Consider the following 288,358-nt stretch of genomic DNA (forward strand, 5'->3'; position numbering starts at 1 on the left):
CCAGAGCTACCGTCAATCACTGCCCTGGCATTGTGGTGTGGAGCATGCGCAGTGCCGCTGGGAGCTCAGGATTGAGGCGCTGGAAATTCTCATCGCATCAGAAACCGGCGGGTGGGGAATGAGGGGGGAGATGGAGCCGGCGGGTGGGGAATGAGGGAGGGACGGAGCCGGTGGGTGGGAATGGAGGGATACAAAAGAATGGTCTAGTTTGGACTAGGGAGCGGCATGGGCTTGGAGGGCCAAAGGGCCTGTTCCTGTGCTGTATTGTTCTTTGTTCTTTGGATGGATCCGGCGGGAGGGGAATGAGGGTGGGATGGAGCCGGCGGTGGGGGAAGAGGGGGGGATGGAGCCGGCGGTGGGGGAATGAGGGAGGGATGGAGCCGGCGGGTGGGGAATGAGGGAGGGGATGGAGCCGGAGGGTGGGGAATGGGGGGGGATGGTGCCGGCGGGTGGGGAATGGGAGGGATGGAGCCGGCGGGTGGGGAATGGGGGGGGGATGGAGCCGGCGGGTGGGGAATGAGGGAGGGGATGGAGCCGGAGGGTGGGGAATGATAGGGGGGGATGGAGCTGGTGTGTGGGGAATGGGAGGGATGGAGCCAGCGGTTGGGGAATGAGGGAGGGATGGAGCCGGAGGGAGGGGAATGATAGGGGGGGATGGAGCCGGTGTGTGGGGAATGGGAGGGATGGAGCCGGCGGTTGGGGAATGAGGGAGGGATGGAGCCGGAGGGAGGGGAATGAGGGGGGGATGGAGCCGGCGGGTGGGGAATGAGGGGGGGGGGGGGGGGATGGAGCCGGCGGGTGGGGAATGAGGGGGGGATGGAGCCGGTGGGTGGCTGTCAGGCCCCAAGCCCCGAATACAAAGCTCAGGAGCGGATTGTGAACCGGGGAAATCAGCTCGGGCTTTTCCCCGGAACAGGCCCAGATTCCCTCTAACGGGATCCTGTGCGGCCCGGAGCATGCGCAATGAGAGCCTCGGGCCTCCCGCCGCCACCCCGGCCCCACTCCCCCTCCGATTGGTTGGAGGACCAACCGCTCCCGCTCTGTCCTCCTGTTTTATTGGCCCGGGCCTGCTGTCAATCACCCCGGGGCATTGTGAGGTGAGGGGGAGGATTCACAAACACCCGCTGGAGGCCCCAACACCCCCAATCAGACCCATTGGTTTTAGTCAGTCTGCAGACAGGAGCTGGAGAACTGAACCCAGACAGAGGAGAGGGAGGGAGAAAACTGGGAGTGGAGGAAAGAAATGGGGAGATGGGTTTGGATTTCAGGATGTGGAGATGCTGGCGTTGGACTGGGGTAAACACAGTAAGTGTTTTAACAACACCAGGTTAAAGTCCAACAGGTTTATTTGGTAGCAAATGCCATTAGCTTTCGGAGCGCTGCTCCTTCGTCAGATGGAGTGGAAATTTCCTGGTGTTGTTAAAACTCTTACTTTGGATTTCAGCCCGGGGAGGAGGGAGAGTGTGTGGGACGGGATTTACAGATTTGGAGGAACGAGAGAGGAAAAAATGTTCTGGAGAAACTGGAATTGTCTGTTCAAAATGGACTTTCAGTGATGACTTTGGAAACTCCTTTTACAGAATATTAAGAGGATTACAGATGGGAAACCAAAATTCATGCCAAATTTCATCTGACAGTCAGCTGGTTCACCAGGATCTGAATATCATCACCTTTGAGGATTAAAGGAGAATTGTTCGTTTGTTCTGTCTGAGGGAAAGATTTTAAACTTCAGTGTGACTGGAAAAGCACCGACACACACACACACACCCGAGAGTGTTCCAGTGAACGGACTGCAGAAAGAGCTTCAATCAGTTGCACAGCCTAATAAAACATTGCAGCATTCACAGCGAGGAGAAACCATACACGTTTTCTGTGTGTGGACAAGGCTTCAACTAATCATCCAACCTGGAGAGACACAAGGACACCGGCACCATGGAGAAACCTTGGAAATGTGAGGATTGTGGGAAAGGATTCAATTACCCATCCCTGTTGGACAATCACCGACGCATTCACACTGGCGAGCGGCCATTCACCTGTTCCGTGTGTGGAAAGGGATTTACTCAGCCAACCGGCCTCATGTTACACCAGCGCATTCACACTGAGGAGTAGTTGTTCAGCTGCACTCACAGTGGAAAAAGTTTCAGGTCTTCATCCGATCTCAGTCAACATCAGTGAGTTCACACTGGGGAGAGGCCATTCACCTGCTCCATGTGTGGGAAGGGATTCACAAAGTCCTCCAACCTGGTGACACACCAGCGAATTCATTCTGAGGAGAAGCCGTTCAGCTGCACGTCCTGTGGAAAGAGGTTCAGGTCTTCACACAGCCTCGACTTCACACTGGGGAGAAGCCTTTCACCTGTTCAGTCTGTGGACAGGGATTCACTCAGTCATCCAGTCTAGTGAGTCATCAGCGAGTTCACACTGGGGAGAGGCCATTCAGCTGCATCTCCTGTTCTATGTGTGGACGAGACTTCAACTGATCCTCTAACCTAGAGAGACACAAGGACACTGGCACCATGGAGAAACTTTGGAAATGTGGGGCCTGTGGTAAAGGATTCAAATCTTCATTCCAGCTGGAAATCCATCGACACATTCACACTGGGGAGAAACCATTCCTCTGTTGTGTGTGTGGGAAGGGATTTACCAAGACAACCTACCTGATGTTACACCAGAGAATTCACACTGAGGAGAGGCCCTTCAGTTGCACTCACTGTGGGAAGAGGTTCAACAGCACATCCAGCCTCGCTACACACCAGCGGATTCACACTGGGAAGAAGCCATTCACCTGCTCTGTGTGCAGTGAGAGATTCACTCGGTCATCTGGCCTTTGGACACACAAGCAAATTCACATTGAGGAGAAACCATTCAGCTGCACCTCCTGTGGAAAGAGTTTTGGACAGTCATCCACCCTGACTGCTCACCAACGCACTCACACCGGGGAGAGACCATTCAGCTGCTCCATTTGTGGGAAGAAATTCTCCCAGTCATTTGATCTGGTGAGACATCAGCAACTAACTTCACACCGGGGAGAGACCATTCACCTGCTCGGTGTGTGGGAAGGGATTCGGTCGGTTATTCACCCTCCAGTCCCACCACCGCACTCACACTCAGGAGAATCCATTCAGCTGCAGTACCTGTGGAAAGAGTTTCAAGCAGTCATCCAACCTTCTGACTCACCGACGCACTCCTCTGGGGAGAGGCCTTTCACCCTGCTCCTTGTGTGGAAAAGCATTCACAAGCTGAGACACCAGCAAATTCATAATAGACTGCAAGGATTGGATTCTGCTTTTAATCACAGCCTGGATTGATAGTCTGACAATATCTGGTTTGTTTCTGCTGATGTTATCATCCCTATAACTTTAAAGTTTTTTTAAAAAAAATTATTAGTCACAAGCAAGGCTTCATTAACACTGCAATGAACTTACTGAGAAATGCCCCTAATCACCAAACTCCGGTGCCTGTTCGGGTTAATGCACCTAACTAGCACATCTTTCAGACTGTGGGAGGGAACAGGGGCACCTGGAAGAAATCTACAAAGCACAGGGAGAACATGCAAACTCCACACAATGACCCAAGCGCGGAATCGAACCGGGGTCGCTGGTAATAAGAGGTAGCAGTGCTAACCACTGTGCCACCGTGGTTGGAGTTTAATATTCTGGAGATGTCACTGATTTTCAGAGCTGCAATGTTCCTTTTTAAAAGCACCTTCTGTGATCTTTCTCCTTAATTCAAGAATCCTCAACAAGAACCTGTTCATAAAGTTAATATGATAACGAAGGAAATAAAGGAGAGTATTAAAATAAAAACAGCTGCGTACAGAGTGGCCAAAAATAGTGGAGAAACAAGTGATTGGGAAAAATTTAAGAAACAACAAAGAGAGACTAAGAAAGCGATAAAGAAAGGAAGGATAGACTATGAAGCTAGGCTAGCAATTAATATAAAAAATGATAGTAAAAGTTTTTATAAATATATAAAAAGGAATAGAGTGGCTAGAGTGAATGTTGGACCCTTGGAGGACGAGAGGGGGGAGTTAATAGTGGGAAATGAGGATATGGCTGAGTCTTTAAATAAGTTTTTTGTGTCGGTCTTCACGGTGGAGGACACAAATAGTTTGCCAAATATTAACGATAGAGGGTTGGCAGCAGGAGAAATACTTAATACGATTAATGTTACCAGAGAGGCAGTGCTGGGTAGACTAATGGGACTGAAGGTGGACAAGTCCCCGGGTCCGGATGGAATGCATCCCAGGGTATTGAAAGAAATGTCAGAGGTAATAGTGGATGCGTTAGTGATTATTTATCAAAACACGTTGCATTCTGGGGTAGTGCCGGTTGATTGGAAAACGGCTAATGTTACGCCGCTGTTTAAAAAAGGAAGGAGACAAAAGGCGGGTAACTATAGGCCGGTCAGCTTAACGTCTGTAGTAGGGAAAATGCTGGAATCCATTATTAAAGAGGAGATAGCAGGGCATCTGGATAGAAATGGTTCGATCAATCAGACGCAGCATGGATTCATGAGGGGAAAGTCGTGCTTGACGAACATGTTGGATTTTTATGAAGATGTGACGAGGGCGGTTGATGGAGGAGAACCGGTGGATGCGGTGTTTTTGGATTTCCAAAAGGCGTTTGATAAGGTGCCCCATAAAAGGCTGCTGAAGAAGATTAGGGCACACGGAGTTGGGGGTAGTGTGTTAAAGTGGATTGGGGACTGGCTATCCGACAGGAAGCAAAGAGTCGGAATAAATGGGTGTTTTTCCGGTTGGAGGAAGGTAACTAGTGGCGTGCCGCAGGGATCGGTACTCGGGCCGCAACTGTTTACCATTTATATAGATGATCTGGAGGAGGGGACGGAGTGTAGGGTAACGAAGTTTGCAGACGACACAAAGATAAGTGGAAAAGTGAATCGTGTGGAGGACGGAGAAGATCTGCAGAGAGATTTGGACAGGCTGAGTGAGTGGGCGAGGATATGGCAAATGGAGTATAACGTTGAGAAATGCGAGGTTATACACTTTGGAGGAAATAATAACAAATGGGATTACTATCTCAATGGAAACAAATTAAAACATGCTACCGTGCAAAGGGACCTGGGGGTCCTTGTGCATGAGACGCAAAAGCCCAGTCTGCAGGTACAACAGGTGATCAAGAAGGCAAATGGGATGTTGGCCTATATCGCGAGGGGGATAGAATATAAAAGCAGGGATGTCTTGATGCACCTGTACAGGGCATTGGTGAGGCCGCAGCTGGAATACTGTGTGCAGTATTGGTCCCCTTATATGAGGAAGGATATATTGGCATTGGAGGGAGTGCAGAGAAGGTTCACCAGGTTGATACCGGAGATGAGGGGTTTGGATTATGAGGAGAGGCTGAGGAGATTGGGTTTGTACTCGTTGGAGTTTAGAAGGATGAGGGGGGATCTTATGGAGACTTATAAGATAATGCGGGGGCTGGATAGGGTGGAGGCGGAGAGATTCTTTCCACTTAGTAAGGAAGTTAAAACTAGAGGACACAGCCTCAAAATAAAGGGGTGTCGGTTTAAGACAGAGTTGAGGAGGAACTTCTTCTCCCAGAGGGTGGTGAATCTCTGGAATTCTCTGCCCACTGAGGTGGTGGAGGCTACCTCGCTGAATATGTTTAAAGCGCGGATGGATGGATTCCTGATCGGTAAGGGAATTAAGGGTTATGGGGATCAGGCGGGTAAGTGGTACTGATCCACGTCAGATCAGCCATGATCTTATTGAATGGCGGGGCAGGCTTGAGGGGCTAGATGGCCTACTCCTGCTCCTATTTCTTATGTTCTTATGTTCTTAACAATAAAATTACGAACTTTACTTCAGTCCTAAATTAATTAATCTTTTCTGCAAATCTGTGTGTGAGGGGTTCCACTGATTAACATCTCCAATGAGAAAGTGCTGATTAATCCTTGCTGATAATTCTGACTGACCTCTTCACAGTGAGGTGTCCATTATGAAATTCAATTGTGAAGGAACCTAAACAAAGGAGTGAAATATTATACAGGCACGATAAAAGTTTACATAAAAACTTAAACAACACAGATAACCCGGATAAATGTGTAGTGGTACAACCCGGATAAATGTGTAGTGGTACATTTTGGAACCCGGATAAATGTGTAGTGGTACATTTTGGCAGGTCAAATGGGATGAAGGAGTATAATATCAAGGGTAAGCAGTGCAGAGGATTAGAAGGATCAGAAGGACCTTGGGGTCCAGGTGCATAGGACTCTTAAATCGGCCTCACAGGTAGAGGAGGTGGTTAAGAAGGCGTATGGTGTGCTGGCCTTCATCAATCGAGGGATTGAGTTTAGGAGTCGGGAGATAATGATGCAGCTTTATAAGACCCTCGTCAGACGCCACGTAGAGTATTGTGCTCCGTTCTGGTCGCCTCATTACAGGAAGGATGTAAAAATTATTGAAAGAGTGCAGAGAAGATTTACAAGGATGCTGCCTGGATTGGGTGGCATGCCTTATCAGGATAGGTTGAGGGAGCTCGATCTTTTCTCCTTGGAGAGACGAAGGATGAGAGGTGACGTGATAGAGCTGTACAAGATGTTGAGAGGTATGGATCGGGTGGATTCTCAGAGGCTTTTTCCCAGGGCTGAAATGGCTGCTACAAGAGGACACAGGTTTAAGGTGCTGGAGTGTAGGTACAGGGGAGATGTTAGAGGTAAGTTTTTCACTCGGAGGGTGGTGGGTGAGTGGAATCGGCTGCCGTCAATGGTGGTGGAGGCAAACTCGATAGGGTCTTTTAAGAGACTCCTGGATGAGTACATGGGACTTAATAGGATTGAGGGTTATAGGTAAGCCTATATATAGGCCGAGGTAGGTAGGGACATGACCGGCGCAACTTGTGGGCCGAAGGGCTTGTTTGTGCTGTAGTTTATCTATGTTCTATGTCTCATGGTCTTCTGGTATCATAGCTTCCACTTGGCAAAACACTGCGTCACATTCAGAGATCTGGAAAAGGAAAGGTCTCTGTTCCACTCTGCTGTGATGCGCGCAGTAAACGCGTGTATTTCAGGGGCAGACAGCCGAGCTGCTGCGTGCCATTCCAACAGGGAAAACGGCTCCTTATTTTCAACGGCACTGATACCTGGGCTGAGGACGGGACTGAGTGAACATATTCACACAGGTTCCATGAATACAAACAAAAATTCGCACAAATGAATTTTAAGATGTCAATTAGACTAACTTGAGCACACAAAGTTGAAGCTTCCTCAAATTATGGTCAGTTGAGTCAGTGAAGCAGCCTATTATATTTGCAGTGATGTCTGCATTCGAGCTCTTGCTGCTGTTTGAACTGAAGGCGGCTGAATCAAGGATTCCGTTTGCCGGGTGTTGTGGCGCGCACCTGTAATCCCGCTGCTGGGAGGCTGAGGCTGCTGGATTGCTTGAGGTCGGGAGTTCTGGGCTGTTGTTCTCTGTGCCGATCGGGTGTCCACACTAAGATCAGTATCCGCATGGTGTTCCAAGAGGACTCTGGGAGCACCAGGTGTGCTAAGGAGGGGTGAACCGGCCCAGGTCGGGAACGGAGCAGGTCAAATCCCCTGTGCTCTTCGACAGTGGGATAGCACCTGTGAATAGAAACAGCAGTGCAGCCTGACCAATACAGCGAGACGCATCCTTTTCTCCACACCTTCAATCGCAGCAAACAAACTATTTTGCCGTTCCCATCAATGCAGACAAACCCGATGCCTCTCTGCCTGCCTCCACACTCACTCCCTCTGCTGCCCCTTTCATTCACTCTCACATCCAATGCCATCACCACAGCAAACTACGCAAGTAAACCAAAAACAAGTACACACACTTTTGACCAACCAACTCTCCACCTGCCCTGCACGCTCACCCGCACCATTCTGCAATTCCCACTTTCCTCACTCTCCCCATTCTTTGCCTCCTCAATATCCACCTCACATTTACCGCCCCCTGCTGCTCCCGGCAGGAACTGCACTTTTAAAATCTTCAACTTGCACAATCATGTCAGCCACGGCCACAAGAGGGCGCGAACCTCTTCACCTCCTCCACAGTACTCATATCGCGCACATACTTCCCAGCACAACCACCAAACATTCAATCTGTCTCTCGGCTCTCATAACTCCTTCTCGTTTATTTATTCCCTTCTGGCAAATTCTCCACTGTCAACATCGAAAGTGTCGAGGCTTTGGACTTGATCTAATGCTGTAAATAAGAGAGTGGGAGAGAAAGAAAGAGAGAGAGAGAAAGAGAGACAGGAAAATGCTCATTGTAATTTCCAGTTTAATCGCCAAGCCACATTGGCAATTCACAGACACCCCATTGTTCGATGTCCCCTCGACCGAGTCTATTCTCAAAGATAAGCCCCGGGGTGGTGACTGCACCGGAGGGAACGCGCAGAAACCAAGCATTGCGCTTAATAGATTTCACTTCGCAAAAAGTGCGTCAAATTCAGAGATCTGGAAAAGGAAAGGTCTCTGTTCCACTCTGCTGTGATGCGCGCAGTAACCGTGCGTATTTCAGGGGCAGACAGCCGAGCTGCTGCGTGCCATTCCAACAGAGAAAACGGCTCCTTATTTTCAACGGCACTGATACCTGGGCTGAGGACTGGACTGAGTCAACATATTCAGACAGGTTCCATGATACAAAGAATAATTCGCACAAATGAATTTATGTTGTCAATTCGACTAACTTGAGCATTCAAAGTTGAAGCGTCCTCGAATGATTACCAGTTGAGTCAGTGAAGCAGCCTAGGATATTTGCAGTGATGTCTGCAGTGGAGCCCTCCTGCTGTTTGAACTGAAGGCAGCGGAATCAAGGATGGTGCTGGTCGAGTGCTGTAGCGCACCCCTTTAATTCCGCTGCTGGGAGACTGAGGCTGCTGGATTGCTTGAGGTCGGGAGTTCTGGGCTGTTGTTCTCTGTGCCGATCGGGTGTCCACACTAAGATCAGTATCCGCATTTGTTTTCCAAGAGGACTCTGGGAGCACCAGGTGTGCTAAGGAGGGGTGAACCGGCCCAGGTCGGGAACGGAGCAGGTCAAATCCCCGGTGCTTTTCAGTTGTGGGATAGCACCTGTGAATAGAAACAGCAGTGCAGCCTGTCCAATACAGCGAGACGCATCCTTTCTCCACACCTTCAATCACAGCCAACAAACTTCTTTGCCATTCCCAGAGAAACCCGATGCCTCTCTGGCTGCCTCCACACTCACTCCCTCTGCTGCCCCTTTCATTCACTCTCACATCCAATGCTATCACCACATCAATCTACGCAAGTAAACCAAAACATGTACACACACTTTTGACCAACCAACTCTCCACCAGCTCTGCACGCTCACACGCACCATTCTGCAATTCCCACTTGCCTCACTCACTGCCCATTCTTTGCCTCCTCAATATCCACCTCACATTTACCGCTCCCTGCTGCTCACGGCAGAAACTACACTTTTAAAATGTTCAACTTGCAAAATCATGTCAGCCACGGCCACAAGAGAGCGCGAAACTCTTCACCTCTTCCTCACATCTCATATCGCGCACATACTTCCCAGCACATCCACCAAGCATTCAAGCTGCCTCTCGGCTCTCATATCTCCTTCTCCTTTATTCATTCCCTCCTGACAATTCCTCCACTGTCAACGTCGAAAGCCTCGACGCTCATGACTTAATCTAATGCTGTAAATGAGAGAGTGGGAGAGAAAGAAAGGGAGAGAGAGAAAGACAGCAAAATGTTCATTGTAATTTCAATGTTGATCGCGAACCCACTTTGGCAATTCACCGACCTTCATTGTTCAATGTCCCCTCTACTGAGTCTATCCCAAGGAGGAGGAAACATGTCAAGGGGAGGCCGAGGCATCCACGGCTGACGAGGGAAGTCAAGGACAAGATAAAAGCAAAAGAAAAAGAATACAAAGTGGCGAGGATTAGTGGGAAGCTGGAGGATTGGGATTTTTAAAAATGCGAGCAGAGGACAACTATAGAAGCAATAAGGGGTGGAAAGATGAAATATGATTGCAAGGTAGGCAGTAATATAAAAGAAGACAGGAAGAGTTTTTTTCAATATATAATTGATAAGAGAGAGGCAAAAATAGACATTGGATCACGATACAATGAGGCTGGAGAAGTAACAATAGGAAACAAAGAAATGGCAGATGAACTGAATCGTTACTTTGCATCAGTCCTCACGGTGGGAGACACCAGGGGGATGCCAGAGCTCCAGGAGAATCAAGGGGAACAGGTGGCTGCAGTGGCCATCACTAAGGAGAAGGTTCTGGGGAAACTGAAAGGTCTAAAGGTGGATAAATCACCTGGACTGGATGGACTACACGCCAGGATTCTAAGAGAGATAACTGAGGGAATTGTGGAGGCATTGGCAGTGATCTTTCAGGAATGACAGAGGACTGGAAAGTAGCGAATGTAACACCGCTGTTTAAGAAGGGAGGGAGGCAGGAAATGTGAAATTAGAGGCCAGTGAGCCTGACTTCGGTCATTGGCAAGATTATAGAGTCAATTATGAAAGATGAGATTGCAGAATACTTGGAAGTGCATGATAAAATAGGACTGAGTCAGCATGGCTTGGTCAAGGGGTGGCCATGTCTGACAAATCTCTTAGCATTCTGTGAGGAGATGACAAGGAAGTTCGATGAAGGAGAACCAGTGGACGTGATTTATTTCGATTCCCAGAAGGCCTTTGGCAATGTGCCGCATAGGAGACTGTTCAATCTGTTAGGAGCACATAGTTCTAAGCTTAAGATCCTGGCATGGATAGAGGATTGGCTGATTGGCAGGAGGCAGAGTGTGGGGATAAAGGGGTCCTTTTCAGGATGGCAGCCGTTGACTAGCGGTGTGCTTCAGGGGTCGGTGCTGGGACCACAACTTTTCACAATATACATTAACGTTTTGGAAGAAGGAACTGAAGGCACTGTTGCTAAGTTTGCAGATGATACAAAGATATGCAGAGGGACAGGTAGTATTGAGGAAGCAGGGGGCTTCAGAAGGACCTGAACAGGTTAGGAGAGTGGGCAAAGAAGTGGCAGATGGTGTATAATGTGGAAAAGTGTGAGGTTATGCACTTTGGAAGGAGGAATGGAGGCACAGACTATGTTCTAACTGGGGAAATGCTTAGGAAATCAGAAACACAAAGGGGCTTGGGAGTGCTTGTTCTCAAGGTTAACATGCAGATTTAGTCGGCAGTCAGGAAGGCAAATGCAATGCTAGCATTCATGTCGAGAGGGCTAGAATACAATAGCAGGGATGTATTTCTGAGGCTGCATAATACCCCATTTGGAGTATTGTGAGCAGTTTTGGGCCCCGTATCTAAGGAAGGATGTGCTGGCCTTGGAAAGGGTCCAGAGGAGGTTCACAAGAATGATCCCCAGAATGAAGAGCTTGTCGTATGAGGAACGGGTGAGGACTCTGGCTCTGTACTCGTTGGAGTTTAGAAGGAAGAGGGGGAAACCTGCAGGATACTGCGAGGCCTGGATAGAGTGGACATGAAGAGGATGTTTTGATTTTGATTTGATTTGATTTATTATTCTCACATCTATTAACGTACAGTGAAAAGTATTGTTTTTTGCACGCTATACAGACAAAACACACCATTCATGGAGAAGGAAAACAAGAGAGTGCAGAATGTAGTGTTACAGTCATAGCTAGGGTGCAGAGAAAGTTCAACTTAATGCAAGGTAAGTCCATTCAAAAGTCTGACAGCAGCAGGGAAGAAGCTGTTCTTGAGTCGGTTGGAACAGGACGTTCAATGTTTGACACTTTTTCCTGAAGGAAGAAGGTGGAAGAGAGAATGTCCGGGGTACATGGGGTCCTTAGTTATGCTGGCTGCTTTGCCGAGGCAGTGGGAAGTGCAGACAGAGTCAATGATGGGAGGCTGGTTTGCGTGATGGATTGGGCTACATTCACGATTTTTTGTAGTTTCCTGCGGTCTTGGGCAGAGCAGGAGCCATACCAAGCTGTGATACAACTAGAAATAATGCTTACTATGGTGCACCTGTAAAAGTTGGTGAGAGGCATAGCTGACATCCAAATTTCCTTAGTCTTCTGAGAAAGTAGAGGCATTGGTGCTCTTTCTGAACAATAGTGTCGGCATGGGGGGGACCAGGACAGGTTGTTGGTGATCTGGACACCTAAAAACTTGAAGCTCACGACCTTTTCTATTTCATTCCTGTTGATGTAGGCAGCAAAAAGTCTCACAAAGCCAGGTTAAATTCCAACAGGTTTATTTGGTAGCAAATACCATAAGCAAATACCAAATAAACCTGTTGGACTTTAACCTGGTGTTGTGAGACTTCTTACTGTGTTCACCCCAGTCCAACGCCGGCATCTCTACATCATGATGTAGGCAGGGGCATGTTCTCCTTTACACTTCCTGAAGTTGATGACAATCTCCTTCGTTTTGTTGACATGGAGGGAGAGATTATTGTTGCCGCACCATTTCACCAGATTCTCTATCTCATTCCTGTACTCTGTCTCATCATTGTTTGAGATCCAACCCACTACAGTGGTGTCGTCAGCAAACTGGAAAATCAAATTGGAGGGGAATTTGGCCGTACAGTCATTGGTATCATAAGGAGTATAGTAAGGGGCTGACAACACAGCCTTGTGGGGCACCCGTGTTGAGGATGATCGTGGAGGAGGTGTTGTTGCCTATCCTTACTGATTATGGTCTGTGAGTTAGGAAGTGCAGGATCTAATCACAGAGCGAGGTGCCGAGGCCCAGGCCACGGAGTTTGGGAATGTGTTTCGTGGGAATAATAGTGTTGAAGACTGAGCTGTAGTCAATAAATAGGAGTCTGACATCGGTGTCCTTGTTATCAACGTGTTGCAGCGCTGAGTGCAGTGTTGATGTTTCCACTAGTAGGAAAAACTAGGACCAGAGGGCACAACCTCAGGCTAAAGGGACAATCATTTGAAACAGGTATGAGGAGGAATTTCTTCAGCCAGAGTGTGGTGAATCTGTGGAACTCTGGGCCGCAGAAAGGTGTGGAGGCCAGATCATTGAGTGTCATTAAGGCAGGGATAGATATGTTCTTGATTAATGAGGGGATCAGGGGTTTGGGGAAAAGGCAGGAGAATGAGGATGAGAAAAATATCAGCCATGATTAAATGGCGGAGCAGACTCGATGGGCCGAGTGGCAAAATTCTGCTCCTATGTCTCATGGTCTTCTGGTATCATAGCGACCACTTGGCAAAACACTGCGTCACATTCAGAGATCTGGAAAAGGAAAGGTCTCTGTTCCACTCTGCTGTGATGCGCGCAGTAAACGCGTGTATTTCAGGGGCAGACAGCCGAGCTGCTGCGTGCCATTCCAACAGAGAAAACGGCTCCTTATTTTCAACGGCACTGATACCTGGGCTGAGGACTGGACTGAGTGAACATATTCACACAGGTTCCATGAATACAAACAAAAATTCGCACAAATGAATTTTAAGATGTCAATTAGACTAACTTGAGCACACAAAGTTGAAGCTTCCTCAAATTGTGGTCAGTTGAGTCAGTGAAGCAGCGATTATATTTGCAGTGATGTCTGCATTCGAGCTCTTGCTGCTGTTTGAACTGAAGGCGGCTGAATCAAGGGTTGCGTTTGCCGGGTGCTGTGGCGCGCACCTGTAATCCCGCTGCTGGGGGGCTGAGGCTGCTGGATTGCTTGAGGTCGGGAGATCTGGGCTGTTGTTCTCTGTGCCGATCGGGTGTCCACACTAAGATCAGTATCCGCATGGTGTTCCGAGAGGATTCTGGGAGCACCAGGTGTGCTAAGGAGGGGTGAACCGGCCCAGGTCGGGAACGGAGCAGGTCAAATCCCCTGTGCTCTTCAGTAGTGGGATCGCACCTGTGAATAGAGACAGCAGTGCAGCCTGATCAATACAGCGAGACGCTTCCTTTTCTCCACACCTTCAATCGCAGCAAACAAAATATTTTGCCATTCCCATCAATGCAGACAAACCCGATGCCTCTCTGCCTGCCTCCACACTCACTCCCTCTGCTGCCCCTTTCATTCACTCTCACATCCAATGCTATCACCACAGCAAACTACGCAAGTAAACCAAAAACATGAACACACACTTTTGACCAACCAACTCTACACCAGCCCTGCACGCTCACACGCACCATCCTGCAATTCCCACTTTCCTCACTCTCCCCATTCTTTGCCTCCTCAATATCCACCTCACATTTACTGCCCCCTGCTGCTCACGGCAGGAACCGCACTTTTAACTTGCACGATCATGTCAGCCACGGCCACAAGAGAGCGCGAACCTCTTCACCTCCTCCACACTACTCATATCGCGCACACACTTCCCAGCACATCCACCAAACATTCAACCTGTCTCTCGGCTCTCATAACTCCTTCTCGTTTATTCATTCCCTTCTGACAATTTCTCCACTGTCAACATCGGAAGTCTCGACGCTTTTGACTTAATCTAATGCTGTAAATGAGAGAGTGGGAGAGAAAGAAAGGGAGAGAGAGAAAGACAGCAAAATGTTCATTGTAATTTCCAGTTTCAGCGATGATCGCCAAGCCACTTTGGCAATTCACAGACACCCCATTGTTCGATGTCCCCTCGACCGAGTCTCTTCGCAAAGATAAGCCCCGGGGTGGTGACTGCACCGGAGGGAACGCGCAGTAACCAAGCATTGCGCTTAATAGATTTCACTTCGTAAAAAGTGCGTCAAATTCAGAGATCTGGAAAAGGAAAGGTCTCTGTTCCGCTCTGCTGTGATGCGCGCAGTAAACGCGCGAATTTCAGGGGCAGACAGCCGAGCTGCTGCGTGCCATTCCAACAGAGAAAACGGCTCCTTATTTTCAACGGCACTGATCCCTGGGCTGAGGACTGGACTGAGTGAACATATTCACACAGGTTCCATGATACAAAGAATAATTCGCACAAATGAATTTACGTTGTCAATTCGACTAACTTGAGCATTCAAAGTTGAAGCTTCCTCAAATTATTACCAGTTGAGTCAGTGAAGCAGCCGATTATATTGGCAGTGATGTCTGCAGTGGAGCCCTCCTGCTGTTTGAACTGAAGGCGGCTGAATCAAGGATTGCGTTGGCCGGGTGCTGTGGCGCGCACCTGTAATCCCGCTACTGGGAGACTAAAGCTGCTGGATTGCTTGAGGTCGGGAGTTCTGGGCTGTTCTCTGTGCCGATCGGGTGTCCACACAAATCCCTGGGTCCAGATGGACTTCATCTGGGGGTTTTAAAAGTGGTCCATGCGATAAAAATAAAGTACTGCGGATGCTGAAAATCTGAAATAAAAACAGAACGTGCTGGAAAGACTCAGCAGGTCTGAGTTAACGTTTCAAGTCCAAATGTCTGTTATTCAGCTAAACCGGGATAGAAATGGCCAGTGAGATAGTTGATGCTTTGTTTTTAATTGTCCCAAATTTCCTGAATTTGGGGAAATTTCCTTTAAATTAGAAAGTAGCAAATGTAACTCCATTATTCAAAAAAGAAGAAAAAAGCTGGAAACAACATGCTAGTTAAAATTTCATAGGAAAAACGTAAGAAGCTATTATTAAAGATGTTCTAGCAGGGCAGTGATTCGGGCAATAAGGGAGAGTCAACATCGTTTTGAGAAAGGGAAATCATATTCAACCCATTTATTAAGTTCTTTGAAGTCACATGTGCTGTAGATAAAGGGGAACTAAAGGTGAATGTACTTAGATTTCCAGAAGGCATTTGATACGGTATTCTTCACTTATACAGATCACTGGTGACAACATCTGGAGTATTATTGATCTCCTTGTTTATGAAAGGATGTAAATGTGTAAGAAGAAGTTCAGAGAAGATCTTTCGACTAATACCTGGAATGGGTACAAAAGCAATCGACAAGGGAGTTTTGATACACCACAAGTAGGCTATAACTACAACGTCACTGCTTTCAGGTAACAGCGTAGGACTGCAGTGTGTTTTGATAGAAGTCATAAGTCACAACTCAGGGCGCTAGACAGTCAAGAACCATAGACATCTGTTTATTGATAATGTAGCTCTGTGTATGTGCCTTGTTGATGATTGAATATTGTAATTAGGGGAGCATAGTGCTGCTGTAATTAGTTAAAGACTACTGTGGGAAACACATGAAGTAATCTTAACTATTATTTGGGATTGGACATTGAGTACCTTCAAATAAGTGTACATTTTCTCCTGCTGTTTGTTAATTACTCATTGCAATTGTATTCCTTTGTTCTGGGAGTCTGTAAGCCATGTGTGTAGAACAGGTTTCCTCTGCTACAGCTTGAATAAAGGCCTGTTTTTAAACTCTGAAAATCTTCATCTGACCTCTCGGAGCAGTGAAGAATTTGATAGCTGGATAGCTAGTGAAGTTCCCCAATAAGGGGTATGGGGAAAAGGCAGGAAAATGGCATTAAACCACAGTGCTCATTTGGAGAGTTGGTGCAGACACGATGGGCCAAATAGCATCGTTCTGCACCATGAATCTGTGATATTCAGGTCCGGATGGATCGAGTGACTCTGTCAGATTTTGATGTGATGTTTGGCTTTAATGTTCTTTCAGTAAACTCTTCTCTTCTAATCCCCTGTAAAAGGAGTTGACAGTGCCAGTGTCACTATCAGTGCAGGATAGAAATTCAGAACAGACAGTTCTAGTTTCTCTGGAACATTCTTTCCTCTCGTTTCCCCAAACTTGTGGTTCAATCAAACTAAAAGACCAAAATCAGGAACAAAGTCCCAACAGAATCTCCTTCTCCAGGGCCACCTGGGCACAGAAAAGACCACAGAAGATCATCCGGCAGCCAGAGAGACCCCCCGCCTTTCCCTTCAGCCCCACCCATCCTGGATCTACGGATTACTGTTCTAACCAGGGTCCAGATCAGGTCCAGAAGATCCTCCCACTCACCCATCCCCTCCACACTTTACAGCCTCCTGGACTCAATATTCAGTCCAACAGTTTCAGAGAGTAAACTCTCAGCCCGTTCTGTTTCTTTTTCTTTGATTGTTTCACTTTTCCTTTTTTCAGTCGGCAGCCCCCCTGCTCCAGCCACAGCTTTTGTTTCTTTGTTTCTTTTCTCGCTCCATCACCATTCCCTTTGGCTCTGGGGCATTCACTTTTCTCTCATTCAATCTCTCCTGTCTTCCACCCTCACACAGACCTTCCTTTAGTCCCTGTCCCACCCGCCCCTTTCTCCAAACCTGTTACATTCCTAACTTTTCCCAGTTCTGATGAGGTCACAGACCTGAAATGTTAACTCTGTTTCTCTCTCTGCACAGATGCTGCCAAACCTGCTGAGTTTTATTGCAGCATTTTAGGCTTTTAAAGATTTCGGAATCACTGAAGAGTTTTGGTGTCATTTGGCCCATTGTGTCTGCACCAACTCTAAGAATGCGTAACTCAACTCGTTCCATTCTGCCGCCTTCTCCCTGTATCCTTATACATTCTTCCTATTCTGATAATGTCTAATTTCCCCTTTGATTGCTTCAATTGAATCTGCCTGCACCGCACATTCAGGGAGTGCATTACATTCCCTAACCCTGTGTGCGAAGGGATTCGCTCTCTGTCATTCTGTCTCACTGAAATTTAATTTCTTAACACTGAAAATAGTCCTTTAAAATGTTCCAAATGTGTAAAAATTTTAAAAGCAGACATGAAATGCTGAAACATCAACTCATTCACAAAAGGGTGATGTCATTCACCTGCTCCATTTGTGGGAAAGGATTTGCCCTTCCAACCTGTTGAGACACCAGTGAGCTCACACAGGGGAGTAGTTGTTTTGAGTGTGGGAAGAGCTTCATTCAGTCATTCAACCTGGTTAGGCACCAGTGAGATCACAAGTGACTACGAAGGTTGGCTTCTACTGTCATTACTGCTGTTTTTTTAAGTTTATTTATTAGTGTCACAAGCAGGGTTACATTAAGACTGCAATGAAGTTACATGTGAAAATCCCCTAGTTGCCACACTCCGGTGTCTGTTTGAGTACACTGAATTTGAGAGAACTTGGCATGGCCAATGCACCTAACCAGCACATCTAAGGAAATTTGGCATGTCAGCTACGACTCTCACCAACTTTTACAGATGCACCATAGAGAATATTCTCTCTGGTTGTAGCACAGCTTGGTATGACTCCTGCTCTGCCGAAGACCGCAAGGAACTACAAAAGGTTGTGAATGTAGCCCAATCCATCACACAAACCAGCCTCCCATCCATTGACTCTGTCTACACTTCCAGCTGCCTCAGCAAAGCAGCCAGCATAATTAAGGACCCCACGTACCCCGGACAATCTCTTTTCCACCTTCTTCCTTCAGGAAAAAGATACAAAAGTCTGAGGTCATGTGCCAACCAACTCAAAAACAGCTTCTTCCCTGCTGCTGTCAGACTTTTGAAGGGACCTACCTTGCATTAAGTTGATCTTTCTCTACACCCAAGCTATGACTGTAACTCTACATTCTGCACTCTCTTGTTTCCTCCTCTATGAACGATATGTTTTGTCTGTATAGCATGCAAGAAACAATACTTTTCACTGCATGTGCATACATATGACAATAATAAATCAAACCAAATCTTTCTGAATATGGGAGGAAACCCACACAGACACGGGGAGAACATGCAGACTCCACAAAGACAGTGGCCCAAGCTGGGAATCGAATCTGGGTCCTTGGCACTGTGATGCAGCAGTGCTCACCATTATGCCACCATGCCATCCAGTTGGACTGAACAATGTTCATTCTGAGAGTTTGTTTTTGTTTTTGACAGCAATGACAATCCTAACAACTGGGCTTTACTTATGGATAAATATGAAATTAATCAACTTTTTTTCAAAATTATGTTTCTGGATTTTTTTCTTTTCCAAAGACTGCAGAGCTGTTACATTATTTCTGCTGTGAAATTAGAGCAGTTTTCACTCTTTATCCATTTCAGGAAGCCTCATCTGGTAAAGACATGTTCCCACAGGACTTTAACATCTGCATCATTTTCACAAACAGGGAAAGCTTCAATCCACCAGGTAACCATCCCTGTAATTAGGAGGATATACCAGTCTCATTTTATTGTGGAGAGTGGCCCTGTATAATCAAGCTGCTGTAAGATCAATAATATGGGATGTGTTAATTGGGACAATACATTTTGCAGGATCTGATTAGTTTGGACACAGATGAGGCACGGCTTCAGGTATGGATCGACGTTCTGATTCACCTTCAGCTACTGATAATGTTAAGGTCTCAGATTACTACAGCAGATATACATTGTTCTGACTCTGCCAGCAGGGCTGTGGAATTTGTTGGATAGATAGATGAGGTGGCATGGTGGCACAGTGGTTAGCACTGCTGCCTCACACCACCAGGGACCCGCGTTTGATTCCCAGCTTGGGTTACTGCCTGTGTGGAGTCTGCACGTTCTCCCCGTGTCTGTGTGGGTTTCCTCCGGGTACTCCAGTTTCCTCCCACAGTCTGAAAAACGTGCTGGTTAGGTGCTTTGACGAGAACAGGCCAGAGCGTGGCGACTAGTGCATTTTCACAGTAACTGCATTGCAGTGTTAATGTAAGCCATACTTATGATTAATGAATAAATAAACTAAACTTAGATCTGCCAGAGAGCCAGCACAGGCATAATGGGCCAAATGGTTTCTACTTCTGCTGTATTATTCTATAAAAGAGTGAATATTCAATATCAGGGACAGAGAGAGGAACCAGTGACTGTTCCATTGAACCCAGCCAGAATCAGCACCATCAAAGGAGGAGTGAGAGCTGTAAAAGCTTTGATATCTCTGTGTGGGATCCACAGCAGAACTTTCAGAAATGGAGTACAGCAGATCACCAATTCACAATATTTTGTTAATTTATCTCAAATGTTAACAATTTTACTTTATATTAACTGAAGTTTCAATGATGCCGTTATTACCCAGCATTCGCTGCGGGTGTGAAAGTGCCCTATACACTCTACAGGACCCCAGTGCGCAGGCGCGGTGCTGTATCTGGAATATGCGCAATGCCACTTTGCTGAGAGCCCTGCGAGTACGGGAGATGATTTTTTCAGCGGGTGAGTCGATCGGGCGGAGGGAGGAATGGAGCCCGGAGTCGGGGTGGGGAGGGAGCGGAGGCTTCATAAACACCCGCTGGAGGCCGCAAGGCCCGAACAAGAGCCTGCGGGTCCCGGGTTTGCAACTGCGGGGATTTTATCCGGGATCAGGCCCAGTGCCGCGGCCGCCATCTTTGTTCCGCCGGGAGCAGGGCGCATGCGCGGTCAGTGGGCGGAGCTAAACCAGACAATGCTGGAAAATCTCAGCAGGTCTGGCAGCTTCTGTGGGGAGAGAATCGAGCCAATGTTTCCAGTCTGGATGAGCCTTCATCAGAGCTAAGGACAAAGAGAATCAGAAAAGATTCATACTAAGAGAAGGGGGAGTGGAATGGGACAAAGGGAATGGAAATGAGGATAAAGACGGCAGAGAAGTTGCAGAAAATGTCCATTAAGAGATCAGAATGTTTTGAATGGCAGAGCAGAGGTTTAGATGGTTAAGGCAGTTGGCCTGGAGGGGAGAGGGTCAAGAAGGAGAGCGGGAATGGAGAAGTGGAAAAATGGAGGAGAGAAAGGAGGATGATGTAAATGGATGAATAAGATTAAAAGAAGAAACAAAATTAAATAAAACTAATGGAAATGGGGTGATGGTGGAGGGGAGAGTTCATGCTCTGAAGTTGTTGACTCACTGTTCAGTCCGGAAGATTGTAAGGTGCCCAATTGGAAGATAAGGTGCTGTCCTTACAGTTTGCTTTGGGGTTATTGATTTGATTTATTATTGTCACATGTATTATCATACGGTGAAAAGTATTGTTTCTTTCGCGCTATCCAGACAAAACATACCGTTCATAGAGAAGGAAATGAGACAGTGCAGAATGTAGTGTTACATTCATAGCTAGGGTGTCGAGAAAGGTCAACTTAATGCAAGGTAAGTCCATACAAAAGTCTGACAGCAGCAGGGAAAAAGCTGTTCTTGAGTCAGTTGGTACATGACCTCAGACTTTTGTATCTTTTTCCCGAAGGAAGAAAGTAGAAGAGAGAATGTCCGGGGTGTGTGGGGTCCTTAATTATGCTGGCTGCTTTGCTGAGGCAGCGCAAAGTGCAGACAGAGTCAATGGATGGGAGGCTGGTTCGCGTGACGGATTGGGCTACATTTACGACCTTTTGTAGATCCTTGCGGTCTTGGGCAGTGCAAGAGCCATACCAAGCTGTGATACAACCAGAAATAATGCTTTCTATGGTGCATCTGTAAAAGTTGGTGAGAGTCATAGCTGAAATGCCAAATTTCCTTAGTCTTCTGAGAAAGTAGAGGCATTGGTGAGCTTTCTTAACTAGTGTCGGCATGGGGGGACCAGGACAGGTTGTTGGTGATCTGGACATCTAAAAACCTGAAGCTCTCGACCCTTTCTACTTTGTCCTCATTGATGTAGACAGGGGCATGTTCTTCTTTACGCTTCCTGAGGTCGATGACAATCTCCTTCATTTTGTTGACATTGAGGGAGAGATTATTGCTGCCGCACCATAGAACATTACAGCGCAGTACAGGCCGTTCGGCCCTCGATGTTGCGCCGACCAGTGGTACCAATCTAAAGCCCCTCTAATCTACACGATTCCAATATCATCCATATGTTTATCCAATAACCAGTTGAACGCTCTCAACGTTGACGAGTCCACCACTGCTGCAGGCAGGGCATTCCACGGCCTTACTACTCTCTGAGTAAAGAACTTACCTCTAACATCAGTCCTATATCTCTCACCCCTCAATTTAAAGCTATGTCCCCTCGTGCTAACCAACACCATCCGAGGAAAAAGGTTCTCACTATCCACCCTATCTAATCATCTGATCATCTTGTATGCCTCTATTAAGTCACCTCTTAACCTTCTCTCTAACGCAAACAACCTCAAGCCCCTCAGCCTTTCCTCATACGATTTTCCCACCATACCAGGCAACATCCTGGTAAATCTCCTCTGCACCCTTTCCAACACTTCCACATCTTTCCTATAATACGGCGACCAGAACTGTATGCAATACTCCAAATGTGGCCACACCAGAGTTTTGTACATTTGCAGCATGACCTCCTGGCTCTGAAACTCAATCCCTCTACCAATAAAAGCTAACACACCGTACGCCTTCTTAACAACCCTATCAACCTGGGTGCCAACTTTCAGGGATCTATGCACATGGACACCCAGATCCTTCTGTTCATCCACACTACCAAGTATCTTACCATTAGCCCAGTACTCTGTATTCCTGTTACTCCTTCCAAAGTGAATCACCTCACATTTTTCCGCATTAAACTCCATTTGCCACCTCTCAGCCCAGCTCTGCAGCTTATCTATGTCCCTCTGTAACCTGCCACTTCCCTCCGCACTGTCTACAACTCCACCAACTTTAGTGTCATCCGCAAATTTACTAATCCATCCTTCCACGCCCTCATCCAGTTCACCAGATTCTCTATCTCATTCCTGTACTCTGCCTTGTCATTGTTTGAGATCTGACCCACTATGCTGGTGTCATTGGCAAACTTGAAAATCGAATTGGAGGGGAATTTGGTCGCACAGTCATTGGTGTAAAAGGAGTATAGTAGGGGGTTGAGAACACAGCCTTGTGGGGCACCGGTGTTGAGGATGATCGTGGAGGAGGTGTTGTTGCCTATCCTTACTGATTGTGGTCTGTGAGTTAGGAAGTTCAGGATCCAGTCACAGAGGGAGATGTTGAGACCCAGGCCACGGAGTTTGGAGATGAGTTTTGTGGGAATAATAGTGTTGAAGGCTGAGCTATAGTCAATAAATAGGAGTCTGACATAGTGTCCTTGTAATCTCGGTGTTCCAGGGTTGAGTGCAGGGCCTGGGAAATGGCGTCTGCTGTGGACCTGTTGCGGCGGTAGGCAAACTGTAGTGGATCCAGGTAGTCTGGGCGGCTGGAATTGATTTGTGCCATGACTAACCTTTCGAGGCACTTCATAATGATCGATGTCAGAGCCACCGGACAATAGTCATTAAGGTACGCTGCTTGATTTTTCTTAGTTATCGGGATGATGGCCGTCTTCTTGAAGCAGATAGGGACCTCAGATTGTTGTAAAGAGAGGTTGAAGATATCTGCGAATACCCCCGCCAGCTGGTCCACGCAGGATCTGAGTGCATGTCCAGGTACCCCATCCGGGCCAGTTGCTTTCCGTGGTTGACCTTCAAGAAAGCTGCTCTGACATCTGCAAAAGTGACCCCAGATCCAGGTTCATCCAGGGCTTCCAGGGTGGAGGGCATGCTCTCGCTGACCTCTTGCTCAAAATGGGCGTAGAATGCACTGAGCTTGGAACCAGCGGTTTTACATGCCTTTATCTTGTAGCCTGTTACGGCTTGCAGACCTTGCCATAGTCGACGGGGGTCGGTGTGGCTAGCCTGCGACTCTAGCTTGGTCCAATATTGTCTTTTGGCATCTTTGATGGATCTCCTTAGATCGCATCTGGCTTTCTTGTATAGGTCAGTGTTGCCTGACTTGAACGCCTCAGACCTGGACTTCAGCAAGCAGTGGATATCCCTGTTCATCCATGTTTTCCGGTTGGGGAACACACAGATTTGCTTCTTTGGCACACAGTCTTCTACACACTTACTAATGAAGTCGGTTACCGTAGTGGCGTACTCGTTCAGGCTGGTCGCAGAGTTTTTAAACACTGACCAGTCCACTGACTCTAAGCAGCCCCGTAGGAGATCATCTGATTCCTCAGACCAACATTGTACGACTCTCTTCACTTGAACATTGCAAAAGGCCAAGGATGGACATGTGGACAGGAAGGCAGGGTGGTGTTTTGAAGTGGCAAATGACAGGAAGCCTAGGTCCTGCCCCTTTACCTCCTCCCTGCTCACCATCCCAGGTTCTAAACACCCCTTTCAGGTGAAGCAGCGCTTCACATGTACCTCCTTCAGTCTGGTCTATTGCATTCGCTGCTGTCAATGCGGTCTACTCTACATCGAAGAGACCAAAGTAGGCTGGGTGACCACTTTGCTGAATACCTTTGGTCTGTTCACAAGCAGGACCCAGACCTTCCTGTCATTTGCCACTTCAACACCACCCTGCTCTCTTGTCCACATGTCCATCCTTAGCCTTTTGCAATGTTTCAGTGAACGCCAACGCAAAGTGGTGGAACAGCACCTCATCTTCCGATTGGGCACTTTACAGCCTTCTGGACTGAACATTAACTTCAGAGCATTAACACTCCCCTCCACATACACCCCATTTCCATTTATTTTATTTTGTTTCTTCTTTTCATCTCATTTATCCATTTTTATCATCCTTCTTTCTCTCTTCCATTTTCCACTTCTCCATTCCTGCTCTCCTTCTTGCCCCCCCCCCCCCCCCCCAATCCCCCTTCAGGACAGGACCATCTGTACCGTTATTCACACATTCTGATCCCTTAATGGACACTTTTAGCACCTCTCTCAGCCATCTTTATCCTCTTATACATTCTCTTTGTCCTTTTACAGCTCCCCTCCCCCACCCCATCGTATAAATCTTTTCTGATTTTCTTTGCCCTTAGCTCTGACGAAGGGTCACCCAGACTGGAAACGTTGGCTCTATTCTCTCCCCACAGATGCTGAACGACCTGCTGAAATTTTCCAACATTTTCTGATTTTGTTTCAGATTCCAGCATCTGCAGTGGGTGGAGCTCCGGGGTCCCGGTGACCAGGAGATGACTGACGGGTTAATGGATGCTCCCTTCAGAGGGGGGAAGGTGCTGCAGGGCGAATGTGTGGCCATCCGAATAACAGAAGAAAAAGATAATCAGAATTAGGAGCAGGAGGAGGCGGTTCGACCCACCGAGACAGCTCTACCATTCATTAAACTCATGTCTCATCTGATCATTGTCTTTTCCTCCAGTGCCGACTTCCCTAACCCATGACTGCCTTGCAGTTGAAATGGTGGAGAACGCATTCTTGAATATACTGAATGAAGTAGCCTTGACTGCTCACTGGGGGAGAGAATTCCACAGGCTGTTGTTCCACAGGGATCTTCATCAATTGGGCCAGTGGGCTGACCAATGGCAGATGGAGTTTAATTTGGACAAACTTGAGGTGATGCATTTTGGTAGATTGAACCAGGGCAGGACTTACTCAGTTAATGGTAGGGTGTTGGAGAGAGTTACAGAACAAAGAGATCTAAGGGTACATGTTCATAGTTCCTTGAAAGTGGAGTCACAGGTGGACAGAGTGGTGAAGAAGACATTCGGCATGCTTGGTTTCATTGGTCAGAACATTGAATACAGGAGTTGGGACATCTTGTTGAAGTTGTACAAGACATTGGTAAGGCCACACTTGGAATACTGTGTTCAGTTCTGGTGACCCTATTATAGAAAGGAGATTATTAAACTAAAAAGAGTGCAGAAAAGATTTACTAGGATGCTCCTGGAACTTGATGGTTTGGATTATATGGAGAGGCTGGATTGAGTGGGATTTTTTTCTCTGGAGCGTAGGAGGCTGAGGGGTGATCTATCATAGAGTCATAGAAACCCTACAGTGTAGAAAGAGGTCATTGGGCCCATCGAGTCTGCACTGACCACAATCCCACCCAGGCCCTACCCCCATATCCCTACATATTTACCCGCTAATCCCTCTAACCTACGCATCTCAGTACACTAAGAGGCAATTTTAGCATGGCCAATCAACCTAACCCGCACATCTTTGGACTGATCTGATAGAGGTCTAAAAATAATGGGAGGCACAGATCAGCTAGATAGTCAATATCTTTTCCCAAAAGTAGGGGAGTCGAAAACTAGAGGGCATAGGTTTAAGGTGAGAGGGGAGAGATATAAAAATGTCCAGAGGAGCAATTATTTCACACAGAGGGTGGTGAGTGTCTGGAACAAGCTGCCAGAGGTAGTAGTAGAGGTGGATACAATTTTGTCTTTTGAAAAGCATTTAGATAGTTACATGGATAAGATGGATATCGAGGGATATGGGCAAAATGAGGGCAATTGGGATTAGTTTAGAGGTTTAAAAAAAAAGGGCGGTATGGACAAGTTGGGCCGAAGGGCCTGTTTCCATGCTGTAAACCTCTATCACTCTATTGGTCCTCAGAGAAGCAATTTCTCCTCATCTCTGTCTTCGAACCTTATTTTTAAATTAACCTGCAGTTCTAGATTCCCCGTTGAGGAGAAACGTTCTTTTGGGACTTACCTTGTCAAGCACCCACACACAATCTTACACGCTTCAGTAAGTTCATCTCTCATTTATCTAAAATTTAATGAGTACAGATGCACCCGACCCAAACTTTCTTCATAAAACAAACACATTTGTGCTTGGAATCAGCCAAGTGAAACTTGTCTGATCTGCTCCCAGTTAAACATATTGATCATACATAGAAACATAGAAGATAGGAGCAGGAGGAGGCCTCATCCGCCATTCAGCACGATCATGGCTGATCATCCAACTCAACAGCCTAATCCTGCTTTTTCCTCATAACCTTTGATCCCATTCGCCCCAAGTGCTATATCAGCTGCCTCTTGAATACATTCACTGTTTTGGCATCAACTACTTCCTGTGGTCATGAATTCCACAGACTCACCACTCTTTGGGTGACGAAATGTCTCCTCACCTCCATCCTAAATGGCCTACCCCAAATCCTCAGACTGTAAGTAATCTTAAATAATCCTATGACAGGAAACAGGAGGAGAGAAAGTTACAAATTTCTACCCTGGACTGACTGATGGATTTTGATAACTCTTTTTACAGGGGGTTGCAAGGGGAGGATTTACACAGCAATCTCAAACAAAGAAAAATGCTTCTCTCATAATTTCTAACCACAGTTGACAAATGACTCTTGTAATCTCCTTTTACAGGGAGTTAGAAGATTTGATGACTGCAATTATTCTCTGATTCCAGTACTTCTGATATCTTTCCAGCTGCAGGCTCCAGTAGGGGGTTTTAAAATTGAAAAACAGTGCAATTGTTCCAGAGGTGAGTATTATTGAACATTCTTCTACAATTCAGTGAAGTTTAAAGTTTATTTGTTAGTCACAAGGAAGGCTTACATTAACACTGCAATGAAGTTACTGTGAAATTCCCCTCGTCGCCACAGTCCGGCGCCTGTTCGCATCAATGCACCGAACCAGTACGTCTTTCAGACTGTGGGAGGAAACCGGAGCACCCGGAGGAAACCCATGCAGACATGGGGAGAATGTGCAAACTCCACACAGACAGTGACCCGAGATTGGAATTGAACCCGGGTCCCTGGTGCTGTGAGGCAGCAGTGCTAACCACTGTGCCACCGTTCAGAGTTTTTAGTGCTGTGCTCTGTTATCTGTGAGAGGTTTCATGGCTCTGGGACTGGTGTGATTCACCAGCGAGTTCACACTGGGGAGTGTGTGGGAAGGGATTCAGTCGGTTATCCAATCACAGAATCTACAGCACGGAGACAGGCCCATTGGCGCAAACTGGTCCACGCTGACCAAAATGCCCATTCAAGCTAATCCCATTTACCTGCATTTGGCCCATATCTCTCTAAACCTTTTCAATCCATGTATGTGTCCAAATGCCTTTTAAATGTTGTCATTGTCGCTGCCTCAACCGCTTCCTCTGGCAGATCATTCCACATACGTACCACCCTCTGTGTAAAAAAAAAGTTGCTCCTCAGGTTCCCATTAATTCTTTCATCTCTTAACTTAAACCTATGCCCTCTCTCTCGATTCCCCAACCCTGGGAAAAAGACTGAGGGCGTGATTTTACCATTGCATTGCGCCCGTTTTCAGGCGCAAAACGTGGCAAAGTTGGGTGTGAGGCGAATACCACGATCCGCGTCCATGCCAACTTCCCCTTTACCAATGCCCGAAACTGATGCAATGGCGATTTCAATGCATTTGCATGCATTTAAATGGAATTAATGGGCTGCCTGCCCAACTTTACCAGAACTTGCCCCTTTACCACCGCGTTCACCAATCCCGAATCAGCACAAACCAGACATGCTCAATGTAAGTCCGATTCGGGCGCTCCCTCAGTGAGGGTTAGTGAGGAGGTAAGTACATGGCATCCAACAGCTCTCTGCTTCTCATGGGTGTCCTGTATTGTGGCCATTTTCTGTCCCGGGTCGGTGGCGGCTTTGCGAGTGTGTGGGGGGTGTGGGGGCTGTTGCTCTGCAGGGTCTTCGATATTTGTCTTACAGCACAGACCCAGGTCTCAGCACTGACCTCAGGTCTTGCAGTGCTGCTGGGTCCGAGTGCAGTCAGCTCACTTCCAGCTGAAGGATGTGCACAAAGCCCTTGCAAATTGCACTGCTGCAGCCTCTCAACTTTGCAAGGAGCTGTGTTTGTGGGGAGCATGTGACTGGGGGAATTGAGGAGCTGTGATTGTGGGGAGCATGTGACTGGGGGAATTGAGGAGCTGTGATTGTGGGGAGCATGTGGCTGGGGAAATTGGGGGGCTGTGATTGTGGGGAGCATGTGGCTGGGGAAATTGGGGGGGCAGGGGGGCAGTGATTGTGGGGAGCATGTGGCTGGGTGAATTTGGAGGTGGGGGAACTGTGATTGTGGAGAGCATGTGGCTGGGGGAATTGGGGGGCGGGGGGGCTGTGATTGTGGATGTGCTAGGGGCAAGCAGCGTTGCATAACTTCCATATTTGTTCCTCTTCTCCCAACCTCCCCCCCCCCACCCCCTTCAGAGTGACGAGATGGATTTTGCAATGCAACCAATCGATCTTGCTGTTCTTTTGGTTGCTGCTGGAGCTGAAGAAGAGGAGCAGGAGGATGAATTGTGGGCACAGGAGGCCCGGGCCTTACCACTTGCAGGACCAAAGGGAGACGACCACCAGAATGAGGAGGTGTCCGCCATTCACCCAGAGGGGGGGTGTAGGAGAAGGAAGGAGCGGAGACCCCGGCGGTTCCGTGCACGAGTGTCTTTCGAGCAGATGTCAGACTCCACGTGCCGCCGCCGTCTCCGGCTCCGAAAGGAGACCGTGCGACACCTGTGCAACCTGTTGCAGGACCTGGCACCTCGAGGCAGTGGGGGGCACCCACTCTCAGTGGCTGTCAAATTGACGGCCACTCTGAACTTCTATGCGACTGGTTCTTTCCAGACCCCTCGCGGAAACGTCTGTGGCATCTCCCAATCGTCCGTGCACACCTGTGTGAGGCAGGTCACTGAAGCCCTGTATGCCTGGGCTGGGCAGTACATCAAATTTAACCTGGACCAGGCCCATCAGGAAGCCCGGGCTGCAGGGTTCGCTGCCATTGCGGGGATGCCGAACGTGCAGGGGGTAATCGATTGCACGCACGTCGCCCTCAAGGCCCCCCTACAGAATCCACAAAGATTTGTTAATCGGAAGGGGTTCCACTCCCTGAAGGTTCAGCTAGTGTGTGACCATAACATGACCATCATGCACGTCTGTGCCAGACATCCAGGCAGCGTTCATGACAGCTTCATCGTCAGCTCAGCCATCCCAGAGGCATTCGAGGAGGAGCCCAGGCTGCGGGGGTGGCTCCTGGGTGATATGGGTTACCCGCTTCAGACATGGCTGATGACGCCTGTGCAGAGGCCTGTGTCTGAGGCAGAGATCCACTATAATGAGGCCCATGGAGCCACCCGCGCGATAGTGGAAAGGTGCATTGGGCTCCTCAAGACGCGATTCCGGTGCCTGGACCAATCCGGAGGGGCCCTCCAGTACAGCCCCCTGATCTCCTCCCGCATAGTGGTGGTGTGCTGTGCCCTGCACAATCTGGCTCTGCAGCGAGGTGAACTCTTGGAGGAGAAAGAGGACATGAAGGATGAGCAGCCGGAGGAGGAGGAAGAAGAGCACACCTTGGAACACCAGCCAGGTGGTGGAGGGCTGACAGCTCAGATGAAGCATGTGAGGGCAGCAAGGGAGGCCCTGATAACCAGGTGGTTCAGTCGCTAGGGGATGGTGATTGTGGGTTCCATTCTCACCCCCTCCCCCACCTCCCCTGCCAAAAATACCTTCTATATATCCTGCACATTGTCACACCAGAGTGGTGGGTCTGGGTACTCTGTGTTAGTGGGGTTTTTGGCAGGCAGGAGGGTGATGACGACTCGCTAAACACCATTATGATGATGCTCTGGTGCAAACTAGTCTGACTCCTACCTGAGCTCCACATGCACACTGGCACCTGGGCCCACGTCTGTGTAGTGGGTAAGGGATCTGAAACCCCCATACAGGGCCCTGGGGGGAGTGGGGTGGGCTATGGGAGGAATCGCCCGTGGGGTCTGTGAAACCAATGTCTTCCTTTTCTCAGGGACACGGCATTGAGGGGCCTCCCCAACTGACATCAGCATGAGGATCCGTTGGGTGATCATCAATGGGACAGAAATCATAATCGAGCCAATCAGTCACAGTTGGGTGGCAAAAAAACTTTTATTTACAATAAAGGTGTTTAGATAAACTGTTGTAACATAAAAACTTGTGAACAGAAAACGTTAAGGTGCTGACATTTCTTTTTAACTAGTGCAGCCCTTCGCCCGTGCAATCTCAGTCCAACTACAACTCCCTAACCTTAAGTGGCCGACCGCTATGTCTCAGTGACTCCCCAGACTGTACATCAGAGGTGGAGGGGGCCAGCTGCCATGGCGGACTTCCTCAGGAGGCCCTGGACCTTGAGGGCCCTGGCCTACTTCCAGGTGTCTGGGATATTTCCGTGACACCCGCTTCATCCCGCTGTCCCTGAGTTCCCCGGTGTCAGGAAGGGGGGAGTCAGGAGGTGTTGCCACAGTCTCCTGGTTGTAAGGCCCCAGCATGGGCTCGAGCCCTTCCTCCTCCCTTGGAGTTCCTGTTGGCCCCGGGTCACTCCATGGGACAGTGGTGCTTCTGCAGTGAGCTCCAGAAGCTCCGGTGTCACCTGGCACTGCCAGTCCTGGAGGACCACCTGCGTCCTACCCATGGTGATCGACCCCTCTGCGATGGCCACTTGAGTCGGCGGCCATCTCTCAATGGTCGCAGCAAGTGCCCTCTGAGACTGGGCCACGCTCTGCAAGCTCTCAGCCGTGGCCCTCTGAGACTGGGCCACATTCTCAAGGATTGCTGCTATAGCCCGCTGTGTCTCAGTGCTGTCCCGCTGGGTCTCCTGCAAGGTCTCGAGTCTCTCAGCCATGGGCTGCAGAATCTCGAGAAGCCTGTTCAGTCCCTCAGCTGTGGCCTGCTGGGACTCAGAATCGCTTGGAGCCTGCCACTCATGGTGAGGATCCCCTGCCCCAGGTTTTTCACTGCAGTGTTGGCCTGGGAATCACACAAGACAGGCAATAGCTGGTCCACCTGAAAGCTTTGGGACTCCTCCCAACAGCCTCGCAGTTAGTCCAGTGTGGCCATCAGCCCCTCCTGCATCCCCTGGCTCTGTTGCTGCATCTCCAGCAGCTGAGGGAGAAGTGATCTCAGAGGACCAGCATGTAGCCTGGGGCCAGCTGAGTCCTTGCCGTGGGCAGGCCCCCACTTGCCAGAGGCCTCGGAAGTTCCCCCCTCCACCTGATGTACATTATCAGATGTGTCATGCGCACCAGAGAGTGACCCAGAAGCCTCACCACTAACTGCACCCACCGACGTGTCAGTATCTGGGATGGTGAGTTGAGGTGACAGCTGACGCCAAAACAGTGTCAGCCTCAGAGTCCCTTCACCCGCACCCTCCGAGAACTGATCCGAGGTGTCTGGACCAGGAGGGGCGGGAGCTGTAACCGGGGCCTGTAGTCCAGAATGCCCCGGGGCATCCAGTTCTGTCTCTGCAGCACAGGACACAAGGCTCAATGCAAGGGAGGGAGGGGAATCCGGGACGCCAAACACAGGAGTCACATGTCTCCATTGAACATAGAACAAAGAACCAAGAAAATTACACCACAGGAACAGGCCCTTCAGCCCTCCAAGCCTGTAGCGACCAGGTGCCCATCTGATTTGTAACCCCCTACCCTTCCTGGGACCATATGCCTCTATTCCCATCCCATTCACATAGCTGTTGAGATGCCCTTTAAAGGTCACTACCGTATCTGCATCCACAATCTCCCCCAGCAGCGAGTTCCAGGCACACACTACCCTCTCTGTGCAAATAAACATGCCTCGTACATCTCCTTTGAACCTTGCCCTTTGCATCCGAACCTCGTGCCCCCGAGAAGTTGCCCCGAAGTGACTGAAGGAATGACAGGCGCTCATGTCTTGATGGCAGCCCAACCATGCTGTCACTGACAGCCCACATCTCCCCTTCTCTGGAGAGCTCCAGCGCCCACTCCTCAAAGGGGGTGAGGACCCGGAGGTCTGGCTCACCACCCCCTGTCTTCGCCCTCTCACGTGTGTCGTGCTCAGTCTCCTTCTGTGGAGACAGAAGGAGTCATGAAATAAATGGTGGCGTGACTCCTGCAGAGTGTCAGGTGGTGGCCCTAAGAGGGCAAACACAGTGGGGCTCATTGGGGGGATAGGAAGGAGGTGCTTGGGGGTCAGGAGCTGGAATCATGCAGGGTGCTGGGGATGGGAGGATCTGGGGACATATGGGGAAGATGCAGAATGGGGTTCACCCCTCACCCTTGCAGCACGGATGGGGTCATTGTCTTTTTTGCAGCACTGCTTCCCGTTTCGGGGGGGCCAGTGCCCTGGAACTGACCAAGGCGGCGACTTCATCCCGGGCTGCATTTCCATCAGCCCCCCTTGGTCTGCATCCTCCTGGGGTGAAGAGGGTGTCCCACCTTGCCTCTGCTGCACCAGCAGTCTCCCCAAGTCGCCCTCAGAAAATCGGGGAGCAGTCGTGTGCTCATCTTCTTCCTGCACTGCCTGCCTGCCTGTCCATTCTTGGGTTTTTAATGGAGCTGCCCCTCGTTAGGGCAGATCAGCTGCAGGCAGTTTGGCAGAACATTCCAGCAAGTTCCATGCAGTTTGTTAGCATTGAGGGGAAGGCAAGTGAGTACTTGCAGGTGTGCTGATAGGGAGGAGGGCAGGGGGTGGATCAGAGCCTCAGTGATTGGGGACAGGGGTGAGAGAGGGAGGTGTCACACAGCCATCGGAGTCGAGGAGATGGCAGCTTTGTGCGGGAGGATCCGGGGGTGGGAGTGAGGGGGAATTACCCTGCCTGATACCTGCAAGGGGGAGGGTGGATCTCTCTGCCTGACATCAGTGAGGGGGAAGGGGGCGTCCGCTGACTCTCTGCCAGAGATTGTTGGGGGGAGGGGGAAGGAGGGGAGGGGGTTGTGATCGGTCTGAGTGGCGGTGCGGGGGGGGGGAGGCAGTGGGGAGATAAGGGGGTCAGTAATGCTGTGGAGGAAGGGCAATGTCTGTGGGGGCCAGGGGGAGGTATTCTCCAGCCCGGGCGCGATGTGGTAGGGGAGCAGCATTCTATCATTTTTCTGCGCATGCGCAGTTGGAAACGCCGATCAGAGCTGCAGGATTTCGGGCGCGATGAGCCCCACCCACAGACTCCTACACCGTGATTCGGAATCACTGCTTTCTTTTCAGGCAGAGTGTGCATGGGGTCGCCAGAGAACAGGTTTACAAGGATCTGAATCACTCCCAGATTCAGTACTTAGAATCAAAATGGCAAAACCAAACCCAGTGTGTGGTCGAAGCTCTGCCCCTGGCTTTGATGTCCATTGTTACACTGTGTGGTCTGAGCTCTGTACCTGGATTTGATGAATCTGGAGACACTGTGTGGTTTGAGCTCTGCCCCTGGATTTGATGTCGATGGACACACTGTGTGTGGTCTGAACGTACCTGATGAAGGAGCAACGCTCTGATCCCAAATATTCATTCTGATAATGAATGGAGGTTAACGGAATGAGAGATGATCTGGTTGAAATTTAAAATTCTTCAGGAGCCTGACAGGGTAGATGGTCAGTAAAGGTTGCCCCTGGCTGAGGATGGGGGCACATTCAGAAAAAGTGGCTGACCAAATGGGACTGAGATGCCGAGGAATTTCTTCACTCAAGAGCTGTGAATCTTTAGAATTTTCTACTCCAGAGAGTGTGGATGTTCAGTTCTCAGCAGCAACAACTTAAAGGGTCAAGGATAACAGACAGATGTGAACACCATCACCTCAAGTTCCCCTCCAACTCACACACTGCCCTGACTTGTCTGACATTCAGTACTGGATGAACAGTAATTTCCTTCATTGAAATCTTGCGCAGGCACAATGAAGTCAATGAAAAAAGACCTACACTGGAGACCAGGGACTAACTTCTACAACCAACACCCACTTTGTTACAAACTGGCTCTGAATTGGTGCGCCTGTGTTTCTGGACCTGGTTCGTCAGCAACATCCGCAATAAAATAATAGCAAAATACTACAGCTGCTGGAAATCTAAAATAAAAAGAGAAAATGTCAGAAATACTCAGCAGGCCAGGCAGTACCTGTGGAGAGAGAAACACAGTTAACGTTTCAGTATGTGTGGAAATAATTAAATTGAATAAAAATGGTGAAGAGCTTGATGGTCCAAATACACTCAGAAATGGAAGAGAAGTGGACAATAGCACGGGAAAAACAACTCCTGACTGTGAAAGATTCTGTGGAAAGATAAAGCTGTTAAGCCTGCAGTACATGGTCAGAGAACGGGCAGCTATGGGAACCTCATTCAGACACAGTAGGCAGATTAACAGTAAAATACGAAACACAGCTAAAATACACCCAACACACAGAGGAAGTCAGACAATGGCAGAGAGGTGGGCAGCATGGTGGCACAGTGGTTAGCACTACTGCCAGAGACCCGGGTTCAATTCCGGCCTCTGATCACTGTCTGTGTGGAGTTTGCACATTCTCCCCGTGTCTGCGTGGGTTTCCTCCAGGTGCTCCAGTTTCCTCCCATAGTCCAAAGATGTACGGGTTAGGTTGATTGGTCATGCTCAATCAGTGTCAGGGGGATTAACAGGGAAAATATGCGAGGTTACGGGAATAGGGCCTGGGTGGGATTGTGGTCGGTGCAGTCTCCTTCTGCACTGTAAGGATTCTATGGATTCTAGGTGATCAGGGAGGGCAGAGGTGAAACAGAGCCATGGATGGATATGGATTCACATCCACAGTAAAGGAGTCAGACCAGCCTCAGAGACATGGAACCTCTCTCAGATACCAGCACCTCTCACAGCACCAAAAACTCTAAACTGTAGAGCAATGGTCAAAAATACTCAATTGTGAAACACTTTCACTGTTTTCTGTTTTAAAATCTCCTCCTGGAGACTGTAGCTGAAAAGATATCAGAAACACTGGAGTCAGAGAAAAATCTCCCAGTTGAGGAAATCCCCAGGAAGCGGGGGTGATGTCACCGCACAATTGTGGGTGTGTGATGAGTCACAGACAGGAACACAGAACATCTGGGTCTGCGCAAACCAGTGATCACCACACATTATGGAGGATGTGAGGCTCCTTAGGAGGGTGCAGAAGAGATTTACCAGAATGGTTCAGGGATCAGGGATTATAGTTACAATTTTATGCTGGAGAAAGTGGGGTTCTTCGCCTTGGAGTGAAGGAGATTGAGGGTAGATTTGAGTACAAGATTATAATAGGTGTAGACAAGGTAAGTGAGGAAAAGCTGTTCCTATCAGCTGAATGTAAAAGAATGACAGGACACAGATTTAAGGTTTTGAGCAAGATCTATAGAGCAGATATGAGAATGAAATATTAAACAGTGAGTGGTAATGACCTGGAACTCAATGCTTACTCCAAAACGGAGATCCTATCTAGGTCCTGGTGAATCGAGTTATTCTACAAGATTCTGATGTGATGTTTGGAAGTTTTCTGTCTGCAAATTCACTTCGAATACCCTGCAAAGAAGATTACAAAATTCATCACTGGCAGTCCAGGATAGAAATTCACAACACTCTCTTCTCCTGCTCCCTGGTCCAGGATGTCCACACCAATTCCCTATTGCACACTGCATCTTGTCATCATCAGCAGTCCCTCGATTCGAGGAGGGCGTCTACTCGGTGCTGAGTTTCTGCCATGGGTCTTCATGAACTGAGCCGCAGATCTATAGATACATGGAGCAGGAGGTTCCATGAGGGAGTGGGATCTGGAGAGCAGGATTTGTTTCCCTTTCTTTCCGTTGGGACTCAGAGGATTGCTGATGTTTGATGGACAAGTTGTGTCCGTTCTGAACAATGGGGAGCAAGCTCCTCCCACTCATTGACAATATTGCCCCCTACAAAGATGGCAGCCGCGCATGCGGTCTGCTGCACATTGCCCTCAATAAAGATGGCGATCGTTAACCTGGGCCAAACATGAGGAGCTGCAGCCCCGCTCGGTACAAAAAGAGGGAATTGAGACGTTTTTGTTAGGGGTTTGCGTTTGTACAACACGTTTGCAAAACCTCTTCACCCACCCGCCAGATCCATTGCTCGCTGCGAACCTTTAATACCCTCTTACCAATTGTGGAGCCGAGAAAGCCTCTCTCTGTCGCCATTCCCCGCAATGCGCATGTCTCGGTCACAGGTCCCGCCCCTTCATTCACTCCGATTGGTTGGAGGACCAGCTGCTCCCGGTCGGTCCTCCAGCCCCGCCCCCTCTTTCCATTGGTCCGGAATTGCCGTCAATCAGTTCATGAGGCATTGTGACGTGGAGCATGCGCATTGTGACGTGAGCCAGTGCAGTTCATGTCCAGGGACAGGCGCTTGTTTGTCTGATCTTCAGGCGGGGAGGAGGCGGATAAGCGGAGGCAGCGTTCGGGGCAGTGGGTGGGAGGGGAGGCTCCACACACCCAGTGGAGGCTTCAACACCCCCAATAAGGAACTAGCGGCACCGCCTCAACACCCAACACAACGGCAGCTGCAGCGCTTTCTCCCGGGGCCAGGCCCCAGTGGACAAATGTGGCTTCAGGAAGGAAATGCAGCAATGGGTTTGTTAATGAGAATCATCTTTAACTCACTTTACTGACCCTGGAGCAGGAGGAGAGAATGGGGGGAATTTCTATTCTGCACTCACTGATCTTCCCACTGTTTCCTTCGTAGTCAGGGATTGTTTTTTTCTGCACATTAGTCCATTTCTCTTATATTGATAGTCAAATCTACAGCATTTTATTTCCTGTTATTCATTCAAAATACTGTGAAATTTTAACGTTGTGTCTTTCTCCATAGATAAATGAATGTGTTGCCTGTGGGGAAGATGATGTTTGACCTTCTTGAACCGCTGCAGTCTGTGTGGTGAAAGTGCTCCCACAATGCTATCGGGTATGGAGTTACAGGTTATTTACCCAGTGTTATATCTCCAAGTCAATGACACTAATTTGTGTTTAGATCACACTTTTGATACAATGCATCGTTCCAATACATTTCATGGAAATGTTACAAAACAACATTTGACACTGAGCCACATAAGGAGATGTTAGGGCAGACGATATAAAGATTGATTAAAGAGCTAGATTTTAAGGAGCATCTTAAAGGAGGAAAGTGAGTTAGAAGGAATGGTTTAAGGAGGAAATTCCAGAGCTTAGGGCCCAGGCAACTGAAAGAACAGTCACCAACAGTAAGTGATTAATATTAGAAATATTCATGAAGGCCGGAATTAGATAAATACATATTCTGGAGGGTTTTGTGGGTTAGCAAGCACGGGGGTGAAGGGTGAATACCTCTTGGTGTGACTAAGCACACAGGCAGTGGCGTTATTGACATCTCAAGATGACGGAGGCTGAATGCAGCAGGCCGGCAGGGATTGTTCTTGCGTTTTAAATTTACTCATTAGTGTCACAAGTCGGGTTGCATTAACACTGCAATTAAGTTACTTGAAAATCCCCTCGTCGCCTGTTGGGGTACACTGAGGGAGAATTTAGCATGGCCAATGCACATAACCAGCACATCTTTCAGACTGTGGGAGCACTGGGAGGAAAGCAGCGCAGACACGGGAGAGTATGCAGACTTCACACAGACAATGACCCAAGCCGGGAATCGAATCTGGATCCCTGGTGCTGTGAGGCAGCAGTGATAACCACTGTGCCACCATGCTGCACTTGTATTAGGACAGTTAAATCCAAATTAACAAAGGCATGGATAAGAGTTTCCACGTCACAATGGAATTGATGAGAGTTCCAGATGAGCTGAGACTGGGGTCGAGTCGGGTCATGTCACTGAGGTGGAAATAGGATGGTTTTGATGATGATGTGAATATGTGGCTGAAAGCTCATCTTATAGTGAAATATTTCACCATGGTTGTGAACAGCCTGGTTCAGCCTCTCACAGTTGCCAGGAAGAGGGATAGAGTTGCTGGTGAGGGATGGAGTTTGTAGTGGAGATGGAAGACAATGGGTTCAGTCTTCCCAGTATTTAATATGGAAGAAATTTCTGTTCTTTTATTCCTGGAGGTCAGATAAGTCAGGATGGTGTGTGAGTTGGAGGGGAACTTGGAGCTGATGGTGTTCACATCTACCTGCTACCTTGGTCCTTCTTGATGGTGGAGGTTGAGGACTTGGGATATTCTGTCAAAATTCTTGTCGAGATGTAGATGCATAAAATTCCTCTTCTCCATCCCTGGCCTCTCCTATTTCTCTCTGTCTCCTCCCACAGTGCCCAGTGTCTTGTGTAGAGCCAGACTAGGTGCAGGTTTTCTTCCCTGAAGGACATTGAGGCAATTGTGTTTTTATGACAATCCAGCAGTTTTTATAGTCACTTATTCCTCGTGCAGGACCCACAAATTACCAGATTCATTCAGCTCAATTTCACAACCTGCCTTTGTGTTTTTCTGGGTGTTCTCTCACTCCCTTTTTCTGTTTTAAATCAATTTCACAGGGTTTCAGAAGAGAATGATATCAGAACCTGATGGAGTCGCCCAATTTATTGAAATCTTAAAATCATCAGATTTTGAACATGGAAGAAAAAAGCACCGTTCACAGTGGAGAGAAACTGTACATGTGTTCTGTGTGTGGAGAAGGCTTCAACCAATCATCTGGCCTTTGGGAACATAATTGCAGTCACAACAGGGAGATGGCATGGAAATGTGGGGACATTGGAAAGGAATTCAATTACCCATCCCTGCTGGAAACACATCGACGCAGTCACACTGGGGAGAGGCCATTCATCTGTTCCCAATGTGGGAAGGGATTTGCTCACTCATCCACTCTGCTGAGACACCAGCAAATTCACACTGGGGCGAGGCCATTCACCTGCTCTGTGTGTGGGAAAGGATTCAGTCGGTCATCCAGTCTACTGACACACCAGCGAGTTCACACTGGCGAAAAGCCATTCACCTGCTCCCGGTGTGAGAAGAGATTCGCTGACTCGTCCAACCTAGCAATACACCGGCGAATTCATGAAGAGGAGAGGCCATTCACTTGCTCCCAGTGTGGGAAGGGATTTAATCAGTCATCCAAATTAACAGTACACCAGCGAATTCACACTGGAGAGAGGCCATTTACTTGCTCTATGTGTGGGAAGAGATTCATTGACTCATCGAACCTAGCAATACACCAGCGAATTCACGAAGAGGAGAGGCCGTTCACTTGCTCCCAGTGTGGGAAGGGATACGTTACCTCATCCACTCTTCTGAGACACCAGCAAATTCACAAGGAACTGTTGTGATTTTGTGATTTTCCTCTTGATCATATTTAGACTGAACCATGTTCCTTTGGGTCTGTTTCTCCTGAATTGTAAAATAACTCCAGCTCTGTTTAGGTGTTAATGTAGTTATAGAGTCATAGAGGTTTACAGCATGGAAACAGGCCCTTCGGCCCAACTTGTCCATGCCGTCCTTTTTTTTTGGAAACCCATAAGCTAATTGTTTATCCTGAGAGAGGCAAGGAGGAGCGATTTGTTGCAGGAGTGCTGGGGTAAGAGATCGACTTTTAAATCACTTTTTCGCGGGCTTGGTGTATTTATTTATTTATTCTAAACTTTTAAACTCGAGACCGGAAGTAGGCCGCGTGCGGGGTGTTGTGGGAAGGGTGTTTGAATTTTTTTTTGTAGTGCGGGAGGTTTAAAAAGCAGGCCACACTATACAGCGGGCAGCGGCGTTAGTGGGCAGCCGAGTGAGCAGGGAGTAGAGTGAGAGCTGAAAGGGCTTTGGCTCTAAGGGCTTGGGCGGAAAGGGCGAGGCGGGGTAAGTTTAATTCTTAAGTACGTTTCTCTGTGTCCCTTGAAATAAGAAGGGAAACTATGCATGTGAGGCCAGTCTGTTGTTCCCAATGTACAATGTGGGAGGTCCTGGAGGCTCCTGGCCTCCCGGACGTCCATATCTGTGATGGTATGTCGAGCTGCGGTTCCTAAGGGACCGGGTTAGAGAACTGGAACTGCAGCTCGAGGATCTTCGTCAGGTTAGGGAAAATGAGGAGGCGATAGACAGGAGCTATCAGCAGGTGGTCACACCAGGGCCACGGAAGGCAGACAAGCGGGTAACGTCCAGGAAGGGGAAAGCTCGGGTGATAGAGAGCACCTTGGTGGATGTGCCCCTTCACAATAAGTACTCCTCAGGATGAAGGAGTATAATATCAGGGGTAAGACTCTTAGCAGTGTAGAGGATCAGAAGGACCTTGGGGTCCGGGTCCATAGGACTCTTAAATCGGCCTCGCAGGTGGAGGAGGTGGTTAAGAAGGCATATGGTGTGCTGGCCTTCATCAATCGAGGGATTGAGTTAAGGAGTCGGGAGGTAATGATGCAGCTGTATAGGACCCTGGTCAGACCCCACCTGGAGTACTGTGCCCAGTTCTGGTCGCCTCATTACAGAAAGGATGTGGAAGCCATAGAAAGGGTGCAGAGGAGATTTACAAGGATGTTGCCTGGATTGGGTGGCATGCCTTATGAGGATAGGTTGAGGGAGCTCGGTCTTTTCTCCTTGGAGAGATGAAGGATGAGAGGTGACCTGATAGAGGTTTACAAGATGTTGAGAGGTATAGATCGGGTGGATTCTCAGAGGCTTTTTCCCAGGGCTGAAATGGCTGCTACGAGAGGACACAGGTTTAAGGTCCTGGGGAGTAGGTACAGAGGAGATGTCAGGGGTAAGTTTTTCACTCAGAGGGTGGTGGGTAGTGGAATCGGCTGCCGTCAGGGTGGTGGAGGCAAACTCAATAGGGTCTTTTAAGAGACTTCTGGATGAGTACATGGGACTTAATAGGATTGAGGGTGATAGGTAAGCCTATATATAAGCCTAGGTCGGTAGGGACATGACCGGCGCAACTTGTGGGCCGAAGGGCCTGTTTGTGCTGTAGTTTTTCTATGTTCTAATCCCAATTGCCTGCATTTGGCCCATATCCCTCTATATCCATCGTACCCATGTAACTATCTAAATGCTTTTTAAAAGACAAAATTGTACCCGCCTCTACTACTATCTCTGGCAGCTTGTTCCAGACACTCACCACCCTCTGTGTGAAAAAATTGCCCCTCTGGACACTTTTATATCTCTCCCCTCTCACCTTAAACCTATGCGCTCTAGTTTTAGACTACCCTACCTTTGGGAAAAGATATTGACTATCTAGCTGATCTGTGCCCCTCATTATTTTATAGACCTCTGTAAGATCACCCCTCAACCTCCTATACTCCAGAGAAAAAACTCCCAGTCTATCCAGCCTCTCCTTATACCTCGATCCATCAAGTCCCGGTAGCATCCTAGTAAATCTTTTCTGCACTCTTTCTAGTTTTTAATATCCTTTCTACAATAGGGTGCCCAGAATTGCACACAGTATTCCAAGTGTGGCCTTACCAATGTCTTTTACAACTTCAACAAGACATCTCAACTCCTGTATTCAATGTTCTGACCGATGAAATCAAGCATGCCGAATGCCTTCTTCACCACTCTGTCCACCTGTGACTCCACTTTCAGGGAGCTATGAACATGTACCCCCCCGATCTCTTTGTTCTATAACTTTCCCAACACCCTATCATTAACTATGGAAGTCTACCTTCTTGGTTATCCTCATCTACCTTCTTGGTTATCCCTTCAAAAAACTCAATCAAATTTGGGAGACATGATTTTCCATTCACAAAGCCATGCTGACTCCCTAATCCGTCCTTGCATCTCTAAATGCCTGTAGATCCTGTCTCTCAAAATACCTTCCAACAATTTACCCACCACAGATGTGAGGCTCACTGGCCTGTAGTTCCCAGGCTTTTCCCTGCAGCCCTTTTTAAACAAAGGCACAACATTTGCCATTCTCCAATCTTCAGGCACCTCACCCGTGACTTTCGATGATTCAAATATCTCGGCTAGAGCACCCGCAATTTCCTCCCTAGCCTCCCACAATGTCCTGGGATACACTTCATCAGGTCCTGGGGATGTATCTATCTTGATGCGCTTTAAGACTTCCAGCACCTCCTTCTCTGTAATATGTACAGTCCTCAAGACTTCACTATTTATTTCCCCAAGTTACCTAACATCCATGCTTTTCTCAACAGTAAATACTGATGAGAAATATTCATTTCGGATCTCGCCCATCTCTTGTGGATCCACAATTAGATGACCTTGTTGATCCTTAAGAGGCCCTACTCTCTCCCTTGTTACTCTTTTGCCCTTTATCTATTTGTAGAAGCTCTTTGGATTCTCCTTTCCCTTATCTGTGAAAACAATCTCGTGTCCCCCTTTTTGCCCTCCTGATTTCTCTCTTAACTCTACTCCTACACCCCGTATACTCTTCAAGAGATGTTCAAGTTGGTCTGAGAAGAGTAGGATTTTGGGGTCAGGAAACTTGCACAAAACATCAGATTAATTTATCACAACCTGAACAGCAGATAATTTTGTACATGGAAGGAAACAGCTCTGTTCACAATCACGTTAGGGAGAAACTGCAAATGTGGAGACTGAGTGATTCAGTTTCCTGGCGGACCATTTCTTATGGTTTTTAAATTCAGCACATTTCTATTTTTACGAGTTTAATATATTATGGGACGGCATGGTGGCACAGTGGTTAGCACTGTTGCCTCATAGCGCCAGGGACCTAGGTTCAATTTCTGGGTTGGGTCACTGCCTGTGCGGAGTCTGCACATTCTCCCTGTGTCTGCGTGGGGTTCCTCTGGGTGCTCTGGTTTCCTCCCACAGTTGGAAAGACATGCTGGTTGGGTACATTGGCTATGCTAAATTCTCCCTCTGAGTACCCGAACAGGCGTCGAAGTGTGGCAACTCAGGGATTTTCACAGTAACTTCATTGCTGTGTAAATGTATGCCTACTTGTTGCATTAATAAATAAACTTAAATTATATTACATGTAGCTATGCTGTATCTTTCCAGAGTCATTACCCCACAGAAGGAATCCATTGGGTTTCTCAAGTCTATTTGACGCTTTGTAGACTGGTTACACAGCCTGAAAAAACATCACAACGTGCAGAGTGGGCAGAAACAGTAGACATTTTCTGTGTGTGGACGAGGCTTCAACCTGGAGAGACACAAGGACTCTGGCACCATGGAGAAACAGTGGAAATGGGAGGATTGTGGGAAGGGATTCAATTACCCATCTGCACTGAAAACTCATCAATGCAGTCACACTGGGGTCGAGGCTGTTCAGTTGTGCTGACTGTGGGAAGGGATTCACTGTTATCTGCTCTGCAGAAACAGCGAGTTCACACCGGGGAGAGACCGTCCGCCTGCTCTGAGTTTGGGAAAGGATTCTCTGAGCCATCCAGTCTGTGGAGACACCAGAGAGTTCATATTGGAGAGGCCATTTATTTGCACTAAGTGTGGAAGTAAAAGAATAATTCAACCCCTGTTGAGACATTATGGCAATCACTCAGCTTAGACCTATTATCTGCTCTGACTCTGGGTGTTAACTAAATTATTTGAGATTAAATATATAAAGATGGAGGGCATTGATTGGATGATTGAGTGCAAATAAAGAGAGACACTGTCACATTGAGGAAGTATGTACCTGTAATGCTTCACTCTGTAAATAAATCTATTCCAAGTAAAAGATTGACTCCTGTTTCTTCCTTAGGGTCAGAGGTTTACAGCATGAAAACAGGTCCTTTGGCCCAACTTGTCCATGCCGCTCTTTTTTTTTAAACCCCTAAGCTGGTCCCAATTGCCCTTGTTTGGCCCATATCCCTCTATATCCATCTTATCCATGTAACTGTCAACGCTTTTTAAGGACAGAATTGTACCCACCTCTACTACTACCTCTGGCAGCTTGTTCCAGACACTCACCACCCTCTGAAAAAACTGCCCCTCTGGACCCTTTTGTATCTCTCCCCTCTCACCTTAAACCCATACTCTCTAGTTAATTCTCCCCTACCTTTGGGAAAAGATATTGATTATCTAACTGATCTACGCCTCATTATTTTTTAGACCTCAATAGGTCACCCTTAAACCGCCTACACTCCAGAGAAAAACATCCCAGTCTATCCAGCCTCTCCTTATAACTCAAACCATCAAGTCCTGGTAGCATCCTAGTAAATGTTTTCTGCACTCTTTCTAGTTTAATATTCTTTCTATGATGGGATGACCAGAACTGTACACAGTATTCCAAGTGTCGCCTTATTGTACAACTTCAATGAGATGTCTCAACTCCTGTATTCAATGTTCTGACCAATGGAACCAAGCATGCCGAATGCCTTCTTCACCACCTGTGACTCCACTTTTAAGGAGCTATGAACCTGAACCCCCAGATCTCTTTGTTCTGTAACTCTCCCCAATGTCCTACCATTAACTGAGTAAGTCTTGCCCTGGTTCAATTGACCAAAATGCATCACCTCGCATTTAGATAAATTAAACTCCATCTGCCAATTGTCAGCCCACTGGTACAATTGATCAAGATCCCGTTGCAATCCGAGATAACCTTCTTTACTGTCCACTATGCCACCAATCTTGGTGTAATCTGCAAACTTACTACTACCATGCCTACTAAATTCTCATCCAAATCATTAATATAAATGACAAATAACAGTGAACACAGCACCGATCCCTGAGGCAGACCACTGGTCACAGGCCTCCAGTTTGAAAAACAACCCTCTACAACCACCTTCTGTCATCAAGCCAATTTTGAATCCATTTGGCTAACTCACCCTGGATCCCGTGAGATTTAACCTCATGCAACAACCTACCATGCGGTACCTTGTCAAAGGCCTTGCTAAAGTCCATGTAGACAACATCAACTGCACTACTCTCATCTACCTTCTTGGTTACTCTTTCAAAAAACTCAATCAAATTTGTGAGAGATGATTTTCCACTCACAAAGCTATGCTGACTGTCCCTAATCAGTCCTTGCCCTTTAAATGCGTGTAGATCCTATCTCTCAGAATACCTTCGAACAACTTACCCACTACAGATGTGAGGCTCACTGGCCTATAGTTCCCAGGCTTTTCCTTGCAACCCTTTTTAAACAAAGGCACAACATTTGCCATCCTCCAATCTTCAGGCACCTCACCTATGGCTGTCGATGATTCAAATATCTCTGCTCGGAGACCTGCAATTTCCTCCCTAGCCTCCTCCACTGTAGGATTCCCTATCAGCATTATAACATGGTATTGTCAGGGTCTGATTAACTGCCAATGTTCTCGGAGTCTGAATCACATGACCAGTGGAAGAATGAAGTGGAGATGTGGACATGGGTTATATCTTTACCAAGGAGGAAACAAGATCTGGCCTTGGCATTGTCACTTCCTAACAAAAGGAAAATCGGAAGCCAAGTACTTTGACAGCTGGAAACCCATCAGTTGGACGCTGAAGGTTTGAATCTTTGATTAGGGTTCATTTTGAGATTTACAAGATAGATGATGTATTGGTTGCCTATGAAGCATGATTGGATTTTGACAAGTTTTGTGTGAGGGTGAAAGCATCTTTAGTGCATCTGGATATCGCAACAAAAGACAGGATTGGAACAGCACTAATACGCGATTGAACCCCAGCAAAGACTGGGGAACTATTAACAGGTGTTTCAGGTCTGAATGAAAATATCATCGTGTGATAAACACTCGCAGTGAGACACAACACAGAGAATTCTGAGGCTGAACACAATGATGATGGTTATCACTCTGAAGGAATTGGAATGTCATAAGGAATTTGGTCCAATGATGAGTGTGTTAGTCACAGACTCAGTCACCTGTTCTGTTACTTACCCCATAACCTTTCACCCCCTTGTTAATCAAGAATATATCCAGCTCTGCCTTCAAGATATTCAAAGGTGATTCTTACAGCAACTTTTGAGGAAGAGTTCCAGAAACTCACAACCCTCTGAAAAAAATACTTTCCTCATCTCTGCCGTAAATGAATGATCATTTATTTTAAACAGTAACCCCTTATTCTAGATTCTCCTACTAGAGGAAACATGCCCTCCACATCCACCTCCTGTCAAAACCCCTCTGGATCTTATATGTTTGATTCAAGTTGCCTCTTACTCTTCAAAACTCCAGTCTAACCTTGCCTCATAATCCCATTCCACAGTGACTGCACCTCGACAGTGTGTGGATCAGATCGAAGATGTTACCCAGATTCACCTCATGGTGAAGAGTGACACAAGGTTAAGGAGTATGAAAGGTTTCCAGTTGGTGATATCAATAGATTGAAGCCACTAAAGAGAGTGTTGATTCCATGTAAAGTAGCTGGAGTCAGCACTCCAGGCCTGGTGTAGTCTGGTGTGTCTGACAGTGAACCTCCTCAGTTTAATGTTGAGTGAATCTTCCATGAAAAAGGCACAAATGCAACTGGACATGGAACAAGGTATGATTGTTTTATTTGGAAAGTCAGTGATCTGCAGTTTACTCAATCAGGACATTATCGTATCCTCTTAACAAAACCTGATGTTTCTAATCATAGGGTTTGAGAAGGATTCATGGCATCAGGTGAAGAGAATCAGAAAAAAATTACAAATTGTCTTAAAGCTGCACAAACAATTTGCTTGTCCTATCTAACAAAGATTAAAAATCCTGCTACAAGATGCAAGGCTGGTTGGTGAAGAGTATACGAGACTCAGAACAGATTAGTACAAAGTATCGGACAAAGCCATTACATCCTTCCCTTGGCTCATGAAGAAGTTGCTGTGCATCTAAAGGTATGAGACAAAGACAGAATTATTTTCATTCTACACTTTATCGATATGGTGACCCAATTTAGTCTTTCTCCAATAATACATGGTAAGGACAAAAGGATGATTCTAGAACAAGTCATTGAGAAGTGGACAGGGACTGGACCTGGGGCACCAGCTAGGTTTCTGACTGATAATGGAGGGGAATTTGTTAATGATGAGTTTGGAGACGTGTGTGAAAACATGAACACGGCAGCTGAAAGTCCTTTCAGTGATGGACTCTGTGAAAGGAATCACACGGTGATCGATGAAATGCTGCAGAAAATCTTAGCTGATCAGCCAAACTGCAAGTTGATAACTGCACTGGCCTGGACGATTCAGGGAAAGAATTCACTTCAGATGGTTGGAGGGTATAATCCCTGTCAATTGGTCTATGGGAGAAATCCCAAATTACCCTCTGTGCCGGGCAATCGCCCTCCTGCTTTTGAAGGTATGACAATTAGCACAATTTTTATTCATTTATTATCGAATTGTTTCACTAAAATAATTGCTCGAGCGAAGAAATTGTGGATCCTAGAAGAGCGGTGTCTTATAATGTAATACTTTGTACAAAATAAAGAACATCATATTTTTCTTCTACAATTTGTTTTGAAATATTGTTGTGTGAGTTGTTACAATTCAGGTTGGAAACATTAACGTTTCAAGAGAAATTTAAACACCCAGTGATTAACTGAAAAAATTACATCAGAAGATTCCAGGTTTTTAAACAAAAACAAACTTTACTTCATATAAAACAAAAGAAATATTAAAAACCAGCATGATTAATTATATTTTGTGAAGATTTATGCTGTAAACTCAGTTCTACTTTTCAACCCCTCTTTAGCTCTGAAGAGTCACGTGGACTCAAAACATGAATCCTATTTTCACTCACCACAGATGCTGTCAGACCTACTGAGTTTTTGCAGTATTTTTCAGCTTTTGTTTGTACTTTTTATCCCCCCCTCCTCCCTGCGCGCGCACACACACACACACACAAAAGAGTTCCCTTATATTTAATAACATAGAAACATAGAAACTAGAGGCAGGAGTAGGTCATTTGGCCCTTTGAACCTGCTCCACCATTTATCGTGACCATGGCTGATCATCGAATTCAATATCCTGATCCCTCCCTGCCTCCCATATCTCTTGACCCTTTTTGACCCAAGAGCTATATCTAATTTCTTCTTGAAGGTTCATTCACTTCTGTTCCTGGAACCATCCCAAAGGAATGTCAATGCTCTCCAAGATTCACTTTAATTCTCCTCACTTTTCCAGCTATTCTCCAAGATTTTATGGGGATCCTTCCATTAGCTTTCGACTAAACAACTTTTCTTTAAGACCTCAAACCTGTGGCCTCCTCAGTTCAAGCATGGGCTTCACTGCCTTCTTCCTGAGGGATTTAAACATTGGGAACACCCCTGATTCCTAATGACCCTCTTGGCTCCAGGTCCCACAGCTGGTTCACAGCTCCTGGTCCCACAGCTGACGGTTTCCAAGCTAACTGCAGACTGCCTGCTTTCTGTGAGAAACACCCAGAATTCCAATCAAGGCTCAACCCTGAATCACTTATCCCCATGGTAACAGAGACCAATTGGGATGTCCAATAGATGTTTAAATTAATTAACTTGTAATTTCAAAACCAAACATGTAACCCTGAGGTCTGCCTGATGAGTTCACCTCTGTAACAAAGGCAGGACGATAAGTGTCAGACCCAATGGTCCTCATTTTACCAGCACACCCGCCCTAAATTTGGGCGGACGAGGCTCACAGAACGGAATTCTCCATTGTCCTCGGACACGATCTTACGAGCCTCGGGCGGGCCAGTAAAATTCCGGCCAATGTCTCCAGGTCTCCTGCTAAAAGAGGCTGAGCCCAGCCCCCTTTTTACAGCATTAGCTGCTGTACTCTTCTCAATAAGAGTTTAAATGTCCCAAATCTTGTGTTAATTGTGCTACTTCCAGCTGATTTTCACAGTAGAAAATGTGATTTTCAGCATCTACAATAATCAAATATCCCGTGGCTGTTTTTTTCTAAATCAAATTACTTGCAATCTTCTTGAATGAACATGTCAAAACTGAAGGAATTCCCTCTGTGTATTTAATTAGAAATGTCTCACTGTGACTCAAAGAGGAAGAGTCCAGCTGTCCTTTTACAGTTCTTATCCTTCCAGCTTTGACTCCTTAAATCAACATGGGCCACATCTTGTGATTGCAAAGTCCCTTCGGGTATTTTTACCAGATTCTCAACCCAGATTTTTGATTTTAAAAAAACTAATTCTCAAGCTCAAAGTTAATTTGTAAAACAGGAATGATTAGACAGACACAAACCTCTTCCTCAGGAAGAAATGAAAATGTATCACCATCTAAATATCCTATTTAGAATATTACAATTTTCTGTACATATTAATAACAGCCATGATCATATTGAATGGCGGAGCAGCTCAAAGAGCATCAGCCCACTGGAAGCTAAATCCTGAGATCGGTCAGTCCAGCAGAAAGAAACCCTCCGACCGTCCCACTTCGGGGAGGCGATGGCCTAGTGGTATTATTGCTAGACTATTAATCCAGAAACTCAGCTAATGTTCTGGGAACATGGGTTCGAATCCCACCACGACAGATGGTGGAATTTGACTAAAAAATATCTGGAATTAAGAATCTACTGATGACCATGAAACCGTTGTCGATTGTCAGCGTTCTTCAGGGAAGGAAATTTGTCGTCCTTACCTGGTTTGGCCGACATGTGATTCCAGAGCCACAGCAATGTGACTGACACTCAACTACCCTCTCGAGAGAAACTAGGGATGGGCAATAAACGCTGACCAGCCAGCGACACCCATGTCCCACGAATGAATAATAAAACTGTCAGAGTGAACATGGTTCAGTTCTGGATGTGGAATAACAGCAGAATCCAGTCCCTGTAATCACTTGTGAACTCGCTGGTATCTGAACAGATTGGATAACTGAGTGAATGCCATCCTGCACAGACCCAGTGAATGGCCTCTCCCCAGCATGAAGACACTGGTGTGTCAGAAGGTTGGATGAATCAATGATTGCTTTCTCACTCAGCTGAACAGCCTCTCCCTGTTGTGAACTCACTGGTGTGTCTGCAAGTGAGATAATCGATTAAATCTCTTCTCACACTCTGGACAGCTGAATGGCCTCTCCCCTGTGTGAACTCGTTCATGTCTCAGCAGGTCAGATGAAGTAGTGAATGCTTTCCCACACTCAGAGCAGGTGAACGGTCTCTCCCTGGTGTGAACTCGCTGGTGTATCTGTAGGTTGTAGGAGAGAGAGAATCCCTTTCCACATTCAGAGCAGGTGAATGGCCTCTCCCCAGTGTGAACTCGCTGGTGTGTCTGCAACTGAGATAACCGACTGAAACTCATCACACACTTGGAGCAGGTAAATGGCCTCTCCCCACTGTGAATTCGCTGGTGTATCCGGAGGTTGGAGGAGCGAGAGAATCCCTTTCCACACTGCGAACAGATGAACGGCCTCTCCCCTGTGTGAACTCGCTGGTGTGTCATTAAGTCGGATGAATTAGTAAATCCCTTTGCACACTTAGTGCAGGTGAATGGTCTCTCTCCAGTGTGACTGCGCCGATGAATTTCCAGCTCTGAGGGGAATCTGAATCCCTTCCCACAATGTCCACATTTCCACAGTTTCTCCATGGTGCCAGTGTCCTTGTATCTCTCCAGGTTTGCTGATCAGTTGCGGTTGGTGTGGGTGTGTGTTACACCAATGTTTAAAATCTTTTCAAGCAGATAAAAGAGAGAAATATTTCTCCTGGACTCAAATGCCGATAATATTCTGGTCCCAATAATCGAACAATTCTGTTAATTCTTCACTTGATGTTTCCTTTGAGATTTCAATCTGTAAATCCTTCCCTCCATTATCCTGTAAAAGGAGTTGACAAAAGTCATCACCGTCAGAACTGGATAGAAATTCAGAACAGATAATTCTGAATATAACTGGACTAAAAACATGTGGTATACAGTGTTGCATTTCTTAATTAGATAGGTGATGGGAAGGAGATTTGAGAAAACTATATTTACTCCAGATTTTAAAAGCAATCTTTCTGAATTGTAATGTCTCTTTGACTGGAACTATATAACGTAACGACATGCTATAATTACAAGAATAAAACAATGAATCTTATTACCGAAACATAAACATACCAAATATTTGAACACAAGATATATCTCTGTTGTTACTAATCTAAAAAGTAAACAAATTTCCAGAAAGTTCCAATGGAATACTGAAGGACAAGGTTTCACATTTTAAAAAATACTTTACAAATCAATCTAAAACCAGCATCACGAAATCATGCAAAGAGATAAACAGTATTTGAATAGACAGGATAAATTACACTTTAAAAAGCTCAGACAATAAAAACAGGTTTCGCAAAATCACAAACATTTCCCCCCTCAGTATATTTGGCTCTAATTCCAGTTCCAGAGAATTTCTCTGTCTCTGTATTTCCCAGGGTGGAAAGAAAGTGTTTTCCTCACAGATGTTGTCCAGAGGATGAAGTTTGAGTCTGTGGTGAAGTTTGAGTCTGTGGTGAAGTTTGAGTGTGTGTGTGAAGTTTGAGTCTGTGTGTGAAGTTTGAGTCTGTGGTGAAGTTTGAGTGTGTGTGTGAAGTTTGAGTCTGTGGTGAAGTTTGAGTCTGTGTGTGAAGTTTGAGTCTGTGTGGTGAAGTTTGAGTCTGTGGTGAAGCTACAAACAGAAGCTGTTCTGTTTCAAATCAAACTGCGGGACTTGGAAGAAAATGATGGGAAGAGATTTTGCAAAGTCCCCTCCCCCACTCCCTCAGGTGGCAGCCCAGCACGCAGGCGCAGAGAGCGCTGCTGAGCCGAGCTGTCCGGAGCAGGCGCAGAGAGCGCTGCTGAGCCGAGCTGTCCGGAGCAGGCGCAGAGAGCGCTGCTGAGCCGAGCTGTCCGGAGCAGGCGCAGAGAGCGCTGCTGAGCCGCAGCCGCCGTAGAGAGAGTGGGGAGGGGGAGATCACCGAGCGGCTTCTCGCTCTGGCCGGAGCCGCCAGCCGGTTGCCTGGAAACCGTGGCTGGAGGAGGTGCAGGGGGAGGGGAACAATGGGTGGGGGCGGGGCTCCCGTCTCCGCGGCCCCCGGGCCTGCGCACTAGAACCCGAAGATGTCACTGCGGTGCAGACTGGTTCCTATTGGCTGATATAGGCAGGCCTCCATTGACGTCACAATGCGGAAGTTTGTTGATGATTTTCAGAGTGAAACTTCCATCTCTGGACAACATCTGGGAGGAAATCAATGTCTCCCCCTTTCCATTTCTTTTCTCATTCTGGGGGAAATTGGGGACTTGCAGCAACTGAAGGGAAAGGAAGTGAATCCAGGGAGGCTGCAGACTCTGGAACGATTACAGACGAACATCGGAATTAGGAGCAAGACTAGGCCCAGGTATCTTTTTCTTTCTCAAAGATATTGACATCTTTTGGCTCCCTCAGGTTGTCGCATTTATTTATCTGGCGAATAGGATAGCCTCTTACCTAATGTTCACAATTAAAGGGGGAGTTTTCCCAGGAGAAGGCTGTTTGAATGAACAGTAAATTCGCCTGGGACAGAGATATGTTTAATGTAGTTATATGGTACGTGCTATGTTATTTATGAATCCCTATTTCTCGTCTTGATATATAAAAGGCACTGTGTCAACGTTACCTATTTCCACTGATGGAGACATTACAACACAAAAGGAATCCATTTGGCAGCTCAAATCCATGCCAACCCTCTTTGGAGCAATTCAGCCAGTCCCATTCCCTCTCTATATTCCCATTCCCCTGAGTTTCACATCAGAATGGAATAGAACATAGAACATAGAAAGCCACAGCACAAACAGGCCCTTCGGCCCACAGGTTGCGCCGATCACATCCCCACCTCTAGGCCTATCTATAGCCCTCAATCCCATTAAATCCCATGTACTCATCCAGAAGTCTCTTAAAAGACCCCAACGAGTTTGCCTCCACCACCACCGACGTCAGCCGATTCCACTCACCCACCATCCTCTGAGTGAAAAACTTACCCCTGACATCTCCTCTGTACCTACCCCCCAGCACCTTAAACCTGTGTCCTCTCGTAGCAACCATTTCAGCCCTTGGAAATAGCCTCTGAGAGTCTACCCTATCCAGACCTCTCAACATCTTGTAAACCTCTATCAGATCACCTCTCATTCTTCGTCTCTCCAGGGAGAAGAGACCAAGCTCCCTCAACCTATCCTCATAAGGCATGCCCCCCAATCCAGGCAACATCCTTGTAAATCTCCTCTGCACCCTTTCAATGGCTTCAACATCTTTCCTGTAATGAGGTGACCAGAACTGCGCGCAGTACTCCAAGTGGGGTCTAACCAGGGTCCTATAAAGCTGCAGCATTATCTCCCGACTCCTAAACTCAATCCCTCGATAAATGAAGGCCAGTACGCCGTACGCCTTCTTGACCGCATCCTCCACCTGCGAGGCCGATTTAAGAGTCCTATGGACCCGGACCCCAAGGTCCTTCTGATCCTCTACACTGCTAAGAATGGTACCCTTCATATTATACTGCTGCTTCATCCCATTGGATCTGCCAAAATGGATCACCACACACTTATCTGGGTTGAAGTCCATATATCTGGGTTGAAGTCCATGAGAATTCCAGATGAGCTGAGACTGGGGTGGAGTCGGGCGATGTCACTGAGATGGAAATAGTGATGATGATGTGGACATGTGGCTGGAAGCTCATCTTGGGGTGAAATATTTCACCAGGGTTGTGAACAGCCTGGTTCAGGTCAGACATGTTGCCAGCAAGAGGGATAGAGTTGTTGGCGAGCAAGTGGAGCTTGGAGAGGGGACTGAAGCAGTGGGTTCAGTCTTCCCAGTATTTATATGAAAGAAATTTCTGTTCGTTTAGTACTGGAAGTCAGATAAGTCAGGATGGTGTGTGGGTTGGAGGAACTCGGAGGTGATGGTGTTTATACCCATCTGCTATCTTGGTCCTTCCAGTTGGTGGAGTTGAGGGTTTGTGAGATTCTGTCAAAGTTCTTGTCAAGTTGTAGATGTATAAAATCCCTTACCTTCACCTCAGCCACTCCTACTTCTCTCTATCTCCTCCCAAAGTCCTGTGTAGACCCAGGCTGTGTGGCAGGTTTCATTCCCTGAAGGATATCAGCGAACCAGTTGGGTTTGTGAGACAATCCAGCAGCTTTCTTGGTTACCCTTTCCTCACGGCAGCTCCACAAATTACCAGATTCATTCAGCTCAATTTCACAACCCACCGTTGTGTTTTTGTGGGTTCTTTCTCACTCACTTTTTTCTGTTTTAAATCAATTTCACAGGGGTTCACAAGAAAAAGATTTGCAGTTGAGAAACTGAAACAAAACATGATATCAGAACCTGATGAGTCGGCCAATTTATTGTAACCTGAATATCATTGCATTTTGAAATTGGAAGAAAAAAGCACCACTCACAGTGGGGAGAAACTGTACATGTGTTCTGTTTGTGGACAAGACTTCAACCAATCATCTGGCCTTTGGAAACATAATTGCAGTCACAACAGGGAGATGGCATGGAAGTGTGAGGATTGTGGGAAGGAATTCAATTACCCATCCCTGCTGGAAACTCATCGACGCAGTCACACTGGGGAGAGGCCATTCACCTGCTCCCAGTGTGGGAAGGGATTCACTCAGTTATCCAGCTTACATATACACCAGAGGACTCATGCTGAGGAGAGGCCGTTCACCTGCTCCCAATGTGGGAAGGGATTCAATCAGTCATCCAATCTAGCAATACACCAGCGTGTTCACACTGGGGAGAAACCGTTCACCTGCTCTGAATGTGGGAAGCGATTTTCTCACTCATCCACTCTGCTGATACACCAGCGAACTCACACTCAGGAGAGGCCATTCACTTGCTCCCAGTGTGGGAAGGGATTTGCTGACTCATCTACTTTGTTGAAACACCAGCGAGTTCACACTGGGGAGAGGCCATTCACCTGTTCCCAGTGTGGAAAGGGATTTGCTCAGTCAGCCACCTTGTTCACACACCAGCGAATTCACACTGGGGAGAGGCCATTCACCTGCTCTGTGTGTGGGAAAGGATTCAGTCGGTCATCAACTCTGCTGACACACCAGCGAGTTCACACTGGGGAGAAACCATTCATCTGCTGTGTGTGTGGGAAAGGATTCAATCACTCATCCAACCGAGCAATACACCAGCGAATCCACACAGAGGAGAGGCCATTCATCTGTTCTGTGTGTGAGAAGGGATTCAATCAGTCGTCTAAACTAGCAATACATCAGCGGGTTCACAGTGGGGAGAGGCCGTTCACCTGCTTGCAGTGTGGGAAGGGATACGTTACCTCATCGAATCTTCTGACGCACCAGCGAATTCACAAGTTGTGATTGGATTTCAAATTAGGGAGAGACCATGAAAATGTGCAGACTGTGAGGAGAGTTTCAGTTACCCGTCAGAGCTGGAAGCACCGGGGACTGTTTGAAGATGGAGGGTTTCTATAAGCTGCTCTAAGACTTGTCTTCTCGCTGAAAGCTTCAGGACAGTCTATACTCATTATAGCAAGTATATTTATGGTTTCTCACTGTAACTGAAGTGGCATCTACATCTCTGAGGAATGTTGCATATTTGGAACTGAAATTGTGCTAAATTAGAAATTAAAGTTGTTTCCTTTCACTTTTAAATATTGTTCAACTGTTAATAGTTAAGCTGCTTCATTTTTTGGAATTATATTCAAGCTGTTGTTAAATAAAGTTTGTTTTACCATGAAAGATTCCTAATTTGTCAGTGGAATTACTCCTGAAGTGAAGCATCCGATCCTCACATTTATGCCAAAATAGAAAAATTTGTTTGGATCTAATCTGGCTTCCTAACATAATTTATGGGTTCTGGTCCAGGACACTTTTGGAAGGGATTCACTCCATAATCTACCCTCCAACCACCCCCGCTTCACTCTGGGGAGAGACCTTTTAAATGCCCAGACTGTGAGAACTGCTATAAAAGCTGTAGAGAACTGATGTCTCATCAATGTGTTCACACTAATGAGAGAGCATTCAGCTGCTTTTACTGTGAGACGGGGTTCAGGGAATCATTCCAACTCCCTGTACACCAGCGAGTTCACACTGGGGAGAGGCTATTCACCTGCTCTGAGTTTGGGAAGAGATCCACTCAGTTTTGAGGTTCGATTTCCAGTATCTGCAGTATCTTATTTTGATCTGATTTTTTGTTTGATTTATTATTGTCGCATGTATTGGGATACAGTGAAAAGTATTGTTTATTGTGCGCTTTGCAGACAAAACATACTGTTCCAGCATTTTCTGTTTTAGTTCCTTTTGAAGGGTTCTCCCTCTCTCCTCCATCCTCACCGACAACAGCAAGTCTGAGGAGCTCATGGAGCTCGTCACTAAGATTGAGACAGTCTGATCAGCTGCCTCTGCTGTTTCCCTCGCTTCCATTGGGTCAAACTGTGTCTAACAATTTGCCCAACCCTAAACTCATCTTTCTTTAGTTTCTCTCTGTCAAGCAGTCGATTTAGTAACCTATATTTGTATTGTTGGATATTAGAAATAAGATATACATTTAAGTGAGTTTAATTCGGTGTTTCTGTGTACAGAAGGGTTAAAACTTTCATAGATTAATGTTAAATAAAGGTATTTGCATGTATGGGGTTTTGGTTTCATTTCAAACTGTGCCTGTATTGTGTTCAGAGAGTTTACAATGTGAAAACACACATAAGGAAAGACTAGGTAAGGAAAGACTTGGCAACCAGTGGCCATTTTGGGTCAGAAATAATTTTTGATTTAGCTGAAGAGGAAACTGCCAGAACCATTAGGCAGAACAATGGAGTAAGGGCAAGAAAGAAAGTCCCATAAGTTGGAGAACAGATAGTTCTAGAAACCAGGGAATGAAAAAAGTCTGAGGAAAACTGAAGTCAAAGGGAATCTGAACAAGATACTGTTCCCTGAAATTAAAGAAAGGGGGAGAGAGAGGCTTCTAGTTAAAGGCAACACACATGGTGAAGTTGGCTGGCAAAAAGCCAGACTCTGAAGTAATCCTAAGGTTGGGACTTTGGTACCACCTGTGAAACAGTAGTGTTCTGTTGATATGGCTGGGTACCTGAGAGATTGTGTGGAAGCTTGAATGCATGTGATAATCTGAGGCAGAAGAATAGTGAAAGGAGAGATTGAAATCCTGGAAGTGGATCCTTGCTGAAAAGATCTGAGAGAGTGCGTTGTTTGGGAGAACATTTTTGAGAGTGGATCTGATTGATGAAAATTTCTGTGCACCAATTTCAATGACAATGTTGCAATTTGTAATTTTACACATGACATAATCTCAGTATGATTACTCAGCATCGGGTTGTACTCTGACCGGTGCAGTGCAAATGGTGGAACTTACTGATCAAGAACCGGTCAGAGATTACATTGAATCAGAGAATTCTCTCATTCTTGGGCGACACGGTGGTTAGCACTGCTGACTCACAATGCCAGGGTCCCGGGTTCGAATCCCGGCTTGGGTCACTGTCTGTGTGGAGTTTGCACATTCTCCCCGTGTCTGCATGGGTTTGCTCCGGTTTCCTTCCACAGTCCAAAGATGTGTGGGTTAGGTGGATTGGCCATGCTAAATTGCCCTGAGTGTCGGGGGGCTAGCTAGGGTAAATGCATGAGGTTGTGGGGATAGGACCTGGGTGGGATTGTGGTCGGTGCAGACTCAATGGGCCGAATGGCCTCCTTCTACACTGTAGGGATTCTATGAATATCCAGAGCAGAAAGACATTGTTCGGTTTAACGAGTCTGTGCTGGTGTTTATATTTCACACAAGACACCTCCCATTCCATCTCCCTCATTTCAGCCTTTCAGCTCATCTTTCTAATCTCCTTTCCCTCATGTACTCATCACATTTCCTTTTTAAACGATGAGTTGTCCAGCTAGTTCCTGTGGCAGTGAATTTCACATTGTGATCAATCTCTGAGTATAGATGGTGAGTGACTTGGAGGGGAACGTGCAGGTGATGATGTTCCCAGGCATTTGCTGCCCTTCTCCAAGGGGCTAGAGGTTGCGGGTTTGCAACATGCTGTCAAAGAAGCCTTGGTGAGTGCTTGCAGTGCATCTTGTAGGTGGTACACACAGCTGCCATGTGAGTCAGTGTTGGAGGGAGTAGATGTTTGTAGGAGGATTGCCAATCAAGCTGCTTTGTCTTGGATGGTGTTGAGCTTCCTGAGTTGTTGGAGCTGCACTAAGTCAGAAAATTGGAGCTTATTCAATTGGACACAAGAGTTGTGCCTTGTTGATGCTGGAGTTTGGGGAGAAGGATTAAACAGAGCTTTTAGTGGAAAATTCACCTGATCTGGCCCAGACACCACGAGGAGGTGGAAATGGGATGTGTTATGATTCTCAATTGAAACCCTACCCAACTGAAAAGGTGAACATTGAAGAGTTGAACACGGAGGGAGGGATGTCTGTTAGTGTTCTTCAGCAGTGGAAGTGGGGATCGGGATTGCGCTGGAAGAACAGGAGTGATGGTGAAATGAGTCAGCAAATAGGGAACGGTTATTTAACCACCAGCTCGGGTTACTGAAGCCTGAATATTGTGGGAGAGAAAAGGCGAGAGTGTTGCAGAGTTTAAAATGGAACAAGAGAGTCTTAAGCTGGTGAAGTCAGTGAAATCTGAGTCTCGGTTTTGTCTGCTGTCATTTTATGGAGGCCCCGTTTTGCTGAAACCAACAGAAAAAACGCTGGAAAACCTCAGCAAGTCTGGCAGCATCTGTCAGGAGAGAAAAGAGCTGAAGTTTCGAGTCTGGATGACCCTTTGACAAACCTTTTGCTCTTTTGGTTTCAGATTCCAGCATCCGCAGTAATTTGCTTTTATCCCATTTTGCTGAAACTCTTTATTTCCACAGTTACAGAATCAGTGAAAAGACATGACACATTCTTCACAGCAGCATCAAACTCACACTGACTGTTTCCTCACTCACCTCGAGGTTATCGATTCGCCTCCGGCCTCTTCCGTTCACTCCTGCTTCGGGTGTGGTCTCAGAATGGGGAGGGGACGGATTAGTGACCACCTCCCCGCACCCCCCTCCCCCCCACAAACACACACAAAGAGGAACGACTCAAACACAATCATTAAATAAAGTGAAAGCAGACATACATACACACCAAACATGTATGTGCTCGCACACAGGTACACACACACATGAACTGAAATGCGTGTACACCCCGACAGACACACACTCACTCATAGACACAAGCGTGCCTGCTCACAGACAAAATCATAGAATTCCTACAGTGCAGAAGAGACCATTCAGCCCTTTGAGTCTGCACTGACTCTCTGACAGAGCATCTTACCCAGGCCCTATTCCCGTTACCCCATATCTTTACCCCACTAATCACTCTGATCTACATATTTTGTGACATAAAGCAGCAATTTAGCATGGTCAATCCACCTAACCAGCACATTTTGAAGTTTGGGAGGAAACCAGAGCCTCCGGAGGAAACCCACGCAGACACGGGGAGAACATGCAAACTCCACACAGACACAATGGGTAGCACTGCTGCCTCACAGCACCAGGGACCTGGGTTCAAATCAAGCCTCAGGTTGTGTGAAGTGTGTGTGAAGTTTGTGCATTCTCCCCGTGTCTGTGAGAGTTTTCTCCAGTTGCTCCGGTTTCTACCCACACTCCAAAGACGTGTGATTGAGGTGGATTGGCCGTGCTAAATTGCCCCTTAGTGTTGGGGATATGATCAGTGTAAATACGTGGGGTTATGGGGATAGGGCCTGGGTGGGGTTGTTGTTGGTGCAGGCTCGGTGGGCCGATTGGTCTCTTTCTGCACTGTCGGGATTCTATGATTAATCCGAGGCTGGAATCGAACCCAGGGCCCTGGCGCTGTGAGGCAGCAGTGCTAACCACTGTGCCACCATGCCGCCCAGGTGGGCACACAGACAGCTGCACACACTACACTGTCAATCACCTGCCTCCAGCTGTCAGTGCTGAGGAAGTGAAACCAAGCTCCCCCCCTCCTCACTCACTGCTGTGTCAGGTGGATAGTAAAATCCCACCGCCACTACTGGATGGAGCGAAGGAGAGCTCCCGCTGGTTTCCGAGGGCCGATCTTTATCCTTCAAACAGCCTAACATTTGGTGGTTATCCGACAGTTTGTGGGATCTGCTGTGTGCAGTGCCTGCCGGGTTTCCCAGGTGAACAGCAGTGACTGTGTTTTGGAAACAGGAAGCTGCTGTGTTGATTCAGAGCGCTCTGGAACAGGCCAGACCAAGCACAGGAGCTAAATCATTCCCTCCTGCCGTTCTGTAGGAAGAGATGGTGACTGCACAGCAAGATCCCACAAGGCACGATGCAACACACAGCCAGGGAACTTAAATTTCAGAGACGATTTGAGGGACCCCTGGGAGAACCTGTTACAGCAGCTCGAATCTCAGGAACAGGTTACACAAATCTGTGACCTTCTGACCTGGGTGAGAGAGAGAATGAGAGGCACCAGGATAAGCCTGGAATGACTGATCCAGGAACTTCCAGTCCCATCGTCAACTCCAACAGGTCCCTTATCCGAGGCTCAGCAAAGGGGGTCAACATGATAAACAACTGAATCCCCAGTGAAAAAATACACAGTCCCTGCTGTCAATATCTCCGGCCATTCCACATCGGTCACAGGTGCACGGGCCAATGTCTGTGTGTGCGTGGGGGGGAGGCAGTGATGGGAGCGCATGTTACCTACAGAAAGCCTGGTCCCAGGTTAGCCAGACGGTAGGTTGTATCCGGTGTCCATCGTCCTCGGGCCGTGTCTCAGGGAGCGATAGGAGGAGAGTGGGACCATCACAGGACCAGGCCCCCGCCTGTGTTCTCCACTCTCTGTGTGAAAGGAGAAGGTGGTAAGAATCGGAGTGGGAATAGCTTCTGTCGAGCCTGCTCCACAATTCATCATCAACCTCATCTCCACTTTCCCTGCAGTCTTCCCGATCCCTCAATTCCCAAAGATATCCCCACTTTCCGCACACTCCTCCCCATCCCATAATTCCCAAAGATATCCCACTTTCCCCGCACTCCTTCCCATCCCTCAATTCCCAAAGATATCCCCACTTTCCCTGCACTCCTCTCCATCCCTCAATTCCCAAAGATATCTCCACTTTCCGCACACTCCTCCCCATAGATATCCCCACTTTCCCCGCACTCCTCCCCATTCTTCAATTCCCAAAGATATCCCCACTTTCCCCACACTCTTCCTCCTATCTCTCAATTCCCAAAGACATCCCCACTTTCCCTGCACTCCTCCCCCATCCCTCATTTGTTTTTGTTCATTTGTGGGATATGGGCGTCTCTGACTGGCCAACATTTATTGCCCATCCCGAGTTGCTCGAGGGCTGTTGAGAGTCAACCACGTTGCTGTAGCTCTGGAGTCACATGTAGGCCAGACCAGGTAAGGGCGGCAGATTTCCTGTGGTTGACTCTCAACTGCCCTCCAAGAGCAACTAGGGATGGACAATAAATGCTGACCAGCCAGTGATGCCCATATCCCACGAATGAATAAAAATAATTGGGCCCAATCTACTCAACCTCTCAGGCTCCACAGCCCTGAATGGTTTCCTCTTCCTATTTTCCTGGCTCCCCCTCACATACAGAGTGCGGATCTCACCTGGGGCGGCTGGATGAATGCCAGCCAGTCAGAGGCGTGTGTGGGCAGCAGCCCCATTGCCTGGCACTTGTAGATGGCCAGGGCCAACCCCAGCAGGTTGCCGATGAAGTAGATGAGACACTGCAGCCAGTGCTGATAAGAATTCCCCAGGACCCTAAAGACTGAGAGCAAGAATGGAAAAGCAGGAAGTTCAGGAACAGGTGAGAACCTTTCCTCATAACACAGCCTATCCATTGTAGGTATTAGTCTGGTAAACCGTCTCTGAACTGTCTCCAGCATACTTGCACACTTCCTTAAACAAGGTGACCAATACTGCACACAGTACTCCAGATGTGGTTTCACTAGTGACCTGTACAACTGAAGCATAACCTCCCTAGTTCTGTATTTAATTCCCATCACAATGAATGATAACATTCTATTAGTTTTCCTAATTACTTGCTGTACCTGCATATTAGCCTTTTGTGATTTATGCACTCGGACACCCAGATCTTGATCAATTGGGCCAGTGGGCTGACGAATGGCAGATGGAGTTTAATTTAGACAAATGCGAGGTGATGCATTTTGGTAGATTGAACCAAGGCAGGACTTACTCAGTTAATGGTAGGGCGTTGGGAAGAGTTACAGAACAAAGAGATCTAGGGGTACATGGTCATAGCTCCTTGAAAGTGGAGTCACAGGTGGACAGAGTGGTGAAGAAGGCATTCGGCATGCTTGGTTTCATCGGTCAGAACATTGAATACAGGAGTTGGAATGTTTTGTTGAAGTTTTCCAAGACATTGGTAAGGCCACACTTGGAATACTGTGTGCAGTTCTGGTCACCCTATTATAGAAAGGAGATTATTAAACTAGAAAGAGTGCAGAAAAGATTTACTTGGATGCTACGGGGACTTGATGGATTGAGTTATAAGGAGAGGCTGGATAGACTGGGACGTTTTTCTCTGGAGCGTAGGAGGCTGAGGAGTGATCTTATAAAGGCCTATAAAATAATGAGGGGCACAGATCAACTAGATAGTCAATACCTTTTCCCAAAGGTAGGGGAGTCTAAAACTAGAGGGCATAGATTTAAGGTGAGAGGGGAGAGATACAAAAGTGTCCAGAGGGGCAATTTTTTCACACAGAGGGTGGTGAGTATCTGAAACAAGCTGCCAGAGGTAGTAGTAGAGGCAGGTACAATTTTGTCTTTTAAAAAGCATTTAGATAGTTACATGGGTACGATGGGTTTAGAGGGATATGGGCCAAATGCGGGCAATTGGGATTAGCGTAGGGGTTTTAAAAAAGGAAGGGTGGCATGGACAAGTTGGGCCTAAGGGCCTGTTTCCATGCTGTAAAGCTCTATGACTCTATCCCTCTGAATCTCTGAGCTCTGCAATCTCTCACCATTTATACAAAATGCTTCTTTTTCATTCTTCCTGCTGAAATGGACAATTTCACATTTGCCCACATTCTACTCCATTTGACAGATATTTGCCCACTCACTTTACCTTTCTATCTTTCTGTACTCTCTGTATGTCCTCTTCACAACTTACTTTCCCATCTATCTGTGTGTCATCGACAAATTTGCCAAACATCCCTTCATCCAGACATTTATATAAATTTCATTCCTTGCCCCAAATTTGATTCCTTTTCCACTATTTAGTTTAAAACCATCTCTAGTTTCCTAGTTATGGGGTTCGCAAGAACACCGACCCCAGCACAGTTCAGATGTAGACTGTCCCAATGGTACAGATCTCACTTTACCCAGTACTGATGTCAGTGTCCCATGAACCAGAACCCACCTCCCACACCAGTTAGGGCGGCACAGTGATTAGTACTGCTGCCTCACAACACCAGGGACTCGATTCTATACTGGCTTAGAATCCCTACAGTTCAAAAGGAGGCCATTCAGCCCATCGCTTCTGCACCGACCATAACCCCACCCAGGCCCTATCCCTGTACCACCATGTATTTACTCTGTTAGTTCCCCTGACACTATGGGACAACTTACCATAGCCAATCAATTTAACCCGCACATCTTTGGACTGTGGGAGGAAACCGGAGGACCCGGAGGAAACCCACGCAGATAGAGAGAGAACATGCAAACTCCACACACACTCGAGGCCGGAATTGAACCTGGGTTCCTGGCGCTGTGAGGCAGCAGTGCTAACCACTGTGCCACCGTGCCGCCCCTTGGGTCACTATCTGTGCAGAGTTTGCACTTTCACCCCGTATCTGTGTGGGTTTTCTCCCACAGTCTGAAAGACCTGCTGGTTAGGTGCATTGGCCATGCTAAATTCTCCCTCAGTGTACCCGAGGACGCACTGGAATGTGGCGACTAGGGGATTCTCACAGTAACTTCATTGCAGTGTTAATGTAAGCCTACTTGTGACACTAATAAATAAACTTTGAAGCAGCCTTTCAGTCACGCATTGATCCCTCCGATCTGATCTGTCCTATACCTATTAGCATGTGGCTCAGGTAATAATTCAGAGATTATAACCATTGAGGTTCTGCTTCTTAATTTGGTGCCTAAGTCCTCATACTGACACTGAAAACCTCCTTCTTTGTCTCTGTTGTTTGTACCTACATTGACGATGACAACTGGAAACTCCCCCTCTCCAATGCAAGTTCCTCTCCAGCCCTGATCAGATGTCCTGAACACTGGCCCCAGACAGGCACCACAGCTGCCTTGATTCACATTCTTTGCTGCAGAGAATGTGCCAATCCCTCTGACTATACTGTCCCCCATTATCACTGCATTCCTTTTTGCTCCCCTCACTAGAATGGCTTCCTGTACCACAGTGCCATGGGTAATTGGTTCATCCATCCTGCAGCTCCCATTCATCCAAACAAGCTGAAAATACCTCAAACTGGCTGGACAATGGTAAAGGCTAAGGATCCTGTCTGTGAGTTCCCTTATCTGTCTCACTCAGTCACTCTCCTGTTGCTGACCCTGTGCCAAGAGGTGTGACTGCTCCCTGATACAAAGAATCCAGGTAACTTTCCCCCTCCCTGATGCATTGCAGTGTCTGTAGTTCAGCCTCCAGCTCATAAACTCTGAACCACAGCTGCTCGAACTTCACTTACTGCAGACATGTTTGCCCTGGATCAAACTGACAGCCAGGAGCTCCCACACGCTGCAGCTGTGACACATCTTTAATGTGTGCGAATAAACTATTTAATTATTTTATCCAATTACATATTTTGTTTTTGTTTTAAGTATTTTAGTTTTTAAGTATTTTATTAACCTTACCACCAATTGCTGTACTGTTTTAACCCTTAAGCACAGAATTAACCTTAGTCACTTAGCAGATACTCACCAAAAATCTAGCTTCTTCCTCTGTAGAAGAGTAAGATCACTTCCTAAAGGCTGAGAAAGTTAGAAAGCAAAAGGGCACCTCTTTCCCTCCCTTCCCGAACTCCCTTAATTACCCAACTCCCAGAACTCTATTCTAAGCTGCACTCAAGTGATGCCGGTTCAGAGCTGTTTCTGAGCTGCAGATTCAGTACAATACTCACTTGCAGACATGGACATCAAGGCCTGTATGGGTCTCCAGGCCATCATGCACACCATCATGGTCGGGAGGATGGAGATGGTGTTGCCAGCCATGTACATGATGAACAGATTCATGGGCAGCTGTTTCAATGGGCCCAAGACGATGTCTCAGCAGCGCTGAAACAGAAAGCGAGCAGGGTATCAGTAAAGGGGGCCGGTTAGGGGAGGCCATATACTGATCTTATACCCAGGCCTGGAAGTTAGGATGGTGATTAACACAATTAGTCCCTTTATCACACAGGCTGCTGTGGTTCACCAAGGTACTTCACCACCATGGACTAACCAGACGTTGTCAGCCACACACTAAAGACACATTCAAATCCAACTTACTTTCTTGACCAGGATCCGGTCTGTTTCTTGGACGCGGATGTCTGGTAGCTGTTTGTCCGAATATGCGACTGGGCACATGGAGTCTCTCTGGCTATACTGTTGATCACGGCTCCTGTGAGAAACAGAAAACACAAATTGGTCACCCTTTCAAGACCTTGTTTAAAGAGGGAGTCTCTCTGTTGAGGACCCCAACATGGTGGCAATGCTGCCAGCACGAACTAAAGCTTGGGCAAACATCGAACACACACTGCCATTGTGTCCACTGAACTGCCACGGGAATGGAGGATGGCAGAAGTGGATTTAGTGTGAATTGATAATCAGGGTGCCAATCCATTTACTCTCCATTAAGGATCAACAGCGACAAATCACCAGATGTACCAAATTGTGTCTTGAAAACAAACACTGTGGGACATTGAGAGAGATCCAGTTCAGCACCCGGCCCTGGAAACGAGCAATCGTTCCCCCAACCACCACCGCAGTTGGCACCTGATCAGGTGGAGGGGCTGAAACCAAAAGGGCATCTCAGGGTCATGACCTGGGGAAAAGATGCCAAGTGGGGTCTGAGTGGTTTCTGGGGGATTTGAGGGGCTGCTTTGTGATGAGGAGCTCGGTGAGGGGTAAAAGAGGCGTGAAAAACCCGGGGTTGGGAAGTTTTGGGTTGGTGCCACATCCCCGGGTCGGTGTGCGGTGGCCTCCCCTCGGGAGAGACGGGCTGACCCGGCTTGCCGCCTGCTCGAGTCCCCGGGTGGCCAACGCAGCTGCTGCTGCCGCTCAGGCTGAGAGCGAGGGTTCACTTGTGCCAGCGCGCGCGGTTGACAAGCCCCGCCCCTGCAGCCATGACAACGTCGTCGACCGTTAACCGTCCCCCCTTTTCAAATCTGATTCCGATCCGAGGAAGAACCCGCGCGCTTCCGTCAACAAACCACTCCCGCTGCAATGCGCATGTGCGGTCTCAACCTCCTCAGCTCTGTTTACGCCGCCCATTGCCCCGCCCCCACAACTCCGCCATGTTTATTAGGGGCACATCGGCTCCGACTCGATCCACTCTCCGGCCAAATGGAGCGCCTCTGACCCGCACAAAGATGGACACCACTCAATATCAGAGATTTATAATATTGCTTCCTTAATTCCCTCACGAAAATGTCTTACACCGTATAAAACATCAATAAAACCTAAAGGACCAGATTATCCTTCTCATTCTGCAACCAAAACCAATCCAATGTTACTGGGTTTCTCCACAGATACTGCCAGACCTGCTGATGTTATCCATCATTTTCTGTTCTCATTTCACATTTCTGCAGTATTTTACATTCTGCCTCGAAGGGCTGATCCTTCCAACCAAGTTACAACGGACAGAACAATATAACATTGTGGCTTCCTCCAAGTATGAGAACTGAAGGGTGGACAATTTGCATATATTAGGAAAAGTAAAGTTTATATTAGTCACAAGTCAGCTTTCATTAACACAGCAATGAAGTTACTGTGAAAATCCCCCAGTACTCACAGTCCGGCACCTGTTCGGGTGCACTGAGAGAGAATTTAGCATGGTCAATGCACCGAACCAGCACATCTATCGGACTGTGGGAGGAAACCGGAGCACTCGGAGGAAACCCATGCAGACACGGGGAGAACGTGCAGACTGCGCACAGACAGTGACCCAAGCTGGGTATCAAACCCAGGTCCCTGGCGCTGTGAGGCAGTAGCGCTAACCACTGTGCCAAGGTTGATTAGAATCACAATCTCACTGATGTAACCTAGTGATGCCAATGATATAATAACAGTGATCTCATTGACGAGAGACAGTTTGATCTTCAATTAATTTGAAATAAGTCGTCATATGGAAAGAATACAGGTGTTGAATATAAATGAAGAGTTCAGTTTATTTTGCTCACTCTGACGAATCAGGCTGAACCTTCTACTGAGGACATACAAGGAGAAGATTTTGTCTTGTCATCCTGTTACTGACATATCAAATAGAGCAGGAAAATACATGGGCATTGAATGGAATCTGACTTCTGCCGTGGTTCCCCGTGGACGGCAAGAAGAGTTCATCAATCAGAATAGAGAGTCTGAGTCTTGATCTTCCAGGCAGCAAGGCTTTATTAGCTAATACATTTCAATAAAGCCGGGATTTCCAGATGAATCCAAAAAAACAGTGCTCTGACAGTCCTTTTTATCCACATTTAGCTTCATATTTCATCATTCTTATCTTACAGTCAAGGTTTTTTTGTTGCAGACCCCAAGGCCACTTTTCGTTAGCCACCATGGTTTACTAGACCTACGTTATCTGCCTTCTTTCTGATTGGTCACTAATGAATGTGCTATGATATCATTGTGGTTACATCTTGCCTTCTTATCTGAAGTTTATTGTCTAATCAGCCAAGGTTGTTGTTTGTTCAACCATTGTAGGGCATCCTGCTATGCCAAGTCTTTTTTCCCGTTGTCTGACTTTCTCACGTTTATTTAAGAAATTACTTTCAGCTTCTGTGTGTTTGCTTGACTTCTTTTAGCCTTTATGTTCATTTATGTGAGTATCCATGTGTACTGACCTGGTAAGGTATTGTGCACTTAAAAGGGTACAAGTGTATGCTTAATAAGATATGTGATGATATATGAGAGCTTCTTAAGTAGTGATTATCTCTTCTATGTTAATTATTATCTCCTACTTGTCCTAATAATTATTCCTTCCAATATATGTTGTCTTAATGATTATCCCTTACACTTCTCTAACTGGAGTCAATGGGAGCTGTCTTGAGAACACATTGTCTGGACACTATTTTCAGTAAAATACTGGAACTCCGCATATCTCCCTGCACAGCACATTTCTCCATTCAGCTTGTTCCATTTTTGTACATGGTTCCCTCTGATTCCTGTCTCTGTGTCTCTCAGCCCGCAGTAATTTACCGTGCTGTCAGACAGCAGCTCATGGATGGTTCCTCACTTTTCAAACTGTCGAATGATGCAGAAAATTAAGTCCCCATACCCTCTGCTCTAAAAACACTTCCGTAATTAGGGATGCGGATGAAGAAGTTAGGAGCTTTATCCTGGACTTGATGGTACAGCCGTAAGGAATATGAATGAGCTGTGCTCGAAAAACTCTAATTAATGGTAACTGAATCTCCCTCAAACTGTGTCAATGTAACTGGCTCCTGTGAGACACGGACACTAAAACTGATTTATTTTACATATTCTGATATATCCTGACCATTGATTAACTGTAAATAGCTCCTGAACCTTGGGGAGGAAAGTGTGCAGGTGACTTTCTCCCTCTCTGATGCCCCACAATGACAGCAGCTCAGACTCCAGCTCAATACCCCTGAGCACAGATTCCGCCAGCTGCAGACACTCGCCACAGATATGATTGTCCAGGTTTGCACGAACTCTCACATGCTGCAGTTCTGGCACACCACCTGCCCTGTGAAGAACATCAAACTCCCGTCCAGTTACAGGAGAAATAAAAAAAGGATTAACAACAGCAATCAACCCCTGCAGTTACACATGAACTCGCTGGTGTCTCAGCAGGTTGGATGGCCGATTGAATCCCTTCCCACACTCTGAGCAGGTGAACGGCCTCTCCCCACTATGAGTGTGTTGGTGTGTCTGGAGATTGGATGATTGAGTGAACTGCTTCCCACATACAGAGCACCTGAACATTCTTTCCCCAGTGTGAACTCGTTGGTGTTGAATAAGATGAGATGATTGTCTGAATCTCTTTTCACAGTGAGGACAGCTGAATGGTCTCTTGTCAGTGTGAACAAGCTGGTGTTTGATTAGATCTGGAGAGGTTTTAAAGCAATCCTCACAGTAAAAGCATTTATATGGTCTCTTGTTACTGTGAACTGTCTGGTGTGACCCTAGGCTGGATGACTTTGTGAAACCCTTCCCACATGTGGAGCAGATGAACGGTCTCTCTCTAGTGTGAGCGCGTCGATGGGTTTCCAGCTGAGATGGGTAACTGAATCCCTTCCCACAGTCCCCACATTTCCATGGTTTATCCATGGTTCCGGTATCCTTGTGTCTCTCCAGATTGGATGATCAGTTGAAGCCTCGTCCAAACATGGAATACATGTATGGTTTCTCCCCACTGGAAATGGTATGATTTATTTTCAGGCTGTGTAACTGGTTAAAGCTCTTTCCACAGTCAGTTCACTGGAACACTCTCATTCGGGTGTATGTGTGTGTCTCGGTGCTTTTCCAGTCACACCGTTGCTTGAAATCTTTCCCCACAGGCAGAACAGAGAAACATTTCTCCTTCCACAGTGAAAGGTCGATGATATTTAGCTCTTGATTAATTCAGTGACTTTGACTGATCACAAAGAAATGCTTTTCTGTCTTCAGATCATCTCCTACTAACCCCCTGTAAAAAGAATTGATGGTGTCAGTATCACTCAGTCCAGGATAGAAATTCAGAACAGAAATATCTAGTTTCTGTGCAACATTCCCACCCTCTGTTCTTCCAAATATGTGATCCATTAAACTAAAATAAGCTAAAATCAGCAACAAAGTCCTCACAAAAGGAAAGGGAATGTTCTTAACTAAACCAGAATGTTTTTTATGAACATATGAACAAGGAGCTGAGGTAGGCCATTCAGCCCCTCCACCATTTATTAAGACTGTGGCTGATTTGATGGTAACCTCAAATCTGCATCATGCTTACCTCTGATAATCTATCACCCCCTTGCTTACCAAGAATCTAACCACCTCTGCCTTAAAAATATTCAAAGATTCTGCTTCCACTACTTTTTCAGAAAGAGAGTTTCAGACTCACAACCCTCTGAGTGAAAGAATTTCTCCTGACTTCTGTTTTAAACGGGCAACCCCTTATTTTAAACAGTGACCCCTAGTTCTAAGTTCTCTCACAGAAGGAAACAGCCTCTTCACAACCACCTTGTCAAGACACCTCAGGATCTTATAATGGTTTAGTCAAGTCTCCCCTTGGTATTCTAAACTCCAGTGGATACAAGCCAAGTCTGTTCAACCTTTCCTTACAAGACAATACACCCATTGCTGCGATTAGTCTGTTAAACCTTCTCTGAACTGCTTCCAACATATTGATATCCTTCCTTTAATAAGGTAACCAATACTGTACACAATATTCTAAATGTGGTCTCACCAATGCCCTGCACAACTGAAGCACAACCTGGTTACTTTTGCAATCAACTCCCTCACAATAAATGGTAACATGCTATTAGCTTTCCTAATTACTTGCCCTGCCTGTATAAGAGCCTTCTGTGATTCATGCACTGGGACACAAAGGTCTCTCTGCACCTCAGAGCTCTGCAATCTCTCACCATTTAGATAAGTTTATCCTTCCTGCCAAAGTGGACATTTCACAGTTGCCCAATTCTACTCCATTTACCAGTTTTTTGCCCACTCACTTATCCTATGTATATATTTTGGTAGTCTCCTTATGCCATCTTTACGACTTATTTTCCTACTTATAGTAGATTGGCCATGCTTAGTGTCCAAAGATGTGTAGGTTAGATAGACTAACCATGATGAAATGTGTGGCATTATAGGGATAGGGCTGGTGGTGGGCCTGGGTAAGGTGCTCTTTTGGAGAGTCAGGGCAGACCTTATGGTCCAAATAGCCTCCTTCTCCACTGTATGGATTCAATGCTTCTATGGTTTATCTTGTGTGATCATCAAATTTGGCAATCATTGCGGCAATCCCTTCATCAAAGTCATTTCTATATATTGTAAACAGTTCAGTTCCCAGCAGTGATTCCTGTGGTACACAACTTGCCAAAAGGGCCACCCAGATTGCCATCACTGTACTTAACAGGCGTCGGAATGTGATGACTAGGGGATTTTCATAGTAACTTCATTGCAGTATTAATTTACCCTACTTGCAGCACTAATAAATAAACTTTAAACGTTAATGATCCACAAACTCCACTGGGCAGCACAGTGGTTAGCACTGTTGCCTCAAAGCGCCAGGGACCCCGGGTGCTTTCCCAGCTTGGGTCACTGTCTGTGTGGAGTTTGCACGCTCCCCCCGTGTCTGCGTGGGTTTCCTCCGGGTGCTCCGGTTTCCTTCCACAGTCCGAAAGACGTGCTGGTTAGGTGTATTGGCCATGCTAAATTCTCCCTCAGTGTATCCGAACAAGCGCCAGAGTGTGGCGACTAGGGGATTTTCACAGTAACTTCATTGCAGTGTTAATGTAAGCCTACTTGTGACACTAATAAATAAACGTTAAAACTTTATATTGGTTCCTGTGACTCTGCGGGAACTCGGACCTCATTGGAAACACACTGAAGCCCCGCCCTCTATTGCGTCACCAAGGAGGGCACGCATGCGCGCCATTCCCCATTGGAACAAGATGGCGGCCGTTAACTACAGCTTTGTCCCGGGAAACAGACACGGAGCCGCAGACACGGGACCTTCAGGTCAGTATTTGGGATTTGAGGCTTTCACCACGTGTTTCAAAACATTCCCCGTTCCACGGTTGGCACTATCGCTCCCTCTGGGTCACCATATATCTTACCCGTTTGGAGATACGACTAACAACGAACACTCCGTGGCCATTGTTGCGCATGCTCCGAATACAGGGCGCTATTGCGCCAGCGCACTGCTCTGGATAGGGGACATCCACCGCCGCGGAGAACTCTGGGTAAATTCCCCACCATTTACAGTCCAAATTAGGGCGGTGAGGCAAATAAATGAAGTTAGGAACCAAATAAGATGTAAATCCAAGTGCACAGATCCTCCATAGAAAGAAGGAAAGTGCGAATTGATGGAGAATCAAGAGTTCACAAAACAGCGGCAAGAACTGCAGAAACCAACCCCTGCAATCACATAGGAACTGACCAAGTGAATCCTATCAGTGAGTAGTTGTATGACCTCGTGTATGACTTAGATCATATATTTTAGTCATGTTAGCACACTAATAAAACTGAATTACTGGAAACAGGCTGCAGCTCTTTTCATTTTCATTTACTACAGTATACTGGCATTTATTATCATTGCTGAATACTTTTGAGAAGGTGATGACAATCTGTCTTCCCTAACCACTGCAGCCCATGGAGGTTTCGGATGGTTTCTGGGTCCCCAGAATATTAGCCTGGGCCTTTGGATTGCTAGTCCTGTGATATTACCACTGTGTCGCCATCTTCCATCACAAAAAATACCCATTAACTGTCATTTAGCATTTCCTGCTATTGAGGCAATTTTGTATCCAAAATGTAACTTGCTCTTGGATCTCTTGAGATTTGATGTTTCTGCCCAGTCTGCCATGTGGGAACTTGGGATATACCAGCGAGTTCACACCGGAGAGAGGCCATTCACCTGCTCTGACTGTGGGAAGAGATTCAGTCAGTCAGCCCACCTGCTGGCACACCAGCGAGTTCACACTGGGGAAAAGCCGTTCACCTGCTCTGAGTGTGGGAAAGCATTTATCCATTCATCCCACCTGTTGAGACACCAGCAAGTTCACACTGGGGAGAAGTTGTTTAACTGCTCCATGTGTGGGAAGGGATTCACTCAGTCATCCCACCTGGTGAGACACCAGCAGCTTCACAAATGACTGCAGGGATTGGATTCTGCTGTTAATCACATCCAGAACTGAACCATGTTCATTCTGACAGTAGCGTTTCCTTCTGCTGAAAATAATTTAAATGAAGTTTTATATTCTGGTTATATGTCCAATAAATCAGCTTGTTTTGAACCTATTGTTTTAGATTTTTATCTTTCCCACCTGAGTGTTTAACATCACCTGTCTAGGGCTCAAAAAGGACAATCTGGGGGAGGATCGAATGGCAGGAACAGAACTTCAGGCTGGACACAGTCCAGGAACACAGTGACCATCCACCATCCACATTTTGTCCCTGTTGAATAAAATCAAACACAGCGTTTATTCTCCATCCAGTTATCTGACCTTTTCTATTTGTCCAGCTTACACTGATCTCCCTGGTAACAGATATTGTGCTTCCTTCCCTCATTTCCAATTCGTTATTATAAAATCTGTTTCTTCCAATCTATCTGGAACATCAGGTGGACCTTCCCAAGTGGAATTGAGACAGAGGTGAGATCAGCCATGATCAGATTGAATGGCGGAGCAGGCTTGAGGGGCTGAATCGCCGACTCCTGTTCCTAGTTCTTATGTTTTTCAGTTAACAATCATCACTGTCCCTGTGAGGGAATGTTGTGAATTTCTATCCTGGACTCGCTGTGATGGATTTTGGAAACTCCTTTCAAATGGGCTTCGAGGGGGAGGATTTACACATCGTAAACCCAAACCAAGAAAAATATTTGTCTTTGATCAATCTTTAACTTTGGACATTTTTTTCACAGGACTTCAGAAGCTCAGTGGTGGAAGGCAAAAAACTCAAATAAAACATCGCAGCAGCATCTGACGCTATCACCTAAATAATTGTAATCTGAATATTGTTGTAATTTGAACATGGAAGGGGAAAGCAGGGTTAACAGTGGAGAGAAACCGTACACGTGTTCTGTGAGTGGACAAGGATTCAGCCAGTCACCTGGCCTGTCAAGACACAAGCACAGTCAAGCTGGGGGAAACCATGGAAATGTGGGGACTGTGGGAAGGGATTCATTTGTTCATTCCCCCGCCCCCCCAACCCTGCTGAAACACAAGTGGGCTCACACTGGGGAGAGGCCTTCTTCCTGCCATAAGTGTGTGAAGGGATTTACTTCCTCATCCATCTTGTTGACACACCAGTGTGTTCACACAGGGGAGAGGCCATTCACATGCCCTGAGTGTGGGAAGGAATTCACTAGTTCATCTATCCTGCTGAATCACCAGCGAGTTCACACTGGGGAGAGGCTGTTTATCTGTTCTGAGTGTGGGAAGGAATTCACTAGTTCATCTATCCTGCTGAAACACCAGCAAATTCATAATGGGGAGAGGCTGTTTATCTGTTCTGAGTGTGGGAAGGGATTCACTCGGTCATCTATCCTGCTGAAACACCCAGCGAGGTTCACACTGGGGAGAGACCGTTAACCTGCTCTGTGTGTGGGAAGGAATTTACTCTGTTATCTCAGCTGCTGAAACACCAGCAAGTTCATGAGTGACTGGATTTGCTGTTAATCACACGCAGGACTGAACCGTTCTCATTGGCACCTGTTTCTGCTGATGTTAATCAGCCCCAGCACAGCTGTACAGCTTATGTTGTGGGTTAAAAGTCAAATAAACCGGCGATGTGTGAAATACGGTTTGATGAATGTTTATAATTTCTCTAACACAGGTTAGTTCCTTTTAAGGAGCTCCCCCCTCCTCCATTGTCACCCCAACAGCAAGCATGAGGACTCATGGAGCTTCTTTGTCACTGAGTCAGGGATTCTGCTGTAATTGCTGCTGTTAATCACATCCGGGACTGAACCATGTTCATTCTGACAGTTGGAATTTGTTCCTGCTGATATTAATAATCCCTATAACTGGAATGGAGACTGTCAAGTAACTGAGCTTTGTTTAAACCTATTGTATATTTTTGTCTTTCCCACCTGAGTGTTTAACATCACTTGATTGGAACTCAGAAAGGATAATCTGGGGGAGGATCATATGGCAGGAAGAGAACTTCAACCTGGACACAGTCCTTCAGGGTCACACTGAGAGGGACAAACAGCACTTTGGTCTTTCTATAAGACCATAAGACATCGGAGCAGAATTAGGCCACTCAGCCCATCGAGTCTGCTCTGCCATTCAATCATGGTTGAAACTTTTCTCATCCCCATTCTCCTGCCTTTTCCCTATAAGTGCTGACCCCCTTATTAATCAATAACCTATCTATCTCTGTTTTAAAGACACTCAATGACCCGGCCTCCACAGCCTTCTTCGGTAAAGAGTTCCACAGATTTACCACTCTCTGGCTGAAGAAATGAGGGGCATGGACAGGGTGCAGAGGGAGCAGCTGTTCCCCTCAGTTGAATAGTCAGTTACCAGGGGACACAAGATAAAAGCACAGTCAAGCTGGGGGGAAACCATGGAAATGTGGGGACTGTGGGAAGCGATTCATTTGTTCATCTTCTCCCCCCCCCCCCCCCCCCCCCAAAACACAAGTGGGCTCACCCCCCCACTTTATCTTTATCTCATCTCTCTTCACTGACAGCAAAGTCCCCATGTGGGTTAATCCTGAGGTGTGTGAGAAATGTGTCCAGCCGCTCTCTTCCATGACTCTGAGCTCCTGGACACGGAACAGAAACTCCTTTACAATGTGTTTTAGAGTCAGGAAGAACAACAGTGAATAATGGAAACGGGCTGTCAAATCAGAGATTGGTGTAAAACTGGGATCTGTTCCTGACTGAGTCAAATGGCAGGTTTAAGTTTCAAAATGTTAGTGTAACATTTCTGAATCTACCAATGTAAGGTAATGGTAACAGAATCACAGATTACTACAGTGCAGAAGAGGCGCTTTGGCCCATCGAGTCTGCACTGATGCATGAAAGGCCCTGACCTGCCCACCTAATCCCACTTGCCAGCACTTGGCACATGTTATGAATGTTATGGCCAGGTACTCATCCAGGTACTTTTTGAAAGATGTGAGGCATCCCGCCTCCACCACCCTCTCAGGCAGTGCATTCCAGACTGTCACCACCCTCTGGGTAAAGTTTTTCCTCAAATCCCCCCTAAACCTCCAACCCCCCCACTTTTATCTTGTATCCATTCGTAACTGACTGTTCAACTAAGGGGAACAGCTGCTCCCTCTGCACCCTGTCCATGCCCCTCATAATCTTGAACACATCAAGTTACATTTCTATATGGAACCTTTAACCATTTCTCCCCTTCCATTGACTTCAATGTGACGGAAGCTGACTGTTAGAATGTCAACATATAAAATATATTTACAAATGATTGGACAGTTTCTTACATTTGGGATCTTTCTCTGTTTTGTGCACTTGAAGTATTAGATAACAGACTTTCTCATGTGACTATCCAGCAGGAATATTAGTTTTAAAGTTCTTTTTTATTAGTGTCACAAGTAGGCTTACATTAACACTGCAATGAAGTTACAGTGAAAATTCCCCAGTCGCCACACTCCGGCACCTATTCGGGTACACTGAAGGAGAATTTAGCATAGCCAATGCACCAAACCAGCACAAGAAAACCAGAGCATCCAGAGAAAACCCACACAGTCACAGGGAGAATGTGCAGACTCTACATAGATAGTGACCCAAGCCAAGAATTGAACCCATGTCCCTGGTGCTGTGAGGCAGCAGTGCGAACTACTGTGCCACCGTGCCGTCCAAAATCAGTTGTGAAACACAAATCAATCTGATTTTAAGGCTTCCTGGTGCAATAAACTGATCATGTTCTTCCCAGCTAACACCATTTCACACCTGCATCTGTTAGATTTTAATGTGATTGTCCAATATAGAAAACTTGCATCTTTTAGCCACTTTGAATTCATACACCCCCTTCTCCCCAACCCCGCCCACCCAAAGAGATTGTCTTTGAAATCAGTCGTTCCTGAATGATGACAGTATTAATCTTCTCTCTAACCTGTCCTAAACCTCCTGTCAGTTCATTAATTGAAACCAGACACTCTCCCTTGTTTTAACCTGTCTGCACGGTTATTCCTTTAATTTACAGAGAACATAGAACAGTACAGCACAGAACAGGCCCTTCGGCCCACGATGTTGTGCCGAGCTTTATCTGAAACCAAGATCAAGCTATCCCACTCCCTATCATCCTGGTGTGCTCCATGTGCCTATCCAATAACCGTTTAAATGTTCCTAAAGTGTCTGACTCCACTATCACTGCAGGCAGTCCATTCCACACCCCAACCACTCTCTGCGTAAAGAACCTACCTCTGATATCCTTCCTATATCTCCCACCATGAACCCTATAGTTATGCCCCCTTGTAATAGCTCCATCCACCCGAGGAAATAGTCTTTGAACGTTCACTCTATCTATCCCCTTCATCATTTTATAAACCTCTATTAAGTCTCCCCTCAGCCTCCTCCGCTCCGGAGAGAACAGCCCTAGCTCCCACAACCTTTCCTCATAAGACCTACCCTCCAAACCAGGCAGCATCCTGGTAAATCTCCTCTGCACTCTTTCCAGCGCTTCCACATCCTTCTTATAGTGAGGTGACCAGAACTGCACACAATATTCCAAATGTGGTCTCACCAAGGTCCTGTACAGTTGCAGCATAACCCCACGGCTCTTAAACTCCAACACCCTGTTAATAAAAGCTAACACACTATAGACCTTCTTCACAGCTCTATCCACTAGAGTGGCAACCTTTAGAGACCTGTGGATATGGACCCCAAGATCTCTCTGTTCCTCCACAGTCTTCAGAACCCTACCTTTGACCCTGTAATCCACATTTGAATTAGTCCTACCAAAATGAATCACCTCACATTTATCAGGGTTAAACTCCATTTGCCATTTTTCAGCCCAGCTTTGCATCCTATCTATGTCTCTTTGCAGCCTACAACAGCCCTCCACCTCATCCACTACTCCACCAATCTTGGTGTCATCAGCAAATTTACTGATCCACCCTTCAGCCCCCTCCTCTAAGTCATTAATAAAAATCACAAAGAGCAGAGGACCAAGCACTGATCCCTGCGGCACTCCGCTAGCAACCTGCCTCCAATCTGAAAATTTTCCATCCACCACCACCCTCTGTCTTCGATCAGACAGCCAGTTACCTATCCAATCGGCCAACTTTCCCTCTATCCCACACCTCCTCACTTTCATCATAAGCCGACCATGGGGGACCTTATCAAAGGCCTTACTAAAATCCATGTATATGACATCAACTGCCCTACCTTCATCAACACACTTAGTTACCTCCTCAAAAAATTCAATCAAATTTGTGAGGCACGACTTGCCCTTCACGAATCCGTGCTGACTATCCCGGATTAATCCGCATCTTTCTAAATGGTCGTAAATCCTTAGCCTATCCAAATCTCTCTGCAGACTCTGTTCTCCATGCAATTTGCTTTCCCACTCATCTTTGTGTCATCCGCAAAATTTGTTACCCTACACTCGGTCCTCTCCTCTAGATTGTCTATGTATATGGTAAATAGTTGAGGCCCCAGCACCGATCCCTGCGGCACGCCACTAGTCACTGATTGCCAACCGGAAAAGCACCCATTTATTCCGACTCTCTGCTTTGTTAGATAGCCAATCCTCAATCCACGCTAACACTTTACCCCCAACTCCGTGTACCTTTATCTTATGCAGCAACCTTTTGTGAGGCACCTTATCGAATGCCTTCTGGAAATCTAAATACACCACATCCACCGGTTCCCCTCTGTCAACCGCACTCGTTATATCCTCAAAGAAATCCAGTAAATTAGTCAAACATGACTTTCCCTTCATGGATCTATGGTAGGTGGTGTTGTGGATAGTTTGGAGGGATGTCAGAAGTTGCAGCGAGACATAGATAGAATGCAAGACTGGGCGGAGAAGTGGCAGATGGACTTCAACCCGGATAAGTGTGTAGTGATCCATTTTGGCAGATCCAATGGGATGAAGCAGCAGTATAATATGAAGGGTACCATTCTTAGCAGTGTAGAGGATCAGAAGGACCTTGGGGTCCGGGTCCATAGGACTCTTAAATCGGCCTCGCAGGTGGAGGATGCGGTCAAGAAGGCGTACGGCGTACCAGCCTTCATTAATCGAGGGATTGAGTTTAGGAGTCGGGAGATAATGCTGCAGCTTTATAGGACCCTGGTTAGACCCCACTTGGAGTACTGCGCGCAGTTCTGGTCACCTCATTACAGGAAAGATGTTGAAGCCATTGAAAGGGTGCAGAGGAGATTTACAAGGATGTTGCCTGGATTGGGGGGCATGCCTTATGAGGATAGGTTGAGGGAGCTTGGTCTCTTCTCCCTGGAGAGACGAAGGATGAGAGGTGACCTGATAGAGGTTTACAAGATGTTGAGAGGTCTGGATAGGGTAGACTCTCAGAGGCTATTTCCAAGGGCTGAAATGGTTGCTACGAGAGGACACAGGTTTAAGGTGCTGGGGGGTAGGTACAGAGGAGATGTCAGGGGTAAGTTTTTCACTCAGAGGGTGGTGGGTGAGTGGAATCGGCTGATGTCGGTGGTGGTGGAGGCAAACTCGTTGGGGTCTTTTAAGAGACTTCTGGATGAGTACATGGGATTTAATGGGATTGAGGGCTATAGATAGGCCTAGAGGTAGGGATATGATCAGCGCAACTTGTGGGCCGAAGGGCCTGTTTGTGCTGTGGCTTTCTATGTTCTATGTTCTATGTTCTATACTGCGTCTGCTTGATTGAACCATTCTTTTCCAGGTGTCCTGCTATTTCTTCCTTAATGATAGATTCCAGCATTTTCCCAACTACAGATGTTAAGCTAACCAGCCTGTAGTTCCCTGCCTTTTGTCCATCTCCTTTTTTAAACAGTGGCGTTACATTAGCTGTTTTCCAATCAGCTGGCACCTCTCCAGACTCCAGTGAATTTTGATAAATTGCAACTAATGCATTTGCTATTACTTCTGCTGTTTCTTTTAGTACCCTGGGATGCATTCCATCCGGACCAGGGGACTTGTCTACCTTTAGTCCCATTAACCTACCCAGCACTACCTCTTTCATAATAGTGATCGTTTTAAGGCCCTTACCCCCTACAGTCCCATGACCGTCAATTATTGGTATGCTATTTGTGTCCTTCACTGTGAAGACCGACACAAAAAACTTGTTTAAGGCCTCGGCCATTTCCTCATTTCCTATTATTAAATCCCCCTTCTCATCTTCTAAGGGACCAACATTTACTTTAGCCACTCTTTTCCGTTTTATATATTTGTAAAAACTTTTACTGTCAGTTTTTATATTTTGTGCTAGTTTACTTTCATAATCTATCTTTCCTTTCTTTATTGCTTTCTTAGTAGTTCTTTGTTTTTTTTTAAAGCCTTCCCAATCTTCTAGTTCCCCACTAATTTTGGCCACTCTATGCATTGGTTTTTAATTTGATACTCTCCTTTATTTGCTTAGTTATCCATGGCTGGTTATCCCTTTTCTTCCATTCCTTCTTTTTCACTGGAATATATTTTTGCTGAGTACTGAGAAAAATCTCCTTAAAAATCCTCCACTGTTCCTCAACTGTCCCACCAATTAGTCTGTGTTTCCAGTCTACATTAGCCAACTCTGCCCTCATCCTATTGTAATCCCCCTTGTTCAAGCAGAGGACACTGGTTTGGGACCCTACTTTCTCACCCTCCATCTGTATTAGAAATTCAACCATATTGTGATCACTCATTCTAAGGGGATACCTCACAAGGAGATCATTAATTTTACCTGTCTCATTACACAGGACCAGATCCAAGATAGCTTGCTCCCTCGTAGGTTCCGTAACATACTATTCGAGGAAACTACTGCAACAGCATTCTAAGAACTCTTCCTCAAGTCCACTGCGTCTGACTTGAGTTGACCAATCAATATGGAGGTTAAAATCCCCCATGATTATTGCTGTTCCATTTTTACATGCATCTGTTATGTGTTTGTTTATAGCCCACCCCACCTTGAAGTTATTATTTGGGGGCCTATAGACTATGCCCACCAGTGACTTTTTCCCCTTACTATTCCTTATCTCCACCCACATTGATTCCACATTTTGCTCCTTAGAGCCTATATCGTCTCTCACTACTGCCCTGATGTTATCTTTAATTAACAGAGCTATCCCACCCCCTTTTCCTTCCTGTCTATCCTTCCGAATTGTCTGATACCCCTTGGGATAGAAGATTGCCTGACTGGCAGAAGGCAGAGAGTGGGGATAAAGAGGTCCTTTTCAGGATGGCAGCCGGTGACTAGAGTTCCACAGGGGTCAATGTTGGGACCACAACCTTTCACTCTATACATCAATGATTTAGATGAAGGAACTAAGGGCATTGTGGCTAAGTTTGCAGATGATACAAAGATAGGTGGAGTGACAGGTACAATTGAGGAAGCAGGGGGGCTGCAGGAGAACTTGGACACATTAGGAGAGTGGGCAAATAAGTGGCAAAAAGTGTGAGGTTCTGCATTTTGGTAGAAAGAAGAGGCGGTCGACTATTTTCTACATGGGGAGAGAATTGTATTACCTCTTGAATTGTTTGTGAATTGCTCTCTCATGTTCCCACATCTCAGTGACAAATGTTGATCTGTTTGCTCCGCACCCACAGGGCTCCATCTGTTTGCTCTGCACCCACAGGGCTCCATCTGTTTGCTCCGCACCCACAGGGCTCCATCTGTTTGCTCCGCACCCACAGGGCTCCATCTGTTTGCTCCGCACCCACAGGGCTCCATCTGTTTGCTCCGCACCCACAGGGCTCCATCTGTTTGCTCTGCACCCACAGGGCTCCATCTGTTTGAAGCCACAAACAGAAAGGTCCAGTTTTCTCCTGGAGTTTGACACAAAGCAGCTTTCACAATGATGCAGAGTTTCAGCCAATGAGGGAGATCCGGGCTCAGCCCCGCCTCTCGTTCACTCCGATTGGTTGGAGGACCAACCGCTCCCACTCAGTCCTCCAGCCCCGCCCTCTCTTCCTATTGGTCCGGAGCTGCCGTCAATCACAGTATGGAGTACATGCGCAGTGTGGATGAGCTTTGGCGGATTCACAGACGGTGAGTTTGCGGCGTGGCCGGAGAGATAGAGCTGGTGGGTGGATGGAGAAGCTTCATAAGCACTCGTAATGGATCTGAAAGCAGCATAAGGTGCTAACGGTCCCGCATCTGTATCTCTGGGGCAACAGCTGCTCCGCGCCGCTTCGCTCGGTAACAAACCCGGGTTAACGGCCACCATCTTTTCTGGGGCGATGTACAGCAGTGCGCATGCGCGGTTCTCCCAGTCAGCAGGAGGAGAGAATGTTGTGAATTTCTCTCCTGGACTGACAGGGATGGACTTTGGAAACTCCTTTTACAGGAAGTTAGAAGGGGAGGATTTACACACAGAAAACTCAACCCAAGAGAAATGTTTGTCTCTTCTGAATTTTAGTCCTGGGGCGGCACGGTAGCACAGTGGTTAGCACTGCTGCTTCACAGCTCCAGGGTCCCGGGTTCGATTCCCGGCTCGGGTCACTGTCTGTGTGGAGTTTGCACATTCTCCTCGTGTCTGCGTGGGTTTCCTCCGGGTGCTCCGGTTTCCTCCCACAGTCCAAAGATGTGCGGGTTAGGTTGATTGGCCAGATTAAAAAATTGCCCCTTAGAGTCCTGGGATGTGTAGGTTAGTTGGATTAGCGGGTAAAATATGTGGGGGTAGGGCCTGGGTGGGATTGTGGTCGGTGCAGACTCGATGGGCCGAATGGCCTCCTTCTGCACTGTGGGGTTTCTATGAACAGTGATTTTTGTTTTGTAATCTTGCTTTACAGAATACGACAATTGGAAAATTGAAACCGAAGATCACATCACATCTGGCAGCCATTCCGTTCTTTAGAATCTGAATATCGTCAGCTTTTGAATGTGAAAGGTCAAAGGTTTGTCTGCTCTGTCTGTTGGGAAAGATTTCAGATTTTTGGGGTGGCACAGTGGTTAGCACGACTGCAACACAACGCCAGAGACCCAGGTTCGATTCCAGCCTCGGGTGATTGTGTGGAATTTGCATGTCCTCCCCCATATTTCCTCCCACAGTCTAAAGATGTGCAGATTAGGTGGGTGGTCAATAACTGGTGCAAAAATAATCCCAGAAAATATAGGTCAGTCAGTTTAATCTTGGTGACAGGGAAAATTCCTGAAACAATAATTGAGGACAAATTTAATAGTCACCTGAGTAAATGTGGGTTAATAAGGAAAGCCAGCATGGATTTGTGAAGGGAACTAACCTGCTTAAGTTTTGAGGTTACTGACACCAGTGTTGAGGATAATGCTATTAACATGGTGAACATGGACTTCCAAAAGGCATTAGATAAATTGTTGCACAACAGACTTGGGAACAAAGTTATGACTCATGGAATGAAAGGGACAGTAACAACATTGACACAAAATTGTCTGGGGGACAGGAAACACATGAAATATTGGTTAATGGATGTTTGGGAGTTCTCAGAAGCTGGTGTTAACACCCTGCTCTTCCTAATGTACACAAATGACCCAGACCTTGGTGTTCAGGAACAGTTTTGAAATTTGTGGAGACAGTCTTCTGTAGACCCAGACCGTGTGGCAGGTTCCCTTCCCCGAAGGATATCAGTGAATAAGTTGCGTTTTTACAACAATCCAGCAGTTTTCATTGTCACTTTTTCCCAGTGACGGACGTACAAATGACCAGATGAATTCAGCTCAATTTCACAAACTGCCTGTGTTTTTATGAGTTCTCTCTCACTCCCTTTTTTCTGTTTTGAAACAGTTATACAGGGTTTTAGAAGAGCAGGATTTGCAGTCGGGAAATTGAAACGAAACATCACATCAGAATCTGGTGGAGTTTTCCAATTTATCGTAACTTGAATATCATTTGATTTTGAACATGGAAGGAAAAAGCACCATTTACAATGGGGAGAAACCGTACACGTGCTCTGTATGTGGACGAGGCTTCAGCCAATCATCTGACCTGTTGAAACACAAATGCAGTCAATCCAGGAAGAAACTGTGGAAATGCAGGGATTGTGGGAAGGGATTCAAATCCCCGTCTGGCCTGGAATGTCATTGGCTCAGTCACACTGGGGAGAAACCATTCACCTGCTTCAAATGTGGGAAGGGATTCACTCGTCAATCCTACCTTCTGATACATCAGCGACTTCACACTGGGGAAAGGCCGTTCACCTGTTCTGTGTGTGGGAAGGGATTCATTCAGTCATCCACCCTGTTGAATCACCAGCGAGTTCACACTGAGGAGAGACCATTTAAATGCTCAGACTGTGGAAAGTGTTACAAATGTTCTGGGGAACTGATGCGCCATCAACGTGTTCACAGCAATGAGAGGCCATTCACCTGTTCCATGTGTGGGAAAGGATTTACTCAGCAATACAAACTGCAGACACACCAGCGAGTTCACACTGATGAGAGACCTTTTACATGTCCAGACTGTGGAAAATGCTTTAAAAGTTCCCAGGACTTGATGCAGCATCAACCTGTTCACACTGATGAGAGACCGTTCAGATGCTCTCACTGTGGGTCTGCATTCAAGCGATCATCTCATCTCACTGTACACCAGCAAATTCACACTGGGGAGAGTCTGTTCACCTGCCCTGAGTGTAGCAAGGGATTTACTCAGTCATCCGTCCTTCTGACACACCAGTGTGTTCAAACTGGGGGGAGACCATTCATCTGCTCTGAGTGTGGGAAGGGATTCCCTTCCTCATCCAAACTTCTGATGCACCTGCACATTCACACTGGGGAGAGACCGTTCACCTGCTCTGTGTGTGGGAAGGGATTCACTCAGTCATCCACCCTGCTGACACACCAGCGAGTTCACACTGGGGAGAGACCGTTCACCTGCTCTGTGTGTGGGAAGGGTTTCACTCAGTCATCGAACCTGCTGACACACCAGCGAGTTCACACTGGGGAGAGGCCATTCACATGTGCTGAATGTGGGAAGGGATTTGCTTATTTTTCTGTACTGATGAGACACCAACAAGCTCACAAACAACGACAATGATTGGAATTTACTGTCAGTGACATCCAGGATTATGTTCGTTGGGGTCTGTTGGATGATGTCAATAAATTCCAGCCTGTTGTTTGGGCTAATATTGTGGATAAAGGTCGAATAAATTAGTTTTATATTACTATTTTTATATTGAACACACTGTGTTGCATCTATTTAATGTCTCTAACTCAATTTGGATCCTTTTGAAGGGCTCTCCCTCTCCCCTGTCTTCTCCATCCTCACCTCCAACAACAAGTGTGAGGAGCGCATGGAGCTTCTTTGTCACTAAGATTGAGGGGAGGCGATGGCCTCGTGGTATTTACACCAGACGGTTAATCCAGAAACTCAGCTAATGTTCTGGGTACCAGGTTTCAATCCCACCACGCCAGATGGTGAAATTTGAATTCAATAAAAAAATATCTGGAATTAAGAATTTACTGACGACCATTGTCGATTGTCGTAAAAACCCATCTGGTTTAATGATGTCCTTTAGGGAAGGAAATCTGCCGTCCTTGCCTGCTCTGGCCCACATGGGACTCCAGAGCCACAGCAATGTGGTTGTCTCTAAAATGGCCGAGCAAGCCACTCAGTTGTTCATGAAGGCAGCTCACCACCACCTTCTCAAGGGCAACTTGCAATAAATGCTGGCCATGCATTCGCCCCTTCGAGCCTGCTCCGCCATTCATTTTGATCATGGCTGATCATCGAATTCAATATTCTGATCCCCCTTCCTCCCATACCTTTAGCCCCAAGAGTTATATCTAATTTATTCTTGAAATCATATGTATGTGTCTGCATTTTTCTGAGTGTCTATGAGTTTGTCTGTATCTGTTTCCGAGATTGATGTCAGTTATGGGAATAGATTCGCCTGCATTAAAATATATTCAAATAAGAATAGTAGGAATAAGAAAAATACAGCAGCACAATCCTCCAACAGGATCCTTCAGTAATCTGAGAATTCAGTGATTTCTCAGGCAGAGGCCGTTTACCTCACATCGCCACAAGAGGGAGCTCCCTCGCTGTGTTTGTATGTTCACTGCAGCAGGAACGGATTCCATTCCACAGTGAAATGTAACAGAGCAGAAATCCAGGAGAACTGGATTAATTGTTAGATTACACAGTGAAATGTAACAGAGCAGAAATCCAGGAGAACTGGATTAATTGTTAGATTACACAGTGATATGTTACAGAGCAGAAATCCAGGGGAACTGGATTAATTGTTGGATTACACAGTGATATGTAACAGAGCAGAAATCCAGGAGAACTGGATTAATTGTTAGATTACACAGTGAAATGTAACAGAGCAGAAATCCAGGAGAACTGGATTAATTGTTAGATTACACAGTGAAATGTAACAGAGCAGAAATCCAGGAGAACTGGATTAATTGTTAGATTACACAGTGATATGTTACAGAGCAGAAATCCAGGAGAACTGGATTAATTGTTGGATTACACAGTGATATGTAACAGAGCAGAAATCCAGGAGAACTGGATTAATTGTTAGATTACACAGTGAAATGTAACAGAGCAGAAATCCAGGAGAACTGGATTAATTGTTAGATTACACAGTGATATGTTACAGAGCAGAAATCCAGGAGAACTGGATTAATTGTTAGATTACACAGTGATATGTTACAGAGCAGAAATTCAGGAGAACTGGATTAATTGTTAGATTACACAGTGATATGTTACAGAGCAGAAATCCAGGAGAACTGGATTAATTGTTGGATTACACAGTGATATGTTACAGAGCAGAAATCCAGGGGAACTGGATTAATTATTGGATTACACAGTGATATGTTACAGAGCAGAAATCCAGGGGAACTGGATTAATTGTTAGATTACACAGTGATATGTTACAGAGCAGTAATCCAGGAGAACTGGATTAATTGTTGGATTACACAGTGATATGTTACAGAGTAGAAATCCAGGGGAACTGGATTAATTGTTGGATTACACAGTGATATGTAACAGAGCAGAAATCCAGGGGAACTGGATTAATTGTTAGATTACACAGTGATATGTTACAGAGCAGAAATCCAGGAGAACTGGATTAATTGTTGGATTACACAGTGATATGTTACAGAGCAGAAATCCAGGGGAACTGGATTAATTGTTAGATTACACAGTGATATGTTACAGAGCAGAAATCCAGGGGAACTGGATTAATTGTTAGATTACACAGTGATATGTTACAGAGCAGAAATCCAGGGGAACTGGATTAATTGTTGGATTACACAGTGATATGTTACAGAGCAGAAATCCAGGGGAACTGGATTAATTGTTAGATTACACAGTGATATGTAACAGAGCAGAAATCCAGGGGAACTGGATTAATTGTTAGATTACACAGTGATATGTTACAGAGCAGAAATCCAGGAGAACTGGATTAATTGTTGGATTACACAGTGAAATGTCACAGAGCAGAAATCCAGGAGAACTGGATTAATTGTTGGATTACACAGTGACATTTTACAGAGCAGAAATCCAGGGGAACTGGATTAATTGTTGGATTACACAGTGACATGTTACAGAGTAGAAATCCAGGAGAACTGGATTAATTGTTGGATTACACAGTGATATTTTACAGAGCAGAAATCCAGGAGAACTGGATTAATTGTTAGATTACACAGTGATATTTTACAGAGCAGAAATCCAGGAGAATTGGATTAATTGTTGGGATTACAAAGTGATATGTTACAGAGCAGAAATCCAGGAGAATTGGATTAATTGTTGGGATTACAAAGTGATATGTTACGTAGTGTTAAAATCTGAAATAAAACAGTCAACGCCACAAAAAGGCAGAAACAGAGTAAAACACACAGCTAAACATCCATATGAATCAGGAGCAGCAATAGACCTTAGGGCTGCTCTGCTCCAGATAAGATTCCGGCTGATCTGACTGTGGCCAAAACTCCACTTTCCTCTTTCCCCCCAAACCCTCTGACTCTCTTGTCAATCAAGAATCCAATTAATCAGCCATTAAAATATTCAATGACTTTGCCTCCACTGCTCTCTGGGGAAGAGAATTCCACACGCCAAATGTCCTCTGAGAGAAAAAAACACCTCATTCTCTCTGTCTCAGACGTCTTAAATCCAGTTCGTTCTCCAGAGCCACACAGGGAAAGTCAGGGCTGTGAAGAATTGAGAGAGAGAGGTGGAGAAGAACAGAATGAAAGATTTGAAAGTGACAAAATGTTTCACTGCCCAAGACCAGAGCGAGTGGTAATGGGACAAGTAAAGACACAAAAGATGTTCTGGATGAGGTGTGAATAGCATCTTAGCAATAGTCCGAATGCAAAGTAAAGAAAACAAGAGGGAAATGAGGTGAAAAAAAAAGAGACAACGAAACACAGAACACAATGGGGGCAGGGATTGTGGTGTAATAGGAATAAGAAAAATACGGCAGCACAACAAGACCCTTCAGTAATCTGAGAATTCAGTGATTTCCCAGGCAGAGGCCGTTTACCTCACATCGCCACAAGAGGGAGCTCCGTGGCTGTGTTTGTGTGTTCACTGCAGCAGGAACGGGTTCCGTTACACAGTGATATGTAACAGAGCAGAAATCCAGGGGAACTGGATTAATTGTTGGATTACACAGTGATATGTTACAGAGTGTTAAAATCTGAAATAAAGAAGTTAACGCCGCAAAGAGGCAGAAACAGAGTGAAACACACTGCTAAACATCCATATGAATCAGGAGCAGCAGTAGACCTTTGAGCTGCTCTGCTCCAGATAAGATTCCGGCTGATCTGACTGTGGCCAAAACTCCACTTTCCTCTTTCCCCCCAAACCATCTGACTCTCTTGTCAATCAAGAATCTATTTAATCAGCCATTAAAATATTCAATGACTTTGCCTCCACTGCTCTCTGGGGAAGAGAATTCCACACGCTTTTTTTTTGCTTTATGTCACAGAGAATGTCTAAGAATCGTCACACCCGGTAGAGATGTCTCTTCCTCGGGGTAGTCTGGGTGGGGGGATAATGTTCACTGTTTTGTATTTGTGTCTGGTGTGAATAATACCTTAGATTAAATGGAGAAGCTTTTTGAACTGAGGAGAGTAACTGCATTTGGGCGCTGACTTTAAACAACGTTAACAAGCCCGGGCTGCTGGAGAAACATTTTGGGATTTGTGAGCAGTCAGTTCCGGCTGGTTTGAAGTGAAATCCTGTCGGTGCTGCGGCAAATCTGAACTCAAACCAGACAAACTGGAACCGCTGGGTTAGAGATTCCGGGTGTTGGGATGTGGAGGCTGGGGGAGGGGGAGATGGCGGTAAAACTCTGAGCCTGACTTTAGACAGGGTGAGCGAGGTAAAGGGGAGGAATGACAGAGTTAATGTGGGAGTCAGGGACAATAGCAGAAGGTGGGAAGCTCTGGAAAGGAGCAATCAGGTAAAGGCCATCAAAGAATGCTTGTTTAAATGAAAATAAAAGCGAAATACTGCGGTTGCTGGAACCTGAAGCAGAAACAGAAAATGTTGGAGAATCTCAGCAGGTCTGACAGCATCTGTGGAGAGAGGACAGAATTAATGTTTCCACTCTGGATGATCGCAGATGCTGTCAGACATGCTGAGATTTTCCAGCACTCTCTGGTTGTGATTAACTGAAGGTTCAGAAGGGAAACAAGCAGCGAATTCACGCGCACTGAACCTAGGGTGAGGGGGTGACCCAGGATAAGCTCAGTGAGGCTCTGCAAAGTCCAGCAACCCATCCACATTGAGAGTTTAGAGCGCCAAGGGGGAGGGGAAGGAGACACAATTTGGGACACAGCAGGAGGTCACCCCTCCCCCCACTCTGTGGTTCCACAGACCCTCCCACACCTGGGCAGGGTTGGCTCAAGGTGCAGGAAGCTGCAAGCTGAGAGGCTGAACTGTGAACTGGGCCGGGTTGGGGGTTTGAGTGACATCCCTGGGGCTATTTCAGGACAGGAACAGCGACAGATTCCCCCTTTTTTCCTGGGACATTTCAGTGGAGCTGTGTTGGTGAGTGTTTGTAATCTTTGTCTTGCTATCTCGGTAATGGGGGTGGGTTGTAAATTACTGTGAGTGTTAGACTAAATAACCTCTCCTCGTTCTGCCAGTTCCAGCCTGCAGACTCCATTTCTCAGTCCAGTTTGCTGCCCTGTCTCTGTCTCTCTGTACTTTGCTGCAGTGCTCCAGATTCTGAGCAACATCCAGCCCATTGTTATCACCTGCAAATGGCGACAAACTACCTAACTGTGCTTAGCCCTGCTGCTTCACAGAGCTAGGGACCGGGGTCAATTGCAGCTTTGGTGACTGCGTGGAGTTTGTGCATCGTCCCCGTGTCTGTGTGGGTTTCCTCCGGGTGTTCCGGTTTTCTCCAAAGATGTGCGGGTTAGGTGGATTGACCATGCTTACAATTGTCCTTTAGTGTCCCACGATGTGTAGGTTCTGATTTGATTTATTATTGTCACATGCACTGGGATACAGTGAAAAGTAATATTTCTTGCGTGCTATGCAGGCAAAACATACGTTGATAAAGTACATGGGGGAAGGAAAAGCAGAATCTATTGTTGCAGTTACGGTAGGGTGAAGAGAAAGGACCGTAGGTGGATTAGCAGGGTAAATGCGTGAGGCTACAGGGATAAGGGATAAAGATGCTCAGTCGCACGATCAATACACACTCAATGGGTCGAATGACCTCCTTCTGCATTGTAAGGATTCTATGTTCAGTGAATTACGGTGAACAACTTTTGAATAGAGGGGTTTCTGGGGCGCAGAGCATTGTGGGAATTGTGACCGTCATTAGTCAGTGACTGAATATTTCATTGTAGACTGAGGGCTAGTCGGCAATCTGAGCCCTCAATTCTGTTTGTCACTTTAAGGTGGCTGCCTAGCCTGCTGAATATCACCAGTGTTTGTACTCTTTATTTCGGATGTAATATCTACAGAACCTTGTTTCTGTTTTATGGTTCTGAGATTAGAAACACAGGCTGACGAGTTGGGAGTCGGTTTGAATCAGGCTTCATGTTGGATGCAGAACTCAGTCCTTGTCCTCCTGTGTGTTTTTTTTAAATTGTTGCTTCATTTTGAACTCTATTCATAATCTGTCTCTGGATCCTCTCTCAATCCCCTTTTTTTCAATTTCAAATCAATTAAACATGAACTAGAAGGAGACAATTTGCAGTCAGGAAACTGAAAATAAATAACATATCAAAATCTGACAGATTCATCCAATTTATTGTAACTGAATATCAGTAGCTTTTGAACGTGGAAGGAAAAAGCACCCTTCACAGTGGAGGGAACCATACATGTGGTCTGTGTGTGGACAAGGCTTCAGCCGATCATCTGGCCTGTCAAAACATAAGTGCAGTCACTCCATGGAAAAAGCACAGCAACATGTGGACTGTGGGAAGGAATTCAGTTACCCATCCCAGCTGGAAACTCATCGGCGCAGTCATATGGGGAGACGCCATTCACCTGCACTGAGTGTGGAATGGGATTCACTCAGTCATCCAACCTGGTGTTACACCAGCGAGTTCACACTGGGGAGAGACTGTTCACCTATTCCGAGTGTGGAAAGGGATTCACTCGGTCATCCCACCTACGTACTCATCAGCATGTTCACACTGGGGAGAAGCCAATCACCTGTTCTGAGTGTAGGAAGGAATTCACTCAATTATCCCACCTGTTGAGACACCAATGTCTTCACACGGGAAGAGGCCGTTCACCTGCTCTCAGTGTGGGAAGGGATTCACTCAGTCATCCAGCCTGGTGTCACACCAGCGCATTCACACTGGGGAGAGGCCGTTCATCTGCTCTCAGTGTGGGAAGGGATTCACTCAATCATCTGACCTCCTGACACATCAGCGGGTTCACACTGACGAGAGACCTTTTAAATGCTCTGACTGTAGGAAGTGCTATAAAAGTTCTAGTGGACTGATATCCCATCAACGTGTTCACACTGATGAGAGACCATTCGGGTGCTCTCACTGGGGCTGGGTTCAGGCGATCATTCACCTGCTCAGAGTGTGGGAAGGGATGCACTCGGTCATCCAACCCGTTGAGACACCAGCGAGTTCACACTGGGGAAAGACCATTCATCTGCTCCGAGTGTGGAAAGGGATTTTCTCAGTCATTCCACCTGCTTAGACACCAAAGAATTCACGAGTAACCACAGTGATTGGAATCTGCTGTTAATCCTATCCATGACTGTAATGTGTTAATTGGGTTTATTTTTGCTGATGTTAATTACCTCCAGCCAGTTGTATGATTTAATATTCTGAATAAAAGTCAAATAAATTAGCTTTGTGTTCGATACTGTGTTGAATATTTTTAAAATCATCAACATAACTGAATTCCTTCTCCCTTTGTCCCTCCTCCATCTTCACCTCCCCACAAGTGCTCATGGAGGAGAAACTCATGATCTTCTTTGTCACTAAGTTTGAGACAATCCAATCAGCTGCCTCTGTGGCTTCCCTCCCTTCCCCTAACCCACTCGACCGAACCTCCTCTAACGCTCCCCTTTGTCTGAACACTCAACTTTCTGCAGTTTCTCTCCCGCCTCCCCTCATGTGCTCTTGAGCTCATCTTGTCCATGAGACCAACCACCTGATCCCCCAATCCTATTCCCACTGAGCTACTGGCAGCACGACTTCTCCACATTAGCTGTTATTGTTAATAGCTTCCTCTCCTCCAAATCATCACCCACTTCTGTAAAAAAACTAATCCTTGGCACATGCCCTTGTAAACTACCATCCCATCTCCCTTTCCTCTCTAAAGTCCTTGAATGTTTGAATGCCCACATATTGTGAATTGCTTTACCTTTCTCACAGTGTATAGTAAAGTTTATTTTGTTTGTTCAAAACCTGTGGCATAGAGTCATAGAGGTTTACATCTTGTGCCTTTATTCACTTGTTAAGTATCTTGAATATCCACCTTTATCTATTTTATACAAACTCACCCAAATCTAAAAGCAGTTTATTGGGAATTGGGTGAACGGAACAGAAGGTGGGTTTCCTGGACAAGATGAGCTGCTAAGAGGAGATGGAATGTTACAATCCCAACTGATGTTATTATTGGATAGGAAGGTTCAAGAATAAAACCCTGATCAAGCGACCATAACTTTTACCGTTTTGTTTTAGAAATGTGGATGAACAGAGTCACTGACGGCCAATTTACTTTTAACAAAAACATTTATTAAACATGAAAATATTGACAATGACAGAAGACGTTTTCATTCCATCCACCTGCTGCTGCAGTGAACACACAACACAGTGAGGGGAGCTCCCTCTTGTGGTGCTGTGAGGTAATTGGTCCCTACCTGGAAGATCACTGAATTTTCAGACGACTGAAGGATCTTATTGGAGAATTATGCTGCTGTACTTTTCTTGTTCCTATTGTTTGTTATTTTAATATATTTTAATGCAGATGAACCTATTCACAAACTCGACAACAATCTTAGAAACAGCAACAGGCAAACTCGCAGACACACAAACACATTGACAGACACTGGGAAACTCAAACACATATACAGATATGCAGTATCTCAGACAAACAGCTACAGGCAGCTGGCACACACACACAAACACATTCACAGACGCACACAGACATGCAGACAAAAATACTCAGACTTACACAAACATGCACATTCACAGACATGCAGACAACTCTTGCCCGCTCCGGCCCGCCCGCAGCTCGGAAGAAATGAGTCCCGGGGAGGGGTGGGATATTGCCGTGATGTCACGTCCAGCCCCTCCCCGGCGGTTAATTTTTAAATAAAAGAGGAAAAAGTGACTGTTTAGAAATCCTTGCTGACTTGCACATTATGCACAGTGACAGCTTGATGGGGGGTAGTATAGAATTCTAGTATCTGTCCCTTCATTTTAGTATTACCATAATAAGTAGACTAGGTTAAGGTAATTATAAAGTGCCTTATATAAAATGAGAATTCACAATGCACCTGGAACAAAATATACGAAAGTATTATAAACTGCAAAGGTATTATAAATTGTATACCCACAAAGGGGGAGGAACCGACATGAGATTATTAGCTCATTGCCCATGTAGGTTCCTCCCCCTTTACCTAAGAAACCCAACCCACGTCATTACCAGTAACCAAGGCTATAACTAACACCTGCGAATTTTAATTGATGAAAGGAGTCACTCTTTTGGGGAACCAGGGCCTCCTTTATCAGCTTGAGAGACTGCTCCAGCCTCGCTACCCATGAACGAATTTACTCCCTTAAATAGCAGGTCTATGATTAAACTTGTTTTCGCATATCCAGAAACAGATAGCAGAAGCTGCCTTTCTGTGCTCCATTCTATTAACAGAATTCGGCCTACCACTGTGTTTCCCATCAAGCTGCATTCAGAATGAAGTTGGTCAAGGCTCACAATATAGGGTTGAAAGTACAGTTTAAGCTTATAATAGTTGGTTAATTTGTGGGTGTACAATTTATAATACCTTCGTAGTTTATAATACCTTCGTATATTTTGTTCCAGGTGCATTGTGAATTCTCATTTTATATATAAATATATAAGGCACTTTATGAGTGATAGGCCAGTTTGTTGCTTTCGGTGTGGGATGTGGGAGTTCCTGGAAACACCTCGCCGCCCCAAGGTTCACATTTGCGCCAGGTGCGTGGAACTGTAGCTCCTGAGGGACCGCGTCAGGGAACTGGAGCAGCGGCTTGATGACCTTAGTCTAGTCAGGGAGAATGAGAAACAAATAGACATGAGTTATAGGCAAGTAGTTACACCGGGGCCTCAGGGGGAAGACACGTGGGTCACAGTTAGGAGGAGTACAGGTCATAAGGGTAACGTACCAGAGAGTACTCCAGTGATTGTCTCTCATAATAGGAAGGGCTCGGCGACAGGTGTGAGAGGGGAGGGGAGTGAGCAATTAGTGGTGGGGTCACCTGTGGTTGTCCCACTCCAAAACAAGTATATTGTTTTGGATAGTGTGGAGGAGGATGACTCTTTAGGGGTAAGCCACAGTGACAAGGTCACTGGCACAGAGTCAGGCTCTGTGGCCCGGAAAGGAAAGAGTGGGGTTAGGAGAGCAATAGTGGTGGGGGACGCGTCAGTTAGAGGCACGGACAGGCGATTCTGTGGGTGTGAACAGGACTTCAGGATGGTAGTCTGCCTACCTGGTGCTGGGGTCATGGATGTCTCCGAGCGGATAGGAGGCATATTAAAAGGGGAGGATAAAGAAACGGATGCCATTGTAAACATTGGTGCAAATGACGTAGATAGGAAGAGCAGGGGGATCCTACGAGAGCAATTCAGTGAGTTGGGAAATAGGCTAAAAAGTAGGGCCTCCAGGGTGGCAATCTCTGGGCTGCTCCCAATGCCTAGGGCCAGTGAGGCTAGGAATAGGGAGATAGTACAATTGAACGCTTGGCTAAAGGACTGGTCCAGGAGGGAGGGCTTCATATTCCTGGATCACTGGGAAGTTTTCAAGAGAGGAGGCCAACTGTACAAGAAGGATGGGTCACAACTAAATTGGAAGGGCACGAATATCCTGGCTGGGAGTTTTGCTCGTGCAGTTCGGGTGGGTTTAAACTAATATGGCAGGGGGGGTGGGGATCAAAAAATTAGGTCTACAAGTGTAGAGGCTGAGGACGAGCTTGGGGCCAGGACAAGGCTGGCAAAGAAGAAGAGCACTCTGGGGGAGGATGACCTCACTGGGCCTGGAGGTCTGGAGTGCATCTACTTCAATGCAAGGAGCGTAGCAGGTGAGGCAGGCGAATTTAGGGCCTTAATGCTTACGAGGAAATTGGATGTGGTTGCGGTGACAGAGAATTGGTTGAAAGAGGGACAGGACTGGCAATTGAATATTCCGGGGTACAAGTGTTTTAGGCGAGACAGAGGAGGGGCCAAAAGAGGTGGGGGAGTAGCAGTATTAGTTAGAGAGCATATTACAGCGGTGCAGAGGGAGGACAATTCAGAGGGGTCGTGTAATGAGTCACTGTGGGTGGAGCTCAGAAACAGGAAGGGCGCAGTCACTTTGTTGGGGGTATACTACAGGCCCCCTAACAGCCCAAGGGAAGTGGAAGAACGGATATGTCAGGAGATAATGGATAGGTGCAGGAAAAAATAGGGTTGTTGTAGTGGGAGACTTCAATTTCCCTGGTCTCGACTGGAAATCGCGTAGGGCTGGGAGTCTGAATGGGGAGGAATTTGTAAAATGCGTACAGGAAGGTTCTTTGGAACAATATGTAGATAGCCCGACTAGAGAGGGGGCTATGCTGGACCTAGTACTGGGGAATGAGCCTGGTCAGGTCTTCAAAGTTTTGGTAGGGGAACATGTGGCAAATAGTGACCACAATTCTGTTAGCTTTAGGATAGTGATGGAAAAGGATGAGTGGTATCCCAAGGGTAAGGTGTTGGATTGGGGGAAGGCTAACTTTAGTGGGATTAGGCAGAAATTGGGAGCTCTTGATTGGGAGAGGCTGTTTGAGGGTAAATCCACATCTGGCATGTGGGAGTCTTTTAAGGAACAGTTGTTGGGGCTGCAGGATAGGCATGTGCCTGTAAAAAAGAAGGATAGGAAGGGTAGGATTCGAGAACCGAGGATAACCAGGGAAATTGAGGGATTGGTCAAAAAGAAAAGAGAGGCGTACGTTAGGTCCAGGCAGCTAGAAACGGAGGGACCTCTGGAGAAATACAAAGGAAGTAGGAAAGAACTCAAACGAGGAATTAGAAGGGCAAAAAGGGGTCACGAAATGTCCTTGGCAGACAGGATGAAGGAGAATCCCAAGGCATTTTATTCATACGTTAGGAACAAAAGGGTTGTCAGGGAAAAAATCGGACCTCTCAGGGACAAAAGTGGGCAATTATGCTCAGAGACCAAAGAAGTAGGGGAGATCCTAAATGAATACTTTGCATCGGTATTCACAAAGGAGAGGGATGTGTTGACTGGGAGTGTCTCGGAGGGGAGTGTTGACCGGTTAGCGAAAATCTCCATTACAAGGGAGGAAGTGTTAGGTTTTTTAGGGAATATAAAGACTAACAAATCCCCAGGGCCTGATGGAATCTATCCAAGGCTGCTCAGGGAGACGAGAGCTGAAATCGCTGGGCCTCTGACGCAAATCTTTGTCTCGTCACTGGACACAGGCGAGGTCCCAGAGGATTGGAGGATAGCTAATGTGGTCCCGTTAGTTAACCCGGGTAATTATAGGCCGGTGAGCTTGACGTCCGTGGTGGGGAAGTTGTTGGAGAAGATTCTTAGAGATAGGATGTATGTGCATTTAGAAAGGAATAAACTCATTAACGATAGTCAGCATGGTTTTGAGAGGAGGTCATGCCTCACTAACCTGGTGGAGTTTTTTGAAGAAGTGACCAGAATGGTTGACGAGGGAAGGGCCGTGGATGCCATCTATATGGACTTTAATAAAGCATTTGACAAAGTCCCTCATGGTAGGTTGGTGAAAAAGGTTGGATCTCATGGGATAAAGGGGGAGGTGGCTAGATGGGTGGAGAACTGGCTTGGTCACAGAAGACAGAGGGTGGTAGTGGAAGGGTCTTTTTCCGGCTGGAGGCCTGTGACTAGTGGTGTTCCGCAGGGCTCTGTATTGGGACCTCTGCTGTTTGTGATTTATATAAACGATCTGGAAGAAGGTGTAACTAGGGTGATCAGTAAGTTTGTGGACGACACAAAATTGGCAGGACTTGCAGATAGTGAGGAGCATTGTCAGAGGCTACAGAAGGATATAGATAGGCTGGAAATTTGGGCAAAGAAATGGCAGATGGAGTTCAATCCTGATGAATGCGAAGTGATGCATTTTGGTAGAAATAATGTAAGGAGGAGCTATACGATAAATGGCAGAACCATAAAGGGTGTAGATATGCAGAGGGACCTGGGTGTGCAAGTCCACAGATCCTTGAAGGTGACGTCACTGGTGGAGAAGGTGGTGAAGGAGGCATATGGCAAGTTGGGGTCTGATGTTGCAGATGTATAGAACGTTGGTTCGGCTGCATTTGGAATAATGTGTCCAGTTCTGGTCGCCACACTACCAGAAGGACATGGAGGCTTTGGAGAGAGCACAGAGGAGGTTTACCAGGATGTTGCTTGGTATGGAGGGGCTTAGTTCTGAGGAGAGATTGGGTAAACTGGGGTTGTTCTCCCTGGAAAGATGGAGGATGAGGGGAGACTTAATAGAGGTGTATAACATTATGAAAAGGCATAGATAGGGTAAACGCTGGGAAGCTTTTCCCCAGGTCGGTGGTGACGTTCACGAGGGGTCATAGGTTCAAGGTGAAGGGGGGGGGGGTGGTTTAACACAGATATCAGAAGGACATATTTTACAGAGGGTGGTGGGGGCCTGGAATGCACTGCTAGGCAAGGTGGTGGAGGCAGACACACTGGTAACGTTTAAGACTTATCTAGATAGCCACATGAACGGAGTGGGAATGGAGGGATACAAAAGAATGGTCTAGTTTGGACCAGGGAGCGGCACGGGCTTGGGGGGCCGAAGGGCCTGTTCTTGTGCTGTATTGTTCTTTGTTCTGTGGGAGACGAGGGAAGAGATTGCAGAGCCTCTGGCGATGATCTTTGCGTCGTCAATGGAGACGGGAGAGGTGCCGGGAGAGGTGCCGGAGGATTGCAGATGTGGTTCCTATTTTCAAGGGGAATAGGGATAGCCCAGCTAATTACCGACCGGTGAGTCTAACCTGGCTGTTCACTGGAAAACTCATTCGGTTGTGTGTGTGTCTGTGCTTTTCCGCGGGGCCGGCCATCCGGCGCGCGGCCAAAGCCGTCCCAGACCTTAGGACGGACGTGCTCGGCCCCGAAACTGCACGCAAACTCGAGGCGGCGCAGGCGTGCGGTGGGATCCCGCCCGAGCGTTGGCCGGCCTTGTTGCCGCCGGGTGGCGGAGGTCCCCGCTGGAGGTCCCTCTACGGAGGGATCTCCCCCAATTACGTCGGGGACCTGGGGTGGAGGGTGATGCATGCAGCAGTTCCGCACAACCGTAGGATTCACTGGTTCACAGGCTCCGAAGACTGCCCTTTCTGTGGCCTTGTGGAGTCCGTGGACCATGTCTATGTTGTGTGTCTTAGGCTGCACTCCCTTTATGTTTTCCTGAAGAACCTTTTATTGATGTTCTGTTTGCACTTCAGTCCCACGCTCCTGATCTACGGACACCCGGTGCGGAGAGGGGAGGGTCAGGATGGCGACCTCCTCGTGAACCTGCTCCTGGGCCTGGCGAAACGCGCCATTTACCGGTCCAGGCAGCGGGCGATCGAGGGGGCCGTCCATCCTGACTGTCTGCCCCTCTACCGCGGCTACGTTCGCGGCCAGGTGTCCCTGGAGAGGAAGCATGCGGTGTCCACGGGCGAGGTTGACACCTTCCGCGTCCGTTGGGCACCGCAGGGGTTGGGGTGCGTTATTGACCCTAATAATCACATTTTAATTTGATGTTTAAGTTTCCTTTGTACTTTGATTTCTGTTCGGGCTGTTCCCCCTCCTTCTGGGGAGCTGCCCCTTTTACTTTGTCCTGATTTAACCCGAGTTTGTTTATTTGGTTTGACCTAAAAAGAGGCCAACATCTGTGAGTAACACACTTTAGAGCTTGCTTGCTGGAGACGCCCGTTTTCTATCGTTTCTGCCAATTTGTTGGCTTCCTGCAAGAAGGAGGGAGGAAGGTGAGCTATCGCCTGCCTGCCGTCTGCTGGAGGGTGCTCTCTCCCTGGAGGGAGAGAGGGAAAGAGGACACGAAGACACTTCCTTTCTTTACTTTTTTCCACCTACGGGAGGGAAGAGTGCACAGCCTACTCATAAACATCAGGGGACTGAGTGGGGCTGATGCCCTCATCAGAAGGTCGGTGCCTGAAAGGGAGGTTTGCGGGGGGGAGAAAATTTAGACTGTTTTCCATCTGCAGTGGGTGGGTGGGGGGGGGTGAAGACACCCTGGACTTAGTTTGCGCCCAAGAGAGCTGGAAGAGTAAAGTCCCCCCACCCACTGCTGCTGCCCCCAACACCGACACCCACCCCCCCCTCCCCCCTCCTTCCTCCTGACTGGGGCACCAGCCCTCCTCAGTGCCCTGTCCCTCCTCAGTGCCCTGTCCCTTGGGTGCGATCTACACCTGCGTCCTTGCAGATTGCCACTTTACTGAAACCCGGGAATGGCGGTGATCCGCTTTGCTCCCAAAACAGGTGCAATGGCGATTTAAATTGAATTAATGAACTGCCCGCCCAACTTTCAGCATTTCCCCCTTTACCACCGCGTTTGCCAATCCGGAACCGCGCCGTAATGGACCTGCTCAATAAAAGTCTGAATCGGGGCTCCAGCTTCTGAAGAGTGCGTTCAGTGTTTCCAACGGCTCTCTGACTCAGATCAGTGGTGTGGGTGGGGGGGGGGGGGGGGGGGGGAGGAGGGTCAGATCATTCTCTGGTTGGGGGGGGGGGGGGGGGTGGTGGAGGGTCAGATCATTCTCTGGTTGGGGGGGGGGTGGAGGAGGAGGACGATCGGTCTGGGTAACGGGGTGGTGGGGGGGAGGGTGTTTGATTCTTTACTCAGGAGAGTGGTTGGGGTGTGGAATGGACTACCTGCTGTGCTAGTGGAGTTGGACACTTTAGGAACTTTCAAGCGGTTATTGGATAGGCTCATGGAGCACACCAGGATGACAGAGAGTGAGATAGCTTGATTTTGGTTTTGGACAAAGCTCAGCACAACATCGAGGGCCGAAGGGCCTGTACTGTACTATGTTCTATATAATCCAAGGTTGTCCTCCTCGCTATTTACCACACCACCAATGACAATTTGTTCAATTATATCACACACCCGTCCCTGCTTTCTGTACCTACATTGTCCTTCCACACAGTGAACACAGATGCAAAATACTAATTTAGTACCTCAAATACATCTTCGATTTTTTCTTTAGTTCTAACCTTCTGTGGCAACGCACTGCCTCAATCAGACATTGGGACTCAGAGTTGATGCAGTTTGATGGACAAGTTGTCTCCATTCTGAACAATGGGGAACAAGCTCCTCCCATTCACTGACAATTTGCCCCTTACAAAGATGGTGATCGCCCATCCACACATCACCATCTTTATTGGGGGCAGTCATTAAGATCTCAGGGATCTTTGACCTGCTTGATGCAAATGAGGGAACTGGTGAATTTTCTTTCTGCACTGTGAAGAAGCTGTGATGTGAGTTCCTGACTGATGGGGAATGATCACAGACAGCAGTTCTTAAAGGGAAATGGCAACCCTGAAAACACAATCAGCTCTAGATCCAGAATATTAAACTCCAGCCCAGTTACAGGGGTTGTTAACATCAGCAGAAACAAACCTCAGATGTCAGAATGAATGTGGCTCACTCCTGGATGTGATTAACAGCAGCAGCTACAGCAGAATCCACTCCCTGCACTCACTCGTGAAGTCGCTGGTGTGTCACCAGGTGGGAGGAGGTAGTGAATCCCTTCCCACACTCTGAGCAGGTGAATGGTCTCTCCCCAGTGTGAGGTCGCTGATGTGCTTTGAGGCTGGATCAATGTCTGAAGCTCTTTCCACAGTTAATGCAGCTGAACGGCCTCTCCTCAGTGTGAACTCTCTGGTGTGTCACTCGGTTGGATGAATTAATGAATCGCTTCCCACACACTGAGCAGGTGAATGGCCGCTCCCCGGTATGAGCTCTCCGGTGTAGTTGTAGGTTACACATCTGGACGAATCCCTTCCCACACACAGAGCAGGTGTACGGTCTGTGTGTGAACTCGCTGGTGTAATGTTAGGCAGGATGATGGAGTAAATTCCTTCCAACACAGGGCAGTTGAAGGGTCTCTCCCCAGTGTGGGTGCGTCGATGAGTTTCCAGTTTGGATGGGCAAGTGAATGCTTTCCCACAGTCTCCACATATCCACAGTTTCTCTATGGTGTCAGTATCATCATGTCTCTCCATGTTGAGTGATTAGTTGAAGCCTCATCCACACACAGAACACATGCACAGATTCACATTGCTGTGAATGGTGTGATCTTTTTACAGGCTGCTGACTGGAAAACTAATTTGGTGGTGTGCGCGTCTCGGTGCTTTTCCAGTCACGCCGAGTCCAGTCATCTTTTCCCACACTCCACATTCAAAGGCTGATGGTGTTCAGGTGCTGGTGAATTGAGCGACTGTTAAATCTTGGTGTGAAACTTGATTCCATTTTGCTGACTGTAAATCTTCTCCTTCAAATATCCTGCAAAAGGAGTTTACAAAACTACTGTCAGTCCAGGATTGAAATTCTGATCAGACAAGTCTAATTTCAAAAAGGAACAACTTTTCTGTTCCTGTTGCCCAAAACAGTAAATCTATGTCCCACTCACTCTCCCTCCTCCGAGTTGAGGGCAGCACGGTGGCAGTGGTTGGCACTGCTGCCTCACAGCACCACAGACCCAAGTTTGATTCCCAGCTTGGGTCACTGTCTGTTTGCACAGTCTCCCCGTGTCTGCATGGGTTTTCTCCAAGTGCTCTGGTTTCCTCCCACAGTCCAAACAGGTGCAGGTTAGGTGGATTGGCTATGCTAAATTACCCTTAGTGTCAGGGGGACTAGCTAGGGTAATGGGGATAGGGTGTGGACGGGATTGTGGTCAGTGCAGACTCGATGGGCTGAATGGCCCCCTTCTGCACTGTCAGATTCTATGAGATCTAAATGAAATGTTGCATATTTTTCATGCATCCCAACTACTAATTTTTCCAAATCACTCCAAGGCCTGTTCTTCCCCATCTCTGGAATCACCTCCAGCATTGCTCCGATTCTGGCTTCCTGCACATTCCCTATTTTAATCACTCCGCCATTAGTGACTAGACCTTCAGTGCACAGGGATGACTTCTCAAAGAATTCCTACAGTGCAGAAGGAAAGCATTTGGCCCATCAAGTCTGCACCAACTCTGAATATTTTACCCCTGATCTACACTTGTAACCCACATTTTTAACCCCACTAATCCACCTTACCTGTACATCTTTGTACACGAAGGGGCAATATAGCATGGCCAATCCCCCCAAGCATCACATCTTTGGACAGTGGGAGGCAACTGGAGCATCCAGAGGAAACCCACAGTCACAGGGATAACGTGCAAACTCCACACAGACAGTGACCCAGGGCTGGAATCGAACCTGGGTCCCTGGAGCTGTGAGGCAGCAGTGTTAACCACCCTGATATTAATGGTGTTTTATCAATAGAAGTTGTTGTTGGCTGTAACCCTAAATTCCAGTTTTACACACAGTTTGTTATTAAATCAATCTGATTTTTTTTGTCCCCTGTGGGTTATTCATTTGGTTTCACCCCCAAGAAATACAGTGGCTGTGCATGTGTTGTTCCAAATTACCCTCAATAAAGATAGCGGATGCGCATGCGCTTTGCAGTACGTGGATTCCTATAAAGATGGCGGATATTAACTCGGTCCTGAAGCCTTCGGAAGGCCCAAGGAATTTGCTTTGCTAATTGAGGCCAACACCGGGTGTTTATAAAGCCTCGCCACCCACCCAACTCCATTTATGTTTCCAGTTTTATTTCGGGCTCTGCATCCGCACTCAGTCTTTGTAAACACATTCCTCTTAGAGTGAAGGGCAAGGCTGGCAGAAGTCAGGAACCCTGGATGACTCGGGTTATTGAGGCCCTGGTCAAGAAGAAGAAAGAGGCACATGACATGCATAGGGAGCTGGGATCAAGTGAATCCCTTGGCGTATAGGGGATGTAGGAGTAGAGTTAAGCGATAAATCAGGAGGGCAAAAAGGGGACACAAGATTGTTTTGGCAGATAAGGCAAAGGAGAATCCAAAGAGCTTCTACAAATACATAAAGGGCAAAAGAGTAACAAGGGAGAGAGTAGGGCCTCTTCAGGATCAACAAGGTCACCTATGTGAGGATCCACAAGAGACGGGTGAGATCCTATATGAATATTTCTCATCAGTATTTACTGTTGAGAAAAGCATGGAACTTGGGGAAATAGTGATGTCTTGAGGAGTGTACATATTACAGAGAAGGAGGTGCTCGAAGTCTTAAAGTGCATCAAGGTAGATAAATCCCCAGGACCTGAAGAAGAGTATCCCAGAACATTGTGCGAGGCTAGGGAGGAAATTGCAGTTCCCCTAGCTGAGATATTTGAATCATCGATAGTCACGGGTGAGGTGCCTGAAGATTGGAGTGTGGCAAATGTTGTGCCTTTGTTTAAAAAGGGCTGCAGGGAAAAGCCTGGGAACTACAGGCCAGTGAGCCTCACATCTGTGGTGGGTAAATTGTTGGAAGGTATTTTGATCCACAGGCATTTAGAGACGCAAGGACTGATTAGGGACAGTTCCGCATAGCTTTGAGTGGAAAATCATGTCTCACAAACTTGACTGAGTTTTTTTGAAGGGGTAACCAAGAAGGTAGATGAGGGGAGTGCAGTTGATGTTATCGACAAAGACTTTAAAGCAAGGCCTTTGACAAGGTACCACACGGTAGGTTGTTACACAAGGTTAAATCTCACGGGATCCAGGGTGAGGTGTCTAAATGGATACAAAATTGGCTTCTTGACAGAATAAGAAGTCTCACAACACCAGGTTAAAGTCCAACAGGTTTATTTGGTAGCCAATACCATAAGCTTTCGGAGCACTGCTCCTTCGTGGAGCAGTGCTCCGAAAGCTTATGGTATTTGCTACCAAATAAACCTGTTGGACTTTAACCTGGTGTTGTGAGACTTCTTATTGTGTTCACCCCAGTCCAACGCCAGCATCTCCACATCATGACTTCTTGACAGAAGCCAGAGGATGGGTTGTAGTGAATTGTTTTTCAAACGGGAGGACTGTGACCAGCGGTGTGCCTCAGGGATCAGTGCTGGGTCCACTGTTATTTGTCATTTATATTCATGATTTGGATGAGAATATGGGCGGCATGGTTAGTAAGTTTGCAGATGACACTAAGATTAGTGGCATAATGGACAGTGAAGAGAGTTATCTTGATCAATTGGACCAGTGGGCTGACGAATGGCAGATGGAGTTTAATTTGGAGAAATGCGAGGTGATGCATCTTGGTAGATCGAACCAGGGCAGGACTTACTCAGTTCAGGAGAGTTATAGAACAAAGATCATGGGGTACAGGTTCATAGCTCCTCGAAAGTGGAGTCACAGATGGACAGAGTGGTGAAGAAGGCATTTGGCATGCTTGGTTTCATCGGTCAGAACATTGAATGCAGAAGTTGGCACAATTTGTTGAAGTTGTACAAGACATTGGTAAGACCACATTTGGAATACTGTGTACAGTTGTGGTCACCCTATTATAGGAAGGATAATATTAAACTAGAAAGTGTGCAGAGAAGTTTTACGAGGATGCTACCAGGACTTGGTGTGAATGACAAGGAGGCGCTGGATTGAGGGAGGGGAGAGGAGGGTAGGGAAGGCAGGCCCCAGCTCCCCCACTCTCAGGGCACTGAGCTGCGCCTGCCTCCCCACAGGCAGCACTAACTCCAGGCCCAAGTGGGCAGGAGGCGGTGAAGCGGATCCTTACCTGGGAGGCACTGACACATTTCCCCCAGGGCTGTGCAGGGCAGGATATCTCAGTGCAGGGGGCCCCACTCTCTGAGCCACAGCCCAAGGCACTGACCAGTCCTTCCACACCAACCTAACCTGCTGGCACCAGAGGACCTGCAATTTTCTCCCGAGCCTCCCACTCCATCAAGTCCTGGGGATTTATCTACCTTGATGTACTTTAAGACTTCCAGCACCTCCTTCTCTGCAGCACTATTTTAACCTCAATGAATATAAAATAACATTGTTAGCTATTGAGATAAATTAATTTTTAAAAAAACACAAATTGCAAATTGATGATCTGCTATGTTAAATTCTCCTGTGGGACTAGAGATTTAGAAACTTTTACTTTATCTCCTCTCTCTCCCCTTGACTCTGGCTGGATTCAATCACAGTCACTGGTTCCTCTCATTCTGTCTTTCCCTGATTCTGAATATTCATTGTTTTACAGAATGATACAGCACAGATTGAAACCATTCAGCTCAGCATGCCTGGAAGATCTATCCAATAAATTCAATAGCCCTGTTGGCAAAGTCAGAATAATAAGGCCACACTTGGAATACTGTGTGCAGTTCTGGTCACGCTATTATAGAAAGGATATTAAACTAGAAAGAGTGCAGAAGAGATTTACTAGGATGCTACCAGGACTTGATGGTTTGAGTTATAAGGATAGACTGGGACTTTTTTCTCTGGAGCATAGGAGGCTGAGGGGTGATCTTATAGAGGTCTATAAAATAATGAGGGACACAGATCAGCGAGATAGTCAATATCTTTTCCCAAAGGTAGGGGAGTCTAAAACTAGAGGGCATAGGTTTAAGGTGAGAGGGGAGAGATACAGAAGTGTCCAGAGGGACATTTTTTTCACAGAGGGTGGTGAGTGTCTGGAACAAGCTGCCAGAGGCAGTAGTGGAGGTGGGTACAAATTTATCTTTTAAAAAGCATTGAGACAGTGACATGGGTACAATGGGTACAGAGGGATATGGGCCAAACACGGGCAATTGGGACTAGCTTAGGGGTTTTAAAAAGTGCAGCATGGACAAGTTGGGCCGAAGGGCCTGTTTCCAGGCTGTAAACCTCTGACTCTATAAAAATCATGATGTGGAGATGCCGGCGTTGGACTGGGGTAAACACAGTAAGAAGTTTAACAACAAGATACCGAAAGGACAACAGATACCGAAAGGACTACAGATCACGAACCCACTCAGGTCAACCTATAACACAGACTACGCTGAGAGACTTTGCCGTCGCACCTCTCTCACCCTCCTCAACCACCTCATACACCAACTCTACAGCAAACGCCGCAGCCTGGAAACCAAGATCGAATCCATATTCTCAACTTGCGCTCAGGACGCAGACCAGCTGCGAAACTCTGCCAAACAGACGAGACAAAGGAACTACACCATCTACATGCACACCAAGAACAGGAAACTTGAGAAACTCGGCATCACCACCAGCAGCAACCAAGCCTCCCCCGGTACCACAGTAGAAAACAGTACCACTGCAGGGAAGTCCATTGTCAACTTGTCCGACTACACACTTCAACCAGATGAAATCGAAGTTCTCAGCCGAGGGCTTAATTTTTGCCCCACCACCAAAATAGACCCCATCAGTCTCGCAGCAGACACAGAGGAATTCATCAGGCGAATGAGGCTGAGGGAGTTCTTCCACAAACCCCAAGAGGCCAACAACGAACACAATGAGACAGCCAATGAACTGGAACAGCCGACAGAGAGATCCGCAGTGCATCCGAAGAGGAAAGAGTCGAATTGGACTCCTCCGGAAGGCCGCTGCCCTCGACTTGACATGTATGCCCAAGCCGTCAGGAGGTGCGTCAACACCAAATTCATCAGCCGCACTCACAAGACAGCCCCGAACATCACCCAAGCACAACGTAACGCCATCCACGCTCTCAAGACCAACCGCAACATTGTCATCAAACCAGCAGACAAAGGAGGGGCCATCGTCATACTGAACAGAACGGATTACTGCAAAGAAGTGTACCGACAACTCAACAACGAGGAACACTACAGACAGTTACCTGTAGATCCGACCAAAGAACACACCCGTCAACTCAACACTCTGATCAAGACCTTTGATCCGGACCTTCAGAACACCCTCCGTGCTCTCATCCCACGTACTCCCCGCGTTGGAGATCTCTACTGCCTCCCGAAGATACACAAGGCAAACACACCCGGCCGTCCCATCGTATCGGGCAATGGGACCCTGTGCGAGAACCTCTCCGGCTATGTCGAGGGCATCCTGAAACCCATTGTACAAAGAACCCCCAGCTTTTGTCGCGACACGACGGACTTCCTACAGAAACTCGGCACACATGGAGCAGTTGAACCAGGAGCGCTCCTCGTCACAATGGATGTCTCAGCACTCTACACCAGCATCCCCCATGACGATGGCATTGCTGCAACGGCCTCAGTGCTCAGCGCCAACAACTGCCAGTTTCCAGATGCAATTTTACATCTCATCCGCTTCATCCTGGACCACAATATCTTCACCTTCAACAACCAGTTCTTCATCCAGACACACGGAACAGCCATGGGGACCAAATTTGCACCTCAATATGCCAACATCTTCATGCACAGGTTCGAACAAGACTTCTTCACCGCACGGGACCTTCAACCGGTGCTATACACTAGATACATCGATGACATTTTCTTCCTTTGGACTCATGGTGAACAATCACTGAAACAACTCTATGATGACATCAACAAGTTCCATCCCACCATCAGGCTCACCATAGACTACTCTCCGGAATCGGTTGCATTCTTGGACACGCGCATCTCCATTAAGGACGGTCACCTCAGCACCTCACTGTACCGCAAGCCCACGGATAACCTCACGATGCTCCACTTCTCCAGCTTCCACCCTAAACACGTTAAAGAAGCCATCCCCTACGGACAAGCCCTCCGTATACACAGGATCTGCTCGGATGAGGAGGATCGCAACAGACACCTCCAGACGCTGAAAGATGCCCTCATAAGAACAGGATATGGCGCTAGACTCATTGATCAACAGTTCCAACGCGCCACAGCGAAAAACCGCACCGACCTCCTCAGAAGACAAACACGGGACACAGTGGACAGAGTACCCTTCGTTGTCCAGTACTTCCCCGGAGCGGAGAAGCTACGGCATCTCCTCCGGAGCCTTCAACATGTCATTGATGAAGACGAACATCTCGCCAAGGCCATCCCCACACCCCCACTTCTTGCCTTCAAACAACCGCACAACCTCAAACAGACCATTGTCCGCAGCAAACTACCCAGCCTTCAGGAGAACAGTGACCAAGACACCACACAACCCTGCCACAGCAACCTCTGCAAGACGTGCCGGATCATCGACACAGATGCCATCATCTCACGTGAGAACACCATCCACCAGGTACACGGTACATACTCTTGCAACTCGGCCAACGTTGTCTACCTGATACGCTGCAAGAAAGGATGTCCCGAGGCATGGTACATTGGGGAAACTATGCAGACGCTGCGACAACGGATGAATGAACACCGCTCGACAATCACCAGGCAAGACTGTTCTCTTCCTGTTGGGGAGCACTTCAGCGGTCACGGGCATTCGGCCTCTGATATTCGGGTAAGCGTTCTCCAAGGCGGCCTTCGCGACACACGACAGCGCAGAGTCGCTGAGCAGAAACTGATAGCCAGGTTCCGCACACACAAGGACGGCCTCAACCGGGATATTGGGTTTATGTCACACTATTTCACATAAATATTTCTGCTTTTTTCCTCCTGAGTCTTTATCATGCGATCCTAGAATCAGAATTTATGTCACACTATTTGTAACTCCCACAGTTGCGTGGACCTGCAGAGTTTCACTGGCTGTCTTGTCTGGAGACAATACACATCTTTTTAGCCTGTCTTGATGCTCTCTCCACTCCCATTGTTTTGTTTCTTAAAGACTGGATTAGTTGTAAGTATTCGCATTCCAACCATTATTCATGTAAATTGAGTCTGTGTCTTTATAAATTCTGTTTGTGAACAGAATTCCCACTCACCTGAAGAAGGGGCTCAGAGCCTCGAAAGCTTGTGTGGCTTTTGCTACCAAATAAACCTGTTGGACTTTAACCTGGTGTTGTTAAACTTCTTACTCTATAAAAATCCCCATTTAAAACCCGCTCGCTCGAGCTCCTTACCGTCTGCCGCAGGCACTGCGCATGCTCCAGCTCCCAAACCAGGATGGGGCCGTTAACCTGGGCCTGTTCCCGGGAGGGAGGGAGAAGCCCCGCAGCTGCAAACCAGGGAGCTGACAATGATTCTGAAGGGTTTGCGAATCCTCCCCAATCTCCAACCGCCGGCTCCGCCGCTGCGATATTGACTCCGCCCCCACCAGGTTTTATCTGAGTGCTGGGCCTCCAGCCCCGCCCCTCATTCACTCTGATTGGTTGGAGGACCAGCCACTCCCGCTCGGTCCTCCAGCCCCGCCCCTCATTCACTCCGATTGGTTGGAGGACCAGCCGCTCCCGCTCGGTCCTCCAGCCCCGCCCCCTCTTCCTATTGGTCCGGAGTTGCCGTCAATCAGTCCCCGGGCATTGTGATGTGGAGCATGCGCAGTGTCATTGCTGGCCTTGGCGCTTGTTTGTCCCGGAGAAGCGGAGTCAGCGTTAGGCGGTGGCTGGGAGGATTTGGAAACACTTTGTGGATCCGCAAACCCTTCAGAATCATTGTCAGCTCCCTGGTTTGCAGCTGCGGGGCTTCTCCCTCCCTCCCTCCCGGGAACAGGCCCAGGTTAACGGCCCCATCCTGGCTCAGCCACTGGAGGATGGTTCACATCAGAGGATGGGGGAGGGGGACAATAAATAAGAGGTTACACTTTGGCCTCAAATCAATGAGGACTCTGATCTCTGGGAAGGAAGGAAACCCTGGGAGGTGGGCGGGGAGGATTCACAAACACCCGCTGGAGGCCCCAACACCCCCAATAAGACCCATTGGTTTTATTGTCAGTCTGCAGACAGGAGCTGGAGAACTGAACACAGACAGAGGAGAGGGAGGGAGAAAACTGGGAGTGGAGGAAAAGAAATGGTGAGATGGGTTTGGATTTCAGCCCAGGGAGGAGGGAGAGTGTGTGGGACAGGGAATTACAGATTTGGGGGAACAAGGGAGGAAAAAATGATCCAGAGAAACAAGAATTGTCTGTTTTGATTTGTTTTCCTACACTGACAGTGATTTTGTAAACTTCTTTTGCAGAATATTTGAAGTGGAAGTTTTACAGACAGGAAACTCAACTCAAAATTCTTACTAATATTTCACAGTTGCTCGATTTATCAGCACATGAACACCGTCAACCTTTGAATGTGGGAGGACAAATGTTTCTCTGTTCTGTCTGTGGGAAAAGATTTCAAACATCAGTGTGACTGGAAAAGCACCGAGACACATGCACACACCGGAGTGAGAGCGTTCCATTGAACCGACTGTGGAAAGAGCTTTAACCAGTTACACAGCTTGAAAAAATATCACACCATTCAAAGTGAGGTGAAACTGTACCTGTTCTGTGTGCAGGTGAATCTTGAACTGATTGTCCAACCTGGAGAGACACAAGGATACTGGCACCATGGAGAAAAGATGGAAATGTGGGGACTGTGGAAGGGATTCCGTTGCCCGTCTGACCTGGAAACTCATCAACGGGTTCATACTGGGGAGAGACCATTAACCTGTTCCACATGTGGGCAGGGATTTAGCAAGTCATCCACACTGGGGAGAGGCCGTTCACCTGCTCTGTGTGCGGGAAGGGATTCACTCAGCTATCCAGCCCGCAGGCACATCAGCAAGTTCACGAGTGATTACAAGGGTTGAATTCTGCTGTTATTGTTTCTGCTCTCAGTTACATCAGGACTGCATTTTGTTAATTCTTATTGTTCGTCAATGGGCAGGGTCGGATAGTTTCTTTCTACTGGACTGGCCGGTCTCACGACTTTGCTTCCAGTGGGCTGATGCGCTTTGAGCCTGTGAGAGCACATTTCCACTGAAATGATCCACAAAAGCTGGTGAAGCACATTTATTTTATCCTGGGTCGTAAATAGTATTTTTCCACCCATTACAGGGAGATCTAAAATAAATACAGAAAGTGTGGAAAAACATGGCAGGTCTGGCAGCATCTGTGGAGAGAGAAACAGAGATAATGTTTCACGTCCAATGTAACTCTACTTCAGAACTAAAGAGGGGGAGAAATGTGATGGGTTTGATGCTGGTGAGAAAGGGGGGAGGGGCAGGTAGAACAAAAGGGAAAGTCAGGGATTGGTTAGAGGGCGGGTGAGATTAAATGACAAAAATATCCCGGAACCCAAGGCAAAGGGAGAGGTAATGGTTGTGGTAAAGAAACAAAGCATTGGTCCAGAGTAAGTGTTATTGGCAGAATAAAGGACAGCTCTGTCTGGAAGCAAAAAAACATGAAAACAAGATGCAGACTGGCACTCGGCAAAAAACAACAAATCAAAATGGAGGAGAGGGTTCAGGGTGTGAAGTTGTTGAGTCCAGAAGGCTGTAAAGTGCCTCATCGGAAGATATGGGGCTGTTTGTCCAGCTTGTGTTGGGCTTCTCCGGAACATTGCAGCAGGCCGAGGACAGAAATGTGAGCGTGAGAGCAAGGTGGTGAATTCTAATGGCAAGCAAGCGGAAGGTCAGGGTCATGCTTGTGGACTGAGCGGAGATGTTCCACAAAGAGAGCAGGGAACAGGCTACAGATAGAACATAGAACATTACAGCGCAGAACAGGCCCTTCGGCCCACGATGTTGCACCGACCAGTTAAAAAAAAAAAAAAACTGTGACCCTCCAACCTAAACCAATTTCTTTTCGTCCATGAACCTATCTACGGATCTCTTAAACGCCCCCAAACTAGGCGCATTTACTACTGATGCTGGCAGGGCATTCCAATCCCTCACCACCCTCTGGGTAAAGAACCTACCCCTGACATCGGTTCTATAACTACCCCCCCTCAATTTAAAGCCATGCCCCCTCGTGCTGGATTTCTCCATCAGAGGAAAAAGGCTATCACTATCCACCCTATCTAAACCTCTAATCATCTTATATGTTTCAATAAGATCCCCTCTTAGCCGCCGCCTTTCCAGCGAAAACAATCCCAAATCCCTCAGCCTCTCCTCATAGGATCTCCCCTCCATACCGGGCAACATCCTGGTAAACCTCCTCTGCACCCTCTCCAAAGCCTCCACATCCTTCCTGTAATGTGGGGACCAGAACTGCACACAGTACTCCAAGTGCGGCCGCACCAGAGTTGTGTACAGTTGCAACATAACGCTACGACTCCTAAATTCAATCCCCCTACCAATAAACGCCAAGACACCATATGCCTTCTTAACAACCTTATCTACTTGATTCCCAACTTTCAGGGATCTATGCACACATACACCTAGATCCCTCTGCTCCTCCACACTATTCAAAGTCCTCCCGTTAGCCCTATACTCAACACATCTGTTATTCCTACCAAAGTGAATTACCTCACACTTCTCCGCATTAAACTCCATCCGCCACCTCTCGGCCCAACTTTGCAACCTGTCTAAGTCTTCCTGCAAACTACGACACCCTTCCTCACTGTCTACCACACCACCGACTTTGGTGTCATCAGCAAATTTGCTAATCCACCCAACTATACCCTCATCCAGATCATTAATAAATATTACAAACAGCAGTGGCCCCAAAACAGATCCCTGAGGTACACCACTTGTAACCGCACTCCATGATGAATATTTACTATCAACCACCACCCTCTGTTTCCTATCCGCTAGCCAATTCCTGATCCAATTTCCTAGATCACCCCCAATCCCATACATCTGCATTTTCTGCAGAAGCCTACCATGGTGAACCTTATCAAACGCCTTACTAAAATCCATATATACCACGTCCACTGCCTTGCCCCCATCCACCTCCTTGGTCACTTTCTCAAAAAACTCAATAAGGTTAGTAAGGCACGACCTACCTGCCACAAAACCATGCTGACTATCACCTATCAATTCATTACTCTCCAAATAACTATAAATCCTATCCCTTATAATTTTTTCCAACATCTTGCCGACAACAGAAGTGAGACTCACCGGTCTATAATTCCCGGGGAAGTCTCTGTTCCCCTTCTTAAACAATGGGACAACATTCGCTAACCTCCAATCTTCTGGTACTATACCAGAGGCCAACGACGACCTGAAGATCAGAGCCAGAGGCTCTGCAATCACTTCTCTTGCCTCCCAGAGAATCCTTGGATAAATCCCATCCGGACCAGGGCAGAGTGGTAGCATGAATCCTTTCAAAGAGATAGCAGGGGCATGATGGGCTAAATGGACTCCTGCATCCTGTCAATCTCAGTCTCCTGCTTTTGTGCAGGTTAGAAGGGTAGATTTCAGTGCAGCCTCTTCCCTGTATCTGTATTTAAAGAGACAGGTTTCTCTTTCGCTCTGAGAGACAGATATAACAATTGGTTGGAGGCCCATTTCCCACTCAGTCCTCCAGCACTTCCCTGTCTCTCTATTAGTGCAATCCCTATGGCAGTTTCTCAACTGCGGCGCAGGCCTCGTTATTCTGAGCTAAATTCAGCCCTCAGCTCCGTCACCTGGCTGTCATTGACATGAGCAATAGAGAGACAGAAAGGTGCCCCAGGCTCAAATGGGAAGTCGAAACACAGGACTTTAAATGAACTGTTAGCATCTCTCTAACGATCGATAATTTTAAAAAATGAATTCTAAACCCAGTGAGTAAATTAAAGAATCACACGACAAAACTTCAGGTTTTATGATGTTTACTCCAACAAACTGGAAGCAACAATGATTAAACACTGTTCTTTGTAGGGAACATTGCCCTTAAACTAAAAAATTGAACTTTGCCCTTTTACTCTTAACACAATGAAATATCCCACTCAACGGTTATATTTTACTCTGCCTTGGAATGTTGACACTCAATTCTCCAAGATTGAGTCCAAAGTGATTCTTTACTCCCAGAGGGTTTATTTCCATTGTTTTCCTTTTCCAGTCTGACAACCTTTAATCCCAGAACTGTCCTTCACAGTGATGGTTCTCCTGGACATTTTCCCACTAACACAAGCAAGGCGAATCTTCCAGCCTTGTTTTGCAATTTTCAGGAATTTGTTACCAAATTCGATATAGGAGCAGCAGTAGGCCATTTGGCCCTTTGAGTCTGCTCCACCATTTATTTAGATCATGGCTGATCTGTTTGTGTGGAGTTCCACATTCTCATTCTACAGCCGATACTTTTGATTCCCTGATACAATAAGAATTGGGATAACGGCAATATTCTGCTGTTGCTGGAATCTGAAACAGAGACAGAAGATGCTGGAGAATCTCAGCAAGTCTGACAGCATCTGTAGAGAGAGAATAGAGACAACATTTTGAGTCAGGATGAATCTTTGTCAGCTGAAGACAAGGAAAATTGGACAAAAGTTATACTGTAAGGGTCAACAATTGGGAAGCAATCTATTAAACCTCCTCTGAACCACTTTCAATGCATTTGTATCATTTCTTAAATGGGAGACAAAAACTACATCCAGTTTTCAAGATGTGGCCTCAGCAATGCCCTGTATAACTGAAGTATAACATCTTTACTTCTATGTTCAATTTTTCTCGGAATAACGGATTGTATTCCATTTGTAAGAACTTTGATTTATTTGAACTAAGATTTATGGGGGTTCTCTTATTTACGATAACCTCCCTCATCGTAAATCACACCAGGTTCCAGTGACTTAACCATATGGCAAGAAAGAACACTTTAAATGGTGAATTCAGAAAGTTTATTCACCATTAAAAATGCACCAAGTCAGAAAGATAAAAAACAAAGTATCGATTAAGAGTTAATAAAGAAAGCTTTACTTTAACAATTGAACAGACTTCTCTCCCTCTCAGACCAGGACATGAAGTGACGGCTCTGAAAATGGGGATAACTTGTAAAACCAACAGCTCTCAACACCTCTATGTAAACATCTCTCCCTCCACCTTTCTCTACCAAAGTGGCTTCTCAAGACCACTTTTCAATCCTTTAAAAATGTCAAACAGCTACCTCAGCAAATTCCCATAAATCTTCAATTATAAACTAAAACATACATGAGTTTTCAGGCAATTTAAAAACAAATGAGGTGTGTGCTGAAAGGGTGAACTTTTCTACAGAATCTAAAGGGGTGGGGGGTGAGCAGCAAAAACTTGGCACACAATTACATCACTTTACACAAGTTTAAAAAACTTCTCTAACAATAAAACAAACTTGATTTTAAACTTCATCTATTAATTTTTTTGTTATATTCCTCACCTTAATTATTTTAATATGATCAGTTTTTGTTAGGGATGGGTAACTTCTGTTCTTTATAAACTGGTTCACTCATTTTTAAAAATTCTATATGGGCTCGGAGAATCAGAACCCAGAATTTATCACCCTTACCCTGTTTATCTTTTTGCCACCACTCCCTCTATTTTGATTAAACATTTTATCGTAAAAGTTAAATACTGCGGATGCTGGAATCTGAAACAAAAACAGAAAATGCCAGAACATCTCAACAAGTCTGACAGCATCCGTGGAGAGAGAACAGAACCAATGTTTCGAGTCTGGATGATCCTTCATAAGCGCTCTTACGAAGTGTCATCCAGACTCGAAACGTTGGTTCTATTCTCGAATCATTTAATCGATAAGTTTCTTGTTCTTAGTTTCCAAATAGCAGGTAAGAGACCTGTCCGGTTCCCACTTGAGCTCTGATTTTTCACTGGCCATGCTTGGGTAGGATTATAACCATTAGAATCTACTCTCAGAGGTCCACTTTTCAGTGCAGTGCTACTTGGAGTATACCGTCACCACCGACTATTGGGTCACAAGTCCCTCACAGTTCTTATCACAAATTTAGGATAAATTGATTTAAACAATGCATGAGAATGCTTCTTAATTTTTTAGTCAACTGTTGATTGTTGATTGGTCAGACCCCCTGTTCACAGATTTGGTATCTCAGCCGCTGAACAAATTTACCTCTAACTCTTCTGAGTAAATATTCTCACCAGGTCCTCTGTCAGGGCCCTGCTAAGCAGCTTAATGGTCCGTGATTGCAGAAACTGAGCAGTCATACGAATGTGGTCAAGATAGTCCAGTCCCATAATGCCTCACATTCAATCTGCTGTCCTTCAATTATAACAGAATATGTGGCTGTATGTAGCTGCCTCGGCCGTGGTCAACCCCAACACTGCCTTCCTGAACTGCTGCAATGCCTGAGGTGTCAGTACATCCACAGTGCTGTTAGGGAGGGATTTCCAGCTACACATTCCAGACTTTCACTAGACTGTAGGTGGATACCAGATTGATATATTCCATTCAACCACACCCAAGGTGAGTTATTCCAATTCCTTTATTGTCCAGGACAATATATTTACAATATCTTTAAAACAGAAATTAAACATTCCCATTTGATTTCAGGTATTAACATATTCTGTTAGTTTGTTCTTTATTGTCAATGTCAGGCTGGGGTTGGTCCCCTTGGAGCAAAGGAGGTTGAGGGGAGATTTGATAGAGGTAGACAAGATTCTGACAGGTTTAGATAAGGTGGACAAAGAAAAGCTGTTCCCATTTGCTGATGGGACATGGATGAGGGGGTCACAGATTTAAGGTTTTGGGTCAGAGATGCAGGGGGGGGGTGGGGGGGATGTGAGGAAGAATATTTTGATGCAGCGAATGACCTGGAACTCGCTGCCTACGAGGGTGAAGGAAGTGGAGACAATAAACAATTACAAAGGAAATTGGATGGGCATTTGGGAGGTTTCAAACAGAAATGCTGACTAAATATCTCTGAACTTCCTAACATCCTGTCACTCTGTGATCCTTGTGAAATTTGAAACCAGGTATTCGCAACAAGACTCAAAGAGCATCAGCCCACTGGAGGCAAAATCATGAGACCGACCAGTCCAACAGAAAGAAACCCTCCGACCCTCCCCATTGACCAACTGTGAGAATGAATAAAATGCAGTTCTGGATGTAACTGAGACCAGGAACAACAACAGCAGAATCCAACCCCTGGAATCACTCGTGAACTTGTTGGTGTCTCAATAGGGCAGATGAAACACTGAATGCCTTCCCACATTGAGAGCAGACGAATGGCCTCTCCCCTGTGTGAACTCGCTGGTGTTTCTGCAGGCTGGATGAGTCAGTGAATCTCTTTCCACAATGAGGGCAGGTGAATGGCCTCTCCCCAGTGTGAATTCGCAGGTGTTTCTGCAAGTTGGATAAGTCAGTGAATTCCTTCCCACACTGAGAGCAGGTGAACGGTTTCTCCCCAGTGTGAACTCGCTGGTGTATCTGCAGGATGGATAATTGAGTGAATCGTTCCCCACATTGAGAGCAGGTGAACGGTTTCTCCCCAGTGTGAACTCGCTGGTGTGTCCGCAGGTGGGATGACTGAGTGAATCCCTCCCCACACTGAGGGCAGGTGAATGGCCTCTCCCCAGTGTGAACTCGGTGGTGTGTCTGCAAGCTGGATAACTGACTGAATCCCTCCCCACACTGAGAGCAGGTGAATGGTCTCTCCCCAGTGTGAACTCGCTGGTGTGTCCGTAGGTTGGATAACTGACTGAATCCCTTCGCACACTGAGAACAGGTGAATGGTCTCTCCCCAGTGTGAACTCGCTGGTGTGTCCGCAGGCTGGATGACAGAGTGAATCCCTTCCCACACTGAGAGCAGCTGAATGGCCTCTCCCCAGTGTGAACTCGCTGGTGTGTCCGCAGGTTGGAAAACTGACTGAATCCCTTCCCACACTGAGGGCAGGCGAACGGTCTCTCCCCAGTGTGAACTTGCTGGTGTCTCTGCAGTCTGGATGATAAAGTGAATCCCTTCCCACACACAGAGCAGGTGAACGGCCTCTCCCCAGTGTGGCTGCGCCGATGAATTTCCAGATCAGATGGAGCTTTGAATCCTTTCCCACAGTCCCCACATTTCCACGGTTTCTCCATGGTGCGGGTGTCCTTGTGACTCTCCAGGCTAAACAATCAGTTAAAACTCACACAGAACACAAGTACAGTCTCTCCCCACTGAATGCTGCGATGTATTTTCGGGCTGTGTATCTGGTTAAAGCTTTTTCCTCAGTGCACTGGAACACTCTCAATTGAGTGTGTCTGTGTCTTGGTGCTTTTCCAGTGATGCTGATGTTTAAAATCTTCTCTCGCAGACAGAACAGAGAAACATTTCTCCTTCTAGATTCAAAGGCTGATGATATTCAGGTCCAGATGAATTGAGTGACTCTGTCAGTTATTTGGTTTGAGATTTCTGTCTGTAAATCTTCACCTTCTGATATCCTGTAAAAGGAGTTTATAAAAGCCATCAGTGTCAGTGCAGGATAGAAATTCAGAACAGACAGTTCTAGTTTCTATGGAACATTCTTTCCTCTCTCATTCCCCAAAAGCTGTGAATCTCCATCCCACACACTCTCCCTTCATTCTCACTCTGCTGTATCTAATATTCACCCTCCCAATTCTCCTGAAGGTACTGATTGAGGCTGATTGACAGATCCATGCTCACTGCTTTCTGTCCAGCACAGAAATCAGAACATAAAGGAGCTGCAATCAGCAATTCGGCCCATCGAGTCCGCTCAACCATTCATAGAATCATGGAATCTACAGTCCGGAAGGAAGGCATTAGGCCCATCGAGCCTGCACCAACAACAATCCCAACCAGATCCAATCCCAGTAACCCCCCATATTTACCCTTCGAATCTCCTAACATTAAGGGTCAATTTATCATGGCCAATCAATCCAATCCACACATCTTTGGATTGTGGGAGGAAACCGGAGCACTGGAGGAAACCCACGCAGAGATCATGCAAACTCCACACAGACAGTGACCCAAGCCAGGAATGGAAGCCAGGTCCCTGACGCTGTGAGACAGCTGTGATAACCACTGAGCCACCGTGCCGCCCAGATGTACCTGAGCACCATTTTCCCCACAGTATCCCCTGGATCCCTTGATATCTTGAATAAACCGATCAAACCCTCACTTGAAAATTCTTGATGACTGAGCTTTACAGTCCTCTGAGGTAAAGAATTCCAAAACTTCACCACATCCTTGAGTGAAGAAATCCCACCTCATCTTCGCTTTCTTTCCAAATAAATGTACTTTATTGCAGGACCATAAATAAAATCTAATCTGTACAATAGAACAAAACTAGACATATCTCTGTCCTATATTAGTTTATTGTTCCCTTAAATGTCAGCCATCTCCGGTGGAAACCAGCCTTTAAATGTGAACATCAGGAAAGAGACCATCCTTTTAGCCAGATAAATAAATGAGTCAAGCTGAGGAAGCAAAGGATGTCAATGTCTTTAAGAGAGAGACCTGGGCCAACCTTTCCTGAGTCTGCAGCCTCCCTGGATTCACTTCCTTTCCCTTCAGTTGCTGCAAGTCCCCAATTTCCCCCAGAATGAGAAAAGAAATGGAAAGGGGTGGGGGGGGAGAAAGTGTGTTACTCACAGATGTTGGCCTCTTTTAAGGTCAAACCAAATAAACAAACTCAAATTAAATCGGGACAAAGTAAAAGGGGCAGCTCCCCAAAAGGAGGGGGAGCAGCCAGAACAGAAATCAAAGTACAAAGGAAAAAGCGAGATGTTGGTCTCTTTTAAGGAAATAAGTGATAAATAAGTTATCCGCCAGAGTTCGATGTCATCTGACCGCTTGTTTGGAGAATAAAACATACTTAGGTACCTCGCTTCATCTGGGATATGAAGCATAATCCTCAGAAGTGTGATTCATGTCATCTAAAATAACTCACTTCAGACAGGAGGAAGTTTCAGTCTGTGTGCAGCTCAATCTGAGCGTCACAAAGACCTGATTGGCTGGAGGACCAGTGTCCTTCCGGTCCTCCAGGTCTTCCCATTGGTCAACACCTCAGTATGTAGGTCAGGATGCGGGCTACCCCGCTCATGCGCAGTGTCCCATTTCCCCGGACATGCGCAGTCCCGGGCCGGGGGAAATCTCCACGCTCCCGCCAGCCGGCTGTCTGCAAACCTTGGCTCGAAGATGTGCAGGGGGAGGGGGAACAATAGGTGGGGGCGGAGCTCCCGGGTCCTCGCGCCTGCGCACTGGAACCCCATGACGTAATTGCGGAAGAGACTGATTCTTATTGGGTCATTCAGGCAGGCTCCATTGTGGACGTCACAATGCGGAAGCTCGATTGATTCAGATTCAGACTCAAAACTTCCTCTGGACAACATCTGGGAGGAAATCAATGTTTCCCCCTTTCCATTTCTTTTCTCATTCTGGGGGGAATTGGGGACTTGCAGCAACTGAAGGGAAAGGAAGTGAATCCAGGGAGGCTGCAGACTCTGGAAAGGTTGGCCCAGGTTTCTCTCTCTCTTAAAGACATTGGCATTCTTTGCAGTGTTCCACATGAATTAGAATTGTCTGATCTGAATTTCTATCTTGTTCTGACAGTGATGACTTTTGTAAATTTGTTTTACAGGATATTAGAAGGAGAGGATTTGCTGATAGAAATGTCAAGATCGAAGTCACTCAATTCATGGGAGCTGAATGTCATCGGTTTTGAATCTGGAAGAAGAAACGTTTATCTGCTTGAATTCGGTGAACCATTGGTGTGAACAGAAAAGCATCGAGGCCCGTGCAACCCGAGTGACAGTGTCCCAGTCCCGAGTGACAGTGTTCCAGTCCTGAGTGACAGTGTCCCAGTGCACGTATTGTGAAAGCTGCAGGAGAGACAAAAAGACACTCAGATCATGGAAAAGTCATGGAAATGTGGGGACTGTGAAAAGTCATTCCGTTCCCCATCGGTGCTGGAAATTCATCGACGCAGTCACACCGGGGAGAGGCCGTTCACCTGCTCCAATTGTGGGAAAGGGTTCTCTCGGTTATCGATCTTGCTAACACACCAGCGAGTTCACACTGGGGAGAAGCCATTCACCTGCTCTGATTGTGGGAAGGGATTCACTCAGTCATCGCACTTGCTGATACACCAGCGAGTTCACAATGAGAGAGGCCATTCACTTGCCCCGTGTGTGAGAAGGGATTCAGCGTTTCATCCACACTGCAGACACACCAGAGAGTTCACACCGGAGAGAGGCCGTTTATCTGCTCCATGTGTGGTAAAGGATTTGCTCAGTCATCCAACCTGTATTCACACCAGCGAGTTCACACCGGAGAGAGGCCGTTTCCCTGCTCTGTGTGTGGGAAGGGATTCACTAACTCCGCCAACCTGCTGAGACACCAGCAACTTCATACTGGGGAGGCTTCCTTCACCTGCTTTGAGTGTGGTAAAGGATTCAGTGATTCATCCAACCTGTTTTCACACCAGCGAACTCACACTGGGGAGAGGTCATTCACCTGCTTTCTGTGTGGGAAGGGATTTAGTCAGGCATCCAGCCTGCAGACACACCAGCGAGTCCACACCGGGGAGAGGCCATTCACCTGCTCTGTATGTGGCAAGGGATTCAGTGATTCATCCAAACTGATTTCACACCAGCGAGTTCACACTGGGGAGAGGCCATTTAACTGCTTTGTGTGTCAGAAGGGATTCAGTCGATTGTCTAACCTGCTGACACACCAGCGACTTCACACTGGGGAGTGACCGTTTAGCTGCATTGAATGTGGAAAGGGATTCACACGATCATCCCACCTGCTGAGACACCAGCGAGTTCACAAGCGATTACAAGCATTGGATTCTGCTGTTAATCACGCCCAGGACTGAACCATGTTCATTCTGGCAGTTGGTGAAGTGGGAGGGTCGGAGGGTTTCTTTCTGCTGGACTGGCCAGTCTCACGACTTTGTTTCCAGTGGGTTGATGCTCTTTGAGCCTGGGAGAGCACATTTCACTGAAATGATCCACACAAACTGATGAAGGATGTTTTTTAATCCTGGATCATAAATATTGTTTTTCCTACCACTAAAGCTAGATCTTAAATAAATACATTTGTCTCTGTTCCATTGAGTCTACAGCACAGGGCCAGGTCAGTCGGCACAATTGGTCTGTGTCAGTATTTATGCTCCACATGAGCCTCCACCCACCCCCCTCCATCTCCCCCATCAGCATATCCTTCTATTCCTCTCTCCCTCATTTATGTATCTAGCTTCCCCTTCAATGTATTCATGCTGTTCACCTCAACCACTCGCTGTGGTAGTGAGTTCCACATTCTCACCACTCGCTGGTAAAGAGGTTTCTCATTAAATCCCATTAAGATTATTGAATCTCTGAAAATGCACGCAGCATTTGTAACAAAAGGAATGAATTGTCAGCGTGGATAGAGGTCATAGAGGTTTATAGCATGGAAACAGGCCCTTTGGCCCAACTTGTCCGTGCTCTTTTTTTAAAACCCCAAAGCTGATCCCAATTGCCCGCATTTGGCCCATATCCCTCTATACCCATCGTACCCTGTAACTGTCTAAATGCTTTTTAAAAGACAAAATTGTACCCGCCTCTACTACTACCTCTGGCAGCTTGTTCCAGACACTCACCACCCTGTGTGAAAAAATTGCCCCTCTGGACACTTTTGTATCTCTCCCCTTAAATCTATGCCCTCTAGTTTTAGACTCCCCTACCTTTGGGAAAATATATTGACTATCGAGCTGATCTGTGCCTCTCATTATTTTATAGACCTCTATAAGATCACCCCTCAGCCTCCTGTGCTCCAGATAAAAAAGTCCCAGTCTATCCAGTCTCTCCTTATATCTCAAACCACCAAGTCCTGGTAGCATCCTAGTAAATCTTTTCTTCACTCTTTCTAGTTTAATAATATCCTTTCTATAATAGGGTGACCAGAACTGTACACAGTATTCCAAATGTGGCCTTACCAATGTTTTGTACAACTTCAACAAGACGTCCCAACTCCTGTATTCAATGTTCTGACCAATGAAACCAAGCATGCTGAATGCCTTCTTCACCACTCTGTCCACCTGTGACTCCACTTTCAAGGAGCTATGAACCTGTACCCCGAGATCTCTTTGTTCTGTAACTCTCCCCAACGCCCTGCCATTAACTGAGTGGGTCCTGCCCTGGTTCAATCTACCAAAATGCATCACCTCGCATTTGTCTAAATTAAACTCCATCTGCCATTCGTCAGCCCACTGGCCCAGTTGATCAAGATCCCATTGCAATCGGAGATAACTTTCTTCACTGTCCACTATGCCACCAATCGTGGTGTCATCTGCAAACTTACAAACCATACCTCCTATATTCTCATCCAAATCATTAATATAAATGACAAATAACAGTGGACCCAGCACTGATCCCTGAGGCACACCACTGGTCACAGGCCTCCAGTTTGAAAAACAACTCTCTACAACCACCCTCTGGCTTTTGTCAAGAAGCCAATTTTGTATCGATTTAGATACCTCACCCTGGATCCCGTGAGATTTAACCTTATGCAACAACCTACCATGTGGTACCTTGTCAAAGGCCTTGCTGAAGTCCATGTAGACAATATCAACTGCACTGCCCTCATCTACCTTCTTGGTTACCCCTTCAAAAAACTTTGAGAGACATGATTTTCCACTCACAAAGCCATGCTGACTGTTCCTAATTGGACCTTGTGTCTCTAAATGCCTGTAGTTCCTGCCTCTCAAAATACCTTTCAACAACGTACCCACCACAGATGTGAGGCTCACTAAAGTTAAATATGTGTGTCCTGATTGACATTACAGAGACTTGAAAGGTGACCAAGTCTGGGATCTAAATATGAAAGGGTATTTGACATTACGGAATGGCAGGAAGCTAGGAAAAGATGACAGGATCTCTCACATTAATTAACGATGACATTAGTCCAGTACAGAGCGACAACCTTAGCCTGAAAGATCAGGATATAGAATCAGCTTGGGTCGAGATAAGAAATAGTAAAGGTATGAGATCTTGTGTGGGAGTGGTTAATGGGCCCCTTACCTAAGTTACACTGAACTTATTTATTTATTTTGAACATGACACTGATGATGATTAGAAATGATTGTCGTAAAATCACATCTGGTTTACTGATGTCCTTAAGGTCGGCAGATTTGCTTCCCTAATCTGGTCTGGCCAACACGTAACTCCAGATCCATAGCAATGTGGTTGCCTTTAATTGCCCTCTCAGTTCAAGGACAATTAGGAATGGGCAATAAATGCTGCGCCAGCCAGCGACACCCACATCCCATGAATAAGTAAAAGTAGACATTGTCTGTGGGGAGAGAATAGAGCCAATATTTCATGTCTAGATGACCCTTCATCAGAGGGGTCTGACCCCTCTTCTATTTTTGTAAATATTGACATTGTTTATTTTATTAGTCTGAGGATTTACTTTACCAAATAATAGAAACTTCATTCTACTCAGAGTCAGTGACAACTTATTTTTGACAAACCAGCACTAACAATTTCAATAAGCTCTTGAAGGTCCCACCCACAGCAAAAATATTGGCATCATCTGCAAATAAAACAAATTGTAATAATGTTGATATATTTCAAATGTCCTTAATATATAAAATAAACAATTTAGGGCCCAAAACAGATCCCTGTGAGACTCCACACACAATATTCACACAATCTGATTCACAATCATCTATTGTTACAAATTGTTGAGATTTTCCAAATAACTTCTGAGACAATTATTCACCACTCCCTGAATCGCATATGTTTCCAGTGTTTTAAGTAATATTCCATGGTCAATTGTATTAAATGCTGTGTAAGATCAATAAAAACCTCTATTGTAAATGTCTTTTTATCCACAGGATTCGTCATTTCCTCCACAAATTCCATCAGTAATAATGAGATCGACTGACTTGATCTGACTATTACACAGTGAGTTACATTGAGCAATGGAATTATCAGATCATTTAGCAAATTACTTCCCTTTTCTCTGAAAAACAAGGAAAGTGAAGACACGCTCCTGGAATTAGTAAAATCACATTTGTCATCAGTTTTAAACCAGGGAATAACTTTGTCTATTTTCATTTTACAGGGAAATAGTCCAGTTTGAAAAGACCGGTTGCAAATATAAGTCAATGATTTTACTCCACAATCAATAACCTGCTTAATGATTGACATCTCAGTATTGTTTGAATTTGTAGATTTTTTATTCTTATGATATTTAACAATATCAATGACCTCCTTTCCATCAACACTCCTAAAACGTGAGATGGGATGAAGAGGTGGATCACTTTTTCTTGGAATTTTTAATATCCTTGTCCATGAACTTTGTTTTAAGGAAAGCCACATTTGTAATCCCTGCTGAAATATCTGAAATATCAGAACCATAACAGGGCAAGGTAAGACAGACACTCACTTTGATCTTTACATCAACACATCTGAGAGTTAAGAATGTGTGACATGATTTTGGGACACCGGAGTGAGTGTGCAGATGTGATTTGTTACATGTGAAAAATAACAAGCCTAAATTCATGGTGAGATGGAGTGAAGAGCGGGTCCCAAACACACACAGCTACTTGAGACACAGCAGGAGATGAAATGGTTAATGTGGCCAGGGGATTGAGACAACATTGTGACATCATCAAGGCACTGACACACACTCCAGAGAGAAACTGAGTTCAAAACAATCAGGGTCCAATTAAACACAATACACATGCTCACAAAGTGAGTGAAATTGAAATAAAATGGATAAAATAATGGATTGGGACAATAAAGGTCTTGAGAGAAACAATGCTGAATAAGAACTGTCCACAAGTTGGATAGGGGTAAAGAGAGAGCTGGAGAATCTTTTACATCCATGCTTGATCTGTTGCTTGAAGCATCTGTCCTCATGTACTAGGAACCTAGAACTCACGATGCTCCTTCAGGAGAAGGAAAGATTGAGTAGATGTTACACCATTCAGGCCCAGAACAGAACTGCAAAACAACAGAGTGAAATTGAGTGAGGGGTCAGAGAGAGAGAGATCTCCTTCTCCTCAAGAGAAACTTCTGAAGGAGAGCATCTATCTTCACTTGGAGAGGCAAAGCTTGATCAGGGATAGTCAGCATGGCTTTGTCAGAGGGAGGTCATGCCAAACAAATTTGATTGAATTTTTTAAGGAGGTGACTAGGTGTGTGGATGAGGGTAGTGCAGTCAATGTAGTTTATATGGATTTCACCAAAGCTTTTGACAAGGTCTCACATGGGAGACGTGTAAAGAAGATAAATTCACATGGGATACAGGGTAATTTGATAAAGTGGATTCAAAATTGACTCAGTTGTAGGAGGCAGAGAGTGAAGCTACTTTAATGATTGGAAGCTAGTGTCCAGTGGTGTACCACAGGGAGCTGTGTTGGGCCCCCTATTATTCGTCATTATTATAAATGACATTGATAACCAAGTGGGGGGTAGGATTAGTAAGTTTGCGGATGACACAAAGAACCAACAGGTAGTTAACAGTGAGGCAGAATGTGTTGGTCTACGAGAAGATACGAGACAGAATGGTCAAATGGACAGATAAGTGGCAGATGAAATTTAACTCTGAAAAGTGTGAGGTGATACACTTTGGAAGTAATTTGACAAGAAAGTACTCAATGAATGATGGAACACTCGGAAGTTCTGTGGAAAAAAGGGATCTTGACGTGTTTGTCCATAGATCTCGAGAGACGCAAGGACATGTTAGTAGGGTGGTGAAAAAGGTATATGGAACACTTTTTCTGAATTCTAAACGACACCTGGGTGTCAAGATAACCTTGTTTTCACTGCTTGGCATGGCAATGCTGACTCCCTTTACCGGGGATGGAGTGTGGGATGGCAATTGTTTGAGAGTTTGACGTGGCTTGAATGGATACAGATGGTTCAAAGACATATTTTATAATTGGTCTGTTCAAATGTTAGCTCGGCAATGACTGAGTTAAATCAATCTCCATAGTCTTTGTGATGTGAAAAAGTATAAGAAGGGATTCCCCGAGCACAGAGATTTGTCGAGGTTTTACATATTGCATTGACTGGTGCCATGGCATCTGGGGCAGAGCAGTGTGTCATTGACACAAGAAGCAAGACAGGCAGAAAGGTTCCTGAAGCTCAGATGGAAACTTGAAACTTGTGGCTCCAAACAAACACTTCAACATTTGTCAGTCAGATACATGTTATTTAGACTGGGGTTTTATTATTAAACTTTGTGACTGCAGATAAAGGGAGGGGGCTTTAAATGGGTAAACGCTGAGAAAATTGCAGAGCAGTGGGATTAATCGGATAACTGGCATAAGCACGATGGATCAAATGACCTCCTGCTTTTGGCACAGTGGTTAGCACTGCTGCCTCACACTGCCAGTTCAATTCTGGCCTTTGGTGACTGTGTGGAGTTTGTATGTTATGCTCCTGTCTGCATTGGTTTCCTCTGGGACCAGTTAGACCCCAACTCATGAGTCCATTTCTGATCACCACACTTTAGGAAGGAAGTGAGGGCCCTTGAGAAGGTGCAGAGGAGATTTACCAGAATTATACAAGGGATGAGGGGTTTTAACAACAATGATAGGCTGGAGAAACTGGGGTTGTTCTCCTTGGAGCAAAGTAGATTGAGGGGAGATTTGATGAAGGTGTACACATTTATAACAGATTTTAGAAGATAGATAAAGAAAAGCTGTTCTCATCAGCTTCGGACACAGTTTTAAGATTTTGAGCAAGATCTACAGAGGAGGTTGGAGGAAAAAACATTTACACAGTGAGTGGTAATGACCTGGAACTCAATATCCAGGTCCTGTTGAATAGTGACTCAGTCAGATTTTGATGTGAGATCTAGTTTGAGTTACTGCCTGCAACTTCTTTTCCAATACACTACAAAATAAATTTACAAAATCCATCACAGTCATGTCCAGGTCTGAAATTTGGAAGAGACAAACATTTCTCTTGGTTTGATAGATTCGATAGAGGTGTAGAAATTTATGACAGGTTTAGATCAGACAGAGAAAGAAAAGCTGTTGCCATTGGCTGGTTGTTCAAGGATGAGGTGGCACAGATTTAAGGTTTGGCGAAGAGATGCAGAGGGGATGTAAGGAAGAACATTTTATCACAGACCCTGATAATGAACTGAAACTCGCTGAATATGAGGGGGTGGAAGCAGAGACTGAACGATACCAAAAGGAAATTGGATGGATGCTTGAGGGGAATAAATCTGCAGATTATGGCACTAGAACAGGGCAATGGGACGGAATGTTTTTTCTACAGAGTTGGCCTGGACTCAATAGGCCAAATGGCCTGTCCCTATTACTGTGTGATCTAAAGAGAATAATTTCAGCTACTCCAGCCTCTCCAACTAACTGAAGTCCCTCATTCCTGGTTTCCTTCCCGTAAATCCCCTCTGCACCCTCTCTCAGAACTTCACATCTTTCCTAAAGTGTAGGGCCCATAGATAGGGTTCCGTTCCAGAGGGATAGAATTTAAAAGCAGGAAGATTATGTTCAACTTGTTTAAAACCAGGGTTACACAACACTGGGAACTCTGCCAAATTAGTGATCTCCATTTAGGACATGGATGCACTGGGTACAGATTCAATGGAACTGAGACAAACATATTTAGTTTGGATCTAGCTGTAGTGGTAAGAAAAGCATTATTTACTATCCAGGATAAAATTAACGAATTTGTCAGTTTTTGTGAATCATTTCAGTGGAAATGTGCTCTCCCAGGCTCAAAGAGCATCAGCCCACTGGAAGCAAAGTTGTGAGATCGGCCAGTCCAGCAGAAAGAAACCCCCCGACTCTCCCACTTCACCAACTGTCAGAATGAACATGGTTCAGTCCTGGATGTGATTAACAGCAGCAATAACAACAGAATCCAACTTATGAACTCGCTGGTGCATTAGCAGGCTAGATGACTGGGTGAATCGCTTCCCACACACAGAGCAGGCGAATGGCCTCTCCCCGGTGTGAACTCGCTGGTGTGTTATTAGCTGGGATAACTGAGTGAATCCCTTCCCACACTCAGTGCATGTGAACGGCCTTTCTCCAGAGTGAACTCGTTGGTGTGTCAGCAAGTTGGATGACTGAGTGAATCCCTTCCCACACACAGAGCAGGGGAATGGCCTCTCCCCAGTGTGAACTCGCTGGTGTATCAGCAAGTTGTAGGAATTAATGAATCCCTTCCCACAAGCAGGGCAGGTTAATGGCCTCTCGCCAGTATGAATCCGCTGGTGTCTCAGCAGGTTATAGGAATTAGTGAATCCTTTCCCACAGTCAGAACAGGTGAACGGCCTCTCCCCCGTGTGAATTCGCTGGTGCGTAAGCAGGTTGGATGAATCACTGAATCCTTTCCCACAGTCAGAGCAGGTGAACGGTCTCTCCCCAGAGTGAATTCGCTGGTGTGTCTGCAGGTTGGACAACCGAGTGAATCCCTTCCCACACTGAGAGCAGGTGAATGGCCTCTCCCCAGTGTGAACTCGCTGGTGTGCCCGAAGGTTGGCTGATTGACTGAATCCCTCCCCACACTCAGAGCAGGTGAATGGCCTCTCCCCAGTGTGAACATGCTGGTGTGCCAATAAGGCCGATGAATCACAGAATCGCTTTCCACACACAAAGCAGATGAACGGCCTTTCCCCAGTGTGAACTCGCTGATGTGTCAGGAGGGCCGATGAGTGAGTGAATCCCTTCCCACATTTGGAGCAGGTGAATGGGCGCTCCCCAGTGTGGCTGCGTCGATGTTTCTCGAGTGCAGACGGGGATTGGAATCTCTTCCCACAGTCCCCACATTTCCATGGTTTTTCCATGGCGCTGGTGTCCTTGTGTCTCTCCAGGTTGGATGGTCAGTTGAAGCCTCGTCCACACACAGAACACCTGTACAGTCTCTGCACGCTGTGAACGGTCTAATGTGTTTGTGGAGCTGTATAGCGAGTTAAAGCTTTCTCCAGTCAGTGCACCGGAACACTCTCACTTGGGTGTGTGTACATCTCGGTGCTTTTCCAATCACATTGAAGTTTGAAGCAGACAGAACAACCAATATTTCTGCTTTTAGATTCAATGTCCGACGATATTCAGGTCAAGTGAATTGCAGATTCTGTCAGATCTTGAGTTGAGGCAAATCCTCGCCTTCTAATATTCTGGAGAAGGAGTTTACAAAGATCATTAGTATCAGTAAAGGATAGACATTCAGAACAGACAATTCGAGTTTCCATGGAACATTCTTTCCTCTCTCATTCCCCAAAATCTGTAAATCTCCATTCCACACACACTCCCTCCATTCTCACTTTGCTGTACCTAATATACACGCTCCCAGATCCATGCTCATTGTTTGCTGTCCTGGAGTCAGAGATCATAAGAAATGGGAGTAAAAAGGAGGCCATTTACTCCATCAAACTTGCTCTGCAATTCAGTGAGACCATGGCTGACCTGATCTGGCTTTAACTGCACTTTCCTGCCAGTTACCCATTCCTCTTGACTTCCCTGTTGGTCAAAAATCTGTCCAACTCAGCCTTGAATACATTCAATGACCCAGCCTTCGCTGCTCTCTGTGGAACAGAATTCCAAAGACTAACAACCCTCTGAGAGAAGAAACTCCTCCTCATCTCCATCTATTTAAACTGTTGTAGATTTCCTCATTAGAGAAAACATCCACCTCGCAGCTCCTACCAAACCCCCTCAAAATCCTATTTGTTTCAATAATGTCACTACTTTTTCTTTTAAACTCCACTGAGTTAAGGTTCAACATGCTCTGCATTTCCTCATAAGACAACCCTTCATCCCAGGAATCAGCCTCGTGAACTTTATATGAACTGCTTCCAATGCTTGTATATCATTCTGAAGGAAGAAGCCCAAAACTGTACAGAATACGCAAGGTGTGGTCTTAACAATTCCTTGTACAGCTGTAGCAAGACTTCCTGGAAAGTTGCTTTTGCCTGGAGTGAACCAGACCCCGAGTCGGGATATATGGATCTTCTAGTCAGCATAAGTGAGCCACATTGTGAGTCTAATTAATAATCTTAAATTGGGCCTGGTCCACAACACCTCTTGACTGATCAGTGATGACACTGTTTGATCTCATTCAATAAGATCATGGCTGATCTGATATAATCCCCAACTCCACTTTTCCACCTTGCCCCATTAACCGTGATTCCCTCACTGAGAAACAATACACAAGCTCTTTGTGTCGACAAGGCTTGAACAGATTGTTTAACCGAGAGAGACACAAGGACACCAGCACCATGGAAAAGACTCATTTATGTCAGCTCTTGTTTCCTATCTGCTCACCAGTTTTCTATCCATCTCAAGACATTACCAGCAATTATAAGGGATAGGATTTATAGTTATTTGGAGAGTAATGAATTGATAGGTGATAGTCAGCATGGTTTTGTGGCAGGTAGGTCGTGCCTTACTAACCTTATTGAGTTTTTTGAGAAAGTGACCAAGGAGGTGGATGGGGGCAAGGCAGTGGACGTGGTATATATGGATTTTAGTAAGGCGTTTGATAAGGTTCACCATGGTAGGCTTCTGCAGAAAATGCAGATGTATGGGATTGGGGGTGATCTAGGAAATTGGATCAGGAATTGGCTAGCGGATAGGAAACAGAGGGTGGTGGTTGATAGTAAATATTCATCATGGAGTGCGGTTACAAGTGGTGTACCTCAGGGATCTGTTTTGGGGCCACTGCTGTTTGTAATATTTATTAATGATCTGGATGAGGGTATAGTTGGGTGGATTAGCAAATTTGCTGATGACACCAAAGTCGGTGGTGTGGTAGACAGTGAGGAAGGGTGTCGTAGTTTGCAGGAAGACTTAGACAGGTTGCAAAGTTGGGCCGAGAGGTGGCGGATGGAGTTTAATGCGGAGAAGTGTGAGGTAATTCACTTTGGTAGGAATAACAGATGTGTTGAGTATAGGGCTAACGGGAGGACTTTGAATAGTGTGGAGGAGCAGAGGGATCTAGGTGTATGTGTGCATAGATCCCTGAAAGTTGGGAATCAAGTAGATAAGGTTGTTAAGAAGGCATATGGTGTCTTGGCGTTTATTGGTAGGGGGATTGAATTTAGGAGTCGTAGCGTTATGTTGCAACTGTACACAACTCTGGTGCGGCCGCACTTGGAGTACTGTGTGCAGTTCTGGTCCCCACATTACAGGAAGGATGTGGAGGCTTTGGAGAGGGTGCAGAGGAGGTTTACCAGGATGTTGCCTGGTATGGAGGGGAGATCCTATGAGGAGAGGCTGAGGGATTTGGGATTGTTTTCGCTGGAAAGGCGGCGGCTAAGAGGGGATCTTATTGAAACATATAAGATGATTAGAGGTTTAGATAGGGTGGATAGTGATAGCCTTTTTCCTCTGATGGAGAAATCCAGCACGAGGGGGCATGGCTTTAAATTGAGGGGGGGTAGTTATAGAACCGATGTCAGGGGTAGGTTCTTTACCCAGAGGGTGGTGAGGGATTGGAATGCCCTGCCAGCATCAGTAGTAAATGCACCTAGTTTGGGGGCGTTTAAGAGATCCGTAGATAGGTTCATGGACGAAAAGAAATTGGTTTAAGTTGGAGGGTCACAGTTTTTTTTTTTTTAACTGGTCGGTGCAACATCGTGGGCCGAAGGGCCTGTTCTGCGCTGTAATGTTCTATGTTCTATGTTCTATAAAAAAAAAAATCCCATGTGCTTTAACTTTACAAAATAGTCTGTTATGTGAGACCTTGTCGAAAGCCTTCTGAAAGTCTAAATAAACCACATCCACTGGTTCTCCTTGGTCAACTCTACTACTTACATCCTTACAAAATTCCAATAGATTTGTCGAGCATGATTTCCCTTTTGTAAATCCATGCTGTCTTTATCTGATTATACCACTGCCTTCCAAATGCCGAGTTGTGAAATCCTTGATAATAGACACCTGCAACTTCCCCAGTACCGATGTTAGGCTCACTGGTCTCTCGTTCCCTGTTTTCTCTCTCCCTCCCTTTTTGAATAGTGGGCTTACATTAGCTACCCTCCAATCTGCAGGAACTATTCCAGTGTCCAAAGAATTTTGGAAAATAACCACCAATGGATTTACTATTTCCAGGGTCACTTCCTTAAGTACTCTGGGATGAAGGTTATCTGGACCTGGAGATTTATCCACCTTCAATCCCATCAATTTCCCCAAAACCATTTCTCGACTGATGCTGATTTCCTTCAGCCCCTGACTAAAACATGTTTCTCTCAGCACATCTGGTCCATTATTCAGGTCTTCCTTTGTGAAGACTGAAGCAAAGTACAAATTTAATTCGTCGGCCATTTCTTTATTCCCCGTTATGAATTCTCCCATTTCTAACATTCGTTTTTGTCAATCTTTTTCTCTTTATCGACAGAAACTTTTACAGTCAGTTTTTATGTTCCTTGCTAGCTTACTTCATACTCCATTTTTCCCTTTTTAATCAATCCCTTGGTCCCCCTTTGCTGAATTTTAAACTGCTCCCAATCCTCGGGCCTATTGCTTTTTCTTGCCGATTTGAATGCTTCTTCCTTGAATCTGATACTATCTCTAATTTCCCTTGTAAGCCATGGCTTGGCCACAATTCCCTTACCACTCTTGCGCCAAACAGGAATAAACAACTTCTGGAGTATGTACATGGCCCATGGATTCCTCAAGGCTGCAAACATTGGCTGCAGCCTGGGAGTGGATGTTTAAAACCTGTTGCTCAGTTTGCTGTTAAATCCGGTCACTAGGACCCAGTTGGGAGCAGAAAACGCTGAAGCCCCACCCACTCACTGTTGCGTCACCAAGACACCGGCGCATGCGCTCCGCTCCCTGCTGAATCAAGATGGCGGCTGTTAACCTGAGCCTCGTCCCGGGAAAAAGACCTGAAGCTGCAAACACGGGACCTGCGGATTACTATTAGAGGTTTGAGACCTTCAGCAGATATTTAGAAACCCTCTCCGTCCATCTGCCGGTTCCAATCCTTCCTCCATGTATCCGCATCCTTACCGGTTGCTGATGAGACAGAGGAATGTCGCTCCCCATTGCCGTCATCCACGCTACGCATGCGCCACACACTGCCTGACTGCGCATACACAACGCTCCCGTGCTGTGGATAGGGGACATTCTCCACCGCGAGGAATGGTGGGTAAAGCGCACGCCATCGAAACTCCTCATTTGTGAACAGTGAGCTTTTTTTGCTGCGATGTGAAAATTAGGGATAGAGGTGCAGTCAATAAAATTAGGAATCAAATTATACTGTAATCTAAGTACTCAAGGCATTCATTATCCACCAGAAAGTAGGGGAATGGAAATTCTCAACCGAAGTATCTGAAATTGATACATAATGAGGGGGAAATCGATCCTTATCTTTAATGAACATCAACACACAAAAATGGAACTTAATGACTTTTAAACAGCTCGCCCTCTTGACATAGAAGTGTCATAATGGGAAATGTGTGTGATGGATAGAGCTGTTTCTGGGGCACAGGGGATTGTGGGATCCACGGCCCCATTAAACAGCAGCTATTGGTATGTGTTTTATTAGAGAAGCGTCGGTGACTGCAAACATTAACTCTGTTTCTGTCTCCATAGATGCTGTCTAACCTGATGAGTATTTCCAACATTTTCTCTTTTCATTTCAGATTTCCAGCAGCTGCAGAGTTTGGTTTTGTTTATTTGAAGGCATTGCTCATGGAACTGAATCTAGAACCAAACGGACCATTTAAAGCTGTGTTTCAAGTAAGGAAAAAGTAGTTCTGTTGGGGATTTTCATTAAATTTACATTTAGAAAATTTTCAAATTAATAATTGGAACATGGACATTACTAGAATTACCAGCAATTGGCTAAACCTCCTTTGACAGCAGCTTCCAAAACTACAAACCTCTTCTCCAACATGGATAAGGGCATTTTGTCCGTGGAAACCCCACTACCTGCATTTACTCTTCAAAATCACACACTATTCTGACTTGGTAGTATACTGCTTTCACAATCACTCGGCCAAAATCCTAAAACTTATTTCTGAGCAACAATAGTACAGTGGCACAGGGTGGCACAGTGGTCAACACTGCTGTTTCACAGCACCAGGGACCCGGGTTCAATTCCAGCTTTGGGTGACTGTGTGGAGTTTGCAAGTTCTCCTTGTGACTGCATGAGTTTCCTTTAGGTGCTCCGGTTTCCTCCCACACCCCAAAGGTGTGCAGGTTAGGCGGATTGGCCAGGCTAAATTGCCCCTTAAATGCAGGAGGTTACAGGTTACCTCAGGATTACAAGTTGTTTTGAGATTGAAAGCGACATTTGGAGGTGATAGTTTTCCTGCATCCTTTGAGTTGGTGAAGGTTGTGGTTTGGCAGGTTCTGTCAAAGTTCTTGTCCAGTTGTAGATGTATAAAGTCCTTACCGTTCATTCCCTCCCTGTTTCATCTCTAACTTTCTCCTCCCATTAAGGTTGAATTCTTGTGTAGATCTGGACTGGGTGGCAGGTTTCCTGAATTGAAGGACATTTGCAAACCATTTGAGTTTTTAATCACAATCCAGCAGCTTTCGTGGTCACTTTTTCCTTGTGCCGGCTCCACAAATTACCGGATTCATTCAGCTCAATTTCACAACCTACCTTTGTGTTTATCACTGTTTTTTTCTCCTTTTTGAATTAATTTTACAGCATATTAGAAGAGGATGATTTGTAGGTGGGAAACTCAGATCAAACATCACATCAGGATCTGACAGACACCCAATTCATCAGGGCCTGAACATCATCGACTTCTGAACATGGAATCAAAAAGCACCGTTCACAATGGGGAGAAGGTGTTTACATGTTCTGTGTGTGGACGAGGTTTCAGTCGCTCATCAAACCTGTCAAAACACAAGTGTTGTCCCACTGGGGAGAAACCGTGGAAATGTGGAGACTGTGGGAAGGGATTTGATTACCCATCTGAGTTACATATTCACCACCGCAGTCACACTGGGGAGAGGCCATTCACTTGCTCTGTGTGTCAGAAAGGATTCACTAAATCATCCCACCTTCTAAGACACCGGCGTGTTCACACTGGGGAGAGACCATTCACCTGCTCCGTCTGTGGGAAAGACTTCACAAACCCATCCCACCTCCTGTCACACCATCGAATCCACAGTGAGGAGAGACCTTTCCAATGTTCTGACTGTGAGAAAAACTATAAAAGGAAAAATGATCTGTTGAATCATAAACGCACTCACACTGGGGAGAGACTGTTCCCCTGCTCCGTGTGTGGGAAGGGATTTACCTGTTCATTCGACCTACTGACACACCAACTTGTTCATACTGATAAGAGACTGTTTAAATGTCCTGACTGTGAGAAGTACTTTAAAAGCCAGATGGATCTGCTGATGCACCAACTCACTCACACCAGGGAGAGGCCCTTCACCTGCTTTTTCTGTAGGAAAGGCTTCACTTGGATGTCCAACCTACTTAATCACCAAAGGAGTCACACTGGGGAGAGGCCGTTCACCTGCTCAGTGTGTGGGAAGGGATTCACTCAGTCGTCCACCCTGCTGACACACCAGCGGGTTCACACCGGGGAGAGGCCATTTCCTTGCTCAGTGTGTGGAAAGAGATTCAGTCGTTCATCCACACAGCTGAGGCACCAGCGAGTTCACAAGTAACGGAAGGGATTGGATTTAGAATCTGCTGTTAATCACATCCAGGACTGAACCATGTTCATTCTGACAGTTGGAGTTTGTTGCTGCTGATATTAATAAGCATGAAAGCTGGTGTGTGCAGTGATGTTGTTTGTAAATGTTGATTAAATCAGCTTTGATTCAAACACAGTGTTTTGGATTTCTCCAATAATAAGAGGAGAATGATTGATCTCCTGTTTTTGACAGTGCCATTATTTGGGCCTTTTCTTGCTCAAGATTATTTCTGTTCTCTGATTCATCTTCTCCCAGATTAAACTCTGAACTTTCATCAATCCTATCAATCTATTGAAGACATTGGGTGCTTGGTGAACCCACCTGATGTTGGTATCAATTGCCTTTTGGAAGATTTCCCAGTTTTCTGAAATTCCATCGTGGTTCTGGTGTTGATGTAATGATGGGAGTTTCAGTTCCAATGCTGATGATGTGGGGTCTGTGCTGACAGAAACACAGAATCCTCACAGCGCAGAAGGACATCATTCAGCCCATTGAGTCTGTCCTGGGTCTCTGAAAGGGCATTATACCCAGTGCTACTTCCCTGCCTTATTCCCGTAACATTGCACATTCTTTCTTTTCGGATAGCAATCTAATTTTCTTTTCAATACCTCGATAGAACCTGCCTCCACAACCTTCTCAGTGAATTTGTTCCAGACTCCAACCAACCTCTGAGTGAAACATTTTTACTCACATCACTCTTACTCCTTGGCTAAATCCTTTGAATCTGTGCCCTAGTTCTTGGTGCTCTCTTGAGTGGGAGCAGTTTCTGACTATTTACTCTGTCCATACTCATTGCTCAAACCTAATTGCCCTTGAACTGAATGGCTTGCTGGACCATTTAAAGACCCACATCGCTGTGGATCTGGAGTCACACATGGAACATACCGGGTAAGGGTGGCAGATTTCCTTCCCTAAAGGACAAGAGTTTTTTATGACAATCGGCATTGGTTTCATTAAAAGTTTATTTCTGGATTTTTTTGTTATTGAATTCAAATTCCACCATCTGCTATGGTGGGATTTGAACCCAGGTCCCCAGAACATGACTTTGGGTTTCTGGATTACTTGTTCAATATTACTTCGCCACTGGGTGCCCCTAAACTCATAAGAAATCTTATACCAGAAGCTTTGACCTGGATATCGAGCTCAGAGATTAATATTTAACACGGTTTTTGCTTCTTCTCTCAGACAGGAGAAGAAGAAAAGAAACCACAAGCTTGTTCTGTTTGCGTGTTCTACTTTTGGGTGTGACAAATTGAACTGTAATAGAAAACATAGAAAACTACAGCACAAAACAGGCCCTTCGGCCCACAAGTTGTGCCGAACATATCCCTACCTTTTAGGCCTACCCATAGCCCTCCATCCTATTAAGTCCCATCTACTCATCCAGGAGTCTCTTAAAAGACCCTATTGAGTTTGCCTCCACCACCACTGACGGTAGCCGATTACACTCACCCACCACCCTCTGTATGAAAAACTTCCCCCTAACATTTCCCCTGTGCCTACACCCCAGCACCTTAAACCTGTGTCCTGTCGTAGCAGCCATTTCCACCCTGGGAAAAAGCCTCTGAGAGTCCACCCGATCTATGCCTCTCAACATCTTATATACCTCTATTAGGTCTCCTCTCATCCTACGTCTCTCCAAGGAGAAAAGACCGAGCTCCCTCAGGCTATCCTCATAAGGCATGCCACTCAATCCAGGCAACATCCTTGTAAATCTCCTCTGCACCCTTTCAATCTTTTCCACATCCTTCCTGTAATGAGGCGACCAGAACTGAGCACAGTACTCCAAGTGGGGTCTGATGAGGGTCTTATATAGCTGCATCATTATCCCCGGACTGCTAAACTCAATCCCTCGATTGATAAAGGCCAGCACACCATACGCCTTCTTAACCACCTCCTCCACATGCGGGGCCGATTTTAGAGTCCCATGGACCCGGACCCCAAGATCCTTCTGATCCTCTACAGTACTAAGAGTCTTTCCCTTTATATTGTACTCCTTCATCCCATTTGACCTGCCAAAATGGACCACTACGCATTTATCTGGGTTGAAGCCCATCTGCCACTTCTCCGCCCAGTCTTGCATCCTATCTATGTCCCTCTGTAACGTCTGACATCCCTCCAGACTATCCACAACCCCACCAACCTTCGTGTCGTCAGCAAACTTACCAACCCATCCCTCCACTTCCTCATCCAAGTCATTTATGAAAATGACAAACAGCAAGGGTCCCAGAACTGATCCCTGCGGCACACCACTGGTGACCGACCTCCATTTAGAAAAAAACCCATCTATACCCACTCTCTGCCTCCTTTGGGCAAGCCATTTCTGGATCCACAGGGCAGCAGCCCCTTGGATCCCGTGCCCTCTCACTTTTTCTAGAAGCCTTGCATGGGGGACCTTATCGAACGCCTTGCTGAAATCCATATAAACTGCATCTACCGCTTTCCTTTCATCAATGTGTTTCACTTTACACACATCTGGAGTTCCTGTGAACGACCCATTGTAGAACGATATTGCAGAAGAAATCTGTTATTTTCTGGCTCAATTAACCCTTTTGGAATCTCCACCACACGTACTGCATGTGAGAGCCTTTGAAATGTTCTGATCTTTGCAATTGTCATCGTTGATTTTGATGGCTTCCCTGGCATGCAAAAGCTCCACACCACCCGCTCCCCCATGGACACAAATCTCCCAATTGCTAAAGAAATTGACAGAGTTTGGGAAGATTGCAGTGCCAAACTCGTCAGACTCTTTTGACAAATAGAACTTTTGTTGGGGAAGATTGCACCCTTTATGTTTTCAAGAAAGTGACGCTCGTGTGCCTTTAAGAAATGTATTTTTTTAGAACATGTTCTCCGCAGTTTGTAAGCAGCTTTATTTTATTGTGACATTGGCTGCTTGCTTAGATGTCCTTTTATTGCTACTTAAATTTGGTGTCTCGTTGTAAGTGGTCCTTGAGTTTGATGTCATGGTGTAAGTGGTCTCTGGATTTGGTGTCTGGGTTTAAGTGGTTGGATTTACTACTATTTACTGTGTATCACAGTGGAAACATTCTGTCCATATCTACCTGTCCATCCCATTTGAAGACCTGTATCCGAAGAATCATAGAATTCCCTACAGTGTAGAAGGAGGCCATTCAGCCCAACGAGTCTGCACTGACTCTGCAAAAGAACATCTTTCCTAGGCCCAGCGCCAGCAACTGCACGCGTTTACCCCGCTAATCCTCTAACCTGCACATCTTTTGACTGTGGGACGAAAACAGAGCACCTGGAGAAAACCCCTAAAGTCACAGGTGGAATGTGCAAACTCCACACTGACAGTGAGGCAGCAGTGCTAACCACTGTGCCACCCTGTAGAGATGAGCCTTTCTTTAGTTTGAGATTGCCGTGTGTAAATCCTCCCCTTCTAACCCCCCGTCAAAGGAGTTTTCGAAATCCATCCAGGATAGAAATTCACAACATTCTCTCCTCCTGCTCCAGCTTTGTCACCAGGATAATTCCCCTTGTGTCAACTCAGTCGCTTCTCATTTGGGATTTGCAGTTTACACAACAGGTATCTGGAGAATCTCTATCCACCACCAAATCCATTGCTCCCGCCATCCCACCTTTTACCCATCGTGGATCCGAGAGAGAAATGTCTGTTCATAGTCATGGCTGACACTGTGGATGCTCCAAACACAGGGCAGAACCAGGCCTGCCCACTGCTCTCCTGTGCTGTGGAAAGGGGATACTCTCAACCATGGGGAATGCTGGGTTAAAAACACCACCACTGATGGTCCCAATTAAATGGTGACAGAACCCAGAGGAAGATACAGGTTCAGAGCTCAGACAATGAGGAACTTTAGAAGCAGTATTTTTCTGGTGGGCTGTTGGAGATAGTAGAGGTAATTCATTGGATGTTCTCAATCTTAAAGAAGCTCTATGAGCTGCTTACACTTGTTATTAGAAGTGAGGATGGAGGAAAGAGGGAATGGGCAGAGCATCTCAAAAGCTCCTAACATATTGGAGATATCAAAAAGATTGACACTCAGCTTAACATACAGCTGATTTATTTAACTTTTAACCAGAAGATTAAAAACATACAACTGGCCTGGAGTTTATCATCAGCAGTAGAAACAGACCCAAAGAATGCGATTCAGTACTGGTTGTGATTAAAAGTAAAATACAATCAATGTAGTTATTTCTGAAATCACTGGATCTCAGCGGATGGGACGAATGAGTGACTCTCTTCCCACATTCAGAGGGAGTGAACATTCTCTCCTCAGTGTCAATGCACTGGTGTACAGTGGGAAGAGGTTACCTGAACTCAGACCAAAATGACAACACTTGGATTGTCTCTAGTCAGTGTGGACTCGTTGATGGGACAGCAGTTCCCTGGAACTTTTGTTGCACTTTCCGCAGTTCAGTCTCATCAGTGTGGATCTGCTGGTGCGTTAGCAGGTGGGATGAATTAATGAATCCCTTTCCAGACTCAGAGCAGGTGAATGGTCTCTTCCCAGTGTGAATCCACTGGTGTGTCGGCAGAGTGGACATCTGAGCAAATCCCTTCCCACACTCTCTGCAGGTGAACGGCCTCTCCCCAGTGTGAATCCACTGGTGTACAGTGAGGTCGGATGATTGTGTGAACCCAGTCCCACAATGAGAGCACCTGAATGGTCTCATGTCAGTGTGAAACATGCTGATGGCGCTTCAGTTCCCAGAACTTTTGTAGCCTTTCCCACAGTCCATGCATTTAAAAGGTCTCTCCGCAGTGTGAACTCGTTGGTGTCTCAACAGATGTGATGAATGAGTGAATCCCTTCCCACATTCAGTGCAAGTGAATGGCCTCTCCCCAGTGTGAACGAGCTGGTGTCTCAGCAGGTTGGTTGAATTTGCGATGCTCTTCCCACACTCGGTGCAGCTAAATGGCCTCTCCCCAGTGTGAACGCACTGATGAGTTTGCAGTATAACTGAGTAACTGAATCCCTTCCCAGAGTCCTCACATTTCCACAGTTTCTCCATGCTGTGGGTGTCCTGTGTCTCTCCAGGTTCCACAGTCAGCTGAAGCCTCATCTACACAGAACACACGTACGGTTTCTCCCCACAGTGAATGGTACTTTCTCCTTCCATGTTTACAACACAATGATTTCAGGTTTGGATAAATTGAGTGACTCCATCAGATTCTGATGTGATGTTTAGTTTGAGTTTTCCAACAGCAAATCCTTCCTTCCAATTGCCCTGTGAAATTATTTCAAAACCGAGAAAAGGGAATGAGAGACAAGCCGCAAAAGCAGGCTGTGAAATCGAGCTGAACAAATTTGGTCATTTGTGGGGCAGACACTAGAAAAATGTGACCATGAAAACTGACATTGTTGTGAAAAACTCAACTGGTTCACTGGTCGGGGAACCTACCACCTTTTCTGGACTGACACCAGGCTCTTCTCTATGGGAGGGGAGGGAGAGGGTGAGAAGTGGAGCAGCATGGGGTGACGGGAGGGAATTTTATTTACTTACAAATAAACGAACCTCCACCACCGAGGAGGACCAGGGTAGTAGGTGTATGTGAACATCATCCCTCCAAAATTCCCTTCAAGTCACACATCACCCTGACTTATCTGGCATCTTATTCTGGATGCACAGAAATTCCCTCCATTTAGCATCATAGAGTTTTACAGCATAGAAAGAGGCCCTTTGGCCCATCATGTCTGTGCCGGCCAGCAAGCACCTATCTATTCTAATCCCATTTCCAGTAATTGGTTCATAGCCTTGAATACTATGGTGTTTCACCTGCTCATCTAAATGCTTCTTAAATATTGTGAGGATTCTTGCCTCTACCACCCTTTCAGACAGAGAGTTCCAGATTCCCACCACCCTCTGAGTGAAAGGTTATTCCTCCACTTCACTCTAAACCTCCTGCCCCTTAACTTAAATCTATCTCCCTGGTTATTGACCCCTCTACAAAGGGGAAAAGTTCCTTTCAATTTACCTGATTTATATTCCTCATAATCTTGTACACCTCAGTCAGGTCACCCCTCAGCCTTCTCTGCTCTAAGGAAAACAACCTCAGCCTAACCAGCCACTCTTCATAGTTGAAATGGTCCAGCCCAGGCAACATCCTGGTGAATCTCCTGTGCACCCTTTCTGATGCAATCACATCCTTCCTATAGTGTTCCAAACAGAACAGCACACAGGACTCGAGTTATGAGTAACAAGCTCCAACATCATGTAGAGGATCAGAAGGACCTTGGGGTCCGGGTCCATAGGACTCCAGCAATAACAGCGGAATCCAACCCTTGCTGTTGCCTGTGAACTTGCTGGTGTTTTAGCAGGTTGTTTGACTGAGCGAATCCCTTCCCACACATGGAGCAGTTGAACGGCCTTTCCCCAGTGTGAACTCGCTGGTGTATCAGCAGATTCTGTTTACTTTTAAATCTCTTTTCACAGTCAGAACATTCAAATGGTCTCTGATCAGTGTGAACACTTTGGTGTGTCAGGAGGTGGGATGACTGAGTGAATCTCTTCCCACACACGGAGCAGATGAATGGCCTCTCCCCAGTGAGAGTGCGTTGGTGAATCAATAAATCCTTTCTGCTTTTAAAGCTCTTCCCACACTCACAACATTTAAACGGTCTCTGATCAGAGTGAACCTGGTGGTGAGTCCGGAGGTTTGATAAAGCATTAAATCCCTTCCCACATTGAAGACAAGTAAATGGCCTCTCACCAGTATGGACATGCTGGTGTGTGTACAGGCTGAATGACCGAGTGAAGCCTTTCCCACACACAGGACAGGTGAACGGTCTCTCCCCAGTGTGAATACGTCGATGAGTTTCCAATTCAGACGGGTAATTAAATCCCGTCCCACAGTCTCCACATTTCCATGGTTTCTCCATGGTTAACGACAGGTTATTGGGTGTAGGTGGGGTGAGATTTGAAGTCACTATCAGATCAGCCATGATGTTATTAAATGGCAGAGCAGGCTCGTGGGGCCGAATGGCCTGTTGCTGTTCCTTGTCCTCTTTTTAGGTCAAACCAAACCAAGTAAACAAACTCAGATTAAATCAGGACAAAGTAAAAGGGGCAGCTCCCCACATATGGTAATCAGTTGAAGCCTGATCCACAAACACAACACGAGTAAGGTGTCTCCTGATGTAAATGTGCAGTTTCTTTTCATGCTGTGTGACTGGTTAAAGCTCTGTTCCAGAAAACTGCGGAAAATCGCTTAGATGCGGTGCTTTTCCAGTCACACTGATATTTGAATCATTTCCCAAAGACAAAACAGACAACATTTCTCCTTCCACATTCATAGGCTGATGATGATCAGCTCCTGATGAATCAAGTGACTCTGACCAATCTTGACATGATATTCAGTTTGAATTTCCAATCTGCAAATATTCTGCGAAAGGAGTTTAAATTGAATTACTTCAAACTTATCAGACACAAACAGTCCATTTGGTCCAACTAACCTGCTGTTGTTTATACTCGACACACGTCTCCTCCTGTCCCATCATGGGCGGCACAATGGTTAGCACTGCTGCCTCACATACCAGGGACCTGGGATTGATTCCAGCCTTAGGTGACTGTCTGTGTGGAGTTTGCACATTCTCCCCGTGTCTGTGTGGATTTCCTTTGGGTGCTCCGGTTTGCCCCCTCAGTCCAAGTATGTGCAGGTTAGGATGATTGTCCATGCTAAATTGTCCCTTACTGTCAGGGGGACTACCAGGGTAAATAAGTGGGGTTATGAGTATAGGGTCAGGGTGGGATTATGGTTGGTGCAGACTCAATGGGCCAAATGGCCTCCTTCTACATTGTAGGAATGCTATAAATTCTATCTACCACATCTCAGTCTTTCAGCTGATCTTTCTATTCCTTTTTCTCTGATGCGTTTGTCATGAATTTCTTCAGCCAGAGGGTGGTGAATCTGTGGAATTCAGTGCCATAGAAGACTGTGATGGCAAGGTCATTGAGTACATTTAAAAGAGATAGAAATCATAGAATCATAGAAACCCTACAGTGCAGAAGGAGGCCATTCGGCCCATTGAGTCTGCACCGACCACAATCCCACCCAGGCCCTACCCCCACATATTTACCCACTAATCCCACTAACCTACGCATCTCAGGACTCTAAGGGGCAATTTTTTTTTTAACCTGGCCAATCAACCTAACCCGCACATCTTTGGACTGTGGGAGGAAACCGGAGCACCTGGAGGAAACCCACGCAGACACGAGGAGAATGTGCAAACTCCACACAGACAGTGACCCGAGCCGGGAATCGAACCCAGGACCCTGGAGCTGTGAAGCAGCAGTGCTAACCACTGTGCTACCGTGCCGCCCCAAAGGTTCTTGATTGGTAAAGGGATCAAAGGTTACAAAGGGCAGGAGAATGGATAAACTTATCAGTCATGATTGAATAGCAGAGCAAACACAATGGGCCAAATAGCTTAATTGTGCTCCTATATTTTATGGTCTCATGTTTTCCTTCTGACAACAGCTCAATAATTTCCTGAACTGCTTCCTGTATTAATGAATTTCACATTCTCAACCTGTGAGTAAAAAAATTTGTCCTCATCTTCATCTTGGATTGATTAGTAACGATCATGTATTAATCACTCTTTGCTTATTGATGGTCGCTAGTTTTGAACTCTCTCAAATGGAAGTATTTTCTCCACATCTCCCCTGTCCAAGCACCTGATAATTTTAAAAGACTATCGGGTCACTGTGTAATCCCTTATTTTCTAAAGAAAAATGGTCCAACCCCTTCAATCTCTGCTTACAAAACCCATTGCTGTCAATGCACGATAGAAATCGCAGTGACATTTGTCTTGGTTTGAGTTTCCTGTGTGTAAATCCTCATCTGTAAAAGCAGTTTCAAAAATCCATCACTGTCAGTCCAGGATAAAAATTCTGAACAGACAATTCTCGTTTCTCTGGAACATTTTTTTTTCTTGTTCCCTCAAATCTGTAAATCCCCGTCCCACACACTCTCCCTCCTCCCTGAGCTGAAATCCAAACGCATCTCACCATCTGCACCATTTCTTTCCTCCACTCCCAGTTTTCTCCCTCCCTCTCCTCTGTCTGGGTTCAGTTCTCCAGCTCCTGTCTGCAGACTGACAATAAAACCAATGGGTCTTATTGGGGGTGTTGGGTCTCCAGCGGGTGTTTGTGAATCCTCCCCGCCCACCTCCCAGGGTTTCCTTCCTTCCCAGAGATCAGAGTCCTCATTGATTTGAGGCCAAAGTGTAACCTCTTATTTATTGTCCCCCTCCCCCATCCTCTGATGTGAACCATCCTCCAGTGGCTGAGCCAGGATGGGGCCGTTAACCTGGGCCTGTTCCCGGGAGGGAGGGAGGGAGGGAGAAGCCCCGCAGCTGCAAACCAGGGAGCTGACAATGATTCTGAAGGGTTTGCTCCAGCTCACAAAGCCCGGGGACTGATTGACGGCAGCTCGGACCAATAGGAAGAGGGGGCGGGGCTGGAGGACGGAGCGGGAGCGGCTGGTCCTCCAATCAGTTATTGAGAGGCGGGGCTGGGGTGTAAATGAAGCATGCGCAGTGTGATTAATGGCGGTGGAGACGAATCTTGCTCAGCTCCACAATTAGTAAAGGTGGGAATGGCGAGGCAGAGGGAGCGATGGATCAGGCGGGCGGTTTGCGAGATTTCGTAAAGACGTTACATAAACCGCGAATCTTTGAAAAAGAACCTACCGGTAATTGGGGATGGTCCCCGGCCCTTTGCACAGAGCAGGGCCGTAACTTTCTCTCAGTTACAGACCCGGGTTAACCGCCGCCATCTTTTTCGGGCGGTCCCAGCAAGACGCATGCGCAGCTGTCATCTTTCGCGAGGGCACTCGCAATAGGGCGCATGCGCAGATGCCATTTTTATTGGGGTCAATAATTTCGAAATTCTCCAGTGACAGAACGTGGACAACTTGTCCATCAAACTGCTTCACTCTTTCACTTCCAATTTCTCACTGATGCAGCACAACGCACAACAACTGTGCCACCCCCTCAACCATGGTTATATAACATCATGGTTCTGAACAACCTGGCTATTTATTAGTGTCACAAGTAGGCTTACATTAACACTGCAATGAAGTTAATGTGAGAATCCCCTAGTTGCCACATTTCGGCGCCTGTACGGATACGCTGAGGGAGAATTCAGCATGGCCAATGCACCTAACCAACACGTCTTTCAGATTGTGGGAGGAAACTGGAGCACCCGGGGGAAACCCACACAGACACGGGGAGAATGTGCAAACTCTGCAAAGACAGTCACCCAAGCCAGGAATCGAACCCAGGTCTCTGGCACTGTGAGGCAGCAGTGCTAACCACTGTGCCACCGTGCCGTTCACACAGTTGGCAGAGAGAGTGACGGTGTCAGTAGTTTGGGAATGAAGTTTGGAGTGGGAACTGGAAAGTATGGCTTCAGTCTTCTCAATATTTAAATGAGAGAAAATTTCTGATGTTCCAGTTCTGATGTCAGACAAGTCAGGACGATGTGTGAGTTGGAGGGGAACTTAGAGGTAATGGTCTTAACATATGCTGAATACTCTGGCCGTTGTCGGTGGTGGAGGTTGAGGGTTTAGGTGATTCTGTCAGAGTTCTGATCAAGCTGCAAATACAGAAAAATCTCTCTTCTTCATCCTCTGCTTCTTCTCTCTCCCTCTCATTCCCTTCCATAGATACTGGATCGTGTATCGGTCCAGACTGGGTGGCAGGTTCCCTTTCCTGAAGGATATAATGAACCAATTGTTAAATTTATGACAATCCAGCAGTTTTCATGGTCACTCTTTCCTGGTGCCGGCCCCATAAATTAACAGATTCATTCAGCTCCATTTCACCACCCACTTTTCTGTTTTTGTGGCTTCACTCTCACTTTTTCTGTTTCAGAAGGGGTGAATTTGCAATCAGAAAGCTCAAACCAAACATCACGTCAGGATCTGATGGATCACCCAATTTATCGTAACCGGAACATCATTGGATTTTGAACATGGAAGGAAAAAGCACCATTCACAGTGGGGAGAAACCGTACACATGTTCTGTGTGTGCGCGAGACTTCAGCCAATCATCCGGCCTGTCAAGACACAAATGCAGTCACAACAGGGAGAAGCCGTGGAAATGTGGTGACTGTGGAAAGAGATTCAATTACCCATCACAGCTGGAAATTCATCAGCGTGGTCACACAGGGCAGAGGCCATTCACCTGCTGTGTGTGTGGGAAGGGATTCATTAATTCATCTAACCTGATGACACACCAAAGTGTTCACAGTGAGGACAGACCTTTTAAATGTCTGGACTGTGGGAAGTGTTATAAAAATTGTCAGGAACTAATGTACCATCAACGTGTTCACACTGATGAGAGACCATTCAGGTGCTCTCATTGTGGGACTCGGTTCAAACAATCATCTCATCTCACTGTACACCAGCGCACTCACACTGGGGAGAGGCCATTCACCTGCTCTGAGTGTGGGAAGAGATTCACTCAGTCATCCCACCTGCTGAAACACCAGCGAGCATACGAACATAAAAATTAGGAACAAAGAACAGTACAGCACAGGAAACAGGCCCTTCGGCCCTCCAAGCCTGTGCCGCTCCTTGGTCCAACTCGACCAATCGTTTGTATCCCTCCATTCCCAGGCTGCTCATGTGACTATCCAGGTAAGTCTTAAACGATGTCAGCGTGCCTGCCTCCACCACCCTACTTGGCAGCGCATTCCAGGCCCCCACCACCCTCTGTGTAAAAAACGTCCCTCTGATATCTGAGTTATACTTCGCCCCTCTCAGCTTGAGCCCGTGACCCCTCGTGATCGTCACCTCCGACCTGGGAAAAAGCTTCCCACTGTTCACCCTATCTATACCCTTCATAATCTTGTACACCTCTATTCGATCTCCCCTCATTCTCCGTCTTTCCAAGGAGAACAACCCCAGTCTACCCAATCTCTCCTCATAGCTAAGACCCTCCATACCAGGCAACATCCTGGTAAACCTTCTCTGCACTCTCTCTAACGCCTCCACGTCCTTCTGGTAGTGCGGCGACCAGAACTGGACGCAGTACTCCAAATGTGGCCTAACCAGCGTTCTATACAGCTGCATCATCAGACTCCAGCTTTTATACTCTATACCCCGTCCTATAAAGGCAAGCATACCATATGCCTTCTTCACCACCTTCTCCACCTGTGTTGCTACCTTCAAGGATTTGTGGACTTGCACACCTAGGTCCCTCTGTGTTTCTATACTCCTGATGACTCTGCCATTTATTGTATAACTCCTCCCTACATTATTTCTTCCAAAATGCATCACTTCGCATTTATCCGGATTAAACTCCATCTGCAGAAGTAGGTCATTCGGCCCCTCGAGCCTGCTCCACCATTCAGTAAGCTCATGGCTGATCTGATTGTAACCTCAGCTCTACATTCCAGCCTACATCCCATAACCTTTCACCCTCTTGTTAATCAGGAATCTATCTAGCTTTGTCTTAAAAATATTCAAAGACTCTGCTTCCACTGAAGAGGAAGAGAATGGCTTTTAACATTTTCCCTGTGACAAATGTTCGGCTAACTGGCCTGAACTTTCCCACTTTCTCTCTTCCTTTTTGAATCATAAAACATTTGCCATTTTTCCCTGAATCGATGAAATTTTGTAAAATTAAAATGACTGCACCAACAATCTCAGTAGCCTCTTCTTTCAAGACCTTAGGGAGAAGTCCATTCAGACCAGAGAATCTGTCAGCGCACACGCCCAACAATGTGCTCAATACCACTGTTCGTAATTTTCCTGATTTGCGCCATCTCTTCCATTTCCTGATTTACAACTATCTCTGGGAGGTTACTTGTGCCCTCTATAGTAAAGACAGGTGCAAAATATCTGTTTAGTTCATCCACCATAGCCCTACTTTCCACAACTAATTCTCCAGATCACTTTCTATGGGACCAATGCTCACTTTGTTAACTCTTTTCTTATTAAATGTCTATACAAATTCCCTGACAGCCAAGGGCTCGGATGGAGAACAATTTGTTAGATTGTCCTAGAGGGCTTTTTGATACAGTATGTTGACAATCCAACCCGGAGGGGGCCATACTAGACTTGGTATTGGGGAATGAGCTGGGCCAGGTGATCAATGTTTCAGTGGGGGAGCATTTTGGGTTTAGCAACCATAATTCCATAAGATTTCAGATAGTCGTGGATAAGAACAAGAGTGGCCCTCGGGTCAGGCTGCTTAATTAGGCACGGGCCAATTACATCCAAATTAGACAGGAACTGGGGAATGTGGATTGGGAGCAGCTATTTGAAGGTAAATCCATGTCTGGCAGGTGGGAGGCCTTTAAAGGCCAGTTGATTGAAGTGCAGGACAGGCATGTTCTCGCAAAAAATGAAGGACAGAAATGGCAGGATTCAGGAACCATGGATGACAAGGAAAATTGTAAGTTCAGTCAAAAGGAAAAAGGAAGCATATGATCGGCCTAGTCTAAAAATGAATGAAGCGCTTGAGGAGCACATTGAAAGTAGGAAGGAACTTGAACATGGGATTCGGAGGGCTAAAAGGGGCCATGAAATGTCTTTAGTAAACAGGGTCAAGGAGAACCCCAAGGCTTTTTATGCACATATTAGGAGCAAGAGGGTAGCAAGAGAAAGAGTAGGCCCACTCAAGGACAATGGAGGGAAGTTTTCCGTGGAGCCATAGAAAGTGGGTGAGAACCTTACTGAGTACTTTGTATCGGTATTGATCAAGGAGAAGGACATAACGGATGTTGAGGTCAGGGATAGGTGTGTGAACGCTCTAGTGAATGTAAATATATCGAAGGAAGAATTGTTAGGTATCCTAAATTGCGTTAAGGTAGACAAGTCCCCAGGGCCAGGTGGGATCTATCCCAGGTTGCTGCAGGAGACAAGGGAAGAAATAGCTGGGGTTTTAACAGATATCTTCACGTCCTCTTTGACCACAGGTGAGGTTCCAGAGGACTGGAGAATAGCCAATGTTGTTCCCTTGTTTGAGAAAGGAAGCAGGGATAATCCAGGACTTATAGGCCGGTGATCTTGATGTCAGTGTTGGGGAAGCTTTTGGAGAAGATACTGAGAGACAGGATATATGCACATTTGGAAGAAAATGGACGAGTTAGTCTCAGGCAGCAGGGTTTTGTCTCACTAACTTGATTAAGTTTTTTGAAGATGTGACAAAGATAATTGATGAGGGAAGGGCTATGGACGTAGTTTACTAAGGTGTTTGACAAGGTCCCACATGGCAGACTGGTACATAAACTAAAAATCACATGTGATTCAGGGTGGGCTGGCTAGATGGATACAGAACTGACTTTGCTTTAAGAGACAGAAAGTAGCAGTGCAAGGGTGTTTTTCATCCATAGTTAGTGGTGTTCCGCAGGGATCAGTACTGGGACCTCTGTTAGTAGTATATATAAATGATCTGGAGGAAAATGTGGGGGATTAGTAAATTTGCGGATGACACAAAGACTGTTGGAGTTGCTGATAGTACCAGGGATTGTCAGAGGATACAACAGAATTTAGATAAATTGGAGACTTGGGCACAGAAATGGCAGATGGAGTTTCATCCATACGAATACGAGGTGACGCATTTTGGAGGATCAAATGTAGATGTGAATTATATTGTAAATAGTAGAACCCTTAGGAACATTAAGATACAAAGGGATCTAGGCATGCAAGTTTACAGTTCCCTAAAATTGGCAACACAGATGGCCAAAGTGATTAAAAAAGCAGAAATCATGCTTGCCTTCATCAGCCGGGGCATTGAGTACAAAAGTTGGGAAATCATGTTGCAGCTATATAAAACCTTGGTTAGTCCGCATTTGGACTATCAGGTCTCCCCTCATCCTACATCTTTCCAGTGAAAACAAGACTAGTTTATTCAATCTCTCCTCATGGTCCACACCTCGAGACCAGACAACATCCGGGTGAACCTTCTCTGCACTCTCTCCAAAGCTTCCATGTCTTTCTGGTGGTGTGGTGACACAACTGCATGCAATACCTAAAATGCGCCTAACCAAGGTTTTACTCACACATGTTGGCCAGAGAAGGACGTTTGAGTCTGAAACAAAAGCTGTGCTGTTTCAAATCAAACTGCGGGACTTAGAAGAAAATGCTGGGAAGAGATTTTACAAAGACCCCTCCCCCAGTCCCTCAGCTGGCAGCCCAGCACGCAGGCGCAGAGAGCGCTGCTGAGCCGAGCTGTCCGGAGCAGGCGCAGAGAGCGCTGCTGAGCCGAGCTGTCCGGAGCAGGCGCAGTGCGGCTGCCGCCAGCGGTCGCTCTCGATCTCTTTTTGGAGCAGCAGCCGCCGTAGAGAGAGGGGGGAGGGGGAGATCACCGAGCGGCTTCTCGCTCTGGCCGGAGCCGCCAGCCGGTTGCCTGGAAACCTTGGCTCGAGGAGGTGCAGGGGGGAAGGGACCAATGGGCGGGAGCGGGGCCCGCGTTTGCGGGCCGGGCCTGCGCACTGGAAAACCATGACGGCACCGCGAAGCAGACTGATTCCTATTGGCTGATTCAGGCGGGGCTCCTTTGTGACGTCACAGTGCTGAAGTTATCCAATGAGCTTCGGAGTGAAACTCCCTCCTCTGCAACATCTGGGAGGAAATCAATGTTTCCCCCTTTCCATTTCTTTTCTCATTCTGGGGGAAATTGGGGACTTGCAGCAACTGAAGGGAAAGGAAGTGAATCCAGGGAGGCTGCAGACTCTGGAAAGGAAGCAGACGAACATCGGAATTAGGAGCAGGACAAGGTCCAGGTATCTTTTCCTTTTTCTCTCAAAGACATCCTTTAGCTCTCTCAGTTTGACACATTTATTTGTCTGGTTAATAGGATGGCCTCCTACCTAATGCTCACAATTAAAACGTTTTCCCAAGAGATGGATGACGTTTAAAGGAAGAGTAAATCAACTGAGGACAGAGATAGTGTGGTCATATGGCACATACAAAATCATTTATGATTCTCTGAAGTTCGTTATAATTATTTCTTGTCTTGAAATATATAGCAGCGTTGCTATGTTTTATATTTCAAGCCACAGAGTCACTGTGGCACAAAATGAATCTATTTGGCAACTCAAGTCCATACCAACTGTCTGTGCAGAAAGTCAGTCAACTCCATACCCCTCAATATCCCCATTTCCCTGAAAGTTTATTTCCTTAAGTGTCCATCAAATTTCATTTTGAAATCACTGATCATCTCCAGTTACACCACTCTCATCAGCAGCAAGTTCCAGGGCCTAAAAAAAGTTCTTCCTCACTGATCCCTATCTCGCCAATCACATAACAGAGTGCTGTATATTACACATATTTATTATCCATTAAATATGCAAATATATAAAATATATATGGGCCATTTAGAACATCATATCTGTACCCGACTCTCCAAATGAGCATTATAACTGAGTGCCATTCTCCTGTGTTTTTTTCTCTCTGGGAAATACAGAGAGTTGTGGTAAATTGAATGAACGCCATGAATTCTAAGGGAGAAATTGCTGGTGATTTTGTGGAGACTGGTTTTATTGAAAGTAAAAAGTATCCCATCTATTCAAATACTATTTGTCTGTCAATGCCTGATTCATTTATGTTGCTTTTATTTTGATTTTTACAAGGAAACATTTTAAAAAGTGAAACCTCACTCATTTTATCCTTGGAATTGTCTGGGAATGTGTTTATTATAGAGTTATCAGTTGGCTTGGGACGTAACAACAGAGATATATCCAGTGTTGTTTTATAGTATGTATTAGGTCTAATATTTATATTTCAGTAAAATAATGTATTTATTATTTCCATTCTTGTAACCTAGTACTGCAGTGATGTTATACATTTCCAGTCATAGACTCTACACTTCAGAAGGAACTTGAGTCCATGTCAACTTTCTGCAGGGCGATCCACTCAGCCCCATTCCCCTCTATATCTCCATTAGTGCAGCATGTTCATTTCCTTTGTGTGCCGATCCAATCTCATTTTGAAACCATTTGTCTCCTGCTCCACCATCCTCATAGACATTGAGTTCCATAGAAGCACAGTAAAAAAGGTTTAGGAGTAGCCAATTTGGCCCTTTAAGTCTGGGCTTCCATTCATTATGATAATAGCCCAAACCCCCATATCCTTTGATCCCTTTTGCCTTTTAACTTTGTGTCTCTCTCCATAGATAAACTAATGTTTGCCAGTTGCATGAGGAGAAAATGAGTTTTTTTCTGTTTTAAATCAATTTCACAGCATTTTAGGAGAGGAGGATTTGCAGTTGGTAAACAGAAATCAAACGTGATCTCAGTCCTGATTGAGTCGACCAATTTATTGTAACCTGAATATCATTGTATTTTGAATATAGAAGGAAAAAGGACCATTCACAGTGGAGAGAAACTGTACACGTGTTCTGTGTGTGGGGACAAGACTTCACCCAATCATCTGGCCTTTCAGAACATAATTGCAGTCACAACAGGGAGATGGCTTGGAAATGTGAGGATTGTGGGAAGGGATTTGATTACCCATCCCACCTGGAAACTCATCGACGCATTCACACCGGGGAGAGACCTTTCACCTGCTCTCAATGTGGGAAGGGATTCACTACCTCATCCCATCTGCTGAAACACCAGCGAATTCACACAGGGGAGAGACCGTTCACATGTTCTGTGTGTAGGAAGGAATTCAATCAGTCATCCAACCTAGCGATACACGAGCGAATTCATACTGAGGAAAGGCCATTCACCTGCTCTCAGTGTGGGAAGGGATTTACTCAGTCATCCACGCTGCTAAATCACCAGCGAGTTCACACTGGGGAGAGGCCATTCACCTGCTCCCAGTGTGGGAAGGGATTCACTACCCCAGCCATCCTGCTGAAACACCAGCGAATTCACACTGGGGAGAGGCCGTTCACCTGCTCTGTGTGTGGAAAGGGATTCATTACCTCATGCACACTGCTAAATCACCAGCGAACTCACACTGGGGAGAGGCCATTCACTTGCTCCCAGTGTGGGAAGGGATACATTACTTCATCCAGGCTGCTAAAACACCAGCAAATTCACAAGTAACTATTGTGATTGGATTTTGCTGTGAATCATATTCAGACTGAACCATGTTCATTTGGGTCTGTTTCTGCTGAATTGAAAAATAACTCCAGCTCTGTTATAGGTGTTAAGATAATTGGCTTAGAATGGGAGGATTTGGGCTCAGGATACTCGCACAGAATATCAGATCAGGATTGGATGGAGCCGCACAATTTATCGTAACCTTAACAGCAGAGAATTTTGAACATGGAAGGAAACGGTAGCACAGGGGCGGCACGGTAGCACATTGGTTAGCACTGTTGCTTCACAGCTCCAGGGTCCCGGGTTCGATTCCCGGCTCGGGTCACTGTCTGTGTGGAGTTTGCACATTCTCCTCGTGTCTGCGTGGGTTTCTTCCGGGTGCTCCGGTTTCCTCCCACAGTCCAAAGATGTGCGAGTTAGGTTGATTGGTCAGGTTAAAAATTGCCCCTTAGAGTCCTGAGATGTGTAGGTTAGAGGGATTAGCGGGTAAATATGTGGGGGTAGGGCCTGGGTGGGATTGTGGTCGGTGCAGACTCGATGGGCCGAATGGCCTCCTTCTGCACTGTAGGGTTTCTGATTTCTATGATTTCTATGAAACCGCACCATTCACATCCACAGTCACATTAGGGAGAAACCGTGTAAATGTGGAGACTGTGAGGAGAAATTCAGTTCCCCGTCAGAGGATTCTGAGTGTCCTGGTTCCTGAATCACAAAAGGCTAGTAGAAGGGTACAGCAAGTAATTGGGAAAGTTAACATAATGTTATTGTTCATAATGAGGGGAATTGAATACAAAAGAGAGGTTATGCTTCTGCTTTACAGAACACTGGTGATTTGGAATATGATTAAAGTATTTGTCTCCTTATTTAAAGAAGAATGTAAATGTGTGAGAAGCAGTTCAGAGAAGGTCTACTAGACTATACCAGAAATGGGAGGTTGTCCTATGAGGAAAGACTGAATAGCCTGAGCTTGTATCTACTGGAGCTTAAAAGAGTAAGAGACAATTTGATTGAAATCTTTTTCAGTTCCTGAGGTATTTTGACAGGATCGATTTAAAGAGGATGATTTTTCATGTGAGCGAATCTAATTCTTATTATTGAATACATTATTGAAAAATAAAATGTTGCTCAGTTGACACAAAGATGAGAAATAAATGTTTTCTCTTAGAGGGCAGCGAGTCTCTGGAACTCTCTTCCTCAAAAAGCATTGGAAGCAGCGTCTTTGAATATTTTGAAGGCAGAACTGGATAGATTCTTGATTAACAGGGGGTAAAAGGAATGTGGATTGGAGGTTACAATCAGATCAACCAGGGTCTTATTGAGTGGTGGAACAGGCTAGAGGGGCCGAGTGGCCTACTCCTGCTCCTAATTTGTATGTTCATATTTGTGTGGAAAGTTATCACAGTATTGCTGTTAATAAACAAAGCATAGTTATAAATGTTAAGTTATACATTGTTAAGTAAAATAAATTCAGTTTGTGTTCGACATGAAGAGTGTTGAGCTTTTTTAATATCTCAAACACAATTTGGATCCTTTGAAGGTCTCTTTCCCCTGTCTCCTCCATCTTCACCTCCAGTGTGAGGAGCTCATGGAGCTTCTTTGTCATTAAGATTTAGACAATGTAATCAGCTGCCTCTACTGCTTCCCTCCCTTCCCCTAGCCCACCGAGCCAAACTCTCTCTCATGACCCCCCTTGCTGTAGCCCTGAATTTGATCCTTTGTTTCAATTCTCTCCTATCTCTCCTTGTATCCTCTCAGAGTATATCTTTCCAGCAATCCCACCTCCTCCCTCGACCTTATTCCCACTAAACTGCTCCTCACCCAACTTCCCTATTTTCACTGATATCGTTCATGGTTCTCTCCCTTCAGGTATTCCTATGTCCTTCAGTTCTGCCATCATCACCAGCACCCTCCCCCAATGAAACCAACCCTTAACTCCCAATATCCTTGTAAACTCCCGCCCCAATCTCTAATCGTCTTTTCCCCTGTAACGTCCTTGTCACCTCCCAAATCCTGTAACTCCATGTTTCAGCCCTCCAATCGGATTTCTGTCTCTGCGCCAGTGCAGACACAGCTCTCTCTCACTGTCCTGCTCATTCTGTCTGCAATCAGCCCAATTCACCGATGCCTGTAAACAACTCCCTCAGTTATTTTACTTTAAACAAGACTTTTAACCACTGGATAAGACGTTCTCCCCATGTCTGCGTGGGTTTCCTCCGGGTGCTCTGGTTTCCTCACACTCCAAAGATGTGTGGGTTAGGTTGATTGGCTATTCTAAATTGACCTTTAGTGTCAGAGGGATTAGCAGGGTAAATGGGTTATGGGGTTAGGCTTGGGTGGGATTGTTGTTGGTGCAGGTTCCATAGGCCGAATGGCCTCCTTCAGCACTGTAGGGATTCTATGACAGGAATCTTGGATAATCAATTGAAGGAAGCTTATTTAAAAGAAAAATACTTGTCAATATAGAATGGAAAAATATACTTAACAGAACAGACTTTTATAATTTATGTTGGTTGATCAGGCTGAAGATGTGTAATTCCTCGTTTCCATTTTTAACAACAGTCCTGATGAGATTCTTGTTTTGTTGACTTCCAGAAACATAGAAAATAGGAGCAGGATAGGTCATTTGGCCCTTCGATCCTGTTCTGCAATTCAATATGATCATGACTGATCCCCTATCTCAACACCATTCTCCACTGATCCCCCCAAACTCCTTGAGGCTTTTAGAGTCTGAATATATCTCAGAAGGTAAACAGATATATTTCTAATGTTTTGGCCTCCACAGCCTTCTGTGCTGGCGAATTCCACAAGTTCACCACTCTCTGCATGAAGAAATTTCTCCTCCTCTCACTCCTAAACTTCCCCATATCATATTTCATATATTATAATCATATTTGATTTCGGGCATTATCAAGATCTTTGTTTTAGATGGTCTTTTATTTCCTAAAAATAACACAAATTTTCTCTGACTTTTCTCCGAAATTAACCCAAATTCAAGTAGAAATATTATTGTGAAAAAGAAATCGTTTTTGACACTGAGGAACCACCTGGCTGTTAGTTGTTAGTTTCTTTTTGTTCTGACAATGTGATTATTCCCTTAAACTTTCCCTTTGGATGTTCAAATCAGCCATTCATATCAATTTATTTTGTCAATTTCAATTTGAGGAATAATCTCTTAAGATAAAAGCAAATTACTGTGGCTGCTTGAATCTGAAACAAAAACAGAAAATGCTGGGATCTCAGCAGGTCTGACAGCATCTGTGGAGAGAATAGAGCCAACATTTTGAGTCTAGATGACCCTCCATCAGAGCTCAATAATTACACTCAGCCTTATTGACTTTAAATGGTGATTTACATCAGAGACATAAACGTTTGCAATCAGTTTTGAGGTAACTTCCAACAGCTGAACAATGCAGTCATGTGGGATCAGGATATTGAATTCGATGATCAGCCCATTGAATTCGATGATCAGCCATGATTATAATGAATGGTGGAGCAGGTTTGAAGGGCCAAATGGCCTACTCCTGCTTCTCGTTTCTATGACAGCGCATTCCACATCCGGAATTCGGCAGCATTCCGACTTCTGTGCCGCCATCACTTCGTGCCTGATAATACATTCATTGTCACCAATTAGCAGCAAGGGCGGGTTGTAGACCTTCATTTTGCTCAATGAGTGTTGGAGAGTGGGATGTCTAGTGTTGTAGACTGCAGGCAGTGACCCAGAACAAGGTCACGGCCAGCACTTTAAAAGGCTCCCTGCATGGGACAATGTCAGCTGACTCATCAGATGATCATTCGAGTGGATTAACTAGACAGAGAAAAGATGTGGGCATTTTCCAGTCTGTCCAGTTAAGTGCATTAAATTGTTAATCTCTGCAAACCATGCCAGTTTTCAGAGGCAGTAATTTTAAAAATCAGCAATATCTTTTGGCACTGAGGAGTTGGACATTGGTTACATATTTCCAAATGTCTGTGCCATTGGAGCAGGGGGAGAGGGGAACCAGAAGGGCCAAACCAGCCTTGAGGCTGCCCTTGGTGTCCTCCTGCATGAGGCTGCCTTGGTGTCCTCCTGCATGAGGTTCATCATTGACGTGACCAGCTCATGTCAACCGCTGGCAAGATGGGGAAGCCCAGCCACTCACACAGATACAGAGAGAATGTACAAACCCCCCACAGACAGTCACCCAAGGCCGGAATTGAACCTGGGTCCCTGGCGCTGTGAGGCAGCAGTGCTAACCACTGTGCCACTGTCCAAATCTTTACAGCTGTATTTAACAAACTCTTTTGCGAAAGGGGCGTCACAATCAAATCCAGTTATAACCCACAGGTACCAAACCCAAACCCAAACCCACGAATTTTCACCCCAGTCCCAGGAGTTTGGAGACCGGCTGAATAATGGCAGCCGCATACCCACAATCCATGGCGCTGGGGAATACGCTCTATTCGCCACGCAAGCAGGCGACCTCGAATGCGCATGTCCAGGGGAGAGGGAAGGTGCGCATGTACGGAGGAGGTCCCACCCACCATTATGTCGCGTGAGACGTTCACCAATGAGAATATTTGGAGGACCGGAAGCTCTCTGGTCCTCCAGCCAATCAGAATGCTGTCTTTGTGACAATGCAGATTGAGCTTCATGCAGACAGAAACGTTCTCCTGTCTCTGACATCTGTGAGTGAAACACTTTCTTTTCAACCCCCTTTCCATTTCTTTTCTCATTCTGGGGGATTTTGGGGACTTGCAGCAACTGAAGGGAAAGGAAGTGAATCCAGGGAGGCTGCAGATTCTGGAAAGGTTGCCCCAAGTCTTTCTCTTTTAAAGACATTAACATTCTTTAGCTCCCTCAGCTTAATACATTTATTTGTCTGGCTAAAAGGATGGTCTATATTCGTAATGGTCACAATTAAAGGGGTGGATCCCCAGGAGATAGCTGATATTAAGGAGACAGTAAATTAATATAGGACAGGGATATGACTGGTGTTGTTCTATGATGTGTATTAGATGCAGGGTAAGAATGGCGGGAGAAAGTAAAGAATTTTCTATAAAAACTAGAATTGTCTTTTCTGAATTTGAGTTGCACTGACAGTGATGAATTTTGGAACTCCTTTTACAGAATATCAGAATTGGACTTCTCAAAACAAATATTCGTGGTGATCTGCCAGATTAACTTGATAAATCGGGACCTGAACAACATCAGCCTTTGGAATCTATAAAGAGAAATATTTCTCTGTTCTGTCTGCTTCAAGAGATTTCAACCATAAGTGTGATTGGAAAACGTGGAGACACAGATATGAGTGGGTGTTCCTGTGCAGTGACTGAATAAAGCTTCAACCAGTTACACAGCTTGAAAAGACATCACTAGTCACTATTCAGGTTTTTTATGTATGGACAAGGCTTCAACTGACTGTTGAACTGGTAGAGACACATGGACACCTACACCATGGAGAAACCATGGAAATGTGGAGACTGTGGTAAAGGATTCAATTTCCCATATCAGCTGGAAACTCATCGACGCAGTCACACTGGGGAGAGGCCGTTCACTTGCTTGGAGTGTGGGAAGGGATTCGCTCATTCATCCTCCCTGCAGACACACAAACGAGTTCACACAGGGGAGAGGCCATTCACCTGTCCCGAGTGTGGGAAAGGATTCACAAGTTCATCCCACCTGCAGACACACAAGCGAGTTCACACTGGTGAGAGGCCATTCACCTGCTCCGATTGTGGAAAGGGATTCAGTGATTCATCCAACCTGTTGATGCACCAGCGAGTTCACACCAGGGAGAGGCGGTTCACCTGCTCGGAGTGCGGGAAGGAATTCACTCAGTTATCCCACCTACAGTCACACAAGCGCATTCACACCGGGGAGAGACCATTCAGCTGCTCCGAGTGTGGGAAGGCATTCAGTGATTCATCCAACCTGCTGAGGCACCAGCGAGTTCACACTGGGGAGAGGCCGTTCGCCTGCTCCGAGTGTGGGATGGGATTTACTGATTCATCCAACCTGCTGATGCACCAGAGGGTTCATACCAGAGAGAGACCATTCCCCTGCTCAATGTGTGGGATGAGATTCAGTGATTCATTCAGTCTGCTGATGCACCAACGAGTTCACACTGGGAAGAAACCGTTCACATGCTCTACCTGTGGGAAGGGATTTAGTCGCTCATCTCATCTGTTGATGCACCAGCGAATTCACACTGGGGAGAGACCATTCACCTGCTCCGAATGTGGGAGGGGATTCACTGATTCATCGCATCTGTTGATACACCAGCGAGTTCACACTGGGGAGAGACCGTTCACCTGCCCCGATTGTGGGAAGGGATTCCCAGATGCATCCAATCTGCAGAAACACCGACGAGTGCACACTGGGGAGAGACCATTCACTTGCTCTGATTGTGGGAAAGCATTTACTCAGTCATCCCACCTGCAGACACACCAGCGAGTTCACACCGGAGAGAGACCATTCACCTGCTCTCAGTGTGGGAAGGGATTCAGTAATTCATCCAACCTGTGGGCACACCAGCGTGTTCACACTGGGACGAAACAGTTTACCTGCTCTGTGTGCGGGAAGGGATTCACTCAGTCATCACAGCTGCTGAGACACCAGCAAGTTCACAAATGATGACAGGGGTTGGATTCTGCTGTTATTGCTGCTGTTCGTCATGTCCAGGACTGAACCATTTTGGTGAAGTTTCTTTCTGCTGGACTGGCTGGTCTCTCAATGTTGATTCCAGTTGATGCACTTTGAGCCTGGGAGAGCACATTTCTACTGAAATGATCCACAAAAGCTGATGAAGGACATTTATTTTATCTTGGATAGTAAATAGTGCTTTTAATAGCACTCCAGGTAGATCTAAAATACGTTTGTCTCTGTTCCATTGAGTCTACAGCACAGGGCCAGGCCAGTCGGCCCAATCAGTCTGCGTCACTATTTATACGCAACATAAGTTTCCACCCACCCCTCTTCATCTCCCCCCATCAGCATATCCTTCTATTCCTCTCTCCCTCATGTATGTATCTAGCTTCCCCTTCAATGTATTCATGCTGTTCACCTCAACCACTCGCTGTGGTAGTGAGTTCCACAGTCTCACCACTCACTGGTAAAGAGGTTTCTCACTGAAATACCTATTGGATTATTGAACCCCTTCATAATCTTAAAGACTTCCATCAGATCACTTCTTCGTCTTCTCTTTGGAGAAAACCACCCCAGAATTAAAAATGTGTCATATTTAGACTCAACCTTTAACAATGATTTTGATGCAGGGACTGAGTGTAATATATACAATATTGTGGAGAACAAGAAAAAATTGCATTTCTGTAGCACCTCTCACAACCACCGGGTGTCAGATGAACATGTGAATCAGGAGCCTGTTCTGCCATTCAACACAATCATGGCTGATCTAATTGAAACCTCAACTCCACATTCCCACCTCCCCCTGATAACCTTTCACCACCTTGTTTATCTATCTATCTTTGCCTTTGTCCTGAAACATTATACAGCGAATGAAGTTCTGTGAATTGTAGTGACTGTTGTAATGGAAGAAATTGCAGGCCTGGGTAACCAAATTTAGTTTTAAAAATCAATCGCTTTCATACCATATTCACTGCTATAAGTAACAAGGTCAAGGAAACCATTTTAAAATCGAACATGTGGCTTCTAACAGTCTATTCACCTTCTGTCACTGGCTTTATTAGCTACAAATTGATTTTATATGAAAAGCCAGTCATGTAACATATGATTATTCAGGAATGAACCTTGAATAAGCTATCGTCAGTGACTCAGTGTAATAGACAATTATATAAAGGCTAGATCTTTATTTTAAAATATTAACACTGAATAACCTGAAAAGTTTCCAGAAACTGCAGAGCCGGCAGAAGTTGTTTAAGGAAAGAAATTATTTTATAATTTTGATAAGCTACAGGATATTATATTCTTCCAAAGTCCAACTAAAGAATAAGGTTCATTGTTCAATCCAGTCAGAATTAGTAAGGAAGAAAGCTGTTGTCTTTCTACAAACTGTCTTTTTGAACCAGTCTATCTTGTAGTAACCAAGTTTATTAATTAAAGATTACTGTATTAATTAGCTCGCATTCAGTAACAAATAACTGGAGAAGTAGTGAGATTTAATTGAGTTACGGTTAATAAATCAATAAAGAATGTCATTTTTTTGTTTATCTATTAGTGTCACAAGTAGTCTTATAGTAAAAGACTGAGTTTTATTTGCTGTAAAAACATATCATTTGAATTGCTGTGTAAGTAAAGAATGTGCAATGATGATAAATGTACTGGTAAGAGAGACCTTCAAGCTCTGATTTGTCTCAGAATTTGAAATTGTCTGAACACCTGATTGTATAGAATCAGATAAAGGGTTAGTATGAAACTGTGCAATTGTATTCCTGTCTAAGATAATGAGAGAAGGTGGTGTCAGTAATTGGGGATCCGGTTAAATTAATCTGGTCACCAAATTGACCAAGTGTCATGTCACAATCAGCCCAACCCTGATGTCAGGTAATGGTCACTTTGGGGATAAAAGTAGATTCCCAACATCTTCCCTGCCAGCCAAGTACTGAATATTCACAGGGTCGAGTTCCAGGTAAATTATTGTCAAAGAAGGAACCAGACTTCTGAGGTTGAAATCCACAAGAATTCCTGTCAAAGAAGGAGCCAGAGAGGGTTAACCTTCGACAGACTGATCACCCACATCAAGCTGTAAAAGCCAATGTTTGAAGTAAACATTTCTTGTCGAATAAACTTATTTTTAAAATTTACCCACCGGAGATTCCTGCTGTTGCCTTAATTGGTTAAAATATTCTTCGATCCAAGGTGGATTTGTTAAATGGCAAGTTGGAGGTGGCTGAAGTCAATTCAGATTCAGATATCAAGATCAGGGAACACAAATCTGGAATTTAAAAACTTGCATTTAGCATCGTTCAGGACCACAGGATGTCCCAATGCATTTTCAAACCAATGAAGCAGCTTTGAAGTGTGGTCATTGTTGTAATGACGGAAATGTGGCAGCTAATGTGTACACAGCAAGATCCCAAAAGCAGCAACATGATAATGAGCAGATGATCTGTTTTTAGTAACGTTGATTGATAAATATTGGTCAGGACTCCAGGGCCAGCCCCCCCTACTCTTCTTCAAAATCATATCCATTGCAACTTCTATGTCCGCCTGAAGGGGCAGATGGGATGCTTGGGTTCACATCTCATACTGAAGGCAGCAGCTCCAATAGTGCAGCACTCCCTCAGTGCTGGCATTTTGAATGTTGGCTTCAGGTCAATGGACTGGGATTGGAAAGAACAATCGTCAGATTCAGAGTGAAGATTTGATTTATTATCACCACATGTATTAGTATACAGTGAAAAGTATTGTTTCTTGCGCGCTATACAGACAAAGCATACCGTTCACAGAGAAGGAAAGGACAGGGTGCAGAATGTAGTGTTACAGTCATAGCTAGGGTGTGGAGAAAGATCAACTTAATGCACGGTAAGTTCATTCAAAAGTCTGATGGCAGCAGGGAAGAAGCTGTTTTTGAGTCAGTTGGTACGTGTCCTCAGACTTTTGTATCTTTTTCCCAACAGAAGAAGATGGAAGAGCGAATGTCCAGGTTGTGTGGGGTCCTTAATTATGCTGGCTGCTTTTCCAAGGCAGCGGGAAGTGTAGACAGAGTCAATGGATGGGAGGCTGGTTTGTGAGATGGACTGGGCTTTGTTCATGACCCTTGGTAGTTTCTTGTGGAAGAGTGTGATCCACTGCGCCGTGGCTGATACAATAGACAGTACAAAGTTAGAAAGGGAAAGTTATTCTTCACCTCCAGTGCCTCAATGTAAAAACAGGTATTGAATGCACAAATGTTGAAGAGTTTGTTGAAAGCTACAAGTTTCAAGTTCCCACTTGAGCCTGGGGCACCTTTCTGTCTCTATTGCTTGTGTCAATGCCAGCCAGGCAACGGAGCTAAGAGCTGAATTTAGCTGAGAATAATGGGGCCTGTGCCCCAGTTGGGAAACTGCCCTGGACGTCGCACTGACAGAGAGACAGGAAGGTGCTGGAGGACTGACTGGGAAATGGGCCTCCAGCCAATCGGGGCAGGAGACGGGGCGATTGGGGCAGATGGTGACGGAACCCCTGGGTGTTCAGTCCATGTGCCCAAAGTGTGGAGTCACAGTAACAGGGTGCAGAGGAGCTGAAGAGAAACCATTTGGGCCCAGAGTATTGTGAACATCCTTTTATTCTATAGAATTGGGATTCGGGGTGTCCATTAACCCTTTATTCTCTTTTCCCAAACTCTGAAATGATTCCCAGTGATACCCCTTATTGGTGACGGTGGTTAGATTTTATTCAGTATCAATAAGAGCTGACACAGTCTGATGTCTGAGCAGTCGTATCAAAGTGCAGCAGCATTACCATTACACTCTGGGTAGAAGCACCATCTCCATGTAAATGCTCCCTGTTGCCTCCCACAGTGCAAAGATGTACAGGCTAGGCAGATTGGCCAATGCTAAATTGCCCCATAGATGTTCCAAGATGTTAAGGTTGGGGGGATGAGTGGGTAAATGCGTGGGGTTATGGGGCTAGGGCGGGGAGGGGTGTGTCTGGGGAAGATGCTCTGACAGAGAGTCGGTGCAGACTCAAAGAACAAAGAACAAAGAACAATACAGCACAGGAACAGGCCCTTCGGCCCTCCAAGCCCGCGCCGCTCCCCAGTCCAGGATTGAATCCTGAATCCAGGATCCCCGCCCAATTTTCCAGCCTATCTACATACCAATATCCTATCCACCGAGCTGTCCCTCACAGCTACGATGCTTTGTTCATTACAACCTATTAACTTATCCCCACCCCCCCATTCCAGACCATGTGATCTCCAGGGAGAGGCGAAAACCCAGAGTGAAAAACCCCAGGGCCAATATGGGGAAAAAAAATCTGGGAAATTCCTCTCCGACCCCCTGAGGCGATCGAAACGAGTCCAGGAGATCACAATGGCCCCGATCGGAAAATGCTTCCCAACCCTAGTCATTTCCACTTCCACGAACACCATATGAATTCCCTGCCCCCGAGACAGGTTCCCAACTATCCGCAGTCTCACTCTGTACTGGCACCAGCAAGATGATCATAGAATGAAGCCTTGAAACGAGAAACCAGGAACAATTAGCCCGCGCCGCTCCCTGGTCCAAACTAGACCACTCTTTTGTATCCTCCATTCCCACTCCGTTCATATAGCTGTCTAGATAAGTCTTAAACGTTCCCAGTGTGTCCGCCTCCACCACCTTGCCCGGCAACACATTCCAGGCCCCCACGACCCTCTGTGTGAAATATGTCCTTCTGATATCTGTGTTAAACCTCCCCCCCTTCACCTTGAACCTATGACCCCTCGTGAACGTCACCACCGACCCGGGGAAAAGCTTCCCACCGTTCACCCTATCTATGCCTTTCATAATTTTATACACCTCTATTAAGTCTCCCCTCATCCTCTGTCTTTCCAAGGAGAACAACCCCAGTTTCCCCAATCTCTCCTCATAACCAAGCCCCTCCATACCAGGCAACATCCTGGTAAACCTCCTCTGTACTCTCTCCAAAGCCTCCACGTCCTTCTGGTAGTGTGGCGACCAGAACTGGATGCAGTATTCCAAATGCGATGGGCCAAATGGCCTCCTTCCGCACTGTAGGGATTCTACGATTACCATAATTATCACAATCAGTTCCAGACAGGAAACTTAAACCTGCTGTTTCACTCACTCAGGAACAGTTTTACACCAATCTCTGATTTGACAGCATGTTTCCAGCATTCACTGTTGTTCTTCCTGACTCTAAACACAGTTGTAAAGGAGTCTCTGTTCCATGTCTAGGAGCTCTGAACCATGGAAGAGAGCAGCTGGGACACATTTCTTACCCACCTCAGGTTTAACCCATACATTTAGTCTTCAATGTGATCAACAGCAGCAATACAGAGAACTCCAACCTCTGCACTCACTTGTGAATTTGCTGGTGTGTCAGCAGGTTAGAAGATTGAGTGAATCCCTTCCCACACATGGAGCAGGTGAATGGTCTCTCCACAGTGTGAGTGCGCTGGTGTTTCAATAGATGAGATGAACAAGTAAATCTTTTCCCACACTCAGAGCAGGTGAATGGCCTCTCTCCGCTGTGAACTCGCCGGTGTGTCAGCGGTGCGACTGATCGAGTGAATCCCTTCCCACACTCGGAGCAGGTGAATGGTCTCTCCACAGTGTGAGTGCGTCGATGTCTCAGCAGATTATCACTGTTTTTAAAGCTCTCCTCACAGTCAGGACATTTAAAAGTACTTGCATCAGAGTGAGTGCGCTGGTGTCTCAGCAGGTTGGATGAATTAATGAACCCCTTCCCACACATGGAGCAGGTGAACGGCCTCTCCCCAGTGTGAGTTCGCTGATGTACAGTGAATTCAGATGATTTCCTGAACCCAGTCCCGCAGTGAGAGCACCTGAATGGCCTCTGGTCAGTGTGAACACGTTGATGGGACATCAGGTCCCCAGAACTTTTATAGTCCTTCCCGCAGTCTGGACATTTAAAAGGTCTCAGGTCAGTGTGAACTCACTGGTGTTGCTGCAGGTTGGATGACTCTCTGAATCCCTTCCCACACATGGAGCAGGTGAATGGCCTCTCCCCAGTGTGAGTGCGCTGATGAATTTCCAGCTGGGATGGCCATTTGAATCCCTTCCCACAATCCTCACATTTCCATGGTTTCTCCATGGTGCCAGTATCCTTGTGTCTCTCCAGGTTGATGATCAGTTGACTACACACACTGCACATGTACGGTTCCTCCCCGCTGTGAATGTTGTAATGTTTTTTCAGGCTGTGTAACTGGTTCAAGCTCTTTCCACAGTCAGTTCACTGGAACACCTTCACTCGGGTGTGTGTGTGTCTCGGTGCTTTTCCAGTCACACTGATGTTTGAAATCTTTTTCCACAGACAGAACAAACATTTCTCCGTCCACACTGCTATTCAGGTCCTGATGAATCGAATGACTGTCAGATCTCAATGTGATGTTTGATTTAAGTTTCCCACCTGTCAATCCTCCCATCCTAATCCCCTGTAAAAGGAGTTTTACAGAAGTTATCAGTGTAAATACAGGATAGAAATTCAGAACAGACAATTCGAGTTCGGATGGAACATTCTTTCCTTTCTTATTCCCTCCAATCATATGGTCCAAACGAACTGAAAGACAAAAATCAACAACCAAGCATCAACAAAACCAATGGAAACCTTCCTAACTGAACCAGAAAGTTCTGACCAGTGTCTCTGATCCTTTTATGTGGCCTCGGGCACTAGGACCCAGTTAAAAACAGAAATCCTGAATCCCGTCCACTCTATGTTGTGTCACAATGTGCGTCACCAAGACGCCAGCGCATGCGCTCTGCCCTCCGCTGAACTAAGATGGCGGCTGGTAACCGGGGTCTTCGCCCCGGGAGAACAAACCGGAGCTGCAAACGCGGAACCTGCAGGTCCGTATTCGCGGTTTGAGGCTTTCAGCAGGTATTTAGAAACCTCCCCGTTCACCCGCCGACTCCATCGGCCCTGCGCGTTTCCACATCTTTACCGACTGCGGATGAGACAAAAGGATCCTCTCTCCCCTTCGCCATCACGAACATCGCGCATGCTCCCGACCATGTCCGGTACTGCGCCTGCGCACTGTTCCCCTATGGTGTGGATAGGAGATCAAGAACAAAGAACAGTACAGCACAGGAACAGGCCCTTCGGCCCACAAGCCTGCACCCATCACGTTGTCCTATCTAAACCAACCACTTATATCCCTCTATACCCCGTCTGTTCATGTTTCTATCCAGATAAGTTTTAAATGTTGCTAATGTTGCTAATGTTGCCTTGACCACCTCACTTGGCAGTGCATTCCAGGCCCCCACCACCCACTGTGTAAAAAAAACTTCCCCCGCCCCCCCCTCCCCCCGTGTCTCCACTGAACTTTCCCCCCCTTTGAACTGTGCCTCCTTGTGATTGTCATTTCTGCCCAGGAAGAAAGCTTCCAATTGTTACCTTATCTATGCCCCTCATAATTTTATAAACTTCTATCAGGTCACCCCATGGCCTCCATCTTTCCAGTTTATTCAATCTTTCTTCATAGCTAATACCCTCCATACCATGCAACATCCTGGTAAACATTTTCTGTACTCCCTCCAAAGCCACCACGTCCTTCTGGTAGAATGCCGACCAGAATTGGACACAGTATTCCAAATGTGACCTAACCAATATTTTATATGACTGTAACATAATTTGCCAACTTTTATACTCAACATTCACCACCGTGGGGAATGTTGGTTAAAATCACCACCTTTGAAAGTCCCAAATAGTTAAGTCACTGTTTTTGCTTTGATGTGAACATTAAGGTGGCACGGTGGTTAGCACTGCTGCGTCACAGCGCCAGGGACCCGGATTCGATTCCCAGCCTTGTGGAGTCTGTGTCGAGTTTGCGCATTCTCTGTGTGGGTTTCCTCTGGGTGCTCTGGTTTCCTCCCACAGTCCGAAAGACGTGCTGGTTAGGTGCATTGGCCATGTTAAATGCTCCCTCAGTAAACCCGAACAGGTGCCGGAGTGTGGCAACTATGGGGTTTTCACAGTAACTTCATTGCAATGTGAATGTAAGCCTACTTATGATGCTAATAAATAAATAGACTGTGTCCTTTCACTAACAAGACCAGCAGCAAACATTCCCCATCCCCAGGTACCTGTGGGCAAGATGATGTTTGACCTTCTTGAACCGTTGCAGTCCATGTGGTGAAGGTGCTCCCACAATTCGTTCAGTAAGAGTTACAGGTTATTCACCCAGTGATGATGAAGGAACGATGATACATGTCAATAATAACAATCTGTATTTATATGTCTTCCATGTCATAGACTTTCCCACGGCATTTCAAAGAAGTGTTATACACTAAGTGCCTTTGCAGGTCAGTGAGCTCGGGGGTGATGAGTGAACAAGACTTGGTGTGAGGAAGCACATGGCCAGCAGAGATTTGGATGACTTTAAGACTTCAGGGCGATTGAATGTAGGAGGCCGGGAATGCATTCGGATAGTTAAGTCTGGAGTTCTCGAAGGGATGGATGAGAGTTCCAGCTGCAGATGAGCAGAATCAAGGACAGAGTCAGATGATGTTACTGAGATGGAAATTGGCAGTCTTAGTGATTATGTAGATATGAGGTCAGGAGCTCAGTTTAGAGTGAAAGCTGTTGTTGAGGCTGGGAACAGTCCGGTTCAGTCTCAGACAGTTGTCAGGGAGAAGGATGGAGTCAGTAGTTTGGGAGTGGAATTTGTACTAGGGACTGAAGAGAAACAATGGTTTTCTTCTTCCCAGTAGTTAAATGGAGCACATTGCTGTTCATTCAGTACTGGATATCCGACAGGGCAGGGAATGTTGCAGAGTGCGAGTTGGAGGGGAATTTGGAGATTATGGTGTTCGCATAGACCTGGTCCTCCTTGGTGTAGAAGTTGAAGGTTTGGAGAATTTTGTCAAAGTTTTAGAATTCAAAGTAGAAAATCACCTCCTTTGTCCATGCGTCTTTCACCTCTCTCCCCTCCCATAGAGGCCAGAGTCTTGTGTAGGCCCAGACTGGGTGGTAAGTCCCCTTCCCTAAAGGACATTAGTGAACCAGTTGGGTTTTTGTGACAATCCAGGAGCTTCCATGATCACTTTTTCCTAGTGTCGACCCCACAGATTACCAGATTCATTCAGCTCAATTTCATAACCTGCCTTTGAGTTTTTGTGGGCACTCTCTCACTCCCTTTTCTCTGTTTTAAATTAATTTCATGAGGTATTGAAAGAGGAGGATATGTAGTCGGGAAACTCAAACCAAACATTCACATCAGGATCTGATGGAGTGTCCAAATTATGGGATTTTGAACATTGAAGGAAAAAGCACTGTTCACAGTGGAGGGAAAACTGTACACATGTTCTATGTGTGGATGAGGCTTCAACCAATCGTCTAACCTGTCGAGACACTATCACACCGGGGAAAACTGTGGAAACATGAGGACTGTGAGAAGGGCTTCAGTTACCGTCTAAACTGGAGACTCAGTGACGCAGTCACACAAGGGAGAGGCCGTGAGCCGGCTCTGAGTGTGGGTTGGGATTCAATACATCAAACAACCAGTTGAAACACCAGCAGGTTCACTCGGGGGAGAGGCCATTCACCTGCTCTGTATGTGGGGAAACGATTCACTCAGTCGGCATTACCCATGACACAACAGCGAGTTCACACTGACAAGAGACCTTTTAATTGCCCAGACTGTGGGAAGTGCTATAAAAGTTCCCAGGAACTGACATCCCATCAATATGTTCACACTGAAGAGAGGCTGGAATTAGGGGCGAGCATCGATGATGGAACGCTGGTTAGGCCGCATTTGGAGTACTGCGTCCAGTTCTGGTCGCCGCACTACCAGAAGGACGTGGAGGCATTGGAGAGAGTGCAGAGAAGGTTTACCAGGATGTTGCCTGGTATGGAGGGTCTTAGCTATGAGGAGAGATTGGGTAGACTGGGGTTGTTCTCCTTGGAAAGATGGAGAATGAGGGGAGATCTAATAGAGGTATACAAGATTATGAAGGGTATAGATAGGGTGAACAGTGGGAAGCTTTTTCCCAGGTCGGAGGTGACGATCACGAGGGGTCACGGGCTCAAGCTGAGAGGGGCGAAGTATAACTCAGACATCAGAGGGACATTTTTTACACAGAGGGTGGTGGGGGCCTGGAATGCGCTGCCAAGTAGGGTGGTGGAGGCAGGCACGCTGACATCGTTTAAGACTTACCTGGATAGTCACATGAGCAGCCTGGGAATGGAGGGATACAAACGATTGGTCTAGTTGGACCAAGGAGCGGCACAGGCTTGGAGGGCCGAAGGCCTGTTTCCTGTGCTGTACTGTTCTTTGTTCTTTGTTCTTTGAAGGGGGGGAGGTTTAACACAGATATCAGAAGGACATATTTCACACAGAAGGTCGTGGGGGCCTGGAATGTGTTGCCGGGCAAGGTGGTGGAGGCGGACACACTGGGAACGTTTAAGACTTATCTAGACAGCTATATGACCGGAGTGGGAATGGAGGGATACAAAAGAGTGGTCTAGTTTGGACCAGGGAGCGGCGCGGGCTAATTGTTCCTTGTTTCTCGTTTCAAGGCTTCATTCTATGATCATCTTGCTGGTGCCAGTACAGAGCGAGACTGCGGATAGTTGGGAACCTGTCTCGGGGGCAGGGAATTCATATGGTGTTCATGGAAGTGGAAATGACTAGGGTTGGGAAGCATTTTCCGATCAGGGCCATTGTGATCTCCTGGACTCGTTTCGATCGCCTCAGGGGGTCGGAGAGGAATTTCCCAGATTTTTTTTTCCCCCATATTGGCCCTGGGGTTTTTCACTCTGGGTTTTCGCCTCTCCCTGGGGATCACATGGTCTGGAATGGGGGGGTGGGGGTGAGTTAATAGGTTGTAATGAACAAAGCATCGTAGCTGTGAGGGACAGCTCGGTGGATAGGATATTGGTATGTAGATAGGCTGGAAAATTGGGCGGGGATCCTGGATTCAGGATTCAATCCTGGACCGGGGAGCGGCGCGGGCTTGGAGGGCCGAAGGGCCTGTTCCTGTGCTGTATTGTTCTTTGTTCTTCTTTGTTCTTTATGGAGAATTGTGTGACTGAAGGATATTACAGAGAGAGGAGTGGTCGCAGTCATGGAGAAATTTGGAAACAAGACGGGAGTTTTAAAATGTTAGTGGTTCTTAAACAGGAACCTTTATAGGTCAGTGAGCACAGGGGTGATGGGTGAACAAGTCTTGAATAATTACACAGACAGCAGAGTTTTGGATGACCTGAGGATTGCAGGGAGGCTGAATGTGGGAGGCCAGCAAAGAGTGCTCTGGGAGAGTTAAGTCCAGAGGTAACAAAGGAATGGATGAGAGTTTCTGAACAAGATGATTTGAGACTTGGGCGATGTTACTGAGGTGGAAATAGACATTCTGGGTGATGATGAGGATATGTGGCTGGAAGCTCAGTTTGGGGTGAGACAGGACACTGAGGTTGTGAGAAGTCTGGTTCAGCCTCAGACAGTTGCCAGGGAGAGAGAGTGGAGTCTGTTGTGAGGACTGAAGACAACGGCTTGGTTCTTAATATTCAATTGGAAGAAGTTTCTGTTCATCCAGTACTGGATGTCAGACACGTCAGGATGGTGTGTGAGTTGAAAAGGAACTTGGAGATGATGGTGTTCCCATACACCTGCTTCGTTGCTCCATCGAGGTGGTCGAGGTTGTGGGAGTTTGAAATATTTGAAATTCCTTTTTTCCTGTGCTGCCCAATTCTGTCTCACCCTCTCCGACTTCTGTCTCTCTGCCTCTTCCCCCTCGATCTCTTCTCCCAGATTGTCCAGAGTCTTGTGTCACCCCTGACCAGGGAGCAGGTTTCCTTCCCTGAAGGACATTAGTGAATCAGTTGGGTTTTTTTAAAGTTAAAAATTTATTAGTCACAAGTAGGCTTACATTAACACATCAATGAAGTTGCTGTGAAATTCCCCTAGTTGCCACAATCCAGCACCTGTTCGGGTCAATGCACCTAACCAGCATGTCTTTCGGACTGTGGGAGGAAACCGGAGCACCCGGAGGAAACCCACGCAGACACAGGAAGAGCGTACAAACTCCACACAGACAGTGACCCAAGCTGGGAATCAAACACGGGTCCCTGGCGCTGTGAGGCAGCAGAGCTGATCACTGTGCCCCCGTGCCGCCCAATGACAATCCGGCAGTTTCCATGGTAACTTTTTCCCAGTGCCGGCCCCACAAATGACCAGATTCATTCAGCTCAATTTCACAACCTGCCTTTGTGTTTCTGTGGGTTCGCGCTCACTGCCTTTTTTCCATTTAAATCAGTTTCACAGGGTTTTAGAAGAGGAGGATTTTCAGTCGGGAAACACAAAGTGAACATCACATCAGGATCTGATGGAGTCGCCCAAATTATTGTAACCATTGTATCATTATTGGATTTTGAACATGGAAGAAAAAAGCATCGATTGCAGTGGGGAGAATCTGTACGCGTGTTCTGTGTATGAATCATCTGACCCCACGAACCACAAGTGCCGTCACACTGAAGAGAAGCCGTTGAAATGTGGGGACTGCGAGGAAGGATTCTATTCCCCATCTGAACTGGAAATTCACCAGCGAGTTCATGCTGGGGAGAGGCCGTTCACCTGCTCTGTGTGTGGGAAAGGATTCACTCAGTCGTTCAACCTGCTGAGACACCGGCAAGTTCACACTGGAGAGAGACCATTCACCTGCTCCAAATGTGGGAAGGGATTCACTCAGTCCTCCAATCTGCTGGTACACCAGAGAGTTCACACCGGGGAGAGGCCATTCACCTGCTCCCAGTGTGGGAAGGGATTCATTCACACAAGCAACCTGCTATCACACCAGCGAGTTCACACTGACAAGAGACCTTTTAAATGTCCAGCATGTGGGAAGTGCTTTAAAAGTTCCCGGGAACTGACACGCCATCAGCAAGTTCACACGGAGGAAAGACCTTTTTACTGTGCAGAATGTGGAAAGGGCTATAAAAGTTCCTGGGAACTGACGTACCACCAACGTGTTCACACTGAGGAGAGACCGTTCAGGTGCTCTCACTGCGGGACTGGGTTCAGGCAATCATCTCAACTCACTGTACACCAGCGAATTCACACTGGGAAAAGGCCATTCACCTGCACGGAGTGTGGGAAGGGATTTAGTCGGTCATCCCAACTCATGGTGCACCAGCGGGTTCACTCTGGAGAGAGACCTTTCAAGTGCCTCGACTGTGGGAATTACTATAAAAGTTCTGGAGAACTGAAGTCCCATCAGCATGTTCACACTGACAAGAGACCGTTCAGATGCTCTCACTGTGCAATTGGATTCAGGCAATCATCCCGTCTCACTGAACACCAGCGAATTCACACTGGGGAGAGACCGTTCACCTGCTCCAATTGTGGGAAGGGATTCACTCAGTCCTCCCAACTCATGGCTCACCAGCGGGTTCACACTGAGGAGAGACCTTTCAAATGCCCAGACTGTGGGAAGTGCTACAAACGATCTGGAGATCTGAGGTCCCACCAACGTGTTCACACTGACGAGAGGCCATTCATGTGCTCTCAATGTGGGACTGGGTTCAGTCGATCGTCGATACTAATTGAACACCAGCGAGTTCACACTGGGGAGAAACCATTCACCTGCTCCAAGTGTGGGAAGGGATTCACTCGGAAATCCAACCTGCTGACGCATCAGCGAATTCATAAGTGAAGGCAGGAGTTAGAGTTTGCTGTTAATCACACCCAGGACTGAACAACATTCATTAGGGTCCTATTCTGCTGGTGTTCATAAACTGCAGCTCGGTAATAGGTGTTAATGTTCTGGATAAAATTAAACTGAATCAGTTTTGTGTCAAACAATATGTGGCAAATGTTTTTAATATTAACACAAGTTAGTTGCTTTTGAAGTGAGCTTTCTCTGGACCAAGATTTACTCTGGCTACTTGTTTCCTGTTGTTTCCTTTTTTTTACACTGCTTGGATAGGTATGATCCCATTCAATAAGAACAATATGCAACGAGAGAGTTCGGGGAGTCCATTCAGCCCTCATCATTTGACTGTCAAGTTGACTTGGACGAAATGCATCATCTGTAAGGCTGTATTTATATCACATTCATAGCCCATCCACCAAGTCACAGCTCATACTGAGCCAGAGGATCTACCATTTTACAGCCATAGGGCTGTCACACCATGCCAAATATATGAACATTTCCATTAGTGGATGGAAATGATGGCAGTCTGGGGGCCCAATTGGAGACACAAGCACAGAAATATGGGGGAATTGACCATGTTAATGTGGGGATTTGTCACAAACCTTCGTCTTCATCAATGACATGTTGAAGGCTCCAGAGGAGATGCCGTAGCTTCTCCGCTCCGGGGAAGTACTGGACGACAAAGGGTATTCTGTCCACCATGTCCCGTGTTTGTCTTCTGAGGAGGTCGGTGCGGTTTATCGCTGTGGCACGTCGGAACTGTCGATCGATGAGTTGAGCGCCATATCCTGTTCTTTATGAGGGCATTTTTCAGCGCCTGGAGGTGTCTGTTGCGATCCTCCTCATCCGAGCAGATCCTGTGTATACGGAGGGCTTGTCCATAGGGGGTGACTTCTTTAACGTGTTTAGGGTGGAAGCTGGAGAAGTGGAGCATCGTGAGGTTATCCATGGGCTTGCGGTATAGTGAGGTGCTGAGGTGACCGTCCTTAATGGAGATGTGTGTGTCCAAGAATGCAACCGATTCCGGAGAGTAGTCCATGGTGAGTCTGATGGTGGGGTGGAACTTGTTGATGTCATCATATAGTTGTCTCAGTGATTGTTCACCATGAGTCCAAAGGAAGAAAATGTCACCAATGTATCTAGTGTATAGCATCGGTTGAAGGTCCTGTGCGGTGAAGATGTCTTGTTTGAACCTGTGCATGAAGATGTTGGCATATTGAGGTGCAAATTTGGTCCCCATGGCTGTTCCGTGTGTCTGGATGAAGAACTGGTTGTTGAAGGTGAAGACATTGTGGTCCAGGATTAAGCGGATGAGTTGTAAAATTGCATCTGGAAACTGGCAGTTGTCGGTGCTGAGCACTGAAACGGCCTGAGTGGCCTGCTCATAGTTCATTTGTTCATATATTCTTATGTCTCTTTTCCTGGAAATCTCTCTCTCTCTCTTGGGAATGTGCATCACACAACTTTTCCATTCGCACTGATGATTGAAATCTTTTTGAACAGGGCATCAGTGTTCCTCTGACATTTGATCACTGATGATAGTCGTGTCCAAATGAATCAAGATGTTTCTGACTGAAAATCCTTCCATTCTAATCCTTTGTAAATAAAAACATCTATCAAAGCAATGAATGTAAGCACAGGATAGAAATTTGAAACTGATATTCTGGTTGTCACGTAACATTCTCCTCCCTTTCTGGAAAGCATTCTTTCTGGTTGTATCACAACTTGATATTGCTCCTGCTCTGTCCAAGACCACAAGAAACTACAAAGGGTCATGAATGACCTAATCCATCATGTAAACCAGCCTCGTATCCATTGACTCTGTCTACATTTCCCACTGTCTTAGAAAAGCAGCCAGCATAATCAAAGACCTGGACATTCTTTCTTCCACCTTCTTCCATCGGGAAAAAGATATAAAGGTCTGAGGACATGTACAACCAAATCAAGAATAGCTTCTGCCCTGTGGCCATCAAACTTTTGAGTGGAACTATCTCACATTAATTTGATCTTTCTCTATATCCTAGCTATGACTGTCATACTCCATTCTGCACCCTCCTCTTTCCTTCTCTTTGTCAGTAAAACGTACAAGAAACAATACTTCGCACTGTCTACTAATACATGTGACAATAATAAATCAAATCTAATCAAATTTCAAACTTTAAACATCTGCCTCCTCCCTATCAATTGTAAGCCTAATTCTTTTGACCATCCTCCTTATTTTTCCCCAGTTCTCCCCCAAGGACGCTGCTGACTCTGGGGTTCAGTTTCACATTGAGCTATTCCACTCCCCAATATGTCACCCAGGTGTCTAAATTTTTACACCTGAATTTTGCGAAGGCGGCTTCGCTATCAATTCCAGTGACTACCCAGATGTACATTATATCCGGATGGGGTCACTTCGCCTCCTCCCCATCCCATCCATCGCAGTCCCAGGTGTTTGGAGACTCGGCTCCGGCCGAGTAATGGCGGCCGCGGCTCCCACAATCCCCCGCGCTGAGGAAATCGCTCTATTCGCCGGGTGGGACTGCGCATGATGAACCCAGAGAAGTTCTGCGCATGTGCGGAGGATAGCGTTTCCCATTGGCCAACAACTTCGAGCGATCCAGGGTCAAAGTGTCTCCCACTCACTTCCGCTGCACCACTGTCTTCATGAGGGGCATTGACCAATGGGAGGAATTGGAGGACCGGAAGGACACTGGTCCTCCAGCCAATCAGAGTGCGGACTTTGTGACAATGCAGATTGGATTTCAGACAGACGGAAACCTCTTCCTGTCGTCAACATCTGTCAGTAAAACACTTTGTTTTCTTCTCTCCTTTTTCTTCTCATTCTGGGGTTAAATTGGGGACTTGCAGCAACTGAAGGGAAAGGAAGTGAATTCAGGGAGCTGCAGACTCTGGAAAGGTTGGCCCAGGTATCTCTCTCCCTCTTAAAGACATTGCCATCCTTTGCTTCCTCAACTTGTCACATTTATTTGTCTGGTTAAGAGGATGGTCTCTTTCCTAATGTTCACAATTTAAAGGGGTGATTTCCCGAGGAAATAGCTGAAATTTAAGGGGCAGTAAATTAATATAGGACAGAGATGTGTGCAGTCTTGTAAGATGATACAAATTAGATATATTATGCATGGTCCAGTAATAAAGTTCATTTTTTATTATTTTTAGTTTTGTTAATACTGTAACTAAATAGTTTATTTTCAGTAATCGGGTTATTGTATCACACAAGGAGTCCATTCAGCAACTCAAGTCCATGCTAACTCTCTGTAGAGCAATCCAGTCAGTCCCATTCCCCCTTAAGTTCATAAGATAGAGGAGCATAATTAGGCTATTTGGCCCATTGAGTCCGCTCCGCCATTCAATCATAGCTGATATGCTCCTCATCCCGTCTGTATCCCTGTTCCCCTGCCAGTCTATTTTGACTGCCCATCTAATTTCATTTTGAAATATTGAATGTATCAAAATGCACCACCCTCATAGCCAAACAATTGATATTCAAGAACGTTCACTGTTGAAATAATGTTCTATCTCATAGCCTTGCTGTACTTCTATTTATTAAACTGGTCCCCTATGTTACATACATTTTACTTCACTAAGCATATTTAGGTATTTAGACTGGCAGCCTGCATGAAGATATCTCAGTGCTGGAGAAGAAGCAGTGAGTATGGATTTGTTGATCAGCATGAATCAACACCTTCAGGAGAATTGGAAGGGTGTATTATACAGACAGCAGAGTGAGGATACAGGGATAGGGTGTGGGATGGAGATGTACAGATCCAGAGGAACGAGAAAGGAAGAAATGTTCCACAGAAACTAGAATTGTCTATTCTGAATTTCTGTTTGATACTGACTTTTGTAAACTCATTTTACAGGAAGTTATAAGGGGAAGATTTGCTGCCAGCAATCTCAAAACATGTTAATGCTTAATAGAGTCACTCAAATTATCAGAACCTGAATATCGTCAGACTTTGAATCCAGAAGAAGAAATATTTATCTGTTTTTTCTGTCACATCAGTGTGACTGGAAAGGCACCAAGAAACACAGAGCTGAGTGAGAGTGTCCAGTACACTGACTGTTAAAAGACCAGTGACACAGACTGCAAAAATATCACATCATTTACAGCGGGGACAGACAGTGCACATGCTCTATGTGTGGATGAGGATTTAACTGATTGTTAAACCTGGAAAGACACAAGGACATCCACACCATGGAGAAACCGGGGAAAGATGAGGATTGTGGTAAGGAATTCCGTATCCCGTCTGCACTGCAAACCCATCAACATATTCACACTGGGGAGAGACTGTTCCCCTGCTCCAAGTGTGGGGAAGGAGACTGCTCCCCATCTGCCCTGAAGATTCATCAATGCAGCCACACTGGGGAGAGGCCCATCATCTGCTCTGAGTGTGGGAAGGGTTTTCTCCAGGCAGCCGACCTGTGGAATCACCAAGCAGTTCACAGTAGGGAGAGGCTGTACACCTGCTCTGATTGTGGGAAGGGATTCACTCAGTTATCCCACCTGCTGACACACCAGCAAGTTCACACTGGGGAAAAACCGTTCAACTGCTCTGAGTGTGGGAAGCAATTCAATCATTCATCTGAACTTTTGAATCACCAACAAATCCACACCGGAGAGCGACCATTCACCTGCTCCGACTGTGGAAAGGGTTTCACTCAGTCATCTCACCTGCAGATACACCAGCGAGCCCACACTAAGGAGAGGCCTTTCAACTGCTCTGAGTGCGGGAAGTGTTTTATTCAATTATCACACCTAGTGACTCACCAGGAAGTCCACAGGAGGGAGAGGCTGTTCCCCTGCTCCGAGTGTGGGAAGCGCTTTATTCAGTTATCACATCTAGTGACACACAAAGGAACACACACAAGGGAGAGGCCATTCAGCTGCCCCGAATGTGGGAAACGTTTTATCCAATCGTCACACCTAATGTCACATCAGGGAGTTCACAGCAGGGAGAGGCCATTCGTCTGCTCCGAGTGTGGGAGGCGTTTTATTCAATCATCCCACCTAGTGTCACACCAGGAGGTTCACACCAGGGAGAGGCCATTTACCTGTTCCGAGTGTGGCAGGGGATTCATTCAGTTATCCGACCTGCAGAATCACCAGCAAGTTCACACCGGGGAGAGGCCGTTCACCTGCTCTGAGTGTGGGAAGGGATTTACTCGTTCAGCTAACCTGCAGGCACACCGACGTGTTCACACCAGGGAGAGACCATTCACCTGCTCTGAGTGTGGGAAAGGATTCGCTCTTTCATCTTATCTGCAGAGTCACCAGCAAGTTCACACTGGAGAGAGGCCGTTTATCTGCTCTGAGTGTGGAAAGGGATTCATTCAGTCATCCCACCTGCAGACACACCAACGAGTTCACAAGGATTCACAAAGGGATTCACTCAGTCATCCCACCTGCTGAGACACCAGTAAGTTCACAAGTGATGACAGGGGTTGGATTCTGCTGTTATTGCTGCTGTTAATCACATCCAGGACTGAACCATGTTCATTTTGACAATTGGTGAAGTGGGAGGGTCGGAGAGTTTCTTTCTGCTGGACTGGTCAGTCTCACAACTTTGTTTCCAGTGGGCTGATGCTCTTTGAGTCTGGGAGAGCACATTTCCACTGAAATGATCCACAAAAAAAAAGCTGATGAATGTGCCAACTCGACACAGCCACCCAAGGTCGGAATCGAACCCGGTCCCTGGGGCTGTGAGCCAACTGGTCTAACCACTGTGCCACCCAGATCATGGACCCCTGGCAAAACTGGAATCAATGGATATCAAGGGGCAAACTCTCTGCTGGTTGGACGTATACTGGCAATTAGGAAGATGGTTGTGGTTGTGGAGGGTCAGTCATCTCAGCTCCAGGACATCAATGCAGGGATCTCTCAGGGTCGTGTCCGAGGCCCAACCATCTTCAGCTGCTTCATCAATGACCTTCCCTCCTTCATAAGATCAGAAGTGGGGATATCCGCCAATGAATACACAATGTTCAGCACCATTTGTGACTCCTCAGATACTGAAACAGTCCATGTCCAAATACAACAATATCCAGGCTTGGGCTGACAAGTGGCAAGTAACATTCATGCCACATAAGTCCGAGGCAATGACCATCTCCAACAGGAGAAGATCTAACCATCACCCCTTGACATTCAAGGGTATTACCATCACTGAATCCCCCTTCCATTATCAACATCCTGCGGGGGTTACATTGACCAGAAACTCATAGACACTGTGGCTACCAGAGCAGGTCAGAGACTGGCAGCCCTGAGGAGAGTAACTCACTTTCTGACTCCCCCAGCCAAAGCCCGTCCACCATCTACAAGACACAAGTCAGGAATGAGATGGAATACTCTCCACTTGCCTGAATGAGTGCAGCTCCCAACAACACTCAAGCTCAAAACCATCCAGGACAAAGCAGCCCCACTTGATCAACACACTAACCACAAACATTCACTCCCTCTACCACCGACGGACAGGAGCAACAGTGTGTACCATCTACAAAATGCACTGCAGGGACTCACCAAGACTCCTTAGGCAGCATCTTACAGACTCAGGAACATTACCATCTAGAAGGCCAAGAGCAGCAGATACATGAGAATATCACCACCTGGAGTTTCCTCTCTAAGTCACTCATGTCAGGAAAACAGAGATAGTTTTAAGTGATCTATGTTTCTATTGTTAAATATTAGAAATAAAGTATAGATTTAAGTAAGTTTGATTTAGTGTTTCTGTGTAGGAAGAGGAGAACTTTGGTTGGATTCATGTTGAACAAAGGTGTTTGCATGTGTGGGGGATAGGTTTCAATTGAAATTGTATTCCTGTTGTGCTGAGAGAGTTTATGGCGTGAAAAATAAACGTGAAGTTGGAGAAATAATGCATTGTTGCATAGCAACCAGGGGCACCTTGAGGGTGAGAAGGTTTTTTGAGTGTAGTATTAGTTGAATTTATAGTCTTTGGTCGTGACTTTTAAGGGGCGTCTTGACAAATACATGAATAGGATGGGAATAGAGGGATATGGTCCCCGGAAGGGGAGGGGGTTTTAGTTCAGTCGGGCAGCATGACCGGTGCAGGCTTGGAGGGCTGAAGGGCCTGTTCCTGTGCTGTAATTTTCTTTGTTCGTTGTTCTATAGCAGTTGGGGTGAGGAAACGAGAGAGTGAGCAGCTCTCAGCTCTACTAGAAGCAGGAAAGCCATACAATGGAGTAATGTGTGCGAAAGCAAGCTCCAGAGGAATTAAAGGACAGTTCGTTTGAGAAACCCGGGAATGGAAAAGAAGTTTCAGGAATATTTAAGTAAAAAAGGAACAGCATTGTCTTTGGAACAGGATACTATTCATGGAAGTTAAACTCAGACCTGGGAAGAAAAGAACTGATGAGGTTGGCGAAAGAGAAGCCGCATATCTGAAATAGTGGGAAGGTTTGATGTCCTTAAATCCAGATTTTGAAGCAATTGTATTCTGTTACGGACTGATGATCTGAGTTTATGCAGAATTTTGGAAGCATGTTGCAATTCAAGGCAAAGGAATTCTGAGAGTTAAAAACCTAGAGGCAGCTTCTTGCTAAAAGAGTGGAGAGAAAGCCTTGTTTGAAAGAACAATTGGAAGACCTGGAAGTGAGAAAGTTGCTTTGGAAGGAGATATTAACACGTGTCTTTTTGAGAGCCAAGTTTGGAAACACTCGTGACAATCATCTGGGGGGAAATTTGAGGAGAAATCCACAGAGGATCGATTGAGTTGCATCTGCCACTTGGTTTCAGAGTGGGGCTTGTCTGATCACAGCCAACCTGTGGGTTTAAAGGAACCATGTGTTTACTGAGAACATTATAGCATAAGGAATTTTAAATCTATGTTATTCTTGAAATCTGGATACATTTGTGAAGGTAAGTGTGAGTCAAGGAGTATTTTGTTATCGTCAAACTCTTCGTGTTTAATAAATATTTTGTTAAAAGCTAATTGGCAGTCCTGTGATTCTGTTCCTTTATGTTTTCTACAAAAAGTAAAAGTTGCAGTCTTTTGAGCCAGTGTTCCATCCTGGAATCATCCTGTCCAATTATAACATCAACTGGGATCGTAACACTCACCATCTTGACTTCAAAATATATCGCTGTTCCTTCGCTGTCACTCGGTCAAAATCCTGGAGCTTCCTCCCAAACAAGTGTGGGTGTCCCTATGCCACAGGGATTGGCCAGGATTGACAAAGACTGCTGGAGGCAAGGCTATTGGTTAATATAACTTTTTATTGCACCTTCTTCTAAATATGTACAGCACAAGGCTCAGCATAGAACCATCTCTCAGCAAACTCTTATCATCTGATCTTACATCACTGGGTAGAATATTTACAAATTTAACATTAACCCTTTACACTGCACCAAGTCTTCAGTCAGCCTCCTAACATCCCCTCAGTGCCAGTTGTCTGATTTATCAATTGATGTTTCTGAGATTCACCTTGGGACACTCTCCTACATTGAAGGTCTGATGTAAACAAAAGTTATTTTTTAAATCTCATTGTAACAGACTGAGGAAGTCAGGATTAAAACAAAATCTGGGTAAATGGAGTTAGGTCACAGATCAGCCATGACCTCAGTGAATGAGAGAACAGGCTTGAGGGATAAATGACCTCCTCCTGTTCCTGGTAAACTTGGACTCAGACACCAGCTGATGAATGGAAAGTGATGGGAGACCTGGGGAGAAGAGACTTCATCAGAAACCAGCACTGGAGCAGAGTTAGAGAGTGGGAGAAGCCTGGGAGAAACTACACAGGAACTGGAGTTGGTTGTTCAGCTCTTCCAGTCCGCTCTGTCATTCATAGAAATCATAGAAACCCTACAGTGCAGAAGGAGGCCATTCGGCCCATCGAGTCTGCACCGACCACAATCCCACCCAGGCCCTACCCACACATATTTACCTGCTAATCCCTCTAACCCACGCATCTCAGGACTCTAAGGGGCAATTTTTAACCTGGCCAATCAACCTAACCTGCACATCTTTGGACTGTGGGAGGAAACCGGGGCACCCGGAGGAAACCCACGCAGACACGAGGAGAATGTGCAAACTCCACACAGACAGTGAACCGAGCCGGGAATCGAACCCGGGACCCTGGAGCTGTGAAGCAGCAGTGCTAACCACTGTGCTACCGTGCCGCCCAGTTAGACCCTGGCTGAACAATCAGATTGGCAAGATTTATTTGATTCTATTCTGTAGATTAAGCTGCAGCTCAGTTTTTTGGGAAATTAACATCAGCAGAAACAAACTCCAACTATCACAATGGGAACATGTGAATTAGGAGCAGGAGAAGGCCACTCGGCCCCTCGAGCCTGCTCCACCATTCAATAGGGTCCCGGCTGATGTGATTGTAGCTTCAACTCCACTTTCCTTCTTACCCCTCACACCCTTTGACTCTCGTCAATCAAGAATCTATTAAATTCAGACTTCAGAATATTCAGTGAGCCAGCCTCCACCACTCTCTGTGGAAGAGAATTCCACACTGTAACAACCCTCTGAGAGAAAAGGTTTCTCCTCATCCCAGTCTTAAATGGGAGACCCCGTATTTTTAAACTGTGCCTCTAGTTCTCCTCTCTCTACAATCAACATCCACTCTGTCAAGTCCCCTCTGAATTTTATGTTTCAATCAGATCCTCTCTCATTCTTCTAAACCCCTTTCGATACAGGCCGAACATGTCCAACATTTCCTTGTATGATAACACCCTCATCCCGTGAATCAGTCAACTAAACCTTCTCTGAACTACTTCTCACACAAGTCCTCTCTTAAGTAAGGAGACCAAAACTGTACACCGTGCTCTAGATGTGGTCTCACCAATACCCTGAACAAATGCAGCAAAACATCTCTGCAATAAACAACAATTCATTTACCTTTCTAATCATTTGCTGGATCCACACACTAACTTTTCCTGATTACGGTACCAGGACACCCAGATCCCTCTGTACCTCAAAGTTCTGCAATCTCTCTCTGTTTAAATAATCAGCTGCTTTTCCATCCTTCCTGCCAAATGGACAAGTTCACATTATCCAAAAATCTTGTTCCAGTTGCCAACTTTTTGCCCACTCACTGACCCTATCTATATCGCTTTGCAGGCTTGTTATGGTCATTCACATCTCACTTTCCTACCTACCTTTGTGTTATCAACAAATTTTGATCCTGTCATCCACATCATGAAAATAGTTTGTCAATAGTTGAGGGCCCAGCACTGGTCCCTGTGGCACTCCACAGGCTACACTTTGCCATCCCAAAAATGACTTGTTTCTCCCTCCTCTCTGTTTCCGATTAGCTCATCAATCCTCTATCCATGCTAATATAAAGAATCAACATGGATAAAATGCTAATATGCCTTATGCTACGAATTCTTATTAAGTGTGGTAAACATTGATGTGGCACCTTGTCAAATGCCTTCTGGAAAACTAAATACACCACATCCACAGGTTCCACTTTATCCACATTGCTTGTTACTTCCTCAAAGAATCCAACACATCAATTAACAGGATGTCCCTTGCACAAAACCATGTTGACTCTGCCTGATTGCACGGAGATTATCTGTGTCCCATCCCAGTCTCCTTAATAACAGAATGAACATGATTCAGTCCTGCATGGGATTAGCAGCAACAGCAGAATCCAACCCCTGCAGTGACTTGTGAACTTGCTGGTGTCTCAGCAGATTGGCTGACCGAGCAAATCTCTTCCCACATACGGAGCAGGTGAACGATCTCTCTCCCGTGTGAACCTGCTGGTGTCTCAGCAGGTGGGATGACTGAGTGAACCTTTTCCCACACATGGAGCAGGTGAATGATCTCTCCCCAGTGTGAATTTGCTGGTGTCTCAGCAGGTCCTTAGTGCTTTTAAAGCTCTTCTCACAGTCAGAACATTTAAAAGGTCTCTGATCAGTGTGGACCAGTTGATGTGCAATGAGCTGGGGTGGCTGAGTGAATCGTTTCCCACATGTGGAGCAAGTGAAGGGTTTCTCCCCAGTGTGAATCCGCTCGTGTATCAGAAGCTGGGCTGAATCAGTGAATCCCTTCCCACACACACAGCAAATGAATGGTTTCTCCCCGGTGTGAACTCGCTGGTGTCTCAGACAGTGGGATGAATGGGTGAATCCCATCCCACACACCGAGCAGGTGAACGGTTTCTCCCCAGTGTGAACTCGCTGGTGTGTCACCAAATCCTGTTTACTTTTAAAGCTCTTCTCACAGTCAGAACACTGAAATGGTCTCTTATCAGAGTGAACTCGCTGGTGTGTTTGCAGCTGGGATAAACGTCCGAATCTCCTCTCACACACGGAGCAGGTGAATGGCTTCTCCCCAGTGTGAGTGCGCTGATGGACTTGTAAATCATTTTTACTTTTAAATCTCTTCTCACAGTCAGAACATTGAAATGGTCTCTGATCAGTGTGAACAAGTTGGTGTGTCAGAAGGTGGGATGACTGAGTGAATCCCTTCCCACACACTGAGCAGGAGGACGGTCTCACCACCATGTGAGTGCGCTGGTGTCTCAGGAGGTCCTTTGTGCTTTTAAAGCTTTTCTCACAATCAGAACACTGAAACAGTCTCTGATCGGAGTGAACCTCCCGGTGAATCAGGAGGCTTGATAAAGCATGACATCTCCTCCCACATTCGAGGCAGGTGAACGGCCTCTCACCAGTGTGAACACGCCGGTGTGTATAGAGGCTGGATGAGTAAGCAAATCCTTTCCCACACTCAGAGCAGGTGAACGGCCTCTCTCCAGTGTGAATGCGACGATGAATATCCAATTCGGACGGGTAATTGAATCCCCTCCCACAGTCCACACATTTCAGTGGTTTCTCTGTGGTGCGGGTGTCCTCATGTGACTCCAGGTTGGATGATGAGTTGAAGCCTCGTTTACACAGAATGTGTGTCGGGTCACTACTCAGTTAGAATGATGTGATTATTTTTCAGACTTGTTAAACCACTTTCCACATTCAGCACATTGGAAACTCTCAGGTGTGTTTGTGTGTCTAGGTGCTTTTTCAGTCACACTGATGTTTGAAATCTTTGCCCGCAGACAGAATGAACATTTCTCCTTCTGTAGACAAAGGCTGATGATATTCAGTTTCTGATGAATCAAATCACTGAAACAGATCTTGATGTGAAGTTTGGTTTGAGTTTCACATCTGTAAATCCTGCTTCATAATACCCTGCAAAAACAGTTTACAAATACCATCACTGTCAGTGCAGGATAGAAATTCTGAACAGACAATTCATAGTTTCTCTGGAACATATTTTCCTCTCTTGTTCCCCCAAATCTATAAATCCCCGTCCCACACACTCTACCTCCTCCCCTGGACTGAAATCCAAACCCATCTCAACATCTCCACCATTTCTTCCCTCCACTCCCAGTTTTCCCCCTCCCTCTCCTCTGTCTGGGTTCAGTTCTTGATGTGGAAATCTCACTAACTGTCCTGGCTGGAGACAGTACACATCTCTTTAACCTGTGCTTAACCCTCTCTCCACTCACATTGTCTGTACCTTTAAGACTTGATTGCCTGTAAAGACTCACATTCCAACCATTATCTTGTAAATTGAGTTTGTGTCAATATATATGCCCCGTTTATGAACACAAGTCCGACTCACCTGATGAAGGAGCAGTGATCCGAAAGCGAGTGGCTTTTGCTACCAAATAAACCTGTTGGTCTTTAACCTGGTGTTGTGAGACTTCTTACTGGGTTCAGTTCTCCAGCTGCTGTCTGCAGACTGACAATAAAACCAATGGGTCTTATTGGGGGTGTTGGGGCCTCCAGCGGGTGTTTGTGAATCCTCCCCGCCCACCTCCCAGGGTTTCCTTCCTTCCCAGAGATCAGAGTCCTCATTGATTTGATTATTGTCCCCCTCCCCCATCCTCTGATGTGAACCATCCTCCAGTGGCTGAGCCAGGATGGGGCCGTTAACCTGGGCCTGTTCCCGGGAGGGAGGGAGGGAGAAGCCCCGCAGCTGCAAACCAGGGAGCTGACAATGATTCTGAAGGGTTTGCGGATCCACAAAGTGTTTCCAAATCCTCCCAGCCACCGCCTAACGCTGACTCCGCTTCTCCGGGACAAACAAGCGCCAAGGACAGCAATGACACTGCGCATGCTCCACATCACAATGCCCCGGGGGACTGATTGACGCCAGCTCCGGACCAATAGGAAGAGGGGGCGGGACTGGGGGACCGAGCGGGAGCGGCTGGTCCTCCAACCAATCGGAGTGAATGAGGGGCGGGACCTGAAGCATGCGCAGTGCGGGTAATGGCGACGGACGGACGGTTTTAACTCGGAACCGAGATCAATACGAGGTAGAGGGCGGCGTGCGGGGAATGATAAATATGGCGGGTGGGTGGAGAGACTTTGTAAACATGTTGTTCAAACCCAAACCCCGGAAATGAACTTCCCGGTCCCCCGCTTTGTACCAAATGGAGCGGCAGCTTGTAGTGTTAGACCCGGGCTGACTGCCGCCATTGAGGCTGCATGTGGGAGGCCGGCAGGGATTGTGATCGGAGAGTGAAGCCCTGATATCACAATGGAATGGGTGAGAGTGTGAGGTCACAATGGAATGGGTGAGGTTGTGACGTCACAATGGAATGGGTGAGAGTTCCAGATGAGCTGAGACTGGGCTGGAGTCGGGCGATGGCACTGACATGTGGCCCGGTGGCGCAGTGGTTAGTGCAGCTGCCTAACAGCGCCAGGGACCCGGGTTCAATTCCAGCCTCGGGACGCTGTCTGTGCAGAGTTTCTACATTCCCCCCGTGTCTGTGTGGGTTTCCTCCGGGTGTTCCGGTTTCCTTCCACAGTCTAAAGCTGTGCCGGTTAGACGGATTGGTCATGATAAATTGTCACTTGGTATCAGGGGGATTAACAGGTAAATGTGTGGATAGTGCCTGGATGGGATTGTTGTCGGTGCAGGCTCGATGGGCTGAATGGCCTCCTCCTACACTGTATTTTATTATTCATTATTATTAATTAATGACTATTCTGATTTCCAGCTGTTTCTGAGTTTTAACTGTATCCTCTATTGTGAACACCGAAGCAAAATACTTGTTCAATTCATCTCCCAGCTCCTTATTTTTCTTTATCAATTCCTGGACTCACTTTCTATTAGACAGTTAAGAAATGAGGTCGAGCAAGTGACTGAAGTGTCAGTCAGGGAGCACTATTGGGAGCACCAATAGTTTCAAAATAGTTCTGGAAAAAGATAGGACAGGTCCACAGGTCAAGGCCCTAAACTGGAGCAGGGCCACTTTTGTGGGCATTAGGCAGGATCTGGTAGATGTCGATTAGGTGAGTTTGTTTGAAGGGAAAGGAATGACTGGCAAATGGGAGGTTTTAAAAGTGTGATATCAAGAGTCCAGAGGCAGTATATTCCTGTTAAGATGAAGGGAAAGAATGGTAAATTTAGGGATCTCTGGCAGACAAGGGACATTGAGGCTCTGGTCAGGTAAAAGAAGGAAGCAGACATTGGGTTTAGGCAATCGGGGACAAGTGAATCACTCTGACTATAAAAAGTGTAAGAAAATACTGAAGAGGGAAATCAGGAGGACAAAAAGAGGGTATGATATGGATCTGGCAGGTAAGATTAAAGAAAATTCCAAGAGGTTCTATAGCTATATTAAGAGTAAAAGTGTGGCGAGAGAGAGAATAGATCCCCTTAATAATCAGTGTGGCCATCTGTGTGTGGAGCCACAGGAGATGGGTGAGATTTTTAATGAATACTTCTCCTCTGTGTTTACTGCGGAGAGCACCATGGGTGCGAAAGAAATAAGGGAAACAAGTGGTGATGTCTTGGGCGCACGCATGTTATTTGGGAGGAGGTATCTGCAGCCTTATAAAAGCAAATTACTGCAGATGCTGGAATCTGAAACCAAGAGAGAAAATGCTGGAAAATCTCAGCAGGTCTGGCAGCATCTGTAAGGAGAGAAAAGAGCTGATGTTTCTTGTCTAAATGACCCTTTGTCAAAGCTCTGAAACATCAGTTCTTTTCTCTCCATACAGATGCTGCCAGACCTGCTGAGAATGGGGAGAGAGTGTGTGGGATGGAGATTTACAGCTTTTGGGGAATGAGAGAGGAAAGAATGTTCCATAAAAATTGTCTGTTCTGAATTTCTATCCTGCACTGACACTGATGACTTTTGGAAACTCATTTTACAGGATCTTGAAAGAGGAATCACAGGCCGAAATCTCAAACGTCATGTCTAGATCTGACAGAGTCATATTCCTTGGGACCTCAATATCATCGGACTTTGAATCCAGAAGGAGAAATGATTGTCCAGTCTGTCGATTTGAAAAGATTTGAAATGTCAGTGTGAGTGAAAAAGCATCGACACACTGCCACACTTGAGTGAGAGTGTTCCAATGCACTGACTAAAGAGCTTTAACCAGTTACACAGTCTGAATAAATATCACACCATTCACAGCGGGTAGAGACTGTAATCTTGTTCTGTGTGTGGACGAAGTTTCAACTAATTGTCCACCCAAGAGAGAGGCAAGGACACCTGCACCATGGAGAAACCATGGAAATGTGCGGACTGTGGGAAGGGATACAGAGCCCCATCAGAGCTGGAAGCTCATCGGCGCATCCACACCGGGGAGAGACCATTCACCTGCTCTCAATGTGGGAAGGGATTCATTCAGTTATCCGACCTGCAGTCACACCAGCGAGTTCACACTGGGGAGAGACCATTCACCTGCTCTCAATGTGGGAAGGGATTCATTCAGTTATCCGACCTGCAGAGACACCAGCGAGTTCACACTGGGGAGAGGTCATTCACCTGCTCTCAGTGTGGGAAGGGATTCACTCGGTTATCCCTTCTGCAGACACACCAGCAAGTTCACACTGGGGAGAGACCATTCACCTGCTCTCAGTGTGGGAAGGGATTCCCTCGGTTATCCCACCTACAGACACACCAGCAAGTTCACACTGGGGAGAGACCATTCACCTGCTCTCAGTGTGGGAAGGGATTCACTCGGGTATCCAACCTGCGGGCACACCAGCGAGTTCACACTGGGGAGAGGCCATTCACCTGCTCCCAGTGTGGGAAGGGATTCACTCAGTTATCCAGCCTGCTGACACACCAGCGAGTTCACACTGGGGAGTGGCCGTTCACCTGCTCTGTGTGTGGGAAGGGTTTCAGCGTTTCATCCCGGCTGCTGAGACATCAACAAGTTCACGAGTGATGACAGTGGTTGGATTCTGCTGTTATTGTTTCTGCTGTCAGTTGCATCCAGGACTGCATTTTGTTCATTCTCACAGTTGGTCAATGGGAAGGGTCAGAGGGTTTCTTTGTGCTGGACAGGCCGGTCTCAGCCTCCAGTGGGCTGATGCTATTTGTGTCTTTTTGCGAATACCTGGTTTCAAATGTCACAAGGATCACAGAGTGACAGGGTGTTAGGAAGTTTAGAGATATTTAGTCAGAAGAAAACAGAGGTTGGCAGTGCAAAGGTACATTTCTGAATGGAGGGCTGTGACAAGTGACATTCCTCAGCGATCAGTGCTGGGACTTTTACTGTTTGTAATATATATAAATGATTTGGAGGAAAATGTAACTGGTTTGATTGGTAAGTTTGTGGATGACACAAAGGTTGGTGGAATTGCGGATAGCGATGGGGACTGGCAAAGGATACAGCAGGATATAGATTAGTTGGAGACTTGGGCGGAGAGATGGCAGATGAAGTTTAATCTGGACAAATGTGAGGTAATGCATTTTGGAAGGTCTAATACAGATGGGAAATATACAGTAAATGGCAGAACCCTTAAGAATATTCATAGGCAGAGGGATCTGGGTGTACAGGTACACAGGTCATTGAAAGTGGCAATGCAGGTGGAGAAGATAATCAAGAAGGCATACGGCATGCTTGCCTTCATTGGCCGGGGCATTGAGTTTAAAAATTGGTAAGTCATGTTGCAGCTTTATAGAACCTTAGTTAGACCGCACTTGGAATCTAGTGTTCAATTCTGGTCATCACACTACCAGAAGGATATGGAGGCTTTGGAGAGGGTACGGAAAATATTTATCAGGATGTTGTCTGGTGTGGAGGGCATTAGCTATGAGGAGAGGTTGGAGAAACTTGGTTTGTTCTCACTGGAACGACGGAGGTTGAGGGGGGTGACCTGATAGAAGTCTACAAGATTATGAGAGGAATGGACAGAGTGGATAATCAGAAGCTTTTTCGCAGGGTGGAAGAGTCAATGACTAGGGGGCATTGTTTTAGGGTGCGAGGGGCAAGGTTTAAAGGAGATGTACAAGGCAGGTTTTTTTACACAGAGGGTGGTGGGTGCCTGGAACCCGTTGCCGGGGGAGGTAGTGGAAGCAGATATGATCGTGACTTTTAAGATGTGTCTTGACAAATATAAGAATAGCATAGGAATAGAGGGATGTGGTCCCCGGAAAGGTATTTGCGGAAGGATATATTGGCCTTGGAGGCAGTGCAGAGAAGGTTCACCAGGTTGATACCAGAGATGAGGGGTGTTGATGATGAGGAGAGACTGAGCAGATTGGGTTTGTACTCGTTGGAATTTAGAAGGCTGAGGGGGGATCTTATAGAGACCTATAAGATAATGAAGGGGCGGGATAGGGTAGAGGTGGAGAGATTCTTTCCACTTAGAAAGGAAGCTAGAACTAGAGGGCACAGCCTCAAAATAAAGGGGGGTCAGTTTAGGACAGAGTTGAGGAGGAACCTCTTCTTCTCAGAGGGTGGTGAATCTCTGGAATTCTCTGCCCACTGAAGTGGTGGAGGCTACCTCGTTGAATATGTTTAAATCACGGATAGATGGATTCCTGATCGGTAAGGGAATTAGGGGTTATGGGGATTAGGCGGGTAAGTGGAACTGATCCACTTCAGGTCAGCCATGATCTTATTGAATGGTGGGGCAGGCTCGAGGGGCTAGATGGCCTACTCCTGCTCCTATTTCTTATGTTCTTAAAGGTAGGGGGTTTTAGTTCAGACGGGCAGCATGGTTGCTGCAGGCTTGGAGGGCCAAAGGCCTTGTTTCTGTGCTGTAATTTTCTTTGTTCTTCGTTCTGTTTGGAACACCCCAAATGCCCATCCAATTTCCTTTTTAATTGTTTATTGTCTCCACTTCCTCCTCGTAGGCAGCGGGTTTCAGGTCATTACCATTCGCTGCATCACAATATTCTTCCTCACATCTCTCCCCCCCCTCCCCCCCCCACCATTCTCCCCCCCCCTCCCCCCCCCACCATTCTCCCCCTTGCATCTCTGACTCAAAACAAGAAATCTGTGTCCCCTTGTCGTCCTTGTCCCTTCAGCTCATGGGAACAGCTTTTCTTTGTCCACCTTATCTAAACCTGTCAGAATCTTGTCCACCTCTATCAAATCTCCCCTCAACCTCCTTTGCTCCAAGGGGAACAACCCCAGCCTGACATTGACAATAAAGAACAAACTAACAGAATATGTTAATACCTGAAATCAAATGGGAATGTTTAATTTCTGTTTTAAAGATATTGTGAATATATTGTCCTGGACAAAAAAGGAATTGGAATAACTCACCTTGGGTGTGGTTGAATGGAATATTTCAATCTGATATCCACCTACAGTCGAGTGAAAGTCTGGAATGTGTACAAAGAACAATACAGCACAGGAACAGGCCCTTCGGCCCTCCAAGCCTGCACCGATCATGTGTTCCTCGCTCGACCATCCGTTTGTATCCCTCTATTCCTAGTCCGTTCATGTGGCTATTTAGATAAGTTTTAAATGATCCTCGCGTGTCTGCCTCAACCACCTTGCTTGGTAGTGCATTCCACCACCCTCTGTGTAAAATACGTCCCCCGCATATCTGTATTGAACCTTGCCCCCCTTACCTTGAACTTGTGACCCCTTGTGTTTGTCATTTCTGACATGGGAAAAAGCTTCCAACTGTTCACCCTATCTCTCCCCTTCATAATTTTATAAATTTCTATTAGGTCGCCCCTCAACCTCCGTCTTTCCAGGGAGAACAACCCTAGTTTACTCAATCTCTCCTCATAGCTAATACCAGGTAACATCCTGGTAAACCTCCTCTGCACTCTCTCCAAAGCCTCCACGTCCTTCTGGTAGTGTGGCGACCAGAACTGGATGCAGTATTCCAAATGTGGCCGAACCAACGTTCTATATAACTGCAACATCATGTGCCAACTTTTATACTCTGCCCGTCCAATATAGGCAAGCATGCCATATGCCTTCTTCACCACTTTTTCCACCTGTGTGTTTCATTTGTTTTTTGTGGATGTTTGTCGATGTGTTTTATCATTGTTTTGGGCTACATTTGTTAAGGTTTATCTTTCTGGAGAATTAACCTTACCTTGAGTCTTTAATTAAAGGCATTTTTGGAAGTTTAAAAACAGGATCACAAGAACGCTTAAGTAATTAATTTTGGTTATTGTTGTTGTAAAGCACATGCTAAGTTTCTCTGTTTGTGTATGGATGATATTTGTGTGTTGAATGCTTCAAGCTTTGAGGTTTTCTGTCTGTGATTTAAATCAAACAGATTTTTAACAAAGGAAGTGTGATCAATAAAACTTTTTTTGTTCTGAAGTTGTGAACCTGGAGCCATATTTACTGGCCGGAGACAGGATTCCAGGATATTTTACTAAACATGTGCGAATTTTAATCCGGATAAAACTCACTCATGAGAGAATGAGAGTTTTAATTTGTAATGGTTATTTAAAATTTGACACATGTGAAATGATTCTGACCAATCCTGTGTTGGATTGATCTTGGGTTAAACTTCCTGTCAGGTCCAAAGATTTATTCCTGACGCAAGTAACACAAAGAAAGGGAAAATTCTGGAATTGGATACTGAAAAGAGTTTAAAAAGAGAGAGTGTTAAATAGAAATGTTGCCAGACCATGTGGTCATTAGATTAAAACAAAGGAAGAGTGCTAACGTCCATTTGAGAACTTTTAATCCACCCCATTTCTAACTAAGGGAGTCTATGTACAAAGAAAGCCCAAGAAAGACCCCCCCAAGGGGGGTCTGGAAAGCATCATGATGGGGGCACCTGTCCATGAGATGATCACAAAGCTCCATAATGCCCAGATACTAATTTTATTGAACCTATAATGTATGTAATCTATCACCATTCTGATTGGATTGTGTCCAGCCGGGATGGGCTGAGTAACTGGATAAGAATTGATGATATTCTGTGTTGGGTGGAGTTACACATGGTCAGCCCCTGTGGCTTCTCCCCGCTGGCGTAACTCAATAAGCTGTTTGTCGATTGAATCAGGCACAACACACTGGGTACATTACCACTTCATCCTTGGGAGTGGCCTGATAGGCCGTGGTCCAGACTCAATGTGGCCTTTGAGGGGTCGTTGTAAATGTGCATTGAAAATGGTTGGAAGCACAGATCACCAGGAAATGGTTCCAGCTTTGCCAGTTGACTCTGCTGTGGGAGTGGAAGAGGAATGTTCATGTACAGATTCTCAAACTACCTCTTCACCTCCCATTCCAGAAACACCATTACAAGATTTACCAGTGGTATTGTACAGGTCGCAATGCAACCACAAAGCTCCTGACAGACTTCCGTATTGTTAAAGACATTACTTTGTTGTATTTCTGTCCTGATGGGGGATTGAAATTTAAGGGGAGGAGAAGTATTACAGAGTGTTCTTCTCAACCTCTCTCCCTTCTGAGCACGTGCGGGCTTTGGGCAGGGTTTCAGTCTGCAAGTCCAGGCTGGTTCCAATGCTCCTGTTTCCTTTTGTTTGCCAATGATTTTTAAACGTTGTTATTTATTTATATAAAGAACATCCTGCTTTTAACAATGCATTTGACTACCTTATTTGTGGAATGAAGTTCCCACAATTGTAAAGCAGGAGATTAGTTAAATGGACAGCCTGAATTGTGTGATAATTGAAGAATAAATGATTCATTAATACAGTTGTTAGGCTGGAAATGTAAATTTGAACACAAAAGTTTATAACGTTTAGAATTATAAAGATATAAAGAATGTTTAAAATTCTGTGGGAATTATAAAATGTTACCTTCTGGCAGCAACAGAATAGAAAAAAACAGATAACAAGACTTGTTAGCGTGGCACGGTGCCACAATGGTTAGCACTGCTGCGTCACAGTGCCAGTGACCTGGGTTCGATTCCCGGCTTGGGTGACTATGAGGAGTCTGCACGTTCTCCCCCGTGTCTGCGTGGGTTTCCTCCGGGTGCTCCAGTTTCCTCCCACAGTCCGAAAAACGTGCTGGTTAGGTGCATTAGCCATGTTAAATTCTCAATCAGTGTAACCGATCAGTCGCCAGAGTGTGGCAACTAAGGGATTTTCATAGTAACCTCATTGCAGTGTTAACGTAAGCCGATTGGTGACGCTAATAAATAAACTTTAATACTTTGTTAACCTTGACTGGAGGGAATGAATCAGTTCCTGTTCAAGATGTCTCAACATTGAATGATTGATGTTAACCAATATTGGTCAACACCCCAAACGCGATGGGCCGAAGGGCCTCTTTCCATGCTGTAAAACTCTATGATCACCCACGTTGGCAGCACGTTCAAGATCATCATCAGTCACAACCCCCCTGTATCTTCACTAACTGAAACAGTCCATTTAAAACATTCTTAGTTGAGGAATGTAGCCATATTTCTGTTAGACTGGCAGCCTGCATGGAGATTTCCAGCTCTCTGTGTCCAGGACAGGAAGCAGTGAGCGTGGATCTGTCAATCAGCCTCAATCAGCACCTTCAGGAGAATTGGGAGGGTGAATATTAGATACAGCAGAGTGAGAATGGAGGGAGAGTGTGTGGGATGGAGAATCACAGCTTTTGGGGAATGAGAGAGGAAAGAATGTTCCATAGAAACTAGAATAGTCTGTTCTGAATTTCTATCCTGTGCTGACAGTGATGAATTTTGTAAATTGTTTTTACAGGATATTAGAAGAGGAATCACACCGATAAATCTTAACTATCACATCTCGATCTGACAGAGTCACTCGATTCCTTGGATACTAAATATCCTCAGCCTCTGAATGGGAAGGAGAAATGTTTGACCGGTCTGTCCACTGCAAGATTTTAAGCAGCAGTGTGACTGGAAAAACACCGGGACACAAACACACACCCGAGTGAGAGTGTTCCAGTGCACTGACAGTGGAAAGAGCTTTAACCAGTTACACAGCCTGAAAAAAACATTGCTGCATTCACAGTGGGGAGAGACTGTACCTGTGTTCTCTGTGTGGACAAGGCTTCAAATGATACAAGGAGACTGAAAATATGGAAAAACCGTGGAAATGTGAGGACTGTGGGAAGAGATACAAAGCGCCCTCTTTACTGGGAGCTCATCGGCGCAGCCACACTGGGGAGAGGCCGTTCACCTGCTGGGTGTGTGGGAAGGGATTCACTGATTCATCCACTCTGCAGAGACACCAGCAAGTTCACACTGGTGAGAGTGCATTCACCTGCTGTCAGTGTGGGAAGGGATTTACTCAGAAATCAAGCCTGCAGACACACCAGCGAGTTCACACTGGGGAGAGGCCATTCACCTGCTCTCAGTGTGGGAAGGGATTCAGTAAGTCATCCAACCTACAGAAACACCAGCGTGTTCACACAGGAGAGAGGCCATTCGGCTGCTCTGCATGTGGGAAAAGATTCACTCAGTTATCTCATCTGCGGGCACACCAGCGGGTTCACACTGGGGAGAGACCGTTCACCTGCTCTCAGTGGGTGAATCCCTTCCCACAGTTATCCCACCTGCAGACACACCAGCGAGATCACACTGGGGAGAGGCCGTACAGCTGCTTTCAGTGTGGGAAGGGATTCATTCATTTTTCAAACCTGCAGACACACCAGCGAGTTCACACTGGGGAGAGGCCATTCACCTGCCCTGTGTGTGGGAAGGGATTCACTCGGTTATCCACCCTGCAGTCACACCAGCGAGTTCACACCGGGGAGAGGCCATTCACCTGCTCTCCGTGTGGAAAGGGATTCACTCAGTTATCTAATCTGCGGAGACACCAGCGAGTTCACTCTCAAGAGAGGCCGTTCACCTGCCCTGTGTGTGGGAAGGGATTCACTTGGTTATCCACCCTGCAATCACACCAGCGAGTTCACACCGAGGAGAGACCATTCACCTGCTCTCAGTGTGGGAAGGAGTTCTGTGATTCATCCACCCTGCTGACACACCAGCGAGTTCACAAGTGAATATGGGGATTAGATTCTGCTGTTACTGTTTCTGCTCTCAATTACATCCGGGACTGCATTTTGTTCATTCTCACAGTTGGTCAATGGGGAGGGTCGGAGGGTTTCTTTCTGCTGGACTGGCCGGTCTCATGACTTTGCCTCCAGTGAGCTGATGCTCTTTGAGTCTTGTTGCGAATACCTGGTTTTAAATTTCACAAGGATCACAGAGTGACAGGGTGTTAGGAAGTTCAGAGATATTTCGTCAGCATTTCTGTTTGAAATCCCCCAAATGCCCATCCAATTTCCTTTGTAATTGTTTATTGTCTCCACTTCCTCCACCCTCGTAGGCAGCGAGTTCCAGGTCATTACCATTCGCTGCATCAAAATATTCTTCCTCACATCCCCCCCTACATCTCTGACCCAAAACCTTCAATCTGTGTCCCCCCTCGTCCTTGTCCCATCAGCTAATGGGAACAGCTTTTCTTTGTCCACCTTATCTAAACCTGTCAGAATCTTGTCCACCTCTATCAAATCTCCCCTCAACCTCCTTTGCTCCAAGCGGAACAACCCCAGCCTGACATCGACAATAAAGAACAAACTAACAGAATATGTTAATACTTGAAATCAAATGTGGAGGTCGAATTTCTGTTTTAAAAATATTGCAAACATATTGTCCTGGACAATAAAGGAATTTGAATAACTCACCTTGGGTGTGGGTGAAATGTGTTATGATCCAGGTCAGAAATCCAAGGTGTTTTACAAAATCAGCCTAGCCATAAGATTTGCACTTGAGTGAGTGTAAGATGTTTCACTCCAGGTACGATTCAAGTGACCCACTAGGAAGCTTTTATCAAACAAAGTTAATTTATGAACACAGTTAAAATATAATTAGAAAAAATAGCATAACTTTTACCAATTGCAATAAAAAGCAACCATGATCTTTCTTATATCAACCAGTGCAGCTTCGTGTTCTAAATCAAATAATCCCTACAAACATACACCCCATTCTAGGTTCTGCACAGAAAGCAGGTATGCTCACGTGATGCTGGATTTGGCAGCTTTTTAACACCTGCTGTGAATTCGCCCTTAAAATGTTGAATTCAAACTCTGCCTTCCTTGTCCTGGAACGTCCAAAACCTCGAGAAAGAGAGAGAGAGACTGCTTGCTTCTATCTTCCAGCTGGCAACTCTCAGGCAGCAGAATCTTCATTCCAGAGAGAGAGACGACAAACACTGCTTTCAGTTTGCAGTCCAGACAGCTTGTGACAAAATGAAACGAAAACTTTCTCCTGTTAAAAAACTGTGCAAAGACAGCACTGACCTTTCAATCAGGCTCCACCCAACAATTCCAAAAGGATCATAAAACTCCAGGTCACTGTATTAGCCCAGGCTGAAAATCAACAAGATGCCCATTACATTAGCTTCATTATATTCATAGAATAGAATCCCAAAGTGCAGAAGGAGGCCATTCAGCCCATCAAGCCTGCACTGACAATAATCCCAGCCTTTCTCCGTAACCCCACCTGTTCACCCTGCTAATCCCCCAGAAACTAGGGTCAATTTCGCATGGCCAATTAACCCAACCCACACATCTTTGGACTGTGGGAGGAAACCGGAGCATCTGGAGAAAACTCACGCAGACACAGGGAGAATGTGCAAACTCCACACAGACAGTGACCCAAGCCAGGAATCAAACCTGGATCTCTGGTGCTGTAAGGCAGCAGTGCTAACCACTGTGCCACCGTACTGCCATGTTGTTCTTTGTATTAGCCGAGTTGTAAATCAGTGAAGGCCAGCATAATATTTGGTCTGTGAAACACTCCGACATCCATGAACTTTGTTTTAAAGAAATCTACATTTGAAAGCCTGGTCACTGCATGAAATATCAGACCATAACTAACAGGGAGATAAGAAAGACAGACACTCACTTTGATCCTTTCGTCAGCACATCTGAGAGTTAACAATGTGTGACATGATTTTGGGATCGCGGAGTGAGTGTGCAGATGTGATTTGTTACATGTGAAAAATAACAAGCCTAAATTCATGGTGAGATGGAGTGAAGAGCGGGTCCCAAACACACACAGCTACTTGAGACACAGCAGGAGATGAAATGGTTCATGTGGCCAGGGGATTGAGACAACATTATGACATCATCAAGGCATTGACACACACTCCAGAGAGAAACTGAGTTCAAAACAATCAGGATCCAATTAAACACACTGCACATGCTCACAAAGTGAGGAAAATTAAAGTAAAATGGATAGTATTATAGATTGGGACAATGAAGGGCTTGGAAGAAATAATACTGAGTAAGAACTGTCCACAAGTTGGATAGGGGTAAAGAGAGAGCTGGAGAATCTTTTACATCCATGCTTGATCTGTTGCCTGAAGCATCTGTCCTTATGTACGAGTAACCTAGAACTCACGGTGCTCCTTCAGAAGAGAAGATCAAGTAGATGTTACCCCAGGCAGGGCCAGAACAGAACTGGAAAATAACGGAGTGAAATTGAGTGAGGAGTCAGCGACATAATTTTCCTCCCCTTCAAGGTGTAGACTTTAAGAATCCTGGGAGATCCCCTACTTGGGATTTTCTTGCTAATTCGTGAATTATATGACTGGCTGTGCATTGATTTTGAATTTGATTGTGACACTTCTCCTGTTTTTATTCCTGTTGTGATTGCACTCTGGGTAAGGATGGTTGACAGGTGACAGGATGGGAAATTGTGGTTTGGGTCATTGACCAAATGTTTTATTGATCCAAAAGGTGTAAAAGGGGCCAAACCTCAGCAGAAATCCAGCAGAGCTGAGAACAGACGACTTGCTGTGTGGGAACAGGGAGATAAACAACTCCCAGAGGACAGAGAAAACAAGAGGGCCTTGAGTCCTAGATGACACCTGGGTGTCACGGCCACCATGTTTTCACTGCTTGGCATGGGAATGCTGACTCCCTGTACCAGGGACGGAGCGTGGGAAGACAATTGTTTGAGAGTTTGACGTGGCTTGGGCGGATACAGATGGTTCAGTGACTGGTTTTGTAATTGGTCCGTTCAAATGTTAGCCGGGCAATGATTGGGTTAAATCAGTCTCCATAGACATTGTGATGTAACAAAGTATAAGAAGGGATTCCCCGAGCACAGAGATTAGTCGAGGTTTTACATTTTGCATTGACTGGTGCCATGGCATCTGGGGCAGAGCAGGGAGCATTTCCGTGGAGATGCTGCTTCTACCCAGAGTGTAATGGTAATGCTGCTGCACTTTGATACGACTGCTCAGACATTAGCCTGTGTCAGCTCTTATTGATACTGAATAAAATCTAACCACTGTCACCAATAAGGGTTATCACTGTGAATCAGTTCAGAGTTTGGGAAAAGGGGAGAAAGGGTTAATTGACTCCCTGAACCTCATTTTCTAACATCACTGTGTCAAAAATAAAATCTCATCTCCCCCTCTGGCTCTTTTGCCAATTACCTTAGAGGGACTCACTTTCTGTTAAAGAGCCTGCCAACCCCTCTCACCCACTTTCCCTAAAGTGCATCAATCTCATCAGGAAAAGTCCAGAAAATTCAAATAATTTTACTGAAAGAAGTTTATTGATGAAATAGAACATGGTTAAAACAAACAGAAAATGACTTGAGGATCAAAGACAACCAGAGTAAAAGGATGTTCACAATGTTCTGGACACAACTGGATTCTCTTCAGCTGCTCTGTCCCCTGTTCCCGTGACTCCCCGCTTTGGACACAGGGACACTGAACCCGGGGGTCACGTCACCATCAGCCCTGGTCACCTCCTCCGGTGCCCTGATTGGTTGGAGGCCCATTTCCCAGTCAGTTCTCCAGCAGCTTCCTGTCTCTCTATTAGTGAAACGCCCAGGGCAGTTTCCCAACTGGGACGCAGGCCTGTTATTCTCAGCTAAATTCAGCCCTCAGCTCCGTCGCCTGGCTGTCACTGACACGAGCAACAGAGAGACAGAAAGGTGCCCCAGGCTCAAATGGGAAGTCAAAACTTGTGGGTCTAAATCAACACTTCAACATTTGTCAGTCAAATCCATGTGATTTACACTGGGGGTTTTTATGATGAGATTAATTGAAGTGTTCGGCTAGTCAGCAAGCTCGAGAAGCACTTATTCCAGATTGTTCAATACTTCTGCCTTGAATCGCGAAAGCTTCTCACTTTATCCCCTTCCTGAACTGAATTCCATCATCCTGAGCAGCTGTGGGTGTCACCTCTCTGTGTAAACTCCTGCCCCTTTTTATAAGGCTCTCTCATTCCTTATTGTGGGTCAATTCTTTAATGGTTGAGGATCGCTCTGTGATGTAGTGAGTGTTTATCCGGTCAATCAATGTTTCTGATGTCAGTCACAACGTCCATCGTTACTTTTCACCTTTTTCTTACTCTGTGTTTTATAAAAATAAAGTTTATAAACTTTTACAGAGTGGTCAGCTTTAAGTTTCTGTAGTTGGTGATGAGGTCATCCAAAGGTCAAAGCCTTTCTCTTTTCTCCTTCCTGCTTAACTAAGGGTTGTGTGGAATATTCCATTCAGGGGAGGTGGTGGGAATGTCGCTGGCCGAGTAATGCAGAGACCCAGCAAAGGATCCGGGGACAGGCAGCCGGTGGGATTTGAATTCAGTGAATCAATCTGGAATTATATAAAGTTCGTCTCAGAAACGGTGACCATGAAACTATCGACTGTTGTAAAAACCTGTCCAGTTCACCCTATTAATGCTCCCTATTAGGGAAGGAAATCTGCCATCCTTACCCAGTCTGGCCTACATGTGAATCCAGACCCACACAGCGATGTGGGTGACTCTTAACTGTCCCACTGAAATGGCCGAGCAAGTCACTCCGTTCAGGGGCAATTAGGAGCTGAGCAACGTGTGCTGGGGCTTTGCCAGCAGTGTCCACATCCCAGGAAAGAATAAAGAATATTCCACGGAAAGTGATGGGTGATTTGAAATGAATTGAAAGTAGGTCAGGAGGTGCTCGTATCGTCCAGAGCTGCTTTTCAATGGATCCTCCTGTTTAAAATAAAAACACATCAGTGTGCCCCTTTCCCAGACACACTGACCTTGGAATATCACAATGCTGTTTTTAAACATTCCTTTGTTAAAGAATCAGTCATTTAGAATTGTGAAACAGACAGAAATTAAATGTTCCGTTTTTCCTGGGATCCTCCTGTGCCTGGCACCGGTGTCCTGAACAAGGTTATTAACATTCTCTGGGTTAAAGGTTCCTCCTGGTTCTTGCTGTCTGTTGTGTCCTTTGTCACAGTCTGTACCAGGACATTTCCATTGAAAGGTTGTTGAGAAATTCCAGTGAATTCCAGCCCCTTGTGTAACGTTCCATTTAGTGTGCGTCAGATTCAGAGATGTCCACGTGTGTGTGAAAAGGGTTCTGGGTAAGGATTTTAACCCTTCTTTCCCCGTTAGTAACAATGAGCCCTGTATTCAATTCTAAAGTATAAAGTCCTCATTAGATATCAATTCTACCTGTTATCTACATTTCACCAACCAGTCTATATTTTCATCACAGGACTGCAGTGGGAGCACCGTCAACATCTTACGAACTTGATTGATTTTATCGAGGTGATGATGAAGGTGATCGATGAGGGTAGAGCAGTGGATGTTGTGTACATGGATTTTAGTAAGGCTTTCGACAAGGTCCCTCATGGTCGGCTCATCCAGAAGATTAAGATGCATCGGATTCACGGTGACTTGGCCACTTGGATTCAGAATTGACTTGCCCATAGAAGTCAGGGAGTAGTGGTGGAGGGTGTTTTTCTGGCTAGAGGTCCGTGACCAGTGGTGTTCTGCAGGGATCCGTACTGGGACCTGCGCTATTTGTGATCTACATAAATAACTTGGTTGAAAATGTGGATGGGTGGGTTAGTAAGCTTGCAGATGACACAAAGCTAGATGGAGTTGTAGATAGTGTAGAAGGTTGTCAAAGGATACAGTGGGATGTAGATCAGCTACAGATATGAGCGGAGAAATGGCAGATGGATTTTAATCCAGACATGTGTGAGGTGCTGCACTTTGGGAGATCAACTATTAAGGATAAGTGTACAGTTAATGTACAGAGGGATCTTGGGAATCAAGAAAGTTCAAAGGAGATGTGAGGGGCAAGTTTTTCATTTACACACAGAGAGTGGTAGGTATCTGGAATGCGCTGCCAGGGATGGTGGTGGAGGCAGATACGATAGGGGCGTTTAAGGGGGTTTTAAATAAGCACATGAATATGCAAGGAATAGAGGAATATGGACCAAGGCAAGCAGAAAGGAATAGTTTAATTTGGCATCATGTTGGACACAACATCGTGGGCTGAAGGGTCTGTTCCTGTCCTGTACCGTTCTATTTGTGATAGTGTCATAGTTGTCATAGTGGCGGCTCGTTGGTCTAGGAGTATGATTCTCGCTTTGGGTGTTAAGATTCGCGAGTCTGCGAGAGGTCCCGGGTTCAAATCCCAGATGAGCCCCATTGTTGATGTTTGCGATTGCGAAGTCTTGCTCATTTCTTTGTTGTGCACACGGCAGGATTAGTTTGCTACGATTTGGTGCGAGAACCTGACAATGCAGGTAATTTAATGGGCAGCACAGTGGTTAGCACTGCTGCTTCACAGCTCCAGGGACCTGGGTTCGATTCCTGGCTTGGGTCACTGTCTGTGTGGAGTTTGCACATTCTCCTCGTGTCTGCGTGGGTTTCCTCCGGGTGCTCCGGTTTCCTCCCACAGTCCAAAGATGTGCGGGTTAGGTTGATTGGCCATGATAAATATTGCCTTGAGCATCCTGAGATGCGTAGGTTAGAGGGATTAGTGGGTAAATATGTAGGGATATGGGGGTAGGGCCTGGGTGGGATTGTGGTCGGTGCAGACTCGATGGGCCGAATGGCCTCTATCTGTACTGTAGGGTATCTATGATTTCTATGATCTCTATTTAGAAAAAGGAAATAGAGGCACTGGAGAAGGGGCAAGAAAGATTCACAAGAATCATCCCAGAATTGTAATCACTTGTGAACTCACTGGTGTTTCACCAAGTTTGCTGACCGAGTGAATCCCTTCCCAGTCAGAGCAGGTGACCAGCCTCTGCCTGGTGAGAACTCACTGGTGGGACATTAGTTCCCGAGAGCATTTGAAGCCACGCCCACATTTAAAGGGTCTCTCCTGGGTGTGATGATGTTGTGTCTGGGCAGGCTGGATAACCGAGTAAATCCTTTCGCACACACCAAGCAGGTGAATGGTTTCTCCCCGGTGTGAACTCACTGGTGTTTCAGCAGTGTTGATGATATTCTAAACCTCCTTGAACAGTGAGAGCAGCTGAACGGCCTCTCCCCGGTGTGAATGTGCTCGGGGATCATCAGTTCCTGAGAGCTTCTGAAGCCGGCCTCTCGGGCAGAGCATTTAAAGGGGCTCTCCTTGGAGTGAGTGGCTTTGTGTTTCTGCAGGCTGGATGAAGTAGTGAATCCCTTCCCACACACCAAGCAGGTGAATGGTCTCTCCCCAGTGTGAGTGCGCTGGTGGGACACCAGTTCTCCAGAGCTTTTGACTCCGCTCCCACAGTCAGAACATTTAAAGGTTCTCTCATTGGTGTGAGTGACATTGTGTCTGCGCACGTGGGATGAATGAGTGAATCCCTTCCCACACACCGAGCAGGTGAACGGCCTCTCCCCAGTGTGAACTCGCTGATGTTCCCACAGGCTGGATGACGTTTTAAACCTCTTTGAGCATTGAGAGCAGCTGAACGGTCTCTCCTCAGTGTGAGTGCGCTGGTGGATCATCAGTACCTGAGAGCTTTTGAATCCGCTCCCACAGTCAGAGCATTTAAACGGTCTCTCATCGGTGTGAGTGAGATTGTGTCTGCGCAGGTGGGATGAATGAGTGAATCCCTTCCCACACACCGAGCAGGTGAACGGCCTTTCCCCAGTGTGAACTCGCTGGTGTATCTGCAGGTTGGCTGATGTTCTAAACCTCTTTGTGCAGTGAGAGCAGCTGAACGGTCTCTCCTCAGTGTGAATGCGCTGGTGGGACACCAGTTCTCCAGAGCTTTTGAAGCCGCTCCCACAGTCAGAGCATTTAAAGGGTCTCTCATTAGTATGAGTGACTCGGTGTGTCTTCAGGGTGGATGACTGAGTGAATCCCTTTCCACACACAGAACAGGTGAACGGTCTCTCCCCAGTGTGAACTCGCTGGTGTATCTGCAGGTGGGATGAAGTTCTAAATTTCCTTGAGCAGTGAGAACAGCTGAATGGTCTCTCCTCAGTATGAATGCGCTGATGGGACATCAGATACTGAGAGCTTTTAAAACCAATCCCACAGTCAGAGCATTTAAATGGTCTCTCATTGGTATGAGTGAGATTATGTTTCTGCAGGCTGGATAACTGAGTGAATCCCTTCCCACACACAGAGCAGCTGAATGGTCTCTCCCCAGTGTGACTGCGTTGATGAATTTCCAGCCGAGATGGGGATATGAATCCCTTCCCACAGTCCCCACATTTCCACGGTTTCTCCATGGTGTGGGTGTCCTTGTGACTCTCCAGGTTAAACAATCAGTTAAATCTGACACAGAACACGGGTACAGTCTCTCCCGCTGTGAATGCTGCGATGTATTTTCAGGCTGTGTAACTGGTTAAAGCTCTTTCCACACTCAGTGCACTGGAACACTCTCACTCGGGTGTGTGTATCTCAGTGCATTTCTAGTAACAGTGATGTTTACAATCTTTTGAAGTGAAGAGGCCAAACAAGCATTTCTCCTGCTAGATTCAAAGGCCAATGATACTCAGGTCCCAAGAAGTCGAGTCACTCTGTCAGATCTCGATGTGATGTTGGAGATTTCTGTCTGATTTCTCCTTGTCTAATATCCTGTAAGTCAATTTAGAAAAAAACATCACAATTCAGAATATGATCGAAATTCAAATCTACATTTCTAGTTTATGGAGCATTCATTAAAGACACAGTCATGAAGCATTAAACTTGCCCAGCAGGGCCTCCCGTATCAGCACACAGGCAGCTGCATTGTGAGACTGCCAGCAGTACAGACAAGTCAGAGATAAGGGTGTCCTCAGAAGTGGGATTCATTGTGAAAGCTCAGGGACGGTTGATAAGATGTAGCAATTCTATGATTCTAATGAACATTCTTTCCTCTCCCATTCCCCAAAAGCTGTAAATCTCCATCCCACACACTCTCCCTCCATTCTCACTCTGCTGTATCTAATATTCACCCTCTCAATTCTCCTGAAGGTGCTGATTGAGGCTGATTGACAGATCAATGCTCACTGCTTCCTGTCCAGCACAGAAATCAGAACAAATAGGAGCTGCAGTCAGCATTCGGCCCATCGAGTCTGCTCAACCATTCATTCAGATTATTGGTTGATCGACCTCTGCATTATTTTCCCCACACTGTCCCCCATATCCATCGATATCTTCAATATCTAGAAACCTATCAATCCCTCGCTTGAAAATTCTTGATGACTGAGGCTCTATAGTCCTCTGGGGTAGAGAATCCAAAACATCACCACGTCCTTGAGTGAAGAAATCCTTCCTCATCTGAGCTTTCTCTCCATTTTCCAGCCTGTTCCCAATAATTATTGACTCCCTTGTCATTCAAAAACTGTCCAACTCATCCTTGAATATATTCAATCCCTCCACTGGTCCCTATGGAAGAGAAATCTAGATACTAACAATTCTCTGAGGGAAGAGATTGTTGGAAATATATAATATAGCTGCAGTCCAAAATTACACAGCCAGATATAATAAGTGTATTTTATTACAGAGCTATAAATAATATATTGAATCTGTACCATATAACAACAGGGGAGCTGATAACCTTGTGGTATTATCACTAGACTATTAATCCAGAAACTCAGCTGATGTTCTGGGGACCCAGGTTTGAACCCTGCCACAGCAGATGGTGGAATTTGAATTTAAAAACAAAATCTGGAATTAAGAATCTACTGATGACCATGAAACCATTGACGATTGACCAAAAAACCCATCTGGTTCATTAATGTGCTTCAGGGAAGGAAATCTGCCGTCCTTACCCAGTCTGGCCTACATGTGACTCCAGAGCCACAGCAATGTGGTTGACTCTCAGCCAGCCTCTGAAATGGCCGAGCGAGCCATTCAGTTCAAGGGCAATTAGGGATGGGTGATAAATGCTGGCCCAGCCGGCAATGCCCGTGTCCCAAGGATGAATAAAAAAACATCAGACACGTCTCTGTCCGATATTAGTTTACTGTCCCCTTTAATATATTTCAGAAATTAGATGGGCACATGAAGGAAATAAAGTTGCAGGAGGAAGGGGATATAGAAAGGGAATGGGACTGACTGGATTGTTCTACAAAGAGTCGGTATGGATTTGAGTTACTGAATGGACTCCTCCTGCGCTGTAATGACTCGATGAGTGGAAATATATAACATAGCTTCAGTGCTACATTACAAAATGAGAAATAATAACAAATGTACTTTGTTACAGAACCATAAATAATATACCAAATCTACAATATAACAACTGATATATTGTTCTTTTAAATGTCAGCCATCTCCTGGGGAAACCAGCCCTTTAATTGTGAACATTAGGAAAGGGACCTTTTAGCCAGACAAATCAATGTGTCAAGCTGAGGGAGCAAAGGATGTCAATGTCTTTAAGAGAAATTGCAGTGTTAATATAAGCCTTACTTGTGACTAATAAATAAACTTTAAACTCTTATATACACCCACCCAATTCTCCTGAAGGTGCTAATTAATGCTGATCGACACTCACCATTTCATGTTCCTGACAGATCGTAAGAAATAGTTAGAAATTCAGCCCACCAAGCTGCTCAAGTGAATTTTTTTTATTCATTCAAGGGACATGGATGTTGCTGGCTGGCCAGCATTTATTACCCATCCCTCGTTGCCCTTGAAGGGCAGCTGAGAGTCAACCACATTGTTGTGGTTTTGGAGTCACATGTCGGCCAGACCAGTTAAGGATGGCAGATTTCATTCCCTGAAGCACATTAGTGAACCAGATAGGTTTGTCCAACAATCGACAAGGGTTTCATGGTCATCAGTAATTTCTTAATTCCAGATATTTTTAATTGAATTCAAATTCCACCAGCTGCTGTGGGGTGGGATTGTTGTCGGTGCAGACTCGATGGGCTGAATGGCCTCCTTCTGTACTGTAGGATTTCTATGATTCTATGACAGGATTCAAACCCGGGTCCCCAGAACATTAACTGAGTTTCTGAATTAATAGTCCAGCAATAATACCACAAGGCCATCACCTCCCCATCAAGATCATGGCTGATCTGATTGTGATCTTAACTCCACTTTTCCTCCTGTCACCCTTGACTCCCTTTTCGATCAAAAATCTCTGTGTTTTGAGTATATTTAATGATGCAGCCTCCACTGCTCTCTGGGGAAGAGAATTGCAAAGACTAACGGCCCTCTGAGGGAAGACATTTCTCCTCCTCACCATCAGAAATGGGGGACCCTTTATTTTGACAATCTGCCGACTAATTCTAGATTCCCCAACATTGGAAACATCCTCTCTTCATCTATACTAATCACTACCTCACAATCTGATGTCAATACTATGGTCACCTTTAAACTCCAGTCAGTACAGGCCCAACCTTTCCTCACAAAACAATCCCTTCATCCCAGCTATCAGCCTGCAGATCCTTCTCTGAACTGACAATGACAGAGAGGTGATCAGGGAGGGCAGGGGTGAAACAAAGCAATGGATGGACATGGATTCAGATCCACAGTAACGGAGCCACACCAGCCCCAGAGACGTGGAACCAGAGCACAGGTAAGAGCACAGTACTGAAACTCTAAATTATAGGTTAATACTCACCTCTGGAACAATTTCACAGTTTTCAAATTTAAAACTTCCTGCAGCTGGAAAGATGTCAGAAGCACTGGAATCAGAGAAAAATCGCAATCTTCAAATATTCTAACTCCCTGTAAATGGAGATTGCAAGAGTCATGTGTCAATTGTGGTTTGAAATTAAGAGATACACATTTTTTGGGGGGGTTTGAGATTGCTGTGAAAATCCTCCTCTTCTAACCCCCTGTAAAAGGAGATTCCAAAATCACAGAATCCTTACAGTGCAGAAGGAGGCCTTTGAGCCCATCGAGTCTGCACCAAGTTTCTAACAGAGCACCTTTACCCAGGCCCTATCCCTGTAACCTGATGTACGTACACCACTAATTCCCCCTTTCATTCTCCCTCATCTTGGGACACAAAGGGACAATTTAGCATGGTCGATCAACCTAACCCGCACATCTTTGGAGTGTGGGAGGAAACCAGAGACCCAGAGGAAATCCACACAGACATCGGGAAAATGTGCAAACTCCACACAGACAGTCACCTGAAGCTGGAATTGAACCCGAGTCTCTGGCGCTAGTGGTTTGAACCTTAAAACGTTATCCTGATCCTTCTCAGTGTGCAGGTTAAGAGGTGTATGTGAGAACCATCACCTCCAAATTCTCTCCAATTTTACACACCATCTCCCTGTTGGAGCAAAATTAAGACTGTGGCTTTTGAAAGCTAATACGTGCGTGACTGCAGGACGAACTGCAGTCCTGCAGGACGAACACTTATCTTGTGGTTAGCAAAGAACATCCTGTTGTTGACTTAAAAAAACGAACTAGAGGAACAAGATAAGCAGATGCATCCGGAGCAATAGAAGGAAGTAAAACTACGGAACAGACAAAAAACCAGACCGTGAGGTCCAGATGGTCAACTTAGCTTAAGATAAAGCGAAACCGAAACAATAGGTTTTTGTTAACGGTTGTTTTTGAAGGAATGTGATTGGAGGTCAATTGTTGCTCGGGGGGTATAATTGGCGAATGTGTAATTAACCAAGGCTAATGATATAATAACTGCTCATGTCTGTACTTGTCGACTCTTTGAAATGTATAAAAGCTCAGCTGCCATTTTAAAATTGAGAAGTTGACTGCGAGCGTGCGGGGTGTGCCAAGCACTTCTCCCAAAGCTTTGTTCAATAAGCTGCACGTTGAATCTTTAAGTCTGACTCCGAGTGATGATTTCCCACAACACTCCCTTGTCTGACACCCAGGACTGGATGAGTAGTAATTGCCTTCGTTAAATATTGGAAGATGAAGGCTATCGTCTTCAGCTTTGCAACAAATTCCACTTCCAAACCACTGACTCCATCTGTCCCCATTGCGACTGTCTGAGGCTGAACCGGAGTATTCACAACCTCAGTAACATGTTTCACTTCAAACTGAGCTTCCAAACATATCCTCATAGAATCTACAGCACGGAGACAGGCCCTTCGGCCCAAACTGGTCCATGCCCACCAAACATGCCCATGTAAACTAACTCCATTTGGCCCATATCCCTCTAAACCTTTCCTATCCATGTATCTGCCCAAATGCCTTTTAAATGTTGTCAATGTCGCTGCCTCAACCACTCCCTCCGGCCGCTCATTCCACATACGTACCACCCTCTGTGTAAAAAAGCTGCTCCTCAGGTTCCCATTAATTCTTTCTCCTCTTAACTCTTCTGCCCTCTAATTCTTAATTCCCCAACCCTGGGAAAAAGTTTGGGCCGAAGGGCCTGTCTCCATGCCTCTCATGACCTTACACACCTCTATAAGATCACCCCTCAGTCTCCTACGCTCCAAAGAAAAACGTCATAGCCCGTCCAATCTCTCCCTGTAACTTGGGTACTGGCAACATCCTTGTAAATCTCTTCTGCACTCTCTCCAGTTTAATAACATCTTTCCAAATCAAGCTGACCAAAACTGAGCACAATATTCCAGGTGCAGCCTCACCAAAGTCCTGTACAACTGCAACATAACTTCCCAACTTCTATACTCAATGCCCTGACTGATAAAGGCCAGCATGCCAAAAGCCTTCTTCACTGCCCTATCTACGTGTGACTCCACCTTAAGAGAACCGTGCACCTGAACTCCAAGGTCCCTCTGTTCCACGATACTCCCTGAGGTCCGACCATTCACCGTGAAAGTTCTACCTTGGTTTGACTTTCCATGATGCAGCACCTTACACTGATCTGTATTTAACTCTATTTGCCACATCACCACCTACACTACCTATTTCCACCTCAGTGACATCGCCCCACTTTGTCCTGTCCTCAGCTCACCTGCTGCGGAAATCCACATCCATTCCTTTGCTGCCTCGAGATTTAACTCTCCGAACAAACTCCCAGCCGGCCTCCCACATTCAATCTCCCTGTAATCTTGGGTTGATCCAAAACTCTGCTGCCTGGGTGCTTATTCACATCAAGTCCGGTTCATCCATCACCCTTGTGCCAGCTGACTTATAAAGGCTTCCGTTTAAGAAGCAACAAAGCTTTAACATTCTCATCCTTATTTTCTGCATGGCTGCAATCATTGCTCTCTCTGGAATCTCCTTCAGGCCTCTTCAACACTCCCAATTTTGATCACTCCATCAGTGGTTGTCATTCTTTCAGCTGCTTAGACCCCGGGCCCTGCAATTTCCTCCTGAATCCTCCCCACTTCACTTTCCGCCTTGAAACCACCTCTTTGACCAAGCTGTCACCTGGCCTAATAATGTCCTTATGTGGCTCAGTGGCAAATGTTTCTTGGTAACATTTACTGTGAAGTATCTGAAAGTTTTATTGTATTAAAAGCAGAGTATAATTACAAACTATTGTCACTAAACTGGACATTATATCACTGTTGCTTCATCCTCACTGGGTGAGTAACCTGTAACTCCTTACCTAACAGCATTGTGGCAGCACCTTCACCACACGGACTGCAGCGGTTCAAGAAGGTCAAACATCATCTTCCCCACAGGTACCTGGGGATGGGGAATATTTGCTGCTGATCCAGTTAATGACACCCAAATCCCTGGGTATTTTTTAAAATGTGCATAAGTACAATAGATAAAAAGCATCTGCAGGAATACTTATTCCTTAAGCAATACCCTTTTACATTATAAGGGTATTGTTTTCAACCTGATCTCCCCTAGAATCTGGCTCCCTTGACAATTTTACATTGTGAAACTGAGTGGGTTTTGAAGCCCTTAACGTTAAATCCAGCAGCTTCTCCTCCATCTCCACTTCAGCTCAAACTGATACAACAAAGGGAAGGAAATTGGACAAGACCCTGGAGAGAAAGAAAGCTATGAGAATAGGGCAGAGGAGTGAGACTGATTGGTTTGTTCAACCCAGAGCAAAAGCATTGGCCTAACAAGCTAAACAACCTCCTGTATTGTAATCATTCGATGGCTGCGTGACAAATGAGTTACACAAGATGCCATCTGCAGCTTTCAATTGGTCCATCTCTCTTTCTAGAATTCCTTCTGTGAGAGACATAACAGTGGCAGAGTGGTTAGCACTGCTACCTCACAGCACCAAGGACCCAGGTTCGATCCCCAGCTTGGGTGACTGTGCGGAGTCTGCACGTTCTCTCTGTGTCTGTGAGTTTCCTCCGGATGCTCCAGTTTCCTCCCACAGTCCGAAAATCATGCTGGTTAGGTCCATTGGCCGTGCTAACTTCTCCCTCAGTGTACCCGAACAGGCACCAGAGTGTGGCAACTGGGGGATTTTCACAGTTATTTCATTGCAGTGTTAATGCAAGCCACCTTGTGACACTAATAAATAAACTTTAAAAAGACAAAAGCAAATACCATTGTGATCACACTTCTGACAGGTCATAGGGAGAAGGCAGGAACATGGGGATGAGGAGCATATCAGCCATGATCGAATGACGGAGCAGACTCAAGGGGCCGAATGGCCTAATTCTGCTCCTATATCTTATGGACAGACTTCTCTCCATCCTTCTCAGACCAGGACATGAAGAAATGGCTCCGAAAACATGGATAACTTGTCAAGTCAACACCTCTGTGTAGGGCACAGTGGTTTGCACTGCTGCCTCGCAGCATCAGGACCTGGCTTGGGTCACAGTCCACAAAGCCTGCACATTCTCCCCGTGTCTGTGTGGGTTTCCTCCGGGTGAGAACAAAGAACTAAGAACAAAGAAAATTACAGCACAGGAACAGGTCCTTCGACCCTCCAAGCCTGCACCGACCGTGCTGCCCGACTTAACTAAAACCCCCTACCCTTCCGGGGACCATATCCCTCTATTCCCATCCTATTCATGTATTTGTGAAGACACGCCTTAAAGTCACTGACGTAACCGCTTCCACTCCCTCCCCCGGCAACAAATTCCAGGCACGCATTACTCTCGGTGTAAAAAATCTGCCTCGTACATCTCCTTTAAACCTTGCCCCTCGCACCTTAAACCTGTGCCCCCTCGTGATTGCCTCTTCCACCCTGGGAAAAAGCTTCTGACTATCCACTCTGTCCATGCCTCACATAATCTTGTAGACTTCTATCAGGTCGCCCCTCAACCTCCGTTGTTCCAGTGAGAACAAACCAAGTTTCTCCAACCTCTCCTCCATACCAGGCAACATCCTGGTAAATCTTTTCTGTACCCCCTCCAAAGCCTCCACATCCTTCTCGGAGTGTGGTGAACAGAATTGAACACTATATTCCAAGTGCGGCCTAACTAAGGTTCTATAAAGCTGCAACATGACATGGCAATTTTTAAACTCAATACCCCGGCCGATGAAGGCAAGCATGCCGTATGCCTTTTTGACTACCTTCTCCACCTGCATTGCCACTTTCAGTGACTGTGTACCTGTACACCCAGATCCCTTTGCCTATCAATACTCTTAAGGGTTCTGCCATTTACTGTATATTTCCTATCTGTATTAGACCTTCCAAAATGCATTGCCTCACATTTGTCCGGATTAAACTCCATCTGCCATCTCCCCGACCAAGTCTCCAACTGATCTATATCCTGCTGTATCCTCCGATGGTCCTCATTATTATCCACAAATCCACCAACCTTTGTGTCATCCGCAAACTTACTAATCAAACCAGTTACATTTTCCTCCAAATCATTTATATATATTACAAACAGCAAAGGTTCCAGCACTGATCCCCGAGGAACGCCACTTGTCCCAGCTCTCCATTCAGAAATGTACCCGTCCACTGCTACCCTCTGTCTTCTTTGACCGAGCCAGTTTTGTATCCACCTTGCCAGCTCACCTCTGATCCCATGCAACTTCACCTCCTGCACCAGTCTGCCTCGTACACCTACACGGGTGCTCCGGTTTCCTCCCACAGTCCGAACGACTTGCTGGTTAGGCGCATTGGCCATGCTAATTTCTCCCTCAGTGTACCCAAACAGGCGCCTGAGTGTGGCAACTATGCGATTTTCAGAGTAACTTCATTGCAATGTTAATGTAAGCCAACTTGTGACACTAGCGCATCAAGGTAGATAAATCCCCGGGACCTGATGAAGTGTATCCCAGGACATTGTGGGAGGCTAGGGAGGAAATTGCGGGTCCCCTAGCCGAGATATTTGAATCATCGATAGACACGGGTGAGGTGCCTGAAGATTGGAGAGTGGCAAACGTTGTGCCTTTGTTTAAAAAGGGCTGCAGAGAAAAGCCTGGAAACTACAGGCTAGTGAGCCTCACATCTTGGTGGGTAAATTGTTGGAAGGTATTTTGAGAGACAGGATCTACAAACATTTAGAGATGCAAGTACTGATTAGGGACAGTCAGCATGGTTTTGTGAGTGGAAAATCATGTCTCACAAATTTGATCGAGTCTTTTGAAGGGGTAACCAAGAAGGTAGATGAGGGCAGTGCAGTTGATGTTGTCTACATGGACATCAGCAAGGCCTTTGACAAGGTACTGCATGGTAGGTTGTTGCATAAGGTTAAATCTCACGGGATCCAGGGTGAGGTATCTAAATGGATACAAAATTGGCTTCTTGACAGAAGACAGAGAGTGGTTGTAGAGAGTTGTTTTTCAAACTGGAGGCCTGTGACCAGCGGTGTGCCTCAGGGATCAGTGCTGGGTCCACTGTTATTTGTCATTTATATTAATGATTTGGATGAGAATATAGGAGGCATGGTTAATAAGTTTGCAGATGTCACTAAGATTGGTGGCATAGTGGACAGTGAAGAAAGTTATCTCCAATTGCAACGGGATCTTGATCAATTGGGCCAGTGGGCTGACGAATGGCAGATGGAGTTTAATTTAGACAAACGCGAAGTGATGCATTTTGTAGATTGAACCAGGGCAGGACTTACTCAGTTAATGATAGGGCGTTGGGAAGAGTTACAGAACAAAGAGATCTAAGGGTACATGTTCATAGCTCCTTGAAAGCGGAGTCACAGGTGGACAGAGTGGTGAAGAAGGCATTCGGCATGCTTGGTTTCATTGGTCAGAACATTGAATACAGGAGTTGGGACATCTTGTTGAAGTTGTACAAGACATTGGTAAGGCCACACTTGGAATACTATGTACAGTTCTGGTCACCCTATTATAGAAAGGATATTATTACACTAGAAAGAGTGCAGAAGAGATTTACTAGGATGCTACCAGACTTGATGGTTTGAGTTATAAGGAGAGGCTGGATAGACTGGGACATTTTTCCTCTGGAGCTTAGGAGGCTGAGGGTGATGTTATAGAGGTCTATAAAATAATGAGGGGCATAGATGAGGGGCATAGATCAGCTAGATAGTCAATATCTTTTCCCAAAGGTAGGGGGAGTCTAAAACTAGAGGGCATAGGTTTAAGGTGAGAGGGGAGAGATAGAAAAGTGTCCAGAGTGGCAATTTTTTCGCACAGAGGGTGATGAGTGTCTGGAACAAGCTGCCAGAGGTAGTAGGAGAGGGGGGTACAATGTGGTCTTTTAAAAAGCATTTGGACAATTACATGGGTAAAATGGGTATAGAGGGATATGGGCGAAATGCGGACAATTGGGACTAGCTCAGGGGTTTAAAAAAAAGGGTGGCTTGGACAAGTTGGGCCGAAGGGTCTGTTTCCATGCTGTAAACTTCTATGCCTGTTTGCCCTGGATCAAACTGACACCCAGGAACTCCCAAATGCTGCAGCTTGAATGTGTACTAATAAACTATTTATTTTATCCAATGATAATTTATTTTTGTTTTTAAGTATTCTATTAACCTTACCACCTATACTATTTTGATCTTTAGGAACAGAATAAATCTTAGTCACTTAGCAGATACTCACCAAAAATCTAGCCTCTTCTCCTGTAGAAGAGTAAGATCACTTCCTAAAGGCTGAGAAAGTTAGAAAGTAAACAGCACCTCTTTTCCTTCCTTCCCTAACTCCCTTAATTACCCAACTCTCAGCACTCTATTCTAAGCTGCTCAAGTGATGCCGGTTCAGAGCTGCTTCTGAGCCGTCGATCCAAGACAATACTCACTTGCTGACAAGGCCTGTATGGGTCTCCAGGCCATCATGCACACCATCATGATAGGGAGGATGGAGATGGTGTTGCCAGCCATGTACATGATGAACAGATTCATGGGCAGCTGTTTCAATGGGCCCAAGACAATGTCTCAGCAGCGCTGAAAACAGAAAGTGAGCAGGGTATCAGTAAAGGGGGCCGGTTAGGGGAGGCCATATGCTGATCTTATACCCAGGCCTGGAAGTAAGGATGACGATTAACCCTTTATCACACAGGCTGCTGTGGTTCACCAAGGTACTTCACCACCGTGGACAATCCAGGGGCATTGTCAGCCACACACTCAAGACACATTCAAATCCAACTTACTTTCTCAACCAGGATCCGGTCTGTTTCTTGGACGCAGATGTCCGGTAGCTGTTTGTCCGAATATGCGACTGGGTACATGGAGTCTCTCTGGCCACACTGTTGATCACGGCTCCTGTGAGAAACAGAAAACACAAATTGGTCACCCTTTCAAGACCTTCTTTAAAGAGGGAGTCTCTCTGTTGAGGACCCCAACGTGGTGGCAATAGTGCCAGCATGAACTAAAGCTTGGGCAAACCTCAGACACACGCTGCCGTTGTGTCCACTGAACTGCCACGGGAATGGAGGATGGCAGAAGTGGATTAGTGTCAATTGATAATCAGGGTGCCAATCCACTTGCCCTCCATTTAGGGACAAAGCAAAAAATCACCTAATATACCAAATTATATCTTGAAAACGAACACTGCGGGACATTGAGAGAGATCCAGTTCAGCACCCGGCCCTGGAAACGAGCAATCGTTCCTCCAACCAGCACCGCAGTTGGCACCTGATCAGGTGGAGGGGCTGAAACCAAAAGGGCATCTCAGGGTCATGACCTGGGGAAAAGATGCCAAGTTGGGTCCGAGTGGTTTCTGGGGGATTTGAGGGGCTGCTTTGTGATGAGGAGTGTAAGAGATAATCATTAACATAGAAAAAGATAATCACTCCCTAAGAAGCCCTCACATATCATCACATATCTTATTAAGCATACACTTGTACCCTTTTAAGTGCACATTATCTTACCAGGCCAATACACATGGATACTCACATGGATGAACATGAAGGCTAAAAGAAGTCAAGCAAACACACAGAAGCTGAAAGTAATTTCCTAAATGAACCTAAGATAGTCAAACAAACACACATCTTCAAAAAGGACTGAGCTTAGCAGGATGCCCCACAATGGTTGAGCAAACGACAACCTTGGAAATGGATAACAAACTTCAGACAAAAAGGCAAGATGAAACCACAATGATATCATAGCACATTCATGAGTGACCAATCAAAAAGAAGACAGATAAGGTAGGTCTAGTAAACAATGGTGACTGACGAAAAGTGGCCTTGGGTCTGCAAAGATAGCCTTGAATGTAAGATAAGAATGATGAGATATGAAGCTAAAAGGTGTATAAAGAGACTGTAAGCACGCTGGTTCTTTGGATTCATCCGGAAATCCCGGCTTTGTTGACTTGTATTAGAAAATAAAGCCTTGCTGCCTGGAAGATCAAGACTCATAGAAATAGAAACCCTACAGTGCAGAAGGAGGCCATTCGGCCCATCGAGTCTGCACCGACCACAATCCCACCCAGGCCCTACCCCCACATATTTACCCACTAATCCCTCTAACCTACACATCCCAGGACTCTAAGGGGCAATTTTTAACCTGGCCAATCAACCTAACCCGCACATCTTTGGACTCAGACTCTCTATTCTGATTGGCGCACTCTCCTTGCCGTCCACGGGGAACCACGGCAGGAGCTCGGTGAGGGGTAAAAGAGGCGTGAAAAACCCGGGGTTGGGGAGTTTTGGGTTGGTTCCACATCCCCAGGTCAGTGTGCGGTGGCCTCCCCTCGGGAGAGACGGGCTGACCCGGCTTGCCTCCTACTCGAGCCCCCGGCTTCCCGCTCGGCCTCCGCACCTGCTGCTGCTGCCGCTCAGGTTGAGCTCGAGGGTCCACTTGTGCCAGCGCGCGCGGTTGTCAAGCCCCGCCCCTGCCGCCATGACAACGCCGCCGACCGTTAATCGTCCCCGCTTTCAAATCTGATTCCGATCAAGAGAAGAAGCCGCGCGCTTCCGTCAACAAAACACTCCCGCTCCAATGCGCGTGTGCAAGCCCAGCCGCCTTCGCGTTCTGCCGGCACCGCCTAAAGTCCCGCCCCACACCGTCGCCATCTTTGTTAGGGGCACATCTGTTCCGACTCTCCACCTTCTGTCCAAATGGAGCACATTTGCCCCGCACAAAGATGGACATCACTTAATGTCAGAGATATTTGCAATATTGAGTCCAGATGACCTTTTGTCAAAGCAAAAAGACATAGAAAGTGGGATATATTTATACTGCAGGGTGAGGGAATGAAAGATGAGCTATAGCCACAGAAACCAGGGGAAAATACTGCTAATGGCCGTCGCATTCTCTCTTTGGACAGCCATTACAGCACCAGGGATTCAGGTTTGTTTCTCGGCTTGGATGACTGTCTGTGCGGAGTCTGCACGTTCTCCAGGTGTTCCTGCTACCTCCCACACACCACCTTTTTCTTCTCATGAAAATCCAGTATTTCCGATCGCCCTGAATGAATTTTGAGGTTCAGGTCAGAGCGAATAAATAAAAGCAAAAATCTGTGGATGCTGGGATCTGAAACAAAACTGAAAATGAACCACTGTGGCAAATGCATCATTCTCAATCTATTTTACTAGGTATTTGTTTCATTATTCAACATTTAACATCGATACATTTATTTATTCTGCATCTCCTGATTCTGAATTGAATATCTGACATATGCAGCATTGAATTGCAAATATGACTGACCAACAAAACAGATCGAGTCACTGGTTAATGCACACCCCATGATGCTCATTTGAGATTGACCACAATCAGTTTATAAACAAAATCAAATATCTTTAATGGGAAGAGATTTAAGAATGACCAGTTAGTTTATTCTGGGTGTGAAATATCCTGGTGCCTAAATCCCATTCATCTATAGGAAAGTCCAGTAGATCCGCACTGAGCCTCGATTTCCTCATCAGCGTGAATGGCTTTCCCGATATCTTTATTATGAAAACCGATTTTAAAAAGATGTTTCTGTGCAATGTGCACCAATTCCTCGAGTTCAGTTACAGTATCACTTGTGTCTGTCTTTATGAGCACACACTACTATTAGACATGTTTCAGATGGTGATTAACTATGTTGGTCTACATCTATAAAGCCATGCATTGAACAAGTTGCTAATATATGCACGGTGTCAAAATACAAACATTTCTTTCCTGCAACTGCATCTAAACATGCAGCATTTCTGATTTTCCTGAAAGCATTTGAGACCGAGGTCAAAACAAACATAATATGGCAACATCGAGAATTGGATAATGTTCAGCAAATAACCAACATTATGCATACTTCCTGAAATGATAAAGTTTCTGTCTGGTTTTGAACCAGGGACTGCTCACGCGTGAAGCAAACACGATAACCACTACACGACAGAAACTACCAGCAGTTAGGTGCAGCCAATCGACCTGTCTGCAAGGTTCAACTCTGCTGTGTTGCTGCAGGTTCTCATGGTTAGACTATCCACCAGTACCTATTACAAGCCCACCGGCTCCCACAACTATCTTGGCTGCAGCTCTTCACACCCCACATCCTGAAAGGACTCCATCCCATTCTCTTCATTCTTTCACTTCCGCCGCATCTGTTCTGATGATGCCATTTTCCTAAATAGCGTTGCAGATATGTCTTTCTTCTTCAACAGTTGAGGTTTTCCACCCACTGTTGTTGACAGGGCTCTTGACCATGTCCGACCCATCCCCCCGAGCCACTGCTCTCACTCCCTCCCCTCCCTCCCAGAACCAGGACAGGGTTCCCCTTGTCTTCACTTTTCACTGCATTCAGAGGATCATCCTCTGCCATTGCTGCCAATTCCAGCATGATGCCACTACCCAACACATCTTCCCTTTAACCACCCCCCCCCCCACCAGCATTCCACAAGGATCGTCCTCTCTGGGATACCCTGGTCCACTCCTCCATCCCACCCAACATCCTATCCCCTACCCATGGCACCTTCCCATGCAATAGTAGAAGGTGCAACACCTGCCACTTTACCTCCTCCCTGTTCACCTCCCGGGTCCTGAACACCCTTTCAGGTGAAGCAGTGCTTCACATGCACCTTCTTCAATCTGGTCTATTCAATTCACTGCTCCCAATCCACTCTACTCTACATCGGAGAGACCAAACACAAATTGGGTGACCGCTTTGTTGAACACCTTCAGTCTGTCCGCAAGCAGGATCCAGAGCTTCCTGTCACTTACCCCTTCAACACACCACCCTGCTCTCCTGCCCACGTGTCCGTCCTTGGCCTTTTCCAATGTTCTTGTGAACCCCAATGCAAATTGGAGGAACAGAACCTCATCTTCCGATTGGGCACTTTACAGCCTTCCAGACTGAACATTGTGTTCAACAACTTCAGACCATGACTCTCCCCTCCACCTTCACCCCATTTCCATTTATTTTATTTCATTTTGTTTCTTCTTTTCATCTCATTCATCCATTTTATCATACTGCTTTCTCACGTCCATTTTACAACTTCTTCATTCCTGCTCTCCTTCTCGCCCGCACCCGGTGTCCTCTCCAACCACTCCCCTCTCTCCGCCCCACCAACCCCCCTCCTCCCCCCCCACCAACCCCCCTCCATTCAGGGCAAACCATCTGTACCTCTGCTGTACCATTCTGATTAACACTTTTCACACCTCTCTCAGCCTTCCGCATTCTGCTTTTCATTCCCTTTGTCCAATTACAGCATCCCCCCTTCCACCCTCATAATATAAATCTTGTCTGATTTTCTTTGCCCTTAGCTCTAATGAAGGGTCATCCAAACTCGAAACATTGGCTAGTTACTCAATATTTGTTTCGTTATTCAATATTTCAGATATGTGGATAATTGGAACACATTCTGGGGAAGGTGGGACCTGTACAAACAGGATGGGGTGCACCTGAACCAGAGGGGCACCAATATCCTGGGAGGGAAATTTGATACGGCTCTTCAGGGGGGTTTAAACTAATTTGTCAGGGGAGTGGGAAAAGGAGTTGTAGTCCAGAAGTCAGTGTTGAGGGTGGTGAGGTATTGGGGAAGATATCAGGGTCAAGGGTGGGTACCGGTAGACAGGAAGGTGGGTTGAAGTGTGTCTACTTCAATGCAAGGAGCATCCGGAACAAGGTAGATGAACTTGGGGCGTAGATTGGTATTTGGGACTACGATGTTGTGGCCATTACGGAGACGTGGGTAGAACAAGGACAGGAATGGTTGTTGGACGTTCCGGGGTATAGATGTTTCAGTAAGTGTAGGGAAGCTGGTAAAAGAGGTGGAGGAGTAGCATTGTTAATCAAGGATAGTTTAATGTCTGCGGAAAGGCACTTCGAGGGGGATCTGCACACTGTTGTAATATGGGCTGAGGTTAGAAATAGGAAAGGAGTGGTCACGTTGTTAGGAGTTTACTATAGGCCCCCAAATAGTAATAGAGATGTGGAGGAAGAAATTGCTAAGCAGATTATGGATATGTGTGGGGGTCACAGGGTAGTTGTCATGGGGGACTTTAACTTTCCAAATATTGATTGGAACCTTTGTAGGTCAAATAGTTCGGATGGGGCAGTTTTTGTGCAGTGTGTGCAGGAGGGTTTCCTGACACAATATGTGGATAGGCAGACAAGAGGTGAGGCCACATTGGATTTGGTACTGGGAAATGAACCGGGCCAAGTGTTAGATTTGGTTGTGGGAGAGCACTTTGGAGATAGTGACCACAATTCGGTGTCTTTTGTTATTGCAATGGAGAGGGATAGGGCCGTACGGCAGGGCAAGGTTTACAATTGGGGGAGAGGTAATTATGATGCGATTAGGCAAGAATTAGGGGGCATAAGTTGGGAACAGAAACTGTCAGGGAAAGGCACTAATGAAAAGTGGAACTTTTTCAAGGAACTAATACTGTGTGTCCTTGATAGGTATGTCCCTGTCAGGTAGGGAGGAAATGGCCGAGTGAGGGAACCATGGTTCACGAAAGAGGTGGACTGTCTTGTGAAAAGGAAGAGGGAAGCTTATGTAGGGATGAGGAAACAAGGTTCAGATGGCTCGATTGAGGTTTACAAGTTAGCAAGGAACGAGCTGAAAAAGGGGCTTAGGAGAGCGAGGAGGGGACATGAGAAGTCCTTGGCGGGTCGGATCAAGGAAAACCCCAAGGCTTTTTACTCTTATGTGAGGAATAAAAGAATGACCAGGGTCGTTAGGGCCGGTCAAGGACAGTAGTGGGAACTTGTGTATGGAGTCAGTAGAGATAGGCGAGGTGATGAATGAATACTTTTCTTCAGTGTTCACTAAGGAGAGGGGCCATGTTTTTGAGGAAGAGAAGGTGTTACAGGCTAATAGGCTGGAGGAAATAGATGTTCGGAGGGAGGATGTCCTGGCAGTTTTGAATAAACTGAAGGTTGATAAGTCCCCTGGGCCTGATGAAATATATCCTAGGATTCTTTGGGAGGCAAGGGATGAGATTGCAGAGCCTTTGGCTTTGATCTTTGGGTCCTCATTGTCCACGGGGATGGTGCCAGAGGACTGGAGAGTGGCGAATGTTGTTCCTCTGTTTAAGAAAGGGAATAGAAATGACCCTGGTAATTATAGACCGGTTAGTCTTACTTTGGTGGTGGGAAAATTCATGGAAAAGGTCCTTAGGGATGGGATTTACGACCATTTAGAAAGATGCGGATTAATCCGGGATAGTCAGCATGGATTCGTGAAGGGCAAGTCGTGCCTCACAAATTTGATTGAATTTTTTGAGGAGGTAACTAAGTGTGTTGATGAAGGTAGGGCAGTTGATGTCATATACATGGATTTTAGTAAGGCGTTTGATAAGGTCCCCCATGGTTGGCTTATGATGAAAGTGAGGAGGTGTGGGATAGAGGGAAGGTTGGCCGATTGGATAGGTAACTGGTTGTCTGATTGAAGACAGAGGGTGGTGGATGGAAAATTTTCGGATGGGAGGCAGGTTGCTAGCGGAGTGCCACAGGGATCAGTGCTTGGTCCTCTGCTCTTTGTGATTTTTATTAATGACTTAGAGGAGGTGGCTGAAGGGTGGATCAGTAAATTTGCTGATGACACCAAGATTGTTGGAGTAGTGGTTGAGGTGGAGGGCTGTTGTAGGCTGCAAAGAGACATAGATAGGATGCAAAGCTGGGCTGAAAAATGGCAAATGGAGTTTAACCCTGATAAATGTGAGGTGATTCATTTTGGTAGGACTAATTTAAATGTGGATTACAGGGTCAAAGGTAGGGTTCTGAAGACTGTGGAGGAACAGAGAGATCTTGGGGTCCATATCCACAGATCTCAAAACGTTGCCACTCAAGTGGATAGAGCTGTGAAGAAGGCCTATAGTGTGTTGGCTTTTAATCACAGTGGGTTGGAGTTTAAGAGCCGTGGGGTTATGCCGCAACTGTACAGGACCTTGGTGAGACCACATTTAGAATATTGTGTGCAGTTCTGGTCTCCTCACTATAAGAAGGATGTGGAAGTGCTGGAATGAGTGCAGAGGAGATTTACCAGGATGCTGCCTGGTTTGGAGGGTAGGTCTTATGAGGAAAGGTTGAGGGAGCTAGGGCTGTTCTCTCTGGAGCGGAGGAGGCTGAGGGGAGACTTAATCGAGGTTTATAAAATGATGAAGGGGATAGATAGAGTGAACGTTCAAAGACTATTTCCTCGGGTGGATGGAGCTATTACAAGGGGAGCATAACAATAGGGTTCATTGTGGGAGATATAGGAAGGATATCAGAGGTAGGTTCTTTATGCAGAGAGTGGTTGGGGAGTGGAATGGACTGCCTGCAGTGATAGTGGAGTCAGACACTTTAGGAACATTTAAGCAGTTATTGGATAGGCACATGGAGCACACCAGGATGATAGGGAGTGGGATAGCTTGATCTTGGTTTCAGATAAAGCTCGGCACAACATCGTGGGCCGAAGGGCCTGTTCTGTGCTGTACTGTTCTATGTTCTATATTAAATATGAATACATGTATTGAATACATGCATCTTCATTCTGAGTTGAATATCTCGGGAATATGCAACATTGCATTGCAAACATGACTGACCAATAAAAGAAATCGAGTCACTGGGTAGTAAACATCCCATGGTGCTTATTTGAGATAGTCAGCTTTTAAACAATATCAAATATCTTTAAAGGGAAAAGGTTTAATAATGATCTGCTAGTTATATTTGATCCCTCTTTATTCTGCGCGTGAAACATTCTGGCGCCTAAATCCCGTTCATCTATAGAAAAAAGTCCAGCAGATCTACACTGAGTTTCGATTTACTCATCTGCCTGAGTGATTTTTTCCCATTTCTTTATTCTGAAGAACAATTTAAAAAATATGCTTCCAGGAAATGTGCGCCATTTCCTCTAGTTCAGTTACAGTTTCACTTGTGTCTGTCTTTATGAGCACACACTACTGTTCGACATGTTTCAGATGGTGATTAACTTTGTTAGTCTGCATTTATAAATCCATTAAATTCTGTTATGGACTGAACAAGTTGCTAATATGCGCACGGTGTCAAAGTACAAACATTTATTTCCTCATTGCGTCTTAAAATACAGCATTTCTGATTTTACTGAGAGCATTTGTGGCCGAGGTCAGACCAAAGATAATATGGCTGCAACATCGAGATTCGGAGAATGTTCAGCAACAACTGAAACCATGCAAAACTTCCCGCATACAAAATGAATAATTTCAATAAATGTTTCTGCCCGGTTTCGAACCGGGGACCTTTCGCGTGTGAGGCGAACGTGATAACCACTACACTACAGAAACAACTACCAGCATAGCGCCGCCAATTGGCCTGACCACAATGTTCAACTCGACTGTGTTGCTGCAGGCTCTAATGGTTATACTGAGAGCCCATGTCACTTAATACAAGACAAAAATCGTTTCTTTCAACCTGATTTCTCAACTCATCTTGAACTTCAACATTTATAAGCGGTCGTCCGGCAAATATCTCAGGGATCAATGATTTCTGCTCAATAATTAATGCATCGATAAGTCGCCTGGGCCTGATGAAATATATCCTAGGATTCTTTGGGAGGCAAGGGATGAGATTGCAGAGCCTTTGGCTTTGATCTTTGGGTCCTCACTGTCCATGGGGATGGTGCCAGAGGACTGGAGAGTGGCGAATGTTGTTCCTCTGTTTAAGAAAGGGAATAGAAATGACCCTGGTAATTATAGACCGGTTAGTCTTACTTCGGTGGTTGGTAAATTGATGGAAAAGGTCCTTAGGGATGGGATTTAGGACCATTTAGAAAGATGCGGATTAATCCGGGATAGTCGGCATGGATTCGTGAAGGGCAAATTTGATTGAATTTTTTGAGGAGGTAACTAAGTGTGTTAGAACATAGAACATAGAACATAGAAAGCCACAGCACAAACAGGCCCTTCGGCCCACAAGTTGCGCTGATCATATCCCGACCTCTAGGCCTATCTATAGCCCTCAATCCCATTAAATCCCATGTACTCATCCAGAAGTCTCTTAAAAGACCCCAACGAGTTTGCCTCCACCACCACCGACGTCAGCCGATTCCACTCACCCACCACCCTCTGAGTGAAAAACTTACCCCTGACATCTCCTCTGTACCTACCCCCCAGCACCTTAAACCTGTGTCCTCTCGTAGCAACCATTTCAGCCCTTGGAAATAGCCTCTGAGAGTCTACCCTATCCAGACCTCTCAACATCTTGTAAACCTCTATCAGGTCACCTCTCATCCTTCGTCTCTCCAGGGAGAAGAGACCAAGCTCCCTCAACCTATCCTCATAAGGCATGCCCCCCACTCCAGGCAACATCCTTGTAAATCTCCTCTGCACCCTTTCAATGGCTTCAACATCTTTCCTGTAATGAGGTGACCAGAACTGCGCGCAGTACTCCAAGTGGGGTCTAACCAGGGTCCTATAAAGCTGCAGCATTATCTCCCGACTCCTAAACTCAATCCCTCGATTAATGAAGGCTAGTATGCCGTACGCCTTCTTGACCGCATCCTCCACCTGCGAGGCCGATTTAAGAGTCCTATGGACCCGGACCCCAAGGTCCTTCTGATCCTCTACACTGCTAAGAATGGTACCCTTCATATTATACTGCTGCTTCATCCCATTGGATCTGCCAAAATGGATCACTACACACTTATCCGGGTTGAAGTCCATCTGCCACTTCTCCGCCCAGTCTTGCATTCTATCTATGTCTCGCTGCAACTTCTGACATCCCTCCAAACTATCCACAACACCACCTACCTTGGTGTCGTCAGCAAACTTACCAACCCATCCCTCCACTTCCTCATCCAGGTCATTTATGAAAATGACAAACAGCAAGGGTCCCAGAACAGATCCCTGGGGCACTCCACTGGTCACTGACCTCCATGCAGAGAAAGACCCCTCCACAGCCACTCTCTGCCTTCTGCAGGTGTTGATGAAGGTAGGGCAGTTGATGTCATATACATGGATTTTAGTAAGGCATTTGATAAGGTCCCCCATGGTTGGCTTATGATGAAAGTGAGGAGGTGTGGGATAGAGGGAAGGTTGGCCAATTGGATAGGTAACTGGCTGTCTGATCGAAGACAGAGGGTGGTGGTGGATGGAAAATTTTCGGATTGGAGGCAGGTTGCTAGCGGAGTGCCACAGGAATCAGTGCTTGGGCCTCTGCTCTTTGTGATTTTTATTAATGACTTAGAGGAGGTGGCTGAAGGGTGGATCAGTAAATTTGCTGATGACACCAAGATTGGTGGAGTAGTGGATGAGGTGGAGGGCTGTTGTAGGCTGCAAAGAGACATAGATAGGATGCAAAGCTGGGCTGAAAAATGGCAAATGGAGTTTAACCCTGATAAATGTGAGGTGATTCATTTTGGTAGGACTAATTTAAATGTGGATTACAGGGTCAAAGGTAGGGTTCTGAAGACTGTGGAGGAACAGAGAGATCTTGGGGTCCATATCCACAGATCTCTAAAGGTTGCCACTCAAGTGGATAGAGCTGTGAAGAAGGCCTATGGTGTGTTAGCTTTTTATTAACAGTGGGTTGGAGTTTAAGAGCCGTGGGGTTATGCTGCAACTGTACAGGACCTTGGTGAGACCACATTTGGAATATTGTGAGCTGTTCTGGTCACCTCACTATAAGAAGGATGTGGAAGCGCTGGAAAGAGTGCAGAGGAGATTTACCAGGATGCTGCCTGGTTTGGAGGGTAGGTCTTATGAGGAAAGGTTGAGGGAGCTAGGGCTGTTCTCTCTGGAGCGCAGGAGGCTGAGGGGAGACTTAATAGAGGTTTATAAAATGATGAAGGGGATAGATAGAGTGAACGTTCAAAGATTATTTCCTCGGGTGGATGGAGCTATTACAAGGGGACATAACTATAGGGTTCATGGTGGGAGATATAGGAAGGATATCAGAGGTAGGTTCTTTACGCAGAGGGTGGTTGGGGTGTGGAATGGGCTGCCTGCAGTGATGGTGGGGTCGGACACTTTGGGAACATTTAAGCGGTTATTGGATAGGCACATGGAGCACACCAGGATGATAGGGAGTGGGATAGCTTGATCTTGGTTTCAGATAAAGCTCGGCACAACATCGTGGGCCGAAGGGCCTGTTCTGTGCTGTACTGTTCTATGTTCTATGTTCTATCATTCTCATCTTCCTTCGAATAATTTCAACCAGTTCTACCCAATATTTATTCGCTGTTCAATGTTTAATATTAATATATTTTTATTCATTACATATCTCCTCATTCTGAATGAAATGTCTCCGAAATAGGCAACATTGAATTGCAAACATGACTGACCAACAAAAGGAATCGAGTCACTGGGTAATACACATGTCACGGTGCTTCATTGAGATTGACCACAATCAGCTTTTAAACAAAATTAAATATCTTTAAAGGGAATAGATTTAAGAATGACTTGTTAGTTATACTTGATCCCCCTTTATTCTGTGTGTGAAACACTCAGGCGTCTAAATCCCGTTCAGCTGCAGGAAAGTCCAGTAGATCCGCACTGATTCTCGATTTCCTCAACTGTCTGAGTGGTTTTCCCTATTTCTTTACTCTGAAGAACGACGTTAAAATAATGGTTCCGCGCAATGTGCGCCATTTCCTCTAGTTCAGTTACAGTTTCACTTGTGTCTGCCTTTTTGAGCACACAATACTATTAGACATGGTTCAGGTGATGATTCACTTTGTTAGTCTGCATCAACAAAGCCATTAAATTCTGTCGTGGACTGAATGAGTTGCTGATATGTCCATGGTGTCAAAACAGGAACATCTATTTCCTCTCATTGCGTCATAAAAATACAAGATCTCTGATTTTGCTGAAAGATTTTGAGGCCGAGGTCAGAGCAAAGATAACATGGCTTTAATATTGAGTTTCGGATAATGTTCAGCAACAAATTTCAATCATGTAAACCTCCCTCACCCTTAATGAACAAATTTTAATAATTCGGCATGGTTTTGAACTAGGGACCTTTTGTGTGTGAGGTGAATGCAACCAATGAGGTGAATACACTACAGAAACTGCTGGCGTCCGTAGGACCCAATGGGACTCTCTTGAAATGTTGCAACACTCATTGGGACTGCTGTCGACATATTGATCCAAGAATGATTTTGATTTGATTTGATTTATTATTGTCACATGTATTAACATACAGTGAAAAGTATTGTTCCTTGCGCTATACAGACAAAACAAACCGTTCATAGAGAAGGAAATGAGAGTGTGCAGAATGCAGTGTTACAGTCATAGCTAGGGTGTAGAGAAAGATCAACTTAATGCAAGGTAAATCTATTTAAAAGTCTGACAGCAGCAGGGAAGAAGCTATTCTTGAGTCGGTTGGTACGTGACCTCAGACTTTTGTATCTTTTTCCCGAAGGAAGAAGGTGAAGGAGAGAATGTCCAGAGTGCATGGGGTCCTTAATGCCTCTGCCAGTTATATTATGATGAGCTACCAAACTGATGTATCGGTGCGGGCTTGGTGGGCCGAAGGGCCTGTTCCTGTGCTGCACTGTTCTTTGTTCTCATTTCAATTTCCTTCTCTCATTCCATGAAGCTGATTTTTCTCCCTTTCAAGTCATTGTCCAATCCCCATTTGAAGAAGGAGTTTCTGTGGAATCCATGTACAGTTTGCTTTAAGTAACAACGTTTCCCTGACCCAATGGCATGAAGTATTGGATATAGCTTCCCAATATAGTTTTCAATGTAAACATATATTTACAAATTTACAAAATTTACAAAACGAGTTTAATCGGATGAAGCATCTCCCCATTATTTCTGAATTATATATAATATAACTAATTAACTCCACAACTTTCCAGAGTGTGGAATATAACAGAGGAGAATTAATCACCTATACCTGAAGCAGTCTCCTTGTGTTGTCCTCCTGTGTCCCAAACATCCGATCTGGCAACCTCGAGAATGGGTGGGGAATCTGTCTTACCTACACTGACCTCACACGGGGTGGCACGGTAGCACAGTGGCACACTGCTGCCTCACAACGCCAGGGACTCGGGTTCGATTCCTGGCTTGGGTCTGAGTGGAGTTTGCACGTCCTTCCTGTGTCTGTGTGGATTTGCTCCAGTTTCCTCCCACAGTCCGAAAGACGTGCTGGTTAGGTGCATTCCCATGCTAAATTTCTCCCTTCGTGTACCCGAACAGGTGGCGAAGTGTGGCGACTAGGGGATTTTCACAGTAACTTCATTGCAGTATTAATGTAATCCAGCTGTGACATTAATAAATAAACTTTAAACATGATATGGACACATCCAGAATATGTCTGGCTGTAAAAATAAATACATCCATTATTGCTTATTCTCCAAAAGTGTCCACTGTTGAGTCATCAATTAATGATCACCATTGATGAGAAATAGATTTCTGGCTGTTCCTGTTGTTAAAATGGGCAGTTCCATCGCAATGAATATCTAACACGATATTGCCGCACTGACACGACCCCAGGGAATTCCAGTTCAGGAAGTTTACTCTGGAGCTAGTACGCTTTTGACATTGTCCATGGGTGAACTTCTCTTGAGTGTGTCAGTGGCTGTTTTAGTCTGTTTGTTTATCTTCCTTAGTGATTGTCTGTGTGTCTATGTTTGAGTCGATCAGTTTGAGAATCGATCACTGTGTTTACTTGTCCCTGTGTCTATGCTTTTGTTGATTCTGTGCGGTTCACGAGGCTTCTAGTGAACACGGAGTTGGAGTTATTCGTGTGTTTTCATAGTTAGCAACTCAGACTAATGTGTCAGAAATCTACAGAATAATTCCGGATTTATAACGAGGGACATTGGAATTGATGTCTGTGTCTGGGCTTTTATCTATATGTTTATATATCCTGACACGTGTTGGTCTTTGCACGTGGCCGTGTGTGTATCTGCTCTCCCCGTGTCTGCGTGGGTTTCTTCCGTGTGCTCCAGTTTCCTCCAACAGTCCAAAGATGTACAGGTTAGTTTGATTGGCCATGATAAACTGACCCTAGTGTCAGGGGGATTAGCGGGGTTAATGTATGAGGTTACGGGAAGAGGGCCTGGGTAGGTTTGTGATCGGTACAGACTCGTTGGGCCGAATGGCATTTTTCTGTACTGTACAAATTCTATGATTCTATGATTCTATGATCTAGATATCTATCTATCAGCCTTTACAGGTGACCGTGTGTGTATCTGTTTCCAATATGCGGCATTGCTGTCCACGGGAGGGCGCTCTCTGATCACTTATGAAAAATCACGATTCCCTTCGAGAGGAAGCGTCTGTTTGAAGATGTAAAAATGGGCGGAGAGACGAAGTGACTTTCGGCCTCATACCATTCCACTGACTGTTTCAACTTCTCCATTTCCAGGTCTTATGCAGACAGTGATCACTGCCTCTGTTTCTGGTGTTCAGACTGGAACTATGGAGGTGAAAGTCTGTCTGTCTCTGGTTATTGTCCTGGTGATGTGGAGATGCCGGCGTTGGACTGGGGTAAACACAATAAGAAGTTTAACAACACCAGCTTAAAGTCCAACAGGTTTATTTGGTAGCAAAAGCCACACAAGCTATCGGAGCTCCAAGCCCCTTCACTCACCTGAAGAAGGGGCTTGGAGCTCCGAAAGCTTGTGTGGCTTTTGCTACCAAATAAACCTGTTGGACTTTAACCTGGTGTTGTTAAACTTCTTATTGTCCTGCTCACAGGACGGTCATTTTGAACCTTTGACTGAAATCCGCCAATCACCATATTAATTGCCCATTTCCATTTCTAGGCGATTATTCCGTTGTTGTTACTCCTTCTAACCCGCTGCGTGTCTGTTGTCTATTTTCAGAGATGAATAACGGCGACTCAGTGTCCCAGTCAGAACCAGGAATTTAAGCAGCAGAGGGTGAAGATTCAGCAATACCCTGCAGTTACTCTGTATCGAGTTTAGCTACAGTCTATGTCATGTTCTGGTATCGCCAGTATCCACACCGAGCTCCTCAGTATCTGCTCAGAGCCGAGAGTTATGGATTTACCGATACGGCTCCCGGCTTTAAACATTTCAGCTGGAATCTCAGCGAGACACAAAGCACTTTTCACTTGTCCATGAAAGATTTGAAGATGACAGATAACGCCGTGTATTACTGTGCACTGAGACCCACACTGAATGAGGATCCCGCGGGCTTCGTCCAAAAACTGGCGCAGGTCCTCAATCAATGGTTCCTTGTCCGCAAAACACATTGCATTGAATTTCAGAGAAAATGTACAGATGATGAACCTGACAATGCTGCCCCAGCTGAGTGGCTTTCCCTCCCTAACGTCAGTGATTGTCACTGTTGGGGAAATGTGACATTTGGCGCTCAGATTATTCCTGGATAAATCCAATCATTTCCTGATCCCAATCACAAAACCCACAGATGTCCCGAGTGAATAACTTAATAAATCAGTACTTCCAATCTTTCTGTATCAGATGCCTATCTGTCAGGGGAACCTGTTAAATGTGATCCAATATTAAAGGCACACTGAGACTTGTCACATTTTGAAGTTTCTGGACAGAAATAATGACTGATTGAATCAGTACTTTCCCAGTATAAGAGTAATTCCAGTGGAAACGCAAGTCAATGTGGACTTGGGTGATTACTTATCCCCGGTATAAATAAAGCAGTAACTGCTATTATGTTCATGCAGTGGATGCACTCATTAATACCCACAGAGTAAATGAGGGTAAATTATTTATTTCACTTTTAACTTTATTTAGAAAGATAATCTATCTATAAAAAGGGGGACATTGAGTTCGAACGAAAGAGGGTTAACCGAGAAAGAGACAGTGTAACTGATAACGTTATTCACCTTTCATGGAGAGAGAAAGAGAGTGAGAAAAACACACACAGCCCGGGATGGAATGTGTTTGGAGGGAGCCAGCTGTGTTTAGTCCTCCACTAACAGTGTTTGGTCCACAGCTGACGTCATCTCAAGGGGACCAGCCAATTGCAACACTGAGAAAACCCCCCAATTTGCCAATTATTGAAGCTGCCTCTGATCTGAGTTTACTCCGTGATATAAGACTAGAAGCAACAACATATTTTAAACAGTGTCGCTGTTCCTGTCCAGTCAGGAACCACATGTTCCCTGCGTGTTCTACTGATAATAATGGACATGCTGCCCCGTGAGTCTGAGCTCAAATCCTCAGTGTGTGTTCAATGGGTTATATTCACTCACAGATTTCTCACACAGTCTATATGTTGTTACAGGAACCAATGGCCAAACTTCAGTTTCCCAGGAGCCGCCTGAATGAACGGTTCAGGAAGTACAGACGGTAATTTTGAACTGCAGTTATAAAGCTAAATACATTGACCAAACTCTATTCTGGTACATCCTGTACCCCGGAGAAGCTCCGAGATATTTATTGAAAAGTTACGGCAAGGGGAAGGCGGATAAGTCTCCTGATTTTTCGGACCAGTTTTCTGCTAATTTGGACAGAGACAAGAAAACAGCTCCATTAAATATCACCGGGGTCCGTGTCTCTGTCTCTGCCGTGTATCTGTAACAGTGTGCGCTGAACCGCAGTTACAGAGTCGCAGTTAGTCCGTACAAAAACCAGCAAAGGCATTCTCACCTCCTCACACTGAATCCGATCTCTGAGCTGGATTGTGAACAGTTAATAGAAACAAAATCATCTCATTAAAACCAATTAAACCGAATGAGGGCATTAGTTATGAGGAGAGATTGAGTAAACTAGGGTTGTTCTCCCTGGAAAGACGGAGGTTGAGGGGCGACCTAATAGAAGATTATAACATTATGAAGGGCACAGATAGGGTGAACAGTTGGAAGCTTTTTCCCAGGTCAGAAATGACAAACACAAGGGGTCACAAGTTCAAGGTAAGGGGGGGGGGGGGGGGGGTGGGGTGGGGGGGGGGGGGTGGGGGGGGCAAGGTTCAAGACAGATATGCGGGGGCTGTATTCTACACAGAGGGTGCTGGGGGCCTGGAATGCACTGCCAAGCAAGGTGGTTGAGGCAGTCACGCTAGGATCATTTAAGACTTATCTGGATAGGCACATGAACAGACTGGGAATAGAGGGATGCAAACGGATGGTCTAGTTAGGAGCACATGATCGGTGCAGGCTTGGAGGGCCGAAGGGCCTGTTCCTGTGCTGTATTGTTCTTTGTTCTTTGATCACGCCATCCACAGTCCAGAATCCATAAGCTGCAGGACTTGTTTAAAAGACGGACCACAGATCCTGAACGTTCAATTTTCACAGCATGCGTGTGTACGGCTGTGGTGATTGTCCTTTTAAGGGCAACACAGCAGTGTAAGGGTCAACATGGCCTGTGTGAACAAGCGGGACTCAGAGTCTGGAATCACCCCATCGTGAGAGAATCCTTTAGGCAAAGAGTCATTTTGAGAGTGAGCTCCTGTCATGATCTTGCGAAACAATTCTTATTCATCAATCCACCTTGTATTCATCAATCAAGACTGTGAAAGTGCAGATTTACAGCGGCAGATACCTCTTCCATGGTTGATATGTAAGTTAAATTGTACAATTATGAAATAATTAAATAAACAATGGAATAAAAGCCTTGTAGTCTTTATTTCCCATTCCTTCTCCATGTTTTATAAACACGCCATCCAGAGACCAGAGCCCATAAGATGCAGGACATGTTTAAAAGACAGACAACATACCCTGAACCTTCAACTTTCACACCCTGGGCAGAATGTTCCCGTCCCGCCAGCCACAGGAACCGTAGCGGGCGAGAAAGACCATGCAAAGGTCTGTTGACCTCGGCGGGAATTTATCAGCCTTGGGTTGAACAAAGAACAAAGAACAAAAAACAATGCAGCACAGGAACAGGCCCTTCGGCTCTCCAAGCCCGCACCGATCATGTGGGTCACTGTCTGTGTGGAATCTGCACATTCTCCCATGCCTCGGTGGGTTTCCTCTGAGTGCTCCGGTTTCGTCCCACGGTGCGAAAGACGTGCTGGTTAGGTGCATTGGCCATGCTAAATTCTCCCTCAGTGTACCCGAACAAGTGATGGAGTGTGGCGACGAGGGGATTATCACAGTAACTTCATTGCAGTGTTAATGTATGCCTACGTGTGACGCTCAGAAAATAAGTTTTACTTTAAATTATTGAGTCAAGCAGCCTTTCAGTTTCAATCATTGAGTCAACTTTTTGTCTTTAGCTCCTGAGAGTGATTGTTTTATTTTGAACTTCCATTTTGACCCTTCAGATTCCAAAAGCAACGCGTTTTGAGTACCTTACTGTGCAGTAGGTCCTTCCATGCTGACGCTATAGTTAAGAAAGTCCACCAACGCCTCTACTTTCTCAGGAGCCTCAGAAAATTGAATATGTCAGCTACGACTCTCACGAACTATTACAGATGAACCATAGAAAGTATTCTTTCTTTTTGTATCACAGTTTGGTATGGTTCCTGTTCTGTCCAAGGCCGCAAGAAACTACAAAGCGTCCTGAACGAAGCCCAGTTCACCACTCAAACCAGCCTCCCATCCATTGACTCTGTCTACACTTCCCACTGCCTTGGGAAAAGCAGCCAGCATAATCAAGGACACGACACACCCCGGGCATTCTCTCTTCCACCTTCTTCTGTCGGGAAAGAGATACAAAAGTCTGAGGTCATGTACCAACCGATACAAGAACAGCTTCTTCTCTGCTGCAGTCAGACTTTTGAATGGAGCTACCTCGCATTAAGTTGATCTTTCTCTACACCCGAGCTATGACTGTAACATTACATCCTGCACCCTCTCCTTTCCTTCTCTATGAACGTTTTGCTTTGTCGGTACAGCACACAAGAAACAATACCTTTCCCTGTATACCAATACATGTGGCAATAATAAATCAGATCACATCATACTGGTTCATAGTTCGACATCCCGTAATTCTCATTACGAGCAAGATCGTCTCATCCTCTAAGGGAATAACAGAAACTTAAATAAGACCTTCCTTTTGATTAATTCTCAGCCTATCTCTTTGTATGTTGCTATTTTACTGTAATATTATAATTTATCCCTCTTTCTCAGGAATCTAGTGATAGGGGAGGTAGTGTCATGGTGGTATTGTCACTGGACTAGTAATCCAGAGACCCAGGCAGACCCAGGTTTTAATCCCGTCATGGCAGGTGGTAGAATTTAAATTCAATAAAAAATGATTGGAATTAAGAATCTACTGATGACCATGAAACCATTGTCGATTATCATAGAATCATAGATTCAAAGAAACCCTACAGTGAAGAAAGAGGCCATGCAGCCCATCGAGCCTGCACTGACAACAATCCCACCCAGGCCCGATCCCTGTAACCCCTTGTATTTAACATGTTAATCCCCCGAAAACTAAGGGGCAATTTATCATGGCCAATCCACCTAACCCGCATACTTTTAGACTGTGGGAGGAAACCGGACCACCCGGAGGAAACCCACACAGACACGGGGAGAGCGTGCAAACTCCAGATCAGACAATGACCCGAGGCCGGAATTGAATCCAGCTCCCTGGCGCAGGGATGCAAAAATGCTAACCATTGCGCCAGAGTGGCGATTGTTGGAAAATCCCATCTGGTTCCCTAATGTCCTTTAGGGAAGGAAATCTGCCATCTTATACACTTCTATCAGGTCACCCCTCATCCTTCGTCTCTCCAAGGAGAAAAGGCCGAGCTCACTCAACCTATCCTCATAAGGTATGCATCCCAACTCAGGCAACATCCTTGCAAATCTCCTCTGCACCCTTTCTATGGCTTCCACATCCTTCCTGTAATGAGGCGACCAGAACTGAGCACAGTACTCCAAGTGGGGTCCGACCAGGGTCCCATATAGCTGCAACATTATCTCACGACTCCTAAACTCAATTCCTCGATTCATGAAGGCCAGTACACCATACGCCTTCTTAACCAAAGCCTCAACCTGCACAGCTGCTTTGAACACCCTATGGACTCGGACCCCAAGATCCTTCTGATCTTCCACACTGCCAAGAATCCAACCATTAATATTATATTCTGCCATCCTATTTGACCGGCCAAAATGAACCACCTCACACTTATCTGGGTTAAACTCCATCTGCCGCTTCTCCGCCCAGTCTTGCATCCTATCAATGTCTCGCTGCAGCTTCTAACATCCCTCCACACTATCCACAACACCTCCAACCTTTGTGTCATCAGTAAACTTACCAACCCACCCCGCCACTTCCTCATCCAGGTCATTTATAAAAATCACAATGCGTAAGGGTCCCAGAACAGATCCCTGGGGCACTCCACTGGTGACCGACTTCCATTCAGAATATGACCCATCTATAACCAGTCTTTGCCTTCTGTGTGCAAGCCAGTTCCGGATCCACAAAGCAATGTCCCCTTGGATCTCATGTCCCCTCACTTTCTCAATAAGCCTTGCATGTGGCACCTTATCAAATGCCTTGCCACGCACAGACATTGACAGACACAGGCACACACATAGAAACTGAAAGACATACACACACATTGATACTGACAGACAGGCATACACAGACATTGACAAACACACACACAGTCTCTGACAGACACACACATAGACAGTGACAGGCACACACACAGACTCCGACAGACACACAAACATAGACACTGACAGACACACACACAGACACTGCCAGACACTCACACAGACTCTGACAGACACACACACAGACTCTGACAGACACAAACACACAGCGTCTGACAGACACACACACAGACTCTGACAGACACACACACACACAGACTCTGACAGACGCACGCACAGACTCTGACAGACACGCACACACAGACTCTGACAGACACACACACACAGACTCTGTCAGAAACACACGCATACTCTGACACACACACACACAGACTCTGACAGACACACACACAGACTCTGACAGACACACACAGACTCTGACAGACACACACACAGACTCTGACAGACACACACACACAGACTCAGACACATACATGCACACACTGATACAAACAAACTCATACCGGCTCCCTGACTGGTTGAAGCTTCTGTCGCTCAGCGATTGGAACTCCCGGATTTGTTCTATTGGAGCTCCCGGATTTGTTCAGGGGGCGTGCCGTTAGCTGCTGGCTTTTTGATTGGCTAACACGGCTGTCAGTCAGAAAGCCCAGCCTCTAATTGGCTAATCCGCTGTCAAAGTGCGGAGACCAGTCATTGGCGAACGTGGCTGTGAGGAAGCGAGTGGCAATTCTGATTGGCTGATTCATGCAATCGTCGATCTGGCCTCTGATTGTCTGAGGTGGTCAGTTGGCAACCCAGTCTCTGATTGGCTGAGGTGGTCAGTTAGCAACCCAGTCTCTGATTGGCTGAGGCGGTCAGTTAGCAACCCAGTCTCTGATTAGCTGAAGCAGTTTGTTAATGATCGCGGTCTGTGATTGGCTGTCAGTCAGTTTTGATTCTTCGTTAATTGAATAATTGTTTTAATCGGATATTTCACCGCGATTCTGATCTGCTCCCTGAATTTGGATTGAGTCACCGCGTAAATAAATGTGTTTGTGCAGCAATTTATATCCTGCAGCATATATCCGACTTGTTGAAATGTATATTCAGGAATAGTGAGGTAAATTAATCCTTTCACTTTCAAATAGATAAAATATACAACAGACACCGACCAGAGGAGAATGAAAGCTCCGGATATGCTGAAGAGTAAAATCATTGACTTCCTTCTGCTCTCCATCTCGGGGTCTCTGCGATTCTCTCCCTGACTCTGAGCCCTCAGTCCCTTCCGGACTCGACTGGTCACCAAAATGTGACTGACTGTCAGAGCGTTAATCACCAGGATTAAACCGAATGGGAGCAATGGGGTTAAAACCTGATCAAACCAGGAAAATACAACCCAGCCGGGATCAGTGAAATAGTTTGCCTTTGTCTGACAGAACCACTGGACATTGTCGATTATCCTTCGAGGTTTATTTGTAAAGTACAGGGGGATGTTTTTCACAGAGAGCAGGATGCCGGTTGTTGCCAGAACCACAGCCGCGGTTTTCCCGGTGCAATATTTAGTTTTCAGTTTCTGGCAGCGAATGGCCACAAATCGATCAAAGGAGAAAGTGACAGTGAACCAGACTGAACAGTCTCTGGCTGCAAACAGCAGGACCTGTTTAACACCACACACAGGGGTGAGGGACAGGAAATTCAGGGGGTAATAATAACCATTTATTATGGTGAGAATGGGGTTAAAGATGATGAACAGTAAATCCGCCGCTGCCATGGCCACCAGGTAGCGAGTGGTGCAGGTGGAGAGGCCACACTTTCCCCGACTCAGGATCGCAATTCCCAGTAAATTAACTGTCAGAGAAAAAGGGATAAGAGCCGTGAAATTAGTGAGTAAACATTCTCCAAGTCTGATCTGACAGTAAGAAGAGGATTTCAGTATCAATCCAATGGGGTTCCGGGGGTGCTCGTGTTGTTGGAGGAGTTGTGTTAGAGATTAACATTGCAGATTGGAAAGTAGCCAATGTAACAACGCTGGTTAAGTAGGGACTGGGGGACAGGAAGCTGTGAATTATACATCTCTCACTTTGATGGTGCAAATCTGCAAATTCTGATCATTCAAATATTTCAGAGAGATTTGTTTTCACATCTGATCTGTTTGTGAGGATTAATTCAGACTGGATGGGATCCCAATTAGACCCAAAGTGGACAGAGATAGAATCTGCAATTCCTTCCTGCACCCAATTATCAGAGCCCACTCCAGATTTACCACGTCTCTGGACTGGACAGCTGATGGAGTTGGATGTCAATTCAGGATTTTTCTAGTTAACTTCCCCTCTTCAAATTTCCTCTCCATTCTTACTCTCCCCTGCAGCCTTCCTGCTTCTAATTTACAGACTATGTCCTCTGTCTGTCTCTTTTTTTTCTTCTTCCTCTCCCTCTCTCTCTGCCCTCTCCTTTCCCTCCCTATCTATCTCTTGCGAAACTCTTCTTCTCTCCGACCAGCTTTATGCCACTGTATCTGGATTTCTCTCTCATCCAGTGCATTTCCATTCTTCATTCGAATTGTAGCTTTACCCCATATCTCCCTATCGCTCTCCAATTGTTCTCTCTCTCCTCCTGTTTCTCCCCATATCTCTCTATCTCACTCCAGTATTGCTCTCTCCATCTTGCTTTCTCCCCATTTCTGTTCACCTCCCTCCAGAATCTCTGCCTCTCCCTTTCCAGTTTTCTTTGTGGGGCTTTGAAGCACAGCATGATCCCATGGGCAGCGCTGTGACCATATCCAGAGAGGACAAAGTGGGCGGGGTGGTGGAGACATTTCATTCCCCCAGCCTCGTGCTTGGTGGAATCTCCACCCAGCCACTGAGCGCCATGTGAATTCTGAGTTTGGATACATATCCACTCAGTGACAGAAAGAGATAAACTCCCCTCTTGAAACTGGGAACAAGCTGGGTCCGTTCCTTCGGTAGACTTTTTAAAATGAGCATCCCAGTCGTTACTAATTAATAAATTAATCAATTCATTGATTGGTTGATTTCTGTAAGTAAGGAATCTCATTGTTTCTGACTGAGGCTATTCTCCAGAGCCAGGGAGCTGGGCACTGACCCCTAACTGCAGACCCCCAGATAATATGATTCTTCCTGCCCCCTCACAGCAATATCATTTGTGGTTATTGGTAATGTGGGTCAGAAATATTGCATCGCTCCTTTCAACACAGTGCACATGAGAGAGAGGGAAAGAAGCAGAGATATGGACAGAAATAGGAAGATAGAGAGAGTGATGGAGTAAGAGGTGGTGAGTGTAGTTGCAAAGACCTGGACCGAGATACGAACATCCATCTTTACAATGAGAGAGAGCGATAGTGGCAGGAGGAGAAAAGAGAAGGAGGGGGTGGAACAGAGAAAGAGGGAGGCCCGAAGTGAGTGGAAGGTCAAAGCAGAGGTGGGGATGGAGGGAGAGCATTTGAGAAAGAGAGACAGGGTGTGAGGGTTTCCACTGTGTAGACTCCAGCTGCAGCTCCACTCAAACGCTATCAGGTAGTCTGACTTGTGGAGAAACATCCTGGGAGGATTTAAAAAGTGTCCTGCAGGAATCAGCAGCCGCTTCCCAAACTGAAAGAGGGAGTTGAGCATTTTCTCGAGACTGAGAGGGAACAGGGGGTGGGCAGTGTGCAGCAGGACTGGCATTTTAATTCAGGTTTAGAAGATTCTCTTTCTGGATCGCTCTCTTTCTCCATTTCAATGTTTCTGTCTGATTGGAGGAAATGGAGGGAAGGAAAGAGTGAGAGAGAATGATGAGAAGCAAGAATGAGAGGTATAGAATAATAGAATCATAAAGTGCAGAAGAGGCACTTCGGCCCATCGAGTCGACACTGACACATTAGAAACACCTGAAATCCCACCTAACCCCATCTGACAGCACTCGGTCCATAATCCTGAATGTTATGATGTGGCAAGTGCTCATCCAGATACCTTTTAAAGGATGTGAGGCAACTCGCCTCCACCACCCTCCCAGGCAGCACATTCCCGACCGTCACCGCCCTCTGGGTCGAAAATTATTTTCTCACATCCCCCTTAAACCTCCTTGCCCTCACCGTGAACCGATGTCTCCTCGTGACTGACCCTTCAGATATGGGGAACAGTTGCTCCTTATCCAATCTGTCCATGTCCCTCATGATCTTGTACACATCGATCAGGTCGCCCCTCAGTCTTCTCTGCTAAAATGTTAATATCGTTAAGATAACCCAACCTCTTTTTATAACATAGATCTTCCATCCAAGGCAGCATCTTGGTGAACCTCCTCGGCACCCCCTCCAGTGCAATCACATCCCTCCTATAATGTGGTGAATAGAACTGCACGCAATACTCTAGCTGGGGCCATACCAAAGTTCTATACAACACCAACATTACTTCCCTGCTTTTGTAATCTATGCCTCGTTTGATAAAGGCAAGTGTCCCAAATGCCATTTTCACCACCCGATTAACTTACACTTCTGCTTTCAAAGATCTGTGGTCAAATACACCAAGATCACATTCTACCATAGATCTTCCGGGAGTCCGAACGTTCATTGAGTATTTCCTTATCAAATTCCTCCTTCCAAAGTGTATCAGCTCACACTTTTCAGGGGTATATTCCATTAAACAGTGTAAAAGACACGCCACACTGCTAACTGCACCTTGTGCAATCTTGCTGCGGAACTTGTTTTCAAAGGTTGTCTCAGTATTAAGAGAGTTACATTTTTCCAGGGAAGTGAAGGGAATTCTCCAGACTTGGGACAATGCACACAAACAGAGTGGTAGGTATGTGGGTTTTCTATTGGGTGCAGTGAGGAAAGGATCTCACAGAAGGTGTGCGGATGGAGGCAGGGGAATGTCTGTATCTCATTCGATTAGTTTCACAATGCAACTGCTGTGGGATCTTGCTGTGCATGCACTGTCCTGGGCTTTTGCCTGCCTAGCTTTAAATTGAGGGGTGATAGATATAGGACAGATGTCAGAGGTAGGTTCTTCACTCAGAGAGTCGTAAGGGCGTGGAATGCCTGCAGCAGTAGTGCACTCGCCAACATTAAGCACATTTAAATGGTCATTGGATAAACATGTGGATGATATTGGAATATTGTAGGTTAGATGGGCTTTAGATTGGTTTCACTGATCGGCGCAACATGGAGGGCCGAAGGGCCTGTACTGCGCTGTAATGTTCTATATTCTATGTTGTAACAATGATCATCCTCTTTGAAAATAGTTCACTAACTGTAAAGAAGGTTCCAAGGCCGTGAATATAAAAAAGCTTAAACTTGAAAAATGGGACTGAGGGAGTTCATGAACACTTTCTGCAGCGGACGGAGGGGATATTCCGCTAATATCACATTTCTGCCTGTAGGATCTAACTGTGCCACAGGTATTCCGGCCTCAGTTTGTACAATAAAACAAGAAACACTCAAACACAAAAAACAATCATAAACTTTGAACTGAATTTTGAAACTGCCTCTGTGCTTTGGATCTTCCGGTGCACAATTTACATCAGAAATCTCGAAATTGACAGCAGTGAAGTCAGATTAAAAATTAATCTCATCACTCAAAATAATTCTTGATGGCCTGGAATGAAAGTTCTTTAACTTGAAGCGGGTATAATTTTGGAATAAAAATGTCTGAGTCTGAGTGATAAATCGGAGCGTGAAATGAAATGCACAGGGATCCATCTGAATACAGTTTGTTGTGGTGCTGATTGTTGGCGCTCTCGCTCGATGTCTGGTGTGGCGAAGCTGAGTTTGTGAAGTGTGGTCCCTTTAAAAGCTGGTTTTGTGTCCCTTTAAAGTTGGACTTGTGTCAATGCTTGGAGGCTTAAAATGTAGGTACAGACAGAATACCAAGACTGCAAGATTTGTAGCAAAGACCAAGCATCAAGGTTGCCTTTGTAACATGCTTTGCAGGCTCTTGAATTTTAAGTTCAGCCTAACTGTTCAAAGAAGACACTCAGCTATCAGGAAGCTATCAAATGTTAATTCATTGTTGTGGACAAGATCAGATCAATCCTGGTGCAGGTAAATTCATAGACCATCACAGCTATAAAAACAGGAGATCAACTGCCTGCCTGCAGTTCATCTGAAGGGCTGCCACCTCTCAAAGCCGAGAGAGGGAAAGAGCAGCCCTCTCCAGCTTCGAATATCTCTTAATAGATTCAGCCTCTGTCTCATGACTCTGCCTCTCTATCTGTGTCTCTGTATCACCATTGTATGGTTTGTGAGAGGGGAAGTGAGAGAGTGGGGAGAAAGGCTGAGGCAGGGTTGATGTTACGGAGTGAGAGAGAAAAGGGAGGATCAGGTTAAACAGGGGGAGAGATAGCTGAACGTTGTGGAGTTGGGGTGGAGGGAAAAAGGCACAGGATTTGGGGTAGAGGTTTTCCTGTGTGCAGTCATTGCTGATGTCCCTGTCACACCTTTCCAGAAAGTGTGATGTTCAAACACTCCAATCCTGAGACAGCCTGTTTTGAAATGTATCCTGAGGAAGTGAACAGTGTCTTCCCGATTGAGGTTTTAGCCACTTGCCGACTAGTTTGGGTGGTGTGGAAACATTGCTGCCCATGGGATCCTGCTGTGCATCAGTGACCTGCAGCATAATACAGAACTGCAACTGGTAATCACACAACTTAAATGGCAAATTAGCTCAGTGATGATAAAGCACATGGGAGGGAGCAGGGGCTAAAAATCAAACCTCCGGCCTTGATAAAGGCTTGTTCTCAATCCCTGTGTCCTGTTTGCATTTTTAGACAGAGTGGTGCGAGTTGGAGGATTTATTATTTTTTGAGCGAGTGGGTAGGGAAGGCATTCAATATCTCAGCCTCTGTAACCATAACGTTTCCTCTCTCTCTCTCCATCCATTTGCTTCAATGTTGCAACCTGTAATTAATGTAAAATAAAATCCCTTTGCGTTTTGTTTCATTGTTGTGGGGTGCATGAGAGGTGTGCGGATGGGACAGAAGGTGAGGACCAGTGGTTCACTTTTCCCTCTTGCCCCTTCCATCTGTGTGTGAGATGTTTTGGGGCTGGAAAGGACAGATTTGTTTCACTGGGGTGGGGAGAATCCTGTTCTTTGGTCCCAAGGTTTATTGAATCCTCTGTGACTAGGCCTCAATTCAGGGCATAATCTCAGGGACCTCAGGATGCCTTTTCCATTCGCTTCATTCCATACAGTGACTGTGTTCAATTTTATGAGACCAATCGTTAAATAAAACTGCAGCAGCCACGTCAATTCATTCCACTCAGGATGCAAATGTCGGTTTTCCCACTCTCTCACCCAACGTTCTCGTTAGATTGTGTTACCTGTGAGGGAGAGAGAGAAAAAGAGGAGGATATAAGAGAGAGAAAGAGAGAGAGAGAGAAGCCCGAGAGGAAGGGTGAGGTGAGAAGATAAATTGTCGTGGATGGGGGCGGAGGGAGGGGGGGGGGGCGGAGTGCGGGGGCGGGAGGGGGGGGGGGTGGGGGACGTGGTTAGGGCGCCCTCCACTGTTTCATTCCAGCCGAGCCCCCCAGTCACTGAAACATATAAACTAGAAGCATGAGTAGGAGCCTGCGCCGCCATTCATTTTTATTGTGGCTGAACATCAAATTTAATGTCTTGATTCATCCTTCCCCCATATCCTTTGATAGCTTTATCCCCGAGAGCTATATCTAATTTATTTTTGAAATCACAGAACGCCTGTGAGTTCCACACATTCACCACCCTCTGACTGAAGAAATTTCTCCTGCCCTCAGTTCTAAAAATGTTTTCCCTTATCATCAAACTAAGACAGCTAGTCGTGGACTCCCCTACCATTCTTTCTGAATCGACCCTGTCTAATCCTGTCAGAATTTTATAAGTTTCTATGAGATTCCCTCTCATTATTCTGAATGCATTTGCCTTAATAACTTTCTGTGGTTGTGAATTCCATACATTCACCACCCTCCGACTGAATAAATTTCTCTTCACCTCAGTTCGAAAAGGTTTGCCCCTCATCCTAAATCTATGACCTCTAGTTCTTGACTCCCCCACCATTGGTAACATTCTTTCTGAATCGACCCTGCCTCATTCTGTGAGAATTTAATACGTTTCTATAAGGTCCCCTCTCACTCTACAAATTTCCATTGAATATAATCCCAACCAATCCAGGTGTGGCCTCACCAATGCTTTATAAATTGCAGCAAATCATCCCTATCCCTCAATAGGAATCATCGCGCTACAATTGTTTTTCAAATCTGGCTGCTCCCACATTACAGTGTGCTTGTGCAGGATGACCAGCAGGATTTCTGAAATGATACAGGAACATTTTATTTTCCTCAGAGCCCTTCTAACCCTCCTGCTGCTGACCTTAATCTACACACCTTGGACATTGACCCCTCTGCTAAGGGGATAAAATTTCTTCTTAATTATCCTATCTACATTCCTCTTACTTTTGTACACGTCAGTGGCGACCACGCTCGGTGTTCACTGTGTTAAGGAAAGCAACCCGAGCCTAACCAGACTGTCTTCACTGCTGAAAAACTGCAGCCCAGGTAACATCCTGGTGAATCTCCTTTGCATTCCTTCCGGACCAATCACATCCTCCTCGTGAGGCCATAGTACTCCTCAGAGTACTCTTGCTGAAGACAAATGAGCGTTTCATACAGCTCCATCATGACCTCCCTGCTCCTATCTTCTACACTTCGACTAATAATGCAGGTCCCGGGGTTCAAATGTTTTAGTCGAAGTAGGGAAGGAGGTAGAAGAGGGGGAGGGGTAGCATTATTGGTCAGAGATTGTATCACAGTGTCAGAGAGGAGGTTTGATGAGGACTTATCTGTTGAGGTAGTATGGGCGGAGATTAGAAATAGGAGAGGAGAGGTCAACCTGTTGGGAGTCTTTTATAGACCTCCTAAAAGTTCGAGAGAGGTTGAGGAAAGGATTGCGGAGTCAATCCTGCTTAGGAGTGAAAGTAATAGGGCAATTGTTATGGGGGATTTTAACTTGACTAATATTGACTGGAATTGTTATAGCTCTAGCTCGTTAGAGGGGTCAGTTTTTGTTCAAAGCGTGCAGGAAGGTTTTTTGACTCAGTATGTAGACAGGCCAACTAGAGGTGAGGCTATATTGGATCTGGTGCTGGGAAATGAGCCAGACCAGGTGCTAGACTTGGAAGTTGGTGTGCATTTTGGTGATAGTGACCACAATTCGGTTACGTTCACCTTAGTGATGGAAAGGGATAGGCATGAACCTCGGGCCAGTGGTTTTAGCTGGGGGAAGGGTAATTATGAGGCTATTAGGAGAGAATTAGGAAACATAGGTTGGACTAGGAGATTACAGGGACTGGGAACGTCCGACATGTGGAGTTTTTTCAAGGAGCAGCTACTGCGAGTCTGTGATAGGTATGTCCCTGTCAGGCAAGGAGGAATTGGTAGGGCTAGGGAACCGTGGTGCACCAAAAAAGTTTCTTTGTTGGTTAAAAAGAAAAAGGAGGCTTATGTTCGGATGAGACGTGAGCACTCGGGTAGTGCACTAGAAAGCTTTAGATTGGCTAAGAGGGAGTTGAAGAGCGAGCTTAGAAGGGCTAAAAGGGGACATGAGAAGACTTTGGCGGATAGGGTTAAAGAGAATCCTAAGGCGTTCTATAGGTATGTCAAGAACAGAAGGTTGGTTAGGGCAAGTTTAGGGCCAGTTATAGATGGCAGAGGGAAGTTATGTGTGGAACCGGAGGAGATTGGTGAAGCATTGAACCAATATTTCTCTTCGGTGTTCACGCAAGGGGACATGAATATAGCTGAGGAGGACACTGGGTTGCAAGGGAGTAGAATAGACAGTATTACAGTTGATAAGGAGGATGTGCAGGATATTCTGGAGGGTCTGAAAATAGATAAATCCCCTGGTCCGGATGGGATTTATCCAAGGATTCTCTGGGAGGCAAGAGAAGTGATTGCAGAGCCTCTGGCTCTGATCTTCAGGTCGTCGTTGGCCTCTGGTATAGTACCAGAAGATTGGAGGTTAGCGAATGTTGTCCCATTGTTTAAGAAGGGGAACAGAGACTTCCCCGGGAATTATAGACCGGTGAGTCTCACTTCTGTTGTCGGCAAGATGTTGGAAAAAATTATAAGGGATAGGATTTATAGTTATTTGGAGAGTAATGAATTGATAGGTGATAGTCAGCATGGTTTTGTGGCAGGTAGGTCGTGCCTTACTAACCTTATTGAGTTTTTTGAGAAAGTGACCAAGGAGGTGGATGGGGGCAAGGCAGTGGACGTGGTATATATGGATTTTAGTAAGGCGTTTGATAAGGTTCACCATGGTAGGCTTCTGCAGAAAATGCAGATGTATGGGATTGGGGGTGATCTAGGAAATTGGATCAGGAATTGGCTAGCGGATAGGAAACAGAGGGTGGTGGTTGATAGTAAATATTCATCATGGAGTGCGGTTACAAGTGGTGTACCTCAGGGATCTGTTTTGGGGCCACTGCTGTTTGTAATATTTATTAATGATCTGGATGAGGGTATAGTTGGGTGGATTAGCAAATTTGCTGATGACACCAAAGTCGGTGGTGTGGTAGACAGTGAGGAAGGGTGTCGTAGTTTGCAGGAAGACTTAGACAGGTTGCAAAGTTGGGCCGAGAGGTGGCGGATGGAGTTTAATGCGGAGAAGTGTGAGGTAATTCACTTTGGTAGGAATAACAGATGTGTTGAGTATAGGGCTAACGGGAGGACTTTGAATAGTGTGGAGGAGCAGAGGGATCTAGGTGTATGTGTGCATAGATCCCTGAAAGTTGGGAATCAAGTAGATAAGGTTGTTAAGAAGGCATATGGTGTCTTGGCGTTTATTGGTAGGGGGATTGAATTTAGGAGTCGTAGCGTTATGTTGCAACTGTACACAACTCTGGTGCGGCCGCACTTGGAGTACTGTGTGCAGTTCTGGTCCCCACATTACAGGAAGGATGTGGAGGCTTTGGAGAGGGTGCAGAGGAGGTTTACCAGGATGTTGCCTGGTATGGAGGGGAGATCCTATGAGGAGAGGCTGAGGGATTTGGGATTGTTTTCGCTGGAAAGGCGGCGGCTAAGAGGGGATCTTATTGAAACATATAAGATGATTAGAGGTTTAGATAGGGTGGATAGTGATAGCCTTTTTCCTCTGATGGAGAAATCCAGCACGAGGGGGCATGGCTTTAAATTGAGGGGGGGTAGTTATAGAACCGATGTCAGGGGTAGGTTCTTTACCCAGAGGGTGGTGAGGGATTGGAATGCCCTGCCAGCATCAGTAGTAAATGCGCCTAGTTTGGGGGCGTTTAAGAGATCCGTAGATAGGTTCATGGACGAAAAGAAATTGGTTTAGGTTGGAGGGTCACAGTTTTTTTTTTTAACTGGTCGGTGCAACATCGTGGGCCGAAGGGCCTGTTCTGCGCTGTAATGTTCTATGTTCTATGTTCTATGTTCTAATAAAGAAAATTGTCATGCCTGCCTTCTTAAGCAGCAGATCATCAGGAGTTACCCACTGGAATGGAAACCAAAAGAAGGTTTATGTCTATTTTCTTGAGTTTAAACTGAAATTAATTTTTAAAAATCCAAAGAGCCGTTGTCCAGTCACAACTTCAACATAAAAATAAATAAATGAATTAACTTGAAAAGAGTAAAAAAATACGTTCAGTAACACATGCTGTAATAAAGAGCATTCAGCACATATTCCAAAACTAAGATCATTCTTGACAGATTTCATTGAAGAATTTTAACAATGATCAGGAATGTTGATGTCCGACACATGGCGTTTCTAGATGCCTTCAGTAAGTTAATACTTAACAGACTCATGAGTAATCTCATTTCAAGTGGAGTTAGAGGAACAGCAGCAGAATGACTAGAAGTTGGCTACAAAGACGCAACATCGGGAGTAGGAGTTAAAGGGATTTTCTCTGATTGCTGGAAGGTGGGAAGTGGTTTTCCACAAGGATCAGCGCTGGGATCACTGTCCTTCACCATTTACATCAACAACATGGAATCAGGAAGCAAAATTATAATTTCAAAATTTATAAACCAATCCAAACTGAGAGTGAGAATGACCAGAGTGGAAGAATAGACCGAAACACAATAACACATTAATAATAAATTATGAAGTTGCAAATTAGGTATTAGAATTGGAAATTAATTTCACCACAGCTCAGTGTCAGGTTCTGCATTCTGATCAGAACAGTAAGTTTCCCAATCACTCTATAGAAATCAAATATCCCAATGCTTTCGAGGAGTTTAGGGCTTCAGTTGATCAGATTCACAAATCGCTTTAAGAAGTAACACAGTTTAGACAGAACTACAACAATCCAGAAAAAAAAACATAGGAGTTCATTAATAGATTAATGGAAACGTGAAGAAATCACAAATTGTTTGACAATTGCTGAATACTGCACGGTTTGTAATTGGTTGTTTAAATATCAGGAACTAGCTGAGACTTCTTTCTTTTCAATACAAAGCCGAGGTATGGAGAAATTTCACATCATACCCTGACCACAAAACAAAATCAAACTCTTCCTGTTTTCAACATATTCCAAAGATAAAGGACGGAGGCAGCTCCACAGGATGGACATCTCACTCACCAAATTAAATTGGTATATATTTAAAATTGAACCAACTTATGTCATTCCATTCTTTTCCTAAACACAATACAATTTTACATGGACAGATTGTGCCAGATAATAATGGAGACTTCAATCAGATATTCCACTCAGGTGAAAGAACAACAATCAGTACAATTATACACTGACAAATATACCCTGCAATACTTGTTCACTGGTGTCAGGTATTCTGCTCTGGTTAGTGATCCACATTCAAATTTCCATTATATTCTTACTCCCACTAAACATTATTTCAGAGAGATCACCTTCACTGAGGTCCAATCTTACAATAGATAAGATTGAGTAGTTCACGACTCAATAAATTAACTTCACTGAGTAGTGAACCCGTGAGTAACACAAAGTGGCTCATTGTCAGCTGATGAAAATGATTAAAACCACAGAGATACTTCAGGCCATTTGATTTAAGTAAATTACATTGTTCACCTGGTGTCTTTATAACAGTGACCACGACATCAGCATGGAGCATTTTCAGTCAGAATTTAAAATCAGAGAGCCGTTCACACACAGATTTACACAACCTCAATGGTTATAGTCACTCACCGGGAACACCTATAATGGCGATGATTGGGTAGAATATTTTCACAGCTATCTGAACTGGATACAGCATTTTCAGCGTGAAGTGATGTGTCCCTTCGAGCTGCTGGCAGTCTCTCTGACTTTCACATCTGACGTTATATATTCCCAAAGCCTTTAATTTATACACTGTAAAGTCACCTTAGGGACATTCTGGCAGCAACTTGGTTTGAAGTTTAAAAAAAAATATATGAACAAACAGATTACGACATTGATTTCAGTGATGGAAAATATTTATTTTTAAAATTGACTTACTTCTTTCCAAACACTGGATTCTATTGATCACATTTATCAACTAATTACAAGTGGAAAGATGCTGTCCACTCAAACACCATCAGTCCCATCTCTAGATCTCAGATAGCTTCAGTTATATCTGTCACTGGACTGTGACATTTCAGTAATTGAGTTTCAATTGTTACCGTGTCTCTCTGTTTGATCTTTAACTGTGCACATTCTGTGATGTGATTTAAGTGGGTTAGAGTTTCGCATAAATTGCAAAATTCTGTTGATCAATAACTTGGAACTATTTAGTCTGCAAATAAATTTGTTTTTTGTACCGAAATCTAATGAAGCTTCTCAAACTGAGAAAATATTCGGAAACAATGGGACATCTCAGAAAAATCAGGCCCTGCAGCTGATACAAACACATAATCTCTTAGAGCAGTAAAATAACAGATTTAACTGTGACAAGCTGTGCACAGGCTCCAAATGACACTGGACCCACATCTGATACAGTGTTCAGAAACGTGCTCAGATGTGGAAGGAGAGGGATGAGCACGAGGGAGAGGGACGAATTGTGGGATGGGATGAATCTCGAAAGGGTGCGAGGCTGGGAAAATGAATGGATAAGAGTGCGAGAGGAAGACTCTGAGCGAGTGACAGTCAAAAAGAGGAAGACAGAAGGATAGATGGGGCGGGAGTGAGGGCGTCATGATGGGGGAAGCAGTTATTGTAAGAGGAATGGTGTTTATAACAGTAACTTAACTGAGAGAGAAGTCAGCTCCGCTGGCAATGGGGAGAGGTTGAATAAACCAGGATTGTTTTCACTGGAAATATGGAGGCTGAGGGAAAACCTGATAGAGGTCTACAAAATTGTGAGAGGCACAGACAGGGTGGATAGTCAGAGGCTTTTCTCCAAAGGTGAAAGTGTCAATTACAAGGGGGAAGTCGTTCCAAATTCAGGAGGTAATGTTAAAGGCGATGTGCGGGGGATGTTTTTCACACAGAGAGTGTCAGTGCCTGGAATGCGCTGCCAGAGGAGGAATCAGGCATATGAGCAACTTTTAAGAGGCATCTGGATGGATCCATTGATAGGAGGTAAGAGGGATATAGACCGAGTAAGCACAGCAGGTTTTTTTTTAAAATAAGGCATCATGATCAGCGGAGGTTTGGAGGGTCATAGAATCATAGAAACCCTACAGCACAGAAAGAGGCCATCCTGCCCATCCAGTCTGCACTGACCACAATCCCACCCAGGCCCTTCCCCCCACATATTTACCTACTAATCCCTCTAACCTACGCATCTCAGGACACTAAGGGCAATTTTAGCATGGCCAATTAACCAAACCCGCACATCGTTGGACTGTGGGAGGAAACCAGAGCACCCAGAGGAAACTCACGCAGACGCGCAAAGAATGTGCAAATTCCACTCTGACAGTGACACACGCAGGGAATCGAACCCCGGTCCCTGGAGCTATGAAGCTGCAGTGCTAACCACTGTGCTACCGTGCCGCCCAAGTTCGGAGGGCCTGTTCCTGTGCTGTCCATTTCTTTGCCCTTTGTTCTTTGAGAGTGTGTGCATCAGGAAAGACGCAACTGGTTTAAGAGAGAGTTAGACAAATCAGACCACAAGGCTGTGCTCCTGCTGCAGGCTTACAAGCAAAAACTAAAGCGGGAGAATCCATTAACTAAAGTCGTGAAATGTTGTTCTCAGGAATCGAAATATCTCCTATTTGACTGTTTAGAGTCTGTGGACTGGTCAGAATTTATAACCTCTGCGACCAGCCTGAACGAGTACATCACCACAGTAACTGGCTTCATTAGGAAGTGTGTAGAAGACTGTGTGCCCAAGAAGGTATTGTGTGCGTTTCCCAACGAGAAACCATGGATGAACAGGGATATCCACTGCTTACTGAGGTCTAGATCTGAGGCGTTCAACTCTGACCGATACAAAAAAGCCAGATATGATCGACACAGATCCATGAAAGATGTCAAAAAGCCAGTACCGGACCAAGCTATTGTCCCATCCTAGCCACACGGGCCCCCACCGACTATGCCAAAGTCTGCAAGACATAGCAGGCTACAAGATGACGGCATGTAAAATCGTTGGCTCAAACGGACTCCTCTCTAATAAGTTCAATGCGTTCTATGCCCGTGTTAAGCATGAGGTCAGCAAGAGCCTGCCCTCCACCCCGGCAGCCTCGGATGGAGATGTATCTGAGGTCACCATTTCAGATGTCAGAACAGCCTACTCGAAAGTTAACCCATGGAAAGCGACTGGCCTGGATCCGGTACCCGGACAAGCACTCACACCCTGCGCGGATCAGCTGGCGGGGGTATTCACAGTCATCTTCAAATTCTCTTTACAGCAATCTGAGTTCCCGATCTGCTTCAAGAAGACGACCATTCACCCAGAAGCAAAGATAACATACGCAGCCTGTCCGAATGACGACCGTCCGGTGGCTCTGACATCCATCGAAGTAGCAAGGGTCGAGGGCTTCAAGTTTTTATGTGTCCAGGTCACGAACAACCTGTACTGGTCTCCATTGCTGACACTATAGTTAAGAAAGCCCACCAACATCTCTACTTTCTCAGAAGACAAAGGAAATTTGGAATGTCAGCTACGACTCTCACCAACTTTTACAGATGCACCAGAAAGCATTATTTCTGGTGGTATCACAGCTTGGTATGGCTCCTGCTGTGCCCAAGACGGCACGGAATTACAAAAGGTCGTGAATATACCCCAATCCATCACGCAAACCAGCCTCTCATCCATTGACTCTGTCCACACTTCTTGCTGCCTCGGCAAAGCAGCCAGAATAATCAAGGACCCCATGCACCACGGACATTCTCTCTTCCACCCTTTTCCATCGGGAAAAAGATACAAAGGTCTGAGGTCAGGTACCAACCGACTCAAGAACAGCTTCTTCTGTGCTGCCATCAGACTTTTGAATGGATCTACCTCGCATTAAGTTGCTCTTTCTGTGCACCCGAGCTATGACTGTAACATTACATTCTGCAGTCTTTCATTTCCTTCTCTATGAACTCTTCTCTTGAAGAATATAGGGAGGTGTAGGAGTAGAATTAAGAGAGAAATTAGGAGGGCACAAAGGGGACACGAGATTGTTTTGACAGATAAGGCAAAGGAAAATCCAAAGAGCTTCCACAAACACATAAAGGGCAAAAGAGTAACAAGGGAAAGCGTAGGGCTTCTTAAGGTTCAACAAGGTCATCGATGTGCGGATCCACAAGGGATTGGTGAGATCCTAAATGAATATTTCTCATCCATATTTACTGTTGAGAAAAGCATGGATGTTATGGAACTTGGGGAAATAAATAGTGATGTCTTGAGGAGTGTACATATTACAGAGAAAGATGTGCTGGAAGTCTTAAAGCGGATCAAGTTAGATAAATCCCCGGGACCTGATGAGGTGTATCCCAGGATATTGTGGGAGGCTAGGGAGGACATTGCAGGTCCCCTAGCCGATATAATTGAATCATCGATAGTCACACGGGAGCTGCCTGAAGATTGTAGTTTGGCAACTGCTGTGCCTTTGTTTAAAAAGTGCTGCAGTGAAAAGCCTGGGAACTACAGACCAGTGAGCCTCACATCTGTGGTGGGTAAAGTGTTGGAAGGTATTTTGAGAGACAGGACCTACAGGCCTTTAAAGACGCAAGGACTGATTAATGACAGTCAGCATGGCTTTGTGAGTGGAAAATCATGTTTCACAAATTTGATTGAGATTTTTGAAGGGGTAACCAAGAAGGTAGATGAGGGCAGTGCAGTTGATGTTGTCTGCATGAATTTTAGCAAGGCCTTTGACAAGTACTGCCTATTAAGTTGTTGCATTAGATTAAATCTCACGGGATCCAGGGTGAGGTATCTAAATTGATACAAAATTGGCTTCTTGCCAGAAGACAGAGGGTAGTTGTAGAGGGTTGTTTTTCAAACTGGAGGCCTGTGACCAGCGGTTGCCTCAGAGATCGGTGCTGGGTCCACTGTTATTTGTCATTTATATTAATGATTTAGATGACAATATAGGAGGCATGGTTAGTATGTTTGCAGATGATGCCAAGATTGGTGGCATGGACAGTGAAGAATGTTATCTCCGATTGCAACAGGATTTTCATCAATTGGGCCAGTGGGCTGACGAATGGCAGATGGGGTTTAAATTAGATAAATGCAAGGTGATGCATTTTGGTAGATTAAACCAGGGCAGGACTTACTCAGTTAATGGCAGAGCGCTGGGGAGTGTTAAAGAACAAAGAGATCTCGGGGTACATGTTCATTGCGCCTTGAAAGTGGAGTCACAGGTGGTGAAGAAGGCATTCAGCCTGCTTGGTTTCATCGGTCAGAACATTGAATACAGGAGTTGAGGCAACTTGTTGAAGTTGTACAAGACATTGTTAAGGCCACACTTGCAATACTGTGCACAGTTCTGGTAACCGTATTATAGAAATGATATTATTAAACTAGAAAGAGTACAGAAAAGATTTACTAGGATGCAACCCGGACTTGATGTTTTGAGTTACAGAGAGAGGTGGATAGACTGGGACTTTTTTCTCTGGAGCATAGGAGGCTGAAGGGTGGTCTTATAGAGGTCTATAAAATAGTGAGGGGTACAGATCGACTAGATAGTCAATATGTTTTCCCAAAGATAGGGGAGTCTAAAACGAGAAGGCCTAAGCTTAAGGTGAGAGGGGAGAGATACAAAGTGTCCAAAGGGGCAATGTTTTCACAAAGCAGGGGGTGAATGTCTGGAACATGTTGCCAGAGGTAGTAGTAGAGGCAGGTACAATTTTGTCTTCAAAAAAGCATTTAGACAGTGACATGGGTGAGATGGGGAAAGAGAGATATCGGCCAAATGCGGGCAATTGGCATTAGCTTCGGGGTTTAAAAAAAAAGGCGGCATGCACAAGTTGGGCAGAAGGGCCTGTTTCCATGCTGTAAACCTCTATGACTCTATGACTAGTATGCTTTGTCTGCAGAACGCGCAAGAAATGATACTTTTCACTGTATGCTAATTCATGTGACAATAATAAATCAAATCAATTCAAAATTATTGTGACGCGCTTCGAAAAGTTATTCATGGCACAAGTCACTTCTAGGCTCCCAGATTACCTGGATTCACTACATTTCGTCCACCATCCCAATCGGTCCACAACAGATGCCTTCTCCCTGGTTCTGCATTCAACCCTGGAACACCTAGATAACAAAGACACCTGTGCTGGACTGCTATTTATTGACTACAGCTCAGCCTTCAAAGAACAAAGAACAAAGAAAATTACAGAACAGGAACAGGCCTTTCGGCCCTCCAAACCTTCACCGATCATGATGCCTGCCGAAACTAAAACCGTATGGACTTACGGAGTCTATATCCTTCCATTCCCATCCTATTCATGCATTTGTCTAGTTGCCCCTTAAATGCCACTACCATACCTGCTCCCACCACCTCCCTGGGCAGCCCCTTCCAGACATTCACCATCTGTGTAAAAAACGTGCCTCGCACATCTCCTCTAAACTTTTTCCACACACCTTAAACCTATGTCCCCTAATACTTACTTGAACACCATTATTCCTCCGAAACTCATCTCCAAATTCCGTGGCCTGGGCCTCGACACCTCCCTCTGCGACTGGATCCTGAACTTCCTAACCCACAGACCATCAATGAGGATTGAAACATAGAAACATAGAAACCCTAGAGTGCAGAAGGAGGCCATTCGGCCCATCGAGTCTGCACCGACCACAATCCCACCCAGGCCCTACCCCCACATATTTTACCCGCTAATCCCTCGAACCTACGCATCCCAGGACTGTAAGGGACAATTTTTAACCTGACCAATCAACCTAACCCGCACATCTTTGGATGCGTAATAGGATAGGTAACAACACCTCCTCCACGATTATCCTCAACACTGGTGACCCACAAGGATGTATCATCAGCCCCCTACTCTAATCCTTATACATCTTTGTCTGTGTGGCCAAATTCCTCTCCAATTCGATTTTCAAGTTTGCTGACGACGCCACCGTAGTGGGTCGGATCTCAAACAATGACGAGAGAGTACAGGAATGAGATACAGAATCTGGTGAACTGGTACAAAAACAATAATCTTTCACTCAATGTCAACAAAACGAAGGTCTTAGTCATCGACTTCAGGAAGCGTAGTGGAGAATCTTTCCCTGTCTACATCAATGGTGATGAAGTAGAAGTAGTTGACAGCTTCTAGGTTTTAGACGTCGAGTTCACCAACAACCTGACCTGGTCCCTGCATGCCGACACTATTGTTAAGAATGCCCACCAATGCCTCTACTTTCTCAGAAATTTGGCATGTCAGCCAAGGCGCTCACCAACTTTTACAGATGTGCCATAGAAATAATTATTTCTGGTTGTATAACAGCTTGGTATAGCTCCTGCTCTGCCCAAGGCTCGAAGGAACGACAAACGCGCTTGGATGTAGCCCAATCAATCAGGCGAACCAGCCTCCCATCCATTCACTCTGTCTACACTTCCTGCTGCCTCTGAAAAACAGCCAGCATTATTAAGGACCACATGAACACTGGACATTGTCTTTTCCACCTTCTTCCGTTGGGGAAAATATATAAACGTCTGAGGTCACGTACCGACCGACTCAAGAGCAGCTTCTTCGCTGCTGCTATCAGACTTTTGAGTGTAGCTACCGCACACTAAGTGTACTTTTTTTTACACCCGAGCTATGACTGCAACACAACATTTTTCACCCTCTCCTTTTTTTCTCAATGTACGGCATGTTTTGTATGTGTAGCACGCAGGAAACAATACATTTCACTGCATACTAATAGACGTGGCAGTAATAAATCAAATTAAATCAAATGGAATCAAAGTGGGCTGAGAGTGTGATGTTTACAGAGAGGGTAATAGGCCGAGGAACACAGATTGAGGTGAGTAAGTGAGATGTGCAATTTGAATGAGAGAGAGGGGGAGGTTTCTGGGTTGAGAGATTGAGAGACACTGTTCTCAGTTTCAACGGTGAAGGTCAAAGTTCACTGTAAACTATTACATAAAGCGACAGATTATTTATCATCAGGTTTCAGGAGAAACTGAGCATTCTTTTGATTTTATGCAAAAGAGAAGGTTGGTGGTCGACTTATTAGAAGTGACATAATTTGCCGCTGTTTAGACAGCGAATTGCGATGATATTTTCAGTCAGTTTCACGGTTGCATTTGCTGACTCTGCATCAAAAAATGAATTTCCTTTCGATGGATAAAGAGGTAATGTCCTTCAAGAAGTAATTCATCATATCGTTGTTTTGTATTTCTGCACCAGATCATTTGTAAAAAGAAAGGCATCCTAAGATGACATCAAGGATTACTGTTCAGAGATACTGAATTCTGTTTTAAAACGTTTAGTTGTGTCCTGGTGTCTGGGTTCGGCACTGTTCAAATTTGAGTAACTTTTGAATATTCGTTTTCCCTGCCTATATAAATTTTTAATCTTATGGACAGGTGAAGTTAAACTGTCCCTTCCAAGTTCAATCCCCGCTGGTTTTTTTTTCTGTGCATCGGGCTTGATCTCTCACTCTTTCAGTGACTCTTATTCTGCCTCTATCCATTTACATTTATGTTGTCTACGTTTTCTATCATCTCTTATTCTGGGTGGGCTGCAGCTGACTCTGTGGGGCCTGTGCTCGATGTGGACTTCCAGTGGCACGAGTGAAACTGCTTGGAAGTGCTGAATGGACAACCCGTTTCGATACCTGTGGATGCACATCGATTCCAGGAAGACATCACGCAGAAAATTGACATTGTTGAGGAGTTCTTCTTTCAATTGTCGATGCAATCTTAATGAGCAGCAATGCAACTCAAATCAGGCAACGAGAGGACAGTTAACTTGACAAAAGTATCGTGAAAATGACAGGGCAAATTACTGAGGAAGTATCAACATTGCACATTGCAATCAGAAAAGAAAATTCTCAACCTGGCATCCAAAAGGGTTTTACTCTGCTTCTTAATTAGCCCCCCCCCCCCACCCCCACCATCCCCAACCCACCCCTCCGCCTGGATCTTCAGATCATACGATCTGTTAGTTGAAGGGAAACCAGTCGATGACATAAGCTGAATTTCCAAAAGTTAGTTGATATGCTGCGTTACGTCAGTTAAGATGCAAGATAAAGGCTCATTGAGTCGGATCAATATATCAGCATGGAAAGAAGACAAATTATTTAGAACAAGCACAACCTAGGTATATGTTACATCTTTCAGTTGGAAGGCGATTAACAATGACGTGCCTCGTGGGTCAGCCCCTCATCCTCAGTTATTTGCAGCCTATTTTAACGACTTATACAAAGAGGCAGAGCAAATGTTTGCATTCTTCTGATGATGCCAGGCGAGGTGAACTGTGGACGGTAAACCATAAGAAAGGACAGAGAGTCTGCAAGCAAACATAGACAGGATAACTGAGTGAAAAACAAGGTGGCAACTGCAGTATTATTATCAGCGTAAGTGTAAGCTTACTCTGTTCCGCCCTGCTAATGTGAAATCAAATAGTTTTAAAGGTCGTGAAACATCATAATATTGATACTTGGAGAGACTTGCATGTGATTTTAAAAGTAACACGAAAAAAGACTTGCAGAACTGCTAATGGATCATGGTTGATCGGATAATAACTTGAACGTTGTGGGGCGGATGGAACTAAAGTTTATTTATTACTCAAAGTAATACTGCAATGAAGTTACTGTGAAAATCGCCCAGTCGCCACACGCCAGCACCTGTTCGTATACACAGGGAGAACATGGCATTGCCAATTTACCTAACCTGCACATTTTTGGACATTGGAAGGAAACCGGAGCCCGGAGGAAATCCAGGCAGTCACAGGGAGAATGTGCAAACGTCACACAGACAGTGACCCAAGCCGTGAATCGAGCTTGGGTCCCTGGCGCTCTGAGGCAGCAGTGCTGCGCACGGTGCCAATGTACCGCCCCAACCGTTAGTGGTGGTGAGGAGGGGGGGATCAGTGTTCCTTTATCATCACTTATACCATATATCTAGACAAAACTATCGCCAGTCATTAGAAACATGATGTTGAAATTAATGCACTCATCGCTAGGCTATGCCTAGTCTGTTCTAATTGGGTAGGAGGTGAGTGAAGAGTGAAGGAATTGAATATTCTTCCAGAACAACCAATCTAACACGTAGCTTGGTCAAATATAAGAATTTTATTTGCGTTTACAGCACATTCCAAACAGTCAAACAAAATAAACATGTTCCATATACTGTCAGTTCAAATTCACATCAAATAAAACTTCATACCTCACTTAATTTTTCTCCTTGACGTATTTCGCAACACCATTTTTCAATTGGACTCTCTCCTTTACGTATGGGCACCAATGTCTTATTGGGCAGTACAGTTCCGTGGAACTATTCGGATGGATTGAAGCAGCAAATGGTCTCCTTGTCGTGTTGGTGCTTCAGTGAGCATGAAGAGCAGACGAATTCCATCCTGAAAAGAAACAGATGAGAACTAGCAGCCCAGTTTGTATCTGCCAGTTTCAAGCTGAGTTTCTAAACATATAAAATAATATTTGTAAAGATATAAAAGAGTTGTAAAAAACTGCTGGAGGGGGAAAAACAGTCCTTCAAATGCTGTTTTTGATTTCTGTGCTAAAATGTAGATTACAGACAGACTTCACGTTGCAACATTTGTTTGAAAGGGACCAAACATCAGGGTTGACTTAGTAACAGGCTCCACAGGTTTTTGCATTTTGTTGGGATGTGAGTCAATGAAGACGTCAGCTAACAACCTATGAGTTTAAAGTAAACACTCAGATAAAGAGGAGACTATCAGCTTTGAATTTTTGTTGTTGTCAGCATCAAACCAATCGTGGTGCAAGATAACTGCGAGGTCATGGCAGATAAAAAATGCCAGAGGAACAGCCATCTCTAGGTAACATCTTAGGTGAACATCTCCAGAGGCCAGGGCAGCCAGTCAAAAAAACATTTATCGCTATAGCAGTTCTCCCTCCCCCCCCCCCCCTGCACCGCCCCCCCCCCCCCGCCCCCTGCCAGTTTAAAAATCGCTTAAGAAAACTATCTAACAGAAGGATACGGGATTAGAAAGACCTTACAGACAGCGCACAACTACTGAAGAACTCCCAAATCTGAGAATCCCATCAAGGCGGGTTGTATAATTATTTTGAGAGTGACTAAAATTTTGTTGTTACAGTTTTGGTAATGAATGTTCCTCGTATTATTTGAACAATATTTCAGTCGAACCGTACCTTAATTAACATGTTACTTGTTTACTTAAAATTCTTGGTTATTTAAATAAAATAATTTGTTAATTATTTTGTTAATAGTTTAATTATTCACTCGAAGTGTGTGACAAGTATTTTTCAATTAATATACCTCTGAAAGTTAATTCAGAACAGTTAGCAGCTTCACAAATATTTTTCCAGTTTACGATGTGAGGTAAAGGGGTTTAACCTCTGTGCCATAACAGTATTGTAATTTACTGAATAACAGCAAGACTGGCAAAGTTTGGACAATATTTCACTGTTACAAAAGGGGACAAAGTAAATCTATGTCGGGAATATAAGCAGAAACAGGAATAGCGGGAGTCCATTTGGCTCGAGGTGCTCTCAAACCTCCACACTTTCAACTGGCAGATAAGTTTCCTAAACAAGTTTACTGCCGAAATAATACAAGAGTTTAAATTCAGGGCTTTCACTGCCTGGATTCAATTCAATTCCCTGTCTCGATATTGTGCTAAATGTTATAACTCACACTCAGTTGCTGGTTTAATAAGAGTCATATTAGGCTCGGAACCTTAACTCTGTCTGCTTCACATTTGCCGCAACACCTTCTGAGAACGTTTTATTATGACATGAATTACTAGTTAGATCATGCACATGAACACAATAAATAGGAGCAGGAATAGACCAATCGGTACATCCAGCCTGTTCCGCAATTCAACACCGTTATGGTTGATCTTGGGGTACAACTCAGTTTTCCCACCAGCTCCCCATATCCCTGAATTCCCCGAGAGACCAGAGACCTGTCTATCCCAACCTTAAATATACTCGATGATGGAGCATCCATAACTGTCTGGCATAGAGCATTCCAAAGGTTCACAACCATTTCAGTGAAGTAATTTATCCTTACCATAGCCCGAAATGATCAGCCCATTTTCCTGAGACTCTGCTGCCGTGTGTTAGATTTCCCGACCAGCAGAAAAACTCTCTCAGCCTCCAACCTATCAAACCCAATTAGACTTGTGTAGGTTTAATGAGATTGCCTCTCATTCCTCAAAGCTCCAGAGACTTTCAGCCCACTTTAGACAGCCTCTCATCACACGACAACTCCCTGATCCCAGTGATCATCTGCTGAACCTTATCTGCACCGTTTCCAATGCAAACATATCCTTTATTAAATGTGAATATCATACCTGCACAGAATATTCAACATGTGGTCTCAACAAAACCCCGTGTAACTGCAGCATCACCTCGTTATTCTTCGACTCCAGTCTGCCGGCAGTAAAGACCAAAATGTAATTTCCCTTCTAATCATTGCATGCACCTGTGTGCATTCCTTGTGCAATCACAGATATTCTATTCTCAATATCGACACTAACCTTCTTCAGCTCTTCAAATATGTCCTGCTTTTCCTATTTTTTTAAGAAGAAGGGAACATCTATTCGCTTTCGAAAATTGCACGTGATCTCCGCCTCCACTGATCACAGCTCCATGTTTGTTTTCAACTCTTTCCCTCCAGCTTCTATTAGCTAAATTTAACAACAGGCTCCAGCGAGAATTGAACTCACGACCCCTGAACTCACTGGATCACAAGGCCAGTGCTCTAACCACTGAGCTATGGAGCCAAATACTGCAAACAGAGGGCAGTATGTATAGCAATATCAATGGATTGAGGGCCAGGATGGGGTTTGAGGGCGGAGATTTTTGATGAATGTGGAAATGTCTGAGGTGGAGAGCAGGAAGTTAAAAGACAAAACTTGAAAGTGACATAATTTGACATGTGTATTGTGTATGAACTTGACATGTAGGTTGTGTGTGTCATATGGTCCATCTTCAGAGTTTATCGGTAATGTTACATCTCTGACATTTCCAGCTCTGATGCAAGTTCATCCAGCTGGAAGATTTAACTTGTTGTTCCCTTCACAGACGCTGTGAGGCGTGTTTTCATTAAATGGAGAAATTAACAAAGAGTTATTCACTCATGACTGGGAATCGAAACCGCGTCACGGCGCCGACCCTGATCACTCGACCCTCAGTGACGCGGATGTGAGAGATTTGCAATGAGTTGATCATTTCCGTACCCATTGCTTCATTTCCAATAACCTTTAATAAAAATAGGTCACAATAAGGAATGACGGGAAGCTACATGACAGGATTTGAACCTCAGTTCGAAAATCCCAATCTATCCCCTGGGCCGGGACTGCAGTATCAATGTTTGCAATCCTGTTTTTATTCCGCGAGACAGCCTTTCAGCCTCTGTTCCCGTTTGTATTCTCTATCGGAGCAACTCCACTCCTCACAGGTTTGACAAAGGGTCATCTGGACTCGAAATGTCAGCTCTCTTCACTCCTTACAGATACTGCCAGACCTGGTGAGATTTTCCAGCATTTTCTTTTTGCTTCCGATTGCAGCATCCACAGTAAATTGCTCCATTCCTTCCGCACACGCCCCTTTACCTCAAAACTGTTCACATTGGTGTGTCTCTCCTCTTTCTTCCTGCCAAAAACGACACGGCACAAACTTCAACCTGAAATGCTGGGCTTCATCTGCAGGGACCAAAACTCAAATCCATTCTGGCAGCGGCTGGATTCTAACCCACAACTCCGCAAAAACTAGACCTTAATCCATCGGTTGAGATTGCTCAACTACGCTACCACATAAGCAGCCATGTCCTTTATCAATATTGTTACTGAAATTCATTAGCAGCAAAGGAGCTGCGAAAGTCCATCAGTTGGCTTGAGCCTGCTCCTTCACTGAATCAATTCATTCTGAACTGTGTAACAAACAGAAATCACATCCAGTCAGAAACTGAATGAGCTGCAGTGAAGGACCAGCACCATTAAAACTGTCCTTAACCTTGTCTGGTTCCCAATATCCTGCCAGAAATGACAATAAACCCTCCTGTTGAATTTGCTCAGTCTTCACTTCAGGACACGAGGCGAGATTGCGTTTTATATGTTCCACCAGGCAATAACTGACATTTGTTCTTACGGTTTAGATGAGAGCAACAAATCTCCATTACCTGACCTGTAATCTAAACAGCAGTGAAAGTGTCAAACTCGAACCACCAGACCAGCAGCTTGTTGCCTGTTTTACAACTTGCTTTACACACACTGCATTTGTTTTTTTTTATTTTTCGCGCCAGGCCAGACCACATTCACCACAAGCAAGTCTCTTCTGCAAAATGGCATCTGCGGTTTCCACCCCAGTGATACATTCAATCAGTAACAACATACAACAGACATTCCACTGATAGTTATTACGTTCGCTTCCGACAGTTCGAAACTGGAGAGAAACTTTTCCAAATATTTTCGTTGCAGAGTGAGGGAAAAGTTTAATAATTCAGTGTGAACGCTAAAATCTGACCAATTTAACATCCAGATGTTTACCTTACATCCCATCCCTATCGTCAGCGCTTTGCAGCCTGTAAATACCTTTCTGCTACTGCGTTTGTTCTTGACCTGTTGCACATGTGACATTTCCAGCTGTGATGTAAACTTGCAAGAGTCACTCGGTTGAATTTAATAGATCTGCTTTCAATCAGATAGTAAATCATGTTATTCTTCACAGTTTGCTGAGAGCAATAAATATTCGTTTCCTGAGCGGGAATTGCAACCAAACAACATTGGGGGAACACTGAACACAACTCACTGGACTCGGACTCTCAGTGTCACAGGTGAACAGTGTTTTTCAAAATGACTTCCCATATATCCCTTAATATGTCAAAGAACAAAGAGAACAAAGAACAGTACAGCACAGGAAACAGGCCCTTCGGCCCTCCAAGCCTGTGCCGCTCCTTGGTCCAACTAGACCAATCGTTTGTATCCCTCCATTCCCAGGCTGCTCATGTGACTATCCAGGTAAGTCTTAAACGATGTCAGCGTGCCTGCCTCCACCACCCCACTTGGCAGCGCATTCCAGGCCCCCACCACCCTCTGTGTAAAAAACGTCCCTCTGATGTCTGAGTTATACTTCGCCCCTCTCAGCTTGAGCCCGTGACCCCTCGTGATCGTCACCTCCGACCTGGGAAAAAGCTTCCCACTGTTCACCCTATCTATACCCTTCATAATCTTGTATACCTCTATTAGATCTCCCCTCATTCTCCGTCTTTCGAAGGAGAACAACCCCAGTCTACCCAATCTCTCCTCATAGCTAAGACCCTCCACACCAGGCAACATCCTGGTAAACCTTCCCTGCACTCTCTCCAATGCCTCCACGTCCTTCTGGTAGTGTGGCGACCAGAACTGGACGCAGTACTCCAAATGTGGCCTAACCAGCGTTCTATACAGCTGCATCATCAGACTCCAGCTTTTATACTCTATACCCCGTCCTATAAAGGCAAGCATACCATATGCCTTCTTCACCACCTTCTCCACCTGTGTTGCCACCTTCAAGGATTTGTGAACTTGCACACCTAGGTCCCTCTGTGTTTCTATACTCCGGATGACTCTGCCATTTATTGTATAACTCCTCCCTACATTATTTCTTCCAAAATGCATCACTTCGCATTTATCCGGATTAAACTCCATCTGCCACCTCTCCGCCCAATTTTCCAGCCTATCTATATCCTGCTGTATTGCCCGACAATGCTCTTCGCTATCCGCAATTCGAGCCATCTTCGTGTCATCCGCAAACTTGCTGATTACACCAGTTACACCTTCTTCCAAATCGTTGATATATATCACAAATAGCAGAGGTCCCAGTACAGAGCGCTGCGGAACACCACTGGTCACAGACCTCCAGCCGGAAAAGGACCCTTCGACCACTATCCTCTGTCTCCTATGGCCAAGCCAGTTCTCCACCCATCTAGCCACTTCTCCTTGTATCCCATGAGCCTTAGCCTTCTTAACCAACCTGCCATGTGGGACTTTGTCAAATGCCTTACTGAAATCCATATAGACGACATCCACGGCCCTTCCTTCATCAACGGTTTTTGTCACTTCCTCAAAAAACTCCACCAAATTTGTAAGGCACGACCTCCCTCTTACAAAACCATGCTGTCTGTCACTAATGAGATTGTTCCGTTCTAAATGCACATACATCCTGTCTCTAAGAATCCTCTCCAACAACTTCCCTACCACGGACGTCAAGCTCACCGGCCTATAATTTCCTGGGTTATCCCTGCTACCCTTCTTAAACAACGGGACCACATTCGCTGTCCTCCAATCCTCAGGGACCTCACCCGTGTCCAAAGAAGCGACAAAGATTTCCGTCAGAGGCCCAGCAATTTCACCTCTCGTCTCCCTGAGCAGTCGAGGATAGATGCCATCAGGCCCTGGGGCTGTGTCAGTTTTAATGTTCCCTAAAAAACCTAACACTTCCTCTCTTGTAATGGAGATTTTCTCTAACGGGTCAACACCTCCATCCGAGACACTCCCGGTTAACACGCCCCTCTCCTTCGTGAATACCGATGCAAAGTATTCATTTAGGATCTCCCCTATTCCCTTGGGTTCTAAGCATAATTCCCCTCCTTTGTCCCTGAGAGGTCCGATTTTCTCCCTGACAACTCTTTTGTTCCTAACGTATGAATAGAATGCCTTAGGATTCTCCTTAATCCTGCCTGCCAAGAACATCTCGTGACCTCTTTTTGCCCGTCTAACTCCCCGTTTGAGTTCTTTCCTACTCTCTCTGTATTCCTCCAGAGCTCCATCTGTTTTCAGTTGCCTGGACTTAACGTACGTCTCCCTTTTCATTTTAATCAGATCCTCAATTTCCCTGGTTATCCACGGCTCTCGAATCCTACCTTTCCTATCTTTCCTTTTTACAGGCACATGCCTATCCTGCAGCCTTATCAATAGTTCCTTAAAAGACTCCCACATGCCAGACGCGGACTTACCCTCGAACATCCTCTCCCAAAAAACATCCACCAATTCCTGCCTAATCCGGCTATAGTCAGCCTTCCCCCAATTTAGCACCCTGCCCGTAGGACAGCACTCATCCTTGTCCATTACTATCCTAAAGTTAACAGAGTTGTGGTCACTATTTGCCACATGTTCCCCTACCAAAACTTTGACGACCTGACCGGGCTCATTTCCCAGAACTTGGTCCAGTATAGCCCCCTCTCTAGTCGGGCTATCTACATACTGTTCCAAAGAACCTTCCAGTACGCATTTTACAAATTCCTCCCCGTCCGGACCCCCAGCTCTAAGCACTTTCCAGTCTGTGCCAGGGAAATTAAAGTCCCCCACTACAACAACCCTATGTTTTCTGCACCTATCCAGAATCTCCTGACATATCCTTTCCTCCACTTCCCGTGGGCTGTTGGGTGGAACGTAAGTGACTGCTTCAGCTAATGACAACGCCGATTGAGTTCGCTGGGACACGAAATCGACAGTTAGTAACTGCCCATTTGTTAACATAGAACATGAGGATTTATAAATACATATAAAGGCAAACTATGCTGGATGCGATAATCCAAAACAAAAACAGAAAATGCTGGAAATTCTCAGCAGGTCAGACAGTATGTGTGGAGGGAGAATAGAGAGTAATTGTGATTCAAGCATTGTTCCTGGATTTAATATCTGTCTATCTTGTGTCCTAATTTTTACATGATATTCAATTCAATATCCAACACATTGGCTTCTTTCTATTTCCAAGATGAGAGTTTCATGACAAACAAATCAATGTCAAATGGGGTGTCTCCCTTTTGTGCAGCTTTGCTGATGGCTGAGGAGGCCAATATTGGGAGGCCGATTCTGACACAAGTGCTGTAATAAAGCTGGTAGGTTTGGTTGTGGATTGATGTTTCTCGTTTGCTCCATTGGCAAACCCCTGCAACCAGTGGTCAACTTGGTGATGCACGGTCGCCCACGGGAAGTGTACTCATTCTATCTGGGGTCAGTAAATGGCATTTCTGTATGAATATCCACATTATAAATCATAGAATCTCTAAGTTGTGGAACTTCGTGTCATGCTCGTAAAACTTCATGAAGTAGAGTTTTGAGCGTCTGTTTTTCTCCAGCTACATCACTATACAGAAAGCCCTTGTATATGTGACAATCATTCATCATGTGGACGGAGCACATCCACTGCACGGATCTGACGAGTCTAACAGACTTGGGAGCTGTGCCTGTGAGAGGACAGAATCATTCCTGAATTTGTCCCGCCTGTAGGTACCCATAATGCACCGCACACAGAGCCAAGATGGAAACGTTTGAGCTTCTTTCTGAGGTCTCTGAATGGTCCATGTTTCACAGTCACTCGGCAAGATGCTGAGAACACGCACCCTGCAACGATCAGCTTCGTCCTCAGGGTCAGCTTGATGTTTCTCCATGTGTATATTAGGAGCCAGCTGGTAACTGCTTTCTCCATGGGTTTACAATTCTGTATAAAGGAACATGCTCTCTGTCACCCTGGAAGATGGGGAACAGAATTAGTGAATCATTTCCAGCCGATTGATATGTACTGGTAATTCAACACCTTGACCAGTGACCGAGTATCTCTTGGCCTTTATATTCAGTGAGAAAATGTTACATGGGAGATGAATTAATTGAGTCACTGTTGGTCTTCCAGACTCTCCTCTCCACTCCTGGATAAGTGAAATTAACAAACCAGTACAGGGTCGCTTGTTTTCTGTTATTTTCCTCTGTGAAGTTATCTGTTGTAAACGGGACATTAAATGCGAGAGTCTATTCCCACATGTTGCAATTGCAGTCAAACACCTGCTTCAGGTGAGGTTTGAACTCACAACCTCAGCATAGCCCACTGTTTATACTGCTTTATAAGTCCCACACGCCAACCAATTGCGCCACTGGAGCACAAAAGCTCTGAATGGTTTGATTTAATAACATTTTACACTGAATGCCTGTGTTCGATTTGATTTATTTTTTGCTAACAGAATGATCTTCACAGCATGGCAACTCCAAGAGAAAAGCAGAGAACAGCACCAATCTTTGTACATGACCTTGCGAACCTCACACAGGCCTGCGACGCTTTCAGTTTTGAGGGATTATGGAGCGTCCTCCTCAGTTTTGGCTACCTCTAAATAGAGAAAGGGGAGGTGGAGTTCATCCGTACAAACAGCGAAATTTAAAGATGATAGCGCTAAATGTAGGGGACAAACCCACGACCCTGAGATTAAAAGCCTCTTTCTCTGTCGACCAAGAAAACATTGCTTTCCTCCTCATTTCTTGGCATGTTATACATTGGAAAGTTAGAAAGTAATCGACCAACAAATGCCCCAAGGTTACAATGCATTCCTCGCAATCTTCAATAAAATCATTCGCAAGTTCCACTTCTTAGCTACACCTCCGTTCGAACATTGTAATCCATCTCCAAGATTTATTGTTCAATGTTAGTACAAAGAACAAAGAACAAAGAACAGTACAGCACAGGAAACAGGCCCTTCGGCCCTCCAAGCCTGTGCCGCTCCTTGGTCCAACTAGACCAATCGTTTGTATCCCTCCATTCCCAGGCTGCTCATGTGACTATCCAGGTAAGTCTTAAGTAAGTAGTGGTGCCATAATTTTTAGGGGCCCATATTATATTGAGTAACTCAGTGGAACGACTAATAAGTATGCCAGCCTGCTCGAATAAGCACATTCATGTATGTTACAGACTGTCAGAAATTATAAAGTGTCTGCCCAGTGACAATCAACACTTCCATCACTTTATTTGCTCTGTGTGCCATGATCATTTAGTACTTCTCATTTTCCAGACTGTGTTGCAAGAGTTTGGTTTAATAGTTTCTGTTGTATACTAAAGTGGTCAGCTCACTTCGTCACCAAGGACAACATATTGAAAAGGTTGTCACACAGTGCGTAATTTAATCAGTTCGTTGATCTTTATTAGATGGAGGTTGCTTGCTTGCAGTCCAGGGAGAAGAGATGGAAAATCTCCCAAATGCCTCTCATGATGTTCCCACTTAGTGATCCTACATTCTACAAAGAGAGACATTGCTTTGAGATACTTCACAGCCTGTCAGGTCATGAAGAAATTGCTGCAACCGATAGGAGTTTTGACATTATTTTAGCCCTTTTCACAGGAGAAGAAATATTCATGAGTAGCATTAGCCGGTTTCCCGGTTGAAACTCCAATAAAGTTTCACTCACTCAGGTAGTGTGTAAATGCTGTCTGGAGTTTTAGTGAGAGGGATATAATCTCCCTGCGTTTTTTCAAGTCTGTGTTCTGGGCCGGGTTGGAGTATCTTTTTTCGCAGGAATGTGCATTAGCAAATATTCAGCAATGAAACTGAAGTATGCATCAATCGCCTCACTCTGAAATGGAAAGGATATTGCTTCTTCCTCGTTTTGAACCAGAGAACATTCAAGAGTAAGGTAATCTAACAACCTCGAGGTTACACTCTGCTGAAAACAACCAAAGGGCCTTGATCAGTAACCCAAACTGTGTTTTCATGCTGCATTTTCAGATATTGTTTTCCAGCAATAGAATTGGGGACCGATATTTAGGAATGTTTTGGAGAAATTGTTGCAGCAACAGAATTTTGAAATTTCAGTTATTTAACAGTTCATTCTGCCCATCATCCCTAAATCAGAATTTTCAAGAGCTGTCCCGTGTGTCCCAAAATCAGAGAATCCCTACAGTGCAGAGGAGGCCATTCTGCCCATCAATTCCGCACTGACCACAATCCCCCCACGCCCTATTCTCGTAACGTCAGATATTTGCCCTGCTAATCCCCTGAAAATAGGGTCAATTTATCATGGCCAGTCAAGCTCACCCACACATCTTTGGACTGTGGGAGGAAACCGGAGCACCCGGAGGAAACCCATGCAGACGTTGAGAGAAGGTACAAACTCCACACAGACAATGACCTGAGGCCAGAATTGAACCTGGGTTCCTGGCGCTGTGAGGCAACAGTGTTAACCACTGCTAACCATTCTTTACCACGATCCATGTTACATTTCAAATAATTGTCTAATTCCCTTGTGGAACTGAGTTAAGAACAATTTTACAAGTGGTACAGGAGCTTCAGGAGTGTCCGTGCATGCATGAAAATTACCAACATTCTCCCAACCCAATGAAATGAAGGACTGGAGGTGGGATTCCTATACACTTTTCGTAATTATAAAAGTAAATAAAATTTTTGCATTTGAATTCATTTCGAATATTTAAAGGAAGTTTACTCTGACTCGGACAATCCTCATTTCACTCAGTTGTTTTTCTGATTTCCAGTTCCCCTTGCTTTAAAACCTGTTATAGAAAACAGTGAAATCTTTCCTCTTCTGATTGGGAATGCACAAGAGGCCAGAATTAGCGGAACACAGATATCGCAGATGCTTTTGGAATTACAGATTTGGGAGAGGCAAGGATACGGAGGGGTTTGAACACAAGGATGAATGTTAATGTTAAGACAGCACTTGAAAGGCAGCCAATGCAGGAGTGCTGAGGGGTGAGAGAGGGTTAGAACTTGCTGTGAGTTAAGCCCCGGGCAGCAGAGCTTTGGTAATCATGTTTGCATCAGCTGAATCAGCAGTGCCTTATTTCCAAGACCAATATTGATCCTTTACAAGCTGATGTTCCCAGAACAACACACAGGACTCCAGGTGTGATCTAACCAGGGATTTGTATAGCTGCAGCAAAAAGTTCCCTCTTTTCTATATCAGAATCTGTAACAGGTTGTACAGCAAGGGAAATATGTTCGTTTGTATCAACAGAGAAAAATGAGAACATTGTTCATCAAAATAAATTTCGTTTCAAAATTAAAGAAGAAATCAAGTTGCAAAATTAATTATTTTTTTCTGAAAACTGTTTAAAATGTCGAGACCAATTCCTCATGCATTGGGTCAGTGGAATGTTATTAATTTTCACACAATCTGCGTGGACACTGCAGAAGCTCCTGTCCCTCTTTCAATCTTGTTTAATTTTCAACTCAGAGATTTCCAAAGGGAAAAGCTCAATGAATCGAAATGGAAAAATAAAGTAGAATTATGGAGAAAGATAAATATATTGTGTAACTGGGCAACTCTTTGGAAGAAGCTGATACGGCCCTGATAGGTCCCCTAATGAGCTGTGTTATTTTACCATTTCATTGTTAGATCAATTGCTGTGCAGCATTGTGAAATATCTATTTATTTACCTTAATTCAAAATGTGAGAAAGAAGTCTCAAACATCACGATATTGTTTGATGTACTCTGCACTTTTTTAAGCTCTTTTAACCGAAAATTTCTGTAGTGTAGTGGTTATCACATTCACCTAACACTTCTCATTGGAAGAAGCTGATACGGCCATGAAAGGTCTTTTAATGAGCTGTGTCATTTTCACAATTCCATTGTGAGATCAATTTCAGTGCAGCATTGTGAAATGTCCAGTTATTTAGAATAATTCAATGCGTGATAAAGAAATGCAACACCACAACACTGTTTGATATTCTCTACACGCTTTTTAAGCTATTTTAGCCGTAAACTTCTGTCGTGTAGTCGTTATCACATTCACCTAACAAGCTAAACGTCTGCAGTTCAAAACGGGCAGAAATAATGCGTTCGTTGTTTTTATTTCAGAAAATCGATCGTTCATGTTTGCTGTTAATAATTACTGACTACAGATGTTACACTGTATTACATTTCCCGTTTTCCTCGACACTTCTGTACACACTCAAATCCGACAGAATATCTTCCACTGACTGCCGTTTCCAGCTCTGACAGTTCAGAAAGCTTTTCTCAAACCGGCACATCCCGGCTGATTGCTGTTGATTTGTTTTAGATTATTAAAGGCTTCTACAGCAGCACCTCCGTTAATAACAATCGCTCGAAGTCACATTTCAGACGGGAAACAAATCCATCAATGATTCTCTCTTTCCAGGCTCCACGGTGAGTGACTCAGGGACAAGCAGCAATATTTAACCCCGCACTCTCCAATCACTCGCTGCCAGCAGAAAATGGCGACTGCAGCTTCAATCAGTGGGTTACTTGGAGTAACACCCCTGGGACACAAGATACTCCAACCCGGGTCAAACCACCCAATACACTAAGCACAGGCTCAGGAAAACGCAGGTAGGTAAAATCCCGCTCACTAAACTTCCTAACAGCATTTACACAGTACCCGAGTGAGTGAAACTTTCTTTGAGCTTCTTCTCCTATGTTCTGCTCCTGTGACCCCATGGGAATGAATAAGTTCAGTGAGAAAATTTCTTGACATTTTGCCCGATATTTGAACCAAATCTTGGAGATATGTTTGGCAGAGCATCCAGATGTTATCTTGCATCAACTGATCGGTCACTTTCCAGTCTATCAACTGTCCCTTTTCTTTCTGCCTCTGGGTTTGTTCCTGACCTGTTGCTGATGCGATATTCCCAACTCTGACAGGAAACGACAAATCTCATTCATGAGCAATAAACAAACTAATCTTCATCTCATTACAAAAAATGAAGACCATTTAATCTTATGATACGTCCACTGATTGTCGTCTACAATCAAGTGGACACATCCCCCCAGTATCGAAATTACCAGGTCAATTCAGAATCTTACTCGTTACACTTCTGCCTCACTCACATCCACCTACAGAAAGATTTATATCCTCACCTTGTTGCCCTTTACCTGGTACCAGGGCGGCACGGTAGCACAGTGGTTAGCACTGCTGCTTCACAGCTCCAGGGACTTGGGTTCGATTCCCGGCTTGGGTCACTGTCTGAATGGAGTTGCACATTCTCCTCGTGTCTGCGTGGGTTTCCTCCGGGTGCTCCAGTTTCTTCCCACAGTCCAAAGATGTGCGGGTTAGGTTGATTGACCATGCTAAAATTGCCCTCAGTTTCCTGGGATGCGTAGGTTAGAGGGATTAGTGGGTGGATATGGGGAAAGGGCCGGGGTGGGATTGTGGTCGGTGCAGAGTCGATGGGCCGAATGGCCTCTTTCTGTGCTGTAGAGTTCCTAAGATTCTAAGCCATAATTCGCAAATCATAGTGACACAGAGGTTAGCACTGCTGTCTCACAGCGCCAGGAGCCCTGGTTCAATTCCACCTTGGTCACTGTTCATGCGGAGTTTGCACATTCTCACTGTGTCTGCGTGGGTTTCCTCCGAGTGCTCCGGTTTCCTCCCACAATCCAAAAAGTGTGCGGGTTAGGTTGATTGGCCAGGCTATATTGACCGTAGTGTTGAAGGGTTAGGGTAATATTCGGGAAGAAATATGTTCACAGAGAATTTTCCACAAGGTGGCAGGGTTAGTGGCAGCAGGATTACGGGAATAGGGCCTGGGTTGGATTGTGGTCGGCACAGACTCGATGGACCGAATGACCTCCTTCTGTACTGTAGGAATTCTATTATAGTGATGGTTGCGCAAGTGTCTGGCTATCCCTCTAAATATGGAGTCTCCCACTTAACGAAACTCTCCCTCAGTGTAACCGAATAGGCGATCGAGTGTGGAGACGAGGGGAGTAACAGTAACTTCATTACAGTTTTAATGTAAGCCTACTTGTGATGCCAGTAAATAAACTTTCAAGCAATTCATTTGTTTTACGCTTTGCCGTTCCCTATTATACAATCGCTTGTTCCTTGAGCTTTGAGCTGCACTTATTCCCGTCTTCATAACTCCCCGAAGTCTCCAGTAGCAAGCATCTCATTGAATATGGCCCACAAACAGAAGTCACCTGCAGAACCTGCTCTTCCAGAAGACAAAATATCTCAGGGGATTTCAAATGGAGCGCAAGATGCACACATCTCTAATATTCCCCGTGTTCCTCAGCTACCTCAACTGAGCTGCTCCACCGCACCTCCATCAATCTACGAAAGTCTGAGCTTAAGAAAAAGCAGCTCGTGACATTTCCTTCTTTCGAGGTTTGCCCAGGACAACCAACGTTTGCTCAAAATTTCTTACATGGTGCAGGAATTGTAGGCAACGGGTTCTGTATTTTCAAATGCTATATGAGCAAAAATTGTTGGACTGATTTTGTAAGTTTATTAAATTATTATTGTTAATGGCTACCATTAGACCGATATTATGTTGATACAGCTATTAAAATGAAGCAGAGGCAAATTGTATTTTCGTATATAAATTGTCCACAGGCCCAGGATAATGCCCTGTGGTATTCCATCTCCGCCGATGAAGACATTTGAGTTCAATTACGAACTGAAAATAATGATGACCATCAATCCACAGTTGGAAAAATAACTTCCCCTTTAGGGAAGGAAATCTGCCGTCTTTACCGGCTCTGGTCTACGTGGCACGCCTCACACACACACCAATGTGGTTGGATCTTAACTGTCCCCAGATCTGGTGTTGGAAGCCGTTTGCCATGGGAAACAAATGTTGGTCATGATTTTGAAGCCTAAGTCGCACGAATGAATAAAGCAATAATTCTACCAGTGATTGACGTTCTTCATCCATTTACTTATATAGGGGCAGCATCGGATTTAAAAAAAAATTTAAACTTAGAATTTGAATTTAAATAATTTAGCAATGATACTCAGAGGATAATTCACCCTATTGTTTAACTCCTCTCTGAATTTCTTCTGGGTCCCAGCATAAATGAATGGGTTGACACAAGAATTCAAAAATTGAAGCATGTATCCCATTTCTTCCAGAAGGAAAATTGATCCATCGGAATTTGACCCCGTTGAATATCTAAAATTTGCAGTTTGCACACAGAGGAAGTTGATAAAATATAACAAATACAACAAGATGAAACTGCCTGAGATGGCGAAGAGTAAAACAATCGATTTTCTCCGTTTGTCCATCTCTGGATCACTCTGATTCTCTCCAATGCTCTGGGCCCGGAGTCTTCTGCGGGCTCCATTGGCTGCCAAAATGTGTCTGACAGTCAGAGCATTGAGCAATAGAATCAGAATGAAAGGGAGGCCAGGGTTTGTAATGCAGAGAATCCAATCATAAACGATCCAAAGAGGTGAAGTATAAAATGATGATTTTACAATACATACCCATGGTATATTGTCAATGACATATAATGGCTCAAATGTGAAATACAAAAATATATTTTTCACAATGTTGAGAGTACAGACTATCGCTATCACTCGTCCCGCCGTTTTCTCGGTGCAATATTTCATTTTCACCTTCTGGCAACAAATAGCCATAAACCTATCAAAAGTGAAGGAAACAGTTAACCAGGCAGAACTGTCTACAGTTGCATAGTTCAAGACGCAAAGACTACCGCATATTGGTGTGATAGAGAGGAAACTGTTTGGGAAATAAATGCCAGTGATCCGGTTAAATATCACAGCCGTGATAACTACCAGGAGATCCGTCACTGCCATGGACACCAGGTAGCAGGTAATACATTTGGAGAGACCACACCTTCCTTGGTTCAGGATCACGATCACTGCCAGGTTAGCTGCAACATAGAAAAGGATGGAGTGACACCTGTAATACATATATTTGTGCGAGGTTGAAAACAGGAACATGCCATTAAAATCATATTTGTTCGGGGGCTTCTATCTGATAGCCTGACATATTTTCTATGGCACGCTGGATTTGAAACTGACCCTTGTAGCAGAAGGATAATTTATGTTTCGAAAGAAATATAAAGGCATACAAGGCGTAGAGCAATAAATATCTCAGATACAATAAAGAGGGCATGGCTTCCGAAATGTAATGAAAATGAAACGATAAAGAGGTATCATAAGCACTATGCTATAACCTACAACTGTCATGGCAAATCGCACAACGACCAACAAAAATTTGGAAATTAAAAATAACATATGAGGCACATCAAAACTGGCGGAACACTTACAAGACTTGTATCCGATTAATTGCTGTAAACGTATTCACTGTTGGAAATTTGTGCTCGAAAAGTTGACTCGAATGAGGAATGTGAACGGCTAAATACTGTTTTCTCATATTATAGGGGGGAGGTTAGCTGCGGCTCAGAGTTCCTCTGACTTCTTCTCCTGATATGCAGATGGGAGCTTGGGAGTTAACCTGAACCATCATTAAATGCCGATAATGATGTCGCTGCTATGCATTCGTTCTTACAGTGTGTTTTGAGGTGCTTGGGATAGCAGAACCATCCAGATTCAACAGCTGCCATCGTATAACAATCTGAAACAACTATTGTGGAAGAGGAGAAACCAAGAACAAGGAGCTGACGTTAAAGTTACACAAGATGCCATTTAGACCCCGATCGATATATTGCCTGCAGTTTGGACATAACGCGCTAGGAAGAATGTGAGCGTAGTGGGACGAATGCAGAATTAGATTCCAAGAATGTTTCCTGGGATAGGCATCTTCAGTTCTGTGGATAGATTCCAGAGGTCGGGACTGTTCTACTTTGGGAGAAGAAGGATGATAGGTAATTTGAAAAAGTGTTCAAAATCATAAGGGGGCTGCACAGAATATATAGGGAGTGACGGTTTATATTCATAACAAGGATCAAGAAAGAGAGGTTACACTTGCAACAAGATTTTCAAAAGAAACAAATTTGATGTGAGAAAGCACTTTTGTCACACAAAAAGTGGTTCGAGTCCAGAATACATTGCCTTCAAGTGTGATGAGGAAACATTCGTTGCTTCTGCTTTCTATTTACGGCTTAATAACTTGAAAATGTCCTGTTTGCCACTTCTCTTTATCCAAAACATTATCCAAACCTCCTTGCATGTGCATATATTTCAAACAATCCCCCGAATCCTGATCTACTGTATCAAACTTTTGTGTGAAACCTTACGTGATTCCCTTTGTGCTCTAAGTACAGTGCATTGAACTGGAAACCTTTATTTTCGACAATCACTGCATGATTCAACAGTAATATTGCCCTGTAATTTCCCTGCTCCCCAGTGTTGGATTGAAAGCGAAGCTCAAAGATGCACTGGTGAATCCCACTTTGAACATCCCAGGGAAATGTCTCTGTGCAAATTGTCCAGAAACACTCCCTTCCCCTGGATAATTGCACAACATGTGGACACTCGATGAAGAGATTTAAATCGTTAACTTCCCATGGTTCTGACAGTAATGTAACAGAACGATGCTGGGAAAAGGGGGTGAAGACAATGTTAAAAGTAGGAATCTAAAACATTCTTTCATTTCTTCCGTTGTTTCATTTTTCATTTTTAAAAAAAATCTCACTTTCCACCTTTTTCTAAATTCACTACTGTCTCCCCTCCCCGCACCTCAGCACGGCCATCTGTTGCATGTTTCATGTTGTCCTTTGACATTGTGGTTGTCCGCACTGAAGGAGGAATCAGTTGTCTGCAAAGGAATAACCTCATGTCGAGGAACAGAGATGGACACACTTAAAGTGGAAGATGAAACTTCCAAGTGATTTAATCAGTGGACGAACTGAACTTTAGCACCAAAAGCAGAAAATGCTGGATAATCATGACAGGTCTGACAGCATCCGTGATAAGAGAGCAGAGATAAATTTTCGAGTCTGGATGACTCTTCGGCAGTGCTGTTGACAATAGAGAATAGGATTTGATATATTCTGCTGTGGTGAGGAAGGGGAGGAGGGGGAGCTGTGAGGACTGTATAGAGAGCCAGTGCTTGGTGGAGACTGGAGAGATTGATAAAGGTGTCCGAGACAAAAAGACAAAGCGAATATAAGCCGTGGTGACCATGGCTATGAACAGTGTTGATGGCAACCCATTAAGCGATCAGAATATGTAAATAGCAAAGGTAAGACGTGCGGACAAAACACAATGTCAAATTACAACCTGAAACATGCAACAGATGGCCGTCCTGAGGTGTGGGGAGGGGACACAGTGGTAAAGAAAGAAAGATGGAAAATGAGATTTAGAAAAAATTAAAAATATGTAACAACGGAAGAAATGAAAGTAAAATGCAATGGAAAAGAAAATAAACAGAACTTTAGTATTGGCTTGTAAGTCAACAGCGACTAGTCAAGCCGATCTCATGGAGAATGAAACAGGTAACAGTTCACTGGCTCGTTGTCTATGAGAACACCTCTGCTAATCAGAGTTTACCTTTCCAACAATTAACACCCTTTTCTCATTTATTCGAAATTATCGCTCCCTTCATGATTGGGTATTATTGTCAACTGTCCTGCGAATTCCAAAATGACAAGTTTTGGCAGCATATATGTGTATTTCTTTGAGCAATACTCCAGACACATTATCCAGTCAAAGTTGGAAATGATACAATTAATATTTGAGACAGAACAGGGATAGATGATCAATGATTCTGGAAATGACAAATGAATTGGAATGATTACCTGGAACTCCGATAGCTGCAAGGACCGGATAGTAAATTGAAAACACCAGACCTTTCGGTGATCCATGCATGTCAGCCTCTGAGATTAGTCAGCAACGAGGTAAAAGTTGGAGTTCTGGGTGCGTTTTTAACTATGCTGAGGCATTGTCTTATTTATATCCGATGTCAGGCTCAAGGGAGTTAATAGGAGAATTTGATCCTTTGCACTTAATTGACTAATTAAAGTGCATGAACACGCACAGCTGCTTCCATGTTCTTGCTTATTCCTTTCGGAATAGATGGTTTTGCAAATTATTTGTCATGGTTGCAAAGTAAGCCAAGTATATGAAAATTTCTCGGGTGAAATTATTGCATGCTGCACGAAGTGTACTCAGTACAAGTTTTCACAGACCAGAGATTTTATATAGAAAAGCACAATCAACTGTTCTTCCTTGATCACTGGCCTTGCACAAAATGACCCCCCATTATATTGGACTGTTCTTTATTTAAAGAAATTGCCCATGCGTTTAATGTGGATTACTGCTGTTTAGCACACAGAATTTGATGTCGATAGACCCAGTACATCATGCTTACTTAAAGTACATTCTTGCCTATTTCATTGTCATTGTTTTCAATGTGAACGTTTCAAATTCCACAGATGTGTTCTCGACATGGACAGGTCCTGCTCAATGACTGTAAATTCATTGTATTCTATCGCAGATTAACATTAGTTTCTTTCTGGCTGCAGAAGTTCATATCAGTGCGTCTACATTTAATATGTGCCGTATCGTTCCAGATTTGAACACTGAAGCTCTTGATTGAGTTTTTTGGATGGGTAATCAGGAAGTTGGAGTTCTGGGTGCGTTCTTAACTATGCTGAGGCATTGTCTTATTTATATCCAATGTCAGGCTCAAGGGAGTTAATAAGAGAGTTTGATCCTTTGCAGGATGAGGGCAGTGCAGTCGACGCTGTGTAAATGGAATTTAGCAACGCCTTTGACAAGATACCACATGGTAGGTTGTTGCATAAGGTTAAATCACATGGGATCCAGGATGAGATAGCCCATTGGATACAAAATTGGCTTAATTACAGAAGACAGAGAGTGGTTGTAGAGGATTTTGTTTCAAACTGGAAGCCTGAGACCAGTGGTGTGCCTCCGGGATCGGTGCTAGGTCCACTGTTGTTTGTCATTTATAATCAATGATTTGGATGAGACATTAAGAGACATGATTAGTAAGTTTTCAGATGACAGTAAGATGAGTAGCATAGTGGACAGTGAAGAAGGTTATCTCGGATTACAACAGGATCTCGATAAATTGGGTCAGTGGGCCAATGAAAGGCAGGTGGAGTTTAATTCAGATAAATGCGAGGCGATACAATCTGTTAGATCAAACCAGCGCAGGGAAAACTCATCTAATGGTTGGGCGTTGGATAGAGTTATAGAACCAAGATATCTAGGACGACAGGTTCATTGCTCCTTGAAAGTAGAGTCACAGGTGGACAGGCTGGCGAATAAAGCATTCGGCATGCTTGGTTTCATTGGTCAGAACATTGAATACAGGAGTTGGGAAGTGTTTTTGAAGTTGTGCAAGGCATTTGTAAGGCCACACTTGGAATACTGTTTACAGTTCTGTTCACCCGATTATAGAAAGAATATTATTAAACTAGAAAGAGTGCAGAAAAGATTTAATCGGATGCTACCGGGACTTGATGGCCGAGTTATAAGGAGAGACTGGATAGACGAGGAAACGCACGCAGACATGGGGAGAACATGCAAACTCCACACAGCCAATGACCCGTGGCCGGAATGCAACCCCTGGTTCCCTTGTGCTGTGACGCGTTGCCACCATGCTGCCCTACAATTACAAATTATTGTAATTACCAATTGGATTGTCCACACATTCCCTGAATACTGATAATTCACTATTGCAGTTACATTGGAACGAGACACATTGACTATTTAATACTTCAATCTCCCCGCTCAATTTTTCCCTGTGGATGTAATTTCTTAAAAGTGGCAGCAGATTCTGATGGCTCACCATGGAATGGAACGTAGCCCCACTCAGTCAGACTTGTGCTGAGGTGTTTAACTTGCTGACCACGCTGTCAGGTTTATTACCAGTTTGGACGGACTTCTCTGATTTTCATGTTCTTCGGGCTTGGCGAGATGACTCCACAACGCGTGTTGGCAACGCTGCAGGTTAAGGTCACGGTGGCCTCCAGTAAGTCCTGTTCTATTGGTGGTGGCAGTAGAGTAACTACATGATTGGTCCACCAGGAATCACTTGGGAAGCACAAATGAACGTCAACCAGAGCATCATCTTCAAAATGTGAACATCAGTATTCCTCTTTCATTTCAAAAATCTAAATTTATATTTGTGACATTTGGCCTCTCACCGTTGTGTTGACACCATCATTATTTGAAGGACAGAGGGTTATAACAATGATGGGAAACTCAATAATCCCTGTGTATTTCTACCCAGAGTCACTGGTCATGGCAAAACCAAATACCTTTGAAACCAATGGAATGGATACGGATATAATGTTGTTGAATCATCAAGATATCAACCGTTCGGAGAATGATAGCATGTTTGCAGCCGATCAGGAGCTCTGCATATGTAGCTCTGCACATATTTCCATGTCTTACAATGAGTGACAACATTACCAGAAAGCTTGTCAATCTCCTTTCTTTAGAGTTTAGCAAATGTTCGGGCGAATTAAATGAAAATTTCTCACAGTGTGAAGAATATCGGTGTCAGTATCACCGCAGCTGCATTCATGAGATAACAATCCCTAATTATTGCTTAACATTCCCCCTCGTTTTCATTTATATACTTTAAGTATATAACAAACAATAATGGCTCTAATACTGATCCTTGTGGTACACCGCTTTAAACCATACTCCAGTCACTCGAACAACCTTCTACCACTATAATTTCTGTCCTATGACATATTTGCTCCCCTATTTCCCTCTCACTCCTTGGGGGCCTATGATACATTTCCACTAATGTGGCTGTCCCCTTAACATTCCTAAGTTCTAAGCACAATGCCTTGTTTGAAGATCTTTCCAAGATATCATCTCTCCTTACAGCAGTAATTGTCTCCTTGATTAATAGTGCTATCCCACCTCCCTTTTTACACCCTCCTCTGTCTCGCCTGAAGATTCTATACTTGCTGAAGTTTGAATACTGAAACAATTATTTAAAATTATCTTCTCTGATTTATTGTTGGTGGCAGGTCCTGGGGCAATGGTATGGCCCAGATGCCGAATTGTACACAGAGATTATGCTTTGAGATTTCAGATAGTTTGGAAGCATTTGCTGATTTTCAGACATGTCTTAATTTTTACAAAGTATTCTTGTTTAAGTGATTGATCTGGAGACTATAACTATGTAGGGGTGTAAACAAAAGTAAACTATTGGGGAATCGAAATTCAGTTTTGCTTCTGTTTCAACCACGGACAAGAAACATTTCCAAAGCACAGGAATAACGTCTTTCCGGGGGGAAAAATGTCGCAATAACGAATCATTCAGGTTACGGTTTGAAACTGTGAGTAACGCTGGATGTTTCAGCGATGATGAATAGGTTAAGGATTCTGGCACTCTTCGTGTGAGATGGCTGAGGAGGGAAATATTGTTGAACAAGCGCAGGAGGCGAGACCACTGATTCCAGGAAAACACATAGTGTGGATGAGGAAAGATGTGCCTCTTTCAATGAAGTTGTACGTGTGAAGCTATGCTGTCGTGTGACTACTAATATAACATTGCTTTCATAAAAGGACCGGGGCTCGACCTGTTTTCAAGGGAGTTGTGGGTTCTTGCAGTTACATAATGCCAGAGATAGTGGACGGACAACTGAAAAACTTAGTAAGGTATAATTGTGTGACATGTAATCAACAACAAATCCAAAAACATAATTTGTGAAAAAGAATGGCAATGTCGATTACAGTCCTGAATCATCAAATTTCCAGGATGGCACGGTAGTCCAGTGGTTAGCACCACTGTCTCACAGCGCTGCGGTGGTATTCCCAGCTTGTCTGTACGGAGCTTACACGTTCTCAACACATCTGCGTGAATTTCCTCTGGGTGCTCTGTTTTTCCCCCCACAGTCCGAAAGACATGCTGGTTGAGTGCAGAAGCCATAGTAGAAGTTGTGACAATAATAAACATACTTAAAAAAAATAGTATCCTCTAATTGTAATAACTGAATTTATAATAGTGGCCGTTAAACAAGAGAGAAGGTCAAGAGCGACCTGTCGCCGTGTTTCCCTTGCGATCAGACAATGTCATAAAAATGTATAATATCGAGTTAAGCAAGCTATTCAATGAAGTTTCTTAAAATATTTGATTTTGATTTGATTTATTATTTTCACATGTATTAACATATTGTGAAAAGTATTGTTTCTTGCGCGCTATACAGACAAAACATACCATTCATAGAGAAGAAAACGAGAGAGTGCAGAATGCACCATTACAGTCATTGCTAGGGGAGAGAGAAAGATCAACTTAATGCAGGGTAAGTCCATTCAAAAGTCTGACAGCAGCATGGAAGAAGCTGTTCTTGAGTCGGGTGGTACGTGACTTCAGACTTTTGTATCTTTTTCCCGAAGGGAGAAGGTGGAAGAGAGAATGTCCGGGGCGCGTGGGGTCCTTTGCTGGGGCAGCTGGAAGTGTAGACAGAGTCAATGGATAGGAGGCTGGTTTGCATGATGGATTGGGCTATATTCACGGCCTTTTGTTGTTCCTTGCGGACTTGGGCAGAGCAGGAGCCATACCAAGCTGTGATGCAATCAGAAAGAATGCTTTCTATGGTGCATCTGTAAAAGTTGGTGAGAGTCGTAGCTGACATGCCAAATTTCCTTAGTCTTCTGAGAAAGTTGGTGTGCTTTCTTAACATGGGAGACCAGGACAGGTTGTTGGTGATCTGGAAACCTAAAAACTTGAATCGTGTGGATTTATGGAAGCTGACGGAAAATATTAAGACGCATTTGTAAATAAAATATATAAATCCACAGATGATTGTTGTCGGTCGTAAGTTAGAATCCTCAAATGAGAGTTTGGAATCAGAGATAGAAAAGCCCACTGCTTAATGAAACCTCAAGAAAATATATGACGTCTCAATTTCAGTTGACGACATCTGAGTTCATGATTTAATAGAGTTGCCTTGTCAAATTACCATGGATGCATTGTCATTAACAGTACAACGTTGATCTACCTACCAATATCAGATCGTAGATCACCACGTTTGGAACTTTGGAATCAATCATAAAGACTTTACAGCGTGCAAGCAGTTTTGGGATGTTATAAATAATGTTTTAAAAAGCTATAGCATTAGAAACTTTTTGGAGTCGGTGAAAGTCATGCTTTAAATTCACCTGTGCAATTTGTCTGGAGAGAGACAGAAACACTGAATTACATTATATTTAAAAAATTGCCAACGGACGCGGGAATCGGAGTCAGAAACTGAAAATGCTGCAAAGTCTCTGCGGATCCGTCCGCATCTGTGTAGAGAGAAAATAAAATTACTGTTGCAAGTGCATGAGAGATTGATATTAAAAACTAAAGAGAAGAGACGCATGATGGATAATTTATTGTGCAAGCGGTGGTGTGGCAGCTGCAGCAGATAAGCAGGATCTGGGAGCCAGGAGAATTGCATCCCCGATGTGTTTCCATAAGTCATATTAAGCGTTAGCAGACTGAGAAGTCGCTAGTAGTTGCATAAAGTTAAAATATAAGAACGTCTGAATAGGAGAATAAAGGTCAGTGCCCCGTGAAAGCAGAACTATAGAAGGCAGATGGCCAAATGGGACAGAGGTTTTTTATTCGAAAAATAAACAATTCTCTTCATATAAGAAAAAGCTTCACAATGGAGGAGAAATGTCACAGTCGAAAGATGTTATATTTTGTGTTGAGTCCTGAGGGCTATAACATACCTAATCAGAAGATGAGGTGCTGCTTTTCAAGTTTGCATTGGCCTTCAGCCGAGATCTTCAGCAGGCCAAAGACGTATATGCGTGCGTGAGATCAGTGCTGAGTTCAAATGGCAAACGACGGGAAGATTTGATTCGTGCTTGTGAACTGAATGAATATGCAAAGCAGCATCCAGTCTCGGCTTAATCTCCCAATGTCGAAGAGACTACTCTTCCAGCAGCAAATATGGTGAACAACATGGAAGGAGTGAAATATTGCATCTCTCGCAAGTAAGTTAAGGGCCTTGACTGGTGAGGAGATAAAGGGGAAGGTTTGCAATTTCTGCTATTGCAAGAGAAGGTGTGCGGGACGGGAATCAGGAGTTAGATGTGATGGAGGAGTGGACCTCAGTATCACCGAGGATGTCGTCCCAGAGGAATGCTGACGGTTTGCTTGAGGAAAGTTGTGTTTTGTGGGCTGTCAAGGTGGAGTTAGGTGATATTTTGAATCCAACAGAGAAAATGCTGGAAAATCTAAGCAGGTCTGGCAGCATCTGTAAGGAGAGAAAAGAGCTGACGTTTCGAGTCCAGCTGACCCTTCTGCTTGAACAAGGGGGATTACAATAGGATGGCTAATGTAGACTGGGAACACAGACTAATTGGTGGGACAGTTGAGGGACAGTGGAGGATTTTTAAGGAGGTTTTTCTCAGTACTCAGCAAAAATATATTCCAGTGAAAAAGAAGGAATGTAAGAAAAGGGATAGCCAGCCATGGATAACTAAGGAAATAAAGGAGAGTATCAAATTAAAAACCAATGCATACAGAATGACCAAAATTAGTGGGGAACTAGAAGATTGGGAAGGCTTTAAAAAACAACAAAGAACTACTAAGAAAGCAATAAAGAAAGGAAAGATAGATTATGAAATTAAACCAGCACAAAATATAAAAACTGACAGTAAAAGTTTTTACAAATATTTAAAACGGAAAAGAGTGGCTCAAGTAAATGTTGGCCCCTTAGAAGATGAGAAGGGGGATTTAATAATAGGAAACGAGGAAATGGCCGAGGCCTTAAACAAGTATTTTGTGTCGGTCTTCACAGTGGAGGACACAAATAGCATACCAATAATTGACGGTCATGGGACTGTAGGGGTGTGGACCTTAAAACGATCACTATTACTAAAGAGGTAGTGCTGGGTAGGCTAATCGGACTAAAGGTAGACAAGTCCCCTGGTCGGATGGAATGCATTCCTGGGTACTAAAAGAAACGGCAGAAGTAATAGCAAATGCATTAATTTCAATTTATCAAAATTCACTGGACTCTGGGGAGGTGCCAGCTGATTGGAAAACAGCTAATGTGACGCCACTGTTTAAAAAAGGAGGTAGTCAAAAGGCAGTTAACTACAGGTCGGTTAGCTTAATATCCGTAGTTGGGAAAATGCTGGAATCCATCATTAAGGAAGAAATAGCAGGACACCTGGAAAAGAATGGTTCAATCAAGCAGTCGCAGCATGGATTCATGGAGGGAAATTCATGTTTGACTAATTTACTGGAGTCTTTTGAGGATATAACAAGTGCGGTTGACAGGGGGGAACTGGTAGATGTGGTGTATTTAGATTTCCAGAGGCATTTGATAAGGTGCCTCACAAAAGGTTGCTGCATAAGAAAAAGGTTCACGGAGTTGGAGGTAAAGTGTTAGCGTGGATTGAGGATTGGCTCTCTAACAGAAAGCAGAGAGTCGGAATAAATGGGCGCTTTTCCGGTTGGCAATCAGTGACTAGTGTCGTGCGGCAGGGATCGGTGCTGGGGCCTCAACTATTTACCATATACATAGACGATCTGGAGGAAGAGACCGAGTGTAGGGTAACAAAGTTTGCGGATGACACAAAGATGAGTGGGAAAGCAAATTGCATGGAGGATACAGAGAGTCTGCAGAGCGATTTGGATAGCTAAGTGAGTGGGCAAGGATCTGGCAGATGGAGTATAACGTTGGTAAGTGTGCGGTTATCCACTTTGGAAGGAATAATAGTAAAATGGACTATTATTTAAACGGTGAAAAATTACAACATGCTACTGTTCAGAGGGACCTGGGGGCCCTTGTGCATGAATCACAATAACTCAGTTTGCAGGTGCAGCAGGTAATCAAGAAGGCAAATTGAATTTTGGCCTTTATCGCGAGAGTGATGGAGTATAAAAGCAGGGAGGTCATGCTGCAACTGTACAGGGTACTGGTGCGGCCGCACCTAGAGTACTGTGTACAATTTTGGGCCCCTTATTTCAGAAATGATATATTAGCTTTGTAGGGGGTAGAGAGAAGGTTCACCAGGTTGATTCCGGAGATGAGGGGGTTAGCTTATGAGGAGAGATTGAGTAGACTGGGCCTGTACTCATTGGAGTTTAGAAGGTTGAGGGGAGATCTTGTAGAGACATATAAGATAATGAAGGGGCTAGACAGGGTAGAAGCAGTGAGGTTAT

The 288,358-nt window shown here is 45.6% G+C and overlaps 6 protein-coding genes, 2 non-coding genes and 1 pseudogene across 20 annotated transcripts; 3 read left to right on the forward strand and 6 right to left on the reverse strand.

Moving 5' to 3' along the window:
* The first annotated feature begins 36,610 nt into the window (after nt 1–36,610).
* LOC144484200 (uncharacterized) lies at nt 36,611–175,038 on the forward strand. Its single transcript, XM_078202735.1, has 18 exons — nt 36,611–36,743; nt 36,982–37,074; nt 38,626–39,389; nt 54,267–54,303; nt 54,382–54,455; nt 54,540–55,205; nt 81,610–81,731; nt 83,571–83,659; nt 83,919–84,737; nt 130,857–130,963; nt 134,699–134,795; nt 134,885–134,967; nt 136,010–136,182; nt 147,658–148,201; nt 154,026–154,062; nt 154,149–154,711; nt 160,128–161,197; nt 173,842–175,038. The coding sequence occupies exons 3-18, from the start codon at nt 38,704–38,706 to the stop codon at nt 174,981–174,983; spliced, it is 6,309 nt and encodes a 2,102-aa protein (XP_078058861.1). The 5' UTR covers nt 36,611–36,743; nt 36,982–37,074; nt 38,626–38,703; the 3' UTR covers nt 174,984–175,038.
* Nucleotides 44,865–54,030, reverse strand: LOC144484208 (uncharacterized). 3 transcript variants are annotated; one of them, XR_013496062.1, is made up of 3 exons: nt 53,884–54,030; nt 49,535–50,707; nt 46,314–46,793 (listed from the first exon to the last, which is right to left on the reverse strand). XR_013496062.1 is itself a non-coding variant. In XM_078202752.1 (2 exons), exon 2 carries the CDS (start codon nt 50,479–50,481, stop codon nt 49,903–49,905), a length of 579 nt encoding a protein of 192 aa, XP_078058878.1. In that variant the 5' UTR covers nt 50,482–50,707; nt 53,884–54,030; the 3' UTR covers nt 44,865–49,902. The 3 variants fall into 3 exon arrangements, 2 of the variants coding, with proteins under 2 accessions (XP_078058878.1, XP_078058879.1); XM_078202752.1 differs by having other exon boundaries at nt 44,865–50,707; XM_078202753.1 differs by lacking the exon at nt 53,884–54,030 and adding an exon at nt 51,322–51,385 and having other exon boundaries at nt 44,865–50,707.
* Nucleotides 54,097–66,167, reverse strand: LOC144484209 (ER membrane protein complex subunit 4-like; annotated as a pseudogene). The gene is made up of 6 exons (XR_013496063.1): nt 66,091–66,167; nt 65,330–65,444; nt 64,963–65,116; nt 61,468–61,628; nt 60,553–60,686; nt 54,097–54,177 (listed from the first exon to the last, which is right to left on the reverse strand). The product of XR_013496063.1 is annotated as an ER membrane protein complex subunit 4-like (transcript).
* LOC144484211 (uncharacterized) lies at nt 140,753–146,495 on the reverse strand. Of its 2 annotated transcripts, none has more exons than XM_078202754.1 (2): nt 146,399–146,495; nt 140,753–141,935 (listed from the first exon to the last, which is right to left on the reverse strand). In XM_078202754.1, exon 2 carries the CDS (start codon nt 141,393–141,395, stop codon nt 141,060–141,062), a length of 336 nt encoding a protein of 111 aa, XP_078058880.1. In that variant the 5' UTR covers nt 141,396–141,935; nt 146,399–146,495; the 3' UTR covers nt 140,753–141,059. The 2 variants fall into 2 exon arrangements, 1 of the variants encoding a protein (XP_078058880.1); XR_013496064.1 differs by lacking the exon at nt 140,753–141,935 and adding an exon at nt 143,945–144,090 and having other exon boundaries at nt 146,399–146,493.
* A 13,178-nt stretch (nt 175,039–188,216) lies between the features above and the next one.
* LOC144484205 (uncharacterized) lies at nt 188,217–198,803 on the forward strand. 5 transcript variants are annotated; one of them, XM_078202746.1, is made up of 4 exons: nt 188,217–188,279; nt 190,129–190,282; nt 193,437–193,635; nt 196,854–198,802. In XM_078202746.1, the coding sequence occupies exon 4, from the start codon at nt 197,194–197,196 to the stop codon at nt 198,118–198,120; it is 927 nt and encodes a 308-aa protein (XP_078058872.1). In that variant the 5' UTR covers nt 188,217–188,279; nt 190,129–190,282; nt 193,437–193,635; nt 196,854–197,193; the 3' UTR covers nt 198,121–198,802. The 5 variants fall into 5 exon arrangements, with proteins under 5 accessions (XP_078058872.1, XP_078058876.1, XP_078058874.1 ...); XM_078202750.1 differs by lacking the exon at nt 193,437–193,635 and having other exon boundaries at nt 196,854–198,803; XM_078202748.1 differs by lacking the exon at nt 193,437–193,635 and having other exon boundaries at nt 190,129–190,276.
* On the forward strand, nt 190,480–191,154 carry LOC144484201 (uncharacterized). Its single transcript, XM_078202736.1, has one exon. The coding sequence runs from the start codon at nt 190,480–190,482 to the stop codon at nt 191,152–191,154; it is 675 nt and encodes a 224-aa protein (XP_078058862.1).
* A 2,870-nt stretch (nt 198,804–201,673) lies between the features above and the next one.
* On the reverse strand, nt 201,674–219,465 carry LOC144484203 (uncharacterized). Of its 5 annotated transcripts, none has more exons than XM_078202739.1 (5): nt 219,295–219,465; nt 217,686–217,797; nt 217,335–217,479; nt 209,925–210,031; nt 201,674–206,950 (listed from the first exon to the last, which is right to left on the reverse strand). In XM_078202739.1, the coding sequence occupies exon 5, from the start codon at nt 206,599–206,601 to the stop codon at nt 205,351–205,353; it is 1,251 nt and encodes a 416-aa protein (XP_078058865.1). In that variant the 5' UTR covers nt 206,602–206,950; nt 209,925–210,031; nt 217,335–217,479; nt 217,686–217,797; nt 219,295–219,465; the 3' UTR covers nt 201,674–205,350. The 5 variants fall into 5 exon arrangements, with proteins under 5 accessions (XP_078058865.1, XP_078058868.1, XP_078058866.1 ...); XM_078202742.1 differs by having other exon boundaries at nt 219,246–219,465; XM_078202740.1 differs by lacking the exon at nt 217,335–217,479.
* Nucleotides 219,466–226,130: 6,665 nt separating this feature from the next.
* Nucleotides 226,131–226,203, reverse strand: trnav-cac (transfer RNA valine (anticodon CAC)). Its single transcript has one exon. It is a non-coding gene; the product is annotated as a tRNA-Val (tRNA).
* Nucleotides 226,204–263,472: 37,269 nt separating this feature from the next.
* Nucleotides 263,473–263,554, reverse strand: trnat-ugu (transfer RNA threonine (anticodon UGU)). Its single transcript has one exon. It is a non-coding gene; the product is annotated as a tRNA-Thr (tRNA).
* Nucleotides 263,555–288,358: the final 24,804 nt, after the last annotated feature.

Source organism: Mustelus asterias, unplaced genomic scaffold (assembly GCF_964213995.1).
Source record: "Mustelus asterias unplaced genomic scaffold, sMusAst1.hap1.1 HAP1_SCAFFOLD_95, whole genome shotgun sequence".
NCBI classification, from domain to species: domain Eukaryota; kingdom Metazoa; phylum Chordata; class Chondrichthyes; order Carcharhiniformes; family Triakidae; genus Mustelus; species Mustelus asterias.

Bases quoted from the DNA above. Each gene is read 5' to 3' on its own strand.
- LOC144484211 (XM_078202754.1), bottom strand. From the start codon at position 141,395: ATGTTTCACACTGACATGAGACCATTCAGGTGCTCTCATTGTGGGACT.
- LOC144484205 (XM_078202750.1), top strand. From the start codon at position 197,194: ATGGAAAAACCGTGGAAATGTGAGGACTGTGGGAAGAGATACAAAGCG.
- LOC144484208 (XM_078202752.1), bottom strand. From the start codon at position 50,481: ATGGAGAAACTGTGGAAATGTGGACATTGTGGGAAGGGATTCAGATTC.
- LOC144484203 (XM_078202741.1), bottom strand. From the start codon at position 206,601: ATGGAGAAACCGTGGAAATGTGGGGACTGTGGGAAGGGATTCATATCC.
- LOC144484201 (XM_078202736.1), top strand. From the start codon at position 190,480: ATGGAGAAACCATGGAAATGTGCGGACTGTGGGAAGGGATACAGAGCC.
- LOC144484200 (XM_078202735.1), top strand. From the start codon at position 38,704: ATGGAAGAAAAAAGCACCGTTCACAGTGGAGAGAAACTGTACATGTGT. The intron at 55,206-81,609 runs GTGATTGGATTT...ATCTGTTTGAAG, and splicing joins CACCAGCGAATTCACAAGTT to CCACAAACAGAAAGGTCCAG. The intron at 130,964-134,698 runs GTGTGGTCTTAA...TTTTCATTTCAG, and splicing joins AACTGTACAGAATACGCAAG to ATTTCCAGCAGCTGCAGAGT.